The following is a 271,671-nucleotide window of genomic DNA, read 5'->3' as shown; positions in this document are numbered from 1 at the left end:
TACATTTGCCCATCTATGAGGCTCCTCTCTCTCCTCCTTGGACTTTCTATTTTTCAAGCTTTTTTCAGGTAGGCCTGCTCTGAATCTTCCTGCTTCTGCTCTTCCCCTTAATCTACTCCCTCTCAACGTAAAAATGTCTTTTTTAATTTTTTTATTTAAATTCAATTTAATTAACATATAGTGTATTATTAGTTTCAGAGGTAGAATTTAGTGATTCATCAGTTGCATAAAACACCCAGTGCTCATTACATCAAGTGCCCTTCTTAATGCCCATCACCCAGTGACCCCATCCCCCCACCCCCCTAGCAACCCTCAGTTTGTTCCCTATAGTTAAGAGTCTAATGGTTTGTCTCCCTCTCTGTTTTCCTCTTATTTTATTTTTCCTTCCCTTCCCCTATGTTCATCTGTTTTGTTTCTAAAATATCTTTTTTTTTTTTTTAACTTCCCTCCCATTCCCTCGGTTTGGAAGGGACTTGAATAAGATATTTTTGATCAACAGCTCCTGGCCCCAGAAAATTTTTCTCTTACTTAGTTTATGTGCCCAGGTTTACACAGCTCAGGGTTCAGATGGGCAAAAATAATTAGCACTCCTTTAGAACCTTTGCACACAGGAGGTGATCAGTGTGGGGCTGTCTTCCTGCAGGGCTCAGCATGTTGAATGAGCTGAACATGAATTAATCAAACTGAAACTGATAATGTCCCTCAGCAACTAAGCAGATTACCTCTGCAAGTTAGAATCTGGTACTCATAAGGGCATGTCCTGGGTGTCATTGCTGTCACTTAGTTTACAGGAAAGAAATTCCTCCTTGCAGAGTTCCTGTCCCTTGACCCACCCAGTTCACTTGATTTTTACAAAACTGGCTCAGCTCATAGTTTAGTCAAAACTTAATATTTGCATTCAAAACGCATGAGTGAATGAGACTCTGAGTTCCTGATGGAGCTAGAATCCTTAGGATTTCTCTTCAGAAGTGTGTTTTAAAAGAATGAGAGATATGTCCTAGAAATGTCAGCAGTGGTTATCTCTGTGCGCTAGGATAATAGATGGCTTTTTTGGTCTTTTTCCTTATACTTTACTATATTTTCTAAAGAACATGTAATACTAATCAGGGAAAAAATTTAAATATGTTAGCTCCAAACACAATACTCTTCAGGCATCGTAAGAGCTAAAATATGAAATCCTCCTTCTACTTTACCCTTCACATCTTATCAATCACTAAGTCCCATAAATTCTGTCTCCACCTCTCCAGTACCCCTGTCATCTCTTATCAGCTTCAGCAACAGCCTTAACTCCTCTACTACCCAGTCAGCCCCCACGCTGCCTTCTCTCCTTAAGGTGATCGTGTCACTGAAAAGTTTAAAATCTGGGGCGCCTGGGTGGCTCAGTCGGTTGAGCATTGGACTCTTGGTTTCGGCTCAGGTCATGATCTTGGGGTCTCAGCATGGAGTCTGCTTGGGATTCTCTGCCTCTCCCTCTCCCTTTGCCCCTCCCCCACCTCTAAAATAAATAAATAAAATCATTAAAAAAAAAAAAGCTTATTAAAATCCATCCGTCCCCCAACTTCATTGCTATGAAGTTCAAAGCTAGCCTGGTTAGCAAAGCCCTTCCTTCCCAGCTTGACCCCATTCTTCCACGTTGGCCTCATCTCCTGCCCCCCACACTTCTCCACACAGGATGATCCTGCCCCCCTGCAACTTTCTGTCCTTCCCACCTGTGTCATGTGACTTCACATGTCCATGGCTAAGACTGTACAGTGCAGGAACGCTGCTCTTCTCTTCCTCCTTTCCCCGTGCCCAGCCCCCAAGCACTTCCTACCTCTGCTTCAGGACCCATTTCAAATATCACTTTTTTAATGAAGTCCTCAAAACTGACAGGGGCAGGGTTAGCAGCTCCTCCTCTCCGTACTTCAATAGCAAATATTTTATTTATCCAGCAACTGTTCATGCAGCTCCTACTATGTGCCAACCACAATGAAACAAACGTACATCGTATTCATACTGCTGGAACACACCACGAGAGAGACAAACATTAAATCAAGTCACACAAATAAATGATTGCAAACGGAGATAAGTGTGATGAAACCACTTCATGTGCAAAAAAAAAAAAAAATGCATGGTTTACTTTGAACATACGCCAACCATAATTCTTAGCACATTGTGTTATAATCCGTTGATTTGTTTGTCCAAAGTTCTATCTCCCATCATATTCATTTGTGTAACCCCATCCAGACCACAGTGCCTGGCTCATAGTACATGCTTAGTAAAATTTTTTACATAAGTGGACGAATAAGTAAGTGGGTATTTAAATCCCCATGAAGCATCTTATTTCATGTATTTACATGCTATTATTGTATAAAATCTAAAACACTTCATTTCTGAGTTTTCGAAATTCGTATCATTAGGTCCTTGTCTCATCTTTCTAATTTGGTTCTAATTTGGCAACATAAATTATCTAATTTCTTCTCATTTGATGTCACATTTAGAAGAAATAGCTAATGTACTACTTGTAGATAATGTATTGTTGCCAGGAGAAATTTATTCTTTTGTTTTTTATAAATTTGGCTTTTAACGTATAAAAATCCAATTTTAAGATACAAAGCTAAAAGACACAAAGTACAATCCATAAAAGAATAAACAAATTGGACTTTATCAAAATTCAGAATGTTTGCTCTGCAAACAACACTATTGAGGAATGAAAAGAAAGACTGGTAGAAAATATTTGCAAATCATATATCTGACACAGGACTTGTAGCCATTGTATATAAAGAATTCTCAAAACTCAACAACAACAAGATCAACCAACCAAATTTTTTAAATGGCCAAAGGATGTAAACAGACATTTTACCAAAGAAGATATACAGATGACAAAGTGCAAACAAAAAATGCTCAATATCCCTAGTCATTAGTAAAATGCTAATTAAAACCTCAATGAGATACTACTATACACTTAATAGAATGACTTAAAACACACACACACACACACACAAAACTGATAATACCAAATGCTGATGAGGATGCAGAGCAACCAGAAATTCTTGTAATTTCTCGTGCTAATGCAAAATGGTACTGCCACTTTAAAAACAGTTTCGGGGCACCTGGGTGGCTCAGTCATTAAGCGTCTGCCTTCGGCTTGGGTGGTGGTCCTGGGATCAAGCCCCACATCGGGCTCCCTGCTCCGCGGGAAGCCTGCTTCTCCCTCTTCCACTCCCCCTGCTTGTGTTCCCTCTCTCGCTGTGTCTCTCTCTGTCAAATGACTAAATAAAATCTTTAAAAATAAAATAAAATAAAATAAAATAAAATAAAATAAAAACAGTTTCACAGCTTTTATAAAGTTCACTATATGCTTAGTCATACGACCCAATATTCCCACTCCTAGATCTTTACCCAAGTGAAACGAAAGACCTATGTTCATACAAAAACCTGCTAACAAGATATTTATAGCAATTTTATTATTAAAATCTTGAAACAACCCCAAAGTCCCTGAACTGGGGAATAAATAAAACTGTAGGACATCCCGAGAATAGAATACTACTCAGTAATAAAAGGTACAGACTATTGGGACAAACACTGTCTATCTCAACACATCATGTTAAGTGAGACAAAACAGACTCAAAAAGCTAAACGCACACACTGGTTGGGTATGGTGGAGCAGTGAGATAAAAGCACTGTAGGTTTTTCATGATGACAGAGTCACAGTTTGAGGTCTGGATGATCTACTTTCATATGAGGCAGTTGTTTAAACCACTGTTATTTCACATTTCTTGTCACACAGAGCTAAGCCTCATTTTCCCTAATATAATGAGTGCAGGAATTAATTAATTAATGAAGATTTCACTAAATGCGGTCTTTGTACAAGAAGAAACTGTAGACTCTTATCCACTGAAATATCACCAATGCCTCACACAATGCCAGTACACAGAGTGGGTACTCAATAAATATTAGTTAAATGAATAAACAGATAAGAATAAAGATAAAGTTGCAATTTTATGGGAATATAACAAAATTTTCCATTCAGATGAGAATTTTCCCCAGTCAAAGTAGCTACTTTGGTGCACTGCATTTTTCATTCTGGTGACACAGCTCCTATTTCAAAATATATTCCTTTTCCCCTTTCTGCTTATTAAAATATTGCCCTTTCTTTAAGTAAAATTGTTTTCCTTAAATAAATTATTCACTTTCTTTCCTTCAATGAGCAAACAATAAATTTAACATGTTTTAACATTTTAGTCATTTTTCAGTATCCCAGTGTCTAATTTATCTTCTTTTCCTCTATCACAAATATCAGAAATTTATATAACAGGCACACAGTAAAAATAAAAACCCAGATTTTATGCAAAGCTTGAGAGATTTTGCCTCCAAAAAGCCATCATATTTCCAGATGTATCACTAAAAGTAATTTTCATTTATTGGACACTGATGGTTGACATTAAGCTCTTCAAATATCATTAAAATATTTCTGCTCTAACCAGTTTGCACAGTCAAGTGACTTTTAAAAAATCATTTAGAGCTAAGCTGCTGTTACGGAATTTATTATAAGAACTCAATTTTCTCTACCAGTTTTTCTACCAGGAAACAGTAATCCTGGCTGCCAGCAGAGATCCCTCAGTTGCTTTAAGACATCAATCAGTTTTATACCTTGTTTCTACCAGGGAGCACTTTTTGCATAAACACGAAAAGATCCTACAAGGAATTGATGCTGTAATTCTTCATGTAAATAAGATTGTCTCCTAATGACCATCTGACAATAAAAATACTAGAGGCTAAGGAGGGGAAGTTGAGGGAGATGGACAGATATATGTAAACTAAACAAGATATTGTGAAAAAGGAATCCAGAAAAGTCTAAAAGTTTCATTACCTTCTTTTCTCCCTGTTTCTATCACCATACCTGAGAAAATCAACTACTGGGTAAATTTTGCCTCTGATCTTAATTCCGTATTCAGGGCCAAGAAAACATGAGATAGGTAAACTTTCAAGAGGTTGGGTTTCCATCATGTCATCAACTTCTCTCATCCCCATTGCTGATGCTTATAATTCCACAATCAGAGCAAACTTCCTTAGCAAGATGGCAAAGAGGGTTTATCCTGGGTTGAGTGTTAGTCTGAACTATGGTAATGGCTGCAGTAAACACCCTTGACAAGGATCAGGAGGGCAATCTGATGGCTCCATCAGCAAACCTTTGGTAGAGGAGAGCAATTATAACTTCAATTTTAGCCATGTGTAGGTTGAGGTCGTTGCAAACATCCAGATAAGGTTACCCAGTAGGTAGTTGAATATGCAGGTCCAAAACTCAATAGAGATATACATTTTTGAGCGCTGTGTACAAAATTAAACTCTCACTTGTTCACTTGTGTCCATAGCCGACATTGTGAACCAGTCATGTGCCCACATGTGGCCTTGGCACCCTTCTGAGTTCACCACTCATAGCTACCACCAACAGATAGCTGTTGGAACAAGATATGAAAAACAATTTCATCACCAAAGTATAGGATTAATCCAGGTTTAGCACTCAGTGGGCTAGTACAATAGGACAATAGCTCAGGAAGTTGTTTATGCTAACGAGGGCATTATTCAAGTCACTGGCCAATGTGTCTAGGTTGGATAAAGAAAGAAAAAGTCAAAGATGGACTTAAAAATGATTTCTTTTTTTCCCTTGTCCACCCCAAGAAGTGAAGCCAACACAATGTCCTGTGTTAACCAAATCTTGGACCAGGTACACTTTTCTCCCCCTATGTTAAAGATTACTGAGACCACACAAAAATAGCCTAACTTTTTGCTCCAGGGAATAACTGCTCCTGGCAAATAAGATGGTGAGCCTATTAAACTGCTTGCATTTCAAGGCTAACTTCTCATCAAGTGAGTACTTCAAGACTCTCACCTCACTGTGCCTTCCAAAAGTATTATGTCATAAACTCTGCCCATTCTAACCAGTCCCTGCTTTTCAAGACTTGCCTTGAAATCCCAGCCAAGACTCTAAAAACTTCATAAATACCTGTGGAAATAAATGAAGGGAACCCAGATGAGAACAGTGGCTGTTTATTCAGAGCTTGCTATAGCAAGAGGGTCAGCCACCATTGCTTGCACTTGACAGAAACTAAGCCCTGACAGAGGAGTGGTAAAGCTTTATAGTTAAAAAAAAAAAAAGAAAAAAAGTGAGGGGGGGGAAGCCTTTGGGAATGCTCTTATTGGAAGCTGTTGTCATGGAGAAGCTGGAGGTAAGCCAACAAGAAGCAGGGCATCCTATGTGATCGGTTTGAAGAGCTTATGCGGCTTTCCCTGGGTGGTCCTGAGTTGGGGAAGCAGGGGCAAAATTAGGGGAGCTGTCAGTCATTGACCAGTCCTGATCATTTTGTGCCAATTGCTGCAGAGGTTGTGGTTTGGCTTCCTGGGCTATTTGCTGCAGAAGTTGTGGGTCAGAGTTGTATTGTTATATATGGTCTGGCCATTGCCCATTTGTATGTTCAGTCTCTCATACCATACCCTAATTTTTCCAATTCTGAGTCTCCATTAAGACTATCCAGGAGGTGTCCATATTGCAGTAGAGCTAATAAATTTAGCTTTGCTAGATCTACAGGTTTTCCTGATAGTCTTTTGAAGAGTCAACACCGAACAGTTTATATACCTAGTACTACATGTTGAATGTTGTCATAACTATCTATCTCCTGCTTTTTCCCAATGAGAGATTATTTCCAACAAGGAAACAAGATTTTCCAATAATATTGTAGAGTTCTCTCACAACACATCTAGGTCCAGTGGCTACTGTGCAGGATCTGGCTGTCCCACCTTGGGAGACCGTTGAATATCATAGGCTTCTAAGTCCTAACTTCCAGGATCCCAGCAGTCAGTCCTTCTTTTTTGGTGGACAGGCATAAAGCACAGTTTTTCAAGTCTAACATAAAAACGCTCCTTTGCTAACATTCTCCATGGCAAGTAGATCGGGCAAATGGAGAGGTGTCCTAGGAGTGACACTGTGAAAGTACATAGAATAATCAAATCTGCAAGTGTTAAAATTCCCTGGAATTCTGTGTGAAAAGAATGGCAGTGGGTTTTGCTGACAGAGCAAATTCATTCATTTACTAAATATTGAACAAAAGTACATCCTCGAAGCTGGAAAGACAATGATGAGTAAAACAAAACATAGCTGATGCCATGTTTCGTTGAGCTTTCAGTCTAGTGAGGGACAAAGTCTTGGTCAAATAATCTAGCACATGAATAGAAATATGAGCATGTTAACAGGAGAATTTGGGAGGCTCAGGAATCTCAAGGGATTAAACACCAAATTTACTTTATCATATAATGTGCCTGAGCAGAAGGTATTCATAAATAGACATTTAAAAACTCATCAAAAAAAGCCTTAATGGGTCTCTGCTTCAAGCTAAGATGGAACTATGGGGATTGAATTTACCCTCCCACTGGAAACACCTACAAATTGATAATATCTGTATGAAACAATGATTTGCAAGATATTGAGCACCAGACAACAAAGGACAGCAATTCCTGAGGGACAGGAAACATTAACCACAGCATATTTACTTATTTGCCAGATTTCTCTCTATTGGGGATGGGAGTTATAAATATGCAAAGAAGGAAGAACAGAATGGACTCTGAGGTAATTGATTAGAATTTGAGATGTTGTTATAAACTCATTTTAAACCTCAGATGGATATAGCAAAATACATATGTATATGGTTGTATGCTTCTTTTTATATACAGACGTAGATACAAATATACATATCAATATAGATAAAGACTTTGCCCCTACTTCTATTTGAGAGGCCCTAGGAGCAATCCCTTGGATCACAAGCAGCACACATGTAGGGTGAGCACCCTTGGCATCAGATGTTGATTTCTAAATTCCATTCTGCATCAAAGCACTCAGGGCTCCTTAGTCAAATGGCTGATTCCCAAGCTAAGGCATGAAAAATACATGATGAACCTGGAACATCCAGTCATGACAGAAAATACAAAAAGCCTCGAGGAATAAGGGGGACATGTCAAAAGGACACAGGAGCCAGCTTAAAGGGGCTACCACCACTGGCCTAATCTGGGACAATTTGAACCTTAAAATAAATAATAACAGTAAAACATTATAACTATAAAATCAGAAGAAATAATAGTATATAATTTATATTAATTATATATAAATAATAAAATGATAAATAAAAATAAGAAAGTCTTAGTTCAAGCCCCCAACTCTCCCACCTTGAACTTGGGCAAGTACTCTACCTTCTCTGAGCTTTAACTCCTTCCTTTATAAAATGGTACTAATAACCATGCCTGCACTGTAGGATCACTGTAAGGATTAAATGATTAAATATATTAATTATATATAAATAATAAAATGATAAATAAAAATAAGAAAGTCTTAGTTCAAGCCCCCAACTCTCCCACCTTGAACTTGGGCAAGTACTCTACCTTCTCTGAGCTTTAACTCCTTCCTTTATAAAATGGTACTAATAACCATGCCTGCACTGTAGGATCACTGTAAGGATTAAATGAGAAGTGCTTTAGAACCAAAGCACCTAAGCAGGTGTTTATACGTTATTCCCAGGACTTGTGTACAAGAAGAGTTCGTACTAGTGTGTTAGGAACACCCAACTGAGTGTGCATTGCTGTTAGAATACCTCACCAGCACCATAGCGTGTGTGCACGTGCGTGCGTGCGTGGTGGTGGTGGTGGCGGGATTGGGATTGCCATGCCCCAAAAGCAACAATCATAATGAAGAGCCCCAAAGTGAAGGTGGTGGCTCTGAAAGCTAAGAGTTAAGAGTAAGTTAAGAACATGCTCACTCAGTAATTAACATGCAAGCATTGTTAGGTGTGGCTAATTCTATAAACCACATCTCCGACCTGTCTAATGGTGGAGAGTGGGCTAAGTCATCCTCAAGAGATGGCAGCTATAGACTTTTTCCCTGCAAAGTCCAAACAAGGTAAATAGATGTGAAGTGTGTTCTTGTGTTCTCCTCAAACTAACAACTTCTGTCCCCTTCCACTCTGTCCAATCAGTTTAAAAGGAGGACTTCTGTCCTGCAGCTAACATCATTTTCTTTTGCTATAAGAAACACGAAGAAAATGTACAAGCAAGATCCTTTGTATTTATTATACTACTTACTCTATACTAACATTTATTTGAAAATTTTAAAAAGCAGAAAATGGAATAGGAGAAGCTACATAAACTCTCCACGTAGATTCCCCAAAGAGAAGGCTGTCCATGCTTCTGTTCCCTGGAAGAGATGATAAGAGCCCCCAGGCACTGTGCGGGGGTACTGGGACACTCTGCAGACTGGGGTGCTGCTGTGCCCTGCAGGGGTGCACAGGGGGGCCACAGAGACTGGGAAATGCTCATCACAGGCCCAACGCTCCGACGTGGCCAGCAGGGTGCCTGCCTTCTCCCTCCCGGGTCCTCTGATTCTTCTATCTCAACAATCTCTTCACTGTCTCCCTGGCTGAGCTCGCTTCTATTTCCTCTTGCTTCTTGCCCTTCCTTCTCAAATTCCTTTTCTGGTTTTGCAGTAAACCTTCTACCTCAGTTTCACAGAGCTTCTTAAGGTTTGATGAGACGAAGAGAAAGTTATTTGCCAGATTTGTAGTGGGACCTGCCAAGAGCTATTGCTATTCTGTGGAGGAGTCTGTAGAAGTAAAGGACTAGACCCCGTTTTCCAGAAAGTATGCACCAGGAAGGGTGATGTGTGGGGCTTTTGCAAGTGGGAGAGAGTGAAGAGGAGGGCCTATGAGACCATCAAAGACTGGACTATGTGGCACGTCATCTCTCCTTGTGCCACTTCCAAATCTCTAAGAATCCCAGGTGTGACGGGTCACCTTGTCCTTGCTAACTTTGATGACAACCAGGGCACTTAGTTTAAAGGTCTTGGGCACTTGGGGTGGAGTGGGTCTTCTCTGCTACTGCCAGTTCATGGGTTTCTACACTGCTTAATGATAGCCAGACAGATCTCCAGCTACAAACAGGGGGTGAGTGTGGGGCTGTCTCTCTGGCCTTGTCTCATCTAGAGCCCCCACAATGTGGGCATGGGGAGGGGGGTAGACAATGAATAAGGCCACCACATAATTAGTAACTCCCAGAAAAAAATCATAGGGCTTTGATGGTTGTATATAAAAATTCCCTTTTAAAGGATCAGGTAGCTCTCAAGTAAGTTGGGAAAATGGGAAGTTGGAAATGTCACTTAATCAATCCCTGGTGCTACATATGGAAGTACTTTAAGACTTAGTCTTATAAGTAACAGTGACCTCTGTGAAGTTCTCCTTTCTCTCTCCCTTTAATACCACTCTTTCCCTGAAGCCCTTGAGGTTCGGTTCATAACATCTTTGTTGTACCCGGCAAACCTGAGGGTTTTGGCCTTCTGATGGCAGTTTCTTGAGGCTCTGTGGTTCAGTCACTGCAGGCCCTGCTGCAGTATAACTCTCAAATGGTTAAAAAAACACGACTCTGATGCAAACAGAAAATGAGTATGTGTCAAAGACCTTCTTCAACTCATTAGTGAATAAGGAAGAGATAAGATGTTGAAAGTAACCAAAAGAGCATTTGAGAAGTGGCAATATGAGTGTGTGTGTGTGTCCATGCACAATTTAAATATAGAAATATTAGGATAAGATTGCTGGGCACAAAATTGGTTCATAAACCACCAACTTCAGGGTTATCTTTTCCACTGGACAGAAATTATTCATATTTCTACCAGACAAAAATCTACAAGGTAACATGAGACCTTAATCAATAATAAATACAGAGTGTAACTAAATACATTTCCCAAGATAATCTGTGGGTGGCTTTGCCCCTGTGTAGCCCTGAAAGGATGTGCTTGTCACACTTTCCCCTTATTTCTAAGTTTTAGATAATTTTTGCACTATTTCTTAGGGGAAGGAGATGTGCAGCAGTCCTGCGAGTCGTGGGAAATGGGTGTTTTCATGCATTCTAGTCTTTCCACCAGAGAGAGTTACAGCTAGCTGGCTTCCTCAGCCATCCACCCTAGAAGTCAGTACAACTCACCGTGGTGAGGCTACCCTTTCTCAGAAATAGCACATTTTTAGAATTAGGGTTACACCCCATTTTGCATAAATCAGGGGAGGTATAGGAGTCAAGAAACTCATGGCTGAACATGTTTTAAAAATTATAATTTGGGAGGGATAGAGGGGAAAACTGTGCTTAGTTCATCAATTTGCCCAGGTCATCCAAAGGATTAAACAAATAAGTAAAGGTTTATTTTTATAAACCCAAAGGAAAACCCCAATGACCTTAAAATGAAGCAACTTAAAGGAGAAAAAGAAAATAACTCACATTCTAAGGAGATACTAAGAAATATTAAAGTGGCAAATGGATTAAAAAAACTGGCCAGAAATTAAATAAATCCAGAAATTAAAACATCAATTCCTGGAAAAATGGCAAGTTGACTAAGCTATCTTAAAAGCTCTTTAAATAGGTCATTGGACAGGGACCTGAGACTAGTTCAGATGCCAATGGAGTAAAGTAGCAGATATTCCAGGTCCTTCTATGAGATCATTCATTCTATTTTTCTGAACAGATGAAAACCCTTTCCACAGTGTCTCCTGGCCCCCTCACCTTTTTTCTTGCAAAATATGCAAAAATAAATTGAAAATAGAGCAGAGCAAAGCAGTGACAGCTTGTCTCTGGCCCTCTTGGCATTCAGCAGGGGCAGCTGGAAGGAGAGCTGGCAGCTGGAAACATCTGCTCACTCACACACCCCCTCAGTGGCTGCTGGCTTCCTCACAGCATGGTGGCTGGCTACCAAGGGTGGCCATCCCAAGACAGAGCCAGATGGAAGCCCTTTGTGACATACTGCCTTTCATAACCTAGCTTCAGGAGTCATGCCACATGACTTTTGCCAAAGCTGTCCAGTGCGATGAGAATCACCAGATTCTGCTATTTGACGGGAAAAGTGTCAAAGAATTTGAGAACATGTTTTAAAACCACCACAGCAACGATGCCTTGTTATTAATCTTTTCTCTTTTATTATACTATGCTTTGTAACAAAGGTGGGAGTGGTAAGAGCTCAATCTGGAAACAAATTTTCCAGTTCGGGGAAATTGTATTGATTTGAAGTTTTCCTATCCTCTATTTTATATGTTATTTCTTTCTAGTATGCCTATTACATTTTGGACCTCCTAAATCTATCCCCTAATTTTCATATCTCTTCTCTCCAATTTTCCACCTTCTATGTCTCTCTTTGTTCCAGTTCCAGGGAAATTCCTTCAATGTTATCTTCTAATCCTTTTAGCCTATTTTAAAACTTCTGCTAACCTACTTTTCATTTCTAAGAGCTCTTTCTAGTCCTCTGTTCTGATTTTATGGTAGTCTGTTTTTGTTACACAGATACAAGACTTCTCATTTCTCTAAGGATGTTGATTAATTTAGCTTTTGATTATAAAAAATTCATATATATACACAAACTTAGAATAATACGGTGAACACCCGTCCCCCCATGTACTCATCCCCTTACTTCTCTGAAGAGCTAAAGGGGAAGCAAGACGAAAAGCTGTCATGCTAACAACAAGGGGTTAAATGAAATCTGTATCCTGACGGTGGATCTCAGCTCTTCTTCCTGCTCAGTTATCAGACTAGGAGACAGGCTACTGCCGTATTGGCTTCCTAGGGCTCCCAGAGCAAAGTACCACAAACTGGGTGGCTTAAAACAACAGAAACAGGTACCCTCGCAGCGTTGGAGAGTAGAAGCCCAAAGTCAAGGCAACCTTCTGGAGGGCTCTGAAGGCGAGTCTGCTCTGTACCTCTCTCCTGGCTTCTGGTGGCCACCCACAACGTTTGCCACCCCTTGTCTTGTTGTGTCACCCTCATCTCCGCCTCCACCATCACATGGCAACCTCCCTGTGTGTCTTCTGTCTCCTCTGTTTTCCGTAGAAGGACAGAACACCAGTCATTGGATTAAGGCCCACCCTAATCCAATATGACCTTGTTGTAACTAATTACAAAAAACCCTATTTCCAAATAAGGTCACATTCTGGGGTTCTGGGGGTCAGGACTTCAACATATCTTTTTTTTTTTTTTCAGACAAATTTCAACCCAGAAGACTCCCCATGGTAGAAGATCAGGTAATGGGCTTCACTGAACTCTTCCAAACCCCGTGTTCTTCCCAAGTCAAGCAGCACTGGCTCCCTGCTTTTCAGGCCTTCCCCTCTTAAAATCTAAATCTTCTGGCAAATATTGTCAACAGCACTCTTTTCCAGGATTACATGCACATATGTCAAATTATTTCATCTATGAGTATGCGCTTGAAAAACAACAACAAAACTTTAAAGCATTTCCCAGTGTTCCAACCTTAATGCACACACATCTTTAAAATCTGCCCATCAGTTTTTAGTCCATTTTACAGCAATTTAGGAATATAGTAACCTCCTGCTTTGTCTTCATAAGCCGAAGCTGAAACTTGAAAGAAAATCTAGAGTATAGGATAACCTTTCAATTACTTAACAAATTATGTTTTTGTTAAGTATTCCTCATTTTCTCACGCAGGCCCATGGACACACATGTCTTATCGCGGATTTCTTCAATTATAGCCTTTGTGCTCCGAGCCAGGAATTGCACATGTGGGCCTGAGTGTGCGGTGGCCTCACACAGATTTCACATCCTTTTTCCCATTTTACAATTAAAATGCAGATGCCATTGGGTGGGCCGAATCCTGAGTAAATAGCATTTTGAACAGGAGCCAAAGTTCCACTATTGTGAGTAGCCCTGTGTCTACTGGTAAGTACTGGGTGGCTAAACTGCCTGACTATATTTCTTCTGCAGATGTCATACCTTGTCACCAGCCACCCCCACCTCAGTAAGAACACCCTGCAGGCATTTGCTCCGAGTAAATGCCACTCTCCACAGAGGCTTTCTACAGGATAAAACATGCTTAGCACCAAGTCCATTCCTGATTCAATGAGGAGGGCATAAAAAACATTCTTCTCAGCGGTAAATAGATGACCTAAAGTGCAGAGGATACGAAGTTTTGCATTTTTTTCCCCACCAGCTGCACCTTATCAAAGTGAAGATTCTTATTGCCAAATCATTAGCAACTGATGGTGTGCATTAATTAATTTGCTGGAGTGAAAAGAAAAAAAAAAAAGGAAGAATAAGTGTTTTCGTCGACAGACATAGGAGCCTTTCCATGCAATGAATGTAGTAAAAAAAAAAAAAAAAAAAAGCCTAGAAAGAGGTGTAATTTTCTGTATTTCTTCACCCTTTGCCTGGGGGCAATGCAGCCCCTGTCTTTGAACAAGGTCAGGTGCATTGTGCATGCCCAGGGTTTGAAGAGCATTGAAAGATTCCTGGAGGGGGTGTATCCCCAGTAACAAATGGTTCTGTGGGGGAGCAAAAGGGACCCCACACAGGCTACCTCTTTATTCCCCAAAGGAAGAGGCCTTGCTGGCTCTTAACTAGCTGGGGTGGGTTAACACCTGCTCCGAGAAAGAATGTACTCTCTCTCTGGTCACAGGTAGCTGACTTCCTGATGGGCAGGGCTGGAGGCCCCCTTCATGGGGAGTTCGTCCCTTTACCTATCACTGGAGAATGGGTAGTAGACAACTGTACGATGTTTTCCAAGTTGAAAGGTCAATAGGCACTGAGTCTCAAGGCAGGTAGCAAAAAAAGAAAAAAAAACCTAAAAATGTCAAATATGTACATATTTGTATATGGAATATAGCTACTCATTTTTGTATTTCAACATTACATTTGAATATATAAATATTTTTATTAAGCATCATAGTGTACTCGATGAAGTAATTAAGGAAGCTTCAGATGGGTGGAGTAAATCAATCTGACAGTCGAGGCTCTGTGTGTGTGGCTACCAGAGAATGACTTTAATGGTAAGTCATTAAAGTTATATAAGTACCAACTTATATAAGCATTAATAGAAGACATAACTGCTCAGGCTCTATCAAGTGGAGAAATAAAGAAGAGTCAATCATGGTAGAGGATGTGGATCTTTACTCCAGAGACTTGGGGTTGAAAGAAATGTCATTTATTTGCCATTTTGAAATGAATTAATTCAGGCTTTTATAATGGTCAAAAGGCAGGGAGTTCACCTTTCTGCTGTGAACACATAGCAATGACAGATAAAATATTTAAAAGACAGGAAAAAAGAGAGACAGACAAAGAGAAAGGAAGGAATGAAACCAGGAAGACCCAATCAAGCTTTGGTACAAGATAGAATCTCCATGGACCAGACACAAAAGGAAAATATAAATTGTGTGTTATCTGGGCTCTGGAAGCAGGCACCAGTGACTGAGAGCTTGGTTCCTGTGGGATAAGGAGCTCTAAATGTGAATGAGACTTGGAGCAGAGCCAGGCTTCCTGTTTGATGCCAGAGGCAGACAGGGCTCCTTCTCTACTGGGACTATAGCTTCAGATGAAGCTGTGAGCAAAGGGCAAAGACAAAGTGTCACTGCCAGGAACTGAGCCAACTGCCTACACTCTGTAAATGGATCTGCCATGTCCCTCAATGGCCCCTAGGGGCAGTGCATCCCAAGGTCAATTGTAAAGGCTGATTCTGGTTTAGGAATAGGAGGGCTGGGCTAGGTAGAAACAACCACCAAACTGTCAAGGAGGGAAAAGTTTGAAGGGGATACTTGAAATGAGCTTTCAAACCAAAATTCCAAAACGCAGGAAGAAGGACTAATTTCTCAAAGGACAGCCAAGAAGCAAAAGACTCAAAAAGAATAATTCACTCCAACTGAAATTCATTTTAGAGAATAGTCTGAAAAGATGTCAACATAAATTTGTTGAGGTTGTTCAAAGAGATACTCAGATACATAAAGGCATTTATGATCAAAGAAATACATTATGGAACAGAAATAGGCATAAATGAAATGAAATGAAACAAATTAAATCACATCCTGAGTTCCTACATTGCTAGAAGGGCAGGAAGTCCAACCTCGGTCATAATTAGACTTCATCACCAACCTATGGAGCAGTGATACATCTCTGAGGCTTCTATAACATTATAAGACAAATGCAAGATCGCCATCATTAGTCATTCTGGTTGTTGCTAATATCCTCATTGTCTAGGCCCCGAGAGTCCCCCATGATGACTCAGCCACTTAAGTATAAGGGAAAAGAGATTGCACAGAAGCTGAGAGCCTTCTGTCTAGGATGAGCCTTCCTAGCTTGCATGCCCTCAGAAATCATGTCACTGACTTGATTTGAATGCTGCCAAGGATGAGGATATGGCTCCCACCACTCTAGAACACTCCTATCACTTCAGTGTTTAAAATGCATAGGTTGGGGCACCTGGGTGGCTCAGTCGTTAAGCATCTGCCTTTGGCTGGGGTCATGGTCCCAGGGTCCTGGGATCAAGCCCCACATCGGGCTCCCGGCTCTGTGGGAAACCTGCTTCTTCCTCTCCCACTCCCCCTGCTTGTGTTCCCTCTCTCTCTGTGTCTCTCTCTGTCATATAAATAAATAAAATCTTAATAAATAAATAAATAAATAAATAAAAATAAAATGCATAGGTTCTCTCAGGCTCTACCTAGAAATTTTGATTCCCTAGATTTGCTCAGGGCTTAGAAATTAGTGTTTCTAACAAGCTCCCTTGTGATTCAAATGCTGTAGGCCCAAAATTTGGTAAACCCTGATATTATTTACAATCCTCATTTTTTCAAGTGATGCAACCAGGCAGGGCCAGGGGGAACAATGCTTGCCCTGGTCACAGAGCTGTTAACAGAATAAAACCCAGCTCTTTCTTCTGCTTAATTTGGGTTTAATTCCCTCCTCGTTTTCTAGTTTCTCAGAAGCTGAAAGTCACTGATTTAAGGCCTTTCTTCTTTTCTAATGTAGGGGTTTACTGCTATAAATTTCTTCTCAAGTCTTGCTTTCGTGTAATCTCACAAATTCTAATATGCTGTGTTTCCATTTTCATTCAGGACAAAATACTTTCTAATTTCCCTTTGGAATTCTTTAACCAATGGGTAATGCAGAAGCATGTTATTTATTTTCCAAATATTTGGAGATTGTCCAGATATCATCCTGTTATTGATTTCCATTTTAATTCCTTCATGGTCAGAGAACACACTGTATATGACTTGAATCCTTTTTAATTTATCGAGACTTGTTTTATAGCCCAGAATACAGTCTCTCTTGGCAAATGTTTTCTGTGCCCTTGAGAAGACAGTGTATTCTGTTGTAGATGAATGGAATGTTCTAATAAATGTCAGTCAAATCAAGTGGGTTGGGAGTGGTGTTCAAGTATTCTTGCTGATTTTCTGCCTACTTGATCTATCAATTATTGAGAGAAGGGTAGTGAAATCTGCAACCATAATTGTGGGTTTGTCTATTTCTTCTTATAGTTCTATCAGTTTTGGCTTCCTATATTTTGAAGCTCTGTTATTAGATGTATAAAGGTTTAGGATATATTCTCTTTTTAATTGACCCTTTTACCATTTTGAAAGGGACCTTTTTTCAATCCTTGGTAATATTCTTTATTGTGATATCTACTTTGTCTAATATTAATACAGCCAATCCAGCTTTTTTTTTACTTCATATTAACATGCCATATCTTTTCACCCTTTTACTTTTAACCTATTTGTATCTTTATATTTAAAGTTGTTTTCTTACAAATAGCAAGTAGTTGGGCCTTGCTTGTTTTATCCAATCTGATCATTTCTACATTTTAATTGAAATGTTTAGCTCATTTTAAGGTGATGATTGATAATGTTTAGGTTTAAAATCTACTATCCTACTATTTGTTTTCTATTTTCCCTTTTTCTGCCTTCTTTTGGATTACTTTTTATGATCCCACTTTATCTCCCATGTTCATTTATTTAGATATATGTTTCATTTTTCAAGGAGTCTCTTTAGGGTTGACAGTATATGTCTTTAACTTGTCAAAGTCCACCTTGAATTGCTAGAATACCATTTCACATATGAAAACCTTAAAAACAGCATAGTTTCAAATCTTTCCCTTCCAGGCTTTGTGCTATTGCGGTCATACACTGTGCTTCCATATGCATTTAAAACCCCACATTACATTATTATTACTCTGTTTAAATAACCTATTATTTATTAAAGGTATGTAAATAATAAGAAAAAATGTTATATTCTTACCGATGTAGTACTCATTTCTGGTGCTCATCATTCCTTTGTGTAGATCCGTCTTCCTGCCTATCATTTTCCTTCTATCAAAAAGACTTCCTTTAATATTTTTTGTAGTGTGCAACTACTGTGGTCTACTATTGAATTCTTTATACCTGGGTATATCTGCCTTTATTTTTGGAAGATGTTTTTGTTGTGTATGGAATTCTAAGTGGACAGTGTTTTCTGTCAGTACTTTATTTCTCCACTGTCTTCTCACTTGCATTGTTTCCTATGAGAAATCTGTCGTCACCGTTATCCTTGTTCCTCTGTGTGTAATGTGTCTTTATTCCCTGGCTGTTTCTAATACTTTTATCACTGGTTTTAAACATCTTGACTATTATATGCTTTAATTCTATTTCTGTTTCTTGTGCTTTCTTTGAGCTCCTTGTATCTGTGGCTATATATGAAATTTTCATATATTTTCATGAAATTTGTAAAATTTTCAGCCATTATGCCTTCAAATATTTTCTCTGTCTCCTCCTCTGTCCCTTCAGGGACTACAATTCCACACATATTAGACTGCTTAAAGTTTTCCCATAACCCTCTGTTTATTAATTACCGAAGCCCTGTTTACTACTTTAGCTCTGTTTATTACTTTAATTCCTTTTTTTCCCACCCTCTATGTTTCATTTAGGACTGATTCTACTTCTGTCTTCAGGTTTGTTTGTCTTTTCTTTCTGTAATGTCCAATCTGCCATTAATCTTACCCCATGTATTTTTTCCCTTGAACATTGTGGTTGTCATCTCTAGGAGTTCAAATTGCATCTTTTTCATATCTTTCACTTCTCTACCAACAATCTTTAGTCTTTTCTCTGTCACTTGGAACATATGGAGTATAGTAATAATAACTGGTTCAATGTTCTTGTCTGCAAATTCTATAATGTGTCAGTTCTGGATTGGTTTTAATTGATTTTTTTCCTCCTCATTATACTTCTTTGCATGCCTGGTAATTTTTGATTGGGTACCAGAAATTAGAAATTTACTTTGTTTACTTTGGTGTCATATATATATATTTTTTTTTTCTTGAATTTTGTTCTGGGATGCAGTTATTTGGAAATAACTGATCCTATCAGATATTGCTTTTAAGCTTTGTTAGGTGAGGCCAGAGCAGTTAGTCTCACTAGTCTAGGGCTAACTTTTCCCACTATTGAAGCAATACCCAACTGACTACCTGATGCTCAGTGAATCATGAGGTCTGAGTGGTGAGAAGAAGCACTATTCCCTGCCCTTCATGTTCCCTCTAATACTTTCAGATGGCTTTTTCCCCAGCCTCACATGCATGCACTGATCAGTACTCAGTTGAATATTGGAAGTAGAATTTTCTTTCTGTAGCTATTTCCTGGCCTCCCTGACTCCCAGCTCTATTTCCTCAACTTAAGGAGATTTCCAGGTTCTATTGGGGTTCCCCCTCGTTGCACCACATCTGAAAACAAACAAAGCAAACCCTACAATTTCCCCAACTTATTGCTTAGAAAGATATGGAAACTCTGGGCAATAAGCTGGGGCAACTGTAGGATTCTTTTCATTTTTTTCCTCTCTCAGGTATTACTGGTCTTTGTTGCCTGATGTCCAAAATCTTGAAAATGCTTGCTTCATATATTTTTTTGTATATTTAGTTGTTTCAGGTGGGAGGTAAACCTGCCCCCTGTTATTCCATTTTGACCAGAAGCAGAAGTCTCCTCAAATACATTTTTACTATAAAGAATGGAAGTTACGGGGTGTCTGGGTGGCTTAGTCAGTTAAGCATCTGACACTTGGTTTCAGCTCAGGTCATGATCCCAGAGTCCTGGGATCAATTCCTGCATTGGGCTCCCTGCTCAGCAGGGAGCCTGTTTCTCCCTCTGCCTGCCACTCCCCCTGCTTGTGGGCATGCTCTCTCTCTGTCAAATAAATTTTTAAAAAATCTTTAAAAAAATCATAATGTCTTTGCATTCAGAAGCCATAAAAAAAAATAACCACTGGTTAAATTTATTTGTACCATTATAAAAACTTTTTTTAGCCTTATAGACACTTCAGGGACAAAATTGTTCAGATTCCTTCCACTGAAATAAAATACTTTTGCAGTTCATCTGGAAAGGCAAAGGATTACATCATGTTAAGTGATCGAATCTGACACTAGTCTAAGTCATCTCCCATTGTAAACTGCTTTCGTGAGGAGCAGGAGGACAAGTCAGTTGCCATAGAAAGCATACACCTGACCACTAGCTTGCCATCTCGGCAGGTCCTTTAATCCATTAGGCACCATAGGTACAATCTCTTGAAACGTTCAAGATTTCCAAGGGCCTGTGGAAATATTTGAGATGTGGAAAAAGAAATTGATTGCTTCCAAATATAAAAAAGAAAATCACAAAATTAAAACTAATGCTTTTATTTCTAAAAATGTAACATTGGAACCTGTGACTACAACTCAACTCTATATTTCAGTCTGCATTTAATTAAATGTGGGTTGTCAGTTCATTTTAATATGCTTGATATGATGTGAGTAGGAAGTACACAAGAGTGATTAAGGCCAAAAGGGCTAAAAGTCTTTAAAATGGCCCAAATTCAGTTACTGAAATTCCAGAGAAGCATTCAGTGCTGCTACTTAACCTTTGCTTAGACATAGTGATAAATCCCACTAACTACAAGTTTAGTTAGGGTTTTTTGTTTTCATTTTCCCAAATGGGAGCATGGCTTAGGTAATTCCTAATTGGTTTGCATTTTTTTAACTTTGTCTGTGAAACCAGTTCCCACACAGGATCAGCGAAATCCACATCCCAGCAGAAGTCAGTCTTTTTTTAATGATCTTCTGTTGAAGACTTATAACAGATCTGAATTGCCCCCATGGCTTCTGAAATGCAATAGCATTTATATTTCTTAATTTTTCTAAATAAAATTAAATCTGTTTCCAACACTCCTTCACTACAGTTAATAAGAAGTTTGGTTATCAAAGCTTCATTGCCACTTTCGGATCTTAGATGTACCCTGGGCTTAGGTCGTCCAGAAATATGGAGGACAACCCAGTTGGGATGGAGGCTTTCCCTTATTTCACAAACCTTTAAGGATATACAAACAAACAAAAACTAATACTGCTTACAGTCTCTCAAACAATTCTTCACACCGTCACCAAGTTCAGCTAAGGGAACCTTTCTTGGGCCCCCACATCAATGCTGCTTGGCTCCTAGTTCTACAGGTATGGAGTCATTCCCCTCTGAGGTTCTGCCATTTCCAGAACATTGCATTGCAACCACCTCATTCCTTTGCCAACCGCAGGGTCAGACTTCTTCTTTTCTTCCACCCACCGAGCACCAAGTCCCCAGCTTATTCTCTTACACAATGCTGCCCATTCTATCAATGGACCCAGAGCAGTGTTTCTTGTAATGGGACCCAAAGAACACTGGTGGTGCCAGGTAGCCCATTAAATAATCGGCATGTGCTTTAACAGTTTCAGATGACAAAAGCATTGCACCAACTCTGTTCCCTTCCAGTTCACAAATTGGAAATGTAAGATCAATTATGACTTTTACAGAAATCCCATTAGATCCTTTATACTAAACCCAAGTCTACCAAGAAGCTCCTGATGGGACTGGAGCCAAAGTGGATGCAAAGAGATATAAACTAAGAAAAGACTAGTATAAGAGATAAGTCCTTGGTGGTCTGGTCAGTAGCACTGAACATTAACTAATGAGCATGCTTCCAAAAGGCTGGGACAGCCTCCTAAAGTAATGTCACTCAGAATGCTATCTTTGTTTTCTTCAGCTTCCCCACTAAATAGAGTTGAAAACAGGTGAAGAAAGCTCCTTGTTACTCACATGGAAATGTTAACACACCTCAGGGCTTTGAGCGTATGAGATGAAGAGCCCAGCCTTATGCCACTTAAAGTAGTAACATGATGGATGGTAAATGACATCAGTAATGAAATCTACTCTTTAAAAAAGCCCCCTGTCATGAGTCCTTGTGAATATGGTTAGACATTTTAGGAAATGCTAGGGACATTTCTAAGAGAAAAGAATGAGTTTAGTAAATGGGACAAAAGCTTAAAATCTGGTAATAGCTTAAATTAGCACCTCTTTTCCTGTGGTAAACCTTCCCAGGAATACTCAAACTCAGCCTTATGTGTTACAGAAATATTAGCATTTTCTTTTACTCCCAGACTTTAGGATAACTAATAGGATCTGATATCAAGAATCATGAACTCTTCTCAGAGCAATGCGATACAACCAAGAACAAGACTTTTTAGATGCTGCCAAAGAGCTGCATCCTTAGTAACTCTTAACAAAGTGGGTCCATGTTTGTCTCTCTATAAGTGTTTTGCCTTTTTATTCTATACTATGCAATTAACACCTCATTCTACCCAACTCTGTTCTCTAGACTTGATTCTTTTACACTTTATTTTGTCAGCATAAAATATAGTTAATTATCACATTGTCTTCTCACTAATTACTACCTGAGATTATTTTGTTTCCTCAACTAAATGTTAAACTTCTTGCAAACAAAAAATATTGAAACTTTTTGGTACCATCATAAGTAAAATAGGCCTAAGTACCTAAGAGCTACACAATCACACAATCAATCATTAATTGACTCTTAAGTTCAAACCACACATTAAAAAAAATAAAAGAACCCACCTTAGTCCACCCCCCCCAGTTAGATATAGCCTCACAGGTACTGCAAAATAACATATTATTTCTTGTAAAATCTTCCTTTTTTCTTTTAAAAGTCTTTTTGGAAAACACTGATCAGGAAAGTACAATATCCCAGAGAGACAGTGACATCATAGGAGAGCGAAGCTAAAATGGACTTTCTCACAGGAATGAAATTGTTTTCATTCTCATTTGAGTTCTTAAATTGGACTGATTAGATTCAGAAGGACAGAATCATTTCTCAGGCCTGTTTGGAAGAGTTAAATTTGGGGCAGGTGGGAGACTACAGAAACAAAGAACATGACCCCGGTCAAAGGTCCTCCTGAGATAGAGGCTTCATCACTCAGCCCAATGAAACCCTTAGTGTCTGTCACTACCTTCAAAGTCCCTGGTCCTATCTGCTCTGTGTTTCAGAGACAAGATCGCTGAATTGCAGGCAGATGACCTCAGTTGCTGAGTGAGTCTGTCGGGCTTACTTTTCTTTGTCTTAGTATCCTTTTGTGAACAACCAGTTCCCTTCCCTTCCCTCCCCTTCCTGTCTGGTTTGCATCACTGACAAATTCCCCTTTTCCTCTTTTGAGAAAGACATTCTTCCTCAGCCCTGCCCATGTGGAAGAGCACATTCCACTTCAAGATGAGCTGGAATGCAGCCTTCATCATAAAACAACTGTTAAGTGGTTAAAATAAAGCACCCAATAAAGCAGCTGGAAGTAGAAAAAGGCAGAAAGAATGTGTGCCTTCTTATGGAGCAATACTCCCCATCCATCAGCTGAAAAGGAAAATCTGGGACATGGCTTAAAGTTTTCATTAAAATGCAATAGGGCGTCAGGAAGTCGGATTTGGACCAACAACAATGAGATATTTTTCTTACAGTTCCTTTCCTCTGAACAGCCTTCCTGTGGGCTTCAAAGTTCTCTGTCTGACCAAATTCAGCGAGGTTACTTTTTCCTCTTCTCTTTGATTGAACCGGAGCTTTGGGAAGGGCAGCGAAGTAAGCCAAAATGAAATTGCCAAACTTATGGTTCTCAAGTAAATGAGATTTTCTCTAATGCTTACCAACTGTCACCAAGTCAGATGGATTTTTCTGCTTGAGGTCCCTTGATGCATTAATTTCTCTGCTGTCTTATAGTATCCCTCTGAAAGCAACCCAGCAGCCATAAAAACATAAAAAGAAAATGCATAGCATAACTGGTAGACAAAAGAACAGTAAGAAATAAAAAGTGAGGAGAGGGAGCTAGGAAAGGTCTTTAGAGGAACATGTCATTTACTTGGTTTCCAATTCAGAGGGCAATTCACACGTCACTCTACTCACACCTACCAGAAAATGGCATCATGTGCTAGGTCTCGGCCAGCAGAACTAGAAATCCTAAATGGTAGCTGCATATTCTCTTGATTCATCTACTGCAGTGATTTAAAACACGAACAAATAAACAAAAAACTTTTTAAGGCAGTGAAACCACAATATGTAAGGCAGCTGACAGTGGGTCTTGTCCATAGGCTTCCTCTCCCCACAGTAGCAGCCCAGACAAGCATCCAAGCAGGTGTAGGGCTGGAGGCACAGAAGTTACCACCCTAGAGGGTTTTAGTGATCCAGCAAGTGGCAACTTGGGATTTAATTTCTCTGAATACAGATGCTATCATGTAAGTCAGTAGGCAAGAAGACACTCTCTCTATTCTATTCACGTATGGCTTCTTACTCACTCGGGCTTCTTGGACTCAAAATTGGTATCACTTTTAATAAATACCACAAGTCACATCCCATCACCTACCATTTCACTGCCCTCATCTTCCTTCCTTCAGAACACATGTCAACTGATGTGTATTGCATGCCTCTCATGTCCAAGGCACTGTTTGGACATTAAATATATATAAATAATAAATCAGGATGGTAGTAGTAGCAGTGATAGCAAACACTTATAGATGGTTTACTAAGTGCCAGGCACTGCCTAAGCTCTTTACATGTATTACTAAGTCATTCATTCATCTAAACAACATTCTAGGAAAGATATGGTCATTATTTCGAAGTTACAGATGAAGAAACTGAGGCACACAGAGGTTATGTAATTTTCCCCAAGTCACATATCCAGCAAACGGAAGAGCTGGGATTTGAACCCAGGCAGTCAGTCTCCTGCATTTATGCGTCGAGCACATTTGCTTTATGTGCTGTGTCTTTATAGATAATAAGATGAATTAATATACTGTCGTTCATCTTATTGTCTCTGCTGAAAAAGAGATGTTTCTGATCCTAGAGCTTCAAAGGTCTTCTCCTTTTGGGAACTTAATAAAGGAGTGTGGAGAATGTGAGAAGACTGTATCTTTCCCTCCCAGATCATTCACTGCATACCTATCCTTTGTCAGGTACTTTATATCATCAATATCATTAATAAATCTTTCTGAGTAGATTTTCTATCATTAAGACAATTTTTTTAGATCAGTTTTAGGATCACAGGAAAATTGAGGGGAAAGCACAGAGATTTCCCGTATACCCCCTACCTCACACAAGCAAAGCCTCTAGAGGACATATTTTCAATCAATGTAAGAAGGGAGGGTTAGAGGAATTAATTTGCTCACCGATCTATAATAAGGATTGGTTGTGACTCACACCCATCTCACTACCAAGACCATGTTCTAACACTTTCCCCATGCTGCCAGTCTTGCTTGGGGGATAGTCAAAGTTGCTCATTAATGCCTCTGATTAGCGTTATTAATGCCATGAATCCCTTTCTCCAACTTCCTTCTCTTGTACTGTTTATGTCCCCAGGTCATCCTTACACTTGTGTCTATATTTTGCAAAGTGTATCTATAGCCTTTCACTTAGGGATCATCAGTCATCGAAAGCCTGAAATGTGGAAGAAGGGCAGATGCTTCTCTCCCTACATCATACGTCATGAAAGAGATAACGTCGCAAAGTTGGATATTTGTGCACTCCAAGGCCTGCGGTTTTCCACTGCTTCATCCTAACCCCTGAGCTCTGGCCTGCACAGAAGCATCCAAATGTCTGAATATTTAAGATCTCTTTCACTCATCAAAATGCACCACAGAGCTTTAGAGACTTGACGGAAGCCAACAGGAAATGACAAAGCCAGGTCACACCAGAAGGACTGAGCCAGTTTTAAAACTGGGCAAGAATAATGAATCTGACTCTGTTTAAGTTGGTTTTCACTTCTCTTTCCCACCAAACCAGCAAACAAGAAGTGCAAATAACATACATGTGATTAAAAAACAAAGTGAGTAGTTCTTTCCATGATAGTCAGTGGTCCGACTAGAATCTGTCATGTTGAAGGACCTGGCAGGCTTACAGATTTATAATATAGCAGTGCCTGGGCTGGGCCAGATCCACAGGTAAGTGCCATCCTGTTACTATGTAAGAAATTTCTTGCAGCCCCAGTCCTACTTCTGAGTTCTATCACTTACCATGTCACTGGGCCTGTAACAGGCCTGGGCATGGCCTACTGTGCCAACAAATAAAATCATTAAGGTTACATATGTAGGCTTAAAAAGTGCTGTCCCTTCCAGATGTCACTGGGTATCCTTTCTGGGCTGGGTGTGAGACTGTGGATAAACTGTCAGGTTAAACAGCACTTCTCCCTAAAAATCTGGGTTGTAATTAACTGGGGTTCCCTCCTATCAAAGATGTTCAGTGAATTTCTTAATTACCTGAGAACTTAAAGATATTTAAAACAAGTGCCCACTAATTTCCCCTGATTTTTATGGGACTTTGGAGACACATCAAAGAACTCGAATTCTATGTGCAATGGGCCTTAGACATTACAGACCCATTGGATGGGCTAGGCATCTTCAAAAAGAAGAAAGCTATAGGAAATGAAAATTAAACCTTTGGAGAAAAATCCCCTTGAGAGAAGAAGTCAACTGTGGCCAAATTAGCAAGAAGGGCTGAGACTTTGATTCTGAGTAGGGGTTAATATCCTCACAAGCCCACCCAGGTACAACCCATCATGACCCCAGAATGCCTGAGATCTTTGTTAAAGAGAGGGATGTGGAATAGAGAACTTGTCCTTAGACGCCCCACAGCTCTGAGGCAGGAAGCCCTCCTGAGAGCTCTGGTCAGGCAAGGCAGAAAGCACTCCGTCGGCAGTGGCAGGGCAGAGAAGCAATGGTGTTGGTGAGTTAGACGGAGGCATGAACTGTGTGAACAGGATCCGTGGGCAGCAGGAAGGTCAGTGGTCTCTAGGGCCGGCTGGGCATGGTCAGCAGGATAGCCCCAGCTCCTGGTGTGCTGTAGATGCAGACAGCCCAGAGGAGAACTGGCAGCAGTGTGGCCAGCAGCAAGGGCCATGTACCCATGGCCAAGTGACAGCAAGAAAGTGAAGGGGTCAAAGCAGAAGTAGAGGGACCGCAAAGTTGCACGTGGTGGCCCTGATCCCCTGTGAGACAAAGCCCAACCTGGATCTTTTGGAGGAGGGGTGACTCTGTTCTGTACCCTTAAATCCTAAGGAAGGAGCAAGAAGGGAACTAGGGACATTCAGGTGACACCTGTAACATACTCAGAGATTCTCTGCCACTAGGGGAGAGAGGATCATAGGAGAAGATCAGATATCTTGCCCATGAGGCAGGCAGGGACTTCAGAGCACAGAGGTTCCAGCTATGACTACAAATATGACACATGTATAATCAGCACTGTGTGAAGCCTGGGACTTACAAATTACATATATAACATTTGACGTTTCATCCAGGTGAATGTGCAGTCTCTGTTATTTGGAAGGAGTGCTGATAGAGTTATATTTCAGTAGACTGGTCTTTGGAGGCCTCTGTAATTCATACTCTGCCATCTTTCTTAATTTGGCAAACTTTTTTTTCTTTTTTTTTAAGATTTTTAAAAAATATAATTTTATTTTATTATGTTAGTCACCCTACAATACATCATTTTTGTTTTTGATGCAGTTTTTGATGTAGTGATCCATGATTCATTGTTTTCGTATAACATCCAGTGCTCCATGCAGTCCATGCCCTCCTTAATACCCATCACTGGGCTAACCCATCCCCCCATCCCCCTCCCCTCTAAAACCTTCAGTTTGTTTCTCAGAATCCATAATCTCTCATGGTTCGTCTCCCCCTCCGATTTCCCTCCCTTTCTTTTTTCCCTTCCTTCTCCTAATGTCCTCCATGCTATTCCTTATGTGCCACAAATAAGTGAAACCATATGATAATTGACTTTCTCTGCTTGACTTATTTAATTTAGCATAATCTCCTCCAGTCCCATCCATGTTGATGTAAAAGTTGGGTATTCATCTTTTCTGATGGCTGAGTAATATTCCATTGTATATATGGACCACATCTTCTTTATCCATTCATCTGTTGAAGGGCATCTTGGCTCTTTCCACAGTTTGGCTATTGCGGACATTGCTGCTATGAACATATGGCCCTTCTTTTCACTACATCTGTGTCTTTGGGGTAAATACCCAGTAGTACAATTGCTGGGTCATAGGGTAGCTCTATTTTTAATTTTTTGAGGCACCTCCACACTGTTTTCCAAAGTGGCTGTACCAACTTGCATTCCCACCAACAGTGTAAGAGGGTTCCCCTTTCTCCACAACCTCTCCAATATTTGTTGTTTCTTGCCTTGTCAATTTTTGCCATTCTAACTGGTATAAGGTGGTATGTCAAAGTGGTTTTGATTTGAATTTCCCTGATGGCTAATGATGATGAACATTTTTTCATGTGTCTGTTAGCCATTTGTATGTCTTCTTTGGAGAAGTGTCTGTTCATGTCTTCTGCCCATTTTTTGACTTGATTATTTGTTTTTTGGGTGTTGAGTTTGAGAAGTTCTTTATAGAGCTTGGAAATCAGTCCTTTGTCTGTAGTGTCATTTGCAAATATCTTCTCCTATTCTGTGGGTTGCCTCTTTGTTCTTTCCTGATTAAAACTCTTCAGAGTATAGGGATAGAGGGAACACTCTTCAAGTCATAAAATCCATCTATGAAAAACCTACAGTGAATATCATCCTCAACAGGGAAAAGCTGGGAGCCTTTCCCTTAAGATCAGGAACACGTCAAGGATACCCACTCTTACCACTATTGTTCAACATAGTACTAGAAGTCCTAGCAACAGCAATCAGACAACAAAAGGAAATACAAAGTATTCAAATTGGCAAAAAAGAAGTCAAACTCTCTCTCTTCGTAGATGACATGATACTTTATGTGGAAAATCCAAAAGACTCCACCCCAAAATTACTAGAACTCATACAGCAATTCAATAATGTGGTAGGATAGAAAATCAATGCACAGAAATCAGTTGCTTTCTTATACACTAACAATGCAACTGTAGAAAGAGAAATTAGAGAAACAATTCCATTTACAATAGCACCAAAAACCATAAGATACCTCGGAAATAAATCTAACCAAAGAGTTAAAGGATCTATACTCTAGGAACTACAGAACACTCATGAAAGAAATTGAAGAAGACACAAAAAGATGGAAAAACATTCCATGCTCATGGATTGGAAGAAACATTGTTGAAACGTCTATGCTACCCAGAGCAATCTATACCTTCAACGCCATCCCAATCAAAATTCCAATGACATCTTTCAAAGTGCTGGAACACACAATCCTAAAATTTGTATGGAATCAGAAAAGATCCTGAATCACCAAGGAAATGTTAAAAAAGAAAAAGCTGGGGGCATCATGTTGCCTGATTTCAAGCTATATTACAAAGCAGTGATCACCAAGACAGCATGGTACTGGCACAAAAACAGACATACAGACCAATGGAAGAGAATAGAGAGCCCAGATATGGACCCTCAACTCTATGATCAAATAATCTTCGACAAAGCAGGAAAAAATATGCAATAGAAAAAAAAAAACAGTCTCTTCAATAAATGGTGCTGGAAAAATTGGACAGCCACATGCAGAAGAATGAAACTTGACCATTCTCTAACACTGTACACAAAGATAAACTCAAAATGGATGAAAGACCTCAATGTGAGACAGGAATCCATCAAAATCCTAGAGGAGAACATAGGCAGTAACCTCTTCGACATCGGCCACAGCAACTTGTTTCAAGATACATCTCCAAAGGCTAGTGAAGCAAAAGCAAAAATGAACTTTTGAGACTTCATTAAGATAAAAAGCTTCTGCACAGCAAAGGAAACAGTCAACAAAACAAAGAGGCAACCACAGAATGGGAGAAGATTTTTTTTTAAGATTTTATTTATTTGACAGAGAAAGAGAGAGCGTACGTACAAGCAGGGGGATCTGCAGGCAGAGGAAAAAGGGAGAAGCAGGCTCCCCACTGAGTAGGGAGCCTGATGTGGGGCTCGATCTCAAGGACCCTGGGATCATGACCTGAGCCGAAGGCAGACGCTTAACCCACTGAGCCCCCCAGGCGCCCCTGGCAAACTTTTATTGTACATCGACTGTATGCCAGATAATAGGCCCTGGGGCTGAGAATACAAAAATACATACACCAAAATAAAAAGGGTAGAGTCTCTGACCTCAAAATCTCAGTTTACTGGGGGAACTGACCTATTAAATCATAAACATGATGGTAAGTGATAAGAGTCACAGGAAAGGTATGGCTGTGTGTAGGCTGATTCGAAGGAAGGGCTTGGGGGTAGTTAAAGGTGACAGCATAATGGACGTGCTACACGGGTCTTAATAGGGTCCATGAGTTTGCTCTGACAACAAACAGGAGAAAGGGCATTGGATTTTTAGGGGCACGTGGAGAATGCCCAGCATAATTTCTAGGGTCCTTCTCTGTGCTCTGTAGCCCAGAAGTTGGACTTCTATACACTGCAGCCTCCCTCATTCTCTGTGTTAAGCAGGAGGTGAGAGGAGAGCTCCCGTCCTGCCTGGCCAGGGTTCGGCAGAGCTGTGTTCCTCCATCAAAGACCACGACACCCTGCCAAGTTCTGGGACAGAAGGGAACAAATACCAAGAGGGGCAAGTTTAGCAGCTGCCTACTATTGCTGACGGCAGGTCAGTTACCTTCCCTCACTGTCAGTACCTCTAGCTGTCGGCTTTTCAGGTGCACCTCTGTTCCTCGGTGGGACCCTGCATGAGGCAGCCTTCTCAGCAGAGGGGATCATGTACACAGAGGAGGTGTGAAATGGCCCAGCTCATTTCTGAAACTGCCACTCGCTCCAAGGGCTGGGGGTGGAAATCAAGAAGCCGAGAGAGGGGCTGCAGCTGGAGAGGCTCTCAGGGGCCAGGCTGCAGGCAGCCTCCTGCTAAGGAGAGGAGTAAGAGACCTTATCACAGACACGGCTAATACCACTAGAGTTTATGTACTTGGCTTTCTGGTGGTTTCCTCAGAATTCCTCAGAATCTCATATAATTCATGGCTTTGAATTAAAAGCCTTGCCCTCCCACTGAAATACAGAATAAAGCTTTCAAATAACTTGCCTGAGAGGCAATAGAACTCCCTCTGTGTTATGCTGAGAAACCCCATGAATTACTCTTAGAATTGAAAGCATGGGACTTAGTTGAAGAAAGTAGTTTTCCCCTCTCAGTGTGGAAAATTCTTAAACAAATCATCTGCTAGTGGATGATCCAGAGTTGACTGCTCCTCTAGAATTAAAGAGTTGTTATTCTTCACTTCATCTTTCCTCTAAACAACCATTGAATTAACCTGGGAACATGAGCCAGGTGAGAGTGATTGCAAGCCCAGAGAATACAGGTGTCAGTACATTCCACATTCTTTCTCAAACTCAGACCTTCTTGTTCTCGGAGACTAAAAGGAGAATCAAGTGGAAGAGAAGACAGTTCTTTGCTATTGAGCACAGTGTATTTAATATAATAGGTTACTGTCGGTGGACTGACTGCTCTAAAACAGAGATACTTGGACAAGCCCTCCGGCCAGCTCTGGATGAGGCAGATATTGTAGGTGGGCAGAGCCAAGACCCATTCCCCACCCCTTTATCCTTTGTAAACTTCTATCATGGGGAGTAGGAAAGTTAAATATTCATTTTACCCTCTTCCCTTGCAGGAAGGATCTGTGATGAGATTCTGGCCAATGCAATGTAAGTGGAAGTCTGCCAAGGGGGTTCTGGGAAAGCTTTTGCATTTCTGATAAAAAGAGGCAATTGCAGTTGGCATCATCCCCTCCTCCTTTCTTCCTAACTTGAACATGGAAGGGCTGTCTAGGTAGCAGCAACCATTTTATATACCAGAGGTAATAACTCTGAGGACAAAAAGGATACAAAGAGACTGAAACCAAAATGGCATAGCTGAGCAGTTTAAAGAATAACCATGATTCTAATTCTAGATTTCTTGTTATATTAGATACTATTTAGGATCCTGTTTGTTGAGTAACCTGTTCTTACAGCTGAATATGTTCCTAACAAATACACAGGAATCACAGAACACCCACAGCTATTCCATAGCTCTCATTTCTCAATTAGAATCTGTGCGTTTTTAAGATAATAGCATGTGCTCATATAATGAGCCAGTATTTTTTTTCCAGGATGACCTTGACATGTTTCTTCATAGAAATTAACATCGTTATCTCAACTGACACGCATTCAGCGGGAACAGTAAGTCCACTTCCATTCCTGGCCAGCTTGGAGTCCATGGTCATCATTACAATCAGTTTTGAAAAGACCTTTCCCTCTCTAACCCCTATTCCCACCCTCATACTCAATTGGCAAAACCCCAACACTCCAGAAATCCAACTATGTCCCTTCTCCTGTGGGCATCCAAGCTGCCCAATGTTGTAGAGTGGTTTGACATTAAGTTCATAGCTGGAAAGCTCAAATGGGCCCTCAGCTCTGCCCAAAAATCTAACCACATTTCTTTAGGGTTTACTTTTCCACTCTCAGAGATGGTTTTCATGCCCTCTGTTCTCTTCTCAAATTTCCTATTCAACCTTCTCCCGCACTCTCATAATTTACTCAGAAACCATGAACAGTCAAGGAGCAATCCAGGTAGGCCTCCCTCTTACCACAACTGAACAAATGGCTTTTTTTTTTCAAATAAATGTAGATCCCCTCTTGTTCCACCCTTGCTAGTCACAGGAGTCTTTGGGCCAGCAGCATCAGCATCACCTGGGAAACTGTTAGAAATGCAGAGTCTCAGGCCCATCCCCAGACCTGCTGAACCAGACTCTGCCATGGGACATGGGACAGGCCCCCCAGGGGTTTTACATGAACAAGGACCCTCGCATTTGAAAAGCACCACTCTTGAATTCATCCCTTAAGAACTTTGTTCCCTTTGTCATTCTCATTCTCCTGAGTCCTCATTTGCTTTTCCCTACTGATACAATAATAACGAATGCGTGTTAGAACAAACACTGTCTAGTACTTCCTATCTGAGAAAATCAAAACACTCCAAGGCCCACATTCCTTTGCAATAACTACTTCCTTTCCCTGCCTCCCTTTACCATGTTTCTGGGTTAGTCCTCCCTGTAGACTACCTCTACTTCCTCCTCTCCCATTCACTCTGATCCATTCTGATTTCTGTCTCCTCTATTCCACCAAAATGGCTGTTGTGGAGGTCATCCATCACCTCCACAAAGCAAAACTCAATGCTCACTTCTCTGATCACTTCTCCTAGATCTCTCACAGCTGAGCGCTCCTTCTGCAGGGATTCTCACACTGGCCTTTTCCACCCTTCATTCTTCAGGTTTTCCTCCTTCCTCCTCAATGGCTCCTCCATAGTTGTGTTTTGGCCAAGCCTCTCCCTTTACCTCACCACTAATTATTGGGATTCTTAAGGCTTTATCCTGGGCCTCTTCACGACCATGTCCTCTGGTGATCCCATTCCCATTGCATGGCTTTGAAGATCACCAAAATGCTGACCTTTCCCAAGTGTATATCTGTAGGCTCTGAATTGCTGTTTGGTCCATTTACCTGCTTATGTGATATTTACATGTGGCTATCTTGCAAATATCTCAAAGCTGTCACATTTAAAACTGAACTCTGGATTCCGACCCCCTCCTCTCAAAAGTTTTTCCTCCCTCATTCTTCTCCATCTCAGTGAATGGTACTGCCTCCATCCAGTGGTGTAAGTCGGAGACTTAGGAGACATTCTCGATGCCTCTTTTCCTCACTCCCTACAATCAATAAAACTTTCTCCTTTGTCTCCAAAATACATCTCAAATCAGTCTCCATCTCTCTTTAACCATCTTAGCCAAGCCACCATCATCGTTCACTTGAACTACCACAAAATCCTCTTAGCTAGGCTCCCTTCTTTTCAATCTTGCCTCCTCTAACCTATTCTCCATTCCGAAACCAAACTCATCTTCTAAAAGTAGGAATCTGATGAAGTACCTGACCTGTGTAGAACTCTTCGATGGCTTCTTATTGCATTTAGAATAAAATTTGAATATCTATAAACTATTCACATGATGTGATTCCTGCCTACCTCTCTGCCATTCTTCCTCTCTCCCTCTGTACTCAGCTTCCCCTTACTTCCTTGAAAATGTCTTTTGCACATCAGGGAACATAATGCTTTCTCTTCCTGGCTGCTTCTAATCCTTCAAAGACCAGCTCAAATGTCTCCTCTTTAGAGAGCCCTTGCTTGACCACTATATTTAAATACTCCCCTGTACACTGTCCGTTTACTGTCTCTTCATTGCATCCTGTTCATTTCATAGCATTCATATGTGCATATTGACTTACCTGCCTACCCACTATAAGGGCGACTATGACACAATGCCTGCTTTATTTCCCGACGTGAATCTGATACCTCACACAGTGCCAGGTGCAGAGTAAGTGCACAGTAAACAACCTTACCTGTCAAACTCTCCATCTTTCCAACCAAAAAAAGGACTGCTTAACATGTGTTTTCCCACCACTAACAATTTAAATATAAAAAACACAGTGACCTAGCAAAAACTTTTGCAATTGGAATAGATAGAAGTTGGAGGAAATGCTTTAAAAGTTGCAAGAAGTGTTCCATTTCTCAAGGGGTAGAAGAGTGCTTTAATCTTTGAGGAAGGCAGTTTTCTTGATTTGAGAGAACTGTTAGAAGTGACCCTTTGCTTTGACATTAAAAAAAAAAAAAAAAAAAAAAGCAAGTACCTACCAAGTTTTCTTTGAGTAAACTTTGAAGTGATCATTTACCTAAAGGCAGATGTTTCAGTCGATACCAAGCACTCCAGGTGATCTGAACGATTGACTATAATCCCAGCAGAGCGTGTATTTGTACTTTGCTCCCCCTCGTTAATGGGTCAGAAAACTGTGTTACCATGCAGACCCTACCTTGCACTTTACCCTCCATTATCTCTTGTTCTTTGGAAGGCATGGCCCATTTTTGTATGTAAAAGGTCACTGGGACCTGAAGACTGTAGGAGTTAAAACAGCAGCAGCTGCCATTATCAAGAACTTACTACAAGTGAGTCAGGCACTGGGCTAAGAGCCTGATGCGTACTGTCTCCGTTTATCTTTCTTTGTCTCCATCTTACATTTGAAGAAAATGAGGCTCAGAGTGATTAAGTAATTTTTGAAATGTGATGTAGCTACTTAGCTGCAGAGTCAGAATCTGAATTAATTCCAGGCAGTGTTCGGGGGTGTGTCTTAACTAGGCAGCATTAAGGCCGTGGCACACGGCAAGCAGTGATCTTTACCTCTTGCTGGGACAAAAGCTCTAGAGGAAGCAGTTCAGCAGGACTGGACTGGGGCCCTCCCACACAAGGTGTCACTGTAGGCTGAAAGCACCGGTGTTGGCCAATACGTGCTGAGTCATGATCCTGCCGGTGCCGTTGGGCAACACCATACTCTCTCGGGTGAGGCAGGCTTTCCCTACATGGAGAGTGCATTTCCACCGTCAACTGTCTAGGAAACAGGTTGCTTCTGGAACAGGAAATAAGGTTTGGAGAGGTGGCCCTTAGACTAAAGGAACTAGAAAGTGCAACCCTTCCCTGGGCCTTGGCTCTGAGGGCTAGGCATGCTTGGAGAACATGGAACTGCCTGGCCTCTCCACATCTGGGCCAGTGGGCTCTGAGTACAGCCAATCGAAACACAGCTGTTAAGTTATGCTCTGCTCACAGATGTGGCGTCCAAATCAAGAGATGAAACTTCTCTCAGATTTGAGAAGGAATGTGTTAAATAAAAGGGTCAACAGGCCCAAAGTGAAGTTGTGCTAAGCCCTGCATCAGTAAACCAAAACTTAATACCTAATCTAATTGCAGTTTCAGCCTGTCCCAGAAATGTAACCTTCATCCAGTCAACCTGGAATTACCTGGTCAGCACTAATGAGGCAATTCACCCAACAGACCCCTTCTGTCCCCCATAGGAAGGAGACTTGCCTTGAAAAAATCTGCTCTTTCCTTGTCCTTCCTCCATTTCTGCCTATAAATCTTTCCATTTGTGCTGCTCCTTGAGGCTCCTCTCTCTCTGCTAGATGGGATGCTGCCAAATTCATGGATTGTTGAATAAAGCCAATTAGATCCTCAAATGTATTCAGCTGAAATTTGTTTTTTAACAAATGATAAAGAGAAGAGCAGCTACCCACCCCACCTCATAAGGCCAGACTGATGTTTCATTCAGTGACCTGAGGGAGACAGAGTCCTGGTGCTTTAAAAAAGTGTCAGAAGAAGTGGTGTGGCAGCATGAGAAAGAATAAAGAATGCTAGAGGCCTCCTTGAGGGACCCGTTTCTGAGCACTGGTGAGAGAACACTGCAGGACCCAACATAACAGGACATTTTGTCTTCACCTCCTGGATGACAAGAATCTAGCCCCTCTCATTCATAATTTATTACTTAATATATGTGAAATTATATTTCTAGTCATAGGCTGGTGAGATCTTTTCTTGTTTAAGGTGGCATTCCTTATCTTATGACTGGCATTTTATGTTTGTATTTCAGCCAGAAATCATTCAGGTGTTGTGACAGAAACCCAACTCAAACTACCGTATGCAGAAAGGGAATTTATTGGCCCATGTATCTGGAAAGAAGTAGCGAGGAGCTTGGAGCTCAAACATGTCTTAAGGACTCAATACAATCATCTCTCTCTCCTGGCTTTGCTTTTCTCTCTGCTGGCTTCATTCTTAGGTAAACTCCCCCATGCTGTAGCAAAGACAGTCCTTGCCAGTCCTAAGTTTTACAACCCTGAGAGCTAGCAATCCCAAAGGAAGTATAAGAAAGGGCCACTTTTCTAAAAGTTCTCACAAAAATTCTAGAGAGGACTATGATTGGCTTGGCTTGGGTCCCATGCCCACACCTGAATCAATCAGGGTTCAAGCTAAAGGGGTGGGATATTTTGGGCGGCCAGAGCTGGGTACCAGAGGAGGTGAGGCCATGTGATTGAACAGCCCCACCACATAGGGGAAAGGCAGCTAGCTCCTAAAAGGAAAAGATGTTAAACTGACTAAAAGTAACTTACGTCCCTTTCAGTGAAAAGCACATAACAGCTAGTAATTTAACCAAAGGCCTTTACTAGTGGGAAATGGAGATGAAACATGGATGTGCAGGCACAGGGAATATAGCTGAACGACGAGGAAGAAAGGAAAAATACTGGGATAAAAAAAGGAAAGGGATGACAAAAAGCAAAAAAAAAAAAAGGGTGAAAATGTGTTGATTTCAAGGAGCCAAGCATGCAGTTGAAAATAAACCATAAAGGGTGATCACCATGGCTTTAGCTGAAGGAGCAACAGAAAGATGTATCTTATTTTCAACATTTCCATGCATCGTTCCTCCACAATCCCCCAGTATCTTGTCTACAGCTGTCTTCATCTACAACACCCATAGTGCTGGGATTTTTCCCTGGTCGGTAACTCTTTCAGCTGACATGACATCTAGCAATGTGAAAAAGAGCAAAAGTCTAGAACAGGTAAGGAATATTCATGGGGCTATGTGAATGATAGAAAGGAGAAAAGGAAAGTGCAGGTGTCTTCCTGTCAGTCAGCCCCTCAAGGAACTAATCAGTTCCATTACAAGTCATCAAAACAATTATTTCATTGAAACTTAAACACCAGCCAACGTCCTTGTTACATCATTTTCTAGGCACCACTCATCTTTCAACTTCAAGAGCTAGGATGCTATATCACTTGGTTCTGAAAATAAAATACTAATAAATACCACACCTTGAAGATTCATTTTAATCAGCCCTATCTTGAAATAGCTGTTTACTAATTTTGCATAATATAATTAAATGCCCGAACACTATATTTAAGAAACATTAAAGGTATCACTTATCCTAATGGGAGTCGGGAAATTCCAAATTTAGAAGGTCTACAACTGCTGGTGTTATGAAAATAAGATTCTCCATGAGGACAGCAAATTGGAATGGGAATTAGGTAGCACAGCTCCCCTTCTATTAAATACTATGATACATGACGAACACAAAAGGCAGGAGCTCAGGAAGGCTTAGAATCTGGTTCAACATTTCCTCTCTTAGTGATTCCAGTCCACAGAGACTGAATTTAATATTAGGTTTCAGAAGCTCCTAGCCATGAGGGTTTGCAGAAAAAGGAAGAGGGGCATGGTAAAACAAGTTAATTATTTATACCAATTTCTAGACTATTCCTTCTCCATCATTTGTTGTCTCCCCACTTCCTCTAACACCAGGTAGGAAACCTTGAGGTCATCCTTGATTTCTCCTTCTTCCCTCATGCATAGCCTTGACAGTCTCATGTCCTACCATTCCGATCCATTCCACACAGCACTTACTCTAGTGAGGCTAGGTCCTGTTATATCTGATCTGGTATATTGCAAGGATCCTTTGATTGGTCTTCTATCCTCCAATATAACTGTACTCCTGTCTTTCTTCTTTATGCTACCTAATTAGCTCCTAAAATGGTGTATGTTTCACTCCCCTACTCAAATCCCACCAATATACCTCAAACTCTTATTGCAGGAATTCATACTTCCACACCATGTTCCTAATGTTTTGAATGCTCCTTGACTCAAATACTCTATTTCAATCAAATCAATCTACTTCTCCTCTAATAGAGTAGATAAAGAACCTAGCACAGTGCTTGGCACATCATATAAGGGAGGATAGGAAATACTAGTTTTACCTACTTGGAATAAAATAAAGCTACTATATTCCTTTTGACTTTTGCCCATGCCATTCAACATATTTAATGCTTTCCCTTCTCTTTGCCACTTCTCAAAATCCAATCTTCCTTTTAGGAGGTCAAGTTCCAACCTCTTCATTGAAGCCTTTTCTGTCCAGCCCACTTTGGTCATTCCCTCTCTAAATTTCTGCAGCAGTTGCCCATCAAAAGCAATATTTGTTTTCTGTTGGACAGAAAGCTGGAGTATTTATCCACCAGTCCCCATTCATCACGGCTTGAGATCTGTCTCCAGGAACACTGACTCTCTGGCATTTTGGCCTGCCCCATGCATGGACCAAGAATGTTTTCACCAAGGAAAACCCTCAGCAAAAATCAGCAGGTCTTGCAGTAAAAAGCTGCAGGACTGTAAGGGAAAGCTGAGTACCTGGGGATATGGCAGGGAACATCCTTTCATTGAGTCACAGTGCAAGAGAGCAATGAAGGGCTTCCCCAATCTCTCATGTTTCAAATATACTTCTCCTTGCTCTCCTGTTATAGCAGTAACCCTATCCTCTCAAGATGTCAGCATCAGGAACTCTACTAACTCCTTTCTCTAATGGCTAGACTATTGGCATGATTGGTATCATACCAGAATTGATCATTAATTCATGCAAATGATAGATACCATTATTAGAAATAAGGGTTTTGAGAGTCTCTGACTATACATTTTTGCTAAACCATTAAAATGTTACCTCTGTTGGAATCAGAGAACACCGAAGAGATATGGGGCTGAGACCTGAAAATGTGAAATGAGGATAGTACAAGCCTAGATCCTAATCTCACTTGGAAGGAGTAATGGTGGTCACCTCTGGACCAGGCTGAATAAAGCTTAATTTTGACTGTCGATGTCCTATACATGGTGTTAAGACTGAATACCTCAGACTTTGGAGAATATAGTTATGGGTTCTGATATTTTTTTTTGGTGAAGATAAAAAGCCAGGATCAGGGCTTTCCTTGGGAAGAATTGGCCACTTCTACTCTCAGTGGTCCTGGGAAGAGCCAGCTTTAGGACAAGATAAAAATTGAAGAGACAGGCTTTCAAGGAACTAATACTTTGAAAAGGAGATAAGCATATAAACAAATGATTATTAAAATAAACAATTATAAGTAAGAACAGGAGAACTGGGTTATCATTATTTTCATTACAATCTATCTACCCAAACAGGTTTAGCCTGAAATCCTATGAACCAGTTTCACAAAAGGGAAACACACAACCCATATCAAGGACCCACACAACTAGAAAGCAACCATTTTGTCCTGCAAAATAATTTCCAAAGTGACAGAAACTATGCCAGGAAGAAATGCGCTAGGAAAAAAGAATGAGTAAAAGAATTCAAAACAGAAGCAGTGGTTCTATTGGGTTTATTCCTCTCAAAATCTTTGATAAGACCAATTCTAATCTACTGTCACGTATTTATATTGATACTGCTGGAGCTTTCCTAAAGTACTAAACAATAAGTTACTACCTGATCAGCCTGGGCCCTTGTGTGGAAGGACATGTGTATGACTGGTTCTCCCCTAGTCATAACCTTCTTCTACTGCTTACGAGATCCAGTGGGGACCTCTACAGTCCCAACACCAGAATGGGAAGTTTTCTCTCCATGCCTCTTAGGGAATTTTATTTTGCAACATTTTTTTGATCTGCTGTATCCCAGATCCATTGATTTCCAAGGCAAATACATCTACTAAAGCTAGTTAGAAAAAGTTAGTTATGTCATGCAGTGACATAATCACCCCTAACCTACAGAGCATATGCTCTTCAGCCCAAAAGACACTCTTATTGTTCTATCTCCCACTGGACAGATCCTAATTATTGCCAAGTCTGTCATAGTAAAAAGTAAGTATATTGGTCCAGTCCTCATACCACATAAAAAGATACTAAACATCACACCTGGGAATTTGGTACCTTCTTTTCACAAATGTGTCCCTTTTTCCCTTTGCTCACAGTGCTGCTAAATGTTATCCTTTAGTCTGAAGCTAATGGATAAAGCCTCTACTTTGTCTACTCTCAGCAGCTGTGGCCATCATCTAAATGAATATATGAATTAAATTAATGTGCAATGAGTGCCTACAGTGTCCCAAACTATATTAAAAATGAGGAGTGATGGCCCCAAGGAATAAGGTCCTATTTTCTTTGAAGCTCAGAATCTGTGTAAGGAATAGATTAAAACCGAGTACATAGTTCACATATCAACTGTGAACTAGAAAGATGGATAACTCAGAAGAGTACTTTACTTTGGTTCTGGGATTTATTTCTGTACTAACCTGCACAGGTGTGGATAAAATTCTGAGAATTTGTAAAACTTCAATCAAAATAACAAAACTACAATGTGAAACTCTGCCTCTGCCAAGAAAGTGTTCAATTTCCTCTTGGCAGTCCATTCCAGACTCAAGAGGTTGTCACTGTAGCAGTCAGGGGCTCACAGAAAAGTGAAGGCTTGCTCTGGGTAGATTCTGGAGAATCTATAGTGAAAGGACTCTTTACAGATGCTCGGGTGTGATTAAGGAAACCTAAACGCAAAGTTGAGGATCCCAAGCACATCACTAGGGGAAGTCATTACCACCCTGAGACCTGAGAGGAGGAGAGAGGAAACATGGTACTGGAGGCTGGGTGAGCTGAAAGAATGGAAGGGAGTCCACAGGGAAGGAGCAATCTTCATGGAGGGATATATCCCCAACAGAACCACAGTGCCAAAGTAGAGGAAGTTGGGGAAAAAACTCTGACCTCCCCCTCTTCCTGCCCTTTGATCTCTTGCATTGCCTCCCATTGGCCAAATCTAACCAGAAACCAGAGGTCAATGGAGCCCAGATGGTATAGCCTATAGGGGTCAAGAGAAGGGTAGAAAATGGATTTGGGGAAGGACAATAAGTGAATGACCAGCACAATCACCATCTAGATCCAGACCAAAAACCAACCTCTACTGAGTTGTCTTTTCTTGGTCTAAGATAATATGTCCCCACATGTAGTCCAGATGGGGGCTAGGTGTGTGTGTGTGTGTGTGTGTGTGTGTGTGTGTGGTGGGGGGAGGTCTGTGCATAAATTTGGGAAACACTGGATTAACACATTTAAACATGCTTTACTACTCCAGGAATTTTCAGGATACTATATTTTCAGTATGCTAAGGTCCATCATGTTTTTCAATAAATAATTGTTGAGAGCTACGATGGGCCAGGTACGAGGCTGGGTGTTGGGGATACAATGGTTAACGGGACAGACACCAACACTTGGATTACTTACATTCAAGTGGAGAGCAGACAATAAACAGTAAATGAAAAGCTAATTAAGTACAAAGTGTTTATAATGAAGTTCCCAGATGAGGATAAAATGAGCAACATGTCTCAAACAAAAGTATTTAGCTTCAGGAATCTTTGTTTCTAGAAATTTTTTAGAGAGTGAAAGGCTCTCTTTTAGAGAGTCCACTCTAAGTTTTTCTTGACTATCAGTTACATATTTTGATCTGAAATTTACATAATTAAATGCCTAATCCCTAGTTTTTGATGACAGCTTTCACCCTGCCAGCCCTGGGCAGTCAATCGGAGAGTAAATCTGATATTTATGAAAAATGGGTAATGGGAAGATAACATGAAAAAGGAGAAGCAATATCTTAGTTGTCAAAGCCACTTAAATCAACTTAGCATTTTTCTTGCCATGTAGACTTTTCTTGGAATCTACCCCATAAGGCGAGATGATACTGAAATGGCCATGGGTAGATGTGTTGAGGAAGATAAACATACTTACCAGGTTTTAAGGCTAAGTCTACAGTGGTTTGACAAACATGAGACAGAAATCAGAAAGTCACTTTCAGGAAGAATTTATTCATAATAGACATTTACTTGACTTTCTGTTAGAGAAAAAAAGCTTTTCATTAAGAAACTGTGTGGCCAATTGTCGTAGATACTGTTTGATGCCCCACCTTGATGTCCTACCGGGCTGGTCCACACCACCACAGCCGCTTTAAGTGGTTGTTGCCTACTAAGGGCTCCCAGCTGCTCCTTCTCACACCTCCCCAAACCCCTCCCCCATGGTGTAATGGTTTACACCAGAGACATGAGGCCAAGGCTCAACTCTACCAAAGACGGCATCCTGGCTGATTTTCCCCTCTTCACTTTCTTCCTAGTAAATTTTTCCTAAAGAGCACCTCCCTAGCCCTGACCCCCTGTCTTCACGAAGCTTCACAGGCAACTGAGAATCAGAAGGGATTTAGCAGAAATCACAGAGCAAGTTAATGCAGCAAGAAAGACATTAGTAGCCTCTGTACTACTGTAAGGTTACAATCTGAACAAAATGTGGCCACATGATATTAACTACTGTTACAATAATATTACATTGCACATAATGGTTTATAATACACTATCATAAAATATTTTATTCGTCTTCACAGTAACCCAGTGACCTGAGTAAAATATTGGGATCCCTGTTTTATAAATGAAGAAACTGAAGTTCAGGGATATTAAGGAACTTGCTCAATGTCTAATAGTTACTAAGTTGCATAGTGAAGATTTGACAGTTTTTTTTTATTAACACTTTTGCAGCTTTTCTGCTTTATTGCCTGTTTTATCCACTTTATCATGTTTTGTCATTTCCTAAATTATTAGAGTTTATACCATCAGTTTTTGGTTAATCATCCTAAAACTCTGTAGTACGATTTGTATTTTAGAATACAAGACCTAGAATTTCTACAAGGTACCAAACAAAATAGGCTGCATAATTAAACATTACCTAATTTCTATGAAGTTGATATGTCAAGATTTTTATGTCTCTCCACTGTTCTAAATTTGACATGTGGTTCTGCAAAATTAATGTCCATTGATTTCTCAGAAAACTGTGCATTCACTACACAGAGTTTGGTTTTTGGAAAAAACAAAACAGTACATCATTATTGATTATGTATTGTCTTTCCTTAAGAGCTATTGAGAATGTGAATACTCTTCTAAATGGGTACTCACACATAACACTTTATTTAACTCATTTCCCAAACCCAGCCTGTCTCCTAGCCAACTACAGCATAGTTTACTTAGAAATATCAATATGTTTTTCTCAGCCAAAAAAAAAAAAAATGTCAAAAAAGAAAACATTGCCCTAAGGCTTAGCTTTTCTACTTGGAGCAAATATATGATTTCAGCTTAGTGGGAGAGAATAGAAACCATCTCTTCTCTGTGGCTTAAAAGAATATACCCTCCATTTGCCTTATCTCTTTGAGTTTGTGCAGTTAGAAGTGACAATGAGAATATTGATGAGCCAGAGAGGGAACACAGAGCTATTGACGGGCTCAGGCATATCTTGGAAATTATCATTCCAAATGCCTTATGCATTTATTTCTAACTCTTGGCATGCATAAAAGAGTCAAGCAAATTTCACGTAATTGCCATACTCTAAGGGTTCCAGAGGGAAATTACTGATCCCAATTATTTACTTAAACACAAATAGAAAACTCAAGTAACCTCAGGGTCACACTGAAGCAGCTCCAGACTTGGGTTACAACTTCTAAATTAATGGGAAAGAGCAAGCAGTAAGGCCATTGGGGTGCATTGAGCAGTCTCACCATAATTAAAGATCCACTTGCAGCCAAATGACATTACCCCCTGCTCTGGGAAGGGAGAGGGTTTAGCTATTCCAGCAAATCTCTAAACATCAGGTGGTTTGCATGCTCTCGCCGCACAGTTCTATGCCTATAAGAAGGCAGGGTTCCTTCGGTGTTGTCGATGAACTGATTGTCATGGGCTCTCGTTTTAATTACTTTTTAATCCTCAATAATCATGTTATCAAAGGATTTAAATAATATTCCATGCCTGGCATGGGGCTGCAGGCACCACACACGTAAAGCATCAGTATAAAATTAGCTCTAATGAGGGTAGAGAGCTTAACTCTGCAAGCTTCAAACAAACATAATTTGTAAGTCGATCAAAAGTCACTCAGAGTTGGAGATCTAACTGTTAGATTGTTGAAAGGTACAATCTCTGTGGAAGGTTATTACAATAGCAAGATGAAGAAAGATTTGGAACAGAACAAGAAACATACATGGAGCCCCAGACAACGAAAGTTTACTACTGCCAATTGGACACATATGTTCAAGCAATGATTTAGTCTGTGGATGGACTGAGACCAGAGTCATCGTCCAGGCATTTCATGAGAGCTGAGTTTGGATCACTGTGGTGGCCACGTCTTTCCCTAGAGATGGGTCTTCAACATAGGAAACAGACAGCTCCGCTCAGCAGCCTCCATAAAACTCTACTTTGGCTACTGACCCTTAAAAGATGGACACTCCACAGAGCTTACTTTTGTGAAAATTGTAAAAAATAAGTAAAGAAGAGAACTGATGCAATATAGCAATAGTGGAGAAAAAAACTTTTCAATATTTCCTTTCAAGATATCTGATGAAATTAACTGGCAAAAATGAGGAATGGGGTTTTTTGTTTGTTTTATTTGTTATTTTTAGCTTTATCTGCATAATTGCTTCTGATTACATCTGCCAGGTCTTGGTGGTGACAGACCAGACATCTGGGTCCCTTTTTAGGGTCCAGAGGGATCTCGTTAGAACCCAAGGTTGATATGGCAGCAGCTAGTTTGACCATGACCAAATTTACACATCCCTCAGCTATTCTGGCTTACAGGGAGTGACAGTCCCCTAGAAAGCCATTATAACAAGAGATTTCATTCTCACTGTACTTCCCCACATGACATTTGAAAAATATAACTGCTCCTAGAAGCTGGACAATGGGGAAACTAAGGCAGAGTTGAAGAATTATTTGCCCCAAATCAGAGAACTGGTAGAGCCAACTATCCCAGGTACCATGGCACATCTTTGTCAGCAGAGGAGTTTGGGATTAGCCACTCAAAAAGATGTTCACTGTGTAATCCAGTGGATTCTCAGCAAACACCTGAAAATGACAGCCAATGTTTGTGAGTCTCTCTATGACTTACCAATACCTTCCTTTGTCATGGATTTCTATTTCAGACTTGGTATGTATGTATACAATATCAAACTGGTTTACAATGCATAGAGAATTCTGGATGGAATATCTGGAAGATTTAAATTTTTAAAGTTTCCCATTCTCAAACATTTAATGTTAAATCTATCTTCCCAGTATAATTCAGTCAGACTCACAGATAGATAACACTAGGATCCAAATACCCATATTATTGGCAGACTACAGAAAAATTTGTTTTTTCTGATATAACAAATATTTTACATTCTTGCTCTCCAGTTATCAGGCATCGTATTATTTAATTTAAGAAATATTTAAAATCTGTCAAACTGTTAAACATGCAATGCTAGCCTACTTGCTGCTAAGAAGAAATGCGATTTTATGGCACCATCTTAGTTGGTTAAGCCAAGTGTACATGAGACAGTGCATGACATACATTCATGATAAGTTGCCTCAAGCTTGGGGTCTGTAACCACCTCCCTAGACAATAGGATCAGATGCCTCTAATTCCTTTCAAAATCTGAGGCTCTTTTAATCAAAGCTTTAAAGAGTATACAAATTAAGCTACATGCAGAGAGAGGCATTTAAAGAAGTTGAAGATCTACCCTAATATTATTTTGCCATTCCTGTTCTAAAGAAATCCATCATTTCCTTTTATAGTTTAAAAAAAAAGAAATTACTCATTTCAGAAAAGTAAAGTTAGATCATTTGTATTTGTCTTCATGTTTTCAATGACTGAAGGCAGGTTTGTTTGTTTGTTCTAATGAATGTCCCTTTTGTTTTTTTGAAATCATTTCATCTGTTCTAAATGTAATGATTTATTTTCAATTATTTCAAGAACTGAGAGCATTAATTATCCCAGCAGAAGTCAAACTAAAACACTGGTTACAGACATTTAAACTCTGACCCTAAGTAGTAGTTGCCCTTCAAGATGATTCATTTTATTTTTTCCCTGTAGAGGTCTAATCTTTCAACCCTTCCCAGACAACCTATAATTCTGCTCTTTTGCCCTCTCGAAAATTACCCAAGTGCTGTCTACCTTCAAGGGAGATTTAGTGCTCTAATGGCAGAAACAATGAAGGTCAGCTGAAAACTTCGGGTCTATCTGACCGGGGACAGGAGATTCCTCAATAATTTCAGCAGTCCCCAAAAATAATGACTGATTTCGGGAACCTGATGACAGGCAAAACTACTCCCGCATTGTAGTAAGAAGCTTGTTTCTTCACTGAGAAGAACGCGTTTGCGGAGTTTCTGTACATGATGATAAGGAACTGTGTAACATCATAAACAAGCCATTAGAAACGACACCTGTGGAGTTTGGGGGGCAGGGGGTGGTTGTTGCCGGGACCCTTTAGGGGCGCACAATGTTCGATTCTCATTCCACATCTTTCACAGGCTTTCCTCAGGGCCATGCAGTGCAGGTACCTGTGTTATATCGCTCCTCACGAAACCTCTTCAGACCTGGCTTCCTAACTTATCTTAAAAGATTTATGAGATGATTTCCGTTAAGTTCTTTGGAGGGTTTGGTCTCAAGCTAAGTTAATATCCATAAACTTGTGAGCTAGAAATGGGCTCTGATTGTGAAAGTCAATTCTCCATTGCCTGCGAGGGGCTTACCTGTGGCTGCCCCCCACTCCCTACCTGCCTGTGGGGTCAGCCCGTCAAACAGCAGAAGGAGACCAGATGAGGGGTGGGAGGAGAGCGGGAAGGTACCAGAGGTTGGTGTGTGCACCGGCGCCGAAGCAGATATTGCCAGTCATCGTTCAGTATTCACTAAGTCCGTTGACGATGAACTCCTTAGTATTTTCCGGATCTCTTCCCCTACTGATCACATGTTTAAATTCTAAAAATAAAATCTGTCACAGATAGGACACTGTATGTGTGGGCAAACCCACAGCTATTTTACTGCATAGTGCTCCTATTAATCCATTTTCAGTCTCCGGTGGACAAAAAGGAGGAAAAAAACATATACATAGCACGGGGCAAGGCTCTGGAATATGAGGATTGAGTTCCTCAGACTTGGCTTAATTTTGTCTTTGGCATCCTAAAAAGCATTATTTTAAATAGAGAACTGGAATTGCTTCAAATCCATACCATCTCCTCTCAGGTTATAATTTCTGTAATTAGGATCATTCAAAAAGCACCAAATGAGTACCCCAAATGTATCACTGATGCATAGTAAAGAGATATGATTTCCACTCTCAAGGAACACATAATTGGACAATTTTCTATAAAACAGTCTTCAAAAATCATTCTCTTCCATTCCTTAGCCCTCATTTGCCGTTCTCAAAGGGTGATATTGGCTTCCTCCCTCGATCTGAATGAAGTCAGAGATTCTCTTAAAATGTCTTCAAAGAATTGCTCCCTCTTAAATCTCTTTACAGTCTTCATTGTTCCTTTTATGTGCTTCTTCTTTAGTTTTCCACAAACTTCCATAGTCATTTGGTATTGTTCCTTCCTTCCTTTCTCTTAAACTAGATTCATGAACAAATTAAATGATACAAACTAGATATATTCACAAGCTATTTGGCTTTTGTCCGCATTTTAAGGTAAAACTCATTCAGTTTTAACAGCTATTTTATATCATAGTGCTGGGATGTCTATACTCAGAAAACACACAGAAAAAAAGTTATTGGTTTTCTAAATACTAGGCCATTACCTCACTAATTGCTATTCTTGTTTGGACCTACTTATGCAGGCTTGAAGGACATAATTTAGTCTAGCTTCCTTAAATAAGTTTCTGCCTCATTTTTCTTCCTCTATTCAAACTTGCTTTGTCCCTTTTTCATCCTTCAGTTTGATTATTAATCACTTGTCCTTGTTTTCCACCAAACTTAGATTAAATTTCTTAATAAAAATCTCCCAAATACTAAATCAGCATTTCCTGTGCTGCAAAAGATACAATTATTCACATTGTGCTGAGGATTTGCCATCTATCCACAATAACATCTGTCTCCAAAAACAAAGGCAGACATATTACTTTTGTTGATTTTTATATTTTAGTTTTTGGCTTCCTCAGAAGCTCTGGATTTATTGCTCCATTACTATGATTTGGTCCCTTCTTCATCTTTGTGTTATTGACCCTTCCATGTACTCACTGATACAATTACTTTCCTTCAGAAATGGAAATAAATCTGCTCAAACTTGGGATGGAATTATAATTTATTCCTTTGGTTGACTTCCTTGATTAGTTTCTCACTTTTCTTTAAGAGTAGAGCATGACTGTACACACTATCTCTTTGTCCTTTCTTGTCTACTAGAGTCAACACCCTAGAGCAATTTGGTAAGGGTCAGGAAGCATTGGTTAGACATACATTTTTCCAGCCCCCCAAAATTCTGCACTACTTCTCTAAGGTTTAATCAACATAACCCGTCTAGTCCTTGGCTAAGCCAATGGGCCCACCTTGAAGTTTTTCAAGGAAGGAAACTAACATTTCCTGAGTGCCTTTCATGCAGCTGTCATTATTACCACACTAACTCATTTAAGTATTGCAAACAGTCTCATGAATTATGTACTATTATCCCTATTTTGCAATTAAGAAATCAATCATCTCACAGGTGAAGTGACTTTGCCCAAACCTCACAGCTGCTAAACAGCAGAGGTGAAATTAATGCCCAAGTCGGCCTGTCTTCAAAATCACTGTTTTGTCTACGATACACCATATCATTCGGTCTCTAAACAAATCCTACCTTTTCAAAAAACAGAAGAACAAGACCTACCAACCCACTTTCTCTGCCAGTTGGAATAATAAAATAAAATTCACATTCTGTGTTAACGTCCTACCATGTTATTTCCAGGTGAGTGGGGGCTAGTAAGTCAATCCATGAGGGTTCACGATAGAAAGACTTTAAAAAGTCATTTTCTATCTTTAATTCGTAAGGTTTATTTACACCTCTGTCCAAACTATCCCCTTATAATTTAGTATCACCCCTAACTAGCTGTCAAATCTAATCAAAATTTATTAGCTTGTTCTTGAGCACTGTTGACTTTGAGTGTACACAGCATGTTTGTGTCTACAAAATAGTCAGCAATCATCAGAATACAAAAAAAAACATTTTACGATTTAGATGTATGGCTCATCTAACATTAAATAATTGAACATGTATTTGAGAACATCTGGATTTTCAACTATATGTCTTCATTTTCTCCCAGCTGTTTAACATGGTGAATATGAATGCTGTCTGTCATCATCTGTCGTTTGTTCTTCCTTCAAAGAATTCCTTGGTTTTGCTTCTCTCTGTCCATTCTCATAAACCTAGTCCACGGCTTGTCATTTTTTTGTTGCTCTAAAACCTTCCTAATGCATTTTCTCTGTCTCTAATTCATCCAACACACCCTAATAGCCAGACTAATCTTTTTTTAAACCTTTGCTTTCATCCTTTTACCCCCTTGCGCAAGCATTTCTGAGAGTTCTGTCTATTCCATCAGATACAAAATTCCTCAGTCTAACTGCTGAGTTTCTCTGAAATTGAGCTCTGCTTCCATCAAAGACCTTTCTCACTATTCTCCAGCAAATAAAACCACCCCAGGAAGGTCTGTCCTTTCTTTGGTCTCCCCTGGAGCCTGTGCGGCGTAGCCTGGGTCCCACCTCTGTGCTACGGCTATGTGGCTGCTATGGTCTGGAGCCTTCTGCCATCCCACTCACATTTCATAACTGAATGTGTGAGTGATGGGATGATCTGTTGGTGGGCAGCCAGAACCTCAGGACCAGACACCCGGTGACCTGAAGAAGGCCCAAGAAAAACCATGGGACCTGTGATGCCATAGGAAGTGATAAGCCCAGGAGGGATGAGGAGTGGAAAGGGGGGGAAGAAACTGATGCAAAAGGGTTAAACCCATGTTAGAATTGTTGAAACAAGGGTGAGAGACAGACTAGGTCCTGGGGAAATAAAGCATAAGCCTATTTCTGGGACTTTGAGAAGTAACTAGAGATCATCAGAAGTCACTGAACCAACTGGAGAGATTTCTATTCTCCTCTTGTGAAAGGAGATTTACAGATGCTGACGAGCGGCCTACTGGTACCTGTGGGTGAAGTAACTCAGGCTGCAAAGTTCAGAAAATGATACCATCAGGACCCCAAATAGAGCATCACAGCACTGAAACTCCCAGGGGTGGTTCTGCCCAGAACATGAGACTAATTCCTCCTTTCACAGAGGGCACATCTGCTCAAACTCACGATGCCCAGCATCTTTTTGTAACTTCAGGAACTGTTTCTAGGCCTCCGTGCAACTTACCTCTACTTATGTGTATGTGTGGTGTGGTGGGGGTGGTAATGGTGGGCTCTTTATTACAAACCCTAAAGGTAGCACAGCTAGGCTAGACCCATGTCTTGGGAATTTTTTCCTCTCTTTTTCTTGAAGCCCATGCATCTTTCATTCAATTTGATGTGAGTCTGGAGATCTATGGGTGGAAATTAATCTTCCCATGGGCTCCAAAGTGCCAAGAGGATTTTCCTTTAGGAGTAGTTGGACGGTAGCAAGGCAATCCTAAAGTTACTATTTATAGGATTATGCAACATTTTCTATGGTAGGGGAATTGGGGTCAGAAGTTTGTCAGCAAATACTACATCTTAACTGCTTTAGGTCTGGCCACATTCTAACCTGGAATAGGAGGTTTGAAGAGCCTCTGGACTCTGTGACCAGCACTGAGAATTGAACACAAATTTATTTTCAGTGTGATGCCCCTGAGGAGACATACGGACATAGCTGTCAAATTATTTAACCTCTTTATGCTTCAAGTTCCTCAACTCTAAAATGTATGTACTTACAGTCATAGTCTGCCTTACAATATTCTTGTGAGGATTAAATAAGATCATTCATGCAAAGTCCTAAGCATATTGCCTGGCATCCAGTGAGTATTTTAATATTAGCAGCTATATATTGTTAACGTATATAATAACTCCTTTTTTTGCAACATTGTTTGGAAATAATAGAGTATTTTGCAAGTAACTGAAGCCTAATTCTGTATTAAAACTTTAAATTTTTTATTGTTTTTATTGAAAATATTTCTAAATGTGCTCCATACATTTCTGTTTTCTTCTTAATTCCCTAAAGTGAGTGAAGTTCTGTTCTAGGAACAGAGCACGGGGAGCTCTGTGGAAAGGATGTTGTTCTTGCACTTTAAGCTCTGGATTTTCCGTTGCTGTATGTTTTTAGAAATTAGATCCCAAAAGGACTCTGATAAGAACTAAGCATCTCAAAATTAATACCACGTTTGTTTCAGTCTGAGTCTTTGTTTCCATATCCCTAAAACACCTTGCAAGCCCTGGAGGGAAGGAATTAATTAGTCCATTTAACAAATATCTACTGGGTGTCTACGAAGGTCCAGAATTTCTTTAGATGCTAAATAAATAGCAGGACACAAAATACACAAAATCCCTGCTCTCATAAAGTTTACGTTCTGGTTGAAGCTAAATTCAGGAAATAAACAAAATAACTTTTAGATAAGATATTAGAAGGTGATAAGTGCTGGGGGGATTATGCTTTCAAATATATAGTCAGCTGAGCTCTCACTGGTAAGGTGGCATTTGATCAATGATGTGAAGGCACTGCAGGAGGGAACCATGTAGAATTATTGGGAAAGAGCATTTTGGGCAGACAGAACAGTGCTAAAAGTCCGTGAGTTAGGGCCTCACCTGCAGACAAGGAAGAGCTATAGGGCAGGGAGGCTGTTGATGAGTAAGAGGAGAAGAGAGTAGTAGGAAATGAGGCCAGAAAGGGTTTGGAGGATAGGAAGGTCATTTTCAGAACTGTGCCTTATCTTCTGCACAAAGGGAAAGCCCTTAGAGTGTTTTGAGCAGAAGAGTAATTTGACCTAAGTTTTCAAAATTTCTTGAAACTCCAACTCTTTGAAAGTTGACTCTAGGGGGCAAGGGTGGAAGCAGAGATCAGTATTGTCATGATGGTAGATAGAGAAGTGGTCAGATTCTGGATGTATTTTGGAAGTAGACTTGCACACTTTGGAAGTGTAAGTTGCAAGAGAGAGTACCCATAATGACTCCAAGATTTTTGGACTGCATGAGTAAAAGAATGAAGTTATAATAAACTGAGATGAGGAAAGCTTATGTAGAACAGGTTTGAAGGGGGAAGAAGGAGTTCAATTTGGGGATACGTTGAGCTTGATGTGTCTATTAGACATCCAAATGGCAATGTCAAGTAAAGCATTTGAATATCTGAGCCTGGAGTTCTGGAGAAAGATCTCAGAAAACAGCTCCTCACATTAACAGTCAATTCTTACAAAGGTACCAAGATAATTCAATAGAGAAATTAAAATCTTTTCAGTAAATGCTCCTGGAAATAGCTATCTATGTGGAAAAAAGTAAACCTGTATCCCTAACAAGTACCATTCCCATACATTAATCTGAGGTGCATCACCGCATGTGATGAGGGAATTCTCTGAGGTGACAGAAATGTTCTATATCCTGATTTGGGTGTTGGTTACATGAGTATATGTACTTGTCAAAGCCCATCAAATTCTTCACTTGAGATCTGTATGTTTTCTGGAATTTTGAAACAGAACTATAAAACTGGCCAGGGTCAGCCTCTTCCTCTTCCCCAGGAACAGAAATTTCTCTATTCTCTCATCACTATCACAAGATTATCCTCGGAGCCATCAAAAAGTATACAAGCTGAGTGTGAGCCTCCCAAGCCCTTAGCTGGGTGTTGCTACTTTGCACTGATGCGGGGAGAGGAGGAAGAATTTTTAGAAAAGGTAGAGTGAGTTGTTATGGACACGCCATGGCTGAGTTATTTCTTCCAGAACTCCAGGTGTACCGATTGTACCCAAGGTTAAAACAACCTGGTTTAGGTCATTATGCATTATCTAATCTGTACAAAATTTGAATGTTCACACAAGTAGTTCCCAAAGAGAAAAATACACCCTTGCCAAATCATTGATTCAAGCATTCTGTGAGCTGATTTAAATTTTAATTCCCGTTTATTTCTTTATATTTTGCACAGATCCTAAGTAGGGACTGAAATCTATTACATGACATGCAGCTGGCAGAGCAGGATCTGAGTTTTCTCCATACTTCACCATGACCCAGTTCAGTCCAAGAGATTGGCTCTGAATCTATGAATATGTGGATATTTATTTCTTATGACTTGCGTTCTTTAGGATATCAATCACTTAGTGAAAGTTTCAGAAGTTATTGAGATCTTTAAAGAATTTTGACTTATATTAAGTATTCCCAAATAACTTTGATTAGGTTTTCAAGACTACTTCGCAGTGTTTTCTACCTCCCACCTTTGAGTCAGGCTGATCACACTCATCCCTTAATGTGCCCAGGCTCCCTTTAAGAGCCTTGAGGTTGCATCTTACAATTTGCTAAGGGCCAGGAAACTAGAAACTGAGTCCAGTATTGCATGAATGAGTGTAAATTAAGTTCATACCCAATAATAATCAAAACTAGTATAATACTGGTGCAAAAATGTATCGATGAAATCACAGAAATCACAGAAGAAATTTGTAAATATCAGAAATTAGGATATTTCAAGTAATTGGAAAATGGGTAGATTTTCACCAAATGGGTAGGTTAAAAGACTAAAAATTTGGAGGAAATGAGGAAGTCTTCCTATTCTACACCAAACACCAAAATAATTCCAATTTGATTAAAGTTTTAGAAGTACAAAAAAGACACTATAAAAAAAAGAAGAAATAGATGTGAATATTAATATATTCTTGGGATGGGAGAGTACTTACTATCATACTATCCTACAAGCAGAAATAATAAAGAAAAAGATTGATTTTACTACATAAAACTATAACAATTTTACGTGTAAAGAATGAATAAAATTACAAAGCCATCAACAGACAGAAAAATAGCTGTATATTTATGACAGTCAAAGGATCGATAGGCTTGGTATGTAAAGAGATCCTGCAAACCAATTTAAAATCACAAAAATGAAAAAATGGACAAAGAACCTGCAAAAACAATTCACAAAGGCAATGTGTCTGCCAAGAGTAAAGTATTAGAGGGACTCTCCAAAAGGAGACATAATGGACACAAGCTTTATGATCGCTATTTGGGCCATTTTATGGTCTTCCTAGTTTCCCTTCTTGCTTCCTGAATGGTTGAGTTTGCCAGCTATATGCTCCTGAATATAGAATGATTTTCACTGATGGAGCCACATTTTCACTGGGCTTCCATTAAGCCAAGACTACACTTACAAAACAAATAGCTTGGGCTAAGAATGCAGACTATGCACATAAGATAGATAAAAGTTTCTTGGCTTTGCCATCCTGGAAACCGTGGCTTTGTCTTCATTTGCATAATTGTCCTAAGTTCCTGAGGTAAGCAGCCACAGACACCAAACACTGTCTTCCATCTCTCTGGTGCAGGGATCCGATGTGTGGAGGTAGTCCCGTGAAATGGTCAAAGAGGAGGACCTAGACTATTCTAGAGTTATGGGCTACCTCATCTTGGCTCCCAATTTACAATCTGAGTTCTTACCTTCTGTGAGGCTTACTTTCCCAACTGTGAAATAGGGATAACAATAGTACCTACCTTATAAAGTTGCTATGAATATTTAATGAAAGTATACCTACAAAGCACTTAGTATTGTGACTGATCTTTAGGAACTGCTGAGTAATTGTTGGCTATTATCTCCATTATGGGCAAAGGACCTTAATTCCCTTCCTTCTGGATAAAAATGTGCAAACACGGGCGCCTGGGTGGCTCAGTTGGTTAAGCGACTGCCTTCGGCTCAGGTCATGATCCTGGAGTCCCGGGATCGAGTCCCGCATTGGGCTCCCTGCTCAGCGGGGAGTCTGCTTCTCCCTCTAACCCTCCTCCCCCTCATGCTCTCTGTCTCTCATTCTCTCAAATAAATAAATAAAATCTTTAAAAAAAAAGAAGTGCAAACACATCAAAGGATGATTTAGTTTCCCTTTATGTGGACATTCGTGTGGTACACTGGGAAAAGCATAGCACTTGGCACTAGGAGATCCGGTCCTGGTCCCAATTCCGCCCCTAAGTAACGTTAGAAACCACATGCCCCCTCTAGGCCTATTTGTCCATCTGTTAAATAAAGTAGGTGAATTACCGATTGCTATACCCATTACAGTCCAACACTCTGCCCTAGAGAAATACAAAACAACAGATAAACCAGGGTCTTTAAATATGGCTATAATCTACAGTAGGTAAAAATGAACGTCTTTGAGCTAGTAAGTCATAGTTTTTAAAGCCTAAAAGAAAGTATAATTTGCTAAGCAGCTGGAATTATACCAATCCATGATAGCACTGATTATGTCACATCAATCAAAAGCTCCAATTGGCAGTTAAGCGTGTTTAATTTTTTTTTAATTACTTATTAAAGGAGTTCATTTAGTGTACTGCACAGCTTGGAGAGCTCCTCAGTGATGAAAAGTTTGTGAACCACTAGCCTGGGTGCTTACTATCAATGAAGATATCCCAACCACTTACAGTTTCATAGGGAAGCCAAAGTCGATGCTCATTTATTCCCCAGAGCAGGTAGAGGTAGTAATAACGAAGATACCCAAGAGTGTTGGGCATTTGTAGTGAGCCACGAACTGTCCAAATCTTCTTATGTGGATTATCTCTTTTAGTCCTCCCAACAATCCATTTATTTCCATTTTACACATAAGAGAACAGAAGCTCAAGAATGAGACCTATTGTCATCTAAAAAGATGAATCTCCAGAACTGTGGTTGTTTCAAGAATAAAGGAGTCTACAAAAAAATCGTTTGAGGAGGGGCGCCTGGGTGGCTCAGTGGTTAAGCGTCTGCCTTCGGCTCAGGTCATGATCCCAGGGTCCTGGGATCGAGTCCCACATCAGGCTCCCTGCTCCGCCGGAAGCCTGCTTCTCCCTCTACCACTCCCCCTGCTTGTGTTCCCTCTCTGGCTGTCTTTCTCTCTGTCAAATAAATAAAAAAAAAAACCTTAAAAAAAAAATCGTTTGAAAACACTTGAAATTAAATGTCTCCTTTCTTCAGGCCAAGCACTGACAATGTGCAAATCATACATATGAAGCAGTTCCTTCCATTGGAGTCCAAACACTTCAGAGGGGCAGCAACTTGGTAAAACACACAGGTAACACATGCTGGCATTGAGAAAACTTCACCGGATTACCCACTTAAGAATTATCACTGGAAGATTTTCATTTACTCTTGATGCCTCCTTGCTATTCAGCACCCTCTAGGCTTGTAAAGTCACATAATTAGTGTGAAAGCACTAAAAAACCATGAATTTTAGTATTAACTCAAGCAAAAGGTAACTAAGGAAGTAAATCTACAACAGAAAAAAGATCATATTATGCTTTGCAATGTCCAAGAAAATGACTTTTAGATTATCTGCTATTAGGAAGTATTTCATTCCTACTCCCTTCTCTTCTGCTTATTCATTTATTCACTCCGTAATTATACAGAACCTGCTAAATACCTGGGAATTAGGTCCTCAATGGAGGCAGATCATGGAAAACTGTGATGCTGAATTAATATTGAGCAATTATTTTCACCATTCACCTCAGGGTCTTCTTGCAGAGCGGTCCTTTGATCTTTAAGTACAGACACAGAAAGTGACAAAGAAGGACAAAAGTCAACATTGGCCACACTTAGAGCTTTGTCTTCTGGCCAGAGAATCCAAGGTGGATTTACAGACCAATCTTTCACATCCAGATGCCAGTTATCCGTCAGAGTCTTACCCCCATGGGTGTTGTCCTAATCTCTCCCCATACAGAGGGGTCACTTTGAAAGTGCCTCAAACAAACTAAATTGCCAGGATTACTTGCTGTTTCTTTGAAAATGACTTTCATGTGAAAATGCTTCAGAAACATAAAAGTTAATCACTCCCTATCATGACTTGCATCTAGCAGCAGGGTAAAGAGGTAATTAAATTCTTCTTCATTCTTTCTTTCGAAATGCATTAGGACCTCACTCAATCTTCCCCACGTTTTATGTAGAAATAGAGCACAACCCACCGCTTCCTCTCTCTCTCTCTCTGTCTCTCAAAAAGGAAAAGGTAAAACATGGACTACTTTAAAACTCAAAGTTGGAGAGGAATTCAGGGACAGCTACGTCCTACCACCCATGTATTGTGAAGGTCTGAAAATACAAGTTCATAAGAGGTTAGGTCTCTAGCAAAAAAGACGTAACTTACTGACATAGTCCACATGAACCATCGAAGCCTTCAAAATAAGTAATGTGATCCTACATACGCTATTATCAATGTTCAGCAAATCCTTTATGTTTGTTTTTAATGAAGATGCCCAACCCCAAATTGCCCTTCTATTTCAAACTTTTTCATAGGCTGGCCTGAGAGTAAGATGGCAGCCTTGTGTTTGGCTAAATCCAGGGTGCTCAGCTTGAGCTCTATGAATAAATTATGACTCTGATCATTAAAATGTAATAAAAGCGAGTACTTTGAAACCTTAACCTAAACAAGCCTGCTCTCTGATCTTGGGGGCCGACTTCAGCTCTTCTCCCCGCAGGGCCTCCCCTGCCCAAAGCCCAGGCCTCATAGACACCACTGAAGCCTGCTCGACACCCAGAGCCACTGCTACCCCGGGAGCTCCCAGTGGCTCCCAGGGCTGTCACTTTCAGGCTGCCAGAGCCATCCCACACCCACTCCTCCCCAAAAGAACGATGGGAGAGGCAGGAGTCAGGCTTAGGCTGTAAAGAGGTTAAGTTGGCAGTTGAGGGTCCCTCAATGTGACTCTTCAAAAATCTCCTTGCCGGAGAACAGAGAAAGATGACTTCTCAGTCCGCTCATTCTTTAAGGGAAGACTGTCAACCCAGAGCCCTGTCTGAAGCAGACAAGTAGGGGAGAGACAGTCCAAGGCAGAAAAGAACAGGAAGAAACGCACTGGTTTTTCCCTTCCTCCAGCCAGTGTCTCTCATCAGCTGAACCTCGCCAGAAGCCAACCGGTCTGGGAACCTGGAAAACAGCAGAGGGAAGGGGGGCGAATCAAAGACAAACAGACCCAGGAGGGCAAGGTATATTTGGGGACGATAATACCTCTTCTCTATTTCCTAGTGTTGCTAGTATTGCTATAAACTCAAATATAAATAAATAAATATATATATATATATATATATGCAAATACATGTCATAAACTGTAAAATATGATCAAAAAAGGTGTTTAGTGTAATTACCACTTATGATCCTTGATTTATGTTGCCTTCAATTATTTTTACATCACTTGTCCAAGTCAATCTGTTATTTAGTAGTTCTATTAACTTAAGCAACTTAGCACCCAGCACAGAATATAATAAACAATACCAATCTTATGCAAGTTATCTTCCAATCTTGACTAATACGCGCATGGCTCTGTATGGGAATTAGCTAGTGCATACCACTTGATGTTCTGCTTTTTTCACTTCACATCATACTCCATTCTCAGGCACTGACATGCCATGTAAAATAACTCTGTTACCACAAACTGCTAACATGCTGTAGTTTGCAACATCATTACTCACTGGGCCCTGGTCTTAAAATATTGACCAAGACACAGAAGCCTTTCGAGATGAATATCTGTCCTAGCTGTGCCCTCGCACAAAGGCAGCAGACTAGAATCTGATGCAAGTGGGAACAGAGGCAGAGTGAACCTTCTTGGCTGAGAGAATCCTGAGGCAATACCCTGAGGAAGACAGAAATGTTGAATGTAGAGAACGACAGTCCTGCCGAGAGAGACCTCAACGTTGCCAAGTTATTAAGAGAGAAGCAAGGCTAAATTGATCACGAGTGAAAAACCGGAAGAGTCAAGTAGGGAACCCAGAGTAGGAGATGGTTCACAGAGTGACTCACGACTTCAGCAGCAATCTCTGAAACGTGGGTCTGAGTTCTGATTCCACCACCAGCTAGTGCTGCTTCCTTATCATTGGGAAGGATGCTTGACCACCACAAGTCTCCGTTGTCCCATCTATAAGAAGCGATGGTAGTAGTCTCTAACTCATAAGGTTGCTTGAGAAATTAAATGAGATAATACACCTAAAACACTTAGCAAGTGCTCAGAAATCATACCTATAAAATTAAATTTGGCAGTGTTTCTATACCTTAAACATGCACAGTGGTAAAGCTAAATGAAGTCTCTGTAGAGCGCTCAAGGCATAGCAACCCTGTGAGAGTCAGACCTCAGCATCTGGGGAGTGGCAACTCAGTTTCTTTTTAAAAACATTGACTGTTTTTAAAAAAAAAAAAGCAAAGCTGCATTCAGCCAGTAGAAAGATGGCACCCATCTCTCCTACTCTAAACCCTTGACTGACTCCTGGGTGCAAGGTAAAAGATGTAGTATTTCCAAAAGCCTGATCTTCTAGCATTAATAAAGCGGTATGGCAGCCAACCCTATTTCAAGTCTCTCAGGTCCTTGAAATGTATCTTTAATTAGATAGCAGTATCTATTAGCGATGGAAAATACTAAAGTCCACGTCCAGACATTACAAATTTGAGACAAATGGAAAATATTTCTAAAGCTGCTAATGAGAAGGAGGTTATCCAAGTGTGAAAGCAAATCTCGTGGTCTGAGGAAGGCAAGTGGCATGAAAACAGCAGCAGACCCACAGTTACTAAATTCTAAGAGTCTGAAACTCCTCAACATGCCTCACACCTGGCAGCTTCAAAATAGGGGTTCCTCTTCTTAGTATTGACCCAGGAGCCTCAGTTGGCTCCTCGTTTCATTTGGCACAAAAGTTAGTTTCTAACAGATAGAAAACATCAAGAAGTCAATGTCAGGAAGGAAGCTTATGCAATTTTCCTGTTTTTCCAAAATTTGAATTTTATGGGCATAATTTATGCCCAGCAATTTAAACCCTAGGTGTATCCTCAATACAGTTATCCATATGTGCACCAAAATCACGTACCAGATAGTGAGAGCAGCTTCACTCTTAACAGCCCCAAAGTGGAAACAACCCAAATGTCCATAATTGGAATGGAAAAATAAATTGTGGTATATTCATATAAAGGCATAATAATCAGCAATGAAAATGATTGAACCACCACTGCATGCAATAATATGAATGAATCTCACAAATATAGTAAGAAGCCAGATGACAAAGAATATATACATGCTTTATGATTGCTTTTATTAAAAGCTCAAAACCTGGCAAGCTTAATCTATGATGTTGGATATTATGAGAGTGATCACCTTTGTGGGGAAAGTCATTGGAAGAGTGCCCAGCTGATAATGTTCTATTTCTTGACCTAGGATGTAGTTATATGAGTGGGTTAACTTTGTGCTAATTCATCAAACTGTCACTCTGATTTGGGCATTTTTCTAGATACATATTGTACTTCAATTAAAAAATGTATTAAAATAGATTTTTCCCAAATTGACAAATATGAAAAATGGGGAAATTGCTTACTGGATCAGACAGATGGACAATTCAATCTAACTTTCTTATAATAAAATTAAGAGATAAGGGTTGGAATTGCTAACTATGGTGTCATCAGTAAGTTAAACTTCCTCCTTTTGTCCAAATAACCTATTCTGAAGCTCTAATATAATGATCTAATATTACTTCTTAAAGTTATATTATTTTTATTTACCTTATTTAATAAGCTTCATGTATTTATTGTCGTTATGAAAAATATTTCCTTCTATGTGTTAAATGATGTCTTTTAAGCCTCAAGTGGTATCCCATCCATCCTAGTAGGCCAAAATTTGATCAATTATGTTCACTTTCATATTTCATAATTTTATCAATGTGTTTGGTATATATTCATATTTTCAGAGTCAACAGTTCTAAGGTTTTAGTCTCTGTTGGTAGAACCTCATATTTGGAGTTTCTTTTTACACATGTCCTTCTGGCTTCCTGAGCATTTTAGCTGCCTTCTTTGGACCTGTTCCAAGTTTATTATGTCTTTCCTAAGGTCTCAATATGCAGTGATCCTTTAGGAGGTGGGTGAGCCCTGGAGTCTGTAAGCATCCCCCCTTCTTCCTTATACCCAGCTTCCTGGTCCTTTTTGGCAGCTTTAAGGAAGATAACAGCTATCAGACTGACTGGCCTGTTAGCTCACCTTCCATATATATTATGGAGAAATGCATTATTTGTATTTACCACATTGAAGCTCATCTGTCTATCTCATTTTGGAACACTCACAGAGCCTTCCATTAGCTTTCTAAAATAAATACTACTAGAGATTCCTGGAGTTTCTTAACTCTCTTTGCAAAGTTGACAACATCAGTGTGTATCCCTACCTTCAAAATCATCATAAAGCACTTTCAAATGCATGGGCCTGGCATTGACTCCTACATGACCCCACATTCAGCCCTGTTGATCCAGAGACATACTTCTGTAATTCTTAGTTTACATTTCCTGGCATTAGTCTGGCTTCTTCTCCTTGATAACATAATTTCCAAAGTCCATAATAATATATTTCTTAAAGATTTTTTTAATTTAGAATATATGTTTTTATGCATAGAAAATGTGCTAGGAAAATATGCAGTAAGATTTTTTTTGTTTGTTTGTGTTTTGGGTTTTTTTTAATGTTCAGTTAGCCGCTGTGTAGTGTACATCATTAGTTTTTGATGTAGTGTTCAGTGATTCATTAGTTGCGTATAACACCCAGTGTACATGAAACCTAGTCTATGGCCTTTGAAAATCCAATACATATACCCAATAGTTGGCACTTATCCAAATAATGACAACAATAGTAACTAACATCTGGAGCTTACCATGTATTAAGGACCACGCTCAGTGATCACATTTCACAACTGGGCTGAGTTCACCCACCTCTCCCATGGCAGAGACTTGATATGAATCCAGGTGTGCTTGATAGTGCCCACACTCTTAACGTATTACTACCCCCCCTTAGCCTATTTAATTTCCTTAAATAATTAAACTAGATTCACCGTGTTGTGTGAAATATTATGAATCTTAATTATCTTATAGTAAAATGAAAGCACCAAAATGTATGTCGAAGCTAAATTTAACTTATTTTTGGATTGGGGGCTACTCTTAAATTAATCTTCCACCATTAGTATTTGTAATCAAGGTTTGGATATAAGCAGTAACAATTTAAAGAGTAGTTGGAAAATATACTTGGCCCAAAGTTTTGGTGCAAAGAAAAGAACCAAAAAGATTCCCCTTTCGTCTGACTTCACTGCTGCAAGCTCACACGATCCTGTTGCTCTGGAGTTACTGCTTGTAAACAAATATGCAGGCAGACATATTAGGTACCTTCAATTATGTTTTTACTTTATTTTTTCCTATTATCCTCTGGTCTCAAGTAAGAAGACAATAGGAGTAGTGTGCCAGCCACATTTTTTTAATGTTAATAGTATCAATTGTGCTTTAATTTGAAAGCACTATGATAAATTCCCAGCTAGGACTCTGGGCAATCTCAAGAAAGTAGTACTTAAACTTTCAGAGAAAAAGTTAAGGGCCAAGGAGTCACTGAGAACATTATTCTAATATATATACGTATATATAAGCAGAGTCTACTAAACGGGAAGCTTTAAACTTCACAGGTAGGGTAAGTTAGGGTCACTATGAAAGTGGCTACGATTTGCTCCTTTGAAACAGGCTCAAATGAGGACAAGGAGATTTTAAACTGCTTCATCTGAAATGAGCTGCAAGAAGTCTGATTGTGAGGAACTACTGTAGAGAAGTGAACTGGCGGGAATTTCATTTTAGGAGAAATATTTTTATCCTCAACATCATTAGCCCTGTGACTGAATCAAGAACACTTGAAAATTAATTACACATATACTCAAAAATGGAGATGAGCCAGTACATGCAGGCCAAGAAAAGGTTTGTTAGCTGAGTGTGTTGCTGCAAAAGCACTGAGGTCATGCAATACTCAGTGAAGACTTCACTCATCTTTGGGAATTGGGCAATGAAGGAAGAGGGCTGATGGGACCTTAAGGATATTTATTCAAGTATACGTCAATTTCACCAAGGTTGAACTATCTCATTGGAAGTGATAATAAAATACTCACTAGAAATAAGCTTTTCCATGAAGGAAAAGAAAAACATAATCCTAGAAGTCCTCACTCAGTCTGCCTTGTCTGTCCTAACTGCAGTTGCAAAAGGAAGAGAAAAGGGAGGGAAGAAGGAAGGGAGGCAGGGAGGGAGGGGGGAGGTATGGAGGAAGGGAGGGAGGAAGGGAGGGAAGGAGGGAAAGAGGGAAGGGAGGGAAGGGAGGGAGGAAGGGAGGGAGGGAGAGGAGAGGGAGGGAATGACAATTCTTCCTTCTTTGTCCAAAAGACACTATGATGTTTGCGGTGAGGCTAAGAGTGTGGTGTCTATCACATGCCCACCACTGTCACATTTTATCCTCTTACCCTGCTCTATTTTTCTTCACAGTGCTCATCAATACTAGAAACTAGCTGACAGCGTTTATCTATTTGCTGGTTGTCATGTATCTTCTCCACCGCAATGTAAGCCCCATGCAGGCAGCGGTGTCATCTTACAGTAGCTGTGCCCCCGGCTCCTAAAATGGTGCCTAGAACAGTAGGCACTCGAAGTAGATTTGTGGAATGACAAAGGGGTAAATTGATTGGTTCAATAATTAATTAATTAGCTGGGGTATCAAAATATCTTGCTTTTTCAAAATGTGAATATCTGGGCTTTCTTTCCCCCATCAGATATACTGCCATGGAGGTGGGGTGATGCTTACATTACTTTCCGGTGCCTAAGCCCAATTTAGGACCACTGTCTTAGGCGCACGCACACACATACACACACACACACTCACACACACATTTGCTTATGCAAAGAAATTCAAGCTAAAAAGAGAAAATATACTCTGATAGCAAGTGAGAAGACAGGAACAGGCAATTAAAAGGAAAGATAACAAATAGCAAACTTATATCCTCTGTGGTGATTAAAGAAATAATCTAAAATAGTCATGAGATACCAATTTTTTAAAATCTTTGCCACTTGGATATGAAGAGGCGATATCTATTTTGGGGGGCGCGTAGTGACATGAGCACTTTTACGTGCTGCCAGTGGGACTGTCACGTGTTAGACATTCTTTTCACTCCATCTCATCTCTGGAGTGGATGGTCAGTCGGGAGGTCTGTCCTGCCACAGAAGTAAGCCCAAGATGACCACGGCACCCAGCAAAAGGTAGGAAATTGTGCTGGGAAGATTAATTCTTCAGCTGCTGCAGATCACTACAGATATTTAAGATGTGGAACTCATTCAGACAAATCAGTAGCCTAAGAATGACCCACTACAGCACTCTTCCAGTGACTGTAAGTGTAGCATCCTCTGTGGCCTTCTGGAGAAGGAGAAACAAAAAGAACATTGTCCTCTTTAAGAAGGATGCAAAGAAAACTAGCCTGTAAGTATCCAGGTCTCATCAGCCAAACCCTGTGGAACCACACCACTACCCAATACTACAGTAAGGGAGAGAGTAAGACAGGAACACCCGCATTAAACTATAGGCCAGCCACAGTGCCAGACACTGTATATGGAGGGCTCTTCTCCCTGCATGTTTCTCCCTTGAAAGTCAGCAACTTTGCTTTATAAGTTATAATAGACGTTTACCTACATATATATTGGAGAAGAGCTGAACAATTTGGTGTTTGATATCAACACTAAAGCAATTTTTAAATGGGATTTTGGTTTGCTTTGTGTGAGCACACTTTGGTTAGACAATGAACCAGTTTTCAATCTAAGCCATATGGAATTCTTGTGATTCAGTCATCATTTGCCTAAAGTAATCTCAAGTAAGTGAATGGAAATCGGTTCTCTTTTCTATATAGTAAAGAGAATCAAGAGTAGTTTTCAGAGTTTCTCAACAAATATCTTCCTCTGAAATAGTGCACAAGGAATGTCATATCCATAAAGTAAATATAAATTCTGCTTATAGCCATTTTGGTGATGTGCAAGTGAAATTATTGAGTCCCCATATCTAGTTGGTCATATCTAGTTGGGCAGGGTTGATGGTGGCTCAATCATGTGAGAACCTTTATCCTAGACATACTGCCACCAATTTCTAGTGGTCCCAAGAGGGGCCCACCATAGGGGGTGAGAAAAACAGTTACTCTTTTTCAATTTCCACCCCTCTTCACTCAGCAGATCATGGGAATACTCCCTACCATTCTGTTCAACCAAACATAATTTCCAGAATTCTTAAGGAGGAATGGAAAAAATAATACTAACTATAACTCAGAAATCTTATCCAAAATGATTCAAAATCCTTTTCATGAAAAGGCTTCATTCCTCTTTCTCCCTTCCTCCATACTCTTCTCTGCAGGTAACAGAATGTTTTTCTAAGTGTCTTAAGTGAGAAAAACAAGCCTTCACTTTTACTGCCAAATCCAGAGGCACTGGAGTTCCAGCATCAGTTGTGGTTTTGGATCTGATTCTCTGATTCTATCTTGGCTCTCATCCTCATAGTCATAAAATGGCTGCTTCACATCCAAGCATCACACCCTCAGTTTATGTTGCCAGAGACAGGAGGAAAGTAGAGCAGCGATTTCTCTCATATTCATAGGTAGACCATATAATTTATCACTTGAACCAGAATTTTTCAAAGTGAAAGAGGACACTATTAATAATTTTACTGGGACAATACACATATTCCATCACCATCAGAAAAACTGGGATATATACTGGTCCTACTTAATTAGAAACCAAAGCATTTCCCAGAAGTCCCAGCAGTTTGGAAGGGGGTCCCCTTTACTGAGCATGTTGCCACCCACACAGACTTTTGTTACAGGAGCAAGGAAGAAGGTGGGTTAGCTGTTGGGTAGGCAACAAAGTGTGTCTGCCATCAATCCAGGTATATGACAATAAAACTGAATTTCTTCTTCAGGTCTTAGAAATGGAGAAGGAGGCCTGCTTTTCTGAGAACACAGCTATGGTAGAAAGTAGAGCTGTTTTGGTGGTTGCCATTCTTCCTCCAGACTTACATCCTCACAAATCCTATTATTAGACACAAAGCTCTCTACTGTCCCACTTGAGCTAGTATTCCCAAATCACACAGAGCAGTGCCCCATACTGGGTACAAGTATCGAGCTGGTTTTCAATAAGTGGGCATCCCTTAGTCCAAAGCATAGGCATCCACGTGCAGGCAAGGATCCTCACGCCGAGACATATTTCAACCTGAGTGTCGGGTTGCCTGGCATTTATATTCTCAAAGTTGAGAATTCCAGAATAAATACCTTGAGACTTCATTCTAGTTTCATTCTCCAGGTCATAACAATGAAGTATTGCCTCTTATATAATCTCTAGCCATTCCATTTTTTTTAAATCATTCGATGCACTTTTTAACAAAATGCCTCAAAGTCCTGAAAGGTTATTCAGAAGACTGGCAAAGAGTCAAATGGATGTGCAATTAAAATCTTTGTCATCCTTTTTTAATGGCACCTGAAACATCTAAAAACAAAGTCAACATTCTGTTCCAAGACTTTCATTTTTTATGGTGGGAACACATATGAAACCTGCCCTAAAAACTCTAAATGCTGGGGGCACTGACCTAGTTCAAGTTCAATATGTTCACAACCAAAAAAGAAATACTCACTGTCAGATTTTGACAATGATGGCTAAAGTCCAAAAACCAAGGCTTTGACATTCAGAATGAAAAAAATCCTTTAAACTCTTATTATAGTTCCTTTATTTAATTTTCATTTCTATCTGGAATAATTGACAATGAAAAGTACGGATGAAGAGAAATTTTTTATAGTTGCCAAAGTCTTACGCCTGACATCAGGAAGTTGAGACAGCAAAGACCAGTTGCTGGGGCAAATGGAGATGGAGAATGGTGTAGGCTCTGTTGCTTGCACATGCATGTGTTGGTGGGAGGATGATGATGGCCACTCAGAGAGAATTAGACCCAATCTTCACACCTCTAGGAGCATCCTTTCCAAAATCTTCCAGGAGAGGAAATTAACCTATATGTCAACTGCGGAGCCTCTCCCCTTATGAAATATTGAAAACCTCTAATGAAGTAGAAGGCAATGGAAATCAGACAGGAGTCTTGGTTTGGGGGCAGAATTATAATCCCGTTATTCTAAGGTGATGTGTTAGAGAGGCACCTCCCTTTCCACGAATGTATAACATGTCCAGGAAAAGAGAGACCTAGCTATATTTTAGACTTTGATTCCTGTGACCATTTACCAAGAGGGATTGGTACTCTCATAAATGTGCTTCCCAAATGATAGTGTATATACTCTAATTAATCTAGTATATTTTTAACAAAAGCTGTACTACTTCATTATTATTTTGGTCCATATTGCATTGCTCAGAAACAACAAAAAATCAACTCAAACATTAAAAGCCATTCTATTCCTCATGAAAGGAGGAAAAGGGCAGCTGTACCTTTACAGTGATCCCCTTTGTGGCTGATTTTTTCCATGGGACAACAAAGACATGATATCATAGGGAAAGATAATAATTTAGAAAGTGCTTTTCAGGAAAAGTGATTTTCTGGACTTAAATCATTGTCGATGAGGAAAAAAAAAAAAAAAGCAACTTTGTACCTGTCAGACAAAAGGAGTTTCATTCCGCGCATTACAAAGTGAACTCGTTATAGTCTCTTGCTAAGGTCTCAGAGAGAACACTAATCTTGCCACCTAAAGTCCACCCTCCACCTTGGAAAACCTTGTCGATTTCTGCGCTTTGTAGTTCCTCATGCAAAGATTGCACATCAAATATGTCATCCCGGGAAAGGCACAGAAGTAAAAAGCAGTCTTAGGATCCTGTCCAAGAGTACTAGAGGGGTTGACAAACAGTCAAACAGATTTGCAGGTAAAATCTTTCCTCTTCCTCAATAATGGTCTCAAAAAGCCACAGGAACGTGCTCTGTGTGTGTGCTTTTAACATGCCCCATTTATCTAGCCTAAGATTGTGCATTGCTTGGCAAACAGGCATATTATTTTAGCCGGAGGACAAATTTCACCAGACAATGGACGATTTGCCTCAAGCTTTGCAGGCTGCAGTTAGCTCTATGGGGTTCTCCGTACAGGCGCGCTGGACTCAGGAAGGCACCCGAGGAGGAAGGGATTAGAAGTTTTTCCAATAATGAGGAAGGTTTGCGTTCCCGAGCTACCTCCACACCCGTATATTAAAAACTAAGATCCCTAAATAAGTTGTTCTCGGTACACAACTTCACTTGGTCCTCTTCTTCGTCAAGTCTCTCCTCCAGGATTACAGACTAAACATAGATGGCGGTGTCTTGAGCTAGCAATGCCAAAACTTAATTTAAGAGCTTCACAGCCAAGTTACACTTCAAACGCACAACTCCTCTGCTACTATGTGACACTCCCATTCTGGAACTTGAGTTCCTCTTTCCTGTCTCCATTACATAGTGAAAAAAAATTAGTTTTTTTAATTAAATGAAAAATATGATACCTAGAAATAACGCTGTAAGACAAGAGCAGCTATTCTTGGCTGTAGAACTATGGGTGGTATTGATATTTCCTCTTATTTTTCAAATATTCTTAGAGTTCTTCAATAAGTGTATTATTTGCATAAAACAGGCACAGAAAACTAGGGCGCCTGGGTGGCTCGGTCGGTTGAGCGTCCAACTCTTGATTTCGGCTCAGGTCACGATTTCAGGGTCACGAGATTGAGCCCCACCATGGGCTCTGTGCTCAGTGGGCAGTCTGCTTGGGATTTTCTCTCTCTCCCTCTCCCTCTGCTCCTCCCCCCACTTGCACACACATGCTCTCTCTCTCAAATAAATAAATCTTTTTAAAAAATGCACAGAACACTAATAGTCACAATAATTATATTGTTGATATATTCTCTTTCTAAAATAAAGCTTCTAGATTTTTCTTAATGCAAATTTTATGTAGTTCCCTTCAGGACGTTAATTTTCTACTCAACTCCTCATTTCATTTTTTTTCTTTAGATTTTCCAAATTAATTTTATTTTAGGTTGGGAAGAGCTGTCTCCTTGGGCCTCTTTAACAGAACTCTTAGACATTAGCTGCATACAAATAGATTATATATACTGTGTTGTAACATATAAATATCTTCCAAACATCTATGCATTGCCCCTTTACAGAGGAATGCCTTGAGAGTAGGGGAATTTTTTGTCTATGCACTGTGTGCAGCTGTAACTGTGAGGGCTTAGGTGGAAAAATAGTATAGGTCCTATTCTCATCCCTGAAAGTTTTATTTATTATCTGTCCAAATGTTCCAAAAACTAATCAGCTGAAGCCCCAGAGTCCTGAATGATAAAGTGTGGAAGAGATGTTCTAGATCTGTGAGATTCCGAGGGCAGGGATTATCAACTTTCTGCCTCTGCCAAAATAGAACTTTAATACTGTTTCCATAGAATACTTGATTTCTGAGGAAGGCTGCATACCAATGAGGCTGCCAGGTCAGTTAGCTACAGAATGTACTTCCAGGTAAATCATTTAACCAATGATTTGCCTTTCAATGCATTCCAAGAGCCTCCTTTAAATACAGTTTCCACGCTGAATTGAAATTATTCAGAGATGTCTATTCCTTGGGACATGAGGGCTCCATGAGGACCCAGCGCTTGCTTCTCCTTCCCATCCAGTCCTTATCAGAGTGCTTAGTGCACAGTTGATATTTCTTAAATATTTGTTCAATCACTCACTTCACAGTGTATTGATTATTTGAATTTGGGGATGAACAAAGCTATAACAAGAAAAGCCTTTTTTATTTTATTATTTTAAGATTTCATTTATTTATTTTAGAGAGAGAGAGCACAAGCAAGGGGAGGAGCAGAGGGAGGGGGAGCAGGCTCCCCGCTGAGCAGGGAGCCCAATGTGGGGCTCGATCCTAGGACCCCCAGATCATGACCCGAGCCGAAGGCAGACGCTGAACTGGCTGAGCCAGCCAGGCTTCCCAAAAAGCCTTTTTTAAAAAGCATCATTTGCTAGACACAGGTTAGTCATAGTTTGACACTTCAATATCTCCCTATGCCCCAATCCTGCTCCCCTCTTCCTTTCACAGGTGCTGATCCCAAATTAACATCATGTACCCAAAGCCTGTTTTGGCACCTGCTTCCAGAGAATTCAACCCATGACTGCCTGGAACTAAAATCTAAGACAAAACAGACTTCAAGGTCAAACACTGTAATGGCTTCTGCAGAAATGTCAGGTCTTCAAAGAGGCCTTTGCTGACACCCCCTTCCCCAAAATAGGTTCCCTCGATCCCTCACACCTACTCCGCCCCTCTTCATCTCCCTTAGGTTGCTTTAGTTTTCTTCCTAACAATCTCTCTTCCTGGATTGTTCACTTGCTTACTGTCTGCCTGCACTAGAAGATAAATTCCATAAAGCAAAGACTATGACTCGTTCATTGCTGTATGCCCAGCACCTGAGAGCATGTCTGGAATGTAGTAGGCATTTAATAAATATTTATTGAATGAATAAACCATTGCTAGATTTATTATCTTAGAAACATAAAGGGAAAACCTAAAATCCAGTTTCCATATATTGAAATTTTAATAAGAGTTTATTTCTATGGTTAAATTAAAAAAAAAAAAAAATCATTGAATGTACCAAATAGTCTCAGCAGTTAATTGGATTCAACAGTTATGACTATAAGCCTTTGTGCAATCATGGGAATAATTACTAATTCATAAATCCAGAACAAATAAAAACCTGAAGCAGACCTAAGAGGATCATCATCCACCTTCCCTTCTGTAGTTTGGTTTGGTTTCCATGTAAACTCTTCTGTATTTTGTTTTGTTTTGTTTTTAGAGAAAACTCCACGGGTATTTGTTTCAGGAAGATCTCATTCTCTCATAGGCTAGCAAGGGAGATCATAATAGAGAAGAAAAACAATGGCCAAGAAGAGAAGGGTGGAATGTTATTCAATGTGGACTTGGCCTATTCATTAATTCATTTTAAAACTATGTATTTAATAGATGGCTTTTATGATATTGAAGTAGATACCCTCTATCCCTACACTCTGAAGAGTTTTGATCAAGAAAGGATGTTGTACTTTGTCAAATGCTTTTTCTGCATCTATTGAGAGGATCATATGGTTCTTGTTCTTTCTTTTATTAATGTATTGTATCACGTTGATTGATTTATAGATGTTGAACCAACCTTGCAGCCCAGGGATAAATCCCACTTGGTCATGGTGAATAATCCTTTTAATGTACTGTTGGATCCTATTGGCTAGTATTTTGGTGAGAATTTTTGCCTCCATGTTCATCAAGGATATTGGTCTGTAATTCTCCTTTTTGATGGGGTCTTTGTCTGGTTTTGGGATCAAGGTAATGGTGGCCTCATAAAACGAGTTTGGAAGTTTTCCTTCCATTTCTATTTTTCGGAACAGTTTCAGAAGAATAGGTATTAATTCTTCTTTAAATGTTTGGTAGAATTCCCCTGGGAAGCCATCTGGCCCTGGGCTTTTGTTTGTTGGGAGATTTTTGATGACTGCTTCAATTTCTTTAGTGGTTATAGGTCTGTTCAGGTTTTCTATTTCTTCCTGGTTCAGTTTTGGTAGTTTATACATCTCTAGGAATGCATCCATTTCTTCCAGATTATCTAATTTGCTGGCATATAGTTTCTCATAATATGTTCTTAAATTGTTTGCATTTCTTTGGTGTTGGTTGTGATCTCTCCTCTTTCATTCATGATTTTATTGATTTGGGTCATTTCTCTTTTCTTTTTGATAAGTCTGACGAGGGGTTTATCAATCTTATCAATTCTTTCAAAGAACCAGCTCCTAGTTTCATTGATCTGTTCTACTGTTCTTTTGGTTTCTATTTCATTGATTTCTGCTCTGATCTTTATTATTTCTCTTCTCCTGCTGGGTTTAGGCTTTATTTGCTGTTCTTTCTCCAGCTCCTTTAGGTGTAGGGTTAGGTTGTGTATTTGAGACCTTTCTTGTTTCTTGAGAAAGGCTTGTATTGCTATATACTTGCCTCTTAGGACTGCCTCTGCTGCATCCCAAAGATTTTGAACAGTTGTGTTTTCATTTTCATTGGTTTCCATGAATTTTTTTAATTCTTCTTTAATTTCCTGGTTGACCCATTCATTCTTTAGTAGGATGCTCTTTAGCCTCCATGTATTTGAGTTCTTTCCGACTTTCCTCTTGTGATTGAGTTCTAGTTTCAAAGCACTGTGGTCCGAAAATACGCAGGGAATGATCCCAGGCTTTTGGTACTGGTTGAGACCTGATTTGTGACCTAGGATGTGATCTATTCTGGAGAATGTTCCATGGGCACTAGAGAAGAATGTGTATTCTGTTGCTTTGGGATGGAATGTTCTGAATGTATCTGTGAAGTCCATTTGGTCCGGTGTATCATTTAAAGTCTTTATTTCCTTAACATTACATCAAAAACTAATGATGTAATGTATGGTAATTAACATAACATAATAAAAAAATAAATAAAATAAAAATATGTATTTAAAAGAATGCATTGGAGGGCTCCTAGGATCTGAGCATAATGCTGGACTCCTTACCTCATATGGAGTATATGCTAGTCAGGGAGACAGATAACAGACAGGCTAACAGGTCAGCAAAGCAAATTCTTAGAGAGTGTGAAAAATCCTTTTAAGAAAAAAATTAGAATGCTATCTGTGATAAAGAGTAAATGGGGGCAGGGTGGGATTAGTGTTAAAACAAGATGATCACTTTCCCTAAGGAGGTGTCATTTAGGCTGAGACCTGAAGAACAGAAAGGAACCACCCATGCAATGAGCTGGTGGCAGGCAGATTCCATGTAGAGGGGAAAGAATAAACAAAGATCATGAAGCAGGAATGAACTTGGTGATTTGAGCAGGGCAAGGACTAGCATGAGACACTCACCTAGGTTACAAAATTAAAGGGGCTGCCAAAAACCTCAGTATCAAAATACATGATATTTTAATGCACTATTTTCCAAATCAAAATTAATGCAAAAAAAAAAAAAAACAAACCCCACGATGAACAAAGTATCAGTATGTTAAATAAAGACAGGTTGAGTATTACTGACTTCCCTTTGCCTCAAGCTCTAATAGAACTTGGCATAACACTGGTACTGATCCTATCTTTAAATTTTTGATATTTTGTGAGTCATTCACCTCACACTAGTCCCAGCCCTGGGAGTGAGAAATAAAAGCAAGGCCGTGTGGCTGGAGTATAGTAAGAGAGAGGGGAGGGAAGCAGGGGCCACAGGCTCCAGGCCCTTGCAGATATATGGATTTTACTCCTGGAGCCATGGGAAATCAAGGAAGTGATTTAAGCAAAGGGATGTCAAGCTTCTCTTGGTGTTTTAAAAGAGTAGATGCATTGTGGGTATAAGAGCAGAAGTGGAGGGGTGCCTGGGTGGCTCAGTCATTAAACAACTGCCTTCGGCTCAGGTCATGATCCCAGGGTCCTGGGATCGAGTCCCGCATCGGGCTCACTGCTCAGCAGGAAGCCTGCTTCTCCTTCTCCCACTCCCCCTGCTTGTGTTCCCTCTCTCGCTGTCTCTCTCTCTGTGTCAAAATAAATAAATAAATAAAATCTTAAAAAAAAAAAAAAAAGAGCAGAAGTGGAGTGAGTAGAGAGGAGCTTATATAGGGGTTGCCCTAGCTAGATGGGGTGGAAGTGTATATTTAGAGATAGAAACAAGCCTTCCTGGTGTAGTAGATTGGAGAGAATGGGGAACAAGGCAGAACCCACAAAAACTCCTCCTTTCTGGCTTGAGCTGGGGAGGTGGTGGCATCATTTACAGAGGTAGATAAAACTGAGGAGAGAGCAAAAGGAAGTGAATCAAGAATTCCATTTTGGTTTGTTTACATTTGCAATGCCATTGAGCCATATACTATGTCAAGTACACAACTGGAAATGCAAGTTTAGATTTCAGAGGAGAGATCTGAAGCAGATTTAGAAATCTGGGATTAAAACAACATGGAGATGACTGTCAGAACTTTGGAAACAGATCAAACCAAGAAGGAGAGAGTTTAGAACAGCACTTTGCAACCTTAACCACTCATTAGAGTTAATATTGCATCATTCCACGTCTCAGGTCTGATACTTCACACTTGACACTTCCCATTTCCCACTCACATGTGTAGAACTTTTTATCAGTATAATTCTATTTGCCTGCCCCCACATCCTTTGTGCCATTGTTGACCCATCCCTTACTTCTACATTCTTCATAAATTCTACCTTAAAATGTTATTATTTTTAAGAAAATTAGAAAAGTCATATTCTTTTATATGTACACATTTACCATTTTATGTGCTTCTCATTCCTTTCTATACACAAGTTTCCAAATGGTTCCATTTCTCTTCAATCAGAAGCTAAATGCTGTTCTTATTGTACAACTTACTGGCTACATGTTCTCTCAGCTTTCATTTACCTGAGAATGTCTTTATTCCACTCACATTTTTAAGAAATATATTCACTAGATACAGGATACAGAGAAGGAAATTTGGGTTGTGGGGCACCCGGATGGCTCAGTCAATTGTGTTTCCAACTCTTGGCTTCGGTTCAGGTCATGATCTCGGGGTCCTGGGATTGAGCCCCAAGTCAGGCTCTGCACTCAGAAGCAGAAGTCTGCTTCTCTCTCCTTCTCCCACTGCCCCTCCCCCCACTCCCACTCACTCTCTAAAATAAATAAATAAATCTTTTAAAAAAGAGAGAGAGAAAAAAAAGTTTGGGGTTTTCCCCCCCTCATTTTCAGAACTTTTAAGATGGCATTTCATCATATATTGGTCTGCATTGTTTTTGATAGAGACCAGCTGTCATTTAGCTCATGGAATGTGACATTTCTCTCTGGCTGCTCTCAAGATTATCTCTTTGTCTTTGGGTTTCAGCAGTTTGACCATGACATGCCTACGTGTGATTTTCTTTGTATTTATCTGCTTGGATATCATGGAGTTTCTTGAATACCTAAGTTGATGTTTTTCATCAAATCTGAGAAATTTAGACCACTACTTTAAAATTTTTTTTTCTATCATACACTCTTGCCCCTTTTGGACTCTGATTACACATATATTAGACCATTTGATATGTTTTATGGACCCCCAAGGCTGTGTTCATTTGACTTCAATCTTTTTTTCTCTGTGTTCTCCAGATTGAATACTTTTTATTCATCTGTCTTTAATCTCCCTGACTCTCTATTCTGCCATCTTCAATCTGATATTAATTCCACTCAATGAATTTTTTATTTAAGCTATTATAACTTTTCAGTTCTAGATTTTCAAAAATTATATAATATAGAAGGCAAGATGGAAGGTGCAGAAGAGAAGGGAAATGGGATCTAGTGAAAAAGAAGAGATTTACCTTAGGCAATTCCATAATGAAAGAGAGTAAGAAGAGAAGACAGGTGCAGATGAAGACTGACTTTTAGATTCTGTCATGAGGATATTTCAGAACTCTGTTCAATAGCTTCTGATTTTTCAGTGAAATACGAAGCATGTTGTCAACTGGAAAGGAAGGGAGAAGCTTGAGATAGAAGATAGTAATGAATTGCTATCTTCAGAAGTAGAGAGTTTTCTTTATTAGGCACTTGAGCACAGTTTGCTGTATGAAGATTGTTTTCATGATTTTCTCACAATATTGAGCTACATGAATGGTGAGAATTGAAAGTTTTGCAAGCAGGTGTGACAGAGAGAGTGGCAACAGGCTTGAGTGTACTTGATACACAGGATAAGGATAAACTAAAAAATGGATAGAGAGCAAAGTGAAGACACAAAGGAAGTGAGCATTTGTGGGAAGGTGTTAGAATCACTGAAGTGAAAGTCATGATGGGTTCGAAGACCTGTGGCAGTGAGGATGGAGGCACTAGGAAGCCTTGGGAGCCATCAAAAGGTGGGGTGTTTAAAGCTGAGAATTTTAATTTGGTACAGTTTCTAGTGAAGAGACATTTAGGCTATGAGCATGAAAGGCGTTTGTGGTGGAATAAGTCAAGGAACTGAGATGTTAGGGTGTCATGTAGATAATAGGGCTCAGGGAGGTAGAAATTCTATGAGGCAAAATGTAAACTGGGTACCAGGAAAAGACGCTGGATGCAGGAGAGAAACTGGATGTACTGAGCAGTGTGTAGAGGAGTCCAGGTGATGATGCATACTTGGAAAAGAGAATGGGACTTCTGGAAAAATCTGAAATAAATAGGGATGAAACATGATAGGACAGGTTTTGAAGGTCCCTAAGAAGGTGAGAACTCACTTCTAGAGTTATAGACCTAATTATTTCATTCCTTTTGTTCAAAAGCATTCTGGCAGTAAAATGATTTGTGAAAACTACGAGCAATTCTTCTGAAGGTCTCTGACACAGGCTTGGGTAAGCTGATGATAACTCTACTTCAATGGTGATAGCTAATCTACCAAAAGTTGTTGTTGTTGTTGTTTTTAACTCATGGCATATATCTAGCTCTGAGGTTCCCCCACTATCCCTAAACCAGGTAACATAACAAATTTAATAAATGTACAGATGGAGATTTTTCCGTTTAAAGAAGAAATTAGGGGTGCCTGAGTGGCTCAGCCAGTTAAGCGTCTGCCTTCAGCTCAGATCATGATCCCAGGGTCCCAGGATTGAGCCCTGCATTGGACTCCCTGCTCAGCGGAGAGCCTGCTTCTCCGCCTCCTTCTGCCTGCAGCTTCCCTTGCTTGTGCTCTGTCAAATAAATAAATAAATCTTAAAAAAATAAAGGAGAAATTAGTCTTAGAACTATTTTTATCAATCAGCACATATTTGGGTTTGTTCAGGAACAAAGCAGCAGCATGTACCCAGAAGCCCTATTACAATGAGATTACTGCACTCAAACATAGCCTGGAGAAACTTACTGCACTCTTCCTATTTTGGACCAGTGAAGTAATATCAAAGAGGAACATATATGTTGGAACTTGAACTCAACATGTCCAGGGCAGCTCCTTAAGAAAGCAGCCCAACTTCCTTCATGCTTGCATGCTAAACAAGCAAACTACAGTATGTTGTTTTTTTAAATCTCTTTATTATACAAAGGAAGAGCAATAAATTGATCATCTCATTTGCCCGAAAGGATGCTCTGAAAGTGAAGCCAATCACATTTATAATAAAATAGGTGCTCATTCCATGTACTCCAACTTTTTTGACAATTTGTATTTAGATATCTTATTTATTTATTTATTTAGTCTTCCCTGCCACCTTAGAGCAGAACCTGTTGTTACAAAGACCAATAAAACCTTGTTTATGTCCTCAGTGTCTCATATATAGTATGTATTTAAGAATGTATTTTTAAGCACGTATTTGTTGACTGAATGGACGTAGACAAGCAAAGAAGACAACTAATGTCTGGTAAGGAAATTAAAGCTGTAACCTCTTAAATCCAAGATCTCTGATAGAATGATAGTTCATCTCCTCCATCTGTTCCTCATAAAAAGTAAGAGTCAAAATAATGCCATGAGTGAGAAGAATGGTCAGCTCCACTCTTAAAACTAAGTTTTGGATAGCACTGCCCTGAAAAAGAGAATCTCACAGCTTCCAGGAAAAAGAAAATGAAGAGAATTCACTGACTCCCAAAAATGTGCCAAGGAGTTGACTAGATCAAAATGTTGTAAGAGTTCTTGCAGGACTTGTAGGAATATTGAGGCGTTTGATAGTTGGTCTCTGTCTCGGCTCGGGCTCCTATAACAAAATGCCACAGACTAGGTGGCTTATAAACCACAGACATTTATTTCTCACAGTTCTGGAGTCTGGAAGTCCAAGATCAGGGTGCCCAGGCATGGTCTGGTTCTGGTAATGGCCCTTCAGATTGGGGTTGTATCCTCATTGTATCCTCATATGGCAGAAAAAGTGTGAGAGAACTTTCTGGTGTCCCTTTATAACTAATAACTAATATATAACTAATCTTATTGGCTTATAACTAATTATAACTAATTAATTATAACTAATCCCATTCATGAGGATTCCACCCTCATGACCAATCACCTTCCAAAGGCCCCCCCTCCAAATACCATCACATTGGCCATTAGGATTTCAACATATGAATCTGGGGTGGGGTGGGGACACATGCAGTCCACAACTGTCTCTGGTGACACTACACTGAACCTAGCATGTCTTGGCATATTGTAGAGACTCGCTCTAGGGTGACAAATAAAATGGAGATGTCCCATCTGGCACTGGCTGTGCCATTGGGAGTTTGGTTCAGTCCTCTCCTCCTGGCTGCTATTTCATGTGGCTGCATGTACTAATGGCTTTTCCACTTCAACAGAAAACAAAAAGGGACACCTTGTTTCTCAGTTCAAGGGGAAGGAGGAAGTTGGAGTATGAACATACACTTTTAAAGGAAAAAATGTGAATTGGCAATATATTCAACATACAGAAATCACTGTTTCAGAAAATAGTAAAGGACAAAATCCAGATTTTGCCTCCAAAAATGATACAGCGAGCTCGCCCAAATAGTAGTAGTGGTAAAATTACCTCCTGTGCACCCCGCCCTCCCCCACGTCTGTGATCATGGAGTACTTCCCCGCACGGCCCTGGGCATCCCTAGCACTTCACACTGATTTGTGTACTTCCTTTGTGGATATCACAATATTTTCACAGACATGAGTCCTGTTTTTCTCATTATCATAACGATTTGCAAAAGGAGATGTGCTTCCTCCTTTTCTTTTCTTTCCTTCTGTGTCTCTGCCTTTCCTTTGTCTTTCCAGCCTTCTTTCCAACTTTCCCTTTATTTAGTTTCCAAAGGGCTTGTCTTAATTCCTCTGTCTCTATTTACTACCACATCTTCATCCTCACCCTGAACTTCCGGGTGCTCTCAGAATCTGAAAACTTTATTGGGCAAAGGGAAAAGCATTCCACGCAGAAGGAACAGCAAGAATTGATCTTGAAGGAGGGGTAGGAGTTCCTTAATGCTAGCTCTTCTTCAGCGTCTCCCTGTGAGGAAATGGTGGTTTCGTTTTAAAGTGCCATTCACCCCAGGGCAGGAAAAGAGTGTCAAGTGTCAGGCCTTGGACTGAAAAGCTAAAGATCACACCTGCTCTCAAGAAGGTGGGAAAAGAAGGGCTCATGCTAGATGTTGCATGTAGCCAAGACTAGAAACCCTAGGACCCATCTACCTGCCATGGCACCTTAGCGATGCCTGCAGAAACATGTGTACTTAAAACCCCAAAGAGCTGGTAACTTTTGGAGCCCAGTCCTGGGGAGGCTTGGAATGACTTTAAATGAGCAAAACAACTGAAAATAAAGACTTCAGATAAAGATATGGTAGAAGATGAAGATATGGTCAGAGGCCCTAGATCACCAAAACTCTCTTCTTTAGGGGGCAATTATCACCCCAGGCTGCCAGGTGATCGGACTCTGGTTCTGCACCCATCTCCCCATCAGTGCGATTTCGAGCAATGGCTGACACGGCACCAAGTGGCCCGATCATCAGTGTTTCAACAATGTAAAAGCCGCCACAACTACCCCCAAAATAAGAGGCCCATTAGTGGACTGAACAGGTTTCCTGGATTTCTATCAAATAGAAGATTATCAAAAAAAAAAAAAAAGATTATCAAATTAGACCTACATCCTTGGCAGAGTGATCACTGCTGGAGTTCGTGGAGAGATCCCAGGAAGGAGAGCATGTGGGAGAGAACAGTATTATTTGTGATAGACAGAATGAGACTCCATGGCATTTAATATGAATATTTAAAGTGATGAGCTGCTATTCCATGCCCTGAGCTGAAGCTCTGGCTGCCCAGCCCATAGCCCCTAGCGACCCAGAGGTCATGTGCAGATAATTCTTGCCCACAGCAGAGCTCCGGGAAGCTCTCTCTGGAAGGAAAAGGAGCATGTTCAGTCAGTGCTCAGGCCAGTCCAGAAGGGCTGGAGTTCACACCCAAGAGTGACCTCAGCCAACAAAGGGTGGGAATTGTCGGAAAAGTGCCTCAGGTTCCGCACTCCTTAAGGAGACCATTCTGAGGTGTGATCCACACAGTTTATCATAAGGTCCCAGGAAGATCACACCCCAATTGCCCAAGTGGTAACTTGCTTTTTCATGTTCTCCTGGGTGGCCTTGCCTTCTTCCTGTCCTGCTTCCCCACCCCCGCAGTGCTTCCTGGGACTAGCTGGGAGAGGGAGAGGCTCCCACCCAAATTCCTTTTTCAGGGTTTGCTTTTGGGAAAACAATTAAAACCTGGGGAAACAAAATTTAAAACAAGTGTAAACTATGGAAAGGGACGTATCTGTTTAATCTCTCTATACACCTAGCTCTCTACTAGACTCCACTCTTTGGGGAAAGAAACCGTGTTTGTATTTCTTGCACCATCCATATCCTCATATTTGTCAGGTTCTTAAATATTTGCTGAATAAATGAATGAGGTACCAGAAAATGTCCATTTAAGCTATCACAAATTCATGTTCTGGTTCAAGAAGGCGAAAATGGAAGCCTGACTCACCTCCTCCCACAGATAAACAGTGAGTCGATAGCTACAGACAGAAGTTTCCTCTGGGGGGAAAAAAAACCCTAAAGGCCACTGAGAAGGGAGAAGAGGCTGGGACACAATCTTGGCATAAATCCCACTCCTGGCACAGCAACCTTCAGTCGGAAGGGAACTCAAAACCTGGAGCTTCTCCTTAAGGAGCCATTTCAGGCACCCCAATTTTTAAGACTTGCACCAGAGAGATAAACCCACAGAACATCTAGCTTTGCAAACCAACAAGGCTCTCATCCACAAGACCCACAAGGCCCACAAGACTGTAGCCATCTGGGAAACCTGCCCCAGGGCCCAGCTCAGACAACGTAGTCAGCCCCACTTACACCGAAAGAGGCTCGTTTGCTTATATTAACACGAGGCCCGAGAGGCAGACAACTAAATTAACTCACATTTATAGGAGCCTGCTGGAACACTCTCAGGGGTCAGAGACTGGTGGGCGCCATCGTTTTTCCCTTAATTCTTTTTTCATTTCTCTCCTTTTTCTCTTTTTCCAGTGGGTGCCATCTTCACACTCTCCCTCTGCCGTGCTCCAGAGCACCAGTATCTCCCAGAAGAAAGCTCTTACACAATCCAGTGTCCCAATATTTGCAGCTGCAGCCTGGGGACAGCCCTACATCGCCTGGCTGTGGAGGCCAGGGAAGCGGGTGTTCCTGGGTCCTGTGGGACTATAACAATCGGTATCACCTAGAAAGAAGCTTCCACCCTTGTCTGGCACCAGGACTTTTGCAGCTGCCGCCAGGGAACCCTCCACCTGGCCTGGCTCCAGAGGCCAGCAGCGTTTACTTGCAGGTCCCACAGAACTATAACCAAGGGAGAAAGAGTTCTTACACAGCTATCACTCCAGGACGCAGCGAGAGGCAGCGGACCCAGGGGCTTGGCCTTCCTGTGAAGGAGGCCTATTAGCTGATCCTCAAGGCTTCGGCTTCCACCTGTGGGGCAGGCTTCTAATTAACCGTGCATCTAAGGGCTGGCGTCAGTCCTTTCCAGAGACCTCGGAGAGGGGAGTTAGTGCCAGGCTCTCCCTCATGGCCTCCTCCTCCTCGGCACTCCAGAGTGCCGGTGTCTCATGGAGAGGAGCTCTTATACGTGTCTGGTGCCCTGTGTTTTTGTGGCAGCCACCCTGGGACACCCCTTCACTGCCGCTCTCTGGGGGCCTGGTGGACTTGCCTTCTGGCTCCCAAGGGGCTGTATCAGTCACAGACTGTTCTTGTCTGGCTACCACCCCCAGGGCACTGGGCGCAGAAAGGAGACTGAAACACCCTTGGTCTTTCTGTGGAAGAGTCCATTTGCTTGTCCAGGAGCTTCAGCCTACGGGGCAGGCCTCCAGCGTAGCTCACATCTGAGGGCCTAATTCGCTGCTCTTTGGGAACTTAGGCTGGTGGACGCCACCTTTGCATGATCCTCTGCCTTGCTACAGCTCACCAGTATCTCCCAGAGAAAAGTTGATACACTCATCCACAGCCCCGATTCCTGCGACTGCCACCCAAGGGGACACCTCCAGATCACCTGGCTCTGGTAGCTACGGGGATTTATGCTTGCAGCCCCACAAGACTGTATATATTTGCATACTTTAAAAGCTGCTTCCTGAGGATCTGGCTTCTAACTAGCCTGAATCTAGGTGCTGAGATCCTCCCCTCAGCGATACTGACAGGTCTTAGCACATCCTCAGCTACTGGGAATGTGCTATTAAAAATAAAGTAGGCTGCCTGGACAATCACAAAAATTCAAGAGACAACCAAGAGCTGATGCAGGTTGAACGACAAGGTTTGCCTCTGACACGGGGCCTGCCCTTCAAGACTTCAAGACTGGGAGAGGTGGTTGTTTCAGATGCTGTGTAGAAACCAGCAAAGGGCCAAGCAAAATTAAAAAACAACCAACCAAACAAAAACAAACATGTGTTCCAAATGAAAAAACAAGATAAAACCTCAGGAAGAAAACTTAATGAAATGAAGATAAGTAGTTTACCTGATAAAAAGTTTAAAGTAATGGTCATAAAGATTCTCTCCAAACTTGGGAGAAGAAAGGATAAGCTATCATACTTTCCTTCTGATAAGCACAATGCTCAGTTTATTGGGTAAAAGCAAACTGGTGATAATTATTGCAGCCAATGAAAAGTGGTAGCTACTTTGAAAAAAGACATCCACTTAGTTTTTTATAATGAGAAGCAAAGACGACCTCAGAGTCTAGGCCTACCAAGAGTTCCCTGAGGGATTATTCAACACACACACGCACACGCACACACACACACACACACACGACCTCCCAGTGCTGTACAAGGCAACACCAAAACCATGCATGAAATAAGGCGTACAACACAGCTAAGGTAAAATGCCTTTTCATTTCATACAAAAACATTCAGCAAAGCCAATGCCGGCTGGTGGAAGACACTCAGAGAGAATGCTCTAGCAGGTAACACCTGCCCTCTCAATTGACTGGCAGCTGTCAGAGTGGAGAAATGTCTCAGACCCAATGTTGCAAGACAATAAATAGCTCCAAAGATAATTTCTATCCCTTCCTGCTCCCCTAATTTTTGCATCTTTCTCTTTTTACCACTCCCCCAAATTAACATCCGGAATAGGTCAAAGAATAGTCCAATATCAGTACATTCTTAGTTTTTCAGTCTTAACTAATGCTATGTTTCATATAATTATTTTTGAGGTCAACAGACCAAAATGTGCCATAGGAGGTGGGGGTGGCATCTCTTAAATGAAGTAGGCGTGGAGGCCTGGGAAACAGACTATAAACCAAAGAGAAGAAAAGACTCCATACCTTCTCTGTGCCAGGTACAAATGGGTCCTCAAATAATTAAAGCATGAATATGTCCTGTGGAGTTCTGGAGGTTGAGATATTGTGCACCAGGCAGAGAATGGGCAGTGGCCCATGAGCTGGCTGCTGGCACAGGGAAGCAAGCCAGGGGCATGTCGGGACCCTGTGGGGTACCCCTGTACAGCCACTTTGAATATCAGTGGTCAGTTACTCTGTGTTACACCTCTTCTCCAAGCTCATCCAACTTTCAGTGAATTTTTGTTCACACCTGGCAGTATGGTCTTAGCTCTGGAGGATCAAGGGAGAGGATTCATGTCGGGGGCCCATGCCCTGCTCTCTAAGTCCTGAGTGGTGTTAAGAGGATCAAGCAGCAGAGCAGACTGCTTTGGGGGCGGGGGACAAAGGGGAGGTAGAGCAGAAGGACTTAGAGAACCAGTTCCTATAGAAAACAGTGCTTTGGGAGAGTTTTAGAAATAGCTAAAATCACTCTTTCATTGTTGGTCCCCAAGTCCCCTCCAAGTGGGTGTGCTGAGCATTTCACAGATGTCTTCGGTTACATGCAGTCACAGCTATTTGTTTTGAATGGTGATGTGCACATTATATTACTCAAGAGAAACCCTCAGTAGCTGGCCAGCTATAAGTGATTGTTCCCTCTCTTGAGTGTCCATTGCAAATATTGTCTAGACACTTCTCATCTCCTAACTATTTGGTGGGAAAGAACAAATATCATTTATTGATTATGGTGCTGGGTCATTGCAGTGACTAAGGTTAATGATTTGTTCATTTAAACTAGTATGATGTGTTTGTATTAATCATTATGGTCCAGGAGCAAATATTAAGGAATTTGAACTTTCAAACATCTACTTGAATTTCTCCTTGACCTTGGCATTTGAAAATGTAATTCATCAATCTGTGAATTCTTTACTGCCATTTGGACATCAGCTTGTTGGACTTTGCCTTTTATTTAAATCTGTTAAGGTTAATCAGTGGTGTTAAACTCTAATTTTCTTGATCAATTTCTAGAGCCTCTTTCTCTACAGCATCCAAAACAAAACCTACACATAGATTTTTGAAATGCATTGGAATTTGAATATTGAATGAGACGTTTCTGAAATTTTGATCTTGAAATGCTTTTCTGAAAAAGGTCTTATACACTGATAGTCCAAATCTCTTAACCTTCAGAGAGCAGGAGAGACAACCCTTTAGCCAGCCCTTGGCCTAATTCAGTTGAGTCCCAGAACTGACATTATTTATTGAAGCATAAGCAGTTGGTTGGATGAATGCCCAGGGGCCTTGGCATCGTAATAAATCAAATGATCCAGAAAACTGGTATTATATGAGACCTCCGCTTGAACTACCACTCCCCCCATACCCACTGGTAAATCCAAAAGACAGGGAGGCCCCTCATCCATTATAAGGGAGAGCAAGGCCAGGCAGAATGAGGGGAGAGGGCCAGCCAGGCATGTCCAGTGGTAAGTGACATGGAGACCTTGTAATAATATCATGGTGGGAGTAGAAAAGACCCTCCCCATGAAACGAGAAATGCTACTTGGATTATTTCTGGTGCAAACTTAACTTCTAGAACCCAGGCTGTTCCTTGGGTCCTTGCCCTAAAGCTTTACCAAAGCATATACCATGAGGTCTGGCAGAGACAAGAATTTACATTTTTAATCAGGTTTTTATTTTCATTAGTTCTATCATTTTACTGAATGCCTTTCAGTGAAATGTGGTTTGTTTTTCAAAAATCTGGTTATCTTGCACCCAGATATTTCTCAGAAATTTCCTCCTAGGAAAACTAAATCCTACTTGAGCATGATAAAGAAATACAACCCCACCATCGAAAAATTCAGAAGAAAGACAAAAAGGCCTAATTGAATATTGACCAAACAAAACTATCTTGTTTGTTCCTTACTTTAATATTCTTTCTTAAAGCAAACCTTTTCAGTCTGGCTTTTGTTCTCAGTTAGAAAGACCCACCAGCAAGATCAACAGGAAATTGGAAATGCTGCATTAAAATATTTAGATCATAAGGCTCCAAAAGTGGAACCACATCTGTCTCCTGATTTAGTATGGCTCCTTGGAGAGACCAATGGATGTTATAATCAATTATCACAATGGCAACACCAGCAAACAGCCAGTGAGTTACAGCTTGAATACATTCAGGATGGACTTCACCTCCATGAGATTTAATTAAATGCTATGCATATAAATAATCTCACACAGTCTAATTCCCTATTGCAGTCAGAGTAACCCTAGGCTTGCAGCCTCTTGCTCTGCTGTATGACTAGGTGTTGATCTGAAAACTGAGAGCAACTAATGAAAGGGTCAGGCCCAAAGGAAAAGCAAGCATTCTGAGCTGTCACCTCTATCATCCTCCTTGTGTCTGTGGATTTTAGCCTTTTATAAACATAACCCTCCCTGTGCAGAACATTAGGACACAGAATATTTCCCACACCATTTCAAAAGTTTAAGCCACTGAAAATGCGATAGCTGGCAAGTCATGGTCTTAATTGAAATTCAAATGCTGGTGGAATAAATTTGATGTTGGGAAAGGTTGGGATGTGGAGGTAAGAAGAGAGACCAAGAGAGAAAGAGGTCCCTGTATTGTCATATTTGGCTTTAAAAAGATCCTCCAAGGTGTGTCCTCACATATTATTGGGGGTCCTGACCGGAATACCTAGCCTACCCATCACCACTTACAAGGGAAGCTGCCCTGCCTCGCTGCCTTGCAGAGAGAGCACCAGGGAGGCTGCTCTCCCACCTGTGAGCCACGCTCCCCCTGCCCACTCTTGGACTGTGGTTCCTGGACCAGGGTAGCCAACCTCTAAAAGGACCAGGGCCTGTGTGGGAGCCTAGCGTAGAAACGACTTCCAGAGCATGGAAGTGCTGAGCAACTCAGATTGTGCAGTAGGAGTAAATGCAGAAAGGTCATGAGGTCAAGAAGTGATAAGGGTCCAGAGAGCCAGAGTCATGAAGGATTCAAATGTCTGAGTAAGCAGAAGCTACACAACAGAGCAGGTCAGAGAGCCAGTCCTTAGGAGGAGGGACGGAATGAGAAGACACCAAAATGTGGTAATAATTGGAAAGGCACGTTAAAGGCAGTGTAGTAGAGAGAAGATCCGAATTCTCCTGCTTTACAAGGGTCTGGAGTCCCAGTGGGCCTTAGTTCCAGTCTCAAAGAGACCTGGGTAAATCAGGTTCTGTTCTGCCAGGAGGCCTGCTTTCTACACTGTCTTATAGCTGAGAAGCTTTCTTTTAGCCATGTATAAAAGCTAAGCCACAGGTAAGTTAGGCTAATGTTCTTCTGGTGGGCATATTAAAGTCTCCTTATGTGACAATCATCAAGGACAGTATAGGAACACTTGAGATGAATTTACTTTCAACTGTCAAGTGCAATAGAACTGTTACCCATCAGCATCTTGAGATGAAGGCAAAAAAAATTTAAAAAGGATAATTAAAACCAGCCTTTCAAATAAACATCATTGCAAAGGTTACAAAACACTGCAATATTGCCAAACTTGGTGAAATCTATTTCCATTTTGTTGCAGTGTGTGTCATGCAGAGATTGCTGAAACCAACAAAATGAAGAGCATTGATAATTGGTATTAATAGCGTGTATAAATTAATTTGCTCATTTGCCTAAAAGAAAATTAGCCAAACAATGAATTTATATGGAAGCCCCGCACATTGCATAATATACAGCATATACTGCTTATTTTTTCAAAAATGAAAAGAAGCATTTGAAGTTTGAGAAAATCTAACCAGTCAATGAAAATTGAGACTCCCTTTGCCAATAAAATGAAACCAAAACCAATTTGATGGGGGAACAGAAAGAACATCTTAGTGACTTAAAAACCACAGAAAATATAAAGAGTAGTGTATAGAATATACCTGAATAACTTAAAATGGAGATAACTAAGTCCATATTTGTTTGCAGCACTTGCTGACTACCAATACTTAAGAGTCATAACTTGATCCCCCTGCCATGCCTAGGAGGAGGAGGAGCGACAAGTAATAAGCACAAATGGGACATCAAATGCTGGTAATATGAAGTACTTTGTGAAAAGTATTTCATGGATTCATTTCAACAGGTATTTATTGTTGGGCCAACCATGGTTTGCCTGCCATTGGCCCTAGTATAGGAATCAACGTCGGTGGGAGGGGCAGGAAGTTGAGGACCCTCTGTGCCCATTTTTTTGCTTATAATCCTATCTCTTTTCACACACCCAGGCCACATTCAGTTCTTTTAAGAGCTCAGTTAGAAGCTTTGAGGAGTGTTGGGCTCTAGGTTTCTTTCTCTATTCCTCCTCTCTTCTTACCTGTTCATTTTTATTAAGGATTCTACCAGACGTTGGTTTCCACCTGCTCCCAACAAAGGACAAATACATCAAAAGTTGGATACGATATTAGAGTCTTAGAAATTTATCATAAAAATCTAGCAGGACTTTAGTCTCATGGAGCAAAACAAGGGGTGGGAAGAATCTGATTCTTAAATGGGATAACATATTAGATTACAATGCCATTTCCTACTCCTGTCTTATAAATAATTCACTTTCACACCTATTGACCCACACAATATCATCCACTCATCCTCGGTCAGAGAGAACCACAGGGAATAAGAGCCATCCTCACTCAACCACCTGATCCCAAGTATGTTTAGGATGTTAGGGTCCACATCATTCAGACTCTGACTGCTCCTCGAGCTAAACTCTCCAAACGGAGCTGCAATGGCTAAAGCTCCCCAAGTGTATGTAACCCGTCAGGTCAGGTGCCACTGAACCCCAGCACAGATTCCAAGAGAGCAAGTACTGTGAATCCCCTCCGCACATGGGGTTTTCTGTGCAAATCTCAGATTGCATTTCCCTCAAGGTACTGCAGGTTGCTCTGAGTAAAAGAGGTAAATGCTTATTAGGATTCTGCACATGCACGCCGAGAGCTGCACGCCACATTCCTCAGTGCTGTCCTTGCATCCTTAGCACACACACGCATCCACATCTGACAAGGGACACCCAAGCACTTCAGGTAATTGCGTTTCCAGAGCAAGTGATATTGAAATGGGGAAGGCTTGGCCTTGCCCCTTGCCTTGCTCCAAAAGTAGATAAAATCTAGCATTCTTGCCTTTAAAAAAAAAAAAATCAGCCAAAAAAGTTTTGCCTCAAACTATTTGACTGTTTTCTCCCTAACCATGAACTCTTAAGTTTTTACCATGTTCCTTTGTTTGCACTATGTGCTTCATTATCTTGTTTAATCATGGATTATCTTTCCACTTAATTAAACTCGCTTTCACTTTGAAACTTTGTATTAAAAAGACAAATACAGATGTCATGTAGAATTATTTTACTAATCTATTATATCAATCAAATAATTACTCCTGCCCCCAGGTAGTTAAAGATGAGACATTGTTGATCAAAATCTCTCTTATCTTTCTTCAAATTCCAGAATTTTTAAAGCCAAGTAAGTATAAAAGACCCAGATCGCAAACATTGCTGAAAAACATCTTCCAAAATCAATGTCAGACATTTGCATTTCTGATTAGTTACAAGAAAAGATCCACCAAAAGAAATGCAGGCTTATATAAGGGAGGCAAAGCGCTGTGTTCTTCCTTTACTTTTCAACTCAGTTATATCTTCATGTTCCTTTGTTGGATAACATAAGGAAGGACTTTCCTTGAGAATCTGATCACATCCCTGACAAAAAGGCCTCTTCAGTCCACTAATGAATTCTATTTTAATTAGTTAACATGAAGATAATTAATATTCAAGACCACCTCTAACTCAAGATTGATTTCATAATAAGTCTTAAAATATTTCGAAATAACAAATGACTACTTCAGATAATTCTTCAGAGGGCATAAAGAAAAAAACAAGAAAACATGATCCTCAGAAAACAGTCTTCTTGATTGATTTAGAGTTGAGTCCTGAGGAGCAAGGAGCGGTAGGCCCCCCAGACCTAAAGGAAAATGCCATGAGTGGGATTAAAATTCATTCAGGACACCGAGTAGGTCAACAAACGTAAGAACAATACCAAAGAAAAAGTATTTGAAGCTACACCCTTTTAAGGTGGGTTTCTCAATTTTCTGCTTCTGCTCACCGAAGGATATTGGAAAGAGATCTATACAGGACAGAGCCCAAAATCTTGGAGAAATGGGTGTTTCTGAAGGGTTCAAGGTTCTTGCACTGAAAACACATTCATTAAGTCCCTAGGATAATCTTCACATTTTAGGAGTCTTGTCTTACCCATTCCCATGTTCTGCAGCTTTCCCCCTCATATTTCTCTACATTTGCATAGTACTATTGACTAAACAAAGTGTGTTCTATGGAACCCAGATGCTCAAGGAAGAAAAGCTTCTCTCATAAAACAGTTCAGGATGTGTTGCAAACCCTCTCCACTACTTGCAGATTTACAATGTACGTTAATCAAAACTGCGATGGAAATTGCAGTAGGTAGGGGAGCTTCTCTGCCTGGGTCTTCTTCTAGCTGGCCGTGCAGTTAGGGCAAGTCTGCACAGCTCTGGAGGGCTCAGCAATCTCATCTCTGACATGATAGCATTTTCTCAACCACCTTAACAACTGCCTCCAGACGTAGGCTGATTGTGGGACTCTAGAGCAGACATTTCTGGCTGCCCACCCAGATCCATTTCTTCCTTCCTCCTTTTAAATTCCTGTTTTGTTCAGATAGCTAGCCTCTGCCATGCACCACACAGACCTCAGGGGTCACTGAGCTCCCTTTAGCTGAACTAAGCCAAGAGTGACCATATCTTGCTTGTGATTTGCTGGCAGCCTGGGTGAAGACCATCTTCTCTTCTTGGAAGGTGTCTAGTAGTATCCCTCTGTCTGTTCCCCTGGACACTAGGTGGGCTATATGGAACAGCTAGAGGACAGGAGGGAGGTGAGAGTTAAAACAACAGCAGATAATGGAGCTAGAACTGTTGGCTTAAGTCCACTCTGAAACCCCACTCTTCCTCTAAACTTCAGTTGTGTGAGCCAATACATTTATTTATGACCATTTGATTGGGCCTCTCTGTCAGTTGTAGTTGAAGTCATCCTGATGGATATGGCATTCTATAAAAGCTACACACCTTGGGGACCCTCAACACCCTTATCAGAATCTGTCTCTAGGACCTACTTACCCTGTGTTGCTTATCCTCTTTTGAAGAATGCTTGCATTGGATTTGATTTTTAATCTTTAGCCACTGTGGATGAGCTCACCTTGCCCTTTACTTTGCATTGCTTCTTCCTGCCTAAGTCAACAGTCAGAAGCCTGGACACCCTGCTTGCATGAAAGAGGCCCCAGGTTTCCCAGAGCTCCCACTCATCCCAGCCTCCCAGGACCATTCCCAGCATGGCAGCTTGGCCAAGCCACAGTGTCTTCCAAGTACTACCAGCCCCGGGCTGAGACCAATTTTTCTAGACCAAAAAAGTGCAAGTATGGAGGTTTTTAGGAGTTGTGCTGTGCTCTCAGCTTATGCCTTAGTTACTGTTTCTAAAATGATGCCTTCAGATGACCAGTATCCGAATCACCAGTCTCATGATCAGATGCTTGTTAGAAATGCAGGTTCCCAGACTTGCTGAGTAGTATTTCTGGGTTCACACCCTAACCTTACATGGTTATCTCCCACATTCTGCATTACTCAGCTTCCAGCCTCAGCATCTGATCAAACAGAGGCCACAGCAGTGAGAGCAGGGGTGGGGGAAGGAGACAGAATTAGGAGTTGAAGGGAGAACCCGGAAGTGTGATGGGAAGGTGCTGAATGGTTTCAGATGCACAGAGTGGAACTGTGCCTGGAGAAGATGCAAATTACGACAGCCATCTGCCTCCCAGCTTCCATGACTTTAATCTTCCTGCATGCTCTAGTAGCTTTTGCTTCTGGCGTGATTTGCACCCAGACATACCCAGCATCACAATGTATCCCTCCATAAATCATAGAGTTGATGGCAAAGAACTAGGTGAAGAATAAAATGTCCAAGACCGAAAGGTCAAAGTTTTATAAAATGGCAATCTATATGTCACAAAAGTTTTGCATAAGAGTTAGTACTTTCACAAATGTGAAATATATTTTCCCAGCCCCACAGCACACCTCATTTCCCAAGTCCGTGCCAGTTCATAGTGCTCATTTCATGCTTTGTGTGGCTTTATAAGTTCTTTCCCAGTGAAAAAGAGAAGACCACCCACTTCCTTCCCTTTTCTTATGAAATATATTTACACAGTGACTGACACAACAGAATGCAGATTATAAGTAGAATAAGCCTATAACTTCTGACTGCCAACTTCACTCAGAATTGGCTTTAGGAATACTTTAGACACAGCTGGAAAAAGTGTTCAGCACCATTTTTTCTTTTTCAGAAAATGATGGAAGGGAGTTTGAAGCTTATTCTAGAATCTGTTTATTCTGGAATCTATTCAAAATAGACCTTTGGCAGTTCATTCTCTTAGACCCTCCGCATACTTAGAATTAATCCTCTTTTCTCTTTTCTAACAAACCTACATCCTCTTTCCTGCCCCTACTACTCCAGTTCTCGTTGGATATTTTTTGTTTTAAAGATTGAGAGAGGGAGGAAGAGAGAGAGAGAGGAATGAGCCGAGGGGGGCGGGCAGGAAGGGGCAGAGGGAAAGAACCTCAGGCAAACTCTCCACTGAGCAGGGAGCCCTATACAGGGGTTCAATCTCATGACCCTGGGATCATGACCTGAGCTGAAATCAAGAGTTGGTGGTCAACCAACTGAGCCACCCAGGCACCCCCTCATTGGATATTTTGACACCAAAGTCTTTTTCAATTTCTTGCTCACAAAGGGCAAATGAGTCTAAGGTCTGGGACACTTAGCCACGATTCCAGAGCCCTATGCAATGGTCTAAAAAATTCATGTAATGGACTCCAATGCTGGACTGATTTCTTGGATTCTAGTTTTTAAATTACATTGGAAACACCAGAGTCAATTTATAATACATAGGGCTTTCATGTTAGAACTCAAAAGTCAGGTGTTAGCATCTGGGCCTTCTGATCACCAATGTCACTCCTGTTTCTATTCTCTAGGTTAGTAGTTCTCAAAGTGGCTGTGTATCAGAATCACTGGAGGAGTTTTTTCAAAATAGATTTTCTGACTCAAGTATAACATAAAAAATCAGGGTTTTTTTTGTTTGTTTTGTTTTGTTTTGCAAGCTCCCTGAGTGAATTTCATGCAACCACCCAAGTACCCATTACTGAAGACATTTAGGAAGCACTTCTCTGGCCCTAGTGGTTCTTGTATGTGCATCAGAAACACCTGGAGGCCTTATTAAAATACAGACTGAACCCTCAGAGTTTCTGATTCAATAGGTCTGAGATGGAGTCTGAGAATTGTGCATTTCTTTCAAGTTTCCAGGTGATACTGATGCCGGTCTGGGGACCACACTTCGAGAACTATAGCTCTAACCCAGGTTACTTGTACACGTGTTTATTATTCGTTAAGTTTTTTATTATGTAGCCAAGAACTGGGCTTCACAGGAAGGAATTATCCTTTCAGATCAAGGGTAACACACCCAGCTGAACATCATAATCACCCAGGAGCTTTTATTTTCTTTAATTTAACATTCAATTATTGGGATCAGGCTTATGCTTCACCTCAGATCTACTGAATCAACATCTCCAGGATGCCCTGGTAATTTGTATTGTTTTGAAGTTACCCAGAAGGTTCTGATTACAAGGATTTGAAAACATTGCCTTAGATGAGCCAGACTTGTGAGTTTATGAATAACTTATACTAAAAATTATCTGAAATTCAATTTTAATAGGGCATCCCATATTTTCAGTTGTGCATCTGGCATCCCTACTCAGCTGTATTTGTGACCAGATTATTTCCTCTGTGTGTTCCCTCTTTTGCTCAACACAGCCCTATTTTAAATGCTCAAGGGGGTTGTGGTAAGGAGTGAAATCCACGCAAACATGTCAGGGTGAAGAAGAGAAAATTAAGATGTTTCCTCAGGAAAGACACACACACACACACACACACACACACACGAAATTTCATTACTGTAGACAGCAGAAACAAAATCAGAAAGAAAAAAACTACTGTCTGCTAATGGTTTTTTACCAGACGATTCATCAGTTATACAGTCAAAAGAAACCCTGGGGAATAAAAAGACACCGAAGTTGCTATTAAAATGTTCCAAGTGAAGCCATATATAATTAATTTCAAACAAGCATAAGCTATGAAAACTCAAACACTTCAAGGTGCTGAGTGAAAGGAGGGATAAATCTACATCAAGCTTCAAAACTGTTGCTTCCAGGTGAGTCTAAGATTAAGCCAGAGACAGGGAGATAATGATGTCTGCTCCCTCCCTGTTTTATTGGAAGCTAAAGAACCTTAAGAGGAGGTGCTCCCAGGGCATCAAGGACGAGAAGAAACAAATATACAGCCCAGCACCTGACATCAGCACATAACAACTAAGAAACTGAATTGAATGAGTGGAACAAAATCAAAACAGAGAAGAAAAATTCACTGATGCAGAAGACAAAGAATATAAAGGAAGTTATTTGGCAAACCACCACACAGGCTGTAAAACCACCATAAGTACCACGGTCCCTCCAAAGTCAGCAGGTTTCTTATAATGCTCTTCTGCCATTTCATAGGTTAGGCACCAGCAAACTTCTACTGTAAAGGACAAGATAATGAATATTTTAGACTTTATAGACCATACACTCTCTGTCGCATCTTCTCATCTTTGCTGTTGTGTGAAAGCAGCCATAGACACTCTGTAAATGAAGACATGGCTGTGTTCCAATAAAACTTTATTCACAAAAATACATGGTTGCTGTGGACTGAATGGTCGTGTCCCTTCAAAATTCATATGTTGAAACTTCAATTCCCAATTTGATGGTATTTGTATGTGTGGTCTTTGGGAGTTAATTAAATCATGAAGGTGGAGTGGTCATGAATGGAACCAGAGCCCTTATAAGGGAGTAAAGAGACCAGTCTCTCCCTGCCCTGTATAAATATAAGTAGATGGTGGTCGGTCTGCAAACCAGGAGGAGGGCCCTCACCAGATCTCTGATCTGCTGGCACCTTAATCTTGGACTTCTTAACCCCTAGGACTGTAAGGATTAAATGTTTTTAAGCCACATAATCAATAGTGTATTTGTTACAGAAATCCAGCAGACTAAAAGTGGTAGGACATGTTTGGTTCATGGACCATAGTTTGCTGACTCCCACCATAGATGAGCCCACACAACAAGGATAGCATCATTAATGGATTCTATGGAGCACCCAGTGTTCTGATGGTGGATGCTCAGTTAAAAAACAAAAAACTCCATCTACTCATCACCATACATAAAAGGGCAGAGTGTTTGAAGGTCACCCCAACTGTAAAGGCAGGAAATCAGGATTCTGGAAACAGAAAGAAGTTGCTGCGACTGTTAAAAAAGGGAAAGACGAGACAAAGGGACCAAACATTTTAGCATGTTTTTAGAAAGGTTCACTTGGTGGCCCTGACATTCAGAGAAAAGTTGACCGTATGGGGGAGGGGCCCTCTTGCCAGTTTCTTTGAAGTTAAGCTGCTACTGCGAAGGGTGCATGATAGGAGGAGGTGTCATCCTTCTGCATCAGGAAGGCTTCCTGATTTTCTCAATTCACTAATTCGCATTTAACATCCCAAGAAGTGTCCTTTCCAAAAAGAGAAAGCTAGGTCACTTTGGCATGGAAGTTTATAATTTAAGCCAGAATATATCACCCATGGTGCATGGAAACATAACTTCAGTGACCTCCTTTATGACACTGGTAAATGTTTTATCCGAGGTCGCCAGGTCAGTCAAGAAACACATATAAGCATGCATTCTGCATTGTATAATTTAAAAGCTTTATTTCCCCCCACATGAGCAAATGGGTTTCATATTAGTTCAACTGGAAGTTTTCTTCCTATAGCTAGTGGCCTTTCTCATTGACTATGTCATTGGTGGGGAGATTCCTTTCTCACGGGGAAAGGGTGAGATTTCATGGAGACACTGAGCTAATCACACACAGAAATGTGAGGGTCTGACCCAGCAGCTTCCAAAAGAGTCTTGAGGTCGACGAGTCCCTTCAGCTAACGGCCTGGGCAGGCAGGAACACCACAGGCTTACTGCCACCCACCCGTTGCAGATGCTGGGCAGGCTCCTCCCTGCGGAAGTGACAAAATGCAGCCCCTCTGGCCAGGAAGCCTGGCGATCCCCTCAGTTTCTGCCATGTTCCCTTCCCTCAATTCCGTGGCCTGATGCAGGAGGGTTTTAGCTCAGCAAACAACTGGCTTCTGCTTTGGGGTCCAAGGTGCACTCTTCAAGTGCGAGACTGGTCTTCACTCAAATGCTGTGTTCACACAGTTCGTGGCCGGTGCTTCATGGGGCGGTTTCTGCCTCTCCTAGGAACAGTGGCCTCGTATCAGCAGAAGCACGAAGACCCAGGCAAGCACTGGTAGGCAGAGCGTGGGGGCACCACTGCCAGATGTTCTCTGCGCGTGCATCACGGCGAAGACTGCATTCGTGTGGTTGGTGGGTAACTCTACATTACAGATCATGCCTTCACAGCAAGACCTACACTCCTGTCACAAAGGCAAGAGGAGAGGGGAAAGAGGGTGAGTGATGGGAAGGAGAGGGAAGGGTGAAGCAAAGAGCCACAAAATCAAGCTTCTTCAGCACTGAGATTAGATAGAATTAGAGTTAACCAACTCGGGGTGCCTGGGTGGCTCAGATGGTTGAGCGTCTGCTTTCGGCTCAGGTCGTGGTCCCGGAGTCCTGGGATGGAGCCCCACATCGGGCTCCTGGCTCGGTGGGGAGCCTGCTTCTCCCTCTCCCTCTGCCTCTCCCCCTGCTCATGCTCTCTCTCTCTGTATCTCTGTGTCTCAAATGAATAAATAAATAAAAAAAATCTTTAGAGTTAACCAGCTCATCCAGTCTACGAGACGCTCAGGCCCCCTTGAGTACCTTTCCCCACCACTGACCCGGAAGTAAGGACTATCTTGAGAGTCTTTTCATTTAACAGTGATTTATCTGCAGCAAGCCAAGCATAAGCAAGGAAAAGAAGAGGAAGGGAAATTGAATAAGACTGCTTGATTGAATCAACAAATCTAAGGTTTGTAAGGAGAAACACTGAAACAAAAATGAAAGCTAGGAACCTTTTGGATTGGTCATTGATTTTCTTTCTCGGTACTGCTTGTTAGGGGATAATAATGACTCTCTATTGTCTATACTAACACCTGATTCCTATTGTTACAGCAGAATGGCTTGCTAATTATGGCTGCTGGGTGGTTGAAAAAGGCTTGTCCCCTCACAGCACAAGATGTTTTTCAGGGGAGGCAATCTCCTGTCATAATACCTGGAACAATGCTTCAACCTGATAAACCTAGCTAGCCATTCATAGAGGCGTCCAGGCTGGCTAGCTAAGAAAAGGGCAGCGACTCGGAAGTACCTTTATCGGCAGCTTTCAACCCTGGCTGCACATGAGAATCTCCTCGGGGAACTTTAAAAAAGGAAAGATGCCTGGGTGGCTCAGTCGTTAAGCGTCTGCCTTCGGCTCAGGTCATGATCCCGGGGTCCTGGATCGAGCCCCACATCGGGCTCCTGCTCCGCGGGAAGCCTGCTTCTCCCTCTCCCACTCCTCCTACTTGTGTTCCCTCTCTCCCTGTCTGTCAAATAAATAAAATCTTAAAAAAAAAAAAAAAAAAAAAGGAAAGATGCTGATGCCTAAGACCCCACCCTGAAGTTCTGTTTCAGCTGATCTGGGATGTTCTCCCCCACCGCACCCCCGACAATGAGCACAGCTATGAAAGCTCCCCAGGTGACTCTCCTACGGAGCCAGAGCGGAAAGCCACTGGTGTCAGAACCACTTTCCGTACACATAAACTAAATCAAATTCTAACATCTCATGAAATTCATATACTTTTCAAGTAATTTTTACAAACATTTCAGAATTCCAGGCATATAAAAGAGGAAAATTGCTCATTTAGAATGAGAAAATCGAGATCAGGTGATCTAAAATCTATCCATAGTTCATCCTATTAAACAGATTCTTTCAGACTCACTTCCTCATCTAAGCAGAGGTGGGGGGCAAGACCAGGACTCCTTAGTGAAAGGGGTCCCCATTTCCCTCTTTCCACCTTCCACCTTCACTGGCCAGTGTGCCCATGATACCTGGCCATAAAGAAAATACATGAGCTGGGCTCTGTAGTGTTTGCCATTCTCTCATGGATGGTTTGGTCTTGGGCTTCCAGAGCAGACTTCAATCTACCCAAAGTCCGAGGTCCAGGGTATAGCTGTGTGGTTTGGGAATTAGTATTTGTTTCTAGTAACATTATTTTTTCTTGAAGGACAGAGAGTCTTCCATTTCTCTGTGGTCTCTGTTGCATCCCTGTCAGGGAGTGTTTCCGCAAAGAGTAAACATGTACACAATCTGACTTATCCTTCCTGCCTTCCATAATGTATAAGTAACCATCAGTTACAAAAAAAACCCAGGAGAGAAACTTCACACACACACACTCCTTACTGTATGGTCAGAATCTCGGCTGTGGTGGCAGCCCACAAAATGACATTCACTTCTGGAGGCACATTTTTTGGTAATGGATGTACTTCTTCCATGACTGGTAAAGTGGTGAACTGTCAGACAGTACTGTGTATCTAGGCAGGAAGGAAAAAAAAAAGGCAACCACACGTTTCACATTGCAAAAGAGAGACTCAACAATCACTTCGGAAAGGACTAAAATTCAGGACAATCCTTAGGTTTCAAGGCAAGAGGTTTAATGGCAGGCGTGGACACCTATCCTTTGGTGCCCTCTAAAGCTGACCTTGGGTCTGCTATTTCTTATCAAAGTGCCTGTATCTCTGTCTCTCTCCCTCTGAAGCATGGGTTCTAGGACTCTATGGAATGGAAGGTGTAAACGTAAAATGTAATGGGTTAGAGCACTTCTTGGTGTATTATTCAGCATTTGTTTTTTGTCTACTAAGAGACATGGTAAATGAAAAGCAGGTGCTTTAAAGTATACATCAAGACCACCTTCCTGATGCACCCAGTTCTTACCCACGCTCTAATCCTCCCAGAGTGTTTGACTTTTCCTGAGTATTCCCATTTTCCTCCCCTTTCTTAACTCTAAATCTCTCTGTCCCCTCCCTGCCACACAGCTCGCTCATTTCTACAACTTTCTGTATGGTTTTAAGCACTCACGTTTTACTACTTTTAAAGAAAGTGATTTCATTCAATATCCAAGGAACTTCTGCTTTAGTTTTGCCGCTCTTTATAGTGATCTCAGGCCAGTGCAATGCTCCTTAGTTTATTGAGAATGGACTAGAGCAGCAATGCCATAAAATGAGGGGAAAACTTGTTTAATACGGAGAACCCTTGGCTTCACAGAACTGCCTCAGTTACAAGTGAGCCCCATTAGGTCCTTCAAGCTCACTTACTTTTGAATAAAATGATGTTGACAAGTATGCTGACATTTTGATACGGTTGTTGTAAACTTCAAATAATATTAACACATACTGAGGGGATACCACCAGCTAGGCACTCTAGCATGTATTCACACAGTCAATCCTTACAATAAGCCTTAAGACAAGTCTTATTAATATCATTTTACAGATCAAGAAAAACAAAGGCACAGTGTCTTGCCCATGGTTACATTAGGTAGAAGGTGGTGGAAGGTAGGATTCTAACCTGGGCAGTTTTCTAGGGTTTGTACTCTTCACCAGAACACTATTCTGCCTCTCGGCATACTTAGTATTAAATCAGATGATGGTGTAGGGCACTCGACACAAGTAGTTGACTTCCACATTCGGAAGGAAAAGGAACGACTATAATGTTTTAGAAAGGCATTTCAACTTAGACTTCAAACAAAGGAGAGCTGAAAACTGGTAGCTGTGTGTGTTCCTATAAAATGTCACCCGTGCTAAAGCAGCCCTGGAAAGTCAGAACAGAAGCCAGGGTAAATAAAACAAGACATGTCATTCTTGTCATATCCTGTTACACAGAGAACCGCTCTTAACAACACTGACAGACCACAGAAGGAAAACTCGAAGGGGAAAGGAAACCTGAGATGACAAAGAACAATAGCTGTGGGCTTGTTCACCCCAAGAAATGGTTGACTATCACTCTCCTAAATAATGGCAAATTGTACAAAATTACACCCTCGGTTAGAATTCCAGATGGTTAGTATCTTTGGGGCTTGACTGAGTACAGTCAAGAATGTTCCATCATGCACACTGGAATGAGGGGGTTATTCCATGGCGAGCTCTTAAAGAGTCAGGTGTGCAGGGGGGACCTGGAAGAGCCCGCGGGCTTCACCTCTCCCATCTCTGACATTTTCTTGGTGGTAGAAAGCTGCAGCATTCCTCTTTTGTTCACCTGTTTCAACAGAGATGAAATTCTAAAACCCCAAATATCCATGCACGTTCCCATTAAAAATGGCTTTGATTAATAAATGACAATTTGAAGTGTTATGCACAGACCTAGTGGGAACAGTGTTTTGATATAATTCAAAATAATACAGTCTGTGAAGATAAAACACAAGAAGTTGGACATCAATGCCCCAATTGACTACTGTCTTAATTCTTAGCACCGAATGTTTCAGAGGAATTTAAAGCAAATAGGGAAAGAACGATACCCACCCTTCTGAAGTAAGGTAATAAAGAAAGCATTGGCCAACCTTGAAAACTATGAAATAATGAAGATATATTTCTGTGCAAAATGTAGAAACACATCTCCAAATGCATAACATACGTACATGTACTCAGAAGCACATACCCAATTTAGGGTCACTCTACAGAAATGTAAAAGAACCTCAAGAAAAAATTATAATAATTACTTTTGAAAAGAAATCATGACAAATACTGCCAAGTAGATGTCACAACCATTTGTGCTAATTTATAGCATCAGATTCTCAGGCCCCATAGAGGTCTGCCGTGTGGACTATTTATTGGTGTCACACACTGGCTTTCTCTGGAAGAAGTAAGGGTATTTCACTGCTTTATAGAATATGATACAGACATTTCCAAAAGAGTCAAGGTAATAGTAGACCAAAACTGGTAATCTTTAACTCTGGAAGAGATGGTTGGTTTGTTGGCTTCTCTTGGCTTTTTGGTCTGAAAACCTAAAAAAAACCAGTACCTCCTAAAATCTGAGTAACCTGATCTTCTTATAGCTCTAAGTAGAGCTTTCCAATTCCAAATCCCCCATCAGCACATCGTCTGCCTTACCACGAAGTTTGTATATATTAAATCATTGAACTTCTTGTCCCTCGATTCTTACCACCCTAGTCCCAGTTGCCATCTTCTCTTGCCTGAAGACAATGAAAGACCCCACCTGGTGTCCCCTTCTACTTGTCCCCAGCCACCCATGCTCCACATAGCAGCAGAGCAGTATTTTAGAACACAACTAGAATCCTGTGCTCCCCTAGCGTATAACCCCCTACCGCCTTCCCATCACATTTATAATGAAATCCAAATTCTACCAGAAAAAGAAGATCCTGTGTGCCCCAGTCCTTATTTCCATGAGACTCTTTCTCTATCTGCTACGAAGCCTCACTGGCCAGTCTTCTTCCTGTTGACTGAAGAGGCCAAATCTTGTCTCCTGCAGACTTTACATTTGCTGTTCCCTCTTCCCGGCATGTTCTTTCTACATATCTCCACATGGCTGCCTTATTTTGGTCAGTCAGGTCTTAGTTCCTCAGAGATTTCCCTGACCACCTAATCAAAGGCATGCATTCATTCTATCAACAAATATTTACTGAGTGCTTAGTATGGGCCAGGCAACTGGACTAGGTACTAGAGATGTGTCAGTGAACTAAGCAAACAAAAAAGATATTCAAATGTTTGTCAAATGAATGAATGAGTCACCAAAGCATCAATGTATCTCAAGAGTATAAAAACCTTTCTTTGCGTTAGCCAGTATGTATGACTTTTCTAGAGGTATCATCAAGCATTTCTGAAATTCTTAGGATGCCTTAGACAATATTGTGGTCTATTTGTTCCGCCTGATAATTATTATTTAAGAAATTATCCTTGGAGGCACACACATCGACAAACTGAGGATATGCCACCAGTTTCCAAATACTCTCAGAATAGTCTAATATCTGCATAGTCTCCTAAAAAAATCTGATTTATACAGAACATCATCAGCCTGTTGATACGCTAATCCCATTATATAAAACATGTCTGCTCAGGGTCAGTTAAGAGAGACCTAAATGAGGTATGATCACAAGAGCGTCTTCCAAACTCAGCACACTTACTTTGTGGACACCATTTGTCTTCTGCCCATCGATTGCAGTTATAATTATCTCCTGCATTTTCACAGGTAAAACACTTGAAGCTGTTTGGAAATGGCGTAGCTTTAAAGAGAAATGCACAGTGAAACAGAAAGGTTACAAAGGACAAACTTTCAAACATCAAAGATGGCACAAAATTAGCAACTTTTGTTAGATCAAACAAAATGTACATGCCATCATCCTGAGAATTGTTGTTGCTAGGGAGCTGGACGGAACTGCCAGACTTGGGGCATGTTCTTTATTCCCTTTTCTTTAAATACTTTGTCTACTTATCTACTAGAGAGTAATGAAAATGATTCCACAAGCCACTTTGAAATATTGTTCCATTACAATTTATAACTGGGGAATAAGTGGGAGTTGAGAGAACGGGCAAGGGTGGGGATAGTATCAGAACCAATTATTTGGTATCGTGTGGCCCCTGAGAAGAACTAGAGTCAGGTCAACATGAGCTTGAATTCTCTATCCCACTAAGTAGTTGTGTGATTTTTAGTTTCCAAGAAATAATAATATTTACAGTAATACTAACAATGTGGATCCCCATGACATGCAGAGAAATCATGAAGATTAAATAGGAGGTTGCAATAAAAATATCTAATAGAGTCCCTGGCCCATCAAATCAGGCTAGTCTCCATCCACATGCACTTCCATTACAGCAATCTCACTTGATATATGTCAATTATCCCAACATTAGACCTCAATCAGGAATGTAACATTTAATATAAGGATGGTAGTAATTCTCAGGCTCTTATGCTCAGGCGAGAGTGTTACAGAAAGCAGAAATTATGACTGCTGGCAATTTGGATTGAAAGCAACGAGAATGTCCTTTTTGTCTTCACGGTTTTTTTTTTTTCCTACCTTGTATCTTGTAGTTTTAATGGGCAAGAAGTCAAAAGTATAATAAATTTGACATTTCTTTACAAGCCATGATATAAAGCCTTGTGTAAAACTTTCAATTCTTCCATTTCTGGAGAATAAAACAGATAAAGATCAAGGAGAACCCCAAACCATCCTAGTAACCTGACAACATGTTGGTCAAATATATCTTTTTTTTTTTCATTTGTTTAAATGATGTTTTTTTCTCATCATAAAATTGTATTAGTCTTAAAAATTTGAAAATGTATAATTTAGATTTTATGAAAACTGTGTCTGTGCCATGTCATTAAGCTATTAGTATATAATCATTACCAATTTAGAAATGTGTAATAAATGATAGTTCAAGGTGTGTGTGGTACACATGTGTATATGTGTGTGTGTGATATATATATGTATGCACATGCACATACAATGTCCTAAATAATAAAAAAGCACAACGTAAAGAAGAGTAACGATATAGGCTTCATTTAGAAGTAGTATAGGGACATCTGTGTGGCTCAATCAGTTAGGTGTCTGACTCTTCATTTCGGCTCAGATCATATTCTCAGGGTCATGGGATCGAGCCCTACATCAGGTTCCACACTCAGTGAGGAGTTGGCTTGAGATTCTCTCCTTCTCCCTCTCTCTGCCCCTCTCCCTGCTCGCATGTGTGCACTCTCTTTCTCTAAAATAAATAAATAAAACTTAAAAAAAAAAAAAAGTGGTATAAATACAGTGGTTCCTAAACCTGGCTGTGCATCAATAGTATCAGGAAAGCTTTTTTAAAAAGAAGAGGGGGTCGGGGAGAAAAAGAAAAGAAAAAAATAATCGGCATCCCACCCTTCTGACTACTGAATCTCTGCAGAAGGGACCAAGGAATATGTAGTTTCAAGTCTTATATCATGATTCTGTTACTCTTCCAGGTGTGGGAATCACAGACTTTGGTATTTCTACCAAACAATTGTTATCTATAACAACCTTTCTCTAATAAAGTATATGAGGGAAGTTTTACTTGTCTGAAGAGAAAGGAAGAGAGAGGATATATGTATACAAGCACATAGATACACATATATGTATATAAGGTGCAGAGTCTGCTTGAGATTCTCTCTCCCTCTCCTTCTGCCCCTCCCCATTTGCGCGCTCTCACTCTAAAATAAATAAAATCTTTTTAAAAAATATATTTATTTTATCCTATAGATGATATTCACTGATACTTGCTTTTTTAAAATAATTAGTGGGGAAGTTTTCTTTCTAATGGTGACTGTGCATATTAATGAAAATCCAAGTAGTTATTTCCCTCCAAATTTCAAACTAATCTGTTCCAAAATTGTTAATGACCATTTGAAAGAATGTATCATTTATGGAGAAACTTCCTACAGCCAATATCCTTCTCCAACAAAGGGATCAACAAAGAACACTGAATCTTCTCTGCTAAGCTATTTGTAGGAACAGTGTTCAAGAGATTATTTTAAACAAGAACCCCTTTGAGACTTCAGCAGAAAGCCAAACCATTTCAAAGAAATGGAGCAAACTTCTGTCACCATGAATTACCCCTCCCCAGGGAAGCAGTGAAGACTTCCTGGTTTATTCTAGGTATAACCCAAATGTTCCAGAGCAGGCAAAGTTAGGATAGGTGAAAAGAGGGACTTTGAATAGTCACCCTGACCCCACAGTCGTGAACTATGATTCAAACCAGTACTTACGGTCCAGAGGAGGCCTCACGTTGTAGAAGTTGATGTTCTTGGCCAATGCCCAGTTTTCTGACAAGATAAAGATCTGGACAACAGCTACGGCCAGAGCATGACGGAGGGGCAGCATTCTGACCTTGGTTGTGGGAAAATCCAAAACTCACATATCTACGATGAAGAGAGAGACTGGTCGCATTTATTTGCATTTTGTGTATCAGTAGGCGTATGTTTTGCTTCCCTTTGGAAAGCCTGGTTATTCAAATACATTCCACCATCTACTTGCAGGGCCCATACCTGTGAGTAAATGGCGTTCTTCCCACCCAGGGGAAAGTTAAGCGATGACTGCCTTCTACTGGTTAGGCCTCGGCACTAGCCAGCCCACCTGAAGCAGGACACCCCAAGGCCTTCCAGGCTCAGGAAGAACAAGCAAGCAGCGTGGGCATGGCTGCACCCCATTCCCTCACTGCCTGAGGCTGGCCGGGGTGCTTTGTGCTGAATCACCCAATCTCTTAACGACCAGGGTTCAGAGGCATGGCCACCTGAAGGTACCAAGCCACCTTTCTGTCAATGCCATTCCCTGAGTAAATACTCGGGTTTGAGAAATTCTGCAATGTTTTTTTTTTTTCTAATTTTTTTTTATTTTATTATGTTATGTTAGTCACCATACATTACATCATTAGTTTTTGATGTAGTGTTCCATGATTCATTGTTTGCGTATAACACCCAGTGCTCCATTCAGTACGTGTCCTCTTTAATACCCATCACCAGGCTAACCCATCCCCCCACCCCCTCCCCTCTAGAACCGTCAGTTTGTTTCTCAGAGTCCATAGTCTCTCATGGTTCGTCTCCCCCTCCGATTTCCCCCCCTTCATTTTTCCCTTCCTGCTATCTTCTTCTTTTTTATTTTTTTTTAACATATAATGTATTATTTGTTTCAGAGGTACAGGTAACAAAGTGTTCAAAACCTGGAAGAAACCATGAGAGTTGGAGCAGTGGGAAGCATGGTGCATAAAAGAACAATGAATTTGAGAAATAGAGTCTCATCAGGATCCCAGAGCACAGAGACATGGAAAAGAGAATGGAGTCACTGTAAGAATGCCATCCCCACCTGTGTCTCTCATACCCCATGCAAGAAGCTGCCAGGAGGTTCTAGAGGAAATCGAATAAAAGTTCTCTGAAAAGCTGAAAACCACATAATGTTAGTCCTAGCCCACAAATACTACTCACAGCTTTCAAAGACTTAAAGTAGGCAGGTTTGGTACCCAATGAAACAGATGTCCACAGAGCACTGAGTAAGATAGTTCATCTTAAGTCCCCATAGGTCCTACCCTCTAGAAGCAACCTGGTAGTAAGAAAATCTTTAGGAGAGATGCTAAGAACCTATATTGTCACCATAAACAGGTTCTCTTTGGCAAGGGAGAGGTGTGGGCAGCAGAAAAGGATGTAACTTGGGAGTCCAAAGACTTTGGTTCAGGTATTGGCTCTGCTATTTATTAGCTGCTTGACCTTGGGCAAGCTCTTTAAGCTCTATTAACCTCAATTTCCTCATCTGTAAAGTGGCTTAATAACACCCATTCTGCCCACACACTGGGGTAATTGTAAGCCTCAAATATAGGCTCATGTAGACTCACTTAGGATTGTGTAGGTAACAGCACTTGTAATACGAGTCTGTGAAAATGCTAGAATCTTAGCGTTCAATAATATTGCCTGAACTCATTTTCTTCTTGCTGAATCAGCTGGTCTCAGTAGGTTTAGGGAATTTTTCAAAGAAGAAAAGTCTGATCTCTGCACATATGAGCATAATCCTTCATATGGATATTTTGTTTGAAGCCAGGGTAATAACGCATGGAATCTAGGGATTTTACCTCCCCCTCTTGTGTTGTGAGTAGATTGGTTTTGTGTGTGTGGCTAATAATGCCTATCTCTGGAGATGGAACTGGAGAGCAGACAAAATATAGCCACAGCATCCCCATCCCTACAGATGGCTGCTGCCACTGAGAATGGAGTCTCTAAGGAAGTATTCAGTGTAAAGGAAAACCTGGTAAGTTTCAAAAATCAATAGTGCTAAACTTTATACACTGCATTTCAGCTCAGGACAGAATGAGACCTACTGTTTCTGTATTTTATATATATATATTTTATATGAGATTATACACACACACACATTTTATATATATTTCTGTCCTGGTTCATTTTAGAAACCAAAAATGACCTTTCAGAGTTATCAGATTTCTAAACCCTATTTTTATGCTCTTTCTAAGAAAATGCCCATTTCTTACAGCTAACTGTATTATTCCTTACAGACAAATCATTATACTGGTACAAATTCTGCCTCTCTTACTCATTTCTCTGAGTTGGACTGTTCCATATTCATTGTGAATCTGGATCCCAGGAATGAAGACCTGGCTTTACACCAGTGGGGAATCTTTGAGTAGGGGAGACTAATCCCTCTTCCAAAAACCTCACATTCACTGTGCTCCAATAGCAATCCACATTCCTGTATAATGGAGATGCCTACGATTATAGCTTTCCGAGTCATACTGTCTACATTCAGTCCCTTTTCCATCACAAAGCAAAGATGGGACTTGAGACAAGTTGCTTAAACTTTCCAAGCCTCAACTTACCCATCTGTAGAAGAGGCACAACAACAGTCCCTACCCCAGGGTGTCAAAGCACGGACTAAATTACATCATGTATATGAAGCACTCAACTCAGTGCTGGGCACATGAGCCCTTTCTATCTAGGGCCTAAAGAGCATTGGCTCAAATACCTCCTTCCAAACATACTCTGTAGAGCCTCGTGCAAGTTCCTTAACGTCCCCACACTACAACTTTTGCATCTATAAAATGGAAGTAATAATAATAACACTTACCTCATAGGGTTGTAGGAATTAAATTAGTTAAAACATGTGAAGCACTTGAACTATCTAATGAGTTATGTTCACCATTTTCTATTCCTCACTGGGTAAATATTCGCTGTGATGAACAAATCTCCAAATAGGAATCATAAGCCAGAACCCCTGGTTTGCCTCGTGTAATCTCTATGCAAGACAGAACCCCGTTCCTTCATCCAACGTGGCATTATTGACATGTAGTACATAGAGAGAACTTGTTATTATTGGATCACCAACGAGGTCTTTGCTCTCATGACATCTGCATTTTAGAAGGAGAAGATAGGCAATGAAGATGGGAAAAACATAATTTCAGATAATTCTAATTGAAAGATAAGTACAATAAAGAGATGTGTTAGTGGATAGGAGGAACTACTTTACATATATGGTGGGCCCAGGATGAGCGAAAGCATCCAAGCAAAGAATCAAGGGAAAAGACACCACGGTCCCAAGACAGGAAGGAGTGTGCCTTGTTGGGGAACTCAGGAAGTGGCCAGCGTGACTGGCGCGTTCCCAGGAGGGGGAGAGTAGACAAAGTCAGAGGTGGTGGGCCCAGATCATAGAGGCAATCACAGGCCATGGCAAGGATTTGGGATCTAACAAAAAACAAGGAATTGTTTGGTTTTAGATTTATCTAATTTTGAAAAAATGCTTTGTCTCTGCAGAGTGATAGGTCCCAAATCCTTAGCTTTATTTCTAACTCCCGGAATAAAGGGATGCCAATGATAGAAAATATAGAGGAATTTAGAATTCACCTATCTGGGAATCACAAAGGCTTCTCCGAATAAAAGAGTGAGTGGATGGCAGATGACTTAAAACAACCGAATGAACAACACACCCAAGGATTAGATTTGTATTTTGGTTTCTCCATTCTTCAAAACAGCACAGTAGGGAAGGTGGCCTCATTACCGTTGTACAAGAGAGGTTCAGAGACCACGCGTAAAGATCCTAGCATGCTGCCTGGAACAGAGCATCCCCTCAAACATTCCCACATAGCTTGTTCTAGCCTGCTACCCTTGAACGGTAGTGAAAAACAAACCGGAGGAATATTGTCTCCATATGGACTAGTGTCTTTTCATTTTGTTTTTAACTAAAACAGCATAGCCTTATTCTATCAAAATTCTCCAGAACTGCAGAGGTTTTACTTGTCCAGTGAGGAAAACACTAAATAAAAATGTCTCTTATTTTCCAGAGCCAGCTTTATAATCTATTCCCCTATCCTGCTTTTCCCCTAAGTACCCAGATCTATCTCTATCTATTCTGCCGCAGATAGGTTTGTGTTAACATGACTGTTTTATCTTTCACAGCCAAAAGACATTAGGATAATGAAAAAGCAAATGACTAACTATGGTATCTGAAAGTTGTTTTACATTTAGAATCATTTCACGGAGTCTCTGAACTAAAAATCGTCTGCTGAGACTTTGCTGAGTAGGCTTTCCCTGCAATCTCGGTTACAGAACAAGGTTACAGTAGAGCTTGTATTTTGCTCCAGAAGGAAAAAAAACCCTTCATTCTATTACTCTCTCCAGGACCATCACATAGAGCAGAGTTCTTCATAGGGGGTAGGGGTGACCTGTGAGCTTCTTAGGGTTATTTGCAAAATTTTGTGTCTATACATATTTTCCCCCTGGGCTGAGTATCTCAAAGGAATCTGAGACCCAAATGATAGTTAAGAATGGCTGCTTGCTGTTTCAGGATACAGCTGTTATGATTTGGTTTCCTTTGACTTAGACGTTTTTATATTTGACACTAAGAAAATTCCATACATACATTAGGTATGTGGTATACACTTCTCAAATTCAAGGGTAGCTCAAAAACATTCCTCCCCAGACAGAGCACATTATTTTTATACTTTTTTCCCCGCTGGTAGGCCTGGTCAGAAACCCTTCACCTGAGGTGCTGGCCTTCCATTTGTTTTATGATCTTCTCTTTGGAAAGTATAGTTCTTGCTCCAGAAGGCAGTGTGCTCCTTTGACAAAAGATAGGGGTGCTTTCTGCAAGGCACATTTGTAGGGATACCACAGGGATGGGCAATGCTTAGGCCTTCCAGGGAATGGCAGGTAGCCAGATTTACAAATTTACAAAACCCATTTGAGACTTTGGCCTATTACTGCCCAGAGTAAAGGACCTACATGGCACTTGGTCCAGAAGCATGACTATGTCCCAGGTCTGAGTAATAATCATCATCAAATCCTTTTTGTGGCATTTTATGCATCCACAGAAAACATGCAAAGCTGATGGGGGCTTCAAGAAGCAGCACATCCTTGACATCATAAACACTTTTGGGGCAGGGACATGACCTACGCTATTTTTAAGTTCCCTAGGTCTAGGCTCAGTGCATGGTAAATACCCAATAAACACCTTTTTGAATAGAACCAACATCTTATCTGTGACCTATAAGGAACACTTCTCTTAGCAAGTAAGACAGATTGTGGGCAGTAAGGAGCTGGTGGAGTGTCCAAAGATACAGAAATGGACTCACAAGGAGATATGAAAAAGAAGAGAACAGATAGATATGGTAAATACTGGTACTTCCTGCACAGGTGCTAAAAATGAGTCAGCAAGCCAAGGCTAACTCCAACTGCCAATAAAACAAATGAAATGGAGAATTTAAAGGAGGCAACTCTGCTAAGTCCAACGTGCCCATCAACACTCACATTCACACCTTCCTGAAAGCAACACTTATCCCGCAGTAAGACACTTTAATGACAAACTTTAATAGGCCTGGCTTCTCTTGTAAAATAGTATAGAAGCCAAAGTGGAAATTCAAAATGAGTGCTGAAATTTTACTCAGCAAGAATGGACTCAATGAAAACACTCCTCTCAAAAGGAGAAATTTGCCAGAAAACTTTACCTTCCGCAACAAGGGTTATGTTACTTGCTTCTGGCTGTTAGGCCAGGTTGGCCAATGGAGATCCTCTGGTTCCCATTAAATTCAAGAACAGTGTTCATGGGACTCACACCAGACTGTGCTAGTTCCCTTCTTTGCAGGGGGACTGAGGTCGCAACCGCTAACCTTGCCTGGCCATCGAGAGCCCCACTCCTAAGATGACAGCTTCTACCTTCTCTAATCAGCATTCTATTTCTGGCACATGAAAAGTTCTTTCCTCCCCCTAAGTTTAAATATGAATTTCTTGGGGCACCTGGGTGGCTCAGTCAGTTAAGTCATCTGCCTTCGGCTCAGGTCATGATTCCAGGGTCCAGGGATCAAACCCCAACAGAGTTGGCCTTCTTGCTCAGCGAGGAGCCTGCTTCTCCCTCTCCCCCTCCCCACCCACACCCACTTGTTTGTTCTAATAAATAAATGAAATCTTTAAAAAAATATATGAATTTCTTTAAAGGTATTTAATCTAGCCTTTCTGTGTGCCTGGAGCAAAATACAGGAGAGAATTTTACCTTATGCCCAATCTATTATCTTCATCTGAAAACACAAAATCTCCATGGACTTTTTTCTTGGATAACAACATTCACTAGGGAAAAATAGGATCATGATTCAACCTCTCATTACCAGCTTCTCCAAATCTTAAAATGTAGTAGGACTATAAGTCATGCTTTTATACCCTGCTAAGCACTTAGAAAATAATAAATAAGAGACATAATCCCAATACTCACATATATTATTGGGGCCAAAAACTCAATGTGAGAAGTGTCTGTCAAGGATTAATACAATCATTTTGAAAAGGAGGAAAAACAACAGACTTTAGATTCAGAAAGGACACCCAGAATAAAATTCTGGTTCTACATTTTTTTTATGGGATCGGCATTTTTTTTAAGTTTTTATTTAAATTCCAGTTAGTTAACATACAGTGTAATATAAGTTTCAGGTGTACAATTTAGTGATTCAACACTTCCATACAACACCCAGTGCTCATCACACCAAATGCCCTCCTTAATTCCCATCACCTATTTAACCCATCCTCTCACCCACCTCCCCTCTGGGAACCATCCGTGTGTTCTCTATAGTTAAGAGTCTGTTTCTCGGTTTGCCTCTCTTTTCCCCCTTCGTTCATTTGTTTCTTAAATTCCACATATGAGTGAAATCATATGGTATCTGTCTTTCTCTGACTTATTTCACTTAGCTCCATCCACATCACTGCAAATGGCAAGATTTCGTTCTTTTCTATGGCTGAATAATATTCCATTGTATATATATATACCACATCTCTTTATCCATTCATCAGTTGACAGACACCTGGGCTGTTTCCATAATTTGGCTATTGTAGATAATGCTGTTATAAACATCAGTGTGCATGTATCCCTTCAAATCAGTATCTTTGTATCCTTTGGGTAAATACCTAGTCGTACAATCGTACAATCACTGGATCATAGGGTAATTCTATTTTTAACTTTTTGAGGAACCTCCCTACTGTTTTCCAGAGTGGCTGCACCAGTTTGCATTCCCACCAAAAGTACAAGAGGGCTCCCCTTTCTCCACATCTTTGCCCACACTTGTTGTTTCCTGTGTTGTGGATTTTAGTCATTCTGACAGGTGTGAGGTGGTATCTCATTGTGGTTTTGATTTGTATTTCCCTGATGATGAGTGATGTTGAGTATCTTTTCATGTGTCTGTTGGCCATCTGGATGTCTTCTTTGGAGAAAGGTCTATTCATGTCTTTGGCCCATTTTTTAACTGGATTATTCATTTTGGGGGTGTTGAGTCTTTTAAGTTATTTATAGTATATTTTGGATACTAACCCTTTATCTGATATGTCATTTGCAAATATCTTCTCCCATTCCATAGGTTGCCTTTTAGTTTTGTTGATTGTTTCCTTCACTGTGCAGAAGCTTTTTATCTTGATGAAGTCCTGATAGTTCATTTCTGCTTTTGTTTCCCTTGCCTCAGGAGACATATGTAGAAAGAAGTTGCTATGGCTGATGTCAAACAAGTTACTGCCTCTGTTTTCTTCCAGGATTTTTATGGTTTCAGATTTCACATTTAGATCTTTCATCCATTTTTACTTTATTTTTGTGTATGGTTAAGAAAGTGGTCCAGTTTCATTCTTTTGCATATAGCTGTCCACTTTTCCCAAAACCATTTGTTGAAGAGACTTTTTCCCATTGGATATTCTTCCCAGCTTTGTCGAAGATTAATTGACCATATAGTTGTGGGTTCAATTTCTGGGTTTTCTATTCTGTTCCATTGATCTATGTGTCTATTTTTGTGCCAGTATCATACTGTTTTGATTACTACAGCTTTTTAATATAACTTAAAGTCTGGAATTATGATGCCTCCAGTTTTGCTTTTCTTTTTCAAGGTTGCTTTGGCTATTTGGGGTCTTTTGTGGTTCCACACAAATTTTAGGGTTGTTTGTTCCAGCTCTGTGAAAAATGGTGTTGGTATTTTTATAGGAATTGCATTATATATGTATGTTACATTAAATGTGTTATGTAGTATTGACATTTTAACAGTATTTGTTCTTCCAATCCATGAGCATGGAATGTCTTTTCATTTCTTTGTGTCATGTTCAATTTCTTATGAGAACTATAAATTCTGGTTCTACATTTACTAACCAGGTGACTACAGAGTTAAGAAATACTGTCCCCATTTGTCAATAAGATAAATGAAGCTTAGAGCAATGGAGGTAAATTTCTTAAGCTGTTGTGGGAATTGGGTATAATTACAGAGGTAAAGCAGCTTTTACTTAGATGGCATTGAAGAAATGTTAGATCCCTACTTTTCCTCCCCATTTCCTCAAATATCATTAGCAGGAAAACAGAGATCAGCTGTCCAACTCCGTTTCATACTAGCTGGACCAAATCCGGTAAGCAGTATTGAGTTCTATGCACTAATTTCTAAAGGGGGTTTAAGAATTATCTTTCTCGCAACCAAATGAAAAGTTGGAATGAATGAATGCCAAGATGCCTTCCACTTCTAATATTTTATGATTTTTATGGAAAGATATTAATGAAGAGTTCCAGTTATTCCATAAAAAGTCATAAATGTAATGCAGTATTCCCATATTTCAGATTCCTGCTATAATGTTTAGAAGGATAAAAACTTTTTAAAAATCTCATCAATCATAGGATTAAAAATTTGCAGAAATGAGTATCTCATTTCTAAGCAGCAGGCTGCACGTTTTGCAGTGCTAAAGACAGTTTTTTCTACTGCATGCAACCTGATAAAATGTCTAAAACAGTGCTAATATTAAAATAATGTTATTATGCAAATGAACTCTAAATCTAATCAGGAGTTAATACAGGGCAATAAGTGTGCAATTTGGGTGGAAAAAATAGTCAAATCAATTTTAAAGACAACTTTCTAAATGTGATTCAAATTTTAAGGAAAAAGCTAAAAAAAAAAAAAACCCTTCCCAAATAATATCTTTTCTACTACATTTTTGTCAAAAACATGAGTTTACATCTTTTTTGAGAACGCTTTGATGACCCTGGAGCAGATGGTTAAGAACTCCACATGAACAAGATTAAAAAGCTTAGATGATTAGGAACTGGGAAATGTGCTCCTTCTAAAAAGAATCAAGATTGGTTTGCCATGTTTTATTGAACTATTTGGACAAATGGTGGGAACCTAATAAATAGATGTTAACTGATTAAATTCGAGAGTATCCTCAGCACAGGTGAAATAATTTTTGCCCAGTTTGTATCCATAAACGATTTTTAGGAGGCTTATGCCAAATCACTTATACATTGAGGCTCTCAAAATACAGAGTAAAAACCCTATTAGATGAGAGGAAAGGTCTTAACCGCTAAACTTCCACACATGGTGTTCATCTACTGTGTGTTAACCTTTCACTTTGTACTACTTTTTTTTTTTTTAAGATTTCATTTATTTGACAGAGAGAGATACAGAGAGAGAGGGAACACAAGCAGGGGGAGTGGGAGAGGGAGAAGCAGGCTTCCCGCCGAGCAGGGAGCCCGATGCGGGGCTCGATCCCAGGACCCTGGGATCATGACCTGAGCTGAAGGCAGACGCTTAACTGACTGAGCCACCCAGGTGCCCCTCACTTTGTACTTCTTAGGAGCTAAGGGGGACACATTCTCATTATTTGATAAAAGGAAACTCTTCCTGATACTTAATTCTCCAATTAATGAGAGCACCAAACAACATATGGATGATGCCTGAAATTTGTTTCAAAGAGCTCCAGATGCATCCTTCAATTGGCAATTTCTTTAAAAAAGAAAAAAGCCAAGAGCATAATATTAAAAGGTAATTCTATAGCGATATTTCTGCTGTTGGGGAGGCAAATGAGAGAGATTATTTTCTTTTCCATCAGAGAAGGTCTTTAAATTTGAGAGAAAGATACTGGCGGACAGGAGTTCTGCAAGAGAGCTGCCAGCACACAGGTGTGTGGTACTGTTAATGAGCCATTCCACCGGCAGAAGCACATAGACATAAACCAAGCGGCAACACAGGCTGGGCATGGAAGATACTGTTTTTATGTTCCATACCCTTGCTTGCTTTACTGAACCCATTTCTTTTAATAACCAATCAAAGCTCTCATAGTAGAAATCTAGACTGAAATGTCCAACAGCTGGCTAAGAATCCATTATTCTACATTTGTTGGAGGAAATGTCTTGCCAAGCATGCATTCTCGTGTTACGTGGCATACACAACTCAACTGAGAAAATGTAGCTTTCAGGGTCAGCATATAGATGACGGCTAGGACTTCTGACTTCATTTGGTCTCAGCTGACATAGAAAAGGGACCATAAAAATAAAGTGTGCATAGAGATGTGTTTCTCATTTGAATCTCTCTGTATCTATTCTAACATGAGAGAATGTCTGTACCAAAGCAGAAATCCTAGGCAATCAAGTCATTCGCATATGTGTGCATGCGTATACGCACACCCGCATACATGCATGTACGTATGAGCATGTACACATACAGAGATGCATTTTACCGAATGACTTCATTGTTTAAGTGCTAACTATGTGCCCAGCTGTAAAAGTGTCCCTAGAACTCTGTATGAAGAACTGTATTACCAATCATGTCAACTGTTATTTTTCAGTTGGGAGAGGTTTAGGATGCAGAACTGTTACTATGTATTTGGCCTGTCATCTTTCTTCTGCGCTAGGGTTTTGTCACTGACCGTGGTTTAGAGAGCCCCACTAGCTCAACTTCATTCTTGATTCTACAGCTAAAAATATATCACAAAAGTGAAGAACGTGTTCGTGGATATCACTCTGAAAACAGGAGGGCATTTTAAAAAACAACAATAAACTGCATGCTATGGCAAAAGACTATCGTGCTGACTTTTGCACAGTCACAAAATCCAGGACAGATTATTCAAAGAACTCTCTGGAAGCTGACAAGCTTATAAAAGCAATCCTAATAAAAAATTTCTGCATTCTGCGTATATAACAAAGTTACAGCATGTCACTTGCTCTATAAATTGTCACTATTACCGCTTGGAGCAGAAGGAAATGTACATATATAAAGATATATATGTGCATAATTTCATATTCCCAGAGGAAACTGAAAAATTATGTGCATTAAATAGTGTTTTAATTGCAACATGAAAAACTGCATTTAAGCAACAGTTCACGATCGCACAAGGGTAAAGTCAAGTGTAAATACTGCCTAGTATAACGGTGGAAAAATGGCCTTTGTGGGCAGCCTGGCCTGGGTGCGAGTTCTGACCCATCACTTGTTGGATCTACTATCTCTAGCCAATCCCTCTATTTCTCTGAGATTCAGTTTCCCTATAAGTAAAATAGAGACATCAAATATCTGTTTTGCAGAAAGTCGCAAAAACTGGAGAATAAAAAAGTCCCTACCCCTTGCCATTGTTGTCAAATTATCAATTAGGAAGCTAAATGTAGAGATTTACGGTTGGTTCCTCTATGGATTACATGCTGGCAAATATCATTAAGATCATGCAACACCTACTCGATTAGAGACTGAAATTCAGTATATATTTTTTCAGCTTTCAAATCCTATGATTGAGCATATGTGAGAGAAGGATGTAAAATTCCTCTGAAAACCAATTTTAGGAAAACTACTTAGAATATTTATGGGAACAATAAGCCTAAGTTTAGCATTTTCATTTATCTGTTTTCTGATAAATCTATATTCTTAGCCTGTACTTACATAATAGGCAGTTGCTCTTACAAAGTCTGTTTTCAAAAGCAACAAGTTCTGTGCTCTCACAGGGGTCCTTACATGTACTTGCCACTCCTCTTTAGAGGCCTAGTTCCAGTATTTCTCATTCATTCAAATTTACTGTGTCTGCTCCAGCCCATCGGTCAGGCTCTACTCTGAAAAAAGCTTGGGGTTTGTTTGGGGACAGAAGACTATACCCTTCCTTGCTGAGCACTGGGCTGGGCACAGCAAGTTCTAGTCCTTGCTTGTAGAGGAGCTGAGAATTTCTAAAGGTCTCACACAATTGCAGGCATTACCAATAAAAATAAACTGGGGAAAAAAAAAAAACTTCCTCATCACCTCTACCAGTAGAATTTCCATTTCAATTGTTTGTGTCGATTTTAGGCTAACTCCGTGGAGATTGTGAGAACTCTTTTTTCAGCAACTGAAGGTCTCCCCAACTATGACCTAGTGTATTCACGTATTGTTCAGCACACACTATGTCAAGCTCAAAAAATGCTACGACCACACCATCTTCCCAAGCTATCCTCGCAGGACGGAAGGGAAATGAGCCCTCTGGGCTTTCACCTTTTGCCCGTCCAGAGCTACCCTCTATCCCTCTCTACCCTGCTCTGTGTCCTTCGAAGCCAAGTTATAAAGACCCCTCACATAGTTCTTTTTTTCCCCAGGCTTCCAATTTAGTTTGGCTAATGGCAGAAACTGGCAGGTTGGAGGATGGGAAGAAAGTGAGACTGGGGTACATATTCCCTTGATTCACTCCCTGCCTGGTTGTTATCACACCCCTCAGCTCCGGTCTAGTAGCGGACACCACAGCTACCTTCTCCTGGGTTCTGAGATCCATTCTCTCTCCCTGTCCTCTAAGCCTAGAGAATAAACTCTTCTTTGTTGCTAACTCTGGAGTCTGGTACCATCTCTTGCTGATTTTCCTAAACCTAGCCATGCCATTATAAATAGTCCCCTATTAATTCTCTCAAATTACACCCGTCTGAATATGCCCTTGAATATGCCATCTGCCTGCCACGTCCCTGCCAGGACCCTGACTGAGCCTTGAATCTAGTTCTAAAATACCAGGAGTCATTTTGGACCAAAGCATCATGGCTTATTGTTATAGCAGACTTATTATACTTATTATAGGAACAGCTGTAGTAAATAAACACTACCCCTTTACTAGGAAAGGGTAAGAGCAAGTATTACTATTGGCTTATAGTAAAGCAACAATTGAATTTATTCTATAAACTAATCAAGGTAAGAATGAAGGCTATAGAAAGAAAATGAGAATATTATGTAGAAGATAAATCTAGCCGAAGAATGCTATAATCTCATGCAAATATCACAAACCCACCAAAATTCAGCTTTATCTGGTCCTACTGTCATTGAAGAATATCATTAAATAAGTAAAGAGATAGGCAAATTCTTGAGCTTCAATAAAAGAGCTGAGAAAACAGAACACATACTGTTATGGACACCATACCGAAGCCCACTGAAGCCCCCTGAAGCTTTAATATATTCAGGTTGTACCCTCTTATTACATTACATTAATACTTACAAATATCTGCACAGACATGTAAGTTTATTTAAATATAATAAATCCACTGTAAACTGGAATCCCATATTAATACAGTGGTGATTTGCCCTATAGCCTCCTTCCTAAGAGCTTACATTTTGAGAAACACCATTAATTTTTACATAATAGGCTTCTCACTGAAGAAATTTTCTTGACCTGCCCCCTTTGGGTAGGCTTCTGGTTACTTCTCATCTTCTGCAGTCCCCAATCTTCCTATTGGGATGATGTTTTTGGTAGCCTCATTTGCAAAAAAAAAAAAACAACAACAACAAACCCTTTCCTTCACCTTCCAAGGTTACTCATACCCACTGTTCTTAATTTTCTTTCCTCCTCCTTCCTCTTCCATTCCCTGCTACCCTCACTCAAGGACAACTGAAAGAGGGTGGAAAAAAGTTCAGCTCGAAATGTACATTGAGATCTCATCCATATTCTGTACCAATTTCCAGACCATAAAACTCCTTATTGGCAGAGAGAGTGTTCTGTGATAATGCCTAAAATAGTCCCTTTTACCTTGTACTTAAAGCACACCTTGAATGTAGATTTTAAAACAGTGGCATATAATAACAAAAGTCAAAGAGGCCAAGAAAGGGAGTCTTCTCTATTCTAGTACTTTCTTGTTAGTGGACCCAAAGACTCCCTTCGCTGAAAGCACCTAAGAGAGAAGACTAGCTTAGGGATGTGGTAAGGGTGGCAACTGGAAAGTGATGGACTGAGGAAGCGCTGATGACCCTACTTACTATTCAGAGTTTGCCAGAACGTGGAGCCCGCTGTAACGGATGCCCAGCTCATACTATTGATGGCAAAGATGACGGACTTCTAGTCCAGAGTCGCAGTCCTGGGCTATCATATCCCACCATGGGTAATAACCACTCTAGCAGTGAGGACAGTGCCTGCACTTCGGGCTTACCATTCCTCTGTAACCCAAACCCCCAGCACCCACTACAACTGCCTGGTACGTGTGCACAGCGTAGACAGTCAGCAGTCATTGAATAAATGCCTGAATAAGGTTGACTTCACCCAGTCATCCCATTTGCAAAGTCCATTTCCTTGACTCTGAGGCAGACTGATTTCCCCTTACCCTCTGGTGTCAGGGTTTGGGCTACAGGCGATTACCCCAACTCATGGCTGTGTAGCCTCAAATTAGCAACCATACCATATAACGCATGGTCAAAGAACTTTCCCATCTGAAACTAGTTAATCTTCCCCACACATCCTTGTAAGGTAAGTGCTCTGTGCTCATCTGCAGGTTATAAAGAGGAAATTGGAGACGAGGAGGTTATGGGCTGTGTCAAAGGTTATTAGGGGTGTCTGCTGGGGAATGAAGTCACAAAACAGTGATCCAGGTTCAGTAGCTCCACCCACTCTGAATCCAGGCCTTTTCCCCTTGCTTTGCCCACCTTATCATTTTCTGGGCTTTTAGGAAGGTGTAGACAGAGTCTAGCAGATATGTGCATTTCAAAGGGGGAAAAATTATTATGACTTGGCTCTGCTAAATACTTTTGGATATCTTTCTGAAGAGAACTCCTATTAGAAGTCATCTCAGTCAGATCTTTTCCAGCAAAGATACATTGTTAGGCAGATTACGTACTGTCTCCTGGAAAGAAGGCTGAGAAGATACATCGTCACTGCTCTTCCCGGGAAATGCACAGGGAGGTTCGCCCTTGGACCCTCACAGACACAAGTCCGCGCACAGGCTGCCCTGGGTGTTCAGGTTACTGCCCGTCTGAGCCTGTGAAGCGCCCAGAGCAGAATGACGGCATGGTCTCCTCTACACACTTCACCCAGGCTGTTGCTGCCCAGCAGCACATTTGAGGTTTCTGATCAGTTCCCCGGAGCACGCATACAGCAAATATCTCAACCTTCTCTATTACCAGCCTTCCTGACTTTGAGAAGAGAACCAGGATCGGCTACTTACAGGGGCAAAGCTTCAACCATCAAAACCATATCCTTTTTCCTTTGTGGGTTCCTCTTCCTTCTCCCACCTTCTAGATGAGGACCTGCCCTGAGTTTTATGCTCTTCTGTAATTACTGTTTACCTTCCTATAGTGTGTTTCTACTATTACTCTCCTTAGGGACCGCATTCACTCTCACACATTCAACTCCCATTCCTTGTCAATTTCTAAATCAGGCCCATCCCTGACCTGAGGAGGCTGGACTACCAACTATAATTTTCTGCCATTTTTATATAGCATGAGTTGGAGTAGATGACTATTTCTTTTAGAGAATGACTCCTCTGGACAGACATTAAAACACTCTCTACTGCTACATTACAACAGCATAGTAGTTGCTCATGAGTAGACGGACGAATAGAACAGAAAGTCCAGAAATAGACTCAAATACACGTGGGAATTTGTTATATGGCAAAGGTGGCTCCTCAAACCAGTAAGGTAAGATTTTACTTTGAGAAGCTGAGTTGGGACAACTGGATAGCCAGGAAAAACATAAGACTGGATACATACCTTATACCACACACACACACACACACACACACACACACACACACACAAATCAAAGCCATCACAGTTCCACAAGAGAAAATTTTGAACACAGGACAACATTAGATAATCATAAGGAATTATTGGTGCAATAATCACATTAAGAGTTATGTTCTAAAAAGCCCTTATATGTTATTGATATATATTGATATACTTAAAAAGAAAATATGTTGTCTTGGGTTTGCTTTAAATATTCTCAAAATGGATGGGAAAATAGGTAAAATATAAGATTGGCAAAATATTCCTAATTGATGAAGCTGGAGGATGGGTAATTGGGGCTTATTATACTATTTTCTCTAGTTTGGTATGCTTAAAATTTCCCATAACAAAAAAAAAAAATTTTTTTTTAAGTACAAGAAAATAGGAGTGACTTCCTTGGAGTGGGGGAAAGCCTTTCCAATTATGATTCAAAACCCAGAAGGTGTAAAATTTGATAAATTCAATTACATTAAACAGTAAGTTCTATACGACAAAAAATAGCATAAGCAAAGTCAAGAAAACAACAACCTGGAAAAAAATATTTTCAACTTATGTCACAGACAAAATTATGAAAATCTCACTAATATGGAAATAGCTACTAGAAATCAATAGGAAAATTATCAGCAACCTAACAGAAAAATAAGCAAAGAACACCAATAGACATTTCATAGGACATAAGAAATAAAATGGTCTTGAAACACCAGGAGAAAAGTTAAGCATCTTTTCAGATAGGAGAAATGCAAACTGAAAGTATACTTTATAACTTCCAGATTTTGACTAGCCTGAGAGGTAAAAATGTTTTCTAATGCTGTCTTTTAATGAGACCACGGGAAATCAGTTGTTTTCATATATTGCTGGTAGAAAGGTGACTGCTTAGGAGCAATTTGGTAGCATTATTAAAATTTCAAATGCATTTACCCTTAACCCAAAATCTCTCTTGTTGTAATTTTTTCAACAGACAGCCTGTACACATGCACAATGATCTATTACCATGATGGTCGTCACAGCACTGTAATAGCAAATGACTGGAAATAACCCATGTCCATCAAAAAGAGTGTGTGTGTATATATGCACATATATATATTCATATATACTATACATATATTTATATATATACACATACAATGAAATATGACACAGTCATTTAAAAAATGAGGATGTTCCCTATATGCTATGAAAAAAGCTCTAGGATACAGATACATAGATGAATGGAAAAAGATAGAGATACAAATATCATGTAATTTTTTATGTTGGAGAGAAAACAGAATAAAAATTATTATATGTATTTACATATGTATGCATAAATATACTCAGTAACGATATACAGGAAACTAATAGAAATGATGACCTGTAGATGAACAGGGTAAAAAATAGTATTAAGAGGACAGAAGTAGGAAGAAGACTTCCCAGAGTACACCTCATTTTGTTGTTTTGGTTTTTGACCCACGTAAATCATAACTTATTAAAAAATTTTTTTGAGAGAGGGAGGTGGGGGAGGGGCAGAGAGAGAGAGAGAGCCTTAAGCAGGCTCCATGGCCAGCACAGAGTCTATTGTGGGGCTCTGTCTCACAACCCTGAGATCATAACCCGAGCTGAAATCAAGAGTGGGACACTTACCCAAGTGAGACAACCAGGGGCCCCTATTCAAAATTTAAAGTTTAAAAAAAGAAAAAAAGAGTTCAGTTGGCTCTATAGTTTACGATTAAGCATGTACCATATAGTTAAAGTTCAATAGTTCTCTCTTGTGGACCCAGGGCTTGAAAAGTCCAAAGAATAGATGATACAAAATAGCATTTTTTAATTTGGCTTTGCAATGAATCATTTGGTGGTAGGAATGGGGACACCAGACAATTCACCATCCTGATTACACTTTACAAATTCCATCAGTAAAGTCTCCTGAGATCTTAGTAAAAACACAGTCACAGTGGTCTGCAGTAAGAGCAGAGAATGTAGACAAGGAAGAGGAGCACTCTGCAGAAGAGAAGCGTTTTCTATCCATTTGAGTATATTGTGATTACTGAGCATAAGCATCCCATCTTTTGCACTATGGGTCAATAGTGGCTGATGTTTTCATCTCCAAAGTCCATTTCTATTTTGCCCTGACTCCAGACCTCGGATTCCATGTTTAGAAGATAATTCGTTACCCATTTTTAAGATTAAAAATGTACAATTGCCATGAAAGTGTATGACCCACACAAAATAAATTACATTAATGTGGTATATAATTTTGACAAACGCAAAAAATAAAGTTTTTATGCAGTCATTAGCCCATATGTTTTACTGCCCCTTATGAACAATTTCTGTTAGGCTCTTTAAAATATTAAATAGCTCATCTCCTGTGACTCCATTAGAGGTTCTGGGATCCCAGATTTCAGGCTTTCAGGTAGAAAAGGGGCAGCGGCCCGGGAAGCCTCTCTCTTAGCCCCTACTGTCAGGGCTTCATGGTAAGATGGGGCTAGGACTCACTCTGGTAGGAAAGGAAGCGATGGTTCTTTGTGCATTTACAGCAAGGGGGAAATTCCCCCATATTTAGCTGAGTGACCAGCTACATATCTTGCCATACCTAGGCTATTTCTCAGGATTTCAGTTAGCTTACATGTAATCAAGAGTTAAAAGTTAGTGCTAACATTGGGCAAGTCCCTTCACTCCCGGTGCCTCAGTTTCCTCACTATAAAAAGGAGATAACAAACAATAGTGACCCCAAGTGAGAGAGTTAATGTCTCGAGCACTTAGAATAATGTCTGGAAGATAGTATGAACTCAGTCAATATTAGCTACTCACATGTTACATCTCAGAGCTATGTTTAAAACTCGCTCGTCGAGCCATCTTCCGAGGCTACCTCCCGAAAAGTTATAGAACACATCCCCTGTCCCCATTTTCCTTAGACTAATTAGCTGTGGTACAAACGGAAATTACTCTCATAACTTCAACTTTACTCATGTTGAATGATTTACATAATCCTGTAGCTAGGAGGTCCCAGAACTGCATTCCTTTCTTTGGCAAATTTGTACACCTTCCTCCAAAGGCAGTATTTGTTCATCACGTCTTGTCTGAGAAATGACTTCAGGCTAGGGTTCCGTGGAGAATGCCAATCCCTTTCCCCACCTTCTGCACCAGGGCCTGAAACCCTGGGGAGCAGAGGAAGACACTGCCCACAGACAAGGGCAGAACCAACTAGCCACAGTCCGCCCTGACTGGGGCCTATTTACAAATGAGAGAGCAATGATGCAGTTAAGACTTCCCCCAGCATCTAGCCCCTCTGAGCCTCTGTTCTCCATCACAAGGGGATACTCAAGCATCATGCTCTGGAAGTAAATTGGAGAAAAACATTTCTATAATCAGTAGTGCTTCTCCCTCTCCTACAGTGTCTCCTTTTTTTTTTTCTTTTAAGATTTTTATTTTGAGAAAGAGAGCGAGAGAGTGCACAAATGGGGTGAGAGGCAGAGGGAGAAGCAGGCTCTTCACTGAGCAGGGAGCCCGATGTGGGGCTCGATCCCAGACTCCGGGATCATGACCTGAGTCGAAGGCAGCCTTTTAACTGACTGAGCCACCCAGGCGCCCTACAGTGTCTCCTCTTAACACAATCCAACAGGAGAGCAAAAGAACTGGGACTCCGCTCCCCCATCCCCAGAGACCATCTAGAACATTACAAAAATGGTCCCCCAAATCATTTGGTCTTAGGGAAGAAAATGGAATCAAAGTGAGTCCCTGATGGGCAACGAGGGGATGAACATTTTCCTGGCTACAGGTTTCAAAAATACACCGTTGCCACACTTGACATTTTCACCCATTATTTCTTTCCTTATACTTTATTCACTTAATGCACATTAATTTCATAAAATAATCCCATTTATTCACTCTACTTGGACTAACTCTATTTATTCAGTTATTCCATCAATATTTATGAAGCACCTACCATGTGCCAGGCACCGCTTGGGTCGCAGCCATAGCTTCTGTCCCTAAAACAAAGCTCCTGCTGGCAGAGATCCGGCTTTCCAAAGACTTGCTGAGGCTTTTCTCCATGTGTCCGCATAGAGGATAACTTCCTTTTCTAGGCTAACATTTACAGAAGACTTCTGGGTGCCAGGTACCTAACATCACTAATTCATGTAATTCTTACAACATCCCCGTGAGGTGGGTACTGTTATCATCCCCACTTTATAGACGAGGAATCTGAAGTTTAAAAAGAGGATTAGTAACTTGCCTGAGACTACAAAGTTAGTAAATCATGGATAGAATGTAAATTAAGTTCCAATTCCAAACTCCTCCATTTTAATCCCTACAACATAGTGCCTTCAAAACTTCTTAAACATAGCTTTGCTATGATGGATTTCTGGTTTAAAATGGTCTCTTCTGCATTTTCCTTGTTTGGTTTGCTGGGATTCTTCACTTCTTTTATACAATACCCTTCTAGCATCTAGAAAAAGATCATTTAAAAGCAATTGTATCAAGTCATGGGACCATGGCAGAGAAGGCTAAGAAATAACAGCCAATCACACATAAATATTTAAATATATGCACTACACTCCATTTAGTGCATTATTCAGATTCTGGGCTTACACAAAAAGGTTTCCAGAACTTACCAGCTGCTTCCTTTTGTGATCTCAATGATTCTTGCCCAAACAAGACTCAAAGGACCCATTTTCTAAATCAGCTTCCTCATATTTACACCTGGACGTTGATGTCATTCTCCTTTCCTGCCAATCCTCAACTGACTAGGAGGAGAATTTGGATTCTCTCTCCCTAATTGCTTCTTTTCCTTTTCCCCAAACCTTGCATTTTTTTTCTTCCCCTAAAATTCCCTAAGCCAAAAGCCTAGTCCAGTCAAGTGAGTGTGATTAAGCAAATTAAGAACCGGCTCAGGGAGTCACTCTAATTGCTCTCATCAGGGGTGCTTTCCCTGGCCCTGCTCAAGGGAGGCCTGGCCTGCCTAGAACATTCAGCCCCTGTCAGTTGGCGGTGTGTCAGCAGATGGCAATCACTGCAGCTACTTTTCCAGGTTAATGTGAGATTAAGTTTGGGGCTTTGGACCCTAATTATTCTCCTCAATTTCTTGTAATTGGTCTACTGAAAAATGCTTGGCTAATCCCTGAATGCTCCAGAAGCCCATCTAACCATTCAGACCACGACATCAGATTCAATAAGGAGAAGAAGTGTGTGCAAAGGGAGGTTCCTATCTCCCTCTCTCACCAAATTCAAGCTCCCTGATCATCTCCAGCAATGGGCTTGGCACAGGGCAGGTGTCCAAATGCTTGCTGAATATCGTGGAATGAAGAAAGGAGGTGGTTTTAAGGAGGTTTTATGAGACAGTGGATTTAATAAGAAAAAAATACTTGCCCAGGGTATGTGTACGTTATATGCTACACGTAAGTGAGAATGTAGAAAAGACATGGCCGGCGCTCAGTACATACTTTACAGCAAACATCATCTGATTTCTCACCATTAACTCAAAACAGTTAAGGGTTCAAGTCTATATCAGAAAGAGACAGAGGCTGACATTCAGAAGTACCAAACTGACATGAAATCAGGAGCCTCCATCAGGAAAAAAACAGTGGCAAGAATAATCAACATTCTAACAAGCTTGATTTGCTTATGAACTCCTTCAAGGAAAATTCCAGAACCTCAGGAGTCTCATAGCTAAATCCGCGCTACAAGGTGGTTGTATTTTTAAATATTGCTACCCTGCTTAGGCTTTTGCTTAACTTCGTACAGCTTTTGGCAATGGTAACTCATGAAGGACAGCTGAGAGAACTGTCACAAGAATTCCTCTGGGTCTGGGTTCACTGAGCCCTGCAGACAAATCTAAGAAAATCTGGCAGTGTTCTGCAGCTGCAGCGCGGCCACATGATGCAGTCCTCATTTACTTGGCTTCCTTTCGTGTAGGTAATTACACTGAACACTGGATTAGAAGTGTCATGTTTTGACATCATCAACCCACATTTATTTGGGGGGGTTTTCTTAGCTGAGAAGTTATTAATCAAATAAACTTTTAAAATGGAAAATGCATACACATATATGTATACATGTATATGTATATATATGTATATGTATATATATGTACACACACACACATATCCACACAAAAATATATATACTCCTTTTATTCATTCAATGAGCATTCTTAAACACCTACTGTGTACCATATAAGGAACCAGAAATAAAAATTTAAGACATGGTCCGTGCCCCAAAGTGGTTTGAATACAGTGATAAAGCAGTTCATGTACAAACAGCAAACATGTGCCAGTTGCTATGGAAACAATGGATTATGGCGTGTTACTAACTCTACCACCTTTACTTTTTTTTTTTAAAGATTTGAGAGTACGTGTATAAGTGTGAGTGGGGGAGGAGCAGAGAAGGGAAGAGAGTGAGAGAGAGAGAGAGAAACTCAAGCAGACGCCCTGCTGAGCGTAGAGCCCAACCCAGGGCTCCATCTCACCACCCTGAGATCACGATCTGAGCCTAAATCAAGAGTTGGATACTTAACCAACTGCGCCCCCCAGGCACCCCCCCACATTTACTTTTCTCAAATGCTAGTGATTACTATATCTTGTAGTAGGTAGAGAAGCATATTATTTACACTGGAACCATGCAGGGAGGACCCCAGAAACAAGCAAATCTGAAAAGAACAGATCTATACATATTTAGTTTGGCCCAAGTGGGTGAAATGCCTCAGGAAAAACTTTTTTTCTTAAAAAAAATAAATAAATCATCAGGCTGGCGGAGACTTTCTGCAGATATCCCCAGAATAAATGAATGAACGGGTTCAGGGCAACACTTGGGTTTGTAACACAGAACGGGTATGATATTGAGGCTCTGTGTCCACATCCTAAACTAGGAATTGGATGGCCTGGTATTTGGAGGCTTTCCAGCAAACTCAGGGCTCCCATGTTCCCTATCCTTAGCTCAGCACTTTCACCTGCCAACAAGTTCAGTTCTTCCAGAAGCATGTAGTACCTTAGGTAAGTCAAGCCTGGAGGGGAAAAAAATCAAATTTTACTGATCACCAGCTCCCTCCAAATGAAACCTCCAGTGTAGTAAGACCTATCCGGCATGCCCCCACCTGCCCCCGAGAGTTTATCACAGCATGCTCACCTTATCTTCCTGAAGGCATCTTTCTCTATGATTCAAAATGAAATAATTTTCACCTACATGAAGAAGTATTTGCCATCCACTTACTGAGACACTAAGCACTCACTGTTACAATGAACATTAACACAAGAACTTATTTTCCGGGAACCTATTTGACTCAGAAAAAGTTGGATGCAAAGTCACGTGGGCTGCTAAAAGACATCATCTGAAGCCTGCAAAGGGCTCTTTTGCTATTTTGGACAGATGCGTCCTCCTTGGTGGATCCCAGTGCAGTTCTGATAGTCCAGGTGGCATCCTCACTCGCTGGAACTTTCTTCCTACTCATTGTGGGCATCCAGAGTTTTTAAAAGGCTATGCTGACCAAGGACTGACTGCCAGACTCATTACAGCTGGTCCCAGAACAGACTTCTGCCTCGAGTCAGTCTTCAGGAGAGTATTTCACCTGGATAACGTATTTACTCTGTTTCTAAGGCCTTCCACATCCATTTTAAATCCTTAGAATTTTAGTCTTGTTTTGGAAGGATTCCAGAATCCAAGTATTCTTCTGATAAGTAAGTGATCTCTGCTGCCAGCACACCAAAAATGGCCAATTCTTGGAAAATATCAGAGGTCAAACTCTATGAAACAAATCCACATGAGCTACCTAATATGTGATCAGCACTGTGAGAAACACTGTAAAGTTGTATTGAAGTCAAATTTTACATTTAAGAAAAATCTTTGACCTAAAGAATGGCCAGACTAGGTATGAAATGTGAAATGACTACAGTGAGTATAGGGCTGAGTTTGATTAGTAATTAAAACAATTGCTTTAGGAGGAGACAAGAAGGGATAATACTACCACCTTACTACTATGTAAGTGTGGGTGAGGGACCCAGAGATCCCCCTTACCCCACTCAAATCCCCTTCATCTGTTGGAACTCCAACAGGGCTGCAGGCCACCTCCAGCTCTCTTGATAACATAATGCAGAAAGTCACACTAATAGAAGGCCCAAAAATGAAGGTGATTTTACCTTTGTCAATCCTGAAGATAGTGTATTTTAACAAATGAAGTCTATAACTAGATAAACTGCATTCACATATAGCTCTTCTTTTGATTCTTACAATTGCATGGTGAGGTAGGCAAGAGAGATATTATTTTATTAACCCCATTTTACAGATGAGGAAACGGAGACCCAAAGAGGCTTAGCCAAGGGCATCTTGCAAATAAGTGGGAAAATTCCAAGATAGTAGTCCCAGCATGGTCTCTCTGCTGTGTGATTTTGTTGCCACACCATGCTGCCTCCTTGCTGAGCACCATGGGAAGGAGAAGAGGGAGCATGGAAGGACCTGAAGGGTGAGCTATGGAGGATACAGGTAGGCGACAGAAAGGATGGAGGGTCTTTGGGGGAAAGGAAGAGAGAGATGGGCAAGGAGCATGACCACAGGCTTGGAGGCAGAGATTAGGGAGAGAATGACTTACTGAAATGGAATTATATTAGAGCAAAGGAGGGAATAGGGTTGGAGAGGAAATTAAATAATCATGGAACTTTCAGAAAGTCAGCATCAGGAGCCAAGTTTTGGTCTTTCAAACAGTGGGGTTATTTTTTGAAGGAGACGGACATGATAAATACAGAAGTTAAGAAAGTTGATACGGTATTTGTATAATAGAAGGTTAGAGGAGGGGGAAGATGAGGGGTAAAGAGTCTGGGTTTCTGGAATCCAGGAGAGGGTAACAAAGGGCCGGTATAGTTCTGCAATGTTGAAGTGGGTATGCTTTCCAGAATTCATCACCCATATTCGTTTGCACATCACTGAACAACAGCAAAGCTAAAAATACTTGGGTTATAAAGAACAGGGCATATAAAAGAGAAGAATGATTGGTGCTTTCAAATTTATGATGGATTAAGCCACTTTAGGTTGGTTGGCTTAAAATTTGTTAAAATACACTATCTTCAGGATTGACAAAGGTAAAATCACCTTCATTTTTGGGCCTTCTATTAGTGCGACTTTCTGCATTATGTTATCAAGAGAGCTGGAGGTGGCCTGTAGCCCTGTTGGAGTTCCAACAGATGAAGGGGATTTGAGTGGGGTAAGGGGGAACTCTGGGTCCCTCACCCACACTTAAATGAGAATAGGTCAGATTTTGCAAAACTGCTTTTATCAGGAGAGATCACAACACTTCATGTGGGTAAAGGGATCCATAGCTTGAAACATCTGAAAAGCCACTGATCTAGTCTAATCTCAGCCCAGAGGAGGAAGCAGAAGAAGGCCCATGTGGTACCTTTTCCAAGGTCACAGGTCAAGGGAGGCCACCTGAGGGGCATTTTTGCACAGCAAAGGAAACAATCAACAAAATGAAAAGGCAACCTATGGAATGGGAGAAAACATCTACAAACCAATGTCTGCTAAGGGATTAATATCCAAAATACATAAGCAACTCCTACAGCTCAATAGCAAAACACCAAATACTCCAATTAAGAAAGTGGATCATCAGGGAAATACAAATCAAAACCATAATGAGCTATCACCTCACACCTGTCAGAATGGCTTTCATCAAAAAGACACGAGACAACCAGAGTCACAAGGATGTGGAGAAAAGGGAACACTCGTGCACTGTTAGGGAGAATGTAAATTGGCTCAGCCATCATGGAAAACATTATGGAGGTTCCTCAAAAAATTAAAAATAGAAGTCCCATAGGATCCAGTAATTCTACTTCCAGGAATATATTCAAAAGAAATGAAATCATTTTCTTGAAGAGGTATCTGAACTCCTACGTTTATTGCAGCATTATTCACCACAGCCAAGATGAGGAAACAACCAAAGTGTCCATCAATGGATGAATGAAGAAAAAAATGTAGTTTTCTTGGTGTATATGCATGGGATATTATTGACCCATAAGAAAGCAATCCTGCTCTTTGTGACAACATGAATGGAAGTGGAGGGATTCTACTAAGTGAAATAAGCCAGAAATAGAAATCCTGTATGCTATCACTGATGTGTGGAACGTAAAAAAGTAAAATAATAGAACCAGAGAGTAGAATGGTGGTTGCCAGGGGTGGGGGTTGGGGGTTGGGTAGAGGAAATGGGGGGATGCTGGTCCAAGGGCACAAACTTCCAGTGATAAGAGAAATAAGCTCTGGACTATAATGCAGAGCATGGTGACTATCATACCGTAGTACATACTTAAAATTGGCTAAGAGTAAATTTTAACTGTTTGCACCCAAAAAAAGGTAACCTATGTGAGGTCATGATGGAGGGGTTAACTGACTGGATCGTGGTCATCACCTCACGATGGATACAAATCTCAAATCATCACATCCACATTGTACACCTTAACACAATTTTGTCAATGTGACACACAATTACGTTTGTCAATCTGACCTCAGTAAAACTGGGGGTATGGGGGAAGAATTGGGGCAACTGAGAACTCAGCAAACAAAACTCATTTCATGGCCTTTGACATCCAGGCTTCCCTCCAGGCAGACCCAGGCCCCCATGCCTGAAGCAGGCCAGCACAGGCGGCGAGGGTGGTGATGGGGACACGTGGGGACACACACGGCCAGGCTGGGCCAGAGCAGCAGGGGCTTGTTCCCGTGGGAAGCCTCCCACCAACAAATGGAACTTAAGCAAAGAGTCTGGTTAATAACTTTTCTCCAAGTCATTCATATTGCAATATTTGCTTATTTTTCCTTCTCCTTCTCCTTAGTTCCCCCCCCCTTTTTTTTTAAGATTTTATTTATTTTAGAGCAAAAGTGATCTCAGAGGAAGAGGGATCACAGAGGCAGAGGGAGAAGCAGGCTCCCCACTGAGCAGGGAGCCTGACGCGAGGCTCGATCCCAGGACCCTGGGACCATGACCCGAGCCGAAGGCAGACGCTTAACCGACTGAGCCACCCAGGTGCCCCACCTTTAGTCCCCTTCTGAAGACTATCTAAAGCCCGCCCCCCTACCCTACAACAAAAAACCAACCCACCACCACCATCCAAAAAGCCACCTTAAGAAAAGGGATGTGTGTTCCCTAAGGAAGATCAAGAAGTACTGCAGGTTTGGAATTCCCACTGTTGCCAAAGAATGATGACCAAGAAGCAGAAAATCGTTAAATTCGCTGGTTTCACTTGTACAACAGCACACAACATCGTACCCGTTCCTGCACTGCCCACTGAATCAGCAAGTTCAGAGGGAGAAGGCCCAGCGGAGCCCCTAGTAAATCTGTCTTTTTGTAGTCTAATCATAAAAAGTATTCCCCTCACTTTCTCACACAGGGCCTAACGTCACCTTCACTGTGTTTATCAAGATAGACCAAGTGTCTTCACCAAAGCTTGAGCATTTCTCTTCTTTGACAGCACACACTGATTAAATCTTTCCAGAGAAACCTTCAGCAGATCAGAATCCACCTTCTTGCCAGGACAAAGGGATAGACTTTACAATTCTGGTAGGTCTTCTCCTTTTCTTATTGTCAAGAAAAATAAATAAAAGTGATAGAATTGGGGGCACATGGGTGGCTCAGTGAGTTAAGCATCCAACTCTTGATTTCAGCTCAGGTCCTGATCTCAGGGTCGTGAGTTCAAGCCCTCCACTGGGCTCCACATTGGGTGTGGAGACTACTTAAAAAAAAAAAAAAAAAAGTGATAGAATTTTGTAGAAATTGTCTACTGAAGAAAATAACTGTTTCCAATTTAACTTAGGTTCAACTATTTCTTACCAGTTTTGTGCATTACCTAACCTAACTAAAAGAACCCCTAAAGCAACTATCCTACAGATTGTAAATTGAGGAAAACTGGAGTGAACACAGGTGGTATACAAACCAATAGTGCTAGATGAGCTTTCCCTCGCAGGACCATTTCAGGGTGGAGGACCCCGAGGGGATTGTGACTTTGCTTGCAATGACATTAGTGGCAAGAGACCTTTCCAAAAGGGGCTGTAAGTTACGAGTTAACAAGAACTCTCTGTGAACTGATTAACTCCTCCATATTCAGAATGCCCACTTAAAAACATAACAAATCAAAATGACCTTTCCAGCACTCACCAACACTGCAAAATCTCCTTAAAATATATGATGCAACTCTCTGTGCTTCATGAGCAATTCACCATGAAAGCTCCGGATCGTACAATACAAAGTAGTTATGGGCATGGTCCGCTCACCGAGAGTTACTGAGATGCGTTACCAAAATATGTCCTGGTGCCTTTGAAAGTCATCCACGTAATTGCAGAGCTTTCTAATCCCCACCGAAAACCCATAATTGTGCCAGGATCAAGTAAGGCTCTCCGAACCCCGGTCTGGTAACTGGATGTACAAACCTCCCTTTCAATTATTCCTGAACGATGGCACTTGAGCATCCGTGTGGGAAAGGGAAGCAGATCCCCTGCACTCACCCCTCTCTCTTACCTGCCACTAGTCAGTGATTCTGAAATCACTAGGCACAGCTGGAACTCTCTTTCCTGACCTCCAAACTTGGGTATTTACAAACCGCCTAATGAAGAAACGACCATCTCCCGACCACTAGATAGACAAGAATGAACACTTTTATTCTAGAGCTGGATAGGAAAAGTAATTTCCATCCCACCGAGCCCTAAAGGGCTGCCTTTCATCCCACTGGGGAAGGTGTGAAGCCTGCCTTGTGCAGACTGGCCTGGCCTTTGATGGATTTATTGACAAGACCTACTGGCTAGAGGAAGTGCAGGGACATACCTTTTGTCGAGAAAGAAGAATGTACACCACTGATGGGCTTCTGGGACCTCATTAAACAGTCACTGGGCTTAGAAGATCATGTCTACAATGTATTAGTATCAGGAGGAAAGCATTAAAGGCATTTCTCAAGTTTAAAGGAAAACAAAATTTCAAAAGCAAGGTGAGCTAGCTGCCAGGGTCTGCAGTTAGTGGAGATGCAGAGTCTTTAACTTTGACAGACTCTGCTGCGTGAACGGGTTAGCTTCTGCCCCGCTTCCGCACTTACCTGGTCTGTCATGGGCTAAAGAACAGGACCTGGAGGGAGCCCTGCTTAGCCTCATTTGAGAAGGGCAGGAGAGGGTAAAATGATAGGAAACAGTTAATTTTGCACTGACCTCTAGATCACAGTGGGGACAAGACGCTGTCTTTATACTATTTTACAATTTCAATAAAGCTCCAACATTACTGCATAGCAATAAAGGGAAGAACGAGGAACCACTGCCTCGATGCTGCATTCTACATTAAAAGGCTGTGCTGGAAGCCTAATTGCTTCTCAGCCAGAGTTACTTAAATCCCTAGCCCCCAGTAGAACACAAGTCATTCTCAAGGTGGAGTGTGTTCTGGATTTAACTGGAGTCAGGGAACCCTTGTTCAGATCCTGAGCTTAGGTTCTCAGCACCACTGGCAGAAACGGATGAACGTGAGCAAGCTGCTGAACTTCTTAGAGCCTCCATTTCCTCATCTGTAAATCGCGACAGCATAATTTAAATTTCAGGGCTGTGGTGAAAAGATAAGATACGATGAGAAGTAAGTGAATTAACTATAAAATATGTTCCACAATGCCTAGCCTATAATAATTGCTCAATAAAAGTTAGTTCCCTTCCAGTTTTTTTCACTTTTGATGGTGGCAAAGAAATTCTTGGAGGAAGAAGAGAGCACCAGGTAGTGTAGGAAGTTGACACCAGGTCTGAGCTTTCTCGCTGCTGAGGTGGCGGATTTCGCCGAACCACACTATCAGTCCTCTAAATAGGTTCTGTGTACCACCTGCTGAAGTCTCTCGTTGCAGGAAAGGCACAATAAAGTGCCTGACAAGTGAGAGATTTGTTCAGAGCATTAGCCATCTATTCCAACCCCTTGCAGATCCATGGCAAAGCTTCCTGCTACTGACGACTCCCAAAATGGCCGCCCTCTAAGCCAAAAAGCAATGCATGAGCTGTTTCATTGCCCTTGGTCATTCACATCCATTTACCATAGAAAAAGCACCGTGACTGATTCCCAAAAAAATGAGGTGAAAAGGTGTAAGAGAAAGGAGGAAATGGCCAGATGGAAGATCAGCTAAGGTACCCAATTAAAACAAACATCTCTTTCCTGCCAGGACACCAAAGCAGGAGCCCAGCCAGCTTTGCAAGTTGCTCTCTTAGCCAGTTGGCTACATATTTGATGGAAACAGAGGTCCAACAATAGCAAAACAAAATCTCTTTCCCACCAAATCGGGAGTGGTCGGAAATGCATGTGAAGAAAACTGCTGTCGTGGGGTCCCAGATTTATTCTCTCCACGTGGTACAGAACGCATTTACGCAGCTCCCATGCTTGGGGGCTGTTTCTCTAACTACCAATGCTGTCAATTCCACCTGCAATCTAAAAACCGGGCTCTACATTTGCTTCTTCCTCTCTCCACATGTAATAATGGAAATGCCATTTTTCATGCTCCAGAGAAATGCAAACACAACCCAACTGATCCACTTCAAATCTTCCCAAACAATTCAACTGAGGATGAAAGCAGATGAGACATTTCAAAGTGAAGACAGTTGGACATCTTAAGGCATGGGGATAGTGGGTGTGTGTAGAGAGGAAAGTCTCTTTGAGGTAGAGCTATTGTTGGTTTAAAGCATAGGTGCTACCCTGATGGGTGCAGATCGTATAGGACTGCATGTGACATCCTTTAGGGTCCTAACAGTACTGCCTTCTCTACAATCTAGGGGTTGGCTATCATGCTAGAACATAAGTGACTATCAGACAAGTCCAGTCAATTGCCTCCAGTCACCTGATTAGCCTGAATGCCTTTCCAAAGCCAAAAATCAGACACAGTTTGAAGTCTGTCAGTCAAACAGTTAAGGGCAAAAGATCAGTAGTTAATATGACCAAGCACAAGCCACAGGTGTGGGACAGAGGGGCCTAGGCATACCAGGGTCTAGGACTGAGGCACCAACCACTTATCAATGGAAGCCTATTCCTTTCTTTGGATGCTTTTCAATTCTTTGTAAAACTAATCATCAACTCCTTGAAGGATCCTTGACGGTAAGGACCCTGAAGTCCCTTTCAATTCTCTGGTCATTACTGGAGCTGATGGAGAAGGGACCAGAGGGGCAGGAGACAGACATCTCAGACCACTCAGTTGCACCACTAAACTCAACACCCTCCTATGCTGCGTCAACTCAGAATGGAAGCTGCTTCCCCCAGGAGAGCTCTGCCCCTTATGAACCCGCACGTGGTCCAGCAGCTTTTGTGGCTCACGATGACTGGTCTGAGTATCCTGCTGCTGACACCTTAATGTCAGAAGCCATTTGGAAAATGAGGCGGAAATGAGCTAAAGGGGAAAGAGTAGAAAAGCGGAGCCTGCCAGCTATAAAGTAGGGAGCTGGGGTGCAGACCTGCGATTCAGAATGGAGAGGGATAATCACAGTGCTGTGGGTGCTCACACACATCATTGGTTTTTATTGGAGATCTGGGGAAGAAACCACAGAGCAAATTTCAGTAGTAGAGAATTTTCTTCTTAAACCAGCACAACCACCACTTTACCACCAATGGCTCCAATGTTCTCATACCTCTCAATAGTGGAGAGTAGCTCTGAAAAATTATTTTTTTCCTATTCAAAACCTTTCCCTGCAATTCATGTGTTACTGCAAACATGTGGCCTTTCTTGAGTCCCCCTTTTCCCATCCCCTGTCTCCCACCACCACCACACAAAACAACCGGCTTGAGGCTATAGAACCTCCCAGGAAAAAAGAAAAATCCCGAGGGGAGGAGGGGGAAAGCTTCACACAAGAAATGAGAAAAACAGGATTCCTATCCTTGAGTTATAAAAATTGAAAAGTATGGGGAATTTTATAGACCCAGAAAGTGATGAAATGAAGAGAAAGACATCAAGTCTACCCAAAAGGTGATAAAATATTTTGTTTTTTGGTTGTGAAAAAGAAAATAAATCATTAAGATGACTGTCAGAATGCCTCAAGGAGAAGGGCATCGAATAGGACTTGGTTATAAATGTTGTAGAGAGTGATAAAAGAGCTGGGTTTGTTTCCTTAGTATTGGTCTGGTTGAGCCTTCCTATTGCAACACAGGAATCGGGGGCAATGGTACAAGTCCGTTGGCCACAGGGCATGCATGTGCATTATTGCCTTTCCGGGCTGGCCGTATGCAAGGATCCCTGAGCAGCTGCTCGGGTTCCCACTGAACATGGACACTATGGGCCATGTTGTCAAATGCCAGAGCCTCGGGATCACAATCTGCTTTATTTTCATGACTACTGATTACTTTATATATACCTGCTTATAAAAGAGGGTTGGGTGGGGCGGGGGGTTGTCCTTATTTTTCTTGGTCCCAGGAATTCGGGATGAAGAAGGCAAGGCTCCTGACCCAAGCAGCTCAGTCTAAGGGGCCTTGGATTAATTCTGATATTGTTTAATGATGCATTCCAAGTGCCTGAAAGGCAGAGAAAGGTGACAGAGTAGCTGTTATAAAAGCAACTGTTGATTTTATTTATTTATTTTTTAAGATTTTATTTATTTATTTGAGAGACAGAGAGACACAGCGAGAGAGGGAACACAAGCAGGGGGAGTGGGAGAGGGAGAAGCAGGCTTCCTGCTGAGCAGGGAGCCCGATGCGGGGCTTGATCCCAGGACCCTGGGATCATGACCTGAGCTGAAGGCAGATGCTTAACGACTGAGCCACCCAGGCGCCCCTGTTGATTTTATTTAAACCCCGGAAGGATTAGTTAAGAATTTGTAAAAAGAGGCAGGATTTTCAGCTACCTCACAGACTTGTATTCAGCCTTTTTCCTTGAATATTTTCTTTCTCTCTTCTCTATGTCAAACGCTGCTATAAGCATATGATGGCTCAACTAAGTCTTAAAAGTTAAGACTCAAAACCAGGTTTCTCTAGATCTGTAATGAATATACATATTAAGAACTCAGAAATAAACTGAACTTTGGGATGAACTGGAACCACACACGCATGCCAGTCAATATTCATCTTATTCATCTCCACAATGGCCCATATATCCAAATTTGATCTGGGACAATTCAGTCATCCAAATCACCTACAAGGGGACCCAACAGCAGTGCCGAGAACAGCGACACCATATGGGGACAGGTAGTATCTGTAAAATGAAAAGGACTCCAGCTGCCTTTCAGTGGTACCTGTCTAGGATGGCCCATGTCTTCTTAAGTGTCAAGGTGCTCTCCCCACCATCACAAGGACAAGGCCTTCAAGTGGCTTGACTGAGATTGCCACCAAACACTCCGTGATCAACCTGCAGAGCTACTAAGGAGTAACAGGCAAAAAAAGGTGCTCCCAAATCACCATATTCATAGCCCTATCTTTACAATTTAGGTCCACACCAGGCAGGCTGGAGATCTGGTAACTCATAGAATCATTCTACGCCGACTGTTAGGATGGCCACTTTTGACCATGTCAGACAATTCAAGGTCTCATATAGACACATGGCTACAAACCTACACCTATGAAGTATTTTTCCAGAATGCGACATGACTCCATGTCCAAGGTACGTTTATATAACGAGTATTACTAAACAGCTACCTTGGCCCTAGAGTCCACTGCCTGAAGATTCTTATTCATTTGGAACCAATATGAACCAGGCTGGATGACTCAGGGGAACGGTAATGATGGGATGAGTAATCGTTCTCTTGAAGTCACTAGTTAGGATAAAAGCAGTTGTTCATTACCTGACAGGACAGGTTTCTCACGCTGGCCAAAAACAGAACAAATAAATCAATGTCACTTTCCTCCCTAACATCTTAAAACTCTCTATTTAAAGTCTGCATTTCAGCTCACAGTTCCAGGAAATCTATCCACAGAATTATCCATTCGGCCTCTCCCTTACCAAGGAGAGAGGATAGAGGTGGCAGAGAGGACATTTGTAACCTTTGTGGAAAAAATTCCTATAGAAACACCACCTGGCTCTCTGCTCTCAGTCACTGCCTCAGTTATTTCAGAAATCCTTTAACATTCTTTTTTTTTTTTTTTTTCATTTTTATTTATTCATGAGAGACAGAGAGAGAGAGAGAGGCAGAGGGAGGAGCAGGCTCCCAAGGAGCAGGGAGCCGGATGCGGGGCTCAATCCCAGGACCCTGGGATCATGACCTGAGCTGAAGGCAGACGCTTAACCATCTGAGCCACCCAGGCGCCCCCAGAAACCCTTTATATAAAACTAATACAATGCCTTATTCTAACAGGGGGAACACACATGCTCACACATACAAGCCTCTAACACAGCAGTTCATTTTAAAGACTTGAAAATTGAAAATCTGTCTCTTTCAGAGTATAACCAATCTCAGGAGTAAATCCATAAATGCATTAGGGATTCTCATTTCCTAATTAATCTGCATCTCCCCACTATTTTCCATGTCGCATTACTCTAATTTACCCTTTGGGGAGAGAGATGTTAAAATACAGTTTACTTGCAACTAATAGAGAAGTCCTGGGGAGCCAATGCACAGTACAGTGAATATAGACAACAGTATCGTATTATAATCAAACTTGCTAATAGACTAAATCTTAATCCAACCCCTAAAAAAAGAAATGGTAATTATGTGACATGATAGAGATGCTAACTACCGCTATAATGGTAATATTACAATATATAAATGCATCAACATGTCGTGTACCTTCAACCTAGACAATGTTGTATGTCAAACATATTTCAATAAAAAATTTAACAATATGATTTAGTTCCAAATGAAATGCTACTAAAGACAAAAAATAAACTGATTTAATAGATGGCAAGTAACTATTTACATTATTCCCTCATTTTGGAGTTCCTTTGGATAATAGCTGAATAGCTTTATACTATGTGTGATTTTGGTAATAATCTGATCGGATATATTGCTGAGGCTACAAAGAAAACTTAAGTGAAAAGGCCTGACCACACACCCGATCAAAGTACACCTGAAGGTTAATCGCGGGAGAGAAGCGAGGAGCCTGTGATCGAGTGCCCGCTGCAGGTGACATCATTGTCCATACATGTTGATTCATCCTCCATCTGGTGGTGCCACACTGGGTGGCTCGTGCAGATCTGCCACACTGAAGTAACCACCTTTCTTTGCCCTTTTCTTAGCAGTTTTCCACATTTGGAAAAAGGGGGGGAACCTGGCTAATAAGTAGAAAGGACTCGATGTTCACAGTATAAACATGGAAAGTGATCATGGTGAAAACAGGAGAATCATGCATGGGCTTGCCATGTTTAGACCTAGAGGAAGTTTTCATGTCTATTCTAGAAAGACTTCTTGAAGATGAAATTTCAAGAGCTGCTTAAGGTTACATTTAAAAAGCTGTGCTTTAGCTGCATTGCTAATAACAACCTCTCAAGAAAGAGCCACTGAGGATGATAAGAAAGTTGCCCAAGTGCTTGGTGCCATGCGTTAGAAGCTGAGGGATGCATGTGCAGATGCGTAAACATGCATTCTAACCACTTAAAAATGCCTTCTTCAGCTCAGACTTCCTTGCCAAGAGCCAGCCTAGAGCAAAGTCCTTTCTTCTTTTTTTTAAACTCCCTTTCTATGTTTATTATTAAGCAATCCTCTTTGCTGCTAGGGGGAAAAAAAGGAGGGGCTCACACAGACTTGCAGGTATTGTCTTCCTACAGCACTGGTCATAAAACAGATGAGAAGGGGAAGCAATGAAACCCAGCAATCCTAGGGTGAGTCAAAACTGCAGTGGATTCAGGTGAACACCAGGTCTGAAATGGCCTCTGTGGGGATAAGGTGACTCAACCTCCCGTTCAGGAAACACGAGGACTTTCGCAGGCACCCAAGGACCCTGTGGTGAACCAGTTTGCAAGGTTCACCCTGTACACCACTGTCACAGAAGGCCCAGCCGCCTCTCACCACCTCCTCTGTCCCCAACACTCACATCCTACCCCTGGGCCCCGCCAGTCCCCCGGCATATGCACTGTTAGCCAGAGCCAAAGGGAAAGTAACGTTCATCAACCAAGCCCACAGAAAAACAAAAGTGTAGGTTTTGATAGTCCTCGCTGGCCAAACAGGTGGGACTAAAGGGGTACTGGTGTGCTGGGCAGATCCATCCCAGGAAGCAATTAAGTTTATAGCCAGGAAAGAACAGCCCCAAAGGCCTTGGAAACAAAAGAAGCTTCCTGCCCGTGTTGTGTTGGCTCATTCTGCCATAAAGGCAGGCTGAACTATTCAGTTGCAACAGCGGACAGTAAGGCACTGTTTAGAGAATATCTGCTGTAGAGACCTGCCTATCAGGTTTTCATTTCTATGCTAGGCAACAAATTGTTCCAGCTGGTTCAAATCAGAAAAAAAGCAAGCAAGTATCCAAAAAGGAACAAGTACTCAATGCAGGACAGGATTATAAACTCTTTAAGATTAGCTGAAGGAACAGATTATAAAAGTAACAGTTTCCACCAGTATGGGGAAAGCATCACTAGGATTTCTTGCTTGACAATCAAGAGATCTGGCCTTCCGGGAAGTTCCTGGTGTGGGAAGGGGAGATGGAAGGGGAGGGCAGCAAGCAGCAGCCTCTCCCTCGTCCCTACCCTGTGTTCTGCCCTACCAGGTGGGGCTGTGCCTATTTCGACTGCCCGTATTCCAGCTTAGATTCTAGCTGGAGTCCATATTAGGATGAACACGCAGTTTCTCACATATGCAGAAGTTGTGGCAAATACCCCCCAGTAAGGGGAACAGTCAGTGATGCTAACCTGAGTCCAAGTAGGAGGATGAGGACATCAGAAGGAGAAGGCTCCTTGCAGAGCCCAGAGGCAACAGTGAGATTTGATGGAGAGAAGATGCTAGACGGCTAGAATAACTGCCCTCAAGTCTTAGGCTGGGAGTCTCTCCCACATTCTAGTGGTAACTGCAAAGTGCTGGCCCCTAAACATGTTCCACACCTGTCAGACTGAGGAAGGGGCCATGGGCCACTTCATTCATGGTAACAGGTGTAACCTTATAAATGTTAGTGAAATTTGTCACTTTCCTTATGCCACCTGGGACCGCCTGGAGATCGAACTGAATGTAGTTCCACAAATGCCATATAAAAGCAGTCATGAGCCCACCCTTTCCCTGAGGTCATCCTTAAACAAGAAGCTAAATACATTCTTTTCTTTTGAGCTTAGGCTCTCTGATCACCTGAAGCCAAGAACAAGAGACTATCTGAAAGGCTAGGGACGACGTTATTAAATATTCTCCTTCTTCAAACATCTCCCCAGAAAATGAGCAGAGTGACACCATGACCATGACCACCACCATTACCAGACAGCCCCCCACACACACACTCAGAGTTACTCCCTCTCTCATGGGATCACCAGTGTCTTTACTATCTCCAATTAGGGTCTCCTACAATGTAACCAGATCCATTTTTGGCCACATGGGTATACCCAGAAAGGCTGTGTCCCTCTCCAAATAGCCAATCCCCCTGCCTCTATAAAAACTACATGGTCCAAAAGAGAACTCTGCTAAGAGTCAGGAAGATTTCACTTCCATTAACCTGAGAAGCACTTGGAGTTAATGCAGACTCTGGAAGATAGTCGGCTTGGGTGGAATCCCAGTTTGACCACTTAGTAAGTAGCTTTATGGCATTGGTGGGAGTAACTTAACCTCTCTGTACCTTGGTTTTCTCACCTATAAAATGGGGATAAAACAGTGCTTATTCATAAGACTGTGTAATGACCAAATGTGTTATGACATGCCAAAGGACTTAAGACAGTGTTTGGCATTAGTAAGAACAATATTAACATTTGCTGCTATTATTGCTGTCTTTATTATTATTATTATACTCTTGAGCATGTTACACAGCAAACCTCCATTTTCCAAAACTCTCTCAGATGGACTGACAACATCATCCCTACTCCAGGATGGTGTAAGACAAAATAATTGTAAAATAAACTAATTTCAGATTGCTTTCATATCAAAGTTAAGAACCTAGGGTACATTTCACATGGCCATGAATTCTTTGCAGCTATTCCATTAGGAGATGAAATCTACTTTCAACTCCCTCGTAGGCACCACCTGAGTATGATGGCATGAGGGATCCCAGGCAGACTAGCAGAGCCCCACCCAAATTGCTGACCTGCAAAATCATGAACAAATAAAATGGTTGTTGTTTTAAGCCACTGAGTTTCTGGTGGTTTCTTATTATGCAATAGATAACTGATACAGAGCCCCAAACAAATGAGGCTTTATTACCAACAGCATTTCCAACACAAACACACACAGGAAACCAGGCCACTTGTCTGTCTGTCAGCAGGCTTACCAACTACCACACGGTGCTGCCAGCTCTCATCCCGCCCACCTAGGGCCACCAAGGCCACCAGTCAGCTTATTAACTTGGGAAAAGCTAAGGCTGATTAATGATCAAATCTGGGGAGACAGAAGCAAGCTTTCTGTGCCAAGGTAGGTGCCAAATTAGGTCTTTGCAGAGGGGGGTGGTATAGAAATCCAGGGCCCAAAATGGCAAGATTTGGCTTCCTCGGAAGTAGCTTTATACCATGTGTCTTAAATATTGCACAATGAAGTAGGTAGATGACTTCAAGGCAAAAGCAAACCAATTCAAGGTCCGTATCACCAAGTGAGAATCAGGGACAGCCAGTCAGAACCAACCATGTAATCCCCATGGTCCAGCTATGTGGCTCCAAGAAAGCAGGGAACCCAGAACATCTTCACTTTTTTCTGCTGGTCACAGCAAGAGAATGATTACATTCCAAGCTTTGATTTTACTGTGACCTAAGCAAAAAATAACCTCTCTCTCAACCCACAACACAAAGGGAAAAAATACCAAGTTCCGTAGATCAGTATTCTATCATCTGTAACATGTGGGAAGAACTGATAATTAACTTTGTAGGAAAATCACTCTGAAATACATTGAGAAACTTTGGAAGCTTAAGTTCCTGTCTGTTAAAAGCAAAGCCACCACATCTAAATGAAAACAATCTTATTAATCTGATAAGTTGGATGACCCATAGTGCTAAAGGTTCTTAGGTGAAGACCAGTAGCATTCATCGGTCCGTGTATTTGTTTATCCATCCCGTATTTGTTGAGCACATACTTTGCACCATATAGTTTTGTGGGTGTCTAGGCATGAGAAAGTTGGGGCAGGGGGAAAGCAGAGAAATGAAGATAGCAAGGAATATATAAAAGTAGTCAAGACATTTCACGTTTCAAGAGCTTACAGGTCATCTTGAAAAACAAAATTCCCTGCTTGAAGCAATTCAGAGTAACCCAGCTGAGCCCAACCCAAATTGCTGCATCAATTGGAACTGATCAGGTTATAAATTAAGAGGGTTCCAAAAACTCCTGTTTTCATGGAATTACAAAGCTAACTAGATGTAACTGGTCCACAGATGAAGATGCTAAAATGAAGTAATTTACCCAAGGACTCAACAACTGGTTTCAATACAGAGCCAAAATCTGGGTCTTCTGGGCTCCAGGCCAGCAGGACTTCCACCAACCCCATAGAGACCCCTTTCAAGATACAAGGTGTTTACAATGTGACGGGGCATAGACACCCCACAATTCCAGCCCATTTGGCAGTGGACAGACACTGACCATCCAATACAGTGAGCAGAAACTCTACACTTGGGGTGCCTGGGTGGCTCACTCGGGCTTCCAACTCTTGATTTCAGCTCAGGTCATGATCTCAGGGTTGTGGGATCAAGCTCTGCACTCAGTGGGGAGTCTCTGAAGATTCTCTCTCCCTCTCCCTCTTCCTCTGCCCTCCCCCAATGCATGTACATGCACATGCACCCTCTGTCTCTGAAATAAATCTTAAAAAAACAAACAAAAATAACTATGCATTTGTCACATGGGAGCAACTCAAGGATACAACTTCCTGTGGAATAAACTTTAGGGCCCTGTAACCATATATGCTTGAGTGCTCAAGCAGCCATTAAAACAGGCTTGTAAGACAAAGGCACGAGAAAATACTTATGTTAGATTTAAACTTCAAAACTTAAATACGTACTATGTGAATAAACCACACAAAGGTAAAAATAGTAGCAAAACACACTAAAGTGTTCATGACTATAAAGCTGGCATTTTTTAACCCTGGATGAGTTTTATTCTTCATTCTTTCTGGGTTCCCTACAGGCCAAACATTCTTCAACATTCTTGAACTACTTACAAGTTTTTTAATGTTTTGGCTACCTCGATGCAGAAGAGACACAATATCAGTGGTGGTCAGAGGGCAAAGGGCATGTGAGCAGGGGCAAGTGCGAAAGTCACGTGGAGGGTCAGCCCTGCATATTCACATGTGGGTCAAAACCTCACCGTGCTTGGCCCCTGTTCTGTGCTGTTCAGTCGGTCGTATTCCTGATCTACCACTCTTGGCTTGGCTATCTAACTTTGGGCAACTTACCTACTCTTTCTATAAAAACCTGTTTCCTGGGAGTGCCTGGGTGGCTCAGTCGGTTAAGTGCCCAACTGACTCTTGATTTCGGCTCAGGTCCTGATTTCAGGGTCGTGATATGGGGCTCCACGCTCAGCCAGGAGCCTGCTTGAAATTCTTTTCCTCTGCTCCTGCCCCGCTGCTGTGCACCTGCGTGCATGTGCACGCACTCTCTCTCTCTCTCTCAAACAAATCAATCTTTAACCCTCAGTTCCCTCAACCCTAAAAGATGGATATGAATAGGACCTTCTTCATAGGACTGCCATGCAGATCAAGAATAATGCAAACAAAATGTTTAGTCCAGTGCCTGGCAGAAAGTAGGAGCCAGCAAATGATAGCTGTCATGATGATGGTGATAGAGATGTCTAATATCACAGTTATTATTTTTTATTGCCATTGTTATCACCATTATTATGATTATCAGTATTAGGATGTTCCTAGCACTGTGTTTAACACTGTAACTAAAAATGCATTAAGTTTCCTTGCTTTGGAAGACAGCCCAATGCTCTCCACACATCTCATTGCTGGACCGTCCCTTCTCTGATCTCCATACTCTCTGGGTTTATTAATAATAGACTCTTCAGTTGAAGTAAGAGCTTACACACCACCCAATATGCCCGGAGGGAAATGGTGATAACATACAGATTCCTGCTTGTTTTCTTGGGCCTAATTAGGAGAATACAATGTCATCCTTTAAAAAAAGAAAAAAGGCAAGCAGTAAACCATCTCAGTAGATATTCTACAGAATTCTGCTTTGTGCTTGAAACTTGTAATTATCTTTAACAAACATGGATGCTAATAATTCTATCTGCTCTTTAGACAAGAAACAAGATTTCTGGCTCCATCAGCTCACAATCTCAGACAACTTCCTTTGGAGGCTGCCTCCCTCACCCATTAGATGCAAGGTGGGAGGTCTGTTTGCAAAGCAGAGGGCTTCTGGGCTGGGAGCCAATAGCCCACATCAGGAAGAAGACTCCTCAGCAGACCAGGCTCAGGTCCCTGAGGCCTCAGAAAGATATTCCCCAGCCTTGGCAGCCTGACCAGAGAAAACCAGATCTCAGATTCAGTTTTTTTCACTGAGAAAATAGAGACAGGTCCAACAACTGATCTGGTCAACATGTACATTAAGCATCACACCCAAAACGGAAAGGGCACATGAATGAAGTAAAAAGCAGTCATCAGTAAAACGTACAACTTTAAACATGCCCAAAGAGATGCTGTTGCGTCTTCTGTTGGAGTAACACTTTCATCCTATTTTGGATCAGGAAAAAATTTTCTAATCCTTAACATTTAAATGTCCTATAATTACAAATGCTCAGTAATTAGTGCATGCACTTCCTAAGTAGACTTAGCAATGTATTTCATTTGATCTAGACACTTCTGAACATCACTCCCTATTCCCCACATATTCCTGCCCCCATCACTGGGATGGTAACTCTGGAACATTCTCTTGTAATTAACCAAATTAGTGTATTACGTGGGAAACAGAGGAGTCTTTCATCCACTAGTCATTCCCTGGGCATGGGGACTCCCTCCTTGGGTTCACCAGAAATAGGACTTAAGCCAAAATCTGCCTTCCAAATCCCAGGACCACAATGAGAAGCACATGGTGAGGATGGGCCAGAAAATCTGGCAAATCATCCAGGAGACAGGCAAAGGACAGAGTCCCAAGATTTCCAGAGTCTGCCCAGATCTCTGATCATCTAACCCAGAGCTCCCAAACGAAGAACAAAGTCCGTCATCGCTTCCATCCTTACCTCCAGAGAGAGTGCGGTGGTCAGGCTCCTCTCTCCAACTGACTGTGAAGAGGTCTCTGCCCACACACAGTAACCAGCCTACCAAAAACAAAAAGATAAGGTAAGAACTACTGTGGGCGATGCGTTACATTCCTCAACAACTGGAATGTTTTCTAACAAAAAAGCAGGTCTCCGAACGTTTGAAGACCTTTCAGACTACAAAAGCAGCAACACAGTCAACTGAACAATATCAAATGTATGAAATCCCTGGAATCAAGTCAGGTGGGGCTGTTCGAGGTGCAGAGTGAGCTAACGTTTTATTAACACACACCTGGGGCCCATCTAATTGGGAATGGTAATAATTGGTGAAATCATATACCTCATCACATCCCTCGACAAAAATGGCTGTTTACCAAGGAGCTGGCAGAACTTTGTATAACACTTACATATATCAGGGTATGTTGGCAGGTCAGAGCATTCACACATCCACACACTCAACACATCCACACACAATGAAGACTCTATGCCATGTAACTAACCCTGCTTTGGAAGACAGCCCTACCAGCTGATGAAATGATGACAACATGAGACTTGAACCTAGATGAGGGGGTGGGAAGGAAATGCAACTTTCTTCTACATGCACTCAAAGCAGCACATGGGAAAGACCACACTTATGGCCCATTTTAAGGAAATTCTCTAGTATATTTATGGCCCTAATCTGCGATGGTTAATTTTGTGCTTAATCAACTTGACTAGGCTACGGTGCCTGGTTGTTTGGTGAAACCCAAGTCTAGATAATTGTTGTAGAGGTATTTTTTAGATGTGATTAACATTTAAATCAGATTTTGTTGATCCATTACTAGACAGACAGACAGACAGACAGATACACACACACACACACACACACACACACCCTATTGGTCAGGATTCCCTGGAGAACCCTAATATACCATCTAAGGTCAAGAAAGAATGAGTTAACTTGTAAAATATGTATACGATGTGAAGAAGACAAAACAAAAAAAGAGGCTAGAGCATGAGGAATAGTCCAAAGAAATGTATTTTGTAAGGTATTAAACTATTAGTTGATGTAGTTCATAAATTAGGTTCTGAGCATCCTAGTGGCCAAAGCAATGAAGAGACACAATCACACTGACTCTAAGTACAATGTACACACTTCAAGAGTGTTAGCTTTTTCTTGTTATTAGGAAATTTCTCCCAAGGTGTTACCCTTTCCTTCCCACGGTAAATTCTTAGAGCATCCTTTATCATCCACACTGAAGGGTCAGGAGTGAAAGTAATTAATTAGAAGTGCCTCTATATACAGTAGGGAGTCCACTATAATGCTTCTTACTGCATCCCTCAGTGAGAGATAGGATGGCAAAGCACAATTCACTGAAGTGATTTAGCAAGGCCAAAAAGAAGCCCAAGCACATAGCAATCTGATCATCTGGCTTGATCCAGGGATAAAAATTAGAATTTCTGGAACAATGAATGAACCCTATATCCTTTGAGATATTTCCCAGAAATTTTATTTCTCCCAGTGAAAAGCTGGGTAGGAAGTGGGCTACACTGTAGGAGGCTGTGGTCCCTGGCAATTGCCTGGAGCAAAGGTTTTCTCTATTGCTGATCAGGGGGCAGATCCATAGCAAAACTGCCCTCAGATAGGTTTATAAGTTCAGGTAATACATGTCTGAGAAAGGTAAGGTTTAATTTTTATAGGTTTGCATTTGTAGAAGTCTTATATACCCTTCTTGCTTTAGAATCAATTTTTAAAAAGTTTTTTATTATGGTAAAATATACGAAGAATTTACTATTTTAACTATTTTTAAGTGTGCAACTCAGTGGCATTAAATATATTCACAATGTCGTGCAACCATCACCATCATCCATTTCCAGAACTTTTGCATCATCCCAAACAGAATCTCTGTACCATTAAACAACGACCCCCACTGGCCACCCGCCCTGCCCCCTGCAGCCCCTGGTAACCTCTATTCTACTTTCTGTCTCTATGAGTTTGCCGATTTGAGGTACCTCATATAAGTGGAATTGTGTAATATTTGCCCATTTGTGCCTGTGTTTAACTTAGCATAATGTTTTCAAGGTTCATGCACGTTGTGCCATGTACCAGAATTCCATTTCTCTTTATGGCTGAATAATATTCCATTGCTAGTATATACCACATTGTGTTCATCCTGGAATGATCTTTTATGTAATTAACTCAATTGCTGAATATTTACAATGTGAGAGGTCTGATTTTTTTAAAACATTACCTTTCTTCTAAGAACAGTATGTCAGAGTCAGAAGTGCTACTCCAGAAGGAACCAATTAATTGTATAAATCCTAGTTTCAGAATCAGTAGCAGCAGCAAGAAAACAAAAGTCTAAGTTCCTCTTCCCTAAGGGTTAGGTAAATCTCCCCCATAATCTTAATTAATGTTCTTCATGTTTAAAGCTGAAATGAGATTAGAATATCCACACTATGTGGCCAGTGTGCTCTGTAATGCTTCATATCCTGGTGCCTAAAGCTTATCAACTGTCATTTTAATGAGCTTCTATCTAAACAGCTGATGTCAAGAAGTCAGAGAAACTGCAGTCCTGTGAAGCACTACTTTTTATCCTTACAGATAAAATACCCTGACAGAATCAGCTAGAAAAGCACATCTTCCCCCTAACTGGCTTGCCATCCATCAGTTTTTTATTTCTAGACATGCACATAAGGGAACAAGTCTTCTGCGTGGACACGTGGGTCCTGAGCAGCACACAACACCTCCCCAGCAAGACAATTTAATAGTTGAAAGAGAACGTGAGAACCTGCACTCCACTCTGGGTTTCACCTTTAGAGCATATAAAAGAGCAGATGGCGTGAAGGGGGGATGCCACCACACACCTGAATTCACAAAAGTGGCCCAGTGTGAGTCATCAAAAGATGTCCGCAGGAAGTTGATGAAAAACCACCATCTTCGCACACTGACAAGGGAATTGCAAGCAAAAATCAAGAGCCATAGAGGATTTAGGCCACTTTGTTCAGCATAAACATCTCAGCTGGGAGGATTTGCTGTCACCCCAGATTGTTAACAATTGGCTGAGCTGAACTTCATTACTACTTTTGTGTTCAGTTAACTGGGAATATGTCATTCAACCAACAAAAGTGGTTTTAGAAAAATAGAATTTAGCCTTGAGTTCCTCCTGTATGTTTTTTAAGACTGATTTCGAAAGCAAGAGTTTTTTGTAGATCAAAACAAAATGAACACTGTTAAGATTGTTCTTTTTAGTTTTTAGCTAAACAGTCCATTGCCTCTGAAACAGGAGACATTTCCATGGGTTGTAGAAGCCAGCCCCAAACAGGCTGAAAGTAGGATGCTAATACAAAGATCTCAGAATTAGCCTAATTGGGAAACCTCAGAATGAGAAGACAGTTATCTGTCCCAAGTCATTACTCTACCCCTCTTCTCAGGACATCAATAATATGCATTTTGGAAGTGGATGAGGGGCACAATTGGAATATGAAAATTTCATCTGTGATAATCAGTCTGATCCTCCAACTTGTGTTAAATTCATTCAAACCTTTTTCATGCACACACACAAACACCCCAAAAAATATCTTCCCGTGGCTTGGATCTATTTTCAAGTGGATCAAAACAAGAACCCTGACAAGGCAGGGCCCCTGGGTGGCTCAGTCAGTTGAGCATCTGAATCTTGGTTTCAGCTCAGGTCATGATCCTGGGGTCGTGAGATCGAGCCCTGTGTCAGGTTCCACGCTCAGTGCAGAATCTGCTTGGGTTTCTCTCTCCCTCTCCTTCTGCCCTTCCAGCCCCCTCAAATAAACAGTAGTAGTAGTAGTAGTAATAGTAGAACCCTGATAAGAGAATCAGGGTTCATGAGAAGTATAAAATTAAACTTGAACCTGGTAGAATGCCAATTCCTTTCTGTTGCGGGCTGAATTATATCCTCTTCCATGTGGACACAGAACACGGATCCAGGAGAGCTGACTGAGGTCTTTATTAGTGTTGGGAGCCATGAACACCGTAGCTTAATTTTCACTCTTCCCTCCAAAATTCATATGTTGAAATCTTAACCCCCCCGCAAGTACCTCAGAATGTGACTATATTTAGAGATAAGGTCCTTAAAAAGGTGATTAAATTAAAATGAGGTAGGGTGGGCCCTCATCCAATATGACTGCTGGCCTTATAAGAGGTAATTAGGACACAGACATGTACAGAGGGAAGACCATGTGAGGACAGAGGGAGAAAATGACCATCTGTGAGTCAAGGAGAAAGGCCTCAGAAGAAACCAAACCTGCCCACACCTTGATCTCAGACTTCCAGGCTCCAGAACTGTGAAATAAGAGATTTCTGCTGTTTAAGCCACTTAGTCTATGGCCCTTGTTATAGCAGCCCTTCCCTTTTTCCTTCTCTGAATACCTACATTTCCAGGTAGGAGACTGTACAGGTGACAGGGACACTCTGTCTCCTACCTCTCAAGGGGTTCACTCTCATTCATTTCCTTATCCCCAACCAGGGTGATCTAGAAATCCAAAGTGACAAGTAGGAACACCTCATAGATACCCTGAAGATAACCCTACTCTACAACAGGGCACTAGTGCCTGCCCCAAGACCTCTGACCTCCGAAACTATGGGAACTTTCTCTGTCTTTCCCAAATGCTCTCTGCTAACCAGAAGTCACCCTACAAACACTCTTGGGGATACTGTGCCCAGACACTGAGTCTTCATTTCTCTTGCCTCAATACCCAAGGCTGGCTCAGATGCCTTAACCAACCTCAATTCCCTCTCTTCCTAAAAAGAAAAGGAGAGGTTGCGGGCCAAAGAGCTTTGCACATTACAGAAACGAGTCTGGAGCAAGAGATTATCAGGGATAAGAGGACTCCCAGTTGCCTCAAGACTTGACTCACGAGTAATTACTTTCTCCTTCACTGGAGAAGTTCATACAGGATTGCTGACTGATGTCTTCGTTGGTGCTGGGAGTCATGAACACCGTAGCTTAATTTCCGCTCTGCATAGATAATGTTTGCCCTATAGCATAGGTAGGCATTGGGTCTGGCTTCAGGCACTATGGACTAGACTGTCTGTAGTAAGTCACCAGTAACAGAGGAAACACAAGGCATCACCTAGCTTGTCCTCATGTCCCAGCTCCATTAGCCTCCTCAAGCTCTGAAGTCTTACTCTGGCCGTCTCCCCAAGCCAACACACGCTTGACACAGCTTTGCCTGGAAGGTCCAGAAACAAATGTGAAATCTATTAGAAGTAATGCTGCCAAGCACCCCCGGGCTCAGCGGACAAGGCTCTTGGGTCCTCTCCAGATGCAGTGATAGGGTTGGGGGGTCCCGTCCAGGGTGCATTCCAGCAGCAGGGGACCACTAACTCTCAAGCTAACACTCATGCCTGCCAAGTCCCAGCCCCCTGGAAGAAAAAGGAGCGCGCAGACGGATGCAATTAGCCAGGCGAATGGGAACTTGTCAAGCCATTTAGATAAGACAGTACTTGAATTTATTTAGTTCCCATTACCGGAGGGTGACTGTGCTTCCGCCCCCTGCTGATTCTGTGGGCTGCACAGCACTTTCCTAGCAAGGAAGTAAAAAAAGAAAGGAGGATGTCTCAGCCTACAAATTCCAGGGCTCTGCCGTTAAATCAGCATGCATCATGTCTTCAACCAAGGTGTAATCTGACCTTAATGGAATCAAGGAACACATCCTGTTGACTTTGTCACAGAACCTCAAACTCAGTGATGAATTTTTTAAGTATCCAATTAATAAAATAAATAAATAAAGATTCCCTACCCAGTTCAATCTTCCTTATACCTCTTAACAAGTGATGACACGTTCACCTTGCTAATGGCTCTGTTTCAATTATTGAGTTGTGAACACCTCAAGAGTCCATATGGAATCTTACTCTTACATCCTTTTCAGGGCCTAGCATAGTCCGACACAAAACAGAAACTTGGTAAAGGCTCAATAACTTATTGCTTCTTGCTTTTGAAATAGCATGCCCTGCAAGGAAGCAAATCCACTCTACCTGCCTCATTTTATCAAAAACAAGACTCCCTCCTCACCCCTGACCCCCACACCCCCTCACCAAACTCACAATAGCAACAGGATCTTCATAATGAATGTCCCCAGTGGATCCAGTGGATCATACAAAACAACAAAGTTACAGATGGAGCTTCAAGGTTGATAAATTCTTGTCCTGTTCTAAAATCTGAGTATAGCTGTCTATTTCCTAGGACTGCCATAACAGGACCACAAGTTTAGTGACTAGCAACAGATGTTTATTCTCTCACAGTTCTGAAGGCCAGAAATCCAAAAATCAAGGTGTCCGCAGGGTCGATGCCCTCTGGAAGCTCAGAGAGACCCTCTGTGCTCCTATACTCTGGTGGCTACTACCTAACAGTCATCTCTGCCTCGGTCTGCTCATGCCCTTTCCCTGGGTTTCTGTTCAAATCGCCCTCCCTCTTCTAAGGACACCAATCACGGGATCTAGGGCCAACCCTAAATCCAGCATGAGTTCATCCTAAGATCATTAACTTAATTACATCTGCAAAGATCCTATTTCCAAATAAGGTCACATTCACAGGTACTGGGGGTTAGGACTTAGATATATCTAGTTGGGGGGGGGGGTACTATTAAACTCACTAAATATCCAAAGTCAGAAAACATCATCTGTACCAGAAAACCCCACCTTCTTCCCAATGCTCTTCTTCATATTAATAGACTCATTTCCTACTCAGGACCCAGGATGAACTCTTTGAGTCATGTTCAAGGCCCTTCAGCCACTTGCTCCCTGGTTCCCTTCAGCTCCATAATCTGTAGTGATGAAGTACAGTTCAATCAGTTCTATCCTACAGAAGTGCTTATGCCTGTCCCCTCTTTCCCATGCCTGCTGCCTGACCACCTTGGCCCCAACTTGAATTCCCTGTCTCCTACCTGCTCTGCCAGCTTCCTTTACGGACCATGTCACATGTTGCTGCTTTAAACAGTGCCCTATCATGCCACAACCCTGTCCCCAGACTTTCAGTGGCACCTCACCAAATGAAGCCCAATCTCTGGACAGCCTAGTATCCAGGTCCACTAGAATGAGCCCCAAACCCTTTCCCAGTCTTATTTTCCACTGCTCCCCTCCACTTGGTGCAGGGTCTGGTCAAAGTAAGTTACTGAATGTTCTTAAGTAGATTCTCAAAGGCCTCCAAGACTTTCAAGCCCCTCTGCCTAGGATTTATTCATGAATTCAACAAGCTTCTATCTTGACCTGTGTTCCCTTGTCAATGTCTTCACAGAACAGCCCAACTCAAAAGAAAACTCATCCATAAGTCTTTGACGAGTTTCATCAACCACACTGGATTCTTCTTTCTTCTAAAATTGAGAAGGCTGCCAGACAGATAGGGCATTCTTGTCCTCTCCTCCCCTTAGTGATTTGAACACGTGTCACAAAGCTCATGACCGAGTCTGGGTGGAACCCTGCTACACTCATATGTATATCTTCTTCATAATCTGCCACAGCACCTTGCATATAACATGTGCTCAGAAATATCTGATCAATAAAAGGTATACTGAGTAAGTAATACAGTCTCTGCCTTCAAGCAGCTTACATTCAGGGACCAAGGGAGGATGGGATAAGCACAAAGGTGAACAACAATAACTAATACCATACTGTATCATAGAAGTAGAGATGAAATTCTGGGGGAAATACAGAAACGGAAGTTTTGAAAAGGGTGAGCATTTCCTAAAGAAGTAGAACTTAAGAGAGATCTTGAAGGATATACAATATTTTGATGAGCAAAAAGTGGTAAGTCAGGAAAGAATTAGGTGCAGAAGAAGCAGCATCTATAAAAGAGCCAGGTGAAAGCAAATGGCATTTTCCCACTTCCATGAAGAGCAGAGCTTTCTGGCCCACTGACTGAGTGAATGGTGAGTAATGGAAAGCAGTGCTAAGAAGGTGGGCCAGCATCTCAGATGCTATGCCAAGGAATTTGAAATGGACTCTGCAGGAGATGGAAATCATGGAAGGCTTTCAAACAGGTGTGATGTGGTCACATCTGCACTTTTAGATGAGCACTTATATGGTACTGCAGAGCCTAAACCTGGGTATGCATCAGAATCATCTGTAGAGTTTCAAGACTGCTTAATACAGAAGGAAAAATACAAACAATATAACAATTCTCTATTCATAATAAAATCATGTTGCTGTTTTGCCACTGTGGCTTTAGAGTTTTTAAGAGAAATAAACCATACCTATCCTTGAGCTCCATTTTGTTCCCTTCCCCTCAAATAAACACTTCCCTTCAGTGAATATCCTTCTAGTCCATGTTTATACAGAGAAACAGAGATAGATGTATACATCCATAAGAACCATATAGCATTTTTTTTGTGTTAAAATCATTAATAATACATTTAGCAAATATTGCTCTAAATTTGCTTTACTCACTGGAAGCATCTTGAAAAATTCAGATTCCTGCATCCCATCCAGATCTAATGAATCACAGATCACTGAGTGGAGGGGCGCCTGGGTGGCTCAGTCAGTTAAGCATCTGCCTTCGGCTCAGGTCATGATCTCAGGGTCCTGGGATCGAGCCCCATATCGGGCTCCCTGCTCAGTGGGGAGTCTGCTTCTCCCTCTCCTTCTGCCGCTCCCCCTGCTTGTGCTGGCTCTCACGCACTCTCTCTCTGTCAAATACCTTTTTTTTAAGATTTATTTTTTTTAAAAAACAATCACTGAGTGGAGGTGTCCAAAAATATGCAGTTTTTAATAACTCTCAGTTCATTTTGATGTCACTAGACCTGGACTGGGGTGTCATGGGTGTAGAAGACCAACTAAAGAGAAGATAAAGCAGAGGTAGGAAGAGCAGCAAGAATGATGATTCAAGCAGGGCTGCTGCAGTCCTAAGGATGGGAAATAAACATGGAAACAAAAGACAGGGGACAGATTCTGAGGTCCTGTGAGGATACAAGCAATAGGACTTTACAGCAAATTAGAATCTGAGGTGAGAAGTAGTACACCTAATAAATGGCCCTAAGGATTTTAACTTGAATGAACTGGAGGACAGTAACATCCTTAACAAACATGGAAAACTCGGATGGAAGAGCTGGCTGTGGAAGAGAAGATGGATTTGGTTTTAGATGTGTGAACCTGAGGGTTTCTGTGGCATCTTAAGTATCTCCAACAGGCATTTATAGGGGCTAGATTCAGGCAATGAAGGTTGGGAATCATAACACAGATCCAAGATTCCCTACTTAAAGGTAATAGCTGTGCACATGGAACTGGGTATGTCTGTTTCAGGAGAGAGAGGAGAGAGCCCTGGGCAGGTCCTTCAGGGATGCATACATTTAGGAGAGAACACCTGAGGAGGAGCAAGCTGATGAGATAAAGGAGTGACCAGGAGTAGAAGGGCCACTGGGAGCGGGAAGCCACAGGATGGATCAAGGGTCAAGAATCCACCACCATGAGTGTGATAAAGAGAAGGACTGAGAGACATTGCAAGATTGGAGAATCAGGAGCGTTTAAGGACTAGTAGCGATCCTAGCAGGAGAGGTCACATGTGACATGCTTGAAAAACAGAGCAGCAACGTTAAGCTACTCTTTAGTGTTGAAACTTGAAGTCAAAAAGAACAGCTGAGGGATAGCTATTTTAGGGTTTAGGACAGGAGATTTGAATATGTAGAATGTGAGAAAGGAACCAGTGGTAAAGAAAGAATCCCTGAGAGTTTCAAACCTGAAGACACCAGGTGGCAAGAAGGCAGGGGTGGATCTTAGGTTGAAAACAGAGATTATTTAAAAGCAGACAGAGCAACTCAAACCTCCAGAGCCTCTCCTCATCCCTGCGTAGGCAAGGCATCTAACCCTATGGAAGACTAGGGCTCTGTGCTTTGGAAAAATTTAACAAGAGGATTCTCTGAATTCAAAAGCACGGGGCACAGTGGAGCAGTGGGATGAACTGTCTCCCTTCATACCCCACCTCACTCCTCCCTCCCTTGGGAGACTGGAAAATTCCTCTCTGGAAAAGAGAAACACCCATATATACTCACCAACCATCAGCTACAGGAAAACCCCACTCATTCACATGGAATTTTCAGCCAAGGATAGCCAAGGATCACCAGGCATTTGAGGAAAGTCTCCCACATGAAGCCAAATCAAACAGATAAATAAGTCACATGGAACTCAGAGACCCTAAAGAAGATGAAGATTTTATGACTATCTAGAAGCCACAATGGCCTGGAGAGATAATAATTTGGCTGCATGGTTTTTTTAAAAAATGGGGGAAAAAATCACACAAATATCTCTATTTCTAAACTTGTCCTGAAAAATCAAAAGTCTTGCAATTCCAGACTCACATGGAGCCTGGAGCTAAGAGCCAGAAAGAGCCAGGCTAAGAAAGGGTTGGTGAGCCCAGACATTCTTTTGAGGAGAGGGTTCAGAGGTATTACCAGATTCACAGGGGTCCATGACCCAAAAAGAAGGTAAAAGCCTTGAAACAACCCCTCTTCCTTTCTCCATCTTCCTGGGAAGATGTAACAATTTAGAGTGCAGCTAAAAGCTTTTAGAAGGAACATCCACGAGTTGATGTGTTAAATCAACTCATGCGCATCTGTCCAGTTCAAAAGGGAAAATGCCGAGCACTTCAGGGAATGTGAGGAATTAGAAGCTTGCATATAGATATCACCCTATTACTGCTTGTGTACTGAAACTGCAAAGATTAATGGGTCAGGAGAGGTCTGCTCTTGCAGCCATCTAGAAATATCCTGAAGAAAAAAGGAAGAATCAAAACTGCTCACAGCTCAGAACACATGACTACTAGAATCGCTGACTTGATTAGAAAAGAAAATACACACACGCATACACACACACATTGGCTCATATGCATACATTTGTAATCAGCCAGACCTGCTGTACCCAATCCCAAGGCTTCCTGTAGTCATCAGACAATTTGTTCTGACTGGAGGTAATCACAGTTCATAAATAAGTTCCTGCCAAATAAGAATTAATTTAAATTCCTCTCAAAGCTTTTCAAGAGACAGAAAGGCTGCCCTTCAGAGATGCCTTCTCCCAGGTTAATGAGTTGGATTATTCTGTTTATCACAAGCCAAAGGTAACTTGGTAGTTGGACTGATAAAAATTCTTTCTCAAATTGCTTCACCATGGGGTTTCTGCTTTGTTTGGTTTTGAGCAGAGTTTTTAGCCTCACAATGATCCCCAAAGCTTCTGGAAGCAGAACAGGTGTTGGGGGCTTGGGCACAATAAGGCTCAAACAGAATTTGGGTCAAAACTCTGGAGGAACCCCTGAGAACATGGGATTGTGCATCCTCCTGTGTACAGTCCTAGCTCCGGACTGTGCAGGAAGAGCCCTTCACCTGACCATCAGCCAGGGTTACCACTGGTGGGACGGGGCCTCAGGAAGAGATCTGTATTCCAGATTCAGTTACAGAACTTTCCATGTGGGCACCTCTAGTTTCTTGCCCTACTTGACGATGCTACTAGGAAATCTAAGAGATAATAGTCTAGAAAAAGCTCTGCATCACTTTGAAAAATGTCCCTAGGGCCAGCAAGTAAGTATGAGCTCTCCCACAGCGACCAGCTCAAAAGTTTCCAATGCCTATTCTTTGTTTCTTGAGGGATTTTCCTGGATTGCTTTTCCTTCACATATCCTTGGGGTGGTTAATATTTGGGATTTTGCAGGAATGGCTCCAAAAGCTATAGTTCTTGGGGGCACCTGGCTGGCTCAGTCAGTTAGGTGTCCAGCTCTTGATTTCAGCTCAGGTCATGATCTCGGGGTCGTGAGATCAAGCCCCACATCAGGCTCTGCGCTGGGCATGGAGCCTGCTTACAATTCTCTCTTCCTCTCCCTGCCCAGCTCTCTCTCCTTCTCTTAAACACACACACACACACACACACACACACACACACACACACACACACACAAAAGCCACTGTTCTCTTCTAACAGTCTAAAGCTCAGAGGGTCTACAGTATCCTAGGGTCCTCTTGCCTGGGTCTTCCAAATTAACTGCTAACATGACTACAACATTTCACTAAAATTTCTCTAACAATTTTCCATTGCTCCTCAGAAAAAGGTAAAACTCCTTTCATACAGCCTGGCGTGGCCTGGCCCCAGACACCCAACCTCCTCCCCAGCCATTGTCCTTGGTGCTCTATCTGCTCTGGCCGCACTGGCCTCCTTTCTGACATTCACATTTACCATGTTCCATCCTCCCACAAAGCCTCTGGGCATGGTGCCCCCCAACATACAGAGCTCGCCCATCTTTTCATCTTGCCCTTAACTCTTACCCATCTTTTCTATTTCGGTCCATTAGCCACTTTGCCTGGGAAGCCTTCTCTGACCTCTCTCACTGTGTTTAACTCTATCTAATAAAGGCTCTCAGAGTGGTCTACTTTTCATTCTCCTGGGAGTGCTTAACACAGTTGCAATTTTATGTTTGCTAGTATGATTAAATGATTAATATCTGTCTCCGGCACTGGATTTTAAGCTCTGTGAAAGAAGAGACCATGTCTGTTCTTGTTCACCCATTATACCACCTTTGCACAGACTAGAGGCTTAATAAATATCAGATGGATGCATAGAAGCATGGACACACCTTAGAAGGACTGTCTTCTTGCCCCTCCACTCTTATTTTTACCTTTGGTCATAGGTTACCTCTGCTGGGAAGGTTCTGCCCCCCACCCCACCCATTCCACCTGTTGTTTGTTCAGAGGTCTGTCTCCCCTATTACTAGGAACAAAACCTGTGCACATTCTCTTAATTCCATTAAGTACATCCCCCAATTTCTCTTTGTTTTGACTGTCATCCTTAGTTTCACGGGTCACCCCTCCACTTGAGGACTTGACTACCACACTGTGGAGTGCAGTACCTAGCTTCCTGAGCAGTCCCTGAGGGGTGGAGGATGCCAGCTTCAGATAAAGCAGAGTTGGCACCTCATGGCACAAAATTACCGACATGAAAAGGGCCTGGGAGTGAGGCCAGCAGATAAATCCACCCTCCTTTCTCCCTACCAGGGACTATTTGGAGGTATAGCCCCTCCTTGCAACCCTCCTAGAGAGGTGCTGAGCCAGGTGAAGAAGCTACTGAGAGAGAGATACGGTTCTTCATGGCCTGTGGAAAGGCTCTAGCCAACACACCTAAGCAGCCCCTCTTCCCTGTCCCCCTTCTTCTCCCTCGTACTCACACCTGGGGCTTGCATCTTCCATATAAATTGTTAGCACCTTAATTCTTCTCTAGCTTGCTTTCTTAAGCATTCAGACTGATACCCTCTGATACCGCCCATATCCTCTAAAGGGAGAAACTGCATCTACAGCCCAAGCACATAGCACGCTTTCGAGGGGAGCTTCTCACTAAACGTCAAATGAGTATCCAAAGCTATTGTAATCTTGGCCTGGACTGACAGAAGGGAATTCACAATCCCTTTGCTTAATTCTGCCCTGGCCAGACCCACCATCAGTAGTACTGATTTTCATTTTGAGAAACCCACTTTAAAAGTGCTTCTCAAAATTTTTGAATGACAGGCCTCTTAAGGATGACAGATTCATGAACCCTCTGCCCAGGTAAACACACGTGCATCAGTTTGCTTTCAGTTTAGGGGTTCACAGAACCCCTGAAGCCCCATCCGTAGATCTCATGTTAAGAAACCCTGCTTCAGAGAAACAAAACCACAATCAATAAACAGTGACAAGAAAAGCAACTGAAAGAACTCAATCTTAAAAGAAAAAAATAAAATCAAGGAAGAATGATAGGAAAGCTGGTATATTTGAAGGCCTATCAAGTAGGAGAGGTATCAGATGTTTGTTCTTACAGTTCCTCATCTGGGGGCAACTTCTCGGACTTCTCCAGTCAGACTGAGCTGTGTTCCTGTAGCCTGTGTGTATGTAGCAGTTCTAGCCCATAAAACACTAGGCCGTCATCTAAAGGGCCAGATAGAGGTACCGCCTTGGCCGGACACACACACACACACACACACACACACACACACACGCATGCACGCGCACGCACGCACACAGTGGTAGGAGACCCCATACCGTCCCTGTTTTCTCTTTGCTTTATAAAAATCGTTCTCAGCTTCGGGCGTCTGGGTGGCTCAGTCGGTTAAGCAACAGACCCTTGATGTCTTCTCAGGCCATGATCTCAGGGTCGTGGGATCAAGCCCCACCCCTCGTCAGGCTCCGCCCTCAGCCAGGAGTTTCTCTCCCTTTGCCCCTCCCCCAACTCGTGTGCCCAACTCTAAAACGAATAAATCTTAAAAGAAAAAAAGAAAAAAAATCCTTCTCAGCTCATGGGCCACACAAAAACAGGTGGCAGGCTGACTTGGGTGCCTCGGACCATAGTCGGCCATCCCCTACCCTGGACTGCAGCCACTGATGAATCCATCCCCCCACCTCCACACAGTGAGCTCCCCCATGGTGGAAGTCAGAACTTATTTCACCCAGGGGTCCCAGCTCTAACAGTGATGAATACACAGTCCAAGCTTAATAACTGCATATCAAATGAAAAAGTCCTGCTCATCTTTCAAGACTGAGCTCAGGGGACACCCTCCACAGAGGGACCTCATCCTCCAGTTTGATCGGGTCTCGCCTCACCCGGCAGTGCTTGCTGACCAGTACTGGGCCCCTGCTTATGCTGTGTATTGTGTTGTCCACCAGCTGAAGAGACCTACAGTGGGTGGCTTACGCAGAAAACCCAGAGAATTCGTCTCTTGACAATTCTCAGATTGATTTCTCACTTTCTCATGTGAAATATAAAATAACCACTATGTTTCCATAAAGTAGCCTTTTTAAAAGTCCTATCTAAAGTGGAGATGGCTCCAAGAAAGCTGTTAAATATTCTTCTGCAGCTGTTCACATCTTAGCATTTAATTAGTTATAATTGCAATTTTAAAAACAATTAAACTCCGTGGGTGTTATTTACTGCATCTCATGATGATTCTGGTTTTTATGCTCCTCAAAAGAGAATTGGACGGAGATATCTGGGTCTACAAACTATCAGGATTGAAAGGAAAAGTTTTTGTCACACACACTAATTTCTTTTGCCATTCTTTTGGGGTGAGAGTGGGGTGATTTGAGAAAACATTTTGCAATTTCAAAAGACAGATTTCTAAAACCATCAAATGGGATATCTAAAACTTGGTGGTGTGTACTTGTGGTTTTCACTGATGTCCTCAGCACAGGAAGACAAAGAACAGCCATTTCCCACATAACACCTTGCCCTGATGAAAAACTCCATGGCATTTATGTTCCTAAAAACAAACTGGAGTGGAGGGGGGTGGGAGGGTTGGGGTGGCTGTGTGATGATGTTGGGGAGGGTATGTGCTATGGTGAGCGCTGTGAATTGTGTAAGACCGATGAATCACAGACCTGTACCCCTGAAACAAATAATACATTATATGTTAATTAAAAAAAAAAAAAAACTGGAACCAAATTTTATATAACACTAGCCAAGAAGCTGGGGAGGAAAAATAAAGGGGAATTAAGGTATGTTAATGTGCTTGCTTTACCAGAAAGGAAGCTACCAATTAACTTAAACTAAATGGAAAATAAATGATTTTATGAATATTTAAAAAAATATATTAAAAAAAATCCACAAATGTAATGTGGTATTCTAGATGGGCTCCTGAAACAGATAAAAGACATTAGGTAAAAACTAAGGAAATGTGAATAAATATGGACTTTAATTAATTATAATGTATCATCATTGGCTCATTAATTTTGATAAATGTACCACATTAACATAGGATGGTAATAATAGCAGGAAGGGGGTGTGGGGTGTATGGGAACTCTCTGTACTATCTTTTCAACTTTTCTATAAATCTAGAACTAGTCTAAAGTAAAAAGTTTATTAATTTTGAAAAACAGGGGTAGTCCTTAAAGACTACAATTAAGATATGTAGCTTATAATCAATCAGGTAGAGAGGGAAAGGGTAAATATTTGAGAATTTTAGTCCAAGAAAATGCAGGAAATAAGAATACCAATAGGGGGTACAGATGAGTAAGCACAATACACAGCAAATACAAAAGTGGCAAAAATAAGGACTGAATGCGAAGAATGTGGTATCTCTTATTTCCCTGATTAAATACTGGGCAGCTGCCCTCTGACTCCCTTCACACTCCTAACATTTTTCACTCCTATCCCAGGCAGCTTATTAGTAGTCTGTGATTAGGGCAACCAATTAAGAAATATTACCTGAGTCTCAGGTAAAAGATCCTTAGAAAATGCTATGGTACCACATTCCCCAAAACAGCAAGGCTCTTCCTCAACTGTGCCTCCACACACCTAGCACAGGACCTGCAGACTGCAGGGGCTTCACATTTGGAGAGATTAGCCAGGCAATACCCTGGCTGGGCAATGAACTCACCTGGGCGCTCTTAATGAAGACCAATGCCCAGAGACACACCAACAGATTCTAATTTAATTGGTCTTGGGTGGGGGTCAAAACATCAGTATTTTTTTAAAAAAGCTCCCCAAGGAGGTTCTAACATGCAGCAGGGTTGAGTATATAGGGTAAGTCTCTAAGATGAACTAGAGCAGAGCTAGCCTGGGTATTAAGAAATCAGTTAACTTTTTATTACAACAGTACAGATGTGGGGATTTCAGATCATTACTCTTTCTTCTTCCTCCAGCAACTGAGAGGTCTGCTTGTAAGTGTTAAGGGTGTAAGGAGGGGACACAGGTGTCATATAAACCCCAAGGTCTACTGGATGGTCTGATAAGAAATGCTCCTTATGAATTCAGATAGTATTTTAAGTCCTCAAAGAGGAAGGATATATTTTGGGGGGAAAAAAAAACTTTTTTAAAAAGCAGTGACCCTCTCTCAACAACTGATAGAACAACTAGACAGAATATCAGCAAGGATATAGAGGAATAGGAAAGAACAACATCGGGGCGCCTGGGTGGCTCAGTCGGTTAAGCGTCTGCCTTCAGCTCAGGTCATGATCCCAGGGTCCTGGGATCGAGCCCTGCTTTGGGCTCTCTGTTCCACGGGAACCCTGCTTTTCCCTCTCCCCCTCCCCCTGCTTATGTTCCCTCTCTCACTGTGTCTCTGTCAAATAAATAAATAAAATCTTAAAAAAAAAAAAGAAAAGAAAAGAACAACATCAACCAACAGAATCTAACAGACATTTATAGAACACTCCACCCCAAAACAGAACACCCATTCTTTTCAAATGCTCATGAAGCACAAACCAAGAGAGACCACATCATGGACTATAAAACAAACCTCTGCAAATTTATAAGACTTTCTGTCAGCCAGAGGGTATTCTCCAACCACAATGAATCAAACTAGAAATCAGTAAGAGAAAGATAACAGGAAAATCTCCAAATACTTGGGAACAGAGTAATACACTTTTAAATAACCCACAGGTCAAAGACAAGGCTTCAAGGAAATTTTAAAATATATTTAACTGAAAGAAAATGAAAATACAGTATATCAAAATACATTGAACAGTTAAAGCAGTGCAGAGAGGATGACTCGTAGCACTAAATAACAACTATTAGAAAAGAAAGGTCTCAAAGTACTCCAACCTCCCGCGTCAAGAATCTAGAAAAAGAGCAATATAAACCCAAAGCAAGCAGAAGGAAGGAAATAATAAACTGAGAGCAGAAATCACTCAGAGATCCATGGGGGAACATAAAGTGACCAAGAATTCAGGGATTGGAGCAATGCAGCCGCAAACCAAGGAACACCAATGATTGCCAGAAAACCAGCAGAAGCTAAGAACCAAGGAAAGACTCAGCACCCTCCCCCAGCCCCCAGGCTTCAGAGGGAGTGCGGCTCTGCTGACGCCCTGATTTCAGACTTCTAGTCTCCAGAACTGCAAGAGAATAAATTTCTAGGGTCTTGAACCACCCAGTTGGTGGCACTTTGCTATAGTAGCCTAGAAACTAAATGAGCTTCTAATTAGGTGGGGGGGGGGGAAGGAAGAGAAAATTTGATTAATCCAACAAAAGGTAGGAACTATTTTTTAAGTAGCAAATGGGAAAAAAGGTTTTATAGAACAAATACAAAACACAGAATAATATTCAAATATATCAGTAATTCAAAAATTACGGACATATTAAACTCATTTGTGAGAATACAAAAAGCTGAATGGCTTTACAAATCTGATTCATTTATGGTCTTCCAATAACATTTCTAGAATAACAGAACAAAATCATAGAAACCAAATAAAAATGAAGAACATGAAAAAGATACACCAAAACCCCTGAAAAGAAAAAAGCTTGTGTAGCAATGTTTTTTTTTAACTATTTATTGAGAGAGAGTGCATGGGCACATGCACACGCATGGGTAGAGGGCCAGAGAGAGTGAATCCCAAGCAGACGTGGAGCCCAAGGTGGGGGCTCAGCCCCAGAGCCCATGAAATCATGACCTGAGCTGAAATCAGGGGGTTGGACGCTTAACTGACTGAGCCACCCAGGTGCCCCTGGTGTAGCAATATTAATATCAGAGACAAAAAGGAACAAATTCATGCTTATGACACACCAAGGAGAAATAACTACAGTGTTCCTAAACAACACAGCCTACAAAAATATCCAGTGAAAGCTGACAACTGTTAAGGACAAATGGAAAAATGCACAGAGTGACAGATGTTCTCTTCTGAAAGAATCTGATAAAGTATGCAGAAACACACTAGTAGGGTTACAGATCATGTGAACAAAGTAACTAGCAAGATGAATCTAAAAATGTGTTCCAAACCCTAATCCCAACAAACAGAACTCACATTTTTTTTAAGCACTTGGGAACATTTATAAAATTATCCATGTACTAGGTTTCTAAGAAGTCTCAACAGATCTCAAAGAATCCTGGTCATACAGACAATAGCCCTCGGCAAAAACACACTATTGTTTATTTCTGATTTAAATTTCATTCTAAGAGACATGCAAATAATGTAGCAATACCTATCAAAATTTTAAATACACATTTCCCCTTTGCCCTCCAATCCATTCCTTGGAATTTTCCCCATAGATACATTTACAAATGTGCAAAGAGAAGAATGTGCAAGAGTTTTCATCACCGTATTGGCCGTTATTGCAAAAGATACAAAAACCTTCATGTCCACCAATGCGGGAATGATTCAACTGTGGTCTTGTCAGAGAAGTGACTATTAAGAATGAGGCGACACTACGTTTATGATGTTTATGATATGGAAGAGCTCCAAGATCTGCAGGATGTGCAACAATGTATATATATGGTCACACTGTTGTTGTTGTTGTTGTTTTAAATAGAGGGGAATGGCATTTGTTAGAAGGTGGAGGAGGGTCAGAAGAGCTCCAAGATCTGCAAGATGTGCAACAATGTATATGGTCACATTGTTGTTGTTGTTTTTTAAATAGAGGGGAAGGGCATTTGTTAGAGGGTGGAGGAGGGTCAGTAATATATCCTCCAGACTGAGAAGGCACTTTGAAAAAACCAAAGTAAGCCTCTTCCTTCCTTTTACACAGAGTTTTATTCAGGGAACTTCACTGACAGGGCAATAGGGCAGGTGGGTGGACAAGCAGGCAGACGGACAATGGAAGCAGTAATATGCAGCCAATTCTCCACACCTTAACCCCCACCTTTCGTGGAGCTAGGGGCACGGTGGGGAGGTCCCGGGTAGTTACCTCCAGTGGCACCATCCGCACGCCAGAGGGGACAGCAAGGGGGAGGGTCAGCGAGGGAGTTAGTGTTGTCAGCGCTCCTACATTCGAGAAACACCCTGCTAACACAATGTACTCACAGTAGTTGCTTCCTTAAGTACTAGGAGACAGGGAAGCCTTATTTTCACTAAAAGATCATATCTGCATTTTTACCATGTTCGTATATTACTATTCAAATAGGCAGAAAGCTTTTAGTCCCATTATTCATTTAAAATACAGCATCTAAGTAAAATGAAGTCTCTAGTGATAAGCCTAATAAACTGCAGAAATTCCAGATTCCTTTGCACATTCCCTTCAAATTCCTTTTTTGATGAACTGTCAGGCTAACATGTCTGTGCAATTAAACCAGCGAACATGTTCAGCAAGCTTTCCAAGAGGTTCATTATCTGACTGGTATACATAAAGGTGCTCAGTCAAAAACTGCAAAGTCGAACCAGTACAAACAAATGGAAGACTGCTTCCTTTCATTGCAAACCAACTTGGCGAATCCTAGCTACCTCTCTGACCTCTCTCTCCTACCTATTCCAAAAGGACACATCAAGTACCTTCTGGCCTGCCTCCGGACCTTTGCATGTGCTATCCTGTTTCCTGGAATGATCCCATCCCCACACTCCCACCAGATAGTAACATGGCTTACTCCCTGGATTCACGGAGATCTCTGCTCCAATGTCACCTATTTGGAAAGGCCTCCCCTGACCAGCTGATCTAAAACAGTACTACCTTCCCAGACCCTCCCTACCTCTCTACCAGCTTTATTTCTTTTTTCCTCACTTATCACTACCTGACATGATTTCACTGCTTGTCTGTTTGCTTCCCACACTAGAAGATAAGCCCCATGAAACCAGGGTTGACTACTATCCAACAATACCTTGCAGCACACAGTAGGTACTAAATAAACATCATGATTTAAATAAAATTTGCACATGCTAAGTCTATAGCACGGTTTTAGGTTTTAGCCAAACCTTATCTCACATAAATTTATTTTTTTTCCAACTGCAGCTTTTTCTCCTTTTACACCTAGCCAATGATCAAAAATAGGGTAAAGAGAAGACTTCTCTCTGGAGAAAGAACAGACTCAAGAACAGAGAAAGAACTTGTACCATGATGCTGGATTTTGTTGAAATCAACATTTATTTTCTTGGACATCTAACCATAAAAGTTAGGGGAAACCTTTTCATACAGTATGAGGAATAAAAACCCAATGCTACAGAAGTACCCTAAAAGAAAGACTGACTTTAAAGAAGTTTGAATCTAAGCTTACGGGAGGGACCTTGGCCCTCATGGCCCGGCAGGTGAATCCGATTTAGCTAAGTTTCTGAGAGTCAAGGATTCAGCTGCCTGTCCCCTGGAGGGACAGCACCATTCCCTATCAAATTCTGCTCTCTATTAGACTTCTCCCATTTACCTCCTCTGGGCTTCACTTATCAGAGAAAGGGCACTAATCTATGTCAGAATCCTAGGGACAGAAAGAAGTCTCTCCACCCTGCTGCTTTGGGACAGATCTGCTTTAAGGCACCCCCCACTCCTGCTTTGGTTTTTTAAGGGAGCCCCTAACCCTATCAAGCACTGAGTCACAAGCTCATCCAGCACTCTGGTGTCCAAGCTCTGACCCAAAGAGAAGATGGTGTTAGCTCTATGACACTGAGCCAGATGTCCACCGTCCCCAGCCCTTCCCCACCACACCCTTGTAACCCACTAAATAGAGAATCCCACCAAATCCCACCACACCCATGTGGTTCTCTGAGGGCAGGTTATATACTTTTATGGATTAGCACACAATCTGGTACCACCCTCCTAAAACAGCTTCTGGAACCCAATTCCAGCCAAGAAAGTAACTGCCTACTATTAAAAGACCAAAACAAGTAAGAACTAGGTGAGCCAGCACCACCAGCCCCCACCACCGCCGCCCACAGGCTTCTCTAGTCTCTAGTCAGCCAGCTCTCAGCCTAACCTAATTCCTCCGCGAATCAATATAAGACTTATATTTCTTCTCTTGTTTTTCACTGGAAAAGGAGAGGCGTTCCTAATTATTGCCAATCTTATATATCTTCAAATACTTGAGGGCTCCTTTCTGCCTTCTCTTCTCTAGAATAAATGAGCTCTCTTCTTTAAGTCCATGGCAATCATCCAATTTCCTTCACTGTCCCCTTGATCTTGAAAAAGTACAAGTTTGAATCACAGATAAAAACAGTTATATTGCTGCAAGTTCTCCTCCTCTAATATTTAAACCTGCCCAATTATTATACTTCTTGGCCTGTTATACTTTAAACAGAGCAAAGAATGAGAAAACAATCACTTTTTCAAGTGTCTGCCGCCCCTGACCCTGGGTTACCTGGGCAGCGTATGCTTACAGCACTTACCTAAGATTATAAAGTACTCCAGTGACATTATTACAAGAGAGGGCAGGAACAGTGTCAGCCTAATGAGGCAGCAGATTATATCTGATGGTCTCCATCGGAAAATCAGCACAGGCCAGGCTGTGTGCTAATCAACTCACCAACGGCCCTTCACTCTGGGACAACGGTAGCCTTTGTCTACACCTGAGAGGAAAATGAGCTGCCTTCCTTCTAGTGCTAATAAGTTTGTGGAGAGGGGTTATGTTCCATGGGAAAAGCTGGGCTCTCCCGGCCAGGGCAAGAATCCAAAGCAAGGCCCAAGAAGGCAAGACATTCCTTCCCGAGTTGGAACTCGAACCACTTCACTTGAAGGCGGACACTGTGTCCTTGAGCTCAGAATCACCAGCACTTCGATAGGGCCTGACATGTAATAGGGGCTCCATGTCTATTTACTGAATAAAATGAACGAATGAGTGATTAAGATTTTCATTTGGTGAACTTCCTGGTAACCAAAGCAAAATATTAATATACTGGTTCACACAGTTTTCGTGTGTGAATCAAAGAGAAGAAAACACTACTTCAGAAGATAAAGTACTGGTAACATTGTTTTGAAGAATGTTGAGCACAAGCTTCTGTGAGTTCTGTAAAAAGCCTCCGTTGAAAACCCATGAAAAAGGCCAACAAGAAGTCATTTCTACCTAGCAAATACTGTAAAGAGCACTATCTAGTGGTCACACATAGATTTTTCCCATCCACACTGCTTATGGGGCAAAGATCAAGGTCAGGCATCCTTAACAGCCAACAGGAACCCCTTATGGCATCTCACTCACTCACACTGGCTGGCTGGGCAGGGGACAAGAGAGCACAAGTTCCCAGGGGCAGATCATTCCCAGAGGGTTAAATTCGGTTTAGAAATGCATCCATGGTTTCTCAGAGAGCGGGCAGATTCCACTTGCTAATGACGTATAGTTAACTCTAGACCAATGACAAGAGACGGAGTCCATGTACTCAAACAGGGGGTGCAGAGAGTAACAAAGAACAGAAACTGGGCTTAAAAAAAATAATTTCATTGAATAATACTATCCCACATCCTCTCTCACCCCAGGAGGGAAAAAGCCACTCTCTACTGCCCTAGATCCTAAGCAGGATAAAAAGAAACTCAGATGAAGCACTAAGCCTTCCAAATTCTGGAATTTAATGATACTGCAAAAGAACAAAAAGTGAATGAACTGAATGAAAACAGCCTTTTGGAACATCCATCCAAATGAGATCTATGCTAGATTTTCAAACATGAAAACTCTACGGTAAAAGTTATTTGAAACATGGGTTGCTGCCTTTGGAGTAAACGATCAGAGAGCATTTCATGTAAGTTCAGGTGGGGAATTTCTGAAGTATGTCCACATTCAAGTGGAGATCAAAGAAGCCCAACTAAAAGAATTGTGGACTGACAACGACAGCGGTGGTTTGAGGAGAAGTTCTTTTAAAAGGGCTACCTTGAAGATGAGGACTCAGACTTTGGAGGAACCAGGGTGATCGGCAATGGAAGCAATCACATGTGAAATTCCTTAGATAAAAATTGATTAACTTAAAAAAATACATACATACATACATACATAAGAACGAAGAGCCTGAGAGCTCTGCATGTCCGCCAGGTTGAGGTGGGGCGGCAGATCATCTCGCACGCTGTTAAGAAAGAGGCAGTGTCACTGATACATTGTGCCGAATGCACCCAAAAGGGTAGTATCAGGATCTAAAATATGTATTCCTTTGACCCAGCAATTCCACTCCTAGGACTCGATTCTAATGAAAGGTATTTGTTTATAAAGCGCAAAGATGTACAGATTAAAGGACTCCATTGTAGCATGTATCAGTATAGTTTATGGAAGAAAAAATGGAAACAATCTAAAAGTCTATTAACACAAAGTTGACTGACTAAAGCCCGGCATAAAGAACTATAATGATTCTTTCACTCCTGCATGCACAAGCGTTTATTGGGCAACTGTGATGCTGAGCTTGGTTGTGGGTACGTGAGTTACATTACCCAAAGTACAAAAAAAATCCCAGGTCTTGTTGGGTTTATGTTCTAGACGTAATGCTTTTAAATAAACGCTTTTAAGGGGAAATTCCAAAATGGCTACATATTTTTGAAATACATACATATACGTATCTCTAAGACATGTATTTTTGTGTACAGAGAATGTTAGATGTGCCTTTAAATGTAGCCCCCCTTGCAATAGCTCTCAAGCCCCCGTGGGCTCAGAACAAATGGGAAGCCACGGGAGCACTTTTAAAATTAAAAAATAACACCAAGCTTGAGCTTGGAACACAGCCTGAGCTTTGGAACACACTAAGTAGGTTTGACACTGGCTTTGAGAAAGTAGACACTAACTGAATGATCTGAATAATTTACTTAGCCTCGTTAATGTAGTTTCCCCTTCTTCGACTCACAGAATTATCATAAGAGTTCAGAGGAAAAGAAAAATGTCTCACACTCTTCACGGGATGCCTGGAAAATAGTAGATGCTCAATAAAGATCTTTCCCGCCTGTTCTCCTCAGAATGCCTTGGGATGCAGAACACTTCACCACTCAATGTCTTCTCTCCTAGGTGATGATCCAACTTACAACAAAAAACATTTCAGTAAATATTGTTGCTGGATCAAAGAATTTTTCAAGTATCTCTCCTCTCTTTCCCACCCACACAAAAAGCAATCAATCTTCTTTCCCTTTGCAACTACATCTTCATTCTTCTCAGCATAATTCTCTCTTCACAAAAGCGACTGGTTCAAAAAAAATTTTTTTAATTGAGCAGTTATCCATTAGCTGATTCTCACCTGTATTCTGCTGTCCACATTTGTCTCCATAAAACAGTCCTTTCCTCACAAAGCCCAAGAGATCAGCAAGTGCTATTTGTCTGAGGCAACTGGAAGACTCCACCTGCCAGGGCAGGCTGCAAGTCCTAAACTGACTACAGTGACCTCACAACTTGCTTCTACTGGAGGTTTTCCCCTAGTTCACACGCTCTGCTTAATGCCCCAGCCTGCAAGCCCAATAAATCTTTCTTAGAGTATCTATTAGATAGTTGCAATCGTGAAAATAAAATCCAGCGGCATAAAGGAAGCTCTCTTGTGGGCCCACTGCCACCTGGGAAATGGATATTCTAGCAGGGAATCTGCTAAGAAGCTAATCAAGACCCAGAGTCTGCAGGTGCCAGAGTTAGCCTCCAGCCGCAAGCTCAACCAAAAGCCACATGAATTCCTTCATTGAGTCCAGGACCAGAGTAGCTTATGGAGTATTGAAAATAACATTTCTTATAACTCGCTACCTCTATACCATGTTTCATCAGATAAGTACTTTCAGGAACTTAGCACCAAGACCAGAATTGTATCTTCTGAATACAATTCAGAATTACTTCAGAATTCTGAAGGAATGCTCAGTTTAATCTTCTAGGCCTATGAGAACTGTGTAATCCATTTATTTTTCTTTTTGCTTTGGTTACCAGGAAGTTCAGAACCAGATATAGATCTTAACTCATTTACTCATTCATCTATTCAGTAAACATATAGAGAACCCCATCACATATCAAGTATCACACAAAGTGCTGGCAATTCTGAGCTCAAGGACATAGTCCATTTTCCAGAAAGTCTTGGACAGATACTGAATTAACAAGTGGCCATAACTATGACTGAGATACACAGAGTATAGTCAGAGCTCAGAGGAACCGCATGCCATGCCGCCTGCTGGCAGGAATGGGGGCAGTGGGTTGGAAGATGGCAAGGAAAAAGAAATCAAGAAAGGTACCCCTTAAAAATGACATATTAGCTCTGCTCTTGGTAAATTAGCTCTCATTTGATTTCTGATGTTTCTGGATTCTTTTAAAAATGTTTTAAACTTTCACAGAAATAGACTGAAAAATACATATTCATTCATTCATAAGCATGTTTAAATATACATACTGAACAATATCCTTTTAACCTAGAGGAACCCTCAATATTTACAAAATACAGCTTCTAGTGGGGTATTACAAGGGACCCTGGGGAAAATCAGATATAACTAGGAGTAATCTGCTTTGAAGAGTTGATTCTTGAATATCCTGTGAATATTTTCTAGGATTCCAAAATAACTTTGGTTTAAAAATATGAAGGTATCTTATTAATTTATCATATTCCTAACTTTGTCGGCTTCACTATTGTTGGCTCCAGTACACCAACGTCAAAGATCTTGATTTGATAGCTCTGGGCCGGTCGACAGTGATTGACAACAAGGATTAACTATATGGTTTCTAGATGGACCCTGGCTTACTTCCAGATTTAGCTAATGTTAAACCAACACATTCCTTTGCCTCCCCCGATAGCAACATATTCCTTTTCCGCGGCATACGCTGTGAGAGAATGGGGTCGCTGGCACAATTTCAAGTTATATCATTGATTCAAATCTATCCCCAAGCAAACCTGCTTTTATTTCAGAGGAACACTCTCTAGTGATCTGAATTGCAGGGGCAGTAAAACAATTGTACATTTATGTAGCATTCCCAGCCCCAGAGGAATAGTTTTCTAGGCCTGCAAATACCTAAGAAGCAATAAAGAGTTTCGTGGGTTGGAGGAGTCTCCTTTTTGTCTGTTTTGTTTTTTTTTTTTAAATCAGAATTCCATGTAATAGAAAGATGATGAATTCGGTGCTTAACAACAACTGCTCTAATAAAGTATATTATATGCATAATTCTCACTTAAGAGTAACTACTGCATAAACCTATGGTAAAAGTGGTAATATTCAGCTTATCTATCAGAAGCAGCAAGAAAAATAAGTTGTGCCTTCAGGGAAGAGCTGCGGGGAGATGCCGACTGACTACTTCCTTGGGTTTCCTCTGCCCAGAACATTCTCCAGCTGGTATCCACAGGGTTTCCTCCCTCCCTTCCTTCAGCTCTCTGCTCAACTGTCCCCTTATCAGAGAGGTCTTTCTTGACCATATTTCTTTAAAAGCAATGCTTGCATTCCCTAACCCCCTTCTCTACTTGCTTGTTGCTTTTCTTTCTTTTTTTTTTTTTCTTTTCCATGTATTTGTTTGTGCACAGCACTTACTACCACCAGAAACAGGTTCCTTTTCTCTCTTCCATGAGTCTAACATATGCCCAGAGAGCAGAGGCTGGGTTTTGCTCAATATTGTATCTCCAACACACCTGGCACCAGGCAAGCATTCAATAAATACTTGATGAATGAATGATTTCTTTTTAACTCTTTCCACTCACTCACATTCCATCCAAGCATCTCAATAGTGAAACCAAGGCAGAGAGAAGGTAGAAATTTTCCCAACATCCTCTTCTCTCTTATTCTAGCAAAGAACAGCACTCTACGAAAAAGTCAAAGCTGATCCAAACAAATGCCCCAAGAATCTGTTAATCCTGGCACATACATCTAGAACTGTACCTTACAGAGCAACAATTGAATGTATTTTGATTTAGTGGCTCTGACACTCTTGAAAGGTGCCCACTTTGCGTGGTTCCCAAACATGGTCTCCAAGAGTTTCTCCATAAAAGGAGAAATCAAACACTCTGTCAAGTTATCACCTTAAAATGAGACCAATGTAACTAACTATATTGACTCCCTGTCCAGCATCTAAGTTAAAGGGGCGGGGAGAGGTACTAAGACCAGTGATTACCAAGGACACTGTGCATGCATGAACTTCATTAAATGGACCACACAGCTCCAGTTTACAAAGGCTACTTTGCACTTCAGAATCTCTCCAACCAACAACATTACCTTCCTGAATATGAGTCTATAAGACCCTGTAAGTCTTAAGTGTAGCTAAGAGGAAGAAACCCAGATACGCCAAGAAATGAAAGGCTGTGAATCACTTAAATCACACGAGATCTAGAACCTACTAAAAACAGAACCATGAAATAGAACTAAATAAGCAATAAAGTGTCTGATCCATAATTGCTTTTGGTTCTGTTGCTACAAGAGCACATATCAGAGAAAAAATTTTAAGAATGAGTAAATAAGTAAAAGCTTCAGTCCACAGAAGCTAAGGGGCTCTGGGCAGACCATAATTCTGTCTCAGTATTCTGTCTTGACGTTTGCTACCAAAGTGTTCTACTAAACTGCCTGCCAAGGAGCAATGAAGCAGAGCCCTAGTAATTCTCTCAGCAAGCTACTGAGATTGGAAGGCTAATTTAATGGGGCAGGGCCAAGTGCACTTAACAAACTGCACATCTGTAAGATGGAAATACGTTGTCCTCGTCTTTAGCAGTAACTCTCACTAAGTAGCTCTCAAGGAGTTTTGAAGCCTTTCTCCTTCTCGATGTGTAGCTGCCAATGAGTGTACTTCCTTCTGCAGAAAAGAGGCTGCCAAAATGGGGGGCTGTACCCTAGACCCACTGGAGCTGCTGTGAATTGAAAATTTTGAGCTGCATCTGATCCCGTCCCTGAAGAACACATGGAATCTTGTTCTCCATGTTAGTAACCTATACACCTTTTCTAAGTCCCTTTCACCTTGCCCAAACGGAAATCAAATCATGGAATCACATGGAAGGGGAGGGCATTTCCACGTCAAGCTTTTGGGTGTAAGCCAGGCCACCTGGGCGGCCCCGAGATATCTGCTTCTATCTGCTGTGCATGGGGAGAGTGCAGCCCAACCCTGAAAAAGAGGAGTTTTCAAGACCTCAAAAAGATGAACTCCATTTTAAGCATGGCTATTCTTTTGATGTAAGGAATCAGACTCTTGTCTGCCCAGCTTTATATGATTCTATGCAACATGGCTCTGACTTGCCTAGGATTACATTTCTAAAAAAGGGAGCATAACTGTATGGAAAGCACCCATGACACACGGCTTTGCTCAGCCACTCACTGCAGCTCTGGGCACATCACTTCTCCTTTCTTGGTTTCCGTTTTCCCAGCTCTAAGGCAAAAATAATAAGACCAAAATCATATCTGAGACTGCTGTCTACCTTCAGATCCTCTGGTTTTCTGGGGTTTTCTGGGATGTCTCTCTCTTTGAAAGTAGTATTTTCATCATCCATTCTTTCTGGCCTTTCTGGTTAGCCCTTATTCATCCCCAGAGACTTTACTAGTCAGATGTCCTTTGCCTTATGCTGGAGAATATTCTGTATGACTCTTCAAGTCACATAAGAGACTAAGACACACGCGTACTTTCTTTGGGGAGCCTGCAGATAGGCCCTTTCTAACCCTTGGCTCATAAACTCGTATACAGAAGACTTGCAGCCTTTAAGTAATTAGTGACCTTCCCAGAATGCTTTTCTCTTCTCTCCCTTCTCTTCCGTTTTCCTCATATTTTCTCAATCTTTTTCTTTTTTTCCTCCTTTCTCATCTTTTCTCACTTGGTCCTGCCAGCACAACTAAAGGGGTTATTTAGTCCCATTGGTAACCCGTAGGAAAATAAGAAATCGCTGCTTATCTTCAACGAACAGAACCATGAGATTAGGACTGAAAGCTATTTGAAGCACATTCATGTTGACAACATTAAGAAAGCTGTAACATATGTGGAAAACCCCAAAGACTCCACCCCAAAACTGCTAGAACTCATACAGGAATTCAGTAAAGTGGCAGGATATAAAATCAATGCACAGAAGTCAGTGGCATTCCTATACACCAACAACAAGACAGAAGAAAGAGAAATTAAGGAGTCAATCCCATTTACAATTGCACCCAAAACCATAAGATACCTAGGAATAAATCTAACCAAAGAGGCAAAGGATCTGTACTCAGAAAACTATAAAATACTCATGAAAGAAATTGAGGAAGACACAAAGAAATGGAAAAACGTTCCATGCTCATGGACTGGAAGAACAAATATTGTGAAGATGTCAATGCTACCTAGAGCAATCTACACATTCAATGCAATCCCCATCAAAATACTATCCACTTTTTTCAAAGAAATGGAACAAATAATCCTAAAATTTGTATGGAACCAGAAAAGACCCCGAACAGCCAGAGGAATGTTGAAAAAGAAAAGCAAAGCTGGCGGCATCACAATTCCGGACTTCCAGCTCTACTACAAAGCTGTCATCATCAAGACAGTATGGCACTGGCACAAAAACAGACCCATAGATCAATGGAACAGAATAGAGAGCCCAGAAATGGACCCTCAACTCTATGGTCAACTAATCTTTGACAAAGCAGGAAAGAATGTCCAATGGAAAAAAGACAGTCTCTTCAACAAATGGTGTTGGGAAAACTGGATAGCCACATGCAGAAGAATGAAACTGGACCATTTCCTTACACCACACACACAAATAGACTCAAAATGGTTGAAAGACCTCAATGTGAGACAGGAGTCCATCAAAATCCTAAAGGAGAACACAGGCAGCAACCTCTTCGACCTCAGCCACAGCAACTTCTTCCTAGAAACATCGCCAAAGGCAAGGGAAGCAAGGGCAAAAATGAACTATTGGGACTGCATCAAGATAAAAAGCTTTTGCAAAGCAAAGGAAACAGTCAACAAAACCAAAAGACAACCGACAGAATGGGAGAAGATATTTGCAAATGACATATCAGATAAAGGGCTAGTATCCAAAATCTATAAAGAACTTATCAAACTCAACACCCAAAGAACAAAGAATCCAATCAAGAAATGGGCAGAAGACATGAACAGACATTTTTCCAAAGAAGACATCCAAATGGCCAACAGACACATGAAAAAGTGCTCAATATCGCTCGGCATCAGGGAAATCCAAATCAAAACCTCAATGAGATACCACCTCACACCAGTCAGAATGGCTAAAATTAACAAGTCAGGAAATGACAGATGTTGGCGGGGATGTGGAGAAAGGGGAACCCTCCTACACTGTTGGTGGGAATGCAAGCTGGTGCAGCCACTCTGGAAAACAGTATGGAGGTTCCTCAAACAGTTGAAAATAGAGCTACCATATGATCCAGCAATTGCACTACTGGGTATTTACCCCAAAGATACAAAAGTAGGGATCCAAAAGGGTACATGCACCCCGATGTTTACAGCAGCAATGTCCACAATAGCCAAACTGTGGAAAGAGCCAAGATGTCCATCGACAGATGAATGGATAAAGAAGATGTGGTATATATATACAATGGAATATTATGCAGCCATCAAAAGGAATGGGATCTTGCCATTTGCAATGACATGGATGGAACTGGAGGGTATTATGCTGAGCAAAATAAATCAAACAGAGAAAGACATGTATCATATGACCTCACTGATATGAGGGATTCTTAATCTCAGGAAACAAACTGAGGGTTGCTGGAGTGGTGGGGGGTGGGAGGGATGGGGTGGCTGGGTGATAGACACTGGGGAGGTTATGTGCTCTGGTAGGCGCTGTGAATTGTGCAAGACTGTTGAATCTCAGATCTGTACCTCTGAAACAAATAATGCAATATATGTTAAGAAAAAAAAAAAAAGAAGATAGCAGGAGGGGAAGAATGAAGGGGGGGAATCGGAGGGGTGGACGAACCATGAGAGACGATGGACTCTGAGAAACAAACTGAGGGTTCTAGAGGGGAGGGGGGTGGGAGGATGGGTTAGCCTGGTGATGGGTATTGAGGAGGGCACGTTCTGCATGGAGCACTGGGTGTTATGCACAAACAATGAATCATGGAACACTATATCTAAAACTAATGAGGTAATGTATGGGGATTAACATAACAATAAAAAAATTTTAAAAAAATGAAAAGGCAATCCACAGAATGGGAGAATATATTTATAAATCTTGTATCTGCTTAGGACTTGTATCTAGAATACTTAAAGAACTCTTGCAACTCAATAATAAGACAACCCAATTTTTTTAAATGGGCAAAGGATCTGAATAAACATTTGTTCAAAGAAGATGTGTAAATGGCCAGTTAAGTGCCTGAAATGATGCTTAACATCATTAATTATGCAAATAAACATAAGAAGATACCAACTAGCATTACTGTGATAAATAAGATAATAACAGGTGCTGTTCACAATGTGGAGAAACTGGAACCTTCATACACTCCAAGCTGGAATGTGAAATGGTGCAGCCACTCTGGAAAACAGGCAGTTCATCAGAACATTAAACACAGTGTTACCATGTGATCCAGCAATTAGAATTGAAACGTATGTCCACCCAAAAACTTGATCATGAACTTTCATAATAGCCTAGAAGTGGGAACAATCTGGGGCGCCTGGGTGGCTCAGTCAGTAAAGCATCCAGCTCTTGGTTTTGGCCCAAGTCATGATCTCATAGGGTGTGGGATGGAGCCCTGAAACAAGATCTGCACTCAGCAAGGAGTCTGCTTGAAGATTCTCTCCCTCTGCCCCTCCCCTCGCTTAAGTGCTCTCTCTCTCTCTCTCAAATAAATAAATCTTAAAAAAGTAAAAAATAAAAAGTGGAAACAAAAAAAAAAAGAAAGCTGTAACATAAAAGCATAGGAGATGAAATGAATTCAGGATTCCAAATGGAGATCAACAACTACCTTCATGTTGAAACACTCTAAGACACTGCTTTGTGTCAAAAGTTCTTTGATAAAAACTCGATGCTTAGAGTAAGATACGGAAACCACAGTATTTAACCAATGTGCAAGCAGCATAATCCCAGAGATTAATGAAACTCCAGATCACAACCGTTTCATATATTTTTGCTAAGCAGGAGTGGCTCGTGTGATGAGGATTTGTAGTTCAATCAAATTATCTTCTCTACATCCACTTGTGAACATAATACTCACAACATCCATGTGATTAACCAAAGCAGCCTAGTCCAGGAGGGTTGCCAACGGCAGACAGCAGTGTGGCATATCTAAACAAATGAACATGGAAAGGTATCATTATAACTGAAGTTGCAGACATTTAGGATATAAGTTTTTTTTAAGTAAGTAGGAAACTTTAGACAGGGGAGGAGTCCTAAGGAGGTCCTTAGGCTCAATAATCTTTCCCAGCCACACACCAGGTGCAAGAAGGACTCAGACTTCATACAGCATCCTCTTGTCCCCAGGTAGAAAGATCTGGTGGGATGCAGATGAAGTGAGTGCAAATTTTAAGTAGTGGAAGGAATAGGGAGGAAGAACACAGTGGATGCTCCTCTCCCCAGTCATGGAGAATCGCTTCATCTGGCCCTGCTATAACTCAATGGGACCAGGCCCCCTTCCTTTTCAGAGGCACAAACCTTTGGTTCCCCGGCAAGCACCCTGAACTGTGTCTCCAGGTGTAAAACAGAATTTGCCAAGTGCCTAAGATGGATGACTAACTCCTGTCCCTCCTTGATCAATCACTTAGACATTGTCTGCCTAAATAAACTCCTATGGAATGACCATAGGACACAAGCCAAACCACTCTGATGTCCAAATTAAAATACCTGACTTTTCCCCCTTCCCCTCCCCTTCAAAAAGCATTTAACTTTTTTTCCCTAGAACAATAGGATCATAATACATCTGGAAACTTGCCATTTTGGCAGCAGGGGCTGGAGGACAACAGAGCAACACAAACTACATCCTGAGCAAGAGCCTAAGCTCCTGGCTGTGTCTGGGGTAAATCCAAAGCAGAGAAAGGCAAGGCTTAAGGTGTGAAGGGAGAAGAGTTTCTGCTTGAAGTCCTGTTCCAACAGACCTCTCAAGGGCATCCAGGGAAGAAGAGTATGCATTTACTATATTTGAGCACAAAGCCAACAGCACCCAGGCTCCTGGACCAAAAGTGAGGACCTGGGATGGAGCAGAAGTATAAATCTGGGGGAGTAAGAAGAAAGGAAAACAGAGAGCCACTTTTTTTTTTTTTTTCACAGAAGGAAGAACAGTACCAAGAAGGACTGGGACCATGACAAAAGAAAGATGAGACAATGTTTCTGTTCAGCATGCTAGCCCTCCGTGTCAGGTACCTGTCTCTATGCCTCCTTCTCCCTCCTTCCCTGCTGCCAAGTCCTGAGCTGACATCCACTCAAGAGTCAGTACACAGAGCTCCTACTAGCACCAGGCATAGAGTTAGAAATGAAGGACACATGGAACCACAAAAGACCCTGAATAGCCAAAGCAATCCTGAAAAAGAAAAGCAGAGCTGGAGTCATCACAATTCCAGACCTGAAGCTCTATTACAAAGCTATAGTCATCAAGACAGTACTGGCACAAAGTATGGGACTGGCACAAAGACACATGGATCAACGGAACAGAATAGAGAGCCCAGAAATAGACCCACAACTCTATGGTCAACTAATCTTCAACAAAGCAGAAAAGAATATCCAATGGAAAAAAAAAAAAAAAAACAGTCTCTTTAACAAATGGTGGTTGGGAAAATTGGACAGCAACATGCAAAAGAATGAAACTGGACCACTTTCTTACACCAAACACAAAAATAAACTCAAAATGGATGAAGACCTAAATGTGGGACAGGAAACAATCAAAATCCTAGAGGAGAACATAGGCAGCAACGTCTTTGACCTCAGCTACAGCAACTTCTTACTAGACATGGTGCAGGAGGCGAGGGAAACAAAAGCAAACATGAACTATTGGGACTTCATCAAGATAAAAAGCTTCTGTACAACAAACAACAAAACTAAAAAGCAGCCTACAGAATGTGAGAAGATATTTGCAAGTGACATATCTGATAAAGATTTAGTATCCAAAATCCATAAAGAACTTAGCAAACTCACCACCCAAAAAACAAATCCAGTCAAGAAATGGGCAGAAGACACGAAGATACATTTCTCCAAAGAAGACATCCAGATGGCTAACAGGCACATGAAAAGAGGCTCAACATTACTCATCATCAGGGAAATACAAATCAAAACCATGATGAGATGCCACCTCACACCTGTCAGAATGGCTAAAATGAACAACACAGGAAACAACAGATGTTGGTGAGGATGTGGAGAAAGGGGAGCCCTCTTACACTATTGGTGGGAACGCAAACTGGTGCAGCCACTCTGGAAAATAGCACAGAGCTTCCTCAAAAAGTTAAAAATAGAACTACCCTATGACCCAGCAATTGCCTATTAGCTATTTGCCCAAAGGATACAAAAACACAGATTCAAAAGAGTACATGCACCCCAAGGTTTACAGCAGCATTATCAATAACAGTCACACTAAGGAAAGAGCCCAAGTGTCCATTGTGTCCATCGACTGATGAATGGATAATGATATGGTATATACACACAGAGAAATATTACTCAGGCATCAAAAAGAATGAAATCTTGCCTTTTGCAATGACATGGATGGAGCTAGAGTATATTATGCTAAGAAAATCAGTCAAAGAAAGACAAATACCCTATGATTTCACTCATGTGGAATTCAGGAAACAAAACAGATGAACATACAGGAAGGGAAGAAGGGGGAAAAAAGAGCAAGAGAGGGAAGCAAACCATAAAAGAACAAACTGAGGGTTGCTGGAGGGGCGGTGGGTGGGCGATGGGCTAAATGGGTGATGGGTATTAAGAAGGGCCCTTGTGATGATGAGCTCTGGGTGTTATATGTAAGTGATGAATCACTGAATTCTACTCCTGAAACCAATATTACATGACATGTTAACTAACTAGAATTTAAATAAAAATTTAAAAGGAAAAAAAAAAAAACAATGAAGGACACAGAAGAATTCTATGGGTTCTCTGCTCTTAAGATACAAAGTCCAACAAAAAAGCTGGATAAAGCCCACTGGAGTCTCCTCTATTTCAACATGAGCACCACGAGCTGTGCATGCTGCCAACATCACAGGAAAGACCTGTGGCTCTGTCAAGCCCTCAGCATACCCCTTTCCTCCTTTCGAGGGTATCTTCCCCTCCCCAGTAGATATCCTTGCTATTACACAACTGGATTTGCTTTCCCTTGACTCAAAGATTCTCTCCAGTTGAAAACCAGGAGGAAGACACTCATGAAACTTCTTAGTGATTTATACTTCTGTATGAAGGAGTTAACTGCACCCATACCAAAGGGAAGATTTTCAGATGGAGAATTTGAGGGTATGCAGAGAGCAGCCCAGGCCTGGCACCTGTCCTAATTCCTTCAGGCCACGCTCTTAAGAACTATCCCGCTTGCTATATTTTATATATTCTCAAGCCTGGGAAATCATTAACGCTCTAAGTAATTCCACATGTAATAATTCTTATATTTGTTTCCTTATGAGGGTCTTAGAAGTCTAGAGGAGATGGCTTTTTTAGAACCTTCCTAAACATACAGATTTGGGTCATTCGTGCTGGACACGTCCCCAGTAGATAGCCAGCAGAGGACCTCCTTGTGTTTGAAGAACAACCCCATATGCAGAGTTTTAGGAAGCATGCAATAAACCCCAAGATTGTTATTCACCCACTCAGCATGACATTTCAATCAATCAGGAATTATCATTTTTCATCAGAAAAGAGATGAGATCCCCCTGGTGAGTTCTCCCTTCCTCTCATTTGTTAGGTTAAGGTAGGTGGCCTATGTAACTCTATTCAGATTTTCTTCTGGAGTACAATCAAAAGGATCAGAACACTAGGCAAGATTAAAAATAGAGCCATCTCTCAAGAGAAAATAAAAGGCAGGTGTTATGTTCTTCCTTGGCATGTCCTTAAGCATCTGAGCAATGAACAGATACATAACCTTTTACACCCCATCTTGTTGCTATTTTGTCAATACAAACGGCTCTGTAATTGCCTTGAGAAATTCTGACTTGTTTTAAAATGTTATTTTTAAAGAGAAAAAATTTAGGACATGTTTCACATTCAAAGACGCTATTACTACTGTTCACTGAGAACATGGAGTACCTTACACATTCCTTCAAAGGTCTCTATCCAGATGAGGCAAAACCGCTGAGTATTACCTTAACACCAAATAAAACACAGTTCTATCTCCACTTTCCATCCTTGTGAGACTCATGTAATCATAGCAGCTGCTCATCAATAATATGAGGGGAGATGCAGTACCCTTGATTAGAACCAGAACAAGGAATCAGTTTCCAGAAAATTTCCCTAAAGTCCATGATTGGGATCTATAACTTAAACCAAACAACTTGCTCTATTTAGACTGGCCTCCCAGGAGATTTCAAATGCTATCTGAAGGTATAATTTTTGTGTCTGCATTCAATAAAATCTTACAGGGGAAAAAAAAAAAAGGAAAAAAAAAAAAAACCCTACATGCCATATCCAAATCTCTGAAAAGCCAGCTGGAAAAATGTAATTCAATTCCAGAAAAATTTATCAAATGGTAGGTGTAGCCAGGTATAAGAAGAAAAATGAGACACAAACCTAATTTTCAAGAAGCAAATGATGCCAATACCATATCTAAGTGGAAAGAGCCACTTGGATAATGGGTTATGTTTTTTCTTCTAAATAATCAGTTGCATGACATAACTTAGTTGAAAATATATCTTTTAAAGAAATTAAATACCTAAATATGGGGTCCAATTTTTTTTTCCTTAAAAGAAATAGTCATTGGCTTATACAGTATTATATTTTGAAGATACACCTCTGACCATTGACCTCAGGGTTATCAGCAAAGAAGACCATAAGGTAGTATGTGAGATGCTGAGTGATGAGGGCACCATTACACCCCATAAGCCAGAAGTAGTCCCAGGACTCAGCCTATGATCAGACACAAGTTAGCTATAACAGAGGAAACAAGGAAGTGGGGCAGCCTCTAAAGAGATCAAATTTTCTGCTTCTAGCCCATACTCTAAGAGGCCCTTTTGCTACAACAAGATCCTGGATAAGTAGAACAAACTTTATATTGCATTTCTGACCACCAAAAAAGTACAGAATATATTCCAAAGAAGTGTACGCACAAATAGAGAGTGAGAGAGAGAGAGAGAGAGAGAGAGAGGAAGGGAAGAAAGAAATGTAAGATAAATTCAAAAGCGTTAGTGGCAAGCATACACACACGTCAGGGTTGCCCTGGGAGCAGATGCTCCAGCATGAGGAACTGAATGCTGGGTCCCTCACAGGGTTGGGGAGCTGAGCCTGACACTCATGAAGTCAAGACCCTTGAAGCGGGCTAACATGGTCCTAGGTCAGTCCTGCCCCCAAGCTCCAGGACACAAGAAATGCAAATCTTCTTGGAGAGAAGCTCTCAATTTAAGTCCTTAATGTTGCTATAAATTAAATTTAATCAAATATAAGCTCTCAAAAAAAATTTCCTCAAAACACAAGAAAATAAAGCAACATAAATGAGAGTTGCCAGGAACAGAAGGACACCCACCCTTAATTTCCAAATATTTAGCACTCTCAGAGAGTACTAAACAAAAATATTTAATGTAATAGAATATGGAATAAAAAATGAATGAGACTTTGAAAAATATTAAAAAATGATCAGAAATATTCACAAATTAGCCCAAGAGAATTTTCAGAGACAACATAAAATCATTTAAATTAAAAACTCAATGGACAAGTTAAACCTCATATTTACCAGAGCTGAAGACAGAGTCACTTGAACCGATAAGAGTTCTAGAAAAAAGTGACCAGAATGCAATAAAAAGAGACAGAAAGTATTAAAAGGATATTGAGAGGCATGGAGCATAGACTAAGAAAGTTGAAAATGGAAGTCCTAGGAGAGAATTGAGATTGGAAGACAGGCAGTTTTGAGACATAACGGCCAAGGTTGATGAAAGACACAAATACAAAGACACAGAAAACACTCTATACCAAGCAGAATAAAAAGAATTCCATATCTAGGCACACTAAAGTGATACCGCAGAATACCAAAGACAATGACATTATAATATCACCCACAAAAAAGATCAACAATTAGATTGACAGATTTCTCAACAGCAACAACTAAAGTCGGAAGACAGAAGTGTACCAATCTTCAAAGTGTTAGGAGAATAGAAATATTAACTGTATTAAAAAGAAACCACAGTCCCAAAATGGCGTCACTTAGGCCAAGTCACCAAACTGGGGCTTAACACCTAACCTAATTGCAGTTTCAACCTCCCCCAGAAATGTAAGTCTTAAAAGGTCAGTCAGGAATTTTCTGATAAGCACCAATGAGGTAATCTGTCACATGGGCCCAGAAGATGAGGTAAATTTTATCTAGTCAGACCCCTGAGTTCCCCTAAAGTATGGTGATGTCACCTGGAACAATCCTGTCTTTTTTTTTTGCTAATAACTTTCTTGCCCCATCCTCCTTCCTATAAAAACCTTCCATTTTGTACAACTCCTCAGGGTACCCCTCTACTTGCCAGAAGGGATGCTGCCTGAATCATGAATCCATTAACAAAACCAATTAGATCTTCAAATTTACTCGGTTGAATTTTTCTTAACAACTAGAACACCCAATAAAGCTTTTTTTTTTTTTTAAGAAGGAGAATGGAATATATTCTTTTAAACAAAAACAGAAAGTTTACTACCAACAAATTTCCCTAAAGAAATGCCCTAAAGGTTGTACTTTAAAGATTTATTTATTTGAGAGAGAGACAGAGAGCAAAAGCAAGCGAGCACGTGTGTGCAAGGGGCAGGAAAGGACAGGGAGAGAGAATCTCCAGCAGATTCCCCGATAAGTGAGGATCCCAATGCGGGGCCTAATCCCACAACCCTGAGATCATGACCTGTGCTAAAACCAAGAGTCAATGCTTAACCGACTGAGCCACCCAGACACGGGAAGGATGTACCTTAGGAAGCAAGAAAATGAACCCAGAGGAATATCTGATATGCAAGAAATGACAAGCAGAAAAGACGGTAAATACATAGGTAATTTTATACAGGTATTTTTACCAGTCGCTGCAAAACAATGCTAAAACTAAAGTGTATCTCATGGTGGTAAAAAGTCAGAACTAAAATATTAAACACTATAATTCATGAGAATGATTAAAGTACTCCCAGAGGCTGTGTTCCTTAGAAAGGGGTTATGATCCTAATGAACTGCATTCACAAAGGGGGAAAATGGCACTGGGGCCCTAATTGGCCTGGACCACACCAGGACTCCCCACTTTCCTTCTCCCCTTAGACCTGCCCCTCCCCAGTTTGTGGGGAAGAGTTGGGAGGTAGGGGAGAACCAGCAGATCTGACGTGCTTCCTGACAGAAGGGGATTCTGGGTCGGTCCCTGAGAGAGGAGGAACAGCTCAGCCAAGAAAAGGCCTGGAGGCAGACAAAAGGCAGTGTTTTTGCAGCCAAACTTTCAGCTGTGTCTAGAAAGTAATCCACTTACTTCACTTTCAGACCAGACTAGGTGTGGCTTTGTTGGTGAAGGGCTTTGTTGGGGCCCTGCATTGTTTAACTTCGGCAAACAGGCTTGGGGATTAGGGATTTGTGAAGACACTTCGCTGCCTGGTAGGGGAGGATGTGTTTGAGCTCCTGGGTCTCACCAATGGAGAGTTTTGGGGTGGCAGGGAAGAGATGACCTGAAAGGTCTATGTTTGACTGGGAAAGTCCAATTTCCTCCTGGAATTTTTCTGCTAGGTACAATCTGAACTCATCGACCCACATTAACTTCCTTCTTGAGAAAATAAAAATCACAACCAAAGCCTTCCATCTTCAAAGGCTTCCTTGTGACTTGGTTACCCAGTTTGGGTCTTGAGTGTTAGGGTCGGCCTCCAGGAAAATTACCCAGAGAAGCTTCCTGAGGCCAGTTCATTACTTTTCATAATTTGGATGGTGGGGTTGGTGAAGGGAGAAGCCGGTGAGGAGCTGCACTATAACTGGAATCCTAATTTGTAGAATACAGGCTCCTTTTTACATAACCCTAAAGCAAACAGCATAAGGTTAACTGGCAAGGGAGAAAGTGAGTAACATACTTCAATGCCAGTAACAAGTTACTGAAGACTTATCTGTTACTAGGTTCTCTCTACCTCTGAAGCTCTCCATTAGAACAATCGGTGAGCAGTGGAAACCGTGAATGACCACCCTGTTATTACAACTCCAGAAGCATTAGAAGTGATTCTAGGGGCGCCTGGGTGGCTCAGTCGTTGAGCGTGTGCCTTCGGCTCAGGTCATGATCTCAGGGTCCTGGGATCGAGACTTGCATCAGGCTCCCTGCTCCGCGGGAAGCCTGCTTCTCCCTCTCCCACTCCCCCTGCTTGTGTTCCCTCTCTTGCTGTGTCTTTGTCAAATAAATAAAATCTTAAAAAAAAAAAAAAAAGAAACGATTCTAGTCCTGAGAGCCGCTAAGGACAAAAGGTGTTGCCGGGTTAAGAATACCCAGCTATTCCAGCAAGCATACCCGTTCATAGTATCATATGATGCCTCAGTTACATAACGTGTCTTATAACCCCTGCCTAAAAAACAGACCGGTGTATTTAATACCAAACATCCATTACCTATTTTTCCCTTCAAGCATGTAACTGCCTTGAGTGTTAATATAAATTTTCTGCCTATATGCACAAAGACAATGCCCAGTAGAAAAATTGTCACTGATAATTACAAGGCAGTTTCTCCCAGCCCCAAAGATGACTATATATTGATATCCCCCCAAGAAGTATTGCATTCAAAATCCATACAACATGCGGGGGGGCAAGGCAGTGAGAAATTAAGAGACATTCTTTAATTTTTTTTTTTTTTTAAAGATTAGAGAGAGAGAGAACTCAAGCAGGAGCAGGGGGAGGGGCAGAGGGAGAGAAATCTCTAGCAGATTCCCTGCTGAGTACGAAGGGGACATAGAGTTCAATCTCACAACCCTGAGATCATGATCTGAGCCGAAATCAAGAGTAGGATGCTTAACCGACTGAGTCACCGGGTGCCCCTAGAGATATTCTTTGATATTTTCAAACAATGAAATTAACACTTCAGAAAATCAGTCCCCAAACATCTATGAGATTTCACTATGCTACTTGGTTATGGCAGAAATAGGAAGAATCAGCCTTGGATTCCACAGGAAAGAGTCCCGAACAAGAAAATCATGTAGCAAATGAGCCACGGGGATCCTGTTGACTAATATCATATTTCTTAAATATGTGCTACTAAATCATCCAAAACCGCATGAATTCTTGATATGAAGATTCATAAAGTCTTTTTAGTGCTAAAAGAGAGGTTTAAAAAAAAAAGTCCTTCCTTCCTCCTTTAATCAATTCACAGAGGCAGAGATTACCAGTCCATGGTTAACTCCATGGTAATTGTCCAACTTGAATTATATGCAGACCTTTTTTTGAAGAAAAATGTTTGGGGCACCTGCGTGGCCCAGTCGGTCTGACCCTTGGTTTTGGCTCAGGTCATGATCTGATGGGTCATGGGACTGAGCCCCACGTGGGGCTCCAAGCTCAGCAGGGAGTCTGCTTGAAAATTCTCTCCCTCTGCCTGCCTCTCTCTCTCCATCTCTCTCTCTCTCGCTCGCTCTCAAAGTAAGTGAATAAATCTTAAAAAAAAAAAAAAAGAAACAAAAAAGAAAAATGTTCCCTCAAATCCCCCCAATGTTAACTTTGTTGTTTTTAGTGTGTTCCTTAGAAAACAACAATATAAGACCAGGTACAAAATCTTTAGATGTGTCACCCTTTGTCTATACAAACCAAAGCACGTGTATAAACAGATACAATCCAAACTACAGAACAAACAGCATTCAAATTAACTGTAGCTTAACATGTTAGATCATGTTCTGCTGAAACCACACTGCTGCCCCGGTGAGGATATATATGGTACTGGCCACTGATTGCCATGGCATGGGTCCTTTTGAGCTCGGCAAGCATTTACTTCTGTGTCCTATGGGAAGACTGGCTACTCCCACCACTTCCCTTCTAGAAGTGCTGTGAAACCTTTCTTCATCAGCCTGCTCTGTGAGCATTTGGTCTTTAAATGCAAACAGTGCTTTGGTGTCAAGTTAGTTCTACCCTGGTTTTTCTTAGGAACCCTCCATTTTAAACAGGTTCTACTTGACACTAATTTGAACACAAACCTAAATACACATTGGAAATCATAACCCGGTGCTTAGTTATAAGACAGATACCCAATGAACCAGGATGGGCCTAGGTAAAATTTTTATCGCCATGAAAATGAAAGCAACATCTTAAAAACCTTACCTAAGACTCACAAATCCCCGAGGTTACCAAGGCTCAGAGGTCTTCACCTCCCAGTGTGAGAAACTGCCCTGTGGAATGCTGTCTGTGACCAGGTTCCTACAGAGAATCTACCTTTAGTGTGTCCTTGAAACTAGAGACATACTTGGATCAAAACTTCGAGCTGGAAGAGCAGGTGTAAGGAATATCAGATCTGACAGAAGGTAACTACGAAGACTGCCAAAAAGCAAACACAGCCTACAGACATGGGACTTGTTCTCACCAGTGCTGAGTGCTCTTTCTGAGCCCCTGGCTCTCTGACGGTGACCTGGTTTTCATAATAAAGCAAATGCAATATTTAAGGCCTTTCTCAGAGACTATAGTCCAGAGAGATGTTAAATATCATCCCAACTTCCATCATCACTGTGCTAGTTTATTTTTGTCATTTGCGCCTCCACTAGCTTGAGATCCATTGTCTGCCCTGCTCTCACTGTCAACCGGGAGGGTGGCCCCTGCAGATCGCATCCCCCAGGTTCCTGGGCAACTGACTTGTGCTGGGTTTGGCTAATGGAGGAAGTTGCAGGAGACCAGAGCAAGGGAGGAAAGGGAGGTTGGGGGCAGGGTTCCTCCTAGCCCCACATGCTTCAAGCCCAGCATCACCCATAGAAGTGGCGTCCCTCTGCAGCCCCAGCCCCAGCCAGGACTGCATCCTCCACGGCTGCAGCTCTAAGTGTTCTTGAGACCCTGTTTCCTTCCCTTCTCTCTTCCGTCCAGAGCTGGCCATGAGCCCTCCCGGAACACGCCTTCTCTCTCTTGTCCCCTCAGCTCACGGCTCCCATGGCTTTCTACGGCTGGACTCCCCCCATCCTATCACCCTGCACATACTCTGTGGGTAGAATCCACGGAATTCTCCTCATTTGAACCAATGGTGTGAATTCTGCGTCCTGCTGGGGCCATTTAGGACACAATCCTCAAATCTGGTCAGGCAGATCAGAACTATGCAAACCCCTAGGTACAGATTAGATGCCCAAAAATTAACAATATAAACAACAAAAAAAAATCACCATCTATCAGGGAAGCAAACCCATGAAGATAATCACATAAGCAAAAGTGGCCTTGACCCTCTAAGTCCAGTCCTGAAAAATTTAGCTAAAAAAAAAAAATAATAATACCTTTTGGAAATAAAAAAGCTATCTTCGTGGAAAAGTTTATTACATCATCACCTATAGCAGGGGAAATTTTGGAAACAACCTGAATGTCCTACAGTAAGAAAATAAATTATAACATTATCAACTTGAAGGACTAGTATGCTACTATGAAATAGTATTAAGAATTTATAGCAACAGGGGCACCTGGGTGGCTCAGTCGTTAAGTGTCTGCGTTCGGCTGGGGTCATGGTCCCAGGGTCCTGGGAGGTTCTGCAGGAAGCCTGCTTCTCCCTCTCCCACTCCCCCTGCTTGTGTTCCCTCTCTCGCTGTGTCTCTGTCAAATAAATAAATAAAATCTTTTTTTAAAAAATGGATATTTGAACAGATTTTGTACATACATTTGAACATCAATATTTTAATTGTGTAAAAATAAATATACATGCACCTCAACACTAAATAAAATTTCACAAAACTAAATCCCATGCTGGAAGACTCAGATTCTAGGTACTGTGTATTTCCTTTCTAAAACTTCCTTAGAAATAAAACAAAGGGCATACTATCCAGAGGCCTCACGGCTACAGCCAGGGACAGGAGAAGTGCATTCTGAGAGATTAAAGCTCCTCCAGACTATTTCCCACCCTCCGATCAATAATCCAGCCTTCAGCTGGACATTTAATGTCCGCCTCTGTTTCTTTCCTCTGCAGTGGAAGGAGTACCAACCCCTTTACAAGACTGTGAAGTTAATGAAACCCAATAAAACCGCAAAAATATATATATTTTTTTGCTTTCGTATGCCTGCTTCCCTGTCTATACTAACTGTATATGCTGCCTCGAGCTGGGGCAATTTAAAACGAAATCCTTTTCTTTGACAAATTTTGTGGTGCAGTGCTTGTGAGCTCTGTTTCAGAGATGGAGCGCTTTCATTAATAAGTGGTAAGATGAACACAGTCATTTGGGGGCCTTCATTGGAGGTTTTAAAATATGTTTCCTGCTCCTCCTTAAAAAGATCCTATCTAGCAGAGTGATAACAGATTGATGGCTATGACCTTCTTCACGTTCTCCTAACTCCTTTTAAAATGAAATCAAGGGGCGCCTGGGTGGCTCAGTTGGTTAAGCGACTGCCTTCGGCTCAGGTCATGATCTCAGGGTCCTGGGATCGAGCCCCGCATCGGGCTCCCTGCTCGGCGGGAAGCCTGCTTCTCCCTCTCCCACTCCCCCTGTTTGTGTTCCCTCTCTCGCTGTCTCTCTCTGTCAAATAAATAAATAAAATCTTTAAAAAAAAAAAAAAAAAAAATGAAATCAAGGCTCTTGCTGCTGCTGTCTATGGGCCCGGTGCCAAGGCACGATAATGAGGGCTTCATACCATCCCCCACCCTCAAGCCTGCCATCTCAGTTCATTGGTAATGTGTTAATGCCACCAACAAGCACATCAAAAGAGGGGCAATCCAAGAGAAACACGCTTTCCCCATCCCCAAGGCGTGTAGCCTTTAAACAGCGGTTGTCGGAAAGACGATGTCTTCGTACTGAAGACAAATATGACACCGTACCAACATTACAACAAAATGCTTTTACAGACATAAAGCTCTTTATGCTTTAATTTTAAACTGATGATTTTATATCTTCCTAAATTATACATTTTAGCAGAGTTTCCTAATCTAAAACATTTATTTGTCTAGAATATATACGGACTTGAAATATTGCCATTCCTATTTCATAGCTGAGCGGATGATAATTTTCTTTAATTACACATTAATTCCAGTGTACTACCTGGCTAGGCAGTTATTGTTTTAACGGGGTAAGGATTAATGGGCAGTTGTTCTGCTATACTCTGAAGAAGAAATAGAGGAATTATACATGATTCATTTTCTCACTTCTCTGAGCTGAATAATATTAACAACACTGTCACCTTACATTTATAAAGCACTTTTCATTTTCAGAGTGCCTTCGTATCTGGGATTATGTTTTCCTGGATCTTTTACCCTTGACAGATTTTTCCAGATAACACACAACTCTACAGTTTTTCAAATTTCTGATGCCCAAACATTTTATGTGCCTATGTTTATATCAACAGGATGCAGTAAGAGGTAGTAGAATAACCACAGCCTTTGGAGACCAACAAACCTGGGTTCAAATCTCGGCTCAACCAATACTCCATGACCTTGGGTGAGTTACTGTGATTATCAGTTTTGCCATACTTACAATAAGGATAATATCCACTTCCAGGGCACTTGGGTGGCTCAGTCGGTTAAGCATCAAACTCTTGATTTCAGCTCAGGTCATGATCTCAGGGTTGTGAGATCAAGCCCCACATCAGGGTCCACGCTCAGTGTGGAGTGTGCTTGTCCCTCTCCCTCTACTCCTACCCACCCCAAAGAAATAAATAAAATCTTAAAAAAAAAAAAAAAAAGGATAATATCCATTTCCATCAATGGCTATAGTAAGGAATAAATAAGATGTAACTTATTAAAAAGAGTCTGTTCTATATCTGGCTGGCACATAGCAGGTGTTTAATAAGTAAAAGTTATTGCTATTATTAGCAGCTATCTTCCTCTGTCTTAGACATTGTCTTGCCCTTACCTGACTTATTTTCTTCAAAATATTTGGATTCAGAGAGGTATGGAGGAAATAGAAAATCAAGAGTAATAACATTAGTTCCAGAAAGTGTACTAGGGGTCTTACATTGGTATTATCTCAGACACCTTCTGTCCTGAGGGGCCTACTCGAGCAGTCTGCAAATATTCATCCATCTCTTCTACTTTAAGAGAGTATAAAGTTAACAATGCCTTGGATAAACCCCAATACTCATCATTTGGCATTCCTGTATTTTCAGTTTAAAAGCATGTATCAAACCTAAGAAAACATCTCAAATATGGAATACCCTTTGGTTGCCGTGGGAGCTAGGCTCCACAATGGTCCCTGAGGATCTCACCTCCTGGTGGTCATGCCTTTAGTAGTGTTCTCTCCTACCCCCAACCCATACTCTGAAGTCAGACTGGTCTATTATGCCACCAACTAAATGAGGTAGAAGTGATGATGTGTGACTTCTGAGGCTGGGTCCTAGAAGACACTGGAATTTCTGTCTTGGTCTCCTAGATCAATTGCTCTGGGGAAAAACCAATAACAAGGTCATAAGGACACTCAAGCAGTTGCCCACATGAAGAGGGACCAACTTCCCAGTTACGTGAGTCACCTTAGACATAAATCCTTCAGCCCTGGTCAAGCCTTCAAATGACTGCAGCTCAGGCCAACATGTGACTACCTCATGAGAATAAACGATCCAGAAATGCTCAGCCAAACCAATTCTGATTTCTAGACCCACAGAAACCCATGAGAGATAATAAATGATTACCGGTATTTTAAGCAACTAAAATTTGAAGCTGTTACACAGAAATAAATTATTATTACAGTCACAAGTGTAATTTAGCAAGAATATGGATTGGAATGACATGACCCTTCACCATGTAAGCACCAACCCAGAGAACATCTCCAGACCAATGATCTGGTCTATAATATAGAGACCACTTTCATATTTTAAATATCACCACCTCACACATTAACAAATTCCTCAAATCCCATACTAATTCCAAAAACCTTTTTAAAAATGATATATTTGATTATATAGAAATGTAAAATGTACATGGAAAAACTATAAAGTAAAAATCTCATGACAAATGAGGAAAATTCTCAGCAATGTATGATAGAGGATTAATACTCCGTATAAATCAATAAAAAATAAATCATTCAATAATACAACAAAAAGCAGTTATGATTGAGAGATTCAAATAAAAGAGAAGGGCTTCAGAGACTGTGCTCTAGGGCACTCCAGTATTTAATTACCAGGAATAAGAGGATCCAGCAAAGGAGACCAAGGAGTGGCTGCTAGGACAGGAAGAAAACTAGAAGATGCTGGAGTCTAGGAACCCAAGGATCAAAAAGAGTTCAAGAAAGAGAGAAGGACAAAATGTGCCAAACCCTGCTTCTGAGGCAACTGCGAGGAGAGTGTTGGCTACTCAATTTTGCTACATGGAATCACTGGTAATGACCATATCACCCAATTTCTCTTCCTACTGTCAATAAAGGTTTGTTGAATATCCATTAATTGCCAGATACATTACTTCTTGGAATTACCACCTCTCCTTGTATGTTGTAACTGCCAATACAGCTCATTCTTTCAGGTTACATCCAAAAGGACAGTGGAGATTCTTGGGGGTGGGAGGATGGGAAGAGAGTTGCAACAATCAGATTCAAGTCCATTAGGCATCAGAATATGAAACACCAGCAAATTATTCATAAATATTAGGAGGAATCTGGGAGACTTCTGACTAATCATCACAGTGATAATTTTATAACTTCTTTATACATAGAGCTGTCTGGATCAGCTGGGTTATGCTGCGTAACAAACAATCTCTCAATCTCTGTTCTGACACACTAGGTCTATCTCTTGCTGAATCGAAGCCCACTGTAGGTCCAGGCACCTCTCTGAGATAACTATCTTCCATGTGCTGTCTTAGCATTCCAGATAGCTCTAAATGTGGAAACATATTTCCAAAATTATCACAACAGGGAAAGAGAACCCTAAAGGGTCTTACACCAACTAATTAGTCTGGCCCAGAAGTGACTCATGTCCAGCCACCACCACTGGCCAGGAAGAGTCACATGACCCGCCCAATTGCAAGAGGGGCCAGGAAGAGAAATTTTCCGATGAAGATGAACTAGATGCAGGTGAGCATTGTAAGTCTACCACAGTCAGGATTCTACTTTTCAAAGGATCTGACATCTAATCATCCATTTGACCATGAAACTATTCCAATAAGGTAGATAGTGAAGTTATTAGGATCTGTTTACAGATGTGAAAATTGAGCTAACAAAGGTTTAAATAACTTGTCTAATTAGTAGTAAAATCTAATTTAAATCGTTGTAGTAAGGATTGCCTCCCAGCTCCATGAGCTTTCTTTTCACAAGTCCTTGCTGCCATCAATTTAGAAAAAAATCATTAGGATCACCGTTATTTGTGGTCATGGTATATATAAAATATGCCACAGAACAGAATACTACATGATTCTCTAAGTACCTTATACAAAAGGAAAGCCCTTTCAAACAGCTGGGATCAGTCCCTTCAGACATATTCTTGGCAATGACTGGCTGATGTCTAAAATAAAAGTCAAAAGTGCTTAGGATGGAAGACTTGGGTTTTCCTAACAACACTTGAGGATCCTTTCTCTACATCTGTCACTAAAGATTAGCCCTCAGAATAGCATTGTGTGAACCCCCTTTATGTTAAAGATGAACTTTAAGTTTCGACATACCCTAGAGTTCTAATTTGCAGGCTGCTGACAGCCCAGCTTTAACAGAGACCAGCTTTTATGACTCGTGTGTTAAACCTTAAGGTACAATTTCCTTTTCTCATATATTTGGGGTTTTGATAGAATTTCAGGAGAGCAGGAAAGAGCTATATTGGAGTTTTCCTTTATCACTACTTAATTTAGCAGGACAAAATGCTAACATTTTGCAAAAAGAAATACATATCCAAGCTCTGGATTCCTAGATCAAAATGAAATATCACTTGGCATTGAGATAAAAGCATTACTTATAATAAGACTTCTCCAAAGATTATGCATTCGGAAAAAAATAGTTGAAAGAGTAATTAGCTATAAGCTTCTATTTTTTCTTGCAATCCTTAAAATTCCATACTGTAATCCTTAATTTAAAAATTGGTATGTGAGTTAAGTACTAAGCAAGAGCCTCAAATGGTATCAAGTCAACCCCTTGAAGCTCTTTTAACTACTCTGTCCACGGCTTTCAGAGGGGAAAAGGAGGCAAAGGAATTTCCATGGTTAAGATAAATGGCACATACCCAAATCTGACAGTAGTCAACCAACTGCTATTCTATTTGTTGGCTTGTTGGTATTAAAAACATTGGAAATTGGGGCGCCTGGGTGGCTCAGTCAGTTGAGCGGCCAACCCTTGATTTTGGCTGGGGTCATGGGGTCATGGTCTCAGGGTCACGAGATGGAGCCCTGCGTCAGCACCATGCTCAGCAGGGAGTCTGTTTGAGTTTCTCTCCCTTTGCCCCTTCCCCTGCTCATGCGTGTGCTCTAAAATAAATAAATCTTTAAATTTAAAAAAAGTTAAAATAAAACACTGGTAATAGGCAAGAATACCTATGTAGCAAAGCTATCGCCGAGAGTAAACAGAACTTGGTCTCCTAAACAAGTAACCATGCAGTTCACTCCAGGAAGCCCCCTCAATGCACTTTTGTCCTAGTCAGAAAAAGCCTTCCCTGGATATTCTAGCAATGGCTTTCCAACGTGTGTGTTATAATGGAAAGAGCATGAGGAGATTTGGCTTTTATTCTCAAATCAATTACCAGCTATTCCCACATCTATTTAAAAAACCAAACTAGATATTATGGTGAGACTCAAATGGAATAGTACATATGAAAGCACTTTACATTTTCAGTAGAACCTTACTGTTTGCAACATGTTATACTAAATATGGCCTCCTCGGGCTTATATGAAGAACCCGCACTTACACTCCCCATCTAGCCAGGACAGAAAATGTCACTGTCCCATCCCAAATGTTATCCTTCTCTACTTCATTACAGAATTTCAGTTTAGAAGCTGACCTGGATTTCAATCTTATTGGCACACCATCCTACTCCCCATGTTAATACACAAATCTTCGAGCAAAACCATCCAAGGGCAGTATTGAATCCTGTGAAAACTTCTGCAGGTTCCACATCCCTTAGGTAGGGGGACCTTATAATTTGTCATCCACACTGGGACACTCCTGGAAGTGAGAGGAGACTTTATAAGTAATGACCCCAGGGCAAGAGTTAAACTGGAACTGTCCTTGTGAGCCACCCTCTTCACAAGCCACACGGAAGACCTCAACCCAGGTAGCAGATGCAGGCCTTGAAGGCTATCTATAAAGGAAATCACATTTTCATTAACCTATTTTTTGATGCATTGGATTTTCTCCAACTAATTTTTCAGATGGTAGGTACCTTCTGAGCTTTCAGTCCTTCTCACCCCCCATATACCTTCTGCTCTTGTTCAAAACAGTCAGGGGCCCCGGGCAAGAAAAAAAAAAAACAAATCACCTGATGCTTCTACTTAAACTATTTGTTGACCTGCTAGTTTTTAAAAGCACAGAAACTATACTGAATAGGAGATAACCTAGAACCAAACACTACTAACTGCTGTTCCAGTCTGTTTTCAGTGTTTCTAACTTTTAAGTATACTAGTAATTCATGAATATTTTGTCCCTTTTAGAACATGAGACAATATGGAAAATTCAAGCAATAATAATGGCCCAGGAACCTACTGATTTCCAGGTACTTAACATACATCATTCCAGATAGGCTTCACACTAACCCTTGATGATAGTATTTTTATTTATTACTTACAAATAAGGAAGTCGAGGCTAAGAGACATGAAGTGATTTGTATGGAAGCTCCTAGTACTTTGATTCCAAAGTTCATCCCATTTATACCTTATTTTAAATATTTTATATATTTTCCTCCTTTTCTCTGCAGTTCTTTCTGATTGTTTAACCTAATCATACTATGTATACCATAGTCTATCTTTATATGTACATTCATGTCTTGATGTAAACATTGTGAGGATTGCGTCTCATTAAAAGCACCACAAACATGATGAAGAAAAAACAATACACAATGTTTCCTCCATCTCCTCTATACCCTAGTCCACTCAGTCTCTCTCAGAGGTAACCACAGGGTGCCCTTTCTTTTGCCTCCTTTAAGACGTCTAAGCACATTGGGCATAGGCATCTGCTTACACTCTATTCCTGTGTTCCCCTTCACAACATGATTCCAAAGACCATCCATGCTCACTACTGCCAGTTCCTCTCCCCAGGCTCTCTTGAACTCACCCAAATCAGACTTTCATTCCTACCACTTCCACAAGACTGCACTTGTCAAGGTCACCGATGTCCTCCACATTGCCAAATCTCAAAGTCAATTCTAAGACCTCATTTTCTTCAACTCTGAATAGCAATTGACATAGTATATTGCATCCTCTATTCTTGAACCATTTTCTTCTCTTAGCTCCCAGGATGTCCCTCTCCCAGGTATCACCCTGTCTCTTTGCCCATTCCTTCTTGGTCTCCTTTGATGGCTCTTCCTCATCTTCCTGACCTCTAAATGTAGGATAATCCAATCCTCAGCCTTCTTTCATTCTCCATCTATACTTACTCCCTGGGTGATCTCATTTAGGCCCACGCTTCACATGCCTTCTACATGTTAATAGCTCTCCAGCCCAGACTTCTCCTTTGAACTCCAGACTTGTAATGTTTAATGGACATTGTATAGGTAATCTCAAACTCAACATGTCAAACCTGAATTCTTGATTCTCCTCCGCCAGTCTTTTCCATCCTACTAATGGCAACTATTTTTCTTGTTGTATATCAGGAGTGCAAGGAGGGAGCAAAAACTAAACAAAAGCACTGAGGAGTCATTCTTAATTTCATTCTTTCTCTTATCCTACATCTAACCCATCAACAAATCCTGCAGGCTCTAACTTCTAACCATATCCTGAATCTGATTATTTCCCCATTGCCTTCACCACTACCAACTACTTTGGACCGAATGATTATACAGCTTTTAACCTGGTCTCCTTGTTACTGCCCTTCACCTGCAGTCAATTCCCCATATGGCTACATAGCATACCTTTAAAAGGGTAAGGCAGGTCATGCCATTACCTTTCTCAAAACCCCTAAATTATTTCTATCACCCTCAGAGCAAAACCCAAAGTTCTTACCACAGGCAGCAAAGCCTTACATGATCTCACACTGTCCTCCTGCTCTCTGCCCTCATCCCCACTGTTCCTTCCCTTACTTTCTACCAGCACCCCAATGATACTAACCTCTTTGATCTTCCTCAAACAAGCCAAACCCATTCTCCTGGCTTACTATTCCATCTCAGCACTTATTCAAATATCTAGAATGTCCTTCCCCCGGGCCCCGGGTATGTTCCTTTCCTTCATATTCTAGTCTCTGCTCAAATGTCATCTTTTCAAGGAGTTATTCCCACTCATGTTACTGTACCCTATCCCACTCTCCATCATGTTCTCTCTCCTTATGCGGCTTCATTTTCTTCAAAGCACATATTACTACCTGACATATTATATAACTATTGCCTTATAAGTCTCCAGCCATAGAATGTAGACTCCTTGAGAGCAAGGATTTTGTTTCATTTGCTATTCTATTCCTGATGCCTATCACATTATATGTATTCATAAAACAATCACTAAATGAGGGAAACACATATGTATATTTTACATTAAAATGGAATATAATACATAATGTTCTAAAGTTGCCATTTCCACTAGTCAGATTACAAAACCTCATAATTCATGGGCATAGAATTCATAGTCCTCAGAAGGGTCCTCACTCAATAGTGGGGAATACTTAACTCTAGACTATGGTCCCACCTAGCAAATATAAAAATTACCAAAAATGGTCAAACTTTCCATAAAACCTAACTGCATCCTAGAATGAAGCTCAAGAATGTTTATAGGAGGGGTGCCTGGATGGCTTAGTTGTTAAGCGTCTGCCTTCGGCTCAGGTCATGATCCCAGGGTCCTGAGATCAAACCCCACATCGGGCTCCCTGCTCAGCAGGGAGCCTGCTTCTCCCTCTGCCTCCCCGCCCCCCAGCTTGTGTGCTCTCTCTCTCATAAATCAAATCTTTTAAAAAAAAATGTTTACAGGAATACAAAAATATTCAGCACCCAAGAAGGTAAAATTCACAATGTCTGACAAATAAAGATTACCAGCCATAAGAAGCAGGAGAACATAACATCATTCAAAACTACCCAGAACAGACACAGATGTTAGAATTAATAGACAAGGACATTAAAACCATTTTAACTGTAGTCCACCTCTACTTAAGTTTTGTAAGAGAAAAAAAAAATTTTTTTAATCCCAAATCAAACTTCTACAAAAGAAATTGCAACCTCTGAGATGAAAAACACATTGAATGCAATTGGAGTGACATGAGAGTGTACATTTCAGAGCAATATATTTTACATATTTATATTTCTAGGAATAAAAATAGCCATTTCATAAAGTTGTCATCAAGAGGACAGAATAATCCTAAACATTTATGAATCTATTAACAGAGCTTCGAAATATGAGAGAGAGAGAGAGAGAGAAACAACTCCTTGAACGGCAGGAATTAGACAAATCCGTAATTATAACTGGAGATTTCAATACCCCTCTCTCAATAATTGATCCAACAAATAGAAAGAAAATCATTAAGAATATACTATCAATTTGACCTAGTTGGCAATTATAGAATACTCTACCCATCAAAATTGGAATACACTCTCTTCATATGCACATGGAACATTTAACAAGACAGAACATATTCTGGGCTGTAAATCAAATCTAAACAGATTTAAAAAAATATTTCAAGTCCTAGTTCTCTGACTATATAGAATTAAAATAGAAATCAGCAATAAAGATCTCTGGAAAATCCCCAAATATTTGTAAACTAAAATATAAACCTCAACCATGGGGTCAAAGAAAAGGTTAAAAATAAAATTAGGAAGTATTCTGAATTAAATGAACATGAAAACAGTATGTGGGACTCTTAGAAAAAAAATTTATAGCACCAAATGCCTAAATGCTAAATGCTTCAAGAAAGCCTCAAATCAATGACCTCTGCTTCTACTTTAAACTAGAAATGAGATAACCCCCAAAATAAGCATAAGGAAAAAAGCAGAAATTAAAGAAATAGAAAACCAAAGAAGAAAATAACACTAAAAGTTTATTCTTTGAGATCAATAATTTTTTAACCCTGTACCTAGATTAGGAAAACAAAAGAAAAAACACAAAGTATAAATATCAAGAAGGAAAGAGTTGATGTTATAAACATTCTATAGACATTAGAAGAATGAGAGATTATGAACTTTATGGCCATAATTTCAGAATCACAGATTAAAAGAAAAAAAATCCTTGAAAGACACAACTACCAAAGCTTACTCAAGAAGAACTGATAACCTTAATAGCTCTGTATCTATTCAAGAACTTGGATTTGTAGTTTAAAAACATTCCCACAAACAAAATACCCAGATGCATTCACTGGTGAATCTACCAAACATTAATGAAGAAATACAAATTCCACACAAGCTTTTCCAGAAAAATTAAGGAGAGAATACTTTTCAACTCACTCTGTGAAACATCATTCTGATACCAAAAGCAGAAAAGGACATTACAAGAAAACTGCAAACCAGTATCCCTCATGAATAGATGCAAAAGAACTTAATATATAAGATAATATATCAAGACCACGTAAGTTTTATTGCAGGAATGCAAGGTTGGTATAAAAGTCACCAGAAAAATAAAAATCAATTTATTGTATTAAGAAACTTTAAAAGAAAAACCATATGATTATCTCAAGAGACAGAAAAATCACTTGACAAAAATCCAACATCTATTCCTGATAAGAGAGGAAAAAAAAAAAAAACTCTCAGCAAACTAGTAACAGAAGAACTTCCTGAATCTGACAGCATCCATGAGACACGTATAGTTAATATTGCACTCAGCAGTGAAAGACTGCATGCTTTCCTCTGTGATCAAGTACAAGGCTGTTCCCTCTCATCGCTTCTATTCCACACTGTACAGAAGCATCTAGCCAGGAAACTAAGTCAATCTAAGAAATAGAAGGCATCCAGACAGAAGTCAAACCAACGTAATAGAGGATATCATGACCATGTATGTAGAAAACCTAACAGAAGGCTCAATAAAGCTACTAGCACTAATAAATGATTATAGTAAGGTTGCAGGATACAAGATCAACATAAAAAAAATTGTATTTTTACATACCAGCAAACAGTGATTTAAAAAATTTTTAATCATTTACAGTATCATTAAAAATAAAAACCACTGAAGGATAAATCTGGCAAAAATGTGAAGGAACTCATTACTGAAAACAAAACATTACTGAAACAGAGAAAAGAAAATCTGAATAGAGGATTACAGCCTTATTCATAGATTGGAAGGCAGATATTGTTAAGATGGCAATTCTCCCCTAATCAGTCTATAGATTTAACACTACCCAATCAAAATCACAAGAGGCTTTTTATAGAAAATGACAGGCTGATTCTAAAATTCATATGAAAATGCAAAAGAACCAGAGTAACAGAAACAACTATTTAAGATTACACAGGAGTAATCAAGTAAGGACAGGCACACAGATCAATGAAATAGAATAGAGCTCAGGAATAGACATATATTAATATAAGAACAACTGATTTTTGACAAACATGTAATGGCCATTTAATGGAGAAAAAAATACTTTTTAGCAAATTGTGCTGGGATAATTGGATGTCTATTTGCAAAAAGTTTAACTTTGATCCATACCTTGCGCCAATTGAGTAAAATCAAATCCACACAGATCACAGATCCAAATGTAAAATTTGAAGTTTTTAAACTGCTAGAAGAAGAAATAGGAGAAAATATTTGTGGCTTTAGGTTAGGTAAAGATTTCTTAGATGTGACACCCAAAGCAAGGTCTGTAAAAAAAAAAAAAATCGATAAATTTTATTTCATCAAAATTTAAAACTTCAGTTCTTTAAAGAACTGATAGAGTAACTGTTAGAATAAAAAGACAAGCCACAGCCTAGGAGAAAATATTTGCAAAGCGTATACCTGATAAAAGACTTGCATTCAGACTATATAAGGATACTCAAATGAATAATGAGAAAACAGCCCAATTTTATAAATGGACACATCAAAGAAGATATACAAGTGGTAAATAGCATGTAAAGGATGTTCAGCATCATTATTCAGGAAATATTAAAACCACCAAAGAAATAAAATGGCTTACATGTCACCAAGTGTTGGCAAGGATTCAGAAGAACTAGAATTCACACCAGAAATGGAACTCTTATTTTGGTGGTGACATAAAATGGTACAACTCTTCCAAAAACAGTGTGGTAGTTTATTAAACCTACAACTACCATATGATCCAGTCCTAAGAGAAAAGAAAATATACATCCATATAAAGACTGATACAGAAATGTTCATAGTAGCTTTACTTGTAATAACCCAACGCTACAGATAACTCCAGTGTCCATCAACAGGTGAATGGATAAACAGACTGTGGAGTGACCACACGGTGGAATGTCATTCACCAGTAAAACAAATGAACTAATGATGCATACAACGTATATGACTCTCAAAATAATTATGCTGAAAGAAGCCAGACAAAAAGGAGTATAAACTGTACTCTCAATATAAAACTCTAGAAAATGCAAACCAATCTGTAGTGACAGAAGGCATTTCCCCACCAGGGGAAGCCGTACACAGAGAGGGGCAGGAGGTTAGGATTACCAAAATACACAAGAAACATTTAGGTGTGACGAATGTGTTCATTATCTTGATTATGGTGATTGTCCCATAGATATATCAAAACTTAGCAAATTACACTTCAAATACGTGCAGTTTATTGTAGGTCAATTTTATCTTAAAAAAAAAAAAGGATGATGGCCTATCTGAGGTTGCCCTTTTGCCAACCTAAGTTTTGGCCTCATTGCAAAAAATTTCTTGAATAGCATTTAGGAACAGACTGACATTGTTAAGCTTAATGCTCTGTGAAATAGTCTCAGCTAATTGTTTCAAAGGCCTGTGGCAGCAGTTTTCTGAGCTTCTATCAGATGACACTTTTTTTCTTTATGTAAACAGAAGCTAATGTTGCCACTGGATACCAAACAATGCTTTTACTGCAGTTATATCAACCATATTCACACCGCCAGGTGCGTATGTTCTTTCACCTGAAGAGGGCTGAAAACAATGCCCTTAGTTCTGTGTGTCACGCCTGGAACTTTACGTGGCCACTTCTGCAGGGAATCCTACAAGGGAGATGGCAGATTTGAATCACTGGTGGATTGGCTGGGGGTGGGGGGTGCATGCACACGCTCGTGTGTGAGAAAGACAAAATGAAGGAGACACAGAGGGACGTATGAAGGAAGACCTTGAGTCAAGTATCAATAGCAGTGCTCCTCTTCTGGAACTTTCTGGTTTTAATCCAGCCATTTCTTCCCTACAGAAAAAAAATGTGGGGTCAATTGCTTGACATCTAAATAACTGCGGTCTCTCCTCCATCTTCTAGTCCCACCCTCAGGAATTCATGGAGCCCACAGTCTCTCAGGTTTTGTTTCTGGAACGAGTACACACAAACACAGAAACACCCCTGCACATTTGAAGCCCAAATCCCTCCAACACAGTGCAAATGTTTCATTCTCTTCTTAGCAGAAGTTGTCAGAAACCTGTATTACTGTCAGGACCTCTCTCTTCCGCACTCAAATAAATCCCTTCTTACATTTGGTCTTTTTACACTAAACCGGTGCTTCCTAAATTCAGTCCATGCTGGTGACAAGTTGGCTTTGGCTAAAACAAGAAATCAACTTATTGGCAAAGATAGGTCATTCTAAACACAAATGCACCGACTATTAAAGCGGCGAGTAAGTGCCTAGAAGAATTTCCTGCAGAAGCCTTTGGCTCTAAGTTCAGCTCCATTTTGGGGCTGGTGTGGCTAAGTAAAGCATTTCTAGCACTCGCTGATAGCCTTTTTAGCAAACTGACACTTTCTTCTTGACTAATGAGTAGGGCTGAAAGAGTTAAAGGAAGCAGCCTCTTACATGGGTTGTCATGTGCACCCTGAAATCATCTTGTGCCCCGGGGGTTCCTGCCCTCAGGGAGAGCCCATCTCCTAAGCTCCTGAGGCCATGATGGATTCAGAGTTCCCATAAAAGTCTGAGGTACTCTCAGGACCCAGGAGCAGGCATTAGGGCCCATTAGCCCAAATGGCACCGTTCTACAAATCAGGAAAAGGTGCCTGCCACGGGCAGAGGAGCCCTGTGTGTGCACACAGCTCGGTGAGAGGACAGGGTCGATGCGAGCCTTTGGAAAAGGCCTCCGTCTCTCCAGGCCAACGCTGCCTTCTGCCAGACAGAGCAAGGGTTGGATTTTGGCCCCACTTAACCCTTTGGCTTAGTGCCTTTGTGCAATGAACAACAGGCACGGCTATCCTTGATGGTTTGCCAAGTATTCCCTAAGCCTCGGCATTTCCACGAGTTGCTACTAAATTTGTAAATCAGTGGCTGAATTTCTAGGGCTACTTGTGGTGTCTCTCCACCCAAATTGCTTTTAATTTCCAGCCTCTGGACTGTGCCATGGCTTCTATGGGGATGCAGAAGGGGAATATATTAGAGAAAAAGGAAGCACTACAGTTCCCTTGATGGTTCCGGATTTCCTCTGGTTTTGGCTCATCACTGCTAGCCCTGTCCCTGTCACCTGCCACACTCAAGGCTGGCTCTGGCAGAAAAGCACCCTTCATGAAGATGGCTAGGTTCCTTTCAGCTGTGCCGATACTGAAAGCGCAGTAATTAGCCAAGTTTGGAGGTACGCACTTTTGCCTATGGCACGCGCTAATGAACATCAAGTCAAGATAAATTATTGAAAGCAGCAGAACCGACAACAAGAGCGTCTATTGTTTGATGTAAATGTTTGCTGTCTGAAGACACAACTCTGCGCTGCAAGATTAGGACATGGGCAAGGGTTGGCTCAAGCCACAAGAGTGTGGATTAAAAATGCCACAAAGAGGTGGGCAGCAGGAGGGCTCTGGGTTAGTGTTAGCTCGGACAGGAAGCAGATTTTTACTTGCTTTGCTTTTTACACTCCAAATTCTGGGTAACTCACAGCCCGGCCCGCATGGTAGTTTTGAAAGGAGGATTCTAAATTGTTACTAAGTTCAACGATGGATTCATTTAGCCTTTTACAATAGCTTACACAAACCCACCATTTTAAAAGTCCATATAATAAGACAGATTAGGTTCATAAAGCCCTGTGGGAAAGGGTAGTGAGGAGGAACTGAACTTACCCAAGAAGAGGATATATTGGCTGGTTAGCTCTAGTTGAAGCTAAGCCTCTACAGGGTCCTCTAGCCCCATCCAAGGGCCCACCGCCCATTGGTGACAGGGCAAGGGGACCTGGGGTAAAAAGCAAGGGTTCCTTACGCCCAATCCCTTTCAGACCACCCTTCTGTCTCACGACCTGGCCCTTTTTCTGCTAAGGCCAAAGGACTCCAACCTGAGCCCCACTTTTTAAAAAACCCACAGAGCTGTTTTTGAAGGCAAATTTCTAGAGAAATCAGCAGAGAAAATAATCCTTCTAAACTGGAAGTGGCCATTGGCACCAGCTCATGTGTCAATGACAACTAATTAGCAGGACTATGTGGACTGAGTTGAGAAGCATTCTGAGGACACATCTGGGCCCAAAGAAGAGGTGCTACAACTCTTTAATATTATAGGATCCAGTGTAGACTACCACATAATTTGTCACACCCCATCCCTTCCCAGCAGCACCCAGCAAATATAATCAACCTTTTCCTAACAGGAAATAAGTTGATGTAAATAGTCTTCTCTACAACAAAAATGTGAAATTCCTCATACTAAACATAATGAGGACAAACCTTTCATTCAGAACAACACTGAAACAACGGAGGGCCCATGCCTATTGAGAACAGCTCTGTGTGGCCTGCATGTATCTAGGAAGTAACTTCTGATCAAAGACCCTGGCCATTTAGTTAGTGACTATCACACTGCTGGGCCAACAAGCTTACAAGTACTCTAACTTCGGCTGGGTAATCAGGTGTGACCTCACCCTGAGTGCTAGCTCTCTTTCCCATCTTTTGGAAAATACAGTTTAAAAGTCCCTGGGTTTAAACACTCTATTCCTCAAGTTCAGCCACCACAAAAAAGAGGCATTCAATCCTAGACTGGGCATTGCTCCTGATGCCACACACACAGCTTTGGAGATCTCTGGGAAGCCTTAGATGAGCATGGTTGCATCCTGGTCACTAGGACTCACTTCATTATTCAGAGGTATGGTATTCAACCATCTTAGAGTTCTACTGGGTTCCAGACTTGGGGTGGGGAGGGACAGGGATCTTGGAACATGCATTACATCTTACTGACACTGGTATGATCCTCCCTCGAGTCTCCGGGCAGTTCAGAGACCCACTCTGATCTCTAAAGAAAAAGATGTTTAAAAAAGGGCTTCTGTCCTGTCTGAAGGGCTTTGTTTGCCTTCCCTGATCCAGTGGATAACAATAACAAAGCTTTTTTATGGATTTCACTAAAGTATAGACAGTCCACCTCCAGGAGCTCCGCTTACAACCAGTTGTATACAGACAATATTAATGGTCACTGGACATCAGGAAACATTTACTTAAGCAACTGTTCTGACAGCTGGTCAGGAATTCAGGAGGCATTCTTCTTCACTGATCATTGCTGTGACATTCACTATGTAGGAAAGCCATGAGAGCCTTGTGGAAGTGCAGGGCGCGGCAAAGCATCCAAGTCCTGTCAGCTCACATTGGTCTTAAACTACCCACTGCTGAAGCAGTGTGACTTGACAAAATCTGTTTATCTTTATCTATACATATATATCTACATCTATCTCTACATCTGTGTCTATAGAATAGATATGTCAAAGTTCCAATGTACTCAAAAAGCCAACAAGCTTAACTTAGAGAATCCATGCAAAAAGAAATCAAACCCATGTTTAGGGTTGGGCATGTGCTACACAACTCACACAGGGAAAATAGGTTTTGACAAATCCGTTTGGGAACGTAAAAAGTTAGGGTAACCTCAGAAGATTTAAGTCTCCAGAATTCATGATGAAATTCAGAATGTATCAACATTGATAGCTAATCCCAGAGGAAAGAATTCAGAAAGAGCACTGGGCCAGGCCTCTTAACTCCTAGAATTTTCACCACTCTATGTTCACTCCCTTAAAAAAAGCAAACAAAAGGCAAAGTTACAACAAGTAAGCAATTACTCACCATTTTTATTTGCAAGTTCTTTAAAGATACTGCCTCAAAGTAAAAAAAAAAAAAAAAAAACAGTATCTGACTCAACGGTTTTTAAGAATTATATTCCTTTCTCTCTCCTCATTAAATAACTCTTGTGTCTGTACACTGAAAATCATGTAGGGTATGTGATGGAATGACCAAATAGCCCAAGAAAAGTGCTGATGCTTAGATATAAGCACACTTTCTCACTGATGAATCAACAGCCACGGACTTTTCCTCAAGTCAGGAAAGCAACCTAATTTAAGAGGCTTGTTTTATTGCCTGCTGTAACTTGTATAAATCTCTGATAAGATCTAGTCCAAAAATTCTGCCTTCTTCCTTTTACAGTTATTCCCAGTTACATCTATGCTACCTTCTGAAAGAAGGTACAAGGATTCTAGAACCGATCAACACATCACAGACCTGGGAACCACAGGCTCAATTGCGGCCCAGACCACACTATTAGGGTCTGGCACTCCCCAAAGGAGGTGATGCAACCTGGCTGGCCAGCTTAGCAAATCAACACAGGATGTGCCGTCAAAATTCCATCCGGAAGGATCAACAGCCATCGCCTTTTACTGAGAAAGGAAAAGCCATCGAGTTACTTTTTCTGCTTACTGGGAGTCTCATGTAAACAACAAATAATGTTGCACTCCTTGTTTATTTGAACTTCAAGTGTAACTGGGTGTCCTGTATTTTATCTGGCACCCCTTCCCCCCACCCTTGTCAGTTTCTATGTCTGGCGTGCAGAAAAGGACATTCTCAACACCCTGCTGATACTGCAACTTCTGCAAATGTAAAGTTGAAGAATAGTGCCTAGATCTATACCATGTCCTCGAAGGCTTCATACCTGAAGGAGTCGCGAAGGGGCTTTGTCCTGTTCTTCTGGTGGGTGAGGTTCTCTTTTGCGGGGAGGGGGTGGGGGAGCAGGAAGACAGAGGTGCAGGGAGCCACCAGGGCAGCATGCTTACAAGTCTTTCATGCTCTACTTCTGCAGTCATGCACAGCTCCCATGGCACTTCATAGATGGTGATAATAACAATTATATGTTGCTGTTTTTGAGCACCTGTTTACTAATTGCCAGAAACTGAAATTGGCAAGCTTGTTTGGTTGGCTTCCACTGAGGATGGAGATGTAGCTCCATTTTTGAGATCTGGCTCAAAAATACACCTATGAAAACTGGAGTTTTAAAGGTTCTATTCAAACTTAAAATTCTTTCCTTTGGGTAAGAAAGCAGATGATCTTTTAATCTTTGGTCCTAAAACATTCTGCTCATTCCCTTCTCTTGATGGAACTTTTACCTACCTCCACTAATGAGTAATTCAGCAGCAACTCAGTCTTTTCCCACCTGCAGAAAGTTTAGAAGAAAAAAAAAAAAATCAACCATCCAGAGATGGCTGAGAGGTTTAATTACTGCCTGGAAAGCAACACCTTTTCACAGCATCTTTAAGACTAATTTTCATAATTACTTACTGATTGAAACTGGGACTTGCAACAGAGTAAACTCATTTCCATATTAATATTCAGTAATGATTAACATAGCTCAGGACCCAAGTTCAAGAGATGAAAGCATGGACTAAGTGGAAATAAGGAAATTTAACCCATAGGGGTAAATCGGCTACTTGTCTCTCAAATGGTTTTCCATTCATTAACTGGCTTCCAATAAACTGCTCCGTGATGACTCACCAAGAGGGAGTTCAAGCAGTAACACAAGACCTCCACAAACTTGTTGACTCCCTACTTTCCATTTTTCTCTCTCCCCCATCTCTCCCCTGCTTGTACTTGTTTCTGCATATTCTCTTCCTCCCTCCCTCCCCCCGTGCATCATCTCCTCTCCCCACCCCCATTCATCTGTCTGTCCCTCTGGTGTCCTTTATTGATCTAGCCATCACTTTCTCACCCTCTCACTTCACACTGGCCCTCCCTCCCTTCTAGTTCCTTGACATCTCTTGCTTGGTCTTGTGCTCTCTTGCAGGGCCCCATTCATGTTTTTGCTCTCAGTCTGAATCCAAGGTCTTGAACATCAAACAGAGAGCAATAATTACCCCAATTAGCTAAGGGTAAATAAGTTTTATTGTTCAAACCAAGTTATACAAATCACTGCGGTGCTTCACCAAACTCCCATTTGGGGGGGGGGGCGGGGCGGAAGAAAGCCCAGCTAGACAGACAGACAGACAGACAGACACACACACACACACACACACACACTAATTTATACTGCAATAAAATGTCTTTAACTGTTTATCTGGGAGCATGCTATCACACAGGACTACACACCATCCTTTTAAGAAGAGAAATGTCCTTTCAACTTGTGTCTTTGTCTTAGTCCATCAGCTATGGTATCCATGCTGTCCTCTTCTAAAACAAGATTTCTTGAACATTAAAAGTCACACAAGCCAGAACAAGGACATAGCCATTACTGACTCTTTATTGTTTTGGTAGCTGTTTTTGGAGTTGCTACTTGATACATGCACATGCCTCCTTAAATGTCCTTTGACAAGTGGCTAAGCAATGCCAAGCAAAGGAGCAACAACATGGTGGTGATTTGAAGACCCCTCATTACAAAGACCAAGTTAGGCCTACGTACTGACAAGGATCAGATGTGAAAATACAGGGATTGCAAATGGTGCTTATGTTCTTATTGTCTATAAATGTCGCTTCATTTAAACTAAGTTTAAAGTAAAACCTAATTTTATTCATTCTTCTTTACAAAGAAGAATCCATCTGAGAGTTAATGAATGCTTTCAAGAATTCCGGTCTTACAGGAAATGCATAATTACTCTCCTGCTCTGATAGCTACCATATCCAGAATTTAATGCCCAAGTGGTTAACCCCAGAGCAACAGTCTCCTCTAACTATTCATTTCCATCTGCCTAGGGTTCAGGAGGTATTTTTCAGACAATCCTTTGGATATTTGGTTCAACAAATCTAATTATGATCTTTACATGTTAAGTATGTCCTCAAGATTATATCATGTCCCTGGCATTCTAGAAGTGAAGTTACAAAGCTTTTTTCCATTTTTTCATATGGGAACCAGAGTCCAATCATTCTTATGTCCAAAGGTCATTCACTTTTAGTGAAATTGCATTCTGGTATTAAAATCCTCACAATGAACATTTAAAAAGGAAGAAAAAAAGTTTATTCTATGTACTATTTATTTATGTGTATTCATTCACACACAGGGACCAAAGGTAATTAAATCAGGACCAAAAATTAAGTAGATAATTATTTTCTTATTTGCTGGGAGAATTCTCATTCATTATACATGTTTATTTTACCCATTTATTGCTTCACCACTTTATATCAATTCCATGGTACCAAAGCCATATTCCATTAGAATTGATCAGGTACCAAAAAAACAAAAAGTCAAGAAAATTCTTATTCCATTATAATTAGAAGGCCAAAGTTGATGCAAAGGAGTCTGAGTAATTGATAAGAATCACAGATGAGGGGGCACCTGGGTGGCTCAGTAGGTTAAACGTCTGCCTTTGGCTCAGGTCACAATCCCAGGATCCTGGGATCCAGCCTCGTGGGCACCCTGCTTAGTGGGGGAGTCTGCTTCTCCCTTTCCCTCTTAGCCTCCCACCCTCCTCTTGATCTCATGCACTCGCTGTCTCAAATAAAATCTTAAAAAAAAAAAAAAATCACAGATGAAGCAGAAAATGCATCACTAAACCAGTAGAGCTGTAAGTGGGAAAAAATAATTTAAAGTGACTGTCATAAATCAGGAAAAAAATTATTCACCCATAAGACCTGAAGAAGTTAAGTGCAGATTCCTAATACATGCAAGGAAGCAGTCTTGAGGAAAGAGAAAATCACAAATTCTAAGAGCCATAGGTAACAAAATGCAATGTGAGAATATACATGTGGAAAGAGAATAAAAATATCCAGTTTGTGTCTAGATAATGAACAAGTGAGCCATGTGCAACTCAAAATGTCAAATCCAAGGGAAAATACCTAACCTTGATCTTCAAAGAGATGGCCTATGAGCACTTAGAGAAAGAGTAGAGATCATCAGAAACCACCAGGGACTGTCCCAGAATAATAAGCAGTATATTACCTTTATTTCCTTCTTGAACACTGGTCCCAGTCTTATTTACAGAAATGTTGATAGGGTATCTTGACAGTCTCTCAGGAGATCCCATTAGACCAGGGTGTATTTTTGTCCCAGGCCTCAGCACCAACACACCTTACTTCCTATTTGCTATAGTCATCAGGCCTCCTACCTGTTTAGGGTTGGTTGCATTGGACTGATACAACTACATCATATATCTGCTGGAGTCTTTGAGGTCAGCTTCTACCACCTCCCTTGCATCCTTGACTTCTTCAATCTCTGCCAAAATGTGAATTCTCTGCATTCCAGAACTGTTCTCCATCCCTGCTTTCTTTGGCAGCTATCTTCCTCAAAGCTTTCCACTGTACCTTCTGGCAGCCCTGTTCCCATATAAAATAGCCCTTCAGCATCCATAAGCTCATTTCAGAACACGGTTTCCACCTTCTGACTTAAATTGAAATCTGGCTCTCTCTCAGAGCTGTTGCTTCTTCCCCTGCTGATACTAGCTATCCTCTCCCCCCGGTCCTGAGCTATGTGAAGGATTCATTTGACTATAAGGGACAGAACCCCAGAACCCCATGATGGCAATGGCTTTTGGAGATGAGATACTGCATCTCTCTCACATGAAAAGTTACTAGGGGTGGGCTTCACAAGGTCAGGAAGAGCCAAGGTCATTTCTTAACTTACTGCTCTACCACCCTCAGCAGTATCTTTTACCTCATGGTACAGGAGGACTGTCATTTCATAAGAGCACAAGCACATTAAAGTTAGCCAGAACACAGAAGGCAGACTTCTCTGTAAGGAAGCTCTGTGTCCACTGTAAGCACCACTCCCACTTATATTCTATTGGTTAGAACTTAATCACATGGCCTTACCTAGTTACAAGGTAGGCTGGGAAATGTAGTCTTAATCTGGGCAGCCATGTTCTCAGCTAAAAATTACGATTATATTGTCAAGGAAGAATAGATACGGTACTTCAACTCACAGTAGCTGCCTCATGAATCCCAGATTCCACTTCCAGAACTGTACACTTGTCTTGGTTTATAAAGATTGCTTCATCACTTCCACATTGGTTCATGGTCTTCATGACATCCCAAGTCCTGCTGTCATTCATCTAAGATGACTTTCACGTGTGCAGTTAGCCTACTCAACACCCTAACATCACAATTATTTGACTTCAATACCAACATTTTCACCTTCCCTCCAGTTCTGCTAACCCCTCTCCTATCCATATACTAGACCTTGTCATGATCTTTGACATCTTAAACTCAAACCCCCACACCAGTGCCAACTTCCAGTCCTCCCAGCTTTCTTTTTCTTACTTTCCTCCTTCTACCATCACACATTAAAACAGCTAGTTCCTGAAAGCTGCATTTTTTCCCAGTCTGTCAGGCTTTCTATCAATTTCTCTCTCTCCTTCCCTCTCTTCTTCCCTCCCAACCTTGCCTCCCTCAACCAATGTGGACACTGCAGTTGCTTCCATGAACTATCACCCTACTTTCCAAGCAAATCACCATCCTGAATCAATTGTTGCTAAACCAGTGGTCCTCAAAATTGGATTAAAATTGTCACATAGTCTTAAAACTGTCCTTTTATACTGCTTTCTCCTGTATTAGATTACAACCTATGTCTTCTCTAGGTTTTCACTGTAGAAGTGGCCCAATATGTGATTCAAAGGAATCACTAGTTAATGTTGATTGGTTTATGGGTAGAATGATGGAAAGAGGATTTGATGACAAGAATAGAAACTGGACTATAGTATACTTAGGTAGATCTGTCCCTATGTGAAACAAAGAATGCCAAGGGAAGCTCATGAAAGGCATAGCTCAAGACTTTATCCTTGGACTTGTCCTGCTAACATTAATGAGGATATAGTTGGTATGATTATTAAAAATACCAAAAACTTGCAACCAAAAGAGAGGAATAAATATGCCAGAAACAAGATCCAAAACCTTTCAATAAGCTAGAATGATGATCAAAATCAATCTACCATAGATGGACAGACATGCACACACTCTTTTTAATCATTTATTCATTTGCTCACTTATTTATTCATATCAGGATACAGCCCTTCATTTCATTTAGGTCCTTCACTTAGATCTGAAACCTCAACTTCACATGATGCAGAGATATAATGGAATAAACATAATTGTATAAATGAAAATATACATAAGACTTTATGTTATTGCAAATAATGGAACATAATTGTATAAATGAAAATATACATAAGGCTTTATGTTATTGCAAACCTTAGTTTGAATGAAGAGTTCTCCCAAAATTAGTTCATTCTACTTTTTAGACATAAGACATCAAGAACTGAGTCCCAATTTATTCTGTGTACCATGTGTTTAATGCAGGACTCTCAGATATTTTCAGGATAGTTTTGACCAATCAGACCAAATTCAAAGAAAAGAAACCTCACCAAACTCATGGGAAAGGAGCACATCTTCATCATTGTTATCTGTCCCCACGCTTAGCACACTGATTGATGTTACTGAAAGCTGTGGTCTTACAGTCTGTGGGTTTCAAAAAGATCAGTGCCGGTCATGTACCAGGCACTTAGTAGAAATCAGTAAATAATTACATGAATAAAGAAATTCTTAGTGTTTTTGTATCAAGTTTTAGATTTAACATACCTTCCCTTGCCTTATATAACCAATATCATTGGGTCTCCTGAGTTATCTCCCCAATGGTCTGAGATAACCTTTTTTAAGGAACAGGATATTCCTTCAAAATAAAAGATTTTTGTAGTAGGACCACATATTTAAGTCTTATATAAAAAATTTTGTTATGTCAGGTTTAATATGAACAATCCTGCATGAAGAAACTAAGAGTACTGACAATATTGATAAAGATCATTTCCATTCCTAACATTCTGTGAATACCTCTGACCTCTGGCTTGAGCCAAAACAAAGCAAGTCTAAAATGGAAAGAAGTGATCCAGAAAGACAATTTAGCTATATTAAGTGCACAATGATTGCATTTTGCCATCTAAGTCATTAGGACCCAGTGGTCAGTTGGAAATTGAACCACTCTCCAAAGGCTAGTCCATTTGCTAAAAAGCCCATATAATTGCAGATGAGTCTATGCTAGGTTAATACCTTGGGCTAAACTTAAGTTCTTCAAAGGATGGATTCCTGTATCTCTGAAATATAAAGCCTTTTTTCAGGATACACCTTTATCATTAATTCAACATCTTGTGAGGACACAACATCCTCACCACAGAAACAATGGATATACAAAGAGAATCAAAAATTCCCTGACGCCTCCAATAGACAAATCAAGGCAGAGTCACAGATTTTAGGTTCCCAGAATAGGTTGTCTCCATTCCCATCACACACTGTTGGGTGCATTTTGTAGAGGAAAAGAGTGAGGTCAAATAGGAGCACAAAGGGAGTACTACTCTGGAGTAAGACCAAAAAAATGGAGAGAAGGAAGCACCAGATTTTAAACTTAGCACTTAGGGATACCTTGAAGCTCATGGCACCACTACTGCTCATTTTCCGAGGCTCTTTTCCCCTCCAGGGCCTGGAGGAACAGAGTGCAATGTGTGGAGGGGAGCGCGGCCAAGAAAGCCCAGTATGCACAAACCCCAGAACAACTGTCTTTCTCCTTGCCTTTCTATCAGGCAGAGAGCGAGGAGGCTCCTTCCCCTTTCTAGATGTAGCTGCCTTTGGCTTTATTGTTCTTAAATGTATGCAAGTATGCGTAGGCTGTTTTACATTGGGGGAAGTGTTTATGTGTATGGGGGTGGGGAAGTATATTCTCGAAACATTTCATTTTGGAAGGAAAAAAAAAAAATGGGCTGCCTTCCACTCTGGTTGAAACCCTTCAGCTAAGGTGCATCCAGGCATTGAAATAGCCCACTGCCCCTGAGAACAGCTTCCTGGCAATGTCCTGGATTTTGATGGAATTGTTTTTAATGGACCTTTCTCCTGCTGCTTGCATTAACAGAGAGGCAGAGAGAGCCTAACTTCCTCCTTGGGGGGATCCCAGTCCTCACTGATGAGCCTTCTGAACAGAGCTCCCTTCCTGTCCTCTCCCACGGGCCACTCCTCATTCTTCTTCTGTGACCAAAAAAAGTTGGGAAAAGGATAATCCTTCCAATCAGAAAAAGACTTAAGTCTTACCAGATGTAATCCTCACTCTCCTTTTCACTTCGGCAATTCTCAGCATCAAAGCTCTTCTTAGGTCCCACAGTTTTATAACTGACCCAAACAAAGCTGATTCTTAAAGAGAACCAACCCCCCAACACACACACATATACACCCCATTGCTGGAACATTCGGAATACTTCTGAACACACCAGTTTGTAAGCCAGTTGCCTGTAGTTAACAAACTCCTTGAAAGGGCTCTGCTCTTACACACGCAGAACTTGTCAGTTAACAAAATTTGTGTCCCTCAACATGATTACCAGAGTATCAAAAAGAACCACGGCTATAACTGCTTATGATGTATTAGATATATAAAGTCACAAATCTATAGTTCTTCAAAGGATGGATTCCTGTATCTCTGAAATATGCAATCACAAAAAGGGTGAGGGAGGAAAATTCTTTAAAGAATGCCAGCAGCCCAGTATTGAAGCACCGAAAGAATTGGCAAAACCTCCAGTTTGCAACTCCGGCATAATAGCTAGAGGCAGGGACCAAAGGAAGCTCAAAACTTGAAGAGTTGTTAGGAAACAAGATACTTGCACTTTGCCAAAAACCACCCCACAAATTCTTACTAACTGCAAAGGAAAAAATGCACTTTTACCATCGAACGATCTGGCACTTCCATATCAGTAATACTGAGACAGCAGGAAATTCACAGCATCTTCCATCACGTAGTTTGGGCAAAAATGTTTGCTCTGGTCTAAATGTTTGTGTCCCCCAAAATTCCTATGTTGAAATCCTAACTCCCAAGGTGTTAGTTATTAGGAGATGGAGCGTTTGGGATGTGATTAGGTCAGGAGGGTAGAGCTAATCCCATGAGTGAATTAGTGCCTTATTTAAAAAAAAAAAAAAAAAAGACGCCAGAGCTCCCTAACTCCTTCCACCATGTGAAGCTACAAGGAGAAGTCTGCAAACCAGAAGAGGACGACCCTCACCCAACCATGCGGACTCCCTGACCCTGTGAAAATAAATTCTTGTTTATAAGCCACCCAGTCTATGGAATTTTTGTTTTAACAGCCTGAATGGACCAAGACAATGTTTCGCCTGAATTTATTCCCATTTCTAGACTTAACTTCCGGTTTAAGGAAATATGTAAGATAGAATACGTACATAACACGTGAGGAAACCATCAAGAAACGTGTTAACGTATGTAGGACATACTCCCAGACAGCTAGCCTAGACTCCCCAAGTTAAAGAAGGTGATGTGCAGGATGTTCTAAGGGAGACTAAGGAGACATAGCACTTGCAATGAATGAACCTTGATTAGATCCGAAAGTTAAAAACAAAAAACAAAAAACTAAGACATTTTTGAATAAGCAGGGAGATCTGAAATACCTAAGAAAACAATCACTGTTAATTTGCTTCCGTGTAGTATCATATTCTGGTAATGAAGGGAAAAGGTCCTTACTCTTAGAGGAGGCTTTCTGAAATATTTAGGGATGAAGTGCTCTGATGTCTGAAACGTGAGAGAGACGCGAGCAGATAAAGACAATGCTGTTGCTGGGTGTGGCGTACTGGCATGGTCTGCAGGAAGCTATTTCTTTTCGTCCTAACTGCTCTGCCGTGATGCCCCTCACCGTGCCGCCTTATTCCCATTCGAGGATACTCTGTCCAGGGTCTCCAGACTCTAGCCTGCAGATAAGGCTGTCTACATCCGCCCCATGTGCTGGCATCTGGTTGCCTTCATGGAGGCACACCCAGGTGCACCCAGGCAAGCAGAGAAAAAGCTGTTCCATACCCTGGATTCCTTATTTCCTACAGGCAATGAGGTAGAAAGGGAGGCCTGAATGATGGCTGTCCCCAGCCAGGTTCCGCCCACAAGCTCTTCCAGCCGCCTGACTACATGGTAATTATTAACCACACAGTGGAGTCCAGCCACCCTGGATCTTGTGCTGGCGAAAGGAAAATCCCAAGTAATTTCCAGTAACAAAGATAACCACAGTTCTTGAGGACGTACTATGCACCAGACACCGTTCTAAGTGCCTGGCACATACCATAGTGCATGGAATTCCAGATGTGGTCAATCTTTAGCTGATCATTACGTACTACAATCAGCTACTGACTGAAACACTCACTGTAAGCCACAGCTAAAAAGTAATTTGTGATACTATTCACATTCAAAGAAGGGTGAGTCAGTCATTTTTGCTTGAAAAAAAATGGTAATTGGTACTGGGGGCAGAAGGAGGTTCACCATCTCCTCCCCTAAAAACCATTAATGCAAATCACTCCTCAAATTCTTGCCTGTCTCGGCATCCATCATCATTTATCATCAGAAAGAATGTACCACAATTAAAATCCCAGCTTGCTTCCTGATGTCTACCACAGCAATCAAAGCAAGAGAAGCAAAGATCTATTACTTCACCCAGTCATTCCTTCCGGCCATCGCTAATCGGCCACTTGCCATTGCTCACAGCTCTTCGCACGTTAGTGGTAGAAAATTCAGAAGACTAGAACAGATGTTTCCCTCCTTGAAGTTACTACAGATAGTTATTAAGAGGGTAAAATTAAGTTTCAAATAGGCCATGGGGATACAATAAAGAGGAAAAAAGTCCTTCAAACACCAAGGAAGCTAGGCAGGTGTTCGAATCTTGCAGGGCAGCTGCTGAATTACATGAACATATACCCCAAAAGTGTGGCAAACCATCCAGCAAGGGACGGCAGTACTTACATCCATGGTAACTATATAGAAGACAGTAACTTCTTACTAATAGGAAGGCTACTCTGGAATATCATATGGCAATTGGAACTGAAGAGTGGCAGAATATGCCACCCCCAAATAGGACCACAGGAATTCAGGACTTGCCACCCAAAGTAGGCCACTTAGGGGTAAGGATTTGACAGCTTGAGCTGAAGGCACTTGAAAAAGAGCAAACGCAGGGGGAGGCCGTCTCTGAGAACTCCCCTATCTGCCTCAAGACACATCCTCCATAAGGAGCTCACTTACCATAAATATCCTCCCGGGAGTTTCATCAGCCAGGGAAGACAGACTCTTGTCACAGGAAGGACGACTGGAAGTCAACACCACACCCAGACAGATTTTGTCACAAACCGTCCTACCTCTCCTCTGTTCTTCTAAGGGACCCTTCTTTCAGCTTTCCTATAAATCATTTGCTCTCCCCAGGAGGCCTCCATCCTGCTCCCAGTTCCCTCAGAACATGGTATTTAATCCTGAATTCTAAACCGCCTTAAGCAGTTATTTTTCCTTCAGTGTCTCTGATGGACACATGAGGTATACATGTTAATAAACCATTGTTTTTCTCTTGTTACTCTTCTATTAAAGGTTCTAACCCAAGAACTCAGAAGAGCAGAGGAAGAACTATTTCCTCCCCTATAAAATAAATGGTCATCCCTAGAGGCAACAACATGGATAAATCTCATAGAACGTTGACCAAAAGAAGCCAGGCACTGAAAAAGTACATACTGTGACTATATAAAATAAGTACTTGGGGCGCCTGGGTGGCTCAGTCATTAAGCGTCTGCCTTCGGCTCAGGTCATGGTCCCAGGGTCCTGGGATCGAGTCCCACATCGGGCTCCCTGCTCAGCAAGAAGCCTGCTTCTCCCTCTTCCACTCCCCCTGCTTGTGTTCCTGCTCTCGCTATCTCTTTCTCTGTCAAATAAATAAATAAAATCTTTTAAAAAATAAGTACTTGATTTAAAATTTTAAGAAAAATTTAAATATATTTCTAAATACGTATATAAACACAATTCAAACCAAGTAAGAACAACTAATGCTGTTAGAATTTAAAATGATAGTTATTTCTGGAAGGAGGACTAGGGAGTAGGAAAGGGCACAACAGGCAGGGACAGGGACACAGGGATGTTCAGTGTGTGAGAAAGTTCATTGAACGGCACTCTTCTCTCTGCACGTTCCCATTTGCAGGTCATACTTTAATAAAAAGTTTAATTAAAAATATGAAGACAAAACCACAACACAGGATCACTTGTTAAAAAGGCTATTATAAAAAGGACAAGAAATAACAAGTGTTGGCAAGGATGTGGAGAAAAGGGAACCCTTGTGCCCCGTCTTGGGAATGTAAATTGGTGCAGCCACTCTGGAAAACAGTATGGAGGTTCCTCAAAAAGTTAAAAAGAGAACTACCCTATGACCCAGCAATTCCACTGCTGAGTATTTATCCAAAGAAAATGAAAAAAGGAACTCAAAATGATATATACCTCCCCATGTTCACTGCAGCATTATTTACAATGGCCAAGAAAGAAAAACAACCTCCACATCCATCAACAGGTGAATGGACAAAGAAAATATGGTATATATTTTTACATACAACAGTATTATTCAGCCATAAAAACAAATGAAATCGTGCCATCTGAAACAACATGGATTGACCTGGAGGGCATTATGCTAAGTGAAACAAGTCAGACAAAGACAGACAAATATCACATGATTTAATTTATATGTGGAATTTAAAAAACAAAAAACCAAGTTCACGGATACCGAGAACAGATTTGTGGTTGTCAGAAGCAGGGGTGGGTGGTGGGGAAAATGAGTGGAGTCAAAAGGTATAAACATCTAGATATAAAATACACAGGTCATGGAGATGTAATATACAGCATGAGGACTATAAACTTCAAAAGTTTCCATCACAAGAAAAAAATTCTGTAACTATATGTAGTGAATATTAACTAGAACTTGTGATCATTTTGCAATCTACACAAATACCAAATCATTATGTTGTCCATCTAAAATTAAAATAATGTCATAGGTCAAGGAGATCTCAAAAAACGTAAAAAAAATAGGAAGACAACTGAATCCTCCCTCCACCAAGAGACAGGACTTATGTAACCACGGTCTCTGGGGGTGTTACAGAAAGTCATCTGCTTCAAGCGAGTGAGAGCTCAAGGCACTGAGGAGCCAACGCACGGTCCGTATGTAAAGTGAAATGAGACCCAGTCCCTGCAATCACTGTACAAATAACTCTGCAGGCGTTAGCAAGAACTGCTGGGGAGGGGGGGCGGTGGGGAGGGGAAGGGAAGGTAATTACAAAGGCCTTTGATCCTCTATTACACCTTCCATGCTGGATCACAAAGCAGCCAGCGAACAAACGGGGCCCAGCAGCGCTCTGGCAGAGGCAGCCGGGGCTTCGTCTACGGTAGCAGACCCAGATCCTGCACTTTCGCATGGTAGCGGCTGGATTCAGGAACAGACTAGAGGTTAGTAATGTCCTGATATAAAAACATCCTGATTAAATCAAGGCTCCATGGCTGTTAACTCCAATCTGGTCTTTTTAAACAGGATCCCAGTAAGACAGCAAATGTATGTGTCCCAGGTTGGCATTTCTCCTAATACACTGGATTCTAAAAAAGGAAGAACAGAGAACTTGAGAGAAATAACACAGCCTACTACTTCAGACCTCCCAATCCTATTTGACCATTCTTACCTCATGTTATGGGTTGAATGGTGTCTCCCCTCCCCCCAAAATTCATATGTTGAAGTCCTAACACCTAATACCTCAGAATGTGACCTGATTTGGAAATAGTCATTGTAGATGGGATTAGTTAAAATGAAGTCCTTCTGGAGTAGGGTGGGTCCCATTCCACCATGACTGGCGTCCTTATGCAAAGGGAAAGCTTGGGCACAAACATCCCCACCACCACCCAGAGAGAACCTCGTGTGAAGACTGGAATTACACTGCCACAGGAAGTACCATAAGCTGGGAAAGAGACCTGGAACAGATCCTTCCTTAGTGCCTTCAAAGGGGACGGGGGCCTGCTGACACCTACGTCTCAAACTTCCAGCCTCCCAGTGGGGAGCAGACACATTTCCGTTGTTTAAGCCACTCAGCTGTATTAGTTTGTGACGACAGCCCTGGCCTGGCAAGGTCAGCTAACAGGGCAGTTCTAGCTTTATCTTGGAGATGAAGAAACAAGTACAGAGAAATAAAGTAGATGGCTTTAAGACACAAAGCCCTCACTGGAATTCAGAAAGCAAGAGAAAAAAAAAAAAAGTCTGCTGCAAAAAGTTGTGAGAAGTCAAAGCATGAAAGAAATGACAAAATCTCCTTCCCTGGAGCTTGCTAACTCCTCCGAGATGGCTTAGGATGGTTCTGTCCAAAGAGAAAGGTGGCTAGAGTATGTCCCCGAGGGGGTCTCCTAGTCCTACAAATCTCAGCCAACTCTAGCACACCTTCCCCCCAGACTCCTAATTCCCACTGCAGGAATGAAGTACTTTTCAAAGGCCTAAATCTACTAAAAAGAATGTACCTACTGAAAATGAGGCAAGAAAAAAAGAATATGAATAGAAATGGCATTTTAATAAGTAATAAGACTTTAAGGGAGGCTAGTTCAGACTCACTTCTGAACTATAATATGGAATTCATCTACAAGGTCTTCCAAAAACATCCGTCTAGCAAAAACCTTGCATGAGGGTGTCCATTTCAAGTGCCGCCATAGAAAATAAAAATGAACCTCTAAAAGCAGTCAAGTTAGGGTGGGTTTTATGAATTGATCTCTGGTACGTACCAGCTATGGCCAAAGTCCAAATTGCAGCAAACATCAGTAATAGCTAGATTAAATTTAGTATGAGCTACAATAATATGGTTAGAGTTAAATTTTATGAAATGGCAGTCTACTCACAGAAGAAATACTGAGCACCTGTAAGTGCTGGATACCAGTCCACATGCTGAAAATCAGACCCAGGAATGAATGATATAGACCCTAGCCTTGTCCTCACAGGGCTCACCACGGAGCTCACAAAGTGGAGTTCAAAGGTACCCCACACAGTGGTAATACTTCCTGGTCTTTAAAGGTGAAAATTTGACAACTAGCTTAGAAATTTCTATTTGTTCTTCTGAATTTTAAAATTAGTCAACTCCCAGGACTATCCTTGAAACAAGTACCAAAGGCTGGGCTCTAGGCTCCTCTCAGGTCTAATGTATAGGAGTGTTGCCCTTAATGTGTGTGCCAACCTTGGAAGCAGACCAGTCAATAGCTTGAGAAAACCAAGGTCACGGATTTCATCCGCAAAAGGACCACGGTAACTTCCACATTTCATATCATTGGTTTACAGAAAGCAATTATGGCCTCCAACACGTAGAGAGGAGAGGGGCAAAGCATTTCATGACCAGAGAGGGAAGCAAAGGCCAATACAAATGAAGCTCTTTTTACAGCAGGAAACTGGCCCCTATCCAGGCATCATGGCACCTGGGGTGGGGAAGGGGCAGAGAGCAGGGGTGCAAAGGGAGGGCAGCATTCCCTCCTACATATGGGATTCCCTCAGTCCTTCAAGGACACTCTTCTGGCCTGACATTGTGGCACTATGACAGACATTTTCCAGTCAGCCTACAAGGCAAACTAGTAGTGTTCCTGGTCACATTCGTGTGAGTTCTAGAATTTCCCTTTCCTACTTAGGGAGGACTGAGCAGTTCAGAAACAGCCTCTGAAGCCAGCAGCAGCCCTTCAAGGAGCAAGGGCTCCTTGCTAGCCCCAGGCTACACCACTGGGACCTGATGCCCATCCAACTCCTCTTCCTCCTCAGTGACACCAGATCACTTTCAGCAAATGACAAGCTGAAAGGTAGAGGCCAGGGTGATTAAACCCAGTTTTCCATTATTCAATTTGCAATTTATCCACTAAAAAGATACCCAGCACTTGAAGGATAGGGGCTCACACCCTGTGCTAATGGTGTTGGTTTTTCACTGTGGTACAGGTAAGCTCAAAACCGGGGCAATTATACTTGCACGTGTTCGTGTGGATATGCTCAGCTCACCGACTTTAAAGATACATGAAGAAAGGACAAAAACCTGAAAAGCCACTCCCTTCAAATCACTTTAAAAACAGCCCTTTGAAGAGCTACTCCAGCAGAGTCCTAGGGAAAAAAAATTTTTTTGAAAAAGTTACCACTTCTTACCATATATCACATTGTCTTTAAAAAAAAAAAAATCAAAGTGTTACAGAAATACAATAGTTTCCTAATACAAAGGGAACATATTTTTCAAAGTTAATCTATTGTGTCCAGATGGCTCTTTAAGCCACGCCAGAAACCAAAGCCCTCACCTTCCCGGGCTGCTGGGAAGCTGGGAAGTTGCCCTGCTCTGCAGAGCTTCCTGCAGACATCCCTGGGGGCAGCTTATGCTCCCAGTGCACGCCCAGTACGATTTTTTGCCTTTTTATTTCAAGATTTAAAGGGACTTCCAGAGAATTAAAAATGAGCTGTCAAGGCCTTCTGTGGCATTTAACAGGACACTGGTCACTAAGCCATCCGTGGCCATCCATTCCAGCCAGCGGCTTGGCAATCTATAGCCAGAGGCAGACCGTCCTCTCCACAAATTACAAATACCCTCAGCGCATATATGGGGGCAGAGGAGACCTGCAAACTGTGCACCGCCTCAGTCAGGAATGTTCTCACTTCTCCCTGTTAAGAGTTTTTCTGCCTCCTCCCTCCTCCCTACACAACTAACTCCAACCCCAGCATATTTTAATCTTAGACTACATTCTAAGGCATTTACAAAAATGCCTTGAACACCTCAGATTTTAAATATTCATGATAACATCTTCCACTGAATAATGATACTCAAGTTTTCTGTCCATTTTCAACTCCTGGTCTTTTTTTTTTTTTTTTTTAAGTTAGAGTCGGGGGGTTGAGGGGGGCACCTGGGTGGCTCAGTTGGTTAAGTGGCCAACTCTTGACTTCAGCACAGGTCATGATCTCAGGGTCCTGGGATCAAGGCCTGCATCGGGCTCTACACTGAGCACGGAGTCTGCTTGAGGATTCTTTCTCCCTCTCCCTCCTCCTCTGCCGCTCTACCGTGCACAGGTGCGTGCACACACACACTCTCTCGCTCGTTCTCTAAATAAATCTTTAAAAAATAAAATGAGAGTGAGGATTTTTTACTCCACTTTTTCAGGTAGTACATCCTCACTATAGTGTATTTATTAGATCCAGAACAGTCTTTAAAAAAATTCCCATCACACAATCAACACTGCTTCCTATTTTTACCAAGCAAACTTTATCCTTCTTCATACCTAATTTAGATCATAAATATTACAATAGCTATAAAATGTCCATCCTATGGATGTAGAATTTACTTATCCATCCCCTTTTGTTAGACAATTAAGTCACTTCCCATTTTTATTATCAATTACACGTTAAAGAACATCTTCATGCCAAAGATTTTTTTTTAAATTTCAGACATTCCTTGAAAATAGATTTCTAGAGTTAGAATTAGTCCAGGTGAGTAATTAGCCAAATGATCAAAGAATTTTAAAGTTATCAGTAACAGACTGCCAATAGGGTTCTCACGCATTTCAGGGTTAAATCCTGATATTTTACTTTCCCATAATCAAAACTCATTCTTCCCTAGAATCCCTTCCACCCCTGGACTTGCCCCTCCCTTCAGCCTCCTGCCTCCTTCTGCAGAACTGGCCCCAACCCCTAGGCTTAGCTGTCTCACCTGGAAGAAGGCCAGGTTCTGTTCTTGTTTGCTTTTGTTTCTGCCTGTTTTCACTCCTCCTCCAAGTCTCCCACAACAGTCCCCAAAAAGTATCCCATTAGCATTGTTTAAATGGATACATAAGTATCTCACCTGCTTTTTAGAATGCAAATCCTTTAGTGGTTAGAAACATTTAATTATAAAGATATAGTCTTCTCTACTTTCTAATTTCTTCTTGTAAATTTTTTCTCAAGTTCCTAGTCACACTCGGTCATAGTCAAATTGTTTGCACTAGTTTTCAAGTTCATCCATCGTAGGGCTTTCAATAATTTCTGCCCTCTATTTCTTCATTCACACAGAACAAACAAGTTTCCTTTTTCTTTCCTCTGCCAGAAGTTTGACAACTTTTAACAAGTTTAAGTTTTTCAGAATCCCATGAACTATTTAATTCCATCACGCTGAGATGAGCACAAACATACACTAAATGGCTCAACTGCTCAGAAATGTGAGCTGTAACCAAACATACGTACACACTGCCAAACACAATATAAAACCACAGCCATAAACATATGTAGTACCCAACAAAATGGAAGTCATCACTCTAAACCTGACTGGCTGTTTCTAGGTTTTTCTATTACCTGTTTACTACCTCTTTACTCAGGGCCACCACGGCCCCATAAGGCATTTCCTGCAAATGCCAAAGATTTAAGAATAATTCATGAGAAGCCAGGGAAAGGGAGAGAAAGATTTTCAATTTCACCATCAAAAGTCACAAAGTTTATAGACCATCTAGATCTGTGGCTGCAAATTAAGAAGAGATCACCATCATTTAACTTTAGCAACAACTGTGAAGAGTAACGTGGGGAGAACTCTACTTCTAAGATCATCTCTCCCTCTCTGCATCCCACCTGGACCCCTGTCCCTCTGCCACCTAAGGCCAATGTTGTGAAAAGGATACACAGCGGTGGCTTCTCAAACTTCCATGTACCTCTGAATCACCTGTGATCTATGAAAGGCTGATTCTGCTTTGGGGGGTGGGAGGTAGCAGGCCCTGAGATTCTGCATTCTAGCAAGCTCCCAGGGGCTAGTTACTGCCACTAGTCTGAGGACCACATTCTGAGCAGCAAATCTAGATTTCAGCATCTAGGAATTTTGTAATCACAGAAGTTTCTAAAATGCAGCTATAAATGAATTAGCTCCCTTTGTTTTACTAAAGGCAAGTTTCTTAAGAAAAAAAACAAGGTGTCTTTTCTCTAAGAGCATTAACACTGATAGATTCCGAAATACATCAGAAACTGGTAACATGGGTTGCCTTGAGGAAGAAACTGGCCAAGTGGAGGAGGTGAGTGGGAGAGTGTCACCGAATATTCTTTTGCAGCTTTTAAATGTTGAACCACGTGAGTGAATTACCTATTCAGAAAACAAATTGTATTTCAAAATTTTAAAGTATTTCATAGGATATTCTGGAAGCTCAAACGTTAAATTAATCCCTTCCCAGGAAGGTAAGTGGTAGGCCCAGAAGACCACTTACCTTAAATAACTTAGCATTTTTCTTCAAAGAAGGAATATCCCTTAGATAACCACCTCTGGGACCATGCCAATATTACATTTTTATTACAACAACGTTTTTCAACCCAATTACTCTTTTCCAGCACTGGAAGGGCCCCATAGCATACCTTGATTCATAGTGGATTCAAAAAAGCCATGTGCACCCTAGAACCTCGGGTCCCACTGCTGGAAACAGGGAGCAAATGCAGAGAACTTTCACCTCAACCTCTGGTGTGTAAATTTGAGAATCGGGCTTATTTGCACTATCATTGTTCCTACGAACATCATTCAAGTTGGTGTTTTCGATCTCTATTGAAGCAACGGCAGCTGAAATCAGAAACCAAAGGCAGGAATGGGCGAGAATGTGTGTGCCAGTGTTGTGTGCTCCTGGGCGTGTCCTCACAGGAGGGACCCCACGGCTGACCTTTAGAGGCAACATTAACTGGAATGTCTGTTCTCATCTTACTCCACCCTGACCCCGGGCCCCCACACTCTCACAGGCAGGGGCTCCACAGCAAGCACATTCTTCTGTAACTTGGTCATGACTCAGCTCTAGGACTCTCTCAAAGTGCTCGTGGCTTTTGCAACTTCTAAACTGATATTCATCCGTGAACTCTTAAATGCTTGTCTGGGCTCTATTTTTTACTGCATCCCCACAAAGCAGACCATCCCACATTCTGTCGAGGCTCCCTTCCCCAGATCGCTCACTTCCGCCCTCCTTCTCCTCCCGCCCTACGGCCACCCTGGTCTGGATCTTCAGCCCCCACTCCAGGGCCCCATCCTCTCGCTCTCAGGTATAGCCTGTGCTTTGAACGGAGTGGCTCAGCTGCGTGGGAGCAAGGTGAAGGGTCAGAGACAGACAAACCCATGTCCTAGCCCGGCCTCAAGGAGCCAGCACAACAGTCCGGCAGATGTGTCTGAAGAACCAGAGTCAACCATGCCTAATTCCAGTCTCCACGTATGTTAATTAAGAAGACAGGGCAATGGCAGGAGAGAAGCAAAAAACATTGGGATAAAGGAGGCTCCAGCAGCACAGTGGCTCTTCCTGACTCCCTAGAGAGCCCCCCCAAAGCCACACATACAGCCCAGAACCAGCACTAACTCCCAGCAACACAGGCGGGGGCCCGGCAGAGAGGACGGCGAGAGCCAGGCGCAGCCAAGGACCCAACCAAGATGGCTGCCGTTCCAGCAGGAATATCCATGCCAGGCAGGGAATGCAAGAAACTCGGAATTATGGGCCAAAAATATGTTGTGAGGGTTGTGGCGAGAGTGTCATTCAGCTCACACGGGTGCCCTCGCCCAGGGCCTGAGCCTGTGTGGGCTGGGTTCCTACCCGCCGGGCGCTGGGTGTGAGCGCCTCTGCCCACGTCAGCATCGGAACCGGAACTGAGCGCCGCCGCGCTGGGCCTGCCGGTTAAAAGCAAGAGGAGCTACGGCTGCACGGGGCTGGGGACAATAGCAAGAGCTGCCAAAGGGCCACTCCCCTTACTCCCAAATCTCACGAGCTCCTCCTGCATCACAGCAGCACCAAAAGCAGTGGTGAACTGGGCAGGCATCGCCTCAAAAGCCCTCACCGGACCACTCTCCTCCCTGCTTACGATTCCGTAGCCACTCTGATGTTCCTTGAACAAATCAGGTAAGTCGCCACCCCAGGACCTTTGTTCCCTCTGCCTAGAAGGCTCTTCCCATAGGTACCTTTACAGCTCTTTTCTCTCTCCTCCACTCTTCACTCACATGCCTCAGTTAGCCTTCCCAACCATCCTATTTAAAATTACAAATCCCCTCTTCCAGCACCTCAGCACTCTTTCCTTTTCCTGTCTCTATTTTTTAAGGGGGAGGGGAGAGAGGGAATGTTAAGCAGCCCCCACGCTTAGCTCTGAGGTGGACACGGGCCTCCATCCCACAACCCTGAGATCATGACCTGAGCCGAAATCGAGAGTCAGACGCCCAACCGACTGAGCCCCCCAGGCACCCCTCTTTATTTTTCTTCCAAGCACTGATCATACTGACATCCTGTATGTTTTACCGACATAGTTGTTTATTGTCTCCTTCACCAGAAGCACATGTGCTGAGAGTCTAGGAAGACTAAAAGAACTTTCAAGAGAGAAAAATGGTATTACAAGCAAAAACCACAAATGCCCATTATGCCCTCTTCCCTCTTCGAATACACAGCCATTCCCGATTTTAAGATGTAGATTGAGAGACGTCCTTCTAGTTCCCCTTCCCGTGTTTCTGCTTCCCCGGTCTCCCCTTCCCCCAAACTCCCACAGCACTGTCTATTTATGCAAAACTTTACTCTAAACCAATAGCACCTGCCTCACTGGGTGACTGGAGGGTGAGATGAGTGAGTTCGTGGTTAGAAAAGCTCCAAGACAGAGCTCGGTGCGTTAATTATCCAGTACGGCATACTCATCATCATCATTTAGCATATGTATCATGTCACATACACTGATTAAAATCTTATTTCTACAGCTAGATGATAAGCAAACTGAGGGCAAAGATCTTATTCTGTATTTTGAAATCCCCCAAAGTACTTAACCTGGTTTTTAATAATTATTTGTCAACTGGTTGAAACGAAGGATTTCCATTTTTAAAGATTTGTTTGAAACACCTTCGAGCCTCTATTTAAACAGTGATTCTAATCCTTTACCTCTTCCAGGACTGACCTGGTGTGTAAATACAGCAAATCCTTGAAAATGGCATTTATAATAGGAACTTTGCTATTGCATGAATAGCAGAACCAAAATACTATATGAAAGATCAAACAAATACTGACTCAAAAGAATTTTCCCCAAGGCAACTGTTACAGTCTTATCTTGAATAGAATGTTTGCAGTTAATTAAGTATTGCTGTGGTCTCAGCAAACTCCCAGGCAGACCCTGCCAGACCGAGTTTTACATTCCCATCATCTTATCACTATTTACAAGTCCCTCTCCTCACACCCCCTCACCTATCACTACCACTAATACTGTGTGTGGGATTAAATGATAAGTAAGTCATACACCTTTTATCCGTGGACAAAAGATAATGGAATTTCAGTGCCAAAGATTCCATCTACCTATCTCACAGCAAATACGCTCTGTCTTGACCCTCCCAGAAATCCATCAGCCTGCATCTATTACTACCTGTTGACTTCTTAGAAATGTACAAAATAGTAGACCGGTGTAGAGACGGGGCATTCGCTGGTTTCACGGAACATGCCTGTCTACACCAAATCCTGACGAGAGTTCATCAACCGTGAAGCCTGCCAGCACCCATGAGCCTCAAAATTCACCTCAAAATCAGGGAGTGGGCTGATTGCTAGCTTACACTGGGTTGTCTAAAATGTGTAGGAGGTCAATTAGGATGGGTAGAAGCCAACAAAAGTCATTCACAATCTTTCTTCCTTCTCTCCAGCCTTATTTATCAAGTGCTTTATGTGATGACATCACAGTTTCTCCATGGGATAAGCATCATCTAGGTACTGGGAATACAGAGGAAATAAACCCTACCATGCCCTCAGGAAAGTGATATTCTAATGAGAGAGAGAGAGAGAGATCAACAATAAGTAAAATGTATACAGTTGGTCCTTGAACTACAACAGGTTTGAACTTCTTGGGTCCACTTACATGTGGATTTGTTTCAATACAGTACAGTACTATAAATGTATTTTCTCTTCCTTATGATTTTCTTGACCTTTTGTCTAGCTTACTTTATTGTAAGAATACAGTATGTAATACATGTAACATACAAAATATGTGTGAATCGACTGTTTATGCTATCAGTAAAGCTTCTGGTCAACAGTAGGTAGGCTATTAGTAGTTAAGTTTGGGGGGGGAGTCAGAAGTTATACATGGATTGTTTCAGCACAGGGCTTGGGGCTCCTAAGCCCCATATTGTTCAAGAGTCAACTGTACTGTGTTAAATACCGGTAAGTGCTAAGGAAGAGAGAACAAAAAAATAGGGAAGCAGATATAAAATGTTATAGGGCCAGAAGGAGGGGTGAAATTACAGAGGGGTAGCCAAGAACATCCTCAGTGAGAAGCTTGTATTTGAGTCTGAAGGGTGTGAGGGAGCCAGCCTTGCAGATAGTTGGGGAAGAGCATTCAAGGCAGCATTAAATACAAAGGTCCTATGGCAGATCATGGCTGGCATGTTGGGGGAACAGCAAGGAAGTCAGTGTGGCTGGAGCCGAACATTCACAGGGACAGATGCAAGAAATAAAATCCCAGAGGAGCAGGGACTGAGATGTATGCTTCCAAAACATATACCTCTTTATCAGTCACAGAGAAAAGTCACCCATTTACCAAATTTTCATATACTCAAAATGCTGCAGTGATTATTTTTCAAAAAAATGCATATCTGTATATTTTCAAGAGAACAACAACAACAACAACAAAAAGCCAACATATTTGTTTGGGGAAAAATCCCAAGTTTCCATTAAGAGAAATGAAAACTGTCTCTGGTTTTGAGTGTAAGCTTCTATAGAACTGGGACCAAGCATCACAATAGAGAACACAGCTTAACACCACGGGCAACTGGATGAGCAACAATGCTATAAAAAGATGTCACGCTGCTGTATAAGAATAACATGCAGAATTACAGGAGACAGGAGCATTGAAATTTACCACAGGGACTTTTTTTTTTTAAATGTTGCAATGCCCCGAACGTCTTTGGCAAATTCTAATGCCAAGCTGGCTAATGCAATATCCAGACCACACATCCGTCCTGCCCAACCAGCTTCTCAACATGAATAAGTTGCTATCAACCAAGATCTGCGACACAGCAGGGTTTGGGGTGGTACCTTAAGCTCTGCTATCTTCCAATTCCATTCAGTCCTAATCAACCAGTTTCATGCATCATGTAAACAGTTTTCCAATGAACAAACACTCAAATTCTAAACAGTTCAGTGCAGTGACTCTGCTGTTCTTACACACAGGCTGGGTCACCAAGGCCACAAGCATGGACTACAGGGCATACTCTGAAGTCTGCGTAATAGAAAACAGCTATTATTAACGACTAGTCACAACCCTTCCCCATCAGGTTCTGCAAGGCCACACCTACCTCCCCACCCACAAAATGGACAAACTCCTGTTGGTGGGTCATTCCGAGACTATCCTTAATTGGAAATTACCAGAAAGAGAGCTGAAAGAAGTCAATGGAGCTAAAGTGATCTACATAATAAAGAACTTCCGGAAAGAAGTGACTGGAACTTCAGAAAGGTAGGGGCCAGAGGAGCAACAATGAGTGTTGAGGAGAGGTGATCTGGAACCACACCAGTTAGGAGAGAAGGAAGAGAATTTTTAGGGATATTACTTAGCATTTTTAGAAATATACATTAAATCCCTATTAATGTTCTCTGAAAAGGGCAAAGTTTGAAATGTGGAAATACTTGTTTGTGACTTTAGTTTCTGAACTGGGTTCCTCGGAATGGTAAAGTGCATCTAGTACTCTTAGAACAAGTAGACTTGGAGAAAGAGTTTAGTCCATGGACAGAAAAAACGCAGTGAATTCTTCACTTGACAGAATACCTTCTGCACCATCAAGGGCAGTGGTGTATTCCAAAACAAAGCATGGCAAAGATGTTACAGGGAAAATCACAACCAGATGTCCTCTGCCCTGCTGCAAACGCTGAAGCCCATTATTCTACAGATGTTAAAAATCACATGCCAATTTCCTCCCAAACTACCTAAAAAAGCAGGAACATGGACAAAGATTCATTCTGTTTTCTATTTTTCCACTCTCCGTGAAGAGCGCAAGTAACCAAAACCTGCTTCCTTGCAGTGGTATTCCCCAATCATCTAGAAGTTTCTACCCAGTCGACCTAAGGGGGGAAAAAAAGGATTTTCTCTTGGGATCATGAATCTAGCCAGTCCCTCCTTTGCCCCTCCAGAAGACAACCTATCAGGCAAGTTGAGAGGAGGGTAGTCACACATCCTTCAAAAGCAAATATTTTTCTACCCACCAAGAAATTTCTGATAAAAGAGGATTCATAAATAATATAAAATATGCCCCATTGGTGAGTAGTCAATTTTTCAAGTGCACAAGGAAGTTAATAAATTCTCCATTCTAACCATAAAATAACTATTTGAGACACTAATGATTATACCAGAATTCTATTTAATTTCTATAAAATTTTAAAAAAAGTAAGTGGAGAAACAGAACCTATAAGAACCTATAAGTAGCATGAGAACTAAAGACAGTGATTATCTGAAAAGATCCTCTAAACCAAAGAAGCAAAGACTATGAAATACACTTTATAACTCTATGTAAAACCCAAACACTTGCTTATGTAGGATGCTTTCTGTTCTCTGTTTTATGTTTTTTCCTATTTTCTTGTTTTCCAAAAGGATAATATACAATGTCTACAATCGGGAAAAAAAAAAACAAAACATGAAGTTTTAAAAACTGATGCACAGAAAGACAGAAAAGGTACCTTTAAAATGTTATCAATATCAATTGCTCTTTACGTTACACTTTTCTGTATTTTCTGAAGCTTCTAGAATGAGAATGTAGTCATTTATAATGAAAAGCAAATGTTTTTAAAGATTGTATTTATTTATTTGAGAGAGAGAGAGAGTGCACAAGAGAGCACAAGTGGTGGAGATGGAGAAGCAGGCTGCCCATTGAGCAGGGAGCCCGACATGGGACTCGATCCCAGGACCCTGGGATCATGACCTGAGCCGAAGGCAGACGCTTAACCATCTGAGCCACCCAGGTGCCGCAAAAAGCAAATTTTAAAAAGACATTAAAATTATTAAAATGTCAAAAAACTGAAATTTTTTTTAAGGGTCAGAATGTATAAACAGAAAATATGATCAAGAAAAAGCATTCACCACTGAGTAAGCTACCTTTCAGAGTTCAACAATTTATATGTTCTATTCCAGTGCTTCTCATACTTGGGCACGTCTTCTGTTCAAGTTCTTATACCACCTCGAGGATGTGTTAAAACACAGGTGATGTGGCCTGAGAAGGTGCACTTCTAGCAAGCTCTCAGGTGATACTGATGTTGCCAATCTGCAGACCTCACTTTGAGCAGCCACGTTTGAAGCAACGGGAAGTGAGTAGAGTCTAGCCTGTGTTCTCCCAGACGGCATGCCCAGCTCATTCTAGACAGGGCAGAAGAGCAAATGAACTTCAGAATTCCACCTCCTTTCAAAGTTCTAAAGCAAAGGCACAGAGTCCTCTCTCTCATCAACCCTTGGTGATTAAACACTTATGTTCTTTAAAAGGGGGGCGTGCCAATGAAATTAAGATAATCATGATTGCAGGACCTAATGAGTTTGCAAGAGCATCCAATGGAACCAGCCTTTGGCAGACCGTCTCTGACTACCCTAAAATTCACAAACATACCAAATCTCTTGGTGGTAGTTTCCAACCACATCATTTCCTACAATGATTTTGTTAGATGCTTAGGAATAGGAGGCAGTCAACAAACTCAGAACCTATTACTCATAAGGACTGTACAAAACAAGGCAAACGTGGACTCCATGAGCTTACTAGCGCTTCCAGGGGACTCTGAGAACACTGGGGCACAGGGAAAGGGGTGAGCTTGTAAGGAGGCAGAACAGTGCCTGCCCTTTTACTCCCAACCTCATACTTGCAGCCTTCTCAGGGTCCATCAGGAGCTCACAGCAAAACCACACTCACAAACTCCACACTGCCTCAGTAAGAGACTGCAATGCCTAAGAAATGAAATGACTCAGGCCCACACCCAATATCCTCCACCTCGACAACCCATCAAAGCGGTCGAGGGTGACCGTGCGGATTCCTTTCACCCTAAGGAAGAAGGTACCTGGCTGAGAGGCCTCCCAAGTTCTATGCAGTGAGAACCTCAGCAAGAAACTAACTTAATTAACCATTCAGAAGAGCTCCGAGAATTCCCAGCAGCCTCGATGTCCCCAAACACCACATTGCCATTTATCCCCCCAATGCTGTCATTTCCTGCCCGCAGTGAACTAATTATACACAGTGGGAATTCTGGAGCTGCTGGTTCTAATGTTTATCTGCTGTTAACTTGTTGTGTGACCTCAAAGATACTTCTCTAGTGCCTTTATTTCCTCTGCTATAAAAACAAGATAAGGGAATGACGTGCTTGACAAAGTGCCCTCACAGAATACTACCCTAGAGATGCTCACAGGGATGGTAATTAACGTGTCTTTTACTAAGGCCTTCAGTAAACATGCTGACATGCTGTGGAAAGTTGTGAAAAGCATGGGATCTCAAATGCTATTTCCTCTTCTGCTAAAACAGGTTTCAGTGGCAGATGCTACCTATAAAATTATTGATAAAAATAGTATCGAATGTGCTTCTTTGTAAATCACTGTTTCATTCACTGAGATGTATTTTTCCAGAACGGTAGCTCTAACAACAGGCCGTGGCTTCACAAGTAGAAGAGATACTAGGAAAATCACCTTAATTGATACCTCCATAACCTTAACATCCAGCACTGAAGACTTAGTTAAGTAAAATTGGGCTGTACTTACTTACCAATGACATAATCTGCTACCGCTGAAAACGGTGTTTTAGAACTGTTTTAGAAGACTAATTAGTAACATAGTCTGGGCATGTGAGAAAAGCTGGTTACAAAACATTCTGTAGGTAAAACAGTCAGTAAAATCTGATTTTGTAAACCTATGCAGGCATAAAAAATATTCAATAAATGGTAGCTATTATATTTTACATCTATTAGGGCCCCAGCCCTTTTCTTATATATTTGAGTAAGCTATATATTCAAGTTATAACACATAATAATCATTTATGTGTCACAAATTTAATGCAAATTTTCCCAGTCTGTTGTCTCTTCATTTATATAGAAGTTTTAAGTTTTCATATATTCAAGTCTATTTGTTTTTTCTTCGCCGATTGCTTCTCTTGCAGTAAAGCTATGAAAATTGTCATTCCTATGCAGACCTAATAAATATTTTCTGCTAGTTTTTCTATAATTTGATTTGCATTATTCAACTCTCTGTGGAGTTTATTTGAAAAATATGGTATGTTTGATGGGGTCCAAAGTGATATCATGTGCAAAGCATTTATTAAATAATCTATTAAATAATTCTTCCTCATTGACTTATTTTGAAAACGTTGGCACACTGGCATTAGATGTAGTTAGAAGTTATTCCAGCTCACTTTTTAAATAAAAAGTTCAAAAACCTCAAAGTAAAAACCCAAATATACATAGTAGTTTCATAAGAAATCTCAGTAAGAGATTATAAACAAATCAGATGATCAAGCCATTTCGCCTTCATTTCAGACATCAGTCAGCTAAGCAGTAATTCTTATTTAAAATCAATTCTTCCCATTCAGTAGAAGGCTTTGAGAATGTATTCGTAGGGCATATAAGTACATGGTGGCTGAGTCACCAACTGCTGTTTGAATTCTCTGCTTATTATTGGGGAGGGGCTACTTCCTGGGTGGCAGGCAATATTATTCCAACTCTGATACACCTGAATAGAAGGCCCCTTGGCCTGAGAACACTAAAAAAAGTTGAAGAATTCATTGCTTAATTTAGCCAAGATTTAGAACTGTCATTTTCACTCTATTGATTTTTCCTCCAGATATATTAGAAACCTACCATACCCAATGTGTACTATATAAATTTAGACTTGTTTTTTTCCATTTCTAATGTCTGCATCTTGCCATTCCCATTAAGATATAAACTCCTGGAAAGCAAAGGCTGTGTTAGTTGGAGAAGGAAGGAAGGAAGGAAGGAAGGGCTGACACATTTGCTGAGCCATGCCCACAACTGACACCCAGGAAAGCCTGCCAACAGATCAGCAACATTTTAACAGTTCAGCCATAAGCGATGCTTAAGGGAAAAAATTATATATATATATCACTAAATGTTTTCATCTGAATTCATCTCTCCTACTAAGTAACATGGACAGATTTTTGCCATCAACTCATACCCTGAAGCACAAGACATGATGATCGTTCTTTTCGTTTGCGTAGCTACGACTCATCATTACCCAGCCCTATTTTTTTGACTCAACAAAATAGAATTGCACCATTAGGATTTCAGCATGTCTGTTCTTGCAGTGACTATTTTGAATTGTGCCTTTAGAAGCAACCACTTTAAGCAAAAAATTGTAACTTCTAAAGTGTACACTTGGCTTGGTTTTAGAACCTGAGCTTTTCTGGGTTCATCTGCCTGTTGCTTTCCCACGTAGGGAAGGAATGTCCAAGAGAGGTTCCTCTGGAATAAGGCAGTTGATGAGAGTCCTCAGCCGTGTAATCTTTGTTTGTGATCCTCTCCACCAATAAATGGACAAGTTCTCTAGACATCATCATCATCATCATCATCATCAATGCTAAAATTTACTGAACATTTTATATATATCAATCATACTGCTAAATGGCTTGTTATTTCCATTACCAGAAAATTCTAGAATATATTTCCAACCCCTATCTTAAAAAATTGCCCCATTTACTATTATACTTAAGTGTAATTTTAGAGATCATGCTTAATTTTTTAATCTAAGAAATGACTAGCATATTAAGATGTTTGTTATTTAATTTCATAATATACTTATGTTCTCATACATAAAACAGAGAAGTCTCCCTGTCCCTGCTTCTCTCTTTTCTGTTGGAGAAGAATGGATACGTTCGTCATGCAGCAAAAGGAGGCCCAGGAGGAGCGAGAGAGATTATTTTACATGTTGGCAAAGCAACCATATTTGACTCCTCCCATCACTGTCCCCATCCTGCTCCTAAGGAGCCTGGGAGAACAAGGTGTATTTACATGCCCATAAACACTAACCAACCTGCCTCTCCCTTGCCTCCCTCCCAGCCTCCCTCCCAGCATTTGCCTACGGGGGTCCACTGAAGAGTCAGCCACGCCTCACAAGAGGTTCCCAGGGAATAAAAAGCAAATGCCAGGGATCCCAGGAAAAGATATATAATTCCTTCCACTGTATCAAGAGAGATATCTAAAAACACATATAAACAAACACACAGCTTATTCTTGGGTTTAAACAGTTAAGTCTTATCATAGCTGTTCACATCTGCCACAAACTATGTTTGAGAATAGCACTGCCTCCTGGGAAGTCCGAGAGAGGCTGCAGAGCATTCCTCTGCTCCTCTCCACCCTTTCTCATGGGTATTATGGAAGGATATTATCATCCCCATTTCATCCCACAGCGTCTACAGTCAAACCCACACCAGTACATTTTCCCCTAAAATGTGCGGTCTCCTCCAAAGACCCAGGAGAAAGGATGCATTCACGAGGCCTGGAGGTGGGCACTGGGACAAGCGCAGGAAGGTCACTAATTGAAGCCAGGCCCCCTGGAGTTCAGATCTGCCCAAGCTGAGTGTTAACTCTGCCCCTCACGGAGCTCCCTCTTGGAAGTTGCCAGCCTGTGGGACCTCATGCTGTTGGCCCCAATCCCCCAGCCCTCCCTGTGTTCATGCCCTTCGCCAAGTGCCTTTGCAGCTCCTCACACGGATGGGGATCAAATAATCCCTTGCCTCTTGATTTTGGGCTTGGCCTGTGAATGGCTTTGGCTGGAAGGAATCTAGGCAGTAAGAAGCCTTGCAGGTTTCCTCTTACCCCTCTGGCTCTGCCACAGCCTTGGGAAGAGCCGCCCCAGGTAGCTGCTGCCCTCAGCTTGGACCACACCTGAAGCAGATGAAAACCCAACCTGAATTCCCAGCTGGGTCACAGCTTGAAGCACGGCTGCTCAGTCAAGCCCAGTGAAGACCAGCCAAACCCCAGAGCCAACCGCAACTGCAAGAGCCTTCATAAATAATTGCTGTTCTAAGCCACTGTGTTCTAGAGTATTTTTTATATGGCATTATTATGGAATAGCTAACTGATACACAGTCTAAGGAGACTGTTCATGGAAAACACAATGTTCCGCATCCCAAAAAATGATAACTAAATTTTAGTAAGTGCTTCCTATGCACCCATTTTGTAAGAGCTTTAGGTGAATTTACTTATTCATTCCTCACAAGGACCCTATAAGACAGATAGGACTTTTATCCCTATTTTAAAGATGAGGCAACAGAGACACAGTTAAGTAACTTACCCACACCTGGAAGGTGGTAAAGGCAGGACCGAACCCCAGTCACTTGCATCCAGAGCCCTTGCCCATAACTGCCACACTAAACAGCCTTGCAAACCCTCCTGTCCCAAGCTGCCTAAAATTTAGCTGTGGCTTCTCAAACCCTGGGGTGAAATCCAAACTGACAAGTACATTGGTAAAATATTCCAAGTCCTTCACAGGCTGATCCCTGCTTATCCCATCCAGGCTCCTGCTCTCTCCCCCTCACTCCTCCCTCAAGGTCTGCCCCCAAGCACGCTAAGCCCCTACACTTCAACAAACTCCCCAACTCCCTCGCACCTTGGACCCACTGCTTCCTCTGCCCGGAATGCCCTCCCCCTCCTTTCTGACCACCTCAAGATCATCCTCTAGGACACAGGTCCCGGGGTTCCTCCTGCAGAAACCACTTCCTGTCCCCAGCCAAGGGCACGTGGCTGCTCATCCTGAGTGTTCTCCCAACTTCCAGGACCTTCTCCAAAAAAGCACAGACCACTTTGCGCTATTACCATCTTTCGGCAGCCTAGCCATGAGTGCCTTAAGGGCAAGGCGTAGGTCCTACTCATCTCTGTCAGCCCAGTGTGCAACAAGGTGCCCAGTCTCATCGTGGGAACTCAATAAAAGCTTGCTAAAATTAAAAAGCAGGCAAGAGGAGCAGTGACACGAGGGAGAAATGGATATGGAGACAGGAGGCTTAAATTTCATTTTTAAATAGCACGTCTCCATTTCTAATAAACATTAATTAAACTGCTCAACACCCCTGGGTCTCCAGCTATATGTTCCTCAATTAAAACAGTTCTTTCATGACGGCTTCCTCTGCCAAACCTTTCCTCCCAGGCTTATGTGTTCACCAGAGCATCTTGGGACAAGTAACAAAAGGCACGATATTTGCTTGAAACAGAGGGGAAATTGAAGGCTTACTCCCTCACTGTTCACTCCTGGCAACACAAAAGTACACGCACTCTGATTTCAAAAGAGATGGAGGAAAGTTTGTGGCAGAGGAAGGCACATTCTTAAGGAGTGAAAGGAAAAGACTCCCAAGACGGGGCACAGATAGGTGATGACTTGATGTGGGGAGAAAAGGCTTATTTAATCCAAACCAGCAAATGGCTGCTGGGAGAGGCCGGCTCTCAGAATCGCAGCCTGTGGCTGACAGGTTATTATTCCTTAGCCTCAGAGGCACCCAGTAAAGGTTCAGGGCTGGGCAACGTGACAGCCCCTGTGGAGAGCTGATGAGGGCCACAAGATGGAGGCCACAGCTGCCCTCAAAATCACAGGTCTCCCAGGCCACGTGCTTTAGCCGGGCCCTAATCCTTGGAGCACGGGGAATCTATGTCAATAGGGGTGAAATGGTCTGCTCCTCGAGTCTGAGGCTGAAATCCTATATGCACAGGCCGCCTTTCCCCACTGCAGCTTCGCTGACCCTGAAGAGTAGTGTTTCTGTTCCTGGTATCTCCTGAGAAAGGCGGGAGATGCCAGAATAGTGGGTGTCCCTTGGTCCCTGCCACATGCACCTAGGACTGGATGTCAGAGCTACAGATGACTGGGATGCAAGAACCAGAAGATCTTTGAGATCAGGCCATCTAGGAGTTTTCAAACATGCTCTAGGGACCATTTAGCTCAAACAACAGCTTGCAGAAGGATAAATATGAGAGGGGAAACTGAGGCTGTTCCCTTTGGGAAAGAGGGGCCAGGAACCCCAACTGTTGGTGCAGGGACAGCCTCTGAGATGGCTCAGTGGAGGCTTGGGAGTTTGGGTTAGACATCACAGGTTTAGGCCAAATCTGCATCTTGCAGTATAGAAGCCATGGTTCAGAGGGGCAAGGTGACCTCATCCAAGGTCATGTGGCCTGAAGGCAGAAGGACCAAGAACAGGACTCAGGTCCTGACTACCAGTCCAAACACTCTTTCCTCTACACAGTGCCACCCCCTTTCTAGAAGGGGCCCTCTACACCCTTAACCTCCCCTCTTCCCCATTAGCAAGTCCCAGGGCCACTCTAGGGCTTAGACTGAGGTAAAGAGTAACTTGAGGACAATATGTTTTACTGGTGCATTTATCACACACACTAGGGAAAGCTCTGCCCTAAACACCAATCCATGCCCTCCTCCTCTCCCCACCCCAACTGACCCCCAACATAGACAAATCCTTAGAGGCTTTTCCAGGACCCAGAACCTTCTCAGGAACGGTCCCATCCCCTTTCCTTTTCTGTTGCATTCTCTCAGCACTGAATCAAATGACTGCTTGCAATGCTGTGATTCTTCAATTTGCTGGGTTTGTCCCTACACGGTATTTGTGTCTGGTCTTAAAATGCTGCTTGCTCCACGTTCTAATTTCATTTTAGAAGCCTGCCAGGAGAGAAGCCAACATTTAATCGTAGGGACTGGAGGGGACTGTACAAAGCGCTTACAAGGCACAAATAGAGTAGTTATTTTCCTATTTCCCTTCTGATTGAATTGGCTGCTGTATCATGTGCATTAAACAGCATGAACCAGAAAGCAGCTCTGCATCCTTATCTCAGCCCCTCACGTAATCAAAAGAAAAAATGCATTGTAATAAAAAAGAAAAAAGGAAACTAGAACTTCATATTTGTTTAAAAGTTAATTAAGCTTGAAAGGTTTGTGGGGACAATTCATTTTCTTTTGTAGCCTAAGACCATAAGGTTTGCATTCCATTTTACCAGTGGAATGATAAAAAGTAACCTGATATTATTTTAATTATAATAATAAATAATAAAGCTAGAATAAAAGGTTTCTTTTTAAATAGTAAAGTAAAATTGGAAGCATATGTACCATGCAATTCTGACTTGACTTATAAAACAAAAACTGTAAACTTTGTTAAGGTGTGTGTCTATTTCATTGCTTTTGTTAATACCACTTTCATTCTTTTCTGGAAAGATGACTTCACAGCAAGCATACAGGTAGGACTTTATATGCATCCTAGTGAATCTCCCGAATTGACCAGATTAAAATGGACTGTGCTCTTTACAAAGAGAATTCAAAGTACAATGAAACAGAGCAGGAGACCTCCTGCAAGCTTTCTGGGTAACTCGGATGTGGAGCTGGATAATGTCCCCATCCTTCTCAGTTCCAGGTCATAAGACCTACAGAAAGGACAATGCCCAGTAGTCTTCACAGTCAAGTGAAAGCAGGACTCCTAGATGAGTCATACTGAAGATGAGCACCAAGGCTGGTGTTACATTACCAGATGCAACAAATGGAGCCAAGAAGTGGGCCTAACGTGGATTGCCTCCCTAGAGAAAATGTTGTGTGAAGGGAAGTGTGTGTATATGTGTGTGAGATAAAACATTTCAGAAAAAGAAGAGTTGCCGATGAGAGAGAAGAGCAAGTGCTGAATGAGGTACGAGGTTACTCCTATTGAAAAATGTGGAGTTGGATAAAAGGATTTCTAAGCCTCCAGTTCTAAAATTCCTTGATTCTATGGAGTGAAAACTGAATGTTCCATCCCCAAACTGAGATCTAAAAACCCCAAGGGGGAAACCCACATCTGTTACCTGTTTCCTTCTGACAGGTTACCCTGCATGGGAACCACTTGCCAGAATATTAAACTCCCTGTTTCCTATCTGTCTCCCCCAAGACTTCTCCATGAGCACCCTGAAGACACCATGCATGTTTAATTCATCTTTGGGATCCCAGCATGGTACCTGAAGCATATAATGTGCAGCCAATATATGGAAAGGCAGGATGGAAAAACTAGCAGGGAAAATTTAAGTTTTATTTTTAAGTAATGAATGCTTATATCCTAGAAAGCATTAATCAAACTCCTTGGCACCTAGATGTCACATAAGTAGATTCTTCAATTAAAATACTTTTTTTTTTCCTATTAACTACCAGGCCAAACCTTCAAATGCACAGGAAAAAGGGAATTTTTGTTTGTTCCTTCCCTAGGAGAAACCAATCAGCAATTCCTGCTCCATCACTCAGATTCTTAGAGTATAAAAAAGGTCATCAAAAAATATCATAAATAATATTGGCCACCTTGTTAATCGGGAACTTAACATAGGAACAAGGATGTCTGCTCTCACCACTTCCAGTCAACATTGTATTGTTGCTTCTAGCCAAGGCAATTAGGAAAGAAAAGGAAATAAAAAGCATCAGTATTGGAAAGAAGTAAAACTACCTCTCTTTGCAGATGACATTATTTTCTCTATAGAAAATCTAAATGAATTCACTAAAACACTATTAGAGCTAGTCACCAAGTTCAGCAAGGTTTCAAGATACATGATCAAAACATGAGAATCGATTGCATTTTTATGCGCTACCAACAAACAACTTAAAAATGATATTAAGACAATTGGTCTACGGCCATACCACCCTGAACGTGCCCAATCTCATCTGATATTAAGACAATTGCACCAGAAAAATTGAAATGCTCAGTAATAAATTTAACAAAAGAAATACAAGGCTTGAACACTGGAAGTTACCAAACATCACTAAAAAAAATTAAAGAAGACCTAAACAACTGGAAAAATATCCCATGTTCATTATTGAAAAACTTAATATTGTTAAAATGGCAATAATCCTCAAATTAATTATAGATTTAATGTAATCCCTATCAAATCCCAGCTGGCTTTTTGCAGAAATTAACAAACTAATCTTAAAATTCATATGAAAATATAAGGGACCCAGAATAGGCAAAATAATTCTGAACAAGAACAAAGTTGGAAAACTTATGCTTCCCAATAACAAAACTGCTACAAAGCAACCATAAGGATAGACCTATAGATCAACAGAATATAATTGAGAGTACAGAAGTATACTATGTATTTATGGTCAACTGATTTTTGACAAGCTATGACAATGGGGAAAGAATACTCTTTTCAACAAATGGTGCTGGGACAACTGGATTGCTACATGCAAAAAAATAAATTTGGATCCCTAACTCACACCGTATATAAAAATGAACTCAAAATAGATCAAATATCTAAATGGAAGAGCTAAAACTACAAAACTCTTAGAAGAAAATAATAGGTGTAAACCTTTGTAACTTTGGATTAGGCAATGGTTTTTTAGATATGACACCAAAAGCACAAGTGAAAAAAGAAAAAAATAAATAAATAGGATGTTATCAAAATTAAAACTTTTGTATTTCAAAGGATACTCTCAAGGGAATGAAAAGACAACCTATAGAATGAGAAAAAATATTTGCACATCACACATCTGATAAGGGTCTAGTACCCAGTATATATAAAGAATTATTACAACTCTACAATAAAAAGACAAATAACCTGATTTCAAGTTGGCAAAGGATCTGAGTAAACATTTCTCCAAAGAAGATATACAAATGGCCAATAAGCACATGAAAGATACTCAACATCATAAGTTATTAGGAAAATGCAAACTGGAACCACAAAGACATACCACTTCATACCCACTAAGATGGCCATAAGCATAAAGACAGATAATAAAAGTGTTGGTGAGGATGTGGAGAAATTGGAACCCTCACAACATTGCTGGTAGGAATGCAATGGTACAGCAGCTTTGGAAAGTTTTGGCAGTTCCTCAAAAAATTAAGCAGAATAACCATATGATCCAGCAATTCCACACCTAGGTATATACCTAAGAGACCTGAAAACACATGTCCACACAAAAACGTGTACATAATTGTTCACAGAAGCATTATTCATGATAGTCCAAAAAAATGGAAACTTCCCAAACCTCCATGAAAGATGAGTAGATAAACAGAATGTGGCATATCCATACTGTAGAATATTTTTCAACCATAAAAAAGAACGAAGGACTGATTTGTGCTGTAACCTTGAAAACATTATTAACCTTAAAATCTTAAAAACATTATGTTAAGTAAAAGAAGCTAGGCACAAAAGGTCACACACTGAATGATTCCATTTATATGAAATGTCCAGAATAGGCAAATCCATGGAAATAGAAAGTAAATTAAAAGCTGCTGGGGGCCGAGATAAGGAGGCAATGGGGAATGATTGCTAATGAGTGTGAGATTTCTTTGTGAAGTTTTGAAAACATTTTGGCATTAGATGATGATGATAATTCACGACTTAGTGAACATACTAAAAACCACGGAATTGTATACTATAAAAGTATAAATTTTATGGCATGTGTGTTTATCTCAATTTAAAAATAACAATTATGGTGAGATACTGCTGGTGAAAACGTTCATTGGTAAAACATCTTGAAAGACAGTTTTGAAACCAGGTATCAAATTTGATACCATAATTCAAATTCTAAGAACGGATCCTCTGTAAGTAACTATTCATGTCACCACTTTTGTTATAAAGATTACCTGCAATGTAGTTTGTAAGATCAGAATATTGGAAATACCCTGAAGGTACAGACATGGCCCACCACTGCACACTGGGTGAGTCCCTTGGATCTTGGCAGCACGGGGCTGGTCCACATGGCCTCCCTCGCTGAGCCAACATCTCGGAGCCCACCGAGCTGGGAGTGGTGAAGAGATGGGGGCAGCCCCAGACAAGAATGCTACAGACTCCTACTGCTCTTACCCCAAGGTCAGCAGTTTTTCAAGAACAAAAGCTTCTCAGATTGTTACATGCTTTTGATGGATTACCAGAGTGACAAAAAGGCTGTTTCTGGGGGCACCTGGGTGGCTCAGTTGGTTAAGCATCTGCCTTCAGCTCAGGTCATGAACTCAGGGTCTTGGGATTGAGCCCCGAATCAGGATCCCCGCTCAGCAGGGAGTCGGCTTCTCCCTCTCCCTCTGCCCCTCCCCCAACTCATTCCCCACATTCTCTCTCAAATGAATAAATAAACTCTTAAAAAAAAAAAAAAAAAGGCTGTTTCTGTTCATTTTGTCCAGATTCATAGTTGCTTCACGGGGTCCTCATAAATCCTCCACACCTGGCCAAAAGCCAGTCATCCTGCATCCTAATACAGATTTTAACAAATAATGATCCTGGTACTGGAGGAGACTGGGGGCAGAGGCACTCTCAAAATTTTAGGTGATAAAATAGATTAGTTCATGTTTTCTGGAGGCAACACAGAAATCTAAATCTAGAGCCCTAAAAATATTATTTAATTATTTTAAGTACTTAATTATGTCACTTCTAGAAATTCTATTCTAAGGAAATAATTGTGGATCTGCTCAGAGATTTAGCTACAAGAGCGTACATGACAGAGTTGTTTATAATAGCAAAAAGCTGAGTTCAAGCTAAATGTGCAAGATACAGCCTCATGATGAAATATACTAGCCATTAAAAATAATGTTGTACAGGAATATATGATGACATGGAAAATGATTATAAAGGTTAGGCTAAAAAAAGGGTTTTAATACAGTGTGAAAGGTATCATTTCATTTTTGTAAATATATATATTTAGATATATATATACATATAAAGACATACATGCTTAGAAGAAATGAGAATGGTTCAAACAGTGACTATCTCTGTGTGGTGGGAAAGCATCTGATTGGTGGGGCAATCTATTATTTTCCACATTTTCCATAATGAACATCCATCACCCTGGTAATAAGAAAAAAAACAAAAGTTACTCTTTTTATTTATTTATTTATTTTTTAAAGATTTTATTTATTTATTTGAGAGAGAGAGAGAGAGAGAAAGCACGAGAGGGGAGAGGGTCAGAAGGAGAAGCAGACTCCCTGCTGAGCCAGAAGCCTGATGTGGGACTCGATCCTGGGACTCCGGGATCATGACCTGAGCTGAAGGCAGTCACTTAACCAACTGAGCCACCCAGGCACCCAAAAGTTACTCTTTTTAAAAAGGTGAAATCATATAATTTAAGACAGGAAACCTCAGCACTTAGAACTTGAAATAAAGTTATCACCTAGTTGAGTATTTTCACATTTAGCTCTGGGCTTCCTGGCTGCCAAGGCAAAAAGAGAAATATGAAGAATTATCTAGATCTCTACTAGTTTTATTTCTCAGTTCATCCCAGGAGATAAACTACCATTCCGGCACTGGATTCTAGAAGTGCATGATGTACTGCTTCTCGGCAATACGAATACCTACCCTGTAGTACAGCACAGCAGGTGCTGACTCACAGCCCTCACTTTTCTTCTCTGTTGTTGCTTAAGAACTGTGGTCCCCGCCCCTTGCTAAACGATAAGTAACACACACGTAATGCCTTTCTCATAATATACTTCCATCCCTATTTTTCACTGCACTAAAATAGTTCCCGCATGAATGCTTCCAGTAAGACCCCAATGATGCTGTATCTGGCTTTTCTGCAATATTTTGAGGGTGTCACCATTTCACTCTGAACAAGGATACTCAGAAGATGGTCTCATAGATGAAGTCGATCTTGAAGTGTGGTAGATGTAGCATACTTTGAGAATGTACATTTCTTTTTTTTTTTTATTTAATTTAATTTATTTACTTGACAGAGAGAAAGAGAGAGAGCACAAGCAGGGGCAGCGGCAGGCAGAGGGAAAGGGAGAAGCAGGCTCCCCGCGGAGCAAGGAGCCTGATGTGGGGCTCGATCCCAGGACCCTGGGATCATGACCTGAGCCGAAGGTCACCCCAAGGACCCTGGGATCATGACCTGAGCCGAAGGTCACTTAACCAACTGAGCCACCCGGGCACCCCAAGAATGTACATTTCTTAATAATGCATGTGCGTAAGAGTCCTCGGAGAACAGAAAGTAGAGAAAAAGTTAGGTCAGTGGCTGTGGACCTAAAACGGACAGAAGTCACAAAGAGGCACTGCTAAAGCTACCAGCCCTGAAACTGCCCCTGGAAAGCTTAACCTTGCTATGGCAAGAAGTAGCTTCCAGAAATACACACAAACTACATCAGTCAGAGTCAGAGCCTCTGAAGGCTGAGATGGGGGGCAGGGATGGGGAGCTGTGCCTACTACCTTCTGTGGATGTCGATCCTTGCTATAAAAATAATTTAAATTAGATTTTCTTCTATATCTTACCTGTAGTTTCTCTCAGATCCTATGGATCCAAGTCACTCCCGGAGACAGCAGAGATTTTGTAGAGTCGGGGAGACCGCTAAAATAGCTTACTTCTCCCTCCAAATCCCCCCACCCCAAAACACCTTCCACTCCATGTGTCTGACGCTTCGAGGCCCGAATCAAGTCTTTCCTGACCACCCGTGTGGCCTTCCTTTCCTCCGTGACCTCTAGGAGCACTTACCCACCACAGTACTCGCTGACACCTACCTTGCATGCCGTGTGTCCCCACTCAGGCTGTAAGCTGTGAAATATTAGACATCTCCCAGAGCACCTGCCACAGTGTCTTATGCGTGACTCCTAAGGTGACAAGTTCATCTAAATTACCCAGTTTGTCTGTTTCCCAAAGTAAATACATGGCTCTCAAGCCCTGTGGTGGTAAGCGGATAAGGCTTATAGTACGACTGTCAGCGAAGCGGTAATGCTAAAAGGCCAAAGTTTCTTGACTCGGAATATAGTTTTCTAAATTTATTTCAACAAACTGATTTTGTTGGTCTGATCACCACGGACAGGAAGAATGAAATATTCTTCTTGGCATCTAAGGAGTTCACAGTCTTTCAGAAAATAAAGATGCACATATAGCTATTTAGGATAATGCGTTATTAATATGGAAAAAGTGGGAGGACATATAACAATTACAAAGCCATCAGCAATGTTCCTCCAACAATGGATCGTGGATCACCACATCAGAAACTAATGATGTATTGTATGGTGACTAACATAACATAATAAAGTTAAATTAAATTTAAAAAAAAACAATGTTCTTCAAGAGACGGCTGCAATTTACATCCCCCTGAATTTGGGCCTCATGACTAGAAATGGTGTCTGGAAAAAGACAAGGAACCCTCTCTTCCTCTACTCTGAACAGATCTGCCCCCCTGAGGGGCCCTGGTCTCTGAACTCAGCCACTGATTCGCAGAAGACACCGCACAGTGCAGCCCAGCTAGTGCGGGACGCTGGCCAGAGCCAGCGTCCCGCACTAGCTGAAACACACTAGGGGAGGCTGAAACACAGCCGAGGGAAGCAGCTTCACACCAGGCAGAGCAAAGCTGAGGTACCGAAGCGCTGTCCTGAAACCTTTGGACTAAGAGCTTGTCTAGTGAAAGATGGGCTGCAGAAGCATCTTCCATACTGCAAAAAGACAACCCATTGGTGGGCCATGAAATCAATTCAGAGGTACAAGACTTACAGTAAATGCTGTTCCATAAAATGCCTGTCGTGAGTATGAGTGTGTGTGTGTGTGTGTGTACATGTGAACATGCACTGGGTCATGCAAACCGATTTTTTCACAACAGTCTGCAAGGCTGTGCAGCAGGTATATTATTTGGGAGATTATAGAAGGATTTATTTCAACCGGATAGAAGGAAAACACCTCTAACAAGGAAAACTATCTCACACTGAGGTAATTTACTGTTTGGAATGGCAGAGGGTTTCCAGCCCCTATGACTTCAAGCAGCGCCAAAGCCATAGATTGCCATGGAGGATATTCATTTTAGTAGAAAGTTAAATGAGAAGAACTCTGTTTCCTCCCCATTCTATGAAGACCATCAGTCTAGATCACAGGCAATTAACTATCACTGAAGGCACAGTTAGGAGAAAAGAATTTGATGGCGTCACAAGGGCAAATGTCTACACCCTGAAATTCTGTTTGGTTGTTTATGCTGGAAGAGCACCTCTGTGAAAGGAAAAGTTGTAATGGATACTTAGACTAGGCTTCTCAGCCTAGATGTACATCAGAATTACCTGGGGAGCATTTAAAAGATACCCATGCTTGGATCCCAGCATAGATCAATTAAAACACTGGGGCCCAATATTTGTATTTTTGTTTAATGTTCTTCAGGCCAGAGTTGAGAACCACTGAGTTGTAGGGATAAAATATATAAATGACACTTTATAAAGCACAGAGGGATGGGAAGCAGCCCCAGGATTTACATGAAGATCATAAAAAGTGTTAGAAAACATCATATCAAGGCTTTTAATTTCTGCTCAGGGTGTAGAGAGCTGAAGAGAGCATCACTCCCATGCTCACAACAAATAAAAGGCCAGATAAACGGCAAGTCTAGAGCTTTCTTGACTCTACTGGAAAGCTGAGGTCACATGGAAACAAACCAGCCCTAAATCTAAGGAGAACCAGATACCTACAGGAAGAGAGAAGACAAGCACTTGTTTACCTGAGGTGGATGTACCTGGACACTGGCTAACAGGCATCAATTAACAAATAACAACAGAATACTGCCGGGAAAGTTGACAGAGCATGGAGCCAGACCACTCTGAGGCACAGCGCAAAAGGAAGACCTAAAGCTGACACTGAGACAGACAGTAGGAAAAGCCCTCTGGCCAACCAGCCCCAACTCCAAACTCAAAGTATCACAAGAGGAATTTGAAGTGTGTGGTGCACTGAGAATAACCATACCAACAACAAACCTCAAATCCAGCTCAAATCCTGATAAGAGTGATCAATTGCCCACACTAAAGGTCTAGCAAAAATAGAAAGGCACTCCCATTTCCAGACATAAAAACTATTTATCTCCATCTCTCATGTCCTACACAAGGTGTCCAGTTCTCAACAAAACATACAGAGCATACAAAAAGCAAGAAAGAAACCACACTGCCAAGAGAGGGCAATGAATGAACCAAACTCAGATATAACACAGATGTTGAAACTATCAGACACTAAATTTTATTTTATTTTTTTTCAAAGATTTTATTTATTTATTCGACAGATAGAGAGAGAGCACAAGTAGGCAGAGTGGCAGGCAGAAGGAGAGGGAGAAGCAGGCTCTCCGCTGAGCAGGGAGCCGGACATGGGGCTCGATCCCAGGACCCCAGAATCATGACCTGAGCCGAAGACAGCCACTTAACCGACTGAGCCACCCAGGCGTCCCTGGACACTAAATTTTAAACAACCTTAATTAATTGTAAAAGACCCTAACAGAAAGAGTGGACAACACAGAAGATTAAATGTCTCCTTTTACCAGAAAGATAGGAACTGTAAGAGAGAATAAAATGAAAAAACTTGAAAGGCTAAACACAGTAACAGAAATGAAGATGGCTTTCAATATTCTTCAGCAGATTTGACACAGCCAAGGAAACAATCAGTGAACTAGAAAATAGGTCAACAGAATTACCCACACTAAAACAAGAAGCAACAAAAAGAAGAATGAAACAAAATGAAGTGTTCAACAGCTGTGGAACCAATCAAAATTTCTAACGTAGGTGTAATCAAATTTCAGAAGGAGAAAAGAAAATGGAACAGAAGAAATATTTGAAGAAATAATTGTTGAGAATTTTCTAAAATTAATGACAGACACCAAACCACAGATCCAAGAAGCTCAAGAACACCAAGCAGGATGAACACCAAGAATGTGCATACATGTGCACATGTGTGCACACACACACACTCACACAGAGGTGTAACATATTAAAACAGCTGAAACCAAAGACAAAAAGAATATTGAATACAGTGGTAGAAAAATAAAACATTAAATATAAAAGAAAAAAGATAAGGATTATAGAAGACATCTTGTCAGTAGCATGCAAGTAAGAAGTCAATGAAGCAATATCTTTAAGGTGCTGAAAGAAAAAATAAACTGTCAACCCAAAATTCTAGACCCAGTGAAAATATCTTTCAAAAACAAAGGAGAAAAAAGGACTGACACAGACAAAAACAGAGAATTCATGACCAGGACACCTACACTATGAGAAATGCTAAATGAAGTTTTTCAGGCAGAAGGAATATAATATCAGAAACTTGGATCTACACAAAGACATGAAGAGTGCTGGAAATGGAATAAATGAAAGTCAAAAACAATTTGTCTTTTTCTTATTTTTAATTGCCATAAAAGATAACTGAATGTCTAAAGTAGGAGTCAGCAAACTATGGTTTACAAGCCAAATCCAGCCCATAGTCTCTTTTAGTATGACCTTTGAGCTAAGAATCATTTTTATATTCTTTAAGTATTGTTTAAGAAAAGATGAAAATATGCAGCAGAGACCAAATGTGGCCTCAAAGCCAAAAATATTCACTTTTTGATCCTTTAGAGAAAAAGTTTGCTAACCCCTGGTCTAAAGCAAAAATAAGAGCAATGTTGTGTTTACAACATATGTAAAAGGAAAATGATGATAACAATAAGTACAAAGGATAGAAGAGAAAGATTGGAAATGTACTACTGTTGAAGTCCTTACACTACATGGGAAACAGTATAATATTATTTGAAAGTAGATTCCGATCAATTAAAGGTATATATGTATATATATTTGTATATATATATATATATATATTTGTGTATATATATATATTTGTATATATTTATATATATACACACACACTCTAGCATAATCACTTAAAAATGTAAAAGAAGCATAAATAAGAAGTCCATAGTGGAGATAAAAGGGAATCATAAAAGGAACTCAATAGGAAAAAGAAAGAAAGAATAACAGCTAGCAAAATGGTAGATTTTGATTAAGTTTAATAGCATAGTAAATGTGAATGGTCTAACACACCAATTAAAAGATAGATATTGTCAGATAGTTTAAAAAAGCAAGACTCTAAGGTCTACAAGAAACCTGCTTTAAATATACAGATATAGACAGGCTAAAAGTAAAAGATACAGGAAACAAACACTAACCAAAAGAAAGCTGGAGTAACTATATTATTAATACCCAAAGCAGTAGAACCCAGAACAAGGAATACTAACAAGGATAAAGAGAAATAGTATATAATAATTAAAGGATCAGTTCTCCAAGAGGACATAACAGTCCTGAATGTGTATGCACCTAAGAACAGATGATCAAAATACATGAAGCAAAAAGTGATAGAACAAAAAGGAGAAATGGAAAAATCCACAACTTTAGTTGGAGACTCCAACATGCCTCTCTGTTATTGATAAAACAAGTGGACAGAAAATCAGGACACAGAAAACCTAACATTTCTAGAACATTCTACCCAACAATAGCAGAATACACATCCTTTTCAAGTACACATTGAACATTCAACAAGACAGAGCATATTCTGGGCCATAAAACAAAGGTGAACAAATTTAAAAGAACAGAAATCATGCAAATTATACTGTGAGACAATAGTAGAATTAAATTTGAAATCAGTACAGTAAGACTTCTGGAGGATTCCCAGTTAAAAATCAAATGACATACATTCAAATAACATGTGGATTAAGAGGAACTCTCAAGGTATATTCTTAAATATTTTAATTTTAAATAAATGAAAATGAAAATACACATAACAAAATTGCGGAATGTAGCTAAGGCAGTGGTTAGAGGGAAATGTATAACACTAAATGCTTATATTAAAACAGAAGAAAAATCTCAGATCAGTAATATGCGCTATCCCTTAAGAAAACAAAAAAATAAACCCAAAGCAAGGAGAAGGAAGAAATAAAGAAAAGAGCAGAAAGCAATAAAATTGAAAACAGAAAAACAGACAAAATTAATGAAACCAAAATCTGGACCTTTGTAAAGATCAATAAAATTAATAATTTTCTAGACAGAATAAGAAAAAAATTGAAGACACAAATTACCAGTATCAGGTATAAAAGGAGAAAATCACTATAGATTCCACGGACATTAAGTGGATGATATGAGGACACCACAAACAATTCTACCTCCATATTTTGACAACTAAGGTGAAGTAGAACAATTCCTTAAAAAACATAAACTACCCTAACTTATCAAGAAACAGGCAACCTGAAGTGTACCTATACCTATTAAATTTGTAGTTAAAAACTTTCTATCAAAGAAAACTCTAGACCCATATGGTTTCATTAATGAATTCTACCAAACACTAAAGGAAGAAACAATACCAATTCTGCACAGCCTCTTCCAAAAATACACCACAACCAAGTGAAGTTATCCCAGGAATACCAGGCTGGTTCAATGTGTGAAAGTCAATCAGTATAATTCACCATATTAAATATGAAGAAAAAAAATCACATGATCTTGTCAATAGCTGGAGAAAAGTCATTCAACAAAATTCAAAATCCATCCATAATAAAAACTCTCAGTAAACTCAGAATACAACGGAAATTCATTAACCTCATAGGGCATCTAGCCTCAGTTAACATCATACTTAATAGTGAAAAATTAATTATTTCTCCCCCATGACAAGAAACAAGGCCAGAATGTTCTCTCTCAACACTCCTATTCAACATTGTACTGGAATTCCTAGCCAGTGCAATAAGGCAAAAAATAAATAAGTAAAAGGTATCCAGATTGGGAAGGAAGAAATAACACTGTCTTTATTCACAGATGACATGATTGACTGTGTAGAAAATCCCAAAGGATCTACAAATAATCCCCCTAGAATAAGTGACTTTAGCAAGGTAACCGGATATAATGTCAATATATAAAAACCAATTACAGGGGTGCCTGCGTGGCTAAGTCAGTTGAGTGTCCAACTCTTAATTTCAGCTCAGGTCATGACCTCAGGGTTGTGGGATGGAGCCTCAGTAGGGAGTCTGCTTGAGATTCTCTCTCTCCCTCTCCCTCTGCCTGCCCCCATTTGCTCTTTCTCACTCTCTCTCTCTTTCAAAAAAATAATCTTTTTAAAAAAATTACATTTTTTGGGCGCCTGGGTGGCTCAGTTGGTTAAGCGACTGCCTTCGGCTCGGGTCATGATCCTGGAGTGCCGGGATCGAGTCCCGCATCGGGCTCCCTGCTCAGCAGGGAGTCTGCTTCTCCCTCTCCCGCTCCCCCGTCTTGTGCTCTCTCTCTCTCAAATAAATAAATAAAATCTTTAAAAAAAATAAAAAAAATAAAATAAATAAAAAATAAAAAAATTACATTTCTATATACTAGCAACAATAGCAACCCCCAAAATTGGATACTTAAGTATAAATCTAACAAAACACACAAGATCTATATCCTAAAAACTACAGAATGGTAATAGAAAAATCAAAAGAGACAAATAGATAAGATATGTCACCTTCATGGACTGAAAGACTCAATATTGTAAAGATGTCAATTCTTCCTAAATCAATGTATAGATTCAAAGCAATCCCATTCAAAGTCCCGGCAGGATTTTTTGTAGATATTGACAAGTTGATTCTACAATTTATATGGAAAGGCAAAGGAACTAAAAGAGCCACAACAATTCTGGATAAAAATAAAGTTGGAGGACTTACACAATCTGCTTTCCAAACTTATTATAAAGTCACAGTAATCAAGACAGAGGTGGTGTTGGCACAAAATAGGCATAGAGATCAATGGAATAAAACTGAGAGTCTGGAAATAAACACATTTATGACCAACTGATATTCAACAAAAATGCCAAGACAATTCAATAGGGAAACATAGTCCCTTCAATAAGCGATGCTTGAACAACTGGACTTTCATATGCAAAAAAAAAAAAAAATTCCTTGACTCATGGGGCGCCTGGGTGGCTCAGTCGGTTAAGCGTCTGCCTTCGGCTCAGGTCATGATCCCAGGGTCCTGGGATCAAGCCCCGCATCGGGCTCCCTGCTCAGCGGGAAGCCTGCTTCTCCCTCTCCCACTCCCCCTGCTTGTGTTCCCTCTCTCGCTGTGTTTCTCTCTGTCAAATAAATAAATAAAATCTTTAAAAAAAAAAAAAATTCCTTGACTCATACCTTATACCTCATACAAAAATTAACCCAAAATGGATCACAGACCTAAGTGTAAAACATAAAATCATGAAAGTTCTAGAAGAAAGCATAAAAAATTTTCAAACTATTTGGTTAGGCAAAGAATTCTTAGATATGACAACAAAAGTTTGATTCACAATAAAAATTGATAAACTGGTTTATCAAAGTTAAAAACTTTAGCCCTGAGAAAGACACTGTTAAGAGAATAAAAATATAAGGCACAGCCTGGGAAAAATTACTTGCAAAACACATTTCTGAGATTCCAGATTATGTAAAGAACTCTCAAAACTCAACAATAAGAAAACAAACAACCCAATAAAAATAGGCAATCAAAATTACCACTGCATAACTTTTAAAAGCTATAAATTTTTATTTGAATTTGTATATTTTTTTCCAGTCTATTCTGGGTCAAAATGTAACTTCTCGCCAATTTGTTTTGTTCCATATCATTTGACCCCAGAATTAGGTTTTGATCTCTGTTAACCTTTGATGCACTTTATACTGACCTAAAAAAAAAGAAAATATTAGTTTTCATTGAACTCAAGGGATAAATTTCATATAAGTCCTTACTAAAGAGACTAATTTTCCTATCAAATAAAATTGGCTCTTTAAACACACACACAAAAAGTTGCAACTTTCGGGGCGCCTGGGTGGCTCAGTTGGTTAAGCGACTGCCTTCGGCTCAGGTCATGATCCTGGAGTCCCTCGATCGAGTCCCACATCGGGCTCCCTGCTCAGCAGAGAGTCTGCTTCTCCCTCTGACCCTAACCCCTCTCATGTGCTCTCTCATTCTCTCTCTCTCAAATAAATAAATCTTAAAAAAAAAAAAGTTACAACTTTCTAAGGCATAAAAATTTATTTTCTCACCTTTTAAGAAATGAGCCCTGAACATGAATCACATTTTTAATCACCATACTTCCTCCTTCTTCCTGATACCAAAACTAAACAATTCTGGAACCCAATGATGAAAGAAATGACTCTTATTTTCCCTTTGCTCATGTTTCTTCACTTATTTCTCACCACCTGGTATCACGCTTTGTAAGTCATTGTAAATCAAGTTTGGGAACAATGTGAAGTATAACAAAGAAACAAAGAGATTCTGCATGAAAGAAATCTTTTTAAATCAAGTTATTCAATATGTAACCCTCTTCTTCCAAGTGAATGTCTTTTTCCCCCCAATACCATGCCTGCTCAGGCCATACTTCTCTGCTGGAAACCAGAGAAAGAAAAAACCTTGAAGATTTCCAGCACTATGCCCAGCTGGTTTCCAACTATTGCACTCTTTTCTTACCCTATTTTAGTTTTTAGTCTTTTTTTGTAAATTTGCGTACATTTGACACACAATGTAACGTTAGTTTCAGATATACAACATACTGATTCAACAAGTCCATATGTTACACCACGCTCACCACAAATGTAGCTGCTGTCACCACACAACGCTGTTACAATACCATTGACTGTAGTCCCTGTGTTGTATGTTTCATCCCCGTGACTTATTCATTCCATCACTGAAAGCCTGTACTTCCACTCCCCTTCACCCATTCTGCCCACCCTTCCACCACCCTCCCCTCTGACAATAACTTTTTTCCCTTACAGTACTTCTCATCACTTGAAATATGAGACAAAACATAAATAAATAGGTCTTCTTCCAGTAGATTGTAAGTGCCATGAGCAGAGAGATTTGTCTTTCTTGGGTACTCTTTTATCCTCAGCACCCAGAACAGGATCTGGCACACAGTAGATGCTCAGTATTTGTGAATCAATGACTGCCCCAGGCATCTCTCCCTACCCATTCCTTCATGTTTTCCAATGATCCTGGCCATCCCATAGCACCACTGCTGATGGCAACAAAATATGCTGCCCTCCACTCCCTCCTTTCTTTCAGGATTAGTGACCAAGGCTTTCTGCCAACTTCTGTGCTAACGAGATATTAAGGATGCATCCCTTTTTGCCCAGTCTAACTCCGAATGTCCACCAATGTCTGCCATATCAAATGGAAACAAAAAGCAGCACTCCATACTTCAAATGAAAACAGGCTAAATACTTTGAAAGCAATAGGCAGGAGAGGCTGGTTTCCTACTAAAACAACTATAGAGTATTCACCTACTGGATTTACTGTCAGGAGAACTGTTTTCTTGCCCAGGATCCACCACTAACTGCATCTTCACCAAGTCCCAGCCTGTTAGTTTGAAGACAGGTTAACAATACTGAAACGCAGCCATGATTTAGAACAAGAAAGTGTTCTCAACAGAGGGCATGGGAGAAGGTGAAGGGGAGGTGCTGGGGGGTGGGACGCAGAGCAGAACCAGCTGTGAGGCTTTTTCAAACTATACATGCCCCCCCCAACTCCTCCACCCTAACCCACCCCTACAGAATCATCACGATAAGGTAAGCCACTGTTGCTGTTACCAACAGGAGTATGAAAAGCTCAGAAAAACGTTTCCAGATTTTAAATGTAAGTTCTTTGAGGACTGGCACCATGATTTATGCTTCTTAGTGAGAGCCAGCGTGGTATCTAATATAGGGTACTCTATGTTAGAGTCTCTACCTGTGTCTCCAGCCTGGCTCCTCTCTCCCCTCAGCCGCACCCTGTACTCTGTTGTACTGAACTTCTCCTGACTGCCCATACAGACCAGGCCTTTCATCGTCTGTCATTGCCTGTGGGAAAAACCACTGACTGCCTGCCTACCTAACAGCCTGATAGGCCATCTCACTTCCTGCCTTGATAACAGGACTCCAGCTTTGTTCAGATACGGGGCATCCATGTGCTCAGGGAAGCTGAGCCCCTTTCTCAGCTCCAGAAGACTGTGTGGATAAAACAATCATAGCCCACCTTCTTCTCCTTTACCAGTGACTGCTTTAGGGTGGGCATGTGATCATTCTGGCCAATGACCTAGGGAACTTCTGGGAAATTCTGTCCTTTGTTATCTAGACAAACAGCATCCATCCCTTCTGTTTTGGGTGTTATCACCGGCAGCCATGATGGAGCTGCAGTCATCCTGTGGCAGAGAAGGGAAAAGCAAGCGAATCCAAAAGAGGGCCGTGACCACTGTGAACCACCTACCTGCAAGGACTTCTGAAGTGAGAGAGTCAAGGGACCTAAATCACGTTACCTAGAAGAGCAAGCACTGATCCCCTACCACAATGGCCTGGGAAGCCCCTCAGGCTTTTTTCTCCTAGAGCAGCCCTACCCTCTCCAATTTAGAGCTCAACTACAGTCTCCTGGAGAAGCCTTCCCTATGTCCCCAGAGAGTTAAACATTCCCAGGCACTGTTATCTGCACATCTGCCTTTCCCACCAGACGGTGAGCTTCTCCAAAGCAATCATTTTCACCCTTGGCAGAGGCAGTCTCAGTTTGGGCTTAGCATAAGTGACTCCATTTTGGTCCTATTGAATGAATGATCAGGAAAACAATGAATGAAAGGATGAACACGTAGGATGCTCTCCATGCCTTGGATAAAGACTTGATGACTGACAGACTGAATACGGCACCCAGGCTGTCTACACTCTACTACGGACTTCGTGTAGGTGGTGGTGAGCAAAGGCAGAGACAGTGCAATGGACATGTACTATTTTTATCTGTGCAGAAGCAGACTTCTCACTGGGAACTGCCCCTCCCCAGTCTCCAGCAGCTGAACTGGACCTGAACCAATCCCCCAGGCACTGGTGGCACCTGGGTAAAGTTTTCACTCCTATCGTGGAAACCCACTGCCTATCCACTTAAATGGCTTGGCCCAGCTTTGGTCTAGCATATCATTAAGATTTGCTATGAGGATGAAGGAGCTGGAAGAAGAGAGAGACTCTTCCCCTCCCTCCACCCCCTCTCTCTGAAGGAGGAGATAAACCTGAAGGCGCCAGTGCTATTTATCACTTCATACTAAAAACCAGTCAACACAGAAGGTGAAAAGAGCCAAGATATGTATGAGAGAGAATGAGCCCTGCAACCTCATATGAGCCCCTGGATGGAGCTATGCCTGAAGCTAAAACCCTCAGTCTTTTTCATTTATGTGACCCAATTTCTATATTGCATCAATTTTCAAGTGACCAACACCCAACTCAAAAGAATTCTGACACAGTCGATAATGATGAAAGCAGGCTGATAATACCCTTCTGTCTGCAGGGTCTGTCCTGATACCTCTCAATCTTCTGCCTCTAGGATGGTATCAGGAAGTAAAAGAGCCTGAAAGCAGTCTAGCAGTGAGCAAGTCAGAGTGACTAAAGAAAAAAAGATGCCACCCCCAAAACACACACACACCTCACCACCCCTAATTTTCCCCCTAAAGGAGGGTAATCTGAGCCTCCTGGATCTCCCTTCTGTTCAGAAATGTGTGGAGACCTCTGAGAGGCATAAAGTGTTACATTATCACGTAGGGAAAAAATGGAGAGAACTTTCACCACGCTTTGTGCTATGCACTTTATGAACATCGTATAACTTAAGGCTATTTTAATGACTATAATACCCATTTTGCCTTTGAGGAAACTGAGCATCAGCGAAGTTAAGTAAGTTGCTCAAGGTCACACAGCTATTAACTAGAATTTAAACAGCACTCTAGACCTTTTTCCCCTTTCTCCCTCCGATCGCTGGGTCCTGGGAGATGGAGGCACCCCTCCACCTCCACCCTCATGCCCACAACGCCCCAGGGCACACAGACCTGCAGTCTTCCAACCTCAGGCCCCCGGAGTCAGAGCAACCGAGCGTACTCAGCTCTTCGGAAGCCCCAGGGAACTAACTAAGCCTTACGCATGGGTCGTTTATTCACCACCACCACCAAAAAGTAAAGAGCCGGGCAGAGCAGCGGCAGGGACGTGGGCCCCTGTGCGGCGCCGCAGAGGGAGAGGCGGGAGCTCCTCTCGACTCCTCCACGGCCCGAACCCCCGCCCCAGCTCCGCGCTCTCCCCAGCAGCCCTGTCCCCAGCCTCCCCTCTCCCCTCCCAGCGCCACGCAAACGGTGCTTGGCGGCGCCCTGGCCGCGCAGGAAACCCTGCGCGACCCCCGCCCCCGCCCCGTCCAGATGTGCCCAGCTGTTCGCCTCCGGGCGGCTTCGGGACCCCCACCCCTCCACCAGACCGCGGCCCTCCACGGCCCGCCGCGGCCGCGCGGTCCCGCAGGTCCCTCGGGGTCCTCCGGCCCCGGCCGACCACCGCCCCCAGCTGGCCGTGCCCTCCCCGCTCACCTGCGCCGCCCGCGCCCGCCGGGCCTCTCGGCGTCCCAGCCCGGCTCCCGGCCTCGGCTCCGAGCGCTCCTGCCGGGGGCCGGCGTTGGCTGCGGCCGCGCGGGGCGGGGCGGGGCGCGGCTCCTCCCCTCCTGAGCCACCTGGCGCGCCCGCGAGGGGACCCGGCCGGGACAGGTGGGCCCCGCCCGGGAGCGAGTCGCTGGGGCTCAGGCTCCTCGGGGAACCTCAGGGATCCTCCGCCGGGTTGAAGGGAGGCCCGGGCGGGAAACGGAACACAGAGCGTGAGCCTGACCGGACCAAGCGACCAAGCCAGTGCGAAGAGTGGAAGCCAACCCCTTTGTGGGATATACAAACCGAGAACCCAGAACTGAGACCGTCGGGGTGAAAATGCTTGGGCCAAGGGCACAGGTGAGTTAGTTCAGAAACTGGAAGAACTCAGGCCTTTTCCGACCATCCCACACTAAGCCACCCGCACCTCACCCACGGTGGGCTCAGATGACCCCCAACCCTTTTGTAAAATAACATTAAGCTATAAATAAGATCATTTCAGGTAATGATATCCTCCCCCCGAGAGGGGAGGAACCTCCTCTGTCCACCGTTAAATAACCAGAGCCGTGAACAAATCCAGGACAGTGCATGAGTTCAGTTAATACTTGGTGCACAAATGAGGTGTGGCCTGGTCTTTTGAGTCCAGCCTTCTGCTGGTCCCTACAGGCCAGAATTGTCCCAGCATCTCTCCTACTTTATTAGCGAGAACCCAGAATCAAGAAGCCAGGCTTCCAAGCCACCCATCCTCTCTGTACCGCTTACTTCCCCTCCCAATGCCTGCCAGGCAGCTGGCTTGTGGGAGGTCTACACCCCTGGGCATCTTTGTAAGCTGTCAAACAAATCTTTAACTTCTGAAGATGTCACAGGCCGGGGTACTCAGAAATATAATGCTGTCCTGCCAGCCTTGCACTTGTGGAAACAGCCCAGAATTTGTAAGACTGACCCAGGATCCCACAGCCAGTAGCAGAGTGAAGACTCGGGCATTGGTGGTGATGGTGGGTCCTGTAGCCAGGAAGCCTTGAGTGGGGATAGAACTTCTACAGAAATGGGGCTTGTGTTTGGTCCTCTGCTGAGATCTCTTATCGGTGGTCTTTCCAGGCCTCTCAGAGGGCAAGTGTGATTTGAGCCACTCACACTTACTGAGGACTTAACAGTTTCAAAAAAAAAGGTGTGGGGTACCTGGTTTGCTCAGTCAGTAGAACATACGACCCTTGATCTTGGGGTTGTGAGTTTGAGCTCCACGTTCGGTATAGAGGTTATGTTAAGTCAATCAATCAATCAATCAAATCCATTTAAACAAAAAGAAAAGATGTGTCAAAATAGGACACAAAGAGTTCCATTGAGCAAATGAATAGCCTTAACACACACAAACACACACACCCAATGATGTGTGATGCTGCTATTCACACGTTAATCTCAAGATTCATTAAAGAAATCCATTATAAGCGCACTATGGGAAACACTGTACAACTTTAAAATTGCATGGAGAACATTCCTACTTAGAACTATTTCAGTACACTTCTATGACTGTCTGTTAAACCTCAAAGCCATAATTAGAGGCTGTCTGTTAAGGTGAGGTCAGGGCCAAGTGGTTTGCTCCACCCCTACCCCTAACAATAGGCTCAACATTATTGGGGACTGGACCCCCCCATCCTGCTTCCTCAGTGAGTCTGGCACAGATGGGTGTTTAAGAGGTGGTATGGCCTGGCTAGTTGCTTCACACTGGGCAAGGCCAGCCTGTTAAAAAGTTACAGAGAATGCTCCACCTAGGTGCCCTCATCCAGCTGTACTCCCTATGTGGTAGGTGAGGAGGCTGGTGTCCCAGGGTGGGGCTCGGAAGGGTCCTGCCATTGGGACAGCCACTTGCACCAGCACATGGGACTGAGCTTGGGAGCCCCTCCAGTTCTCACCCACACAAAGTGGGCCTGGCCCTTGTGTATTGGTTTCACTCAGTGGAGCATGTGATCCCCTGTGATTTAGGATCCTCCCACTATGTGTGTGATCTTGGCTGGGCCAGTCTGGTAAGGGATGTCACACAAACTGGCCTGGGAATCATCATCAGGAAGGCACAAGTTCTGCCCTGGCATTCATTCATTCTCTCTCTAGCTCTCTCTCTCCCCTTCCCTCCTCCCCCGCCCCCTCCACTCAGGGCTTGCTGAGTAGCCCCGGGGCAAGTTCCCTAATTGCCTAGTTGTGCATTTCTCCCACTTAGAAAACCTGCAAGCATGAAATCAGACAAGATCTCTGCTGGAAGTTCTTTGCTTGAAAGGGGAATCTGAAATATGAAGGTCTGATACCATTGTGAGGTTAAGTGAAATAATGCATATGAAGTGCTTGAGCACAGCGCCAATGACCATGCATGTTTCTATTCTCTGCCAGTCCCTAGGAAAAATGATACTTGAACTAGGAAATCTTCAGTTTCTTCTCTATCTCTAGTTCTCTGATTGTATAGTGAAAGAAAAAGTATCCAAAGAATAGCTAAAAAATTTCTGAGCCTTGGGATATTATTTACCTTTTCTTCCCTACCTTTACAGAGAACTCATTGTGCTCCCTTAATACTGTACCTCATTTTCTGAGCACATTTTTCAATAAAACAATACATATAAAGTGCCTAGGACAGTTCTGGTACATAGTAACTGCTCAGTTAATTATAACCAATACAGGAGAGATGTAGGAAAGTGGCCAGCAGTAGAAAGAGCCATCAATTCAGGTAGACAAATCTGATAATCACTTTATTAGGTTACCCAGAATTTTAAGTTCACTGGCTTTGTTATCAGATGGGCTTGGGTTCAAATCCAGCCACCACTTAACAAGGTCTGTTAATCTCTCTATGCCCCAGTTTACTCATCTATAAAATGAAGATAGTACTAGCGTATCATAGGAGATGGGAGGCATACATAGAACAACCTTCAGGGAGTTGCTGCTTTATCCCAGGCATGGTTCTAAGTGCTTAGCCTCTCTTCTGAGAGCTGACTTCAGGGTACGATTTCTTAACCAAGGTCCACAGACCCCAGAACTGGATTCGGTATTCTGTGTCTACATACATTTTTCTTAAAGAGAGCATCCACAGCTGTCCTTAAATTTGCCAAGAGGTCTGGGTCTCAAAACTGGTTAGGAATCACTGCCTTCGAGACTTAGCCGAGAGTCGTGCAGCTGGAAGACTTGCCAGAGATGGTGCAGGCCACCGTTCCCAGACATCCTGGAGGAGGAGGATCACCAGTGATGCCTGCTCAAGATGCAGGTCACCGCTCCTGAGAATTCTGAGTCAGGAGAGCAGAGTGGTTTTGACTAAGAGAGCTACTCACCTACAGGCAAGCCCAGAAAACTGATCTCATCGAACTTCTCATTTCTCAGGTGCAGAAATAAGCCCGGGGACCCATTCAGTCTGAAGCAGCTTCCACCCCACATCCACGGACGGGCCTCCCTCCCCTCTGCGTCAAGCCCTCACCTCACCTGAACAAAGGAAGAGAAATGCTACTCTTTCCACAGCCCAGGTGCACATGAGCAGCACTCTAAGAACAACAGAATGAGACTTTTTTTCAAACTTATTCCTTCTATTTGTTTATTTAATTGAAGTACAGGTAACACAGAGCGTGACGTTAGTTTTGGGTGTACAACATAGTGATTCCACAAGTCTATACATTAAGCTGTGCTCACGAGGGTCACAAACAACTATTCCAGTCCCATTGACTGTGTTCCCCAGGCTGCACCTTTTATCCCCACGTCCTATTCATTCCATAACTGGAAGCCTGCATCTCCCGCTCCCCTTCACCCATTTTGAAATCAGGCTTCTTTTTCGAGAAAAATAAAATGTGCAGCCACCTCTGTGTTAGCCCATTAAATCTCAAGGAGGCCTAGACCTTTCTTGCCAGGACTGCTCCCCCACCCCAGGACCCACCCCCTCCACACACCCCACTGTATCCAGCTTTACTATTTGAACAGCTGAGGCTATTCAGCAAACACTTTCAAGTGACATCCTGCAAAAATGTAGACGCTTTGTTCACTTCCTATAGCCACAGGCTAATTAGGCACTGAACAGGGAACTTCAGTCTGCTGCCATTTAGTTGTGTGAGGCCCACGGTGGGAACCACGGCTTCCCTGGCAGATCTTGGCAAGAAATGAGTCTGAAGCAAAGACAGAAGAGGCAGCAGCTGCAGGTGCCAAGGAGGGTTATCCAAGTTAGGTTTCAGGGACACCCAAAAATGTCGGCTCAAGAACGATCAGACAAAATCCAGCATCTTTTCTTTTCGGTTGGTGAAATTCTCTCCGCGCTTACCAAGGGAAGCCAAGGACACACAGGTGTTCTTGGGGTTTTTGATGTTCACCAATCACAGAATCCTAAAGTAGCAGAAAGTTGAAATACCTCCCCAAAGTGTGTTGGGCATACCTCTCACATACGAGGCCGGCAAGCAAAATTTCCAAGGTGGCACACTGTAGAAGTTGCATTTCCCTGAGAAGAAGACTATAAAAAGATGCAGGTGGCCCCCCTTCAGGCCTGTGCTTGACCCTGAGGCTGGGCAGCAAATCAGCTTTTCCATGTTTATTCCTCAGTATTATTCCTTACACTTTCAGGGCCCGCCGATCAGTGTGAATTTGCTTGGCTTTCTACAACACATCAGCTGGGGCGCCTGGGTGGTTCAGTCATTGGGCGTCTGCCTTCGGCTCAGGTCATGATCCCAGGGTCCTGGGATCGAGTCCCACATTGGGCTCCCTGCTCGGCAGGAAGCCTGCTTCTCCCTCTCCCACTCCCCCTGCTTGTGTTCCCTCTCTCGCTGTGTCTCTCTTTGTCAAATAAATAAATAAAATCTTTTAAAAAAACAAAACACATCAGCTGGGGATTGCTTGCCCTCTTTTACTTGGGTTTCAAAACAAACACCAAGACATGGATTATAAAGTTATGGGTCTGCTTACAAAATTGCTGGCTACAAAAATGTCCAAATGTCTTTGGTGTTGTATTTCTAAACCCAGGAAAGAAGTTCTTCATTATTCCAAATTTACTCCTTACTTTTGAGGGTAACACAAACATATTGATCATCTTTTTAATTTGCTAGATCAATGAGGAAATGAAATACCAGTGTGGAGAAAATTCTTTGTGTAAAATCAGAGTTCAATTACCACTAACACACCGAGCAAAATCTTCCTCAGGACCTTTGCACTTACTGTCCCTTCTGCTTGGAACTGCCTCTGGATCTCTGCATGGCTGGCTCCCTCAGTCACCCACGGAGGCCTTCCCTGACTACTTCGTTCAAAGTAGACACAGGCCACTTGCTATCACAGCACCCTGTTTTATTCTCTTCATAGCACTTAAACAGTATTAAGTCGTATTAGAAAGTGGTGCTCACTAGTTCATAATTTGCCTCTAAGAGAATAAAGACTCTGTCTTGTCTTATTCACCACTTCTCTCCAGCTCTGAAAACAACGCTGTGTACAAAGCAGGTGCTCGAATATTTCTAACGTATCGGCAGAAGACTTTGAGTCCATCACGTGGAGAATTCAACTGCTCCTGTATGCGGCTTAGGTCTGTGAATAAGCTCTGGCCGGGGAGGGAAACGGGATTTCAGCCTAGTCTCTCTAGGCTCCTTGGTAACCATGGACCCCCGGGAAACCTAAGCCTCATGGTTAAGAATGTGCGCTTTAGAGCCAGCAACACCTCTTCCTACCTCTGTGATGTTGGCCACTTAAACCTCTCCACACCTCAGTTTCTTCATCCGCATATGGGGAGAATAATGGTACCACCCTCACCCGTACCTTGTGAAGAGATCCCAGAACTCGCCTGAAGAACTGGCTATTATCACGAGCCATGCATAGTGCGGCAGGCACGCAGTTAATACAGAGAAGAGTGGGAACCACCGGAACCCTGGTCTATAAACCACCGGAGTCCACTGCTGATCGCCAGGTTCCGGGCATACGGCACACATGCGACCTAGGACTGCGTCAGACATCCTCTGATGTGGCGTCAGAGAGGCGCCCGCTGCCATCGCAGTTCCCGTGACTAGCCCCAGGCCTGGCAGGTGTCCGAGTACAGCAGGTGCACTGGGCTCCCGCTCTCCGTGGGTGAGGTGAGGGGAGTCAATTAACCTTGCCAGGTGCAAACAGGTGAGTCCTGATGTCCCTCGTAGCCTTCCTTTCTACTCTAAGTACTGGTGATGTGCACTTTGTTTCTTCCAAGGACTCCCCAGTTTATTGGCTTAATACAGGAAAGTGAAAACCACTATAAAAGGCACGATTGACTTACAAGTCATAGGGGAAATTAGGAATGAGAAAACTGAGATGGGCAAACAGACGACTGTAAGAGAAGGAATGTGGGCTCTAGAGCCAAAACTAACCATGTGACCTTGGACGGGTGACTCCACCTCTTTGGATTTCAGTTTTCTTTTAGGTTTACGGCCTGAAAGGAGACAAGGAGAAAGCAGAGGTCATGATCCTGAGTCATGTGCTTGGGAGCAGCAGGCCCACATGCCGAGGACAGACCAGCATGCGTGGCACAGCGAGTACCTGGCTCGCGTGTGGGGCCAGGAACAGAGCTTTCAGATGCCAGGCTCTTCCTAGCAGAGGCAGCAGGCCGCTTGCTCCCAGACGCTGGCGGAAGCCGAGGGTGCTTTTGTGTTCCGGCTCTGCTAAGTGACTCCTTGAGTGCCTCCCATCTCACTCTGGGGAGCTTGTTAAGCTCTGATAAAGATGCTGCTGGGCTGTAGACTCTCAGAAGGAGCTGTGATTCTGGAGACGCCGAGTGGACTTGATTCATGAGGCAGCGTCAGGACCTTGAGTGAAGAGCATGCACAGGAGCCCTGGGCGTGAGCAGCCCCCAGGCACAAAGATGGACACCGGCCCCAAACCCCCCTCACTGCAGTTATTGGGAGGGTAGGGAATATTCTCTCCCTGTGCAACAGCCTGAGAGCAGCTTTTCCCCAAAAGGACTGGCAGGGGGAGGTGTGGGAAAGGGAAACCCTGAACAGTCTCACTGGGTAGAATCAGATGATTCCCAGTGTCTCCGCTAAGTAGCAGGGGTGATGGGTAAAGGCATCACTGCAGTCCAAGGAGAAAATACCTTCTCCTAGGAAGTTTTTGATAATAACTATTAAGAACAATACAACAGGCCCCAAAAGGAGTCACTTAGCCTAAGCGCAAACCAACACTTCATTACAGTTTCCGCTCTCCCAGAAATGGAATCCTGAAGCAGTCAACTAGGAATCACCTAGTCAGCACTAGGCAGGTTATCTGCCTGACAGACCCCTGCCATCCCCTGAAGGAAAGTGACCTTGCTGGAACCACTATGCTTTTTGCCTCTATGTTCCCACTCCCTCCTTGCCCGTAGGTCAAGAGTACCCCTCCTCGGAGCTCCCTTCTATCTGCTAGATTCAGGCTGCCCAATTCATGAGTCATTGAATAAAGCCAGTAAGATCATCAAAATTTACTCAGTTGAATTTTGTCTTCTGACACAGCAATCTCTTCTATTTAAGTAGCACTTTCATAGAATGCTTGCCCACAATTTCTCGTCTGATCCTCCAGCCAAATGTGAAGAGTAGAGAGTGGTGGGCTAAGCATCTCCGTAATTCAGGTATGGAGATGAGGCCACTGAGATGCTGCACGGCTAAACAACGTCACCACAATCCCACAGTTGGTCAGTGCGAAGTAGAGTGGGAGCCAGGTCTCAAGTCCCTCGTTATTTCCATTTTGGGATTACTCAGCGGCGCCATTGCTGAGAGTCAGCGCTCCAGGGGTATTTCGCTTTTGCATGCATGCCCCAGAAGGGGGCGCTGCAGGGCAAAGAGGCCAGGCTGGTGATGGGGTCTGCAGGCAAGCAGCCTGCCTGAAGGAGGCAGCAACCCGTGACCAGACGAATCCGCCCCCAGCCTTCCTCCCCAACTCTGCGGTAGCCCATCAGAAGCACCCTCAGACGGGAGAGGCACAGGTAAATGGAGTCTGTGGTAAAGCGGAGTGGGGGGGAGTTGCTCACAAGGGAACCCCCTTTACTGTTTCTGCCCCTTTCTGTAGCTGGACTTGCAGATGCATGTGTGGTATGGTTGGCATGTGTACTTTTTCTAAACCTAAAGCATTAAAAGGAGACTCTATTAATCATCCTGACAAGGCTGGAGGTGAGGTAGGGGCGGCTCCTCTCAGCGGGGCTCCCTGAGCAGCCTCCTCCAAGGCCTCACAGTGACCTGGGGAAGGGGGACCCACCCAGTGCCCCTCAGACTTCCCATTAGAGCTGGCCCAGATGGGGCAAGAGAACCCTGCTTTATCGGGAGCTTAAACAGCAGAGGACATAAGTTATATATTTTAAAAAGCAACCAGAGATCATTAACGTCCTAAAGAGAAGAAAAAAAAGTGAACATGAGTTAAGCTAAATTCTTACAGCAAACAGTAGGGAACTGACAGGAGTGACTGCAGCCTTCTAAGTGTCTGTGGCATGGAAGAAGGATCCTGACAACCGCTGGGGCGCACAGACTGCCTTTAGGAGGTGCATCCTCCAGCACCCCTGCTGCGGGGCATCCTCCTTCAGTACTGTTGTGATGACTCCTGCCCAGATGCACTCGACGGCCTAACGTAATTCAACTAACAAGGAATTCTCAGATTCCTCTGACAGGAGAAAACAGAAAAGTGGCAAAGGTATAAAACTTGGTATAAATTCTTCACAAAAGGATTTTTTTTTTTTTTTTTTTAAAGATTTTATCCATTTATTTGACAGAGAGAGAAACACAGCGAGAAAGGGAACACAAGCAGGGGCAGAGGGAGAGGGAGAAGCAGGCCTCCCACAGAGCAGGGAGCCCGATGCGGGGCTCGATCCCAGGACCCCGGGATCATGACCTGAGCCGAAGGCAGACGCTTAACGACTGAGCCACCCAGGCGCCCCCACAAAAGGATTTTTGAGGCTGGTTGTGGGTATCACCACACACACACACACACACACACACAGCACTGTTCTGAGAGGCAGTGTTACCAGCTGCCCAGAGCACAGACCTCGGGACCAGACTGCCCAGGTTTCGATCCTGACTCCTCCTCCCCAACTCTGAGGCCTTGGGCAAGTGACCGAACCTCTCTGTGCCTGTTTCCTCCCCACTAGAGATAATGGTGCCTACCTCGTGGGGTTATTAAACGGATTAGATGGATTTATACATGTAAACCACTTAAAACAGTATCTGGCACACAGCCAGAACAGTCTCTGGCATTCACTGGCTCCTTCCTGCAGCTTTCTGAGCATTCTGAGGTTCTGGTGCTGTTACACGGCATCCGGAACCAGTTTGCCAATTTCTCTAGTTTGATGTATACATTCTGAAGGAGTAAAATAGGACTTCCGGTACATTTTTTGAAGAGCAGGCCTAAGAGAATTACTCGCAGTCTGGTCACGGGGAGGGGTGAGGGTTTGGAGGGTGCCGGACCAGGAGGGGCTCCCAAACTGAGCACTGGCGCTGGGGAAGCAAAGCAGATGAATCCCAGCCTTCACCATCCACAGCGCAGAAAGTGGAAAGATCCACAGGGGTTCTCTGCAAGTCTTTGACTATTCTGAGCCCAACTAACCACACAGAAATTGTCGTGTTCTTTGCAGATTGGATGAGGAACCAGCAAACGCCAAAGGGAGAGTAAACACCCCATGGCTCAGGATGCCTTTTGTCAAGTGAGCCCACATTTTCATTTGATGTGTCACCTGAGAGATGCCTCCTACTTCTGTTCCATTTATCATGTACAGAAGACAAATCACAAGATGTAACCTGTCACAAATGCCACAATTAAACCCACCAATACTCACGTCATCAGTAATTACCTTTGCAGGCTATGGCTTCAGCTCCACATTCTCCCACAGATACTCACGGGCTCTGTACTTCCCAGGCATAGCCCGAGCACCATTCAGGGCTCGATGGAACAGGAAACGTCGAGAAAGACTTGCAGGAACCCAGGGAACAGTGGGTGTCTGTGCAATGCTCCTGCACTGCAGAGCCCCTGCATTCTGGGACCTGTGGGGTCATTGCCCACTGATGCTGAAATTTGCTCTGTCATCAAGTTCAGAGGACTGCTTTCCCATCTTAAATACACAGGCTTCCGCCTAAATATCATCCACATTTGAAGTTTTACTACATAAGTCACCTTTAACAATCTGATATCTGGAAACGGCCTCTTCCGAGTTCTTTGGAGAATAACAATTTCAAGCAAGATGGGTAAGACATCATAAAAGCACATCATTTGCAGTGCCCTCAATCCCACTTACCAAACGTTCATTTGGCACCCATCCTTCCCGTTTTTAATTGATTAAAGCAATTTACTGTCTGGCTCTCATGCAACATTAAGCAAACCAAGAATGAGGGTGTTTCACATACACAATGCCTGTGTGGCCACAGGATTCCAGTGCCCTGAGCTACAGAAGTCTCCTTGCTGAGAGCGTATCTAATCGTCCTGCAGCCTGCCTTTCGTTATTCTCCAAAGGCTTCACACTCCAACGTCCTCTCCTAAGACCCCAGACCTATACATTAA

The 271,671-nt window shown here is 41.5% G+C and overlaps 1 protein-coding gene and 1 long non-coding RNA gene across 9 annotated transcripts; one reads left to right on the top strand and one right to left on the bottom strand.

Annotated features, from left to right (window-relative positions):
* Positions 1-95,387: 95,387 nt before the first annotated feature.
* Positions 95,388-261,267, bottom strand: LYPD6B (LY6/PLAUR domain containing 6B). 8 transcript variants are annotated; one of them, XM_078070768.1, is made up of 9 exons: positions 261,157-261,250; positions 204,401-204,469; positions 203,255-203,401; positions 202,789-202,940; positions 146,487-146,564; positions 104,383-104,535; positions 101,792-101,890; positions 98,062-98,192; positions 95,388-96,121 (listed from the first exon to the last, which is right to left on the bottom strand). In XM_078070768.1, the coding sequence occupies exons 6-9, from the start codon at positions 104,495-104,497 to the stop codon at positions 95,942-95,944; spliced, it is 525 nt and encodes a 174-aa protein (XP_077926894.1). In that variant the 5' UTR covers positions 104,498-104,535; positions 146,487-146,564; positions 202,789-202,940; positions 203,255-203,401; positions 204,401-204,469; positions 261,157-261,250; the 3' UTR covers positions 95,388-95,941. The 8 variants fall into 8 exon arrangements, with proteins under 8 accessions (XP_077926894.1, XP_077926895.1, XP_035948463.1 ...); XM_078070769.1 differs by having other exon boundaries at positions 202,789-202,861; XM_036092570.2 differs by lacking the exons at positions 202,789-202,940; positions 203,255-203,401; positions 204,401-204,469 and adding an exon at positions 179,113-179,183 and having other exon boundaries at positions 261,157-261,256.
* Positions 261,268-261,314: 47 nt separating this feature from the next.
* LOC144381611 (uncharacterized) lies at positions 261,315-266,031 on the top strand. The gene is made up of 2 exons (XR_013447135.1): positions 261,315-261,564; positions 264,559-266,031. It is a non-coding gene; the product is annotated as an uncharacterized LOC144381611 (long non-coding RNA).
* Positions 266,032-271,671: the final 5,640 nt, after the last annotated feature.

Source organism: Halichoerus grypus, chromosome 4 (genome assembly GCF_964656455.1).
Source record: "Halichoerus grypus chromosome 4, mHalGry1.hap1.1, whole genome shotgun sequence".
Taxonomy (NCBI): domain Eukaryota; kingdom Metazoa; phylum Chordata; class Mammalia; order Carnivora; family Phocidae; genus Halichoerus; species Halichoerus grypus.
The sequence above is the reverse complement of the archived record's forward strand: the minus strand, read 5'-3'. Positions and strand labels throughout refer to the sequence as shown.

What these genes read in the sequence shown, in the direction of transcription:
- LYPD6B (XM_036092571.2), bottom strand. Translation starts at nt 104,497, where the DNA reads ATGCTGCCCCTCCGTCATGCTCTGGCCGTAGCTGTTGTCCAGATCTTT. An exon ending in AGACAAATGGTGTCCACAAA is followed by an intron (nt 98,193 to 101,791) that starts GTAAGTGTGCTG and finishes CTTCCTGCCTAG; the next exon opens with ATACACAGTACTGTCTGACA. An exon ending in GCCGAGATTCTGACCATACA is followed by an intron (nt 96,122 to 98,061) that starts GTAAGGAGTGTG and finishes CCTTTGTGACAG; the next exon opens with GAGTGTAGGTCTTGCTGTGA.